Source organism: Myxine glutinosa, chromosome 2, assembly GCF_964187855.1.
Source record: "Myxine glutinosa chromosome 2, kmMyxGlut1.1, whole genome shotgun sequence".
Lineage (NCBI taxonomy): Eukaryota > Metazoa > Chordata > Myxini > Myxiniformes > Myxinidae > Myxine > Myxine glutinosa.
Window position 1 is genome coordinate 77,243,978 of NC_136262.1, and position 288,358 is coordinate 77,532,335.

General features: G+C 46.5%; 1 long non-coding RNA gene and 1 pseudogene across 2 annotated transcripts; both read right to left on the reverse strand.

The window, feature by feature from the left end:
* Window positions 1–20,497: 20,497 nt before the first annotated feature.
* LOC144891055 (uncharacterized) lies at window positions 20,498–217,073 on the reverse strand. The gene is made up of 3 exons (XR_013622692.1): window positions 217,001–217,073; window positions 170,476–170,571; window positions 20,498–20,663 (listed from the first exon to the last, which is right to left on the reverse strand). It is a non-coding gene; the product is annotated as an uncharacterized LOC144891055 (long non-coding RNA).
* On the reverse strand, window positions 31,645–127,325 carry LOC137422713 (protein myomaker pseudogene; annotated as a pseudogene). Its single transcript, XR_013622691.1, has 2 exons — window positions 127,291–127,325; window positions 31,645–32,537 (listed from the first exon to the last, which is right to left on the reverse strand). The product of XR_013622691.1 is annotated as a protein myomaker pseudogene (transcript).
* Window positions 217,074–288,358: the final 71,285 nt, after the last annotated feature.

Consider the following 288,358-nt stretch of genomic DNA (forward strand, 5'->3'; position numbering starts at 1 on the left):
ACACCATGAATCCGACTGAACGATAAAATGATCTTCAATCGTTATAATTAAAGACCTTGTACCCAATGGGCAAATTATTCCACATATGTACTTGAAAGGAAAATTGGAATAATTTCCAACATATTATATACAGTGTATTGTTTTTGCACTTCATGCAATCACTTAAGTATAAAGCATGTCAAATATTTAAGCCATTCGTTGACCAAACATTGAAACTCACGTAAAGACAAATTTGCCCATTTTGGTCATTTATAAGGGGAAGACTAACACTCACGAGTTTGCACACCCAGAGTTCAGAGATGTTTGCCTTGCATCGCAAAACAGATGGAATATATATACGTATATAGATATACCTACAGAAAGTCTGCACCCCCTTTCAAAATTTTCCCCTTTTGTTGCCTTGCAGCCTGAAATTAAACCAGACTTTTCCCACCGATATTTACACACCGTAACCCACAACTTCCAAGTGAAAAACAAATTCTACAAATTTCAGAAAAAACTTAATTAAGAATGCAAAACTAGAATATCCTCGTTGGATAAGTGTCCACCCCCTGAGATAATACTTGGTGGAAGCACCTTTTTTTTTTTTTTTCTTTTTTTTTTTTTGTATACTGAATCGAGGCTCGTGAAAGAGCTAACATTTATTTCACAAACAAAACAACCAGACAAACAAAATATACAAAAAGAGGGAGCGGAAGACAAGATGGGGAGAGAAGGGGAAGCACACAACCACAACATTTGAGAGCAGGGAGAAGTGTGGGAGGGAGAGGGCTTGGGGGGAGGAGGCGTGGGAAGGGGGGGGGGGGGAGGTATAAAACACAAGGGGACCGAAATTAGCAGGGGTAGAAAAGATCAGGGTTTTGGATGGGGGAGGATAAGGGATGGTGGTGAACAGCTGTTTTAAAGACCTGGAGGGTGGAGTGGGATTGAAGAGAGTGAGGGAGTTTGTTCAAGAGGCGGGAGAAAAGAGGAATGAAGGAGTGAAGGTGAGCAGAAAGTCTTGATTTTGGCAGTTTAACCATAAGAGGGTTGCAGGCAGATCTTGTGCGACCTGTAGGAATATTTGGGGGACAGAGCCCAGAGAGAGCTGGGGGGGCAAGGCCAGAGAGGAGTCGGTAGAAGACGGAAAAACCACCAACCTGCCTGCGGTGAGTGAGTGAAAGGCCCTTGGAGTTAGCTTCATCGCGGGAGATTCCAATGATTCTGAACGCTTTGGTTTCAACAGCGTGAAGACGAGCTAGGTGTGAGGCAGGAGCCCAAGACCAGAGGGGAGAGCAGTATTCCATAGAGCTGCGGATGAAAGCCTTGTATGTGGTGAGGAGCTCAGGTGTGCCAAGGAAGGACTTCGCACGACGGAGGATGCCCAGTCGGCGACTGGCTTTGGAGGCCAGATTTGAAATGTGGTTTTCCCAGGAAAGATCATGGCAAATAGTGAGACCCAAAAGCTTGAGTGACAGAACTTCTTGGAGAGGATTATTCAGAAAGTGGATGGGAGGGTTGTCCAGTTGGTCTTTTCGGAGAGACATCGTAAGAGTGTGAGATTTATCAGGATTGAAAGACATGTTCCATTTGTTTGCCCAGTCTGTGATTTTGTCCAGGTCTGCAGAGAGTGAGGAGGCTGCAGACTGCCGATCTGAGGGATGAGGAATGGAGCGACAGAGAGTAGAGTCGTCAGCAAAGAGATAGAGCGGATTTTCAAGAGAGTCAGAGAGATCATTGATGAAGACCAGAAAAAGCACAGGGCCCAGAACACTACCTTGGGGAACTCCAGCCTGAACAGGAAGAGGAGATGAGAGAAACCCATTCAGGGCCACACGTTGACTACGACCAGAGAGGAAGTCCGCCAGCCATGCGTGGAGATTTTCCATGGATACCAAAGGAGGAGAGTTTGGTGAGCAGAGCAGGGTGCCAGACCGTATCGAAGGCACGTGAAATGTCAAGGGAGACAGCTCTAATTTCCTGTTTGGCGTTGAGGACCTCCATCCATTGTTGAGAAAGCAGAAGCAGCATGTCCAGAGTAGAGTGACCAGGTCTGAAACCAAATTGATGATCAGAGATCAAGCCATTGGAGAAGAGGAAAGATTTCATATCTGAAGCAATGATGGATTCCATGACTTTGCTGATAATTGGGAGAAGGCTGATTGGTCTGTAGTTGCTAGGATCTGTTTTTGCACCTTTTTGTGCAAAGCGGTGATTTTGGCTGATTTCCAAGCAGATGGCAGATGACCTTGAGCAAAAGAGAGGGTGAAGAGAACAGAAAGAGGGAGTGAAAGAGCGGAAGAACATGATTTTAGGACCCGTGGGCTGATGCCGTCAGGACCAGTTGCAGAATCAGAGTCGAGGGTTGACAGAAACTTTTCCACCTTGTCAGGAGGAAAGGACACAGAGTCCAGGAGCAGCTGGGTATGACTGGGTACGGTGGGTACAGAGAGGGATGGGTTTTGGACACAAGATTTAGAGGCAAACACAGAGTTGAGGCATTCAGCTTTTTCACGTGCGGAGTCAGCCGTTAAGCCGTTTGAGGTGAGGGAGGGGATGGAGGGGGAACAAACACCAGAAACAGATTTGACCAGACGCCACCAGGATTTGGAAGAGGGAGACAGATAAGAGAGTTCGGTCTTGAGAACGGTGAGATATTGTTTCCTGGCTCTCCTGAGGGTGGACAAACACTTGTTTCGGGCTTTGTGAAAGGAAATGAGATTTCCTTCCGTTGGATTTGCTTTCCAGGAGACGAAAGCAAGTTGTTTCAGGGCAACAGCCTCACCACAAGATTCCGTGTACCATGGACGGGAGGAAGGGTATGACAACTGAAGACGAGATGGGATAAATCTGTGCATGAGAGAGAGCAATTTACTTTGAAAGAATTCCCAGGATGAGTTGATGTCAGAGGCGGTAGAGATGGGAGACCATTCCAGATGATTGATGGCTGCTTGAAGACCGTGCCAGTTGGCCTGAGTGAAATGCCAGACTCGTCGACGCTGAGGAGGCTCTCTGAGAATGGTCAGAGAGATGTCCACTTTGACAAGCACATGATCAGATGAGCCGATTGGAGCAGAAGAGCAGCAGACATTTTCAGGGAAGTTAGTCATAACCAAGTCCAGAAGAGAAGATGCTCCGTTGACTGAGATCCGGGTCGGGAAATTGACAGATTGTGTCAGTCCCAGTGAGTTGCAGAAGTCCTTTGCTGAAGAGCCATGGCTGGTGAGAGAGGTACCCACACCCAGCCAACTGGCATGGTGACAATTGAAATCACCACATATGAGGAAGAGAGAGTTGGGATGGGTAGATAGAAGTTGGTCCATATTATCAGACAGTGAGATGTAGATGGAGTCATCACTGTTTGGTGGACGGTACAACACACATATGAACAAAAGGTGGGAGCGAAGGGGAAGCCGTAGCCAAAGGTATTCCTGGGGGTGAGGTGGAGAGAGGGCAGTGGAGGGCGAGTGAGGAAGAGAGTTTTTTATAAAGATAGCAACCCTACCTCCAGGACGAGGCTCAGGTCTATCATACCGGAGGAGGGAGTAACCTGGGAGAGATACCAAGGCATCAGAGACATCATGAATGAGGAAAGTTTCTGTTAAGCAGATCACATCTGGTTTGTCAGAAGCAACCTGTATGGAGAGATCAGTCAAGTTTGAGCGAAGGCCCCGGATGTTTGAGGTCCATACCGTTAATGAAGAGGAAGGGGGAGCATCGGGTACAGAACAGGGGGGAAAGGGGTAGGGTAAGATGTGGAAGAGGAGGAAGAGGTAGGGAGAGCTGTTGAAGGTGTGTCAGAGATTTCAGAGATTTCAGAATAGCTTGGAGAAAGGGAAGAATGGGGCGGACAAAAGGTTTGATGGAGATTGGGTGAGGCACAGTGAGGTGTTATTTGAGGAGGGGGAAGAGCGAGGCAGAAGGTTGGGGGAGATGAAGGTGAAAGTTGGAAGGGGGAAGAAGCAGGGAGGATGCTTTGAGGAGGAGGGGTGAGAGGGGAGTCTAGGAGGGGAGGGGTGTGGGGGGAGTTTAGGAGGGAGGGTATGGAAGGGGCAAGGGGGGAGATTTGAAAGGGATGGGTGATGGGGAGGATTTGGAGGGGACGGGTGATGGGGAAGTTTTGGAGGGGAGGGGGCATGGAGAAGTTTTGGAGGGAAGGGGGGATGGGGAAGATTTGGAGGGGAGGGGTGAGATTGGATTTTGAAAAGTGTACAATTCATGGGAAACGAACATTTTTTGCAAAATGAGTTTGAGACCTTCGAGTCAAAAATACGTTTGAGGACGCTGAAGGAGGGGTGGAGTTCTGGAGAGTTTAGGGAATGTAGAAAGGAGGAACTGTAGGAGATGGTATTATTATTATTTTTTGGAATGAATAGATTTGGTGAGCAAGACGAAAGCATCCTTTTGTCGGAGAAGAAGAAAAAGGTGTTATAATATATGAGAGAAAATAGTTGTTCAGGGGAGAGATTATACCTTTCTAACCACGTTATCGCGTGATCGCGAACAACGTGAACGAAGAACGAACGAACAAATAAGAACAACAAATAAACGAATAAGACCTGAGAAGGAAATATTTTTTGGGGGGTTTTTTTTTTTTTTGAGTAGAGATATTAAACAAGGAGGTATGGGGTGAACGACTGGGATGAAACAGAGAACGAAAATAATTGCAGCGCATTCGATGAACCGCTGAGAGAAAAACAAAACCACAAGGACGGAGACGGTATGGTAGCCTAAGCCTATGAGTACTAGGCCTCAGAATACTCGATACGCATTAACCGACGATTGTGTATACATGTATGAAAAATTAGCACCGAAAATTTTCCTAAAGATATGCTATAGGTACACACACCGAAAGATAGATACAGTCTCGACAAAAACACAATTGTGAAAGATTACTTAGCTTCGAAAGCATGAGCGCTTGGAACAGCTTCGAAAAGACGTGATCTCGCCGTGATCTCGCGAGATCTCCCAACCTTTGACAGCAATTACAGGTGTGAGTCTGTTGGGATAGGTCTCTACCAACTTTGCACACCTTGACTGGGCAATATTTGCCCATTCTTCTGTACAAAACTGTTCAAGCTCAGTCAAGTTGCGTGGGGAGCGTTGATGGACAGCAATTTTGAATTAATGCCTCGGATTTTCCATTGGTTTTAGGTTGGGACTCTGACTGGGCCACTCAAGGACAGTTGTCTTTTTGTTCCTTAGCCACTCCAGTGTTGAACTTTGGCTGTGTGCTTCATGTCGTTGTCATGCTGAAAGATTAATTTCCATCCCAATTTGAGCTTTCTTGCAAAGGGCATCGGGTTTTCCTCTCGGATTTTAAATGTATTTTGCTCCATCCATTTTCCCTTCCATCCTGTCAAGTCCCTGCTGATGAGAAACATCCCCATAGCATGATGCTGCCACCACCATGCTTCAGAGTAGGGATGGTGTTCTTTGGGTGTTGTGCTATGTTGGGTTTGTGTCAAAAGTAACACTTTGCATTTAGGTCAAAAAGTTCCATCTTGATTTCATCAAACTGCAAAACGTTTTGCCACATGGCTTCAGAATCTCTGGAGTGTTTATGTATGTGTGTATGTCTATATATTATATGTATATATATATATATATATATATATATATATTGTTAAGTTTATAGGGGGTAGGTAATGGATTACCGTAGGGCCAGGTAGGAGTGTATATTATAGTGTGCTCCGGATTTCGCGATGAAGAAGAAGAACCACCCATATACCATAAGTCGGGATCCGTTAGACCGGATGTCGTGTAAGAGTGTATCTTTGTCCCAATGACGAGGGATGGGCTATGTTAATTAGTTGGGGTATAATCATTAATCCCCTGCATGTAAGTTGCCTCTGTAAACTTTTCCTTTGTTCCTTATGACACTGCACCACACACATAGCCAAGCCAGGAAATCGGCGTGCATTATTATATGAAATAAAAAACAACCAGAACCAAGACATTGAACAATACTGCTGGCGCCGCCACCCGCCAAATCGCAACACCAAGCAGGCAGGCCCGTGAGACCCCGCCCCGAAGAGTAGCGAATGGTTAGGACGGCCATGGAGCGAGGAGATGGACTCGCTGATTGGAGCACGTGTGCCGTCACTGGATGACGTAAGAGCCCTGGGAACAAAAGACTTGGGTTCTGACATTTTCCTTCTTCTTGTTCCGACTTTGAAAGTGAACAGTCGGAGGTCTCGCAGACCCTGGCTTTCATCATGTCGCGGTCACAGATATTCGCTTCTTGCGCTGGGTTCCCATTGCAAACAGTCACATTTTCTTCTTCCTTGTGTCCCGGACTATTGAAGGCACAGTCACATTTCCGCTATTACACCAGGGACATTGGGGTCGTGCAGTCGCACATTTGTGTTTTTTTGGTCCGGGCGATTGGTTCGAGTGACCGCATTTTCCTTTCCCTGGCTCATTGGTGCTTACGGTGCGGTGGCTGTCTGCGCTGAGTAACCACGGTCCTGTGTGGAGCAGACGACGAGTGGACAAGCAAGGCCTGCACGCTTCGCGCTCAATGGCTGGAGGAACGAACTGCACGCCAAGGCCTGTTTTCTCGCGCACGGACTTCGCGCCAGGGCATGTGTTTTCCCGAGCAGGGACGCGGGGGCCTGTGACGATCCCGGAAGATCAAGGGGACCAGAACTTAGTACACAAACACACATTTTTACTTTCAGTTATTTTTCCCCTTGTGCTGTATATGAGTCCGTTTGGAGGGTCCCTCGATTAGGAATTTTAGTTTTACTGTGCATTATTTTGTTACCGGCATTTCTTTCATTTGAGCCGATATTTTTGCATTATAATTCCTTGTCGGTTTGCTTTGATCATCGTGGTTCGAAGACGTCCAGTGGGATCCGTGCAGGTAAGAGCTTTGCTACCCTTCGCTGCCTCATCCCCCGCATGTATGAACTCCGCCATAGTTGGATTGAATGCCTCGGAAGGTAAAGCTCAATCAGCTACCCGTTACCTTGGAGGATCTTAATCCCCAGGAACACGACTATATATAGTGAGATAGTCATATATATATAAATTGTTACGGTACGCGGTTAAGGATGTTATGTTTGCCGAGCGGAGGCTCCGCGACCGAACAGTTGTTCCCCGACTAAACCCGATTCACCCAAACGTTGGCCGTATCGCGCCACAGATATTCAATGGGGAAAAGACTAAGACGACGAATGCAAAGAGGAAGAAGAAGAAGACGTACAGAAGAGTAACGGGGTTTATTATTATTTACACACACATAAGCAAAAAGAGCAGTCACGGGTATTTACAGCGGACATGAAAAAGCAGGTAACACAGTGCAAATTACTAGCTTATACTGACTTAATTACCTACCCAGGACAGCACGAACAAAACAAACTCACGTACGCAAATGGATGGAAGGGTAGGAATCATTTGGAGGGATGAGCAGGTGGAATCACATGGCACAGCGAGCAGGTCCACTCCGGGCGGGAAGCGAGGAGCCGGCAGCTCCTTGTATTCGGCTTTACAGCGCACGCCGGCAGCTCCTTGTATTCGGCTTTACAGCGTACGCCGGCAGGGTCACTTGGCGGGTTGAAACGGGGCTGGTTGAAGCGGCTCTTTGTCAAAGGCTTTTCGTATCTCTCCCGCAACTCCGGTGCAACTCTGAACTCTCTCCCGGTGGACTGCCAACCCTCTTACGCACCTGGACTCATCTGCCGTATCCCTCGTGTAGCTTGTCCCAGCGATCGTCGCACCCTTCTCTCATACCTTCAGCGCGGGTCTGACACGCCCTCCTCGGTTTTGGTACCGCCCTCCCCCCCCCCCCCCGTGCTCTGTTTCGTGACCTTGTATGGTAATCCCATGGGCTTGTCTCCTTATTTGGGCATGGCGCCGACGGCACGCCCCTCGTGGCGAGCCACGGGCTTGTTTCCTTATTTGGGCATGGGGCTGAACAGCCCCGCCCTTCGTGGCGCGCCCTGGGCTTGCCTCTCCTGGGCGACCCCGCCCCTCCTGTTCAAACAGAGCACGGAGCACATATTCACTATCGCAGCGAAATGAGAGGGCGTGCACCCCACGCTTGTGAACTGCTTTACCCGCAGATGGAGAGTTTGGCTGGGAAATGGAAGTATTGAAGGGGAGCTATTCTTAATTGATTCGGTGCAATGGAGTATTATTCTAATGGAAGACAAGGCCTTACTCTAAAACACATAATAAGATATAAGCTACTGAACAAGGGTTTTATCAGGTCCTTCAATGTGGTGTTTCATGGAATTAACTACCGAGACGCCCTTTTTACCTTTACACAACTCTGGAGGCAGGAGGGGCCATATCCAACCAATGTTACACACAATTTACCACTACAATACACACAATCAAAAAAATGCAATCCTCATATCCACAACAATATATATATATGTGTGTGTGTATATATATTGTTGCGGTTTTGAGAACCCACACTTGGGTAAATATGACATCATTAAAGGTTAAAGGTAGCACCCCATAGATAGGCCACAAGCAACACGTTGGTCACCATAGGACATCAGTTATTTCATTAGTATGTGTATAGATAAGGCCATGTTTCCAATAGTTGAATCTGCGCTGTGTCAATTAAATAAGAGTAGGTCCCCATTTGTCCATTTTGACAGCCTCCCTCTCCTCCTCCTGTCTGTGCCCCATGGCCCTCCCAATTTGTTATGCGCCTTTGTTAGCAGCGTTCGCTGCCCTTGAGCTTGAGCTCGCTCAAACGCCGCCATAAGCCACGAGGTGAGGCCCGGAAAAAGGGGGCGGAGAGCCAGGAAGAAGGTGTGGCCACGTCACCCAACCATCAGGGCGGGGCCGGTAAGCCATAACCAGCCAACCAGAGCTGGAGGGACATCGCCTGATAGGCATGGCTTTTGGGCTGGCGGAGCGATCGCTGGCTGGATTATAAAAGCGAGCGCACAAAGCCCTTTTACAGGACTGATGAGAAGAGCTCGCATTGAAAGGACTGATGAGAAGAGCTCACATTGAAAGGACTGATGAGAAGAGCGCGCATTGAAAGGACTCGAGTGAAAGATTGGTGTTGAAAGGACTTATTGGCAGAGCGCACATTTGAAAGGACTCAGTGGAAGGTTGGCTTTTGACAGGACTGATGAGAAGAGCTTGCATTGAAAGGACTCGAGTGAATGAGTGGTATTGAAAGGCCACGTTGGCAGGTTGGCTGTTGAGAGGACGTATTGGGAGAGCGCACATTTAAGCGGACTTACTCGTTGGCGCTGATTACGAAGAGCTCGAGAGTATATGCGCTTGATCAAAGAGGGCTCGCTGGCATTGGGAATTCAAAGCAGGACCTTGGAGAGGGAGCGTTTGGCATGGGTCGTGCACCTACTATCAGCCTTCCCCCCATCATTATAACTGTCCGTTCACGTCACGCTACATGCAAAGCTGCCTGCCGGGTTTCGTCCGCTGGACCGGAGCCTGGACCGGAGCCGGATTGGAGCCTGGACGCGCTGGTGACCATCAACCTGTTCCACCCTGCCATCTACAATCCCCATGTGAGTGTGTATGTGAGACGGGCCCGTTTGTCCAGGGAATAAGATAAGACTGTTTAAGGCTGCTCTGTGTAACTGCTTCGTCCTCTTCCTTGAACATTCCCTTCTTTCGTTTCCTCTTTACTTTTTACATAATTAATAAACCCATCTGTTCTTCCTATTCTCCTGGTTTCCTCTTATCCGATCGCATCAGTCTTTTCTCTCATTGGGTAAGCGTGGCACGATCGGAACCGTCATAATCAGGTCTAGTCCTTGTTAACGGCCCGAATCGCAGCTCGCTTCGCTCGGCGTGTCCACTAACACCGTGGTTCGGGCGGGAGTTATTTCCTTGCTTCACGGTCGGTGTTAGTAATTAGGTATTAGGACTAAGTCGACCAATAACCCTATTTAATACCGACCGGAAGGAACGTTGTAACTTCCAGGACTCACGTCGGCCAGATAAAAGGACAAGGGGATTAACCCCCACACCCCCCCCCCTTGACAAGGGGAGAGCCGACGTCCGAGATCCGCAACAATATATATATATATATATATATATATATATATCTCTCTCTCTGCAGCGTATGCATAGATATACAGTATATCAGGGCCAGATTTAAGCCAGGCCCATCGGGACATTTGTACAGGGCTCAAACTCCAGAGGGAGCCCAAAAACATACGATACATTGATTTTTTTAATAAATGTAGTATTATTTATTCCCTTGTTGTCTCAAAGTTAGCAGAGATAGGAGACAGTAATTCAAGGTCTAATATAAATAACCCAACGTTTAATTAAAAAAACAAACAGTAATACTGCACAAGCAATGAGTGACATACCACACAAATCACATGTGAGCTTCATCATGAGCGGCATCAGCACGTCCAAATTTCGCAATCACGCAACCACAAACGACGTAGAATTGTTTTATACAGTAGGCTGAATCTTATTATAATGGAGCAAAAATTTTGTTTCGTTCACTTAATTAATAGACATCGACACAGACATATGGGCAAAAGGAAATATGCAACAAAATACATATATGACGAAGACAAACTCCAGAAAGAGCCGGTTTGCTTTGTAAGTGCGAAATCAACAAGGAAAACATTATAAAGTGGTGAGTAAATTTTCATATCGCTTTCAGAGTGCATTTTCATATTGCTTGTAATCCATTACAGTACAACCATAGAGTAATATTGTAAACTGTTTTATGCCTCTGCCCCAGGAAAAAACTGCCAGAGGCATTGTTTTCATTATGCGAACCCTTGTTTTTCTCAGCAACCACATGTCCGATTGAGACAAAACTTCCAGGGTAGGAGCGACATAAATTTCATAAGTTATGTGGATAAATAAATTAGTATAAGCTATACACAGTAACGCAGTTCAGCTCTTCTTTTTTTAAATTTCTTCCCACTACGTTTTGAGGTTGATGTGGGGTGGAGGGGGAGGAGGGGCGGTGGGGAGCCGCTACTACTCTAATGTCCTGCGCCCTGTTAAACAAAAATCCAGCTTTGCAGTATGTCCACACCTATATATGTGTGTGTGTGTATATTTATATATATATATATATATATGCAGGGTGTTCATCTATATCTATTATATATATAAAAGCGAAGTGTCCGTTTGTTTGTTTCTTTGTGAACCTACTCCTCTGAGCTCCCAAGGTTAATCGGCACGAAACTTTATAGGATTACATGTTTTACCACCCTGCACATAAATAATAAGGGTTTTGAAACAGTTATTTTTCTCACAATTCCTAACTTAAAACCATCCGAGCCGCCACCTGTCGCCATGATCTCCGAGGGTCGATCCACATATACAAATCTTCATAAAAAGCCCAATTTTTATCGGATTTATACACGGATATCGATATAATTAGTTTGATGGTGAGCTCCGTTTATCAAATATGTTATCATATGTGAGAACCAACTCTTAATTAAGACGTTACCTTGATCGGTAAGTTCGGCAAAGAAGGAGTCTCGTAACCTTTCAAATGCGCTACTTATTGAAAAACCGAAAATAGTACAAACGCAACCTATACATCGTTTTAAACTGCTCATCTAACATCTTTAATTTTACTGCTCATCTAACATCCCTCTCAAGTGTGAAAAAATAGATTGCAGAAAAAGTACCCACGTGACGCCAACTACAAACTGCCACTTGAACCCTCCAATGATTACCTCATCCTCACAACAAGGTGAGTTGTTTTTGTTTTTTTCACTTTTTTGTTTTTTTTCACACTTTATACCCCTTACACTCCTTAGACCCTTTACACCACTTTAGACCCTTTAGACCTCTTAGTCCCCTTTAACCATTTACACCCTTTAGACTCCTTCGACCATTTACACCCCTTTGACCATTTACACCCCTAACACTCATGAGATGCTTTAAACCCCTTATACATCTTCAGACCCTTTACACCTCTTAGTCCCCTTTAACCATTTACACGCCTTAGACCCCTTCGACCATTTACACCCCTTTAGACCCCTTTGACCATTTACACCCCTTACACTCCTTCGACCCTTTACACCCCTTAGACCCTTTAAACCCTTTAGACTCTGTTCGACCCTTTAGACCATTTACACCCCTTTGACCATTTACACCCCTTTAGATCCCTTACACTCCTTAGACCATTTACACCCCTTAGACCCCTTAAAATCCCTTACACTCCTTAAACCCTTTACACCCCTTTACACCCCTTAGACCTCTTTGACCATTTACATCCCTTAAATCCCTTTGACCATTTACACACCTTTAGACCCCTTACACTCCTTAGAGACATTTATGCATTCCCCGTCATTGAGGGTACCTTTGCTAGTTTAATTATAAACCAATAAATGATAAATCATCACTGATGAAAAACGTCCGAATCGTTTATGCAGATTGCATTTTGAAAATATTAAGTTTTTATAACTCCAGCAACCCACTGCCCCCATTTCCTCCACGTACTAACATGCCATGCATTCATTGCACAGATTTGGGGAGGTGGTGGTAAAATAAAACGAGAATATTCGCATTAAAATTGAGAAAGGGAATCGAAGGCAAGATGATGAGAGAGAGAGAGAAGGGAGTGTGTGGTGGAGGTATGGGGATGTGTGAGAGATTAAGGGAATAACTTTGGGAAGAGATACATGGGATGGGAGGTGGAGTGGTGAAAAATTCCATGATATTTGTATACGTAATAAATATATGGCCCCCAACAATACGATCTCGGGGAAGAAAAAATCCAGTTTTCTTTTGCACAATGTCCCCATGCTTAATATAGCACAAGATAAATCCAAAGATTGGAATGGGGTGTATATTAAGATAAAATCATTGGGATGAACATTTTTACATCGGCACAGCTTTGCCTGCGGGATAAAAACCTACCGTAAAATAGGATATGCTGACAAGCACGAAGTCATTGGTGATGGGCCAAACATCTCCCGAAGCACACACCACCCATGCCCTAAATAACACAAACTGCACTGCTTCGCTTAGAATGCCATGTTGGCCTGATTGGAATTCCCAACTAAGCACTTGGTTGATAATGCTGAATCCCGAGTTGAAATCCCATGTACAGTAAGTACTATGTTATGTTCATTTCTCCATTGTCCGACAATGTCCTTGTAATTCATACGAAAGTGTTGCTGATGTCTCCAAATGTCCTCGTCGTGCATGCAATTTGTGTGCAAGCTCCTCATTAAGCCTGCGATCACTGTTTTGTAGGAAATAAAAGGAAAGACTGAAAGACCTCCATTTTCCAATCGAGGTTTGGAACGATGGCTCGTGGCCCAGTCGGTATCGGATAATTATTACCACTCAGACCCCGGCCAAGACCTGCTAAACCCAGTCAAAGGGTCTTTACGACTTTCTCTGGAGGTGGGATATCATTTTCAAGGTCATTTCTTTTGACCACCTAATGCACCCTCTTGTTTCCTCCTCCCTTGCCCCTAAAGTGTGTGTATGTGTGTGTATGTGTGTATGTGTGTGTGTGTGTGTGTGTGTGTGTGTGTGTGTGTGTGTGTTCATAACATGAGACAATGCAAAAAATTAGCCCTCTGCGAATGTAGGCTTATTATCAGTTTCGTGACACTCCTGATTCAAATGTAATTAACAGAGAGAAAAGGATTTCCGCCTGAAAATAAATATATAAAACATACTCACCACTCCTCTTCTATAACAGCCCCGCCATAGGCTCCTCCAATCTCTGGGCATTGTATATTCATGAACAACATTTAAAAAATCATTAGCATAACAAGCACGCTATTGCACCGCTAATTACTTAGCGAAAAATATGCAAACAAGCGCAAAGCCCATTGAACAGACCCATTTACAATTCATCGCGGACCTTCCCGACTAATCCCACCGCCAAGCAGTCGATCCGCGGCTCATGTGGAATCTCCGACCTTTAGACCAGAGCTCCGTCCCGCGGGCAGGCCCTGCTAATGGCGCAATTAACGCGCGTTGTCCCGACTCCATCATAGTCCCACTCACGCCAAATGTTTTTAATGCGTCCAGCGTGTGATATACATATATATATATATATACATATATACATATATATATATATATATGCATATTACATGTATGTATATATGTATTTATATATACATAATATATGTATGTATATACTGTATGTATGTATATATATATATATATATATATATATATATATATATATATATATATATATATATACATATGTATATATATATATACATACACACACACACACACACACACACACACACACACACACACACACACACACACACACACACACACACACACACACACACACACACACACACACACACACACACACAGTCGTGGCTAAAAATATTGGCACCCTTGCACTTTTTTCAAATAATGGACCATCTCTTCCAGAAAATTGTTCAAATTCAAAAATATTTTGGTGTCCACATATGTATTTCCTTCGATTGCAGTAGAACAAAACAAAAAAAAATCTGAAAAAATTACTAAATCTTAGCTTATTCCACACAGAAATCCTAAAATGGCCCGGACAATATTATTGGCACCTTTTAGAAGTTGTAAGAAATAATTAGATTTCAAGCAGGTTCTCCATTACTTTGGAATTGAACTCACCTATGGTGAGTTCCAGGTGTCTGCAATATAAAAATCACTCATTCAACCAGTTTGAATAGAGAAAAAGAGTCATTCTGCTGTTTTGTGTCACTGTGTGTACCGCAATTAACATGGAGAAAAAGAAAGAAAACCAAAGAATTGTCTGAGGAGGTCAGACACAAGATTGTAGCCAAGCATGGACAATCTCAAGGCTACAAGTCCATCTCCAGAACCCGTGATGTTTCTGTGTCCACCGTACACAATGTTATCAGGAAGTTTAAGGCCCAAGGCACTGTAGCAACCTCCCTGAACGTGTCTGCAAGAGAAAACTTGATCGAAGATTGCAGGAAAGGATTGTTCGAATGGTGGAGAAAGCACCACGATCAACTGCCAAACAGATTCAAGCAGATCTTCAAACACAAGGTACGATAGTTTCAAGTCACACCATTCATCGCCAACTCGATGAAAGGGGGTTCAATGGTAGGAGTTCACTGCTGAGAGAGAGACATCAGAAATCCAGACTGGAGTTTGCCAAAACACACCTGAACAAGCCAAAATCCTTTGGGGAGAATGTCCTGTGGACAGATGAGTCCAAATTATAGCTTTTTGGTAAAGCACATCATCATCTCTATGTTTACAGAAAACAAAATGAAGCCTTCAAAGAAAAGAACACCTTTCCTACAGTCAAACAGGGAGGAGGTTCAGTAATGTTTTGGGGTTGCCGTGCTGCCTCTGGCACTGGGTGCCTTGAATGTGTGCATGGTATCATGAAATCAGGAGATTACCAAGGCAGGTTGGAGCACAATGTTAAACCATGTCAGAAATCTGGGTCTCCGTCGAAGGTCATGGGTCTTGCAGCAGGACAGTGATCCCAGACACATTTCAAAAATCACCCAGGAATGGTTCAAGACAAAACGCTGGACCGTTCTAAAGTGGCCAACAATGAGTCCATATCTAAATTCCATTGAATACCTGTGGGGAGATCTAAAAACAGCAGTTGGGAGAAGGAACCCTTCAAATCTGGGAGAACTCGAGCAGTTTTCACAAGAAGAGTAGGCCAAACTGCAAGTAGAGAGGTGAAGGAATCTCAGTCATGGCTATAGGAAGCGCTTGGCTGCAGTTATTTTCTCCAAATTCTGTGCTGCCAAATATTAAGTCTTGAGTGTCAATAATTTGGTCAATGCCATTTATTTTTATTTTCTTCTTTAAAAGGATATATTAAGTTCTGAATCAAAAACAAAAGTTCTGTAATATTAACAGTGAAATAAAGAATTGTGGAGACCAAATACTTTTATCAATTTCAACTTATTTTTAGAGAAAATTGTGAGTTATTTTTAAAAAGTGCAAGTGTGCCAATATTTTTGGCCACGACTGTACATGTGTATATATGAATGAATGAATGAATGAATGATCGTTTTAAGGCCATTTTTCCCCGATAGAGTGGGGGTTAGCCTTGCGGGCCCCATGACAATCATGGTTCCCTGTTTGAGGCAATGTTTTTATGGCCGGATGCCCTTCCTGACGCCAACCCTTGGTCACGCTCTTACGATGCGCAGGGATATGGTGTACCTATTCTAAATCGGGGTACACACCGTGATCATTCATCCCAGCATGCTGGTACTCAATTTGCCAACCTCGGAAGGATGACAGGCTGAGTCAACCCCCCTGGTGTTAATTCAGCGATCGACCGGGATTCGAACCCAGGATCCCAAGCCGGCACCCTAACCGCTAAGCCAACTGTATATATACAGTGTGTATTTATATGTGTGTGTGTATATATATATATAAACTATATATACTAACACCTAACTTGGTGAGGTCGCGAGGAATAGGTCGACCCATAATAGCAAATGCATGACTGCTGAACACAAGCATCACCTACAATGTGTACATATAGTCTCGCCCTGCTAATCAATCATAAGTTAGTCGGTGCATTGCAATCAGGGAGGATAAATTAAACCAAAAATGACTTTTTTGACCTTGAATGCCACATTATGCTGTCATGTTCACAATTAAACCTGAAAAATCATTTTGGAGCTCTATATATATATATATATATACTAGTATAAAGCCCGTCAAAAATGACGGGTTGGAACAGTTTTTGAAGGTACAGCCACGTGAGCATGCCAAAGTTTGAGGTCTGGATCTAGTGTCAGGGGTGCTTATATCATCTTTATTTGTTAGACATCCTACAGATGTAAATGAACACTTGTTTTACTCTGTGCGCATTGCACATCACGTGCAGCAAATTTCACCTCCCTGTGCCTTGTATTTATTGTGTTTAAAAAAACAATACCGCTTCTGTACTTCGACCTTGAGGCTCAGTTTGCAAGCCACCGTCTACAATCCAATGTAAGAGGGATAATTACTATTATTTTGGGTCATCGGATTCCTTGGGGTATTCTGTGTCCTTGGGGTCTTTTGTATCTTCTGGTTCATCGGTGCCTTTTGGGTCATTTGAGTCTTTTGGGTCGTCTAGGTCTTTTGAGTCATTCAAGTATTTTGGGTCCTCGATCTGGATCTTGGGGGTATTTAAGGGTATTCACGGTATTTTGTGTCTTAGGGGTAATTTGGGGTCCACTGGGTCCTCAGGGTATTTAAGGGGCTCCGGGGTCTTTTCGGTCTTTTGGATTGTTTGGGTTTTTGGGGTCTTTAAGGGTCTGTGGGGTATTTTGGGTCTTCAGGGTCTTTTCGGTCTTATGGGTCTTTTCGATCTTTTCGGGCTTCGTAGTTTTTTGGGTCTTCCTGGTCTTTTGGATATTTTGGGTCTTGGGTTTTTTTGGGGTCTTTTCAATCCTTCCAGTAACCGGTATATTTTGGGTCTTCGGGCTCTTTTTGGTCTACAGGGTATTTTCGATAGTTTTGGTCTTCGGGGTATTTAAAGGTATTTGGGGTATTTTGGGTCTTTGGAATATTTTTGGGTCTTCGTGGTCATTTGGGTCTTTAACAGTCTTCAGAGTCTTTTGGGTCTTCAGGGTCTTTGTGGTGTTTTGGGTGTTTAAGGGTCTTGGGGTATTTTGGGTATTCAGGGTCTTTGGGAATTTTTGGGTCTTCAGGGTCTATTGGGTTTTTGTGGTCTTTTGGATCTTTAAGGATCTTGGTGGCTTTGGGGGTATTTTGGGTTTTCAGGGACTTGTCGGTCTTTTAAGTCCTCTGGATAATTTGGGTCCTTTTGGTATTCAGGGACTTTAAGGGTATTTGGGGTATTTTGGCTCTTCAGTGTCTTTTTGGGTATTTGGGGTATTTAAGGGTCTTTGGGGCATTTTGGGCCTTAGGGGGTGTTTTGGGGTTTTCGGGGTATTTAAGGGTCTTCAGGATCTTGATTCTTCGTGGTCTTTTGGGTCTTTAAGGATCTTGGAAGTTTTTGGGTCTTTGGAGTATTTGGGTCTTTAACAGTATTCAGTGTCTTTGGGGTCTTCAGGGTATTTTGGGTGTTTGGGCCCCATTGGGTCTTCAGGGTCTTTTGTGTCTTTGGGGTCTTTTGGGTCTACTGAGTCCTTGGGGTCTTCTGGATCCTTGGGGTATTTTGGTCCTCTGGATTGTTTGGGTCTTTTGGGTGCTTGGGGTCTTTTGGGTCTTCAGGGTCTTCTGGGTATTTGGGGTCCATTCGGTCTTTAGGGTCTTTGGGATCTATTTTGTATTCAATGTCTTTTCAGTCTTTTGGGTCTTTGGGGTCCTCAGGGTATTTTGGGTCTTTAACAGTCTTCAGGGTGTTTTGGGTCTTCTGGGTATTTAAGGGTCTTTGCAGTATTTTGGGCCTTCGGGGTGTTTATGGGTCTTCTGGGTCTTTAGAGTCTTCGAGGTCTTTTAGGTATTTTGGGTCTTTAAGGATCTTGGGCCCTTTTGTGGGTTTTTGGGTCTTTGGAGTATTTTGGGTCTTCAACAGTCTTCAGTGTCTTCGGGGTCTTCAGGGTATTTTGGGTGTTTGTGGCCCATTGGGTCTTCATGGTCTTTTGTGTCTTTGGGGTATTTTGGGTCTTCGGAGTCCTTGGGGCTTCTGGGTCCTTGGGGTATTTTGGGTCCTTTGGGTCATTTGAGTCCTCGGGATTGTTTGGGTCTTTTTGAACCTCGGGGTCTTATGGGTCTTTTGGGTATTTGGGGTCCATTGGGTCTTCAGGGTCTTTGGGATATTTTTGGTCTTTGGGTCAATTATGTCTTCTGGGTCTTTTCAGTATTTTGGGGTCCTCAGGGTATTTTGGGTCTTTAGCAGTCTTCAGGGTGTTTTGGGTCTTTGGGGTATTTTGGGTGTTTGGGGTCCATTGGGTCTTCAGGGTCTTCGGGGTATTTTGGATCTTCAGAATCCTTGGGGGCCTTCTGAGTCCTTGGGATATTTTGGGTCCTGTCATTTGGGTCTTTGGGGTCCATTGGGTCTACATGGTCTTTTCTGTATTTTGGGTCTTCAGAGTCTTTGGGGTCTTCTCGGTCCTTGGGGTCTTCTGGGTCTTCATTGTCTTTTGTGTCTTTAACAGTCTACAGGGTATTTTGGGTGTTTGGGGTCCATTGGGTGTTTGGGGTCTTCTGGGTCTTTGGGGTCTTTTGGGTCCTCAGAGTCTTTTAGATCTTTTAACCGGTTGACACACAGTTGTGTTCAAAGATTGGCCCTTAAATCCCCCCACTCAAATCCCTCCGAAAGCACTACTCAAAGCCTTTAAGACCTAGCCTTATGAAGAGGGACAGACACAAAAAAACACACACAGTGTTTTATATGGTATATATGTATATACATATATATATATATATGTATATATATATATATACAGATTTGGCATTTAATATGGAATTTTTTTTTTCCATGTGAAAGAGTTGTACCAACTTTCCCCCCCCCCCCCCCCCCCCCCCCCCCCCCCCCCCCCCCCCAGCCAACACCGCAATAGAGTGAGAATAATTGTAGCCGATAAATACATATATATATATATATATATATATATATATATATATATATATATATATATATATATATATATATATATATATATACAGACTTGGCATTTAATATGGAATATTTTTTTGTCGGGGTGAACTTACTTTTTTCAAGATGACTTAGAACCCAAAGTTAATTAGAATTATGTTGAAATTATTCTAGATTTTGTTAATGTGACCTTTAAAAGAAACAAAAACCACTTTTGACATTTTGAAGTAAATAAATTGGGGGGGGGGGGGGGGGGGAAGTTGGTACAACTCTTTCACATGGCTAGCTCGGCCTGACATTGGACCAAAATTTGGCCAGGAATTTGTAATTTGCTCATGGCGCCAGCATTTGCTTGCCGATTTTTGACGAAGGACACGGCAGGATCTTTATTGTCCACCAATAATGCCGGCTGACAGTATGCCACATACACATCTATCCAAGAGAAAGCACACACACAGATGAATCACCCTGCCTGTGAAACACCAGGAGGACAGTTTACAGCTGTGTCGGGATTAAATCCCAGCTTAGATGGCTTAAAGACAAGTGTGAACACGTGCAAAGCTCTTAGCCGTCCTGTCAGCCATGACACACACACACACACACACACACACACACACACACACACACACACACACACATACATATCTCGTAGGATTTTTTTCCATTACACTGGCCTGACAGGGATGATTGGGCAAGCTGAGAATTTTCCTCCATCTGGGAGGCAGGAAAAGCATGAAATTGTTTTTTTTTATTGGAAGATACATATGACTTGGCCTGTTAGGTCAGCATATAATCAGCCTTTTTTGCCTGTTCATTCTTTGTAGATTTGTTCCCCCCACCCCACCTTCCCGCCCCCCCAATACTGATTATTTCATTGCGCTTTGACATTTCAGTTTCTCCTTTTAATTAACAGCCAGACAATATTGGATGGCAGAAGGTAATACATCCTGGAGTGATCGCAAAATGGCTGTAAGCAATTCTAGGATGTTTATCAAAGCCTCGTGGCAAGCCTCCCCACTCACTCGTCTCACCCTCCCTCCATCTCCCTATGCTCTGGTACAGACTGTGAAAAAGATGTCACCTTTGTGCAGCCAAGCAAATACCAAAACAATGGCTGTCTGGTAAGGAGCCAGGAACGCGTAGATGCCAAGTGCGGTGTTTTCATGTCTTGGCCAGGAGAAGATCGAGGAAAAATGTATTCTGCATCTGGGCGTGTACGTTGTCCATCTTACTGCAAGGAAAATCGATTGCAGCTGTAATAAGTCTGATAAAAACCCGTCGCGTTGCAAAAATTGATGTACTAGTGGAGCCGAGGTCGGGCACGCGTGGTCGCAGGGAAAAGGAAAGGAAATAAAAAAAAGGAAGGGAAAATTAGTTGTGTAAACATCAACACTTTGTTATAGGAATGCATCTTTGAAGTGCTGGGTCGTTTCCCATCTTAAAAGAGAAATCACATCGCAACAGTCGGGAAGTCTTAAAATCAACATCGTGCTCCTGCGGTTCCAAAGAGGGAAAGGCGAGCGCGTCTGCTCGAGATTTTCATTCTGATTTTCATTATTTCCAAACACGTTTTTCAAACACAGGCCAAAGCAAACACCGACCGTCCGACTGTGTTCAGCGATGACTTGTTGCATAAGCGCGAACTGTTATCGCGAAATGGTCAGGTTGCATTTTCGTGATCGTATTCCACGTATCGGCCATTTCAACCTTCACCTTTATCGCGCATTCGCCATTTTAATCTTCATTTCATCCCGCATCCGCCATTTTAATCTCTCCTTTATCGGGCAGTCTGCAGCGAGCAACCATCTTGATAATCCTCCATACTTTCCATTTCAATTGCTGCATTTTCACTGCCGGGTGGATTCATCTAAACGGTCCATTTTTAAGGAGTTTAGTTCGGGAGTCAGGACGAGAAGACGTGAGGTCCGTCTAAAGATGGAAAACATGATGCCTGAGCACGTCCTCGAGGCAGATAAGAAAATGATGACTCCATTTGGAAAATTGATGCAAGCAGATGAGAGGGAATTGTCACAGGAAGCGTCTCACAAGACAACTGGCTTAAGGGTGATTGCTTCATCCGATGCTCATCATGCTCTCATCCCATGGGCTCATCGGCGGTGGAGAACCTCATGCCTCCAGCTATGACTCGATAATCGAGTCTCGATTCATAATCGAACGAATCGGACTCGGATGGGAGCAGCAACCATGTGTGGCCACGTCCTTCTCAATCTGTTGCGCCTGCCAAGGAAGGCCCGTTTTTAAGGACAGATAACAGCTTGTTACATACTCCACTGTGGTACTGTGATTTGCATAAACGTCGTCTGGGCAAAATAATTGGCATTAAAGTTTTTTATGGTTAATTGTACATCTCATTTGCATACATCACAAACGATTAATGAGGTAAAAAGTCCTTGTGAAAATCCTTGCCACTACTCGAGTATAGCATAGGGACAATTAAGAAATTGATGCGTTCTGCAAGAAGTTAAGTGGATTTTTTTTCACTGCAAAAACAGTGCAAAAACTGCACTGAAAAACACTGCAAAAAATCAAGCTTTGGACACTCCAAAAAAAATCCAAATGTGTGACGTCATAGGACGTTATGTACGTGGATCCCTTGGAGTCTGAAGGTCTTAGAGGTGCAAGTACTTACACATAGGAGAAGGAGTATAGCCTCCCTTGACATGGATTAAAGGACAGTAGAAGACAATTCTAATGAAAAACAATCGCACCCGTGTCCAAAGGGAGCAGATCAGTTTGGTATTTTTATTATGAAAATACCCCTAGAAACGAATGAAACCCATGAGAATTACCCTTTAGAATTACCCTTTATAACCCCTTAGAATTACTTTAGAACCCGTTAGAATTAACGGATTAAGAATTACTCTTTAGAGTTACTCTTTAGAACTACTCTTTAGAATTAAGAATTACTCTTTAGAACCCGTTAGAATTACACCTAATAATAATCCGGATTAAAATTCCGGCTTAATTCCGGATTAAAATCAAGACTCTCTGCTCACCTTCACTCCTTCATTCCTCTTTTCTCCCGCCTCTGGAACAAACTCCCTCACTCTTTTCAATCCCACTCCTCCCTCCAGGTCTTTAAAACGGCTGTTCACCACCATCTCTTATCTTCCCCAATCCAAAACCTTGATCTTTTCTACCCCCGCTAATTTCACCCCAAATCCACTTTTTGAGGTGCCGACTTCTTTCCTGGAAGTCCTTGATGTCCTTGCGTTTTATACCTATCCTGCCCCCCCCCCCAGGCCCTCTCCCTCCCACACATCTCCCGATGTCCCTGCTCTCAAATGTTGTGTTTGTGTGCTTCCTCCCCTTCTCTCCCCATCTTGTCGACCGCTCCCCTTTTTATATACTTTGTTTGCTTGTTTGTTTGATTTGTTTGTTTGATTAATGTTAGCTCTTTCACGAGCCTCGACTCTGTATACAAGAAAAGAAAAGAAAATCCTTTATAATTACCCCATCAAATTACCCTTTAGAACCCGCTAGAATTACTCTTTAGAATCCATTGGAATTACCCTTCATAACCCATTACAATTACCCTTTAGAACCCATTAGAATTACCATTTTGAACCCATTAGAACCCATTAGAATTATCCTTTAGAACCCATTACAATTACCCTTTAGAACCTTTTTGAATTACCCATTGGAATCCATTAAAATTACCCTTTGGAATCCATTACAATTACCCATTAGAACCCATTGCAATTATCCTTTAGAACCCATTACAATTACCCTTTAGAATTACCCTTTATAACCCATTAGAATTATCCATTGGAATCCATTAAAATTACTCTTTAAAACCCATTGGAATTAGCCTTTAGAATTACCCTTTAAAAATTTCTAGTAGCCGGATCCGCATCCGGATCTTCACCAAAATCGAATCATTTCATCCACGTCACATTGTCACATACACTACCTCTCTGCCAAATTTCGTCCGAATCTGTCCACCAAGTTTCGTCCGAATCCGTCCACCAAGTTTCGTCCGAATCCATCCACCAAGTTTCGTCCGAATCTGTCAACCAAGTTTAGTCCGATTCCGTCCACAACTTTTTGAGATATCATGTTCACAAACAAACAAACAGACAGACAGGGGTGAAAACATAACCTCCATCCACCATTGGTGGAGGCAATAATATATGACATTAAAATATATTTAAGACAGAAAGCACAGGACAGGAAGGTAAACTATATTTGGAGTGAGGAGAGCTACGGTAGTTAAAATGTAGTAAATACTCAACTCAAAAAAAAAAAAAAAAAAAAAAAAAAAAAACATTTCCTTCTCTGTTCTCATTCGTTTATTCATTCTTATTCGTTCGTTCGTTCTTCGACCACGTGTTTCTCCCCCATTTCCCCAGATAGTTTTCACTCATTAACCTTCAATGTTTACACTTTCCCCTCAAGTTATGTATTCCGTCATATTTTATAACACCTTTTTCTTCTTCTTCTTTAAAAGGCTGCTTTCGACTTGCTCACCAAATCAATTCATCCCAAAAAAAATATCCATCTCCTGTAGTGCCTTTTTTCTACATTCCCTAAACTCTCCTGCACTCCATCCTCCATCCAGCGTCCTTAAACGTATTTTTAACTCGAAGGTCACAAGAAACTCATTTTGCAATAAATGTTCGTTTCCCATAAATCGTACACTTTCAAAAATCCAATCTCACCCCTCCCCTCCAAATCTTCCCCATAACCCCTCCCCTCCAAATCTTCCCCATCACCCCTCCCCTCCAAATCTTCCCCATCACCCATCCCTTTCAAATCTCCCCCCTTGCCCCCTCCCTCCTAAACTACCCCCTCACCCCTCCCCGCCAAGACGCCCCCTCGCCCCTCCCCTCCTAGACTCCTGCCTCACCCCTCCCCTCCAAATCTCCCCCATATCCCATCCCTTTCAAATCCCTCCCCTTGTTCCTTCCCTCCCAAACTCCCCCCTCACCCCTCCCCTTCAAATCTCCCCACCCTCATTGCTTCTCAATTTCCCCCCTCTCACTCCCCCTCCTCAAAGCGTCCTCCCCGCTTCTTCCCCCTTCAAACTCTCACCTCCATCTCCCCCAACCTTCTGCCTCGCTCTTCCCCCTCCTCAAATAACACCTCATTGTGGCTCACCCAATCACCATCAAACCTTTTGTCCGCCCCATCCTTCCCTTTCTCCGAGCTATTCTGAAATCTCTGACACACCTTCAACAGCTCTCCCTACCTCTTCCACCTCTTCCACATCTTACCCTACCCCTCCTCCCCCCTGTTCTGTATCTGATGCTCCCCCTTCCTCTTCATTAACGGTATGGACCTCAAACATCCGGGGCCTTCGTTCAAACTTAACTGATCTCTCCATACAGGTTGCTTCTGTCAAACCAGACGTGATCTGCTTAACAGAAACTTTCCTCCTTTATGATGTCTCTGATTCCATAGTATCTCTCCCGGGCTACTCCCTCCTCCGGTATGATAGACCTGAGCCTCGTCCTGGAGGCGGGGTTGCTATCTTTATCAAAAACTCTCTTCCTCACTCGCCCTGCACTGCACTCTCTCCACCTCACCCCCAGGAATACCTCTGGCTACGGCTTCCACTTCGCTCCCACCTCTTGTTCATATGTGTGTTGTACCGTCCACCAAACAGTGATGACTCCATCTACATCTCGCTGTCTGATGATATGGACCAACTTCTATCTACTCATCCCAACTCTCTCTTCCTCATATGTGGTGATTTCAACTGTCATCATGCCAGTTGGCTGGGTGTGGGTACCTCTCTCACCAGCCATGGCTCCTCAGCAAAGGACTTCTGCGACTCACTGGGACTGACACAATCTGTCAATTTCCCGACCCGGATCTCAGTCAACGGAACATCTTCTCTTCTGGACTTGGTTATGACTAACTTCCCTGAAAATGTCTGCTGCTCTTCTTCTGCTCCGATCGGATCATCTGATCATGTCCTTGTTAAAGCGGACATCTCTCTGACCATCCTCAGGGAGCCTGCTCAGCGTCGACGAGTCTGGCATTTCACTCAGGCCAACTGGCACGGTCTTCAAGCAGCCATCAATCATCTGGACTGGTCTCCCATCTCTACCACCTCTGACATCAACTCATCCTGGGAATTCTTCCAAAGTAAATTGCTCTCTCTCATGCACAGATTCATCCCATCTCGTCTTCAGTTGTCATACCCTTCCTCCCGTCCATGGTACACGGAATCTTGTGGTGAGGCTGTTGCCCAGAAACAACTTGCCTTCGTCTCCTGGAAAGCAAATCCAACGGAAGGAAATCTCATTTCCTTTCACAAAGCCCGAAACAAGTGTGTGTCCACCCTCAGGAGAGCCAGGAAACAATATCTCTCCGTTCTCAAGACCGAACTCTCTTATCTGTCTCCCTCTTCCAAATCCTGGTGGCGTCTGGTCAAATCCGTTTCTGGTGTTTGTTCCCCCTCCATCCCCTCCCTCACCTCAAACGGCTACACGGCTGACTCCGCACGTGAAAAAGCTGAATGCCTCAACTCTGTGTTTGCCTCTAAATCTTGTGTCCCAAACCCATCCCTCTCTGTACCCACCATACCCAGTCGTACCCTGCTGCTCCTGGACTCCGTGTCCTTTCCTCCTGACAAGGTGGAAAAGTTTCTGTCAACCCTCGACTCTGATTCTGCAACTGGACCCGACGGCATCAGCCCACGGGTCCTAAAATCCTGCTCTGCTGCTCTATCTCACCCTCTCTCTGTTCTCTTCACCCTCTCTTTTGCTCAAGGTCAACTGCCATCTGCTTGGAAATCAGCCAACATCACCGCTTTGCACAAAAAAGGTGCAAAAACAGATCCTAGCAACTACAGACCAATCAGCCTTCTCCCAATTATCAGCAAAGTCATGGAATCCATCATTGCTTCTGATATGAAATCTTTCCTCTGCTCCAATGGCTTGATCTCTGATCATCAATTTGGTTTCAGACCAGGTCACTCTACTCTGGACATGCTGCTTCTGCTGTCTCAACAATGGATGGAGGTCCTAAATGCCAAACAGGAAATTAGAGCTGTCTCCCTCGACATATCACGTGCCTTCGACACGGTCTGGCACCCCGCTCTGCTCACCAAACTCTCCTCCTTTGGTATCCATGGAAGTCTCCACGCATGGCTGGCGGACTTCCTCTCTAGTCGTCGTCAACGTGTGGCCCTGAATGGGTTTCTCTCATCTCCTCTTCCTGTTCAGGCTGGAGTTCCCCAAGGCAGTGTTCTGGGCCCCGTGCTTTTTCTGGTCTTCATCAATGATCTCTCTGACTCTCTCGAAAATCCTCTCTATCTCTTTGCTGATGACTCCACTCTCTGCCGCTCCATTCCTCTTCCCTCAGATCGGCAGTCTGCTGCCTCCTCACTCTCTGAAGACCTGGACAAAATCACAGACTGGTCAAACAAGTGGAACATGTCTTTCAATCCTGACAAATCTCACACTCTTACTATGTCTCTCCGAAAAGATCGACTGGACAACCCTCCCATCTACTTTCTCAACAATCCTCTCCAAGAAGTTCTGTCGCTCAAGATTTTGGGTCTCACTATCTGCCATGATCTTTCTTGGGAAAACCACATTTCCAAGCTGGCCTCCAAAGCCAGTCGCCGACTGGGCATCCTCCGTCGTGCGAAGTCCTTCCTCGGCACACCTGAGCTCCTCACCACATACAAGGCTTTCATCCGCAGCTCAATGGAATACTGTTCTCCCCTATGGGCCGGTGCTCCTGCCTCACACCTAGCTCGGCTTCACGCTGTTGAAACCAAAGCTTTCAGAATTATTGGAATCTCCCGCGATGAAGCTATCTCTGAGGGCCTTTCACTCCCTCACCGCAGGCAGGTAGGTGGTCTTTCTGTCTTCTACCGACTCCTCTCCGGCCTTGCACCCCCAGCTCTCTCTGTGCTCTGTCCCCCAAATATTCCTACAGGTCGCACAAGATCTGCCAGCAACCCTCTGATGGTTAAACTGCCGAAATCTCGGCTCTCCGTTCACCTTCACTCTTTCATTCCTCTTTTCTCCCGCCTCTGGAACAAACTCCCTCACTCCCTTCAATCCCACTCCTCCCTCCAGGTCTTTAAAACAGCTGTTCACCACCATCTCTTATCTTCCCCCATCCAAAACCTTGATCTTTTCTACCCCCGCTAATTCACCCCAGATCCACCTTGTTTGAAATTCCAACTTCTTTCCTGGAAGTCCTGGCAGTGTCCATATGTTTTATACCTCTCCCACTGCCCCCTTCCCACGCCCCCCCCCCCCCCCCAAAGCCCTCGCCCTCTCTCAGATCTCTCGATGTCTCCATGTCTCTCGGTCCCTGCTCTCAAATGTTGTTTGTGTCCTTCCCCCTCTCTCCCCATCTTGTCTACCGCTCCCTATGTTATATGTTTTATGTGTCGGTTTGTCTTTCTGTGTGATTAATGTTCGCTCTTTCACGAGCCTCGATCTTGTATACAAAAAAAAAAAAAAAAAAAAAAAAAAAAATACATAGTGAGCTGCTTTCGTTTGTTACCCTCACCAGAGGAGAGGGTATTGCATTTGGGTTCGTTTGTCTGTTTAGGTCTATTGTTTTTTTCTCTGTCTGTTTGTCCACACATCATTTGCCAACATAGACTACAATTTTTACACGTTACCTTTTTTCAACCCAGTATCTCTAAAAAGTATGCACAATACAAATACGTCGATAAAGTATGTGCAGTACAACTATAATGTGAGTACGTCTATAAAATACGTACTATAAAACCACATAAAACAAGTCCGGGTGAGGGTGTGCAATCTTTGATTGCTCATTCTACTTTGTTACTTGCAAAATCGAAGATTTTTCAAGTATATTCGTCGGTTGCGTTTGTGGTTCTGTCTGTCCGTCTGTTTGTTTGTTTGTCACCGGCCTACAGGTCACAATTCTAAACCGATCGTCACGAAACATCTCTCTGACCATTCTCAGAGAGCCTCCTCAGCATCGACGAGTCTGGCATTTCACTCAGGCCAACTGGCACGGTCTTCAAGCAGCCATCAATCATCTGGACTGGTCTCCCATCTCTACCGCCTCTGACATCAACTAATCCTGGGAATTCTTTCAAAGTAAATTGCTCTCTCTCATGCACAGATTTGTCCCATCTCGTCTTCAGTTGTCATACCCTTCCTCCCGTCCATGGTGCACGGAATCTTGTGGTGAGGCTGTTGCCCTGAAACAACTTGCTTTCGTCGCCTGGAAAGCAAATCCAACGGAAGGAAATCTCATTTCCTTTCACAAAGCCCGAAACAAGTGTGTGTCCACCCTCAGGAGAGCCAGGAAACAATATCTCACCGTTCTCAAGACCGAACTCTCTTATCTGTCTCCCTCTTCCAAATCCTGGTGGCGTCTGGTCAAATCTGTTTCTGGTGTTTGTTCCCCCTCCATCCCCTCCCTCACCTCAAACGGCTTAACGGCTGACTCCGCACGTGAAAAAGCTGAATCCCTCAACTCTGTGTTTGCCGCTAAATCTTGAGTCCCAAACCCATGCCTCTCTGTACCCACCGTACCCAGCTGCTCCTGGACTCTGTGTCCTTTCCCCCTGACAAGGTGGAAAAGTTTCTGTCAACCCTCGACTCTGATTCTGCAACTGGTCCTGACGGCATCAGCCCACGGGTCCTAAAATCATGTTCTTCCGATCTTTCACTCCCTCTTTCTGTTCTCTTCACCCTCTCTTTTGCTCAAGGTCATCTGCCATCTGCTTGGAAATCAGCCAACATCACCGCTTTGCACAAAAAAGGTGCAAAAACAGATCCTAGCAACTACAGACCAATCAGCCTTCTCCCAATTATCAGCAAAGTCATGGAATCCATCATTGCTTCAGATATGAAATCTTTCCTCTTCTCCAATGGCTTGATCTCTGATCACCAATTTGGTTTCAGACCTGGTCACTCTACTCTGGACATGCTGCTTCTGCTTTCTCAACAATGGATGGAGGTCCTCAACGCCAAACAGGAAATTAGAGCTGTCTCCCTTGACATTTCACATGCCTTCGATACGGTCTGGCACCCTGCTCTGCTCACCAAACTCTCCTCCTTTGGTATCCATGGAAATCTCCACACATGGCTGGCAGACTTCCTCTCTGGTCGTAGTCAACGTGTGGCCCTGAATGGGTTTCTCTCATCTCCTCTGCCTGTTCAGGCTGGAGTTCCCCAAGGTAGTGTTCTGGGCCCTGTGCTTTTTCTGGTCTTCATCAATGATCTCTCTGACTCTCTTGAAAATCCTCTCTATCTCTTTGCTGACGACTCTACTCTCTGTCGCTCCATTCCTCATCCCTCAGATCGGCAGTCTGCAGCCTCCTCACTCTCTGCAGACCTGGACAAAATCACAGACTGGGCAAACAAATGGAACATGTCTTTCAATCCTGATAAATCTCACACTCTTACGATGTCTCTCCGAAAAGACCGACTGGACAACCCTCCCATCCACTTTCTGAATAATCCTCTCCAAGAAGTTCTGTCACTCAAGCTTTTGGGTCTCACTATTTGCCATGATCTTTCCTGGGAAAACCACATTTCAAATCTGGCCTCCAAAGCCAGTCGCCGACTGGGCATCCTCCGTCGTGCGAAGTCCTTCCTTGGCACACCTGAGCTCCTCACCACATACAAGGCTTTCATCCGCAGCTCTATGGAATACTGCTCTCCCCTCTGGTCTGGTGCTCCTGCCTCACACCTAGCTCGTCTTCACGCTGTTGAAACCAAAGCGTTCAGAATCATTGGAATCTCCCGCGATGAAGCTAACTCCAAGGGCCTTTCACTCACTCACCGCAGGCAGGTTGGTGGTCTTTCCGTCTTCTACCGACTCCTCTCTGGCCTTGCCCCCCCAGCTCTCTCTGGGCTCTGTCCCCCAAATATTCCTACAGGTCGCACAAGATCTGCCTGCAACCCTGTTATGGTTAAACTGCCAAAATCAAGACTTTCTGCTCACCTTCACTCCTTCATTCCTCTTTTCTCCCACCTGTGGAACAAACTCCCTCACTCTCTTCAATCCCACTCCACCCTCCAGGTCTTTAAAACAGCTGTTCACCACCATCTCTTATCCTCCCCCATCCAAAACCTTGATCTTTTCTACCCCCGCTAATTTCGGTCCCCTTGTGTTTTATACCTTCCCCCCCCCCCTCTTCCCACGCCTCCTCCCCCCAAGCCCTCTCCCTCCCACACTTCTCCCTGCTCTCAAATGTTGTGGTTGTGTGCTTCCCCTTCTCTCCCCATCTTGTCTTCCGCTCCCTCTTTTTGTATATTTTGTTTGTCTGGTTGATTTGTTTGTGAAATAAATGTTAGCACTTTCACGAGCCTCGATTCAGTATACAAAACTTCACCAAGTTGTATAGGTCGTCCAAATTGAGAAGCCTATTGTTTTTGGGGTCAAAAGGTCAACATAGGCCAAAGGTCACCAACTTTGCCGAATTTCTAAAATCCTCAATTTTCATCCGATTGACTTGAAATTTGAAGAGAACTTGCATATCTGGTCACTGAATGCAACCACAAAGTATATTTGAGGTCAACATAGGCCAAAAGGTCAACATAGACCAACTTTCTAAAATCCTCAATTTTCATCCAATTGACTTGAAATTTGAAGAGGACTTGCATATCTGGTCACTGAATTCAACCACCATGTATTTATGAGGTCAACATAGGTCAAAAGGTCAACATAGGCCATATTTCTAAAATCCTCAATTTTCATCGAATTGACTTGAAAATTGAACAGCATTTGCACATTGAGTCACCACATAGGGAAACTAACTATTTTTTAGGTCAAAAGGTCAAAGGCCAACTCAAGGTCAACCTTACAAAATCATCATTTTTCATCTGAAAAATCGTCACTTTTTTTCCTGTTGACTCGAGCTTTGATCAAGATTGTCAATTTTAATCTTTATGAAATGGACAATTTGCTTTATCAATGGAATTTTTTTTTGTTGGGGGTGGGGGCGGATTTTGCAAGTATCGTGCTCCGCATGACGTCTTCTTGTTTGTTTATTACCACACGCACATTAAGCAAAAGTGTGGTTAAGCAATATTGGATCACTTCGTCTGTCTTTTTTTTTCTTTTTTTCTATACAACATCGAGGCTCATGTAAGAGCTAACATCAATCACAAAAAAGACAAACTGACACATAAAACGAGATAAAGGGAGCAGGAGACAAGATGGGGAGAGAGAGGGAAGCACACAAGTACAACATTTGAAACCAGGGACATCGGGAGATCTGTGGGAGGGAGAGGGCTTGGGGAGAGGAGGCACGGGAATGGGGGGGGGGGGGGGGGGAAGGGGTGGGAGAGGTATAAAACACATGGACACTGCTAGGACTTCCAGGAAAGAATTTTGATTTTTCAGGAAAGAATTTTTTTTTTGATTTGTAAAAGAAAAATTAATTTGTTTACAAAATGGTATTCATTGGAATATGAATTGCATGATGAAGTTGTGGTTACAATAAGTCACACAAGTACTTCAAAACCCTACAACTGTTAAAGATGAACTATTAGTTAAACTAAATTTGAGTATCTCAGATATATGAGCATGCATCGAAGCAGGTTTACATTGAATGTTCTAATAATGATTGCAGATTTGCAGGGTTTGAGAAGTGCTATGGGCAGCAGCAGAGTGTGCAGCAGGTTAGTTGTTCGGGTGGGCGATTCGCAGTCGCTGACTTGTTCTTCTCGGGCAACAAGAGGATGCAGACTGCAGCCAGGCTGCAGTGGAATGCACTGTGTACATACGTGTAGTCCCAATTCTGGAAGTAAAAGCGAAGGGTGAAGGCGAGGATAAGGAAGCAGAGGCCAGGTGCGAGTTGATGAGTATAAACCCTTCTCTGAGGGGCAACTGCCCTTGTTTTCATCATTTTTCTTCCAAACTTGATGGAAAGCAGGGTAATAGCAGTGATGATGGGTCCAGCATAGACTCCGTATCCCCAGGTGTTCTCGTACGCCCGGACAGCGATGATCAGTGTCCCGGCCAAGATGGTTCCAAGCTGGGTTTGCTCTTGAAACTCTCCCACTGCTATAAGGGTGACCCAAATGGACAGTGAAATCCCAAAGGTGCTGAAATACTCCAGTAGCACCGAGCGCATGATGCAGATGGATATGAACCCAAGACCATCACACACGTGGTAGAACTGCATCAGAGCAAATACTTGTCATAAATATAGAGTAACATGAGGCAAGATGCACCTGCCATTAAGGACACAAACAACACACATGGAGAACTAATGTAACGTCTGTCTGTCCGCAAACACCAGTTTATGATCGAGGACCTACATTTCAATAGAATGTTATATTTTGAACTCTAATCAGAACATGAATCGAAAAACAAACCTGATGTTCAGCGGAACTTTGGCTCTGGATTTGTTGCGATCACACATGCGCTGATAGGTGTGAGATAATATTTTACTCTCTCTGTCTTTCAGTCAAATAAAATTGAAAATCATTCCAAACAGGGAATGTACTGTTTTAAGAGCATCATTAAGAACACAAACAACAGGCATGAATAACTAATGTAACATGATAAATAAGGTTGTGTAAAAGATGCTGCATAGACAGCGGTATACTTCCAAAAACTGTTTTTGTCTTAAACTCTTAAAACCTTTATTTTATTTCAATTGGATTATATATACTTGAACACTGTAGAACACAAGTCACCTTTTTGCCACTTTCAAAAACTTTTCATTTAGCAGTACTTGGACAAAATAGTACGTTATTTTACATCATCTCGACCAATCAAATTTGCTGCTCACAGACTCCACCCATGTCCTTTTTCTCAAGCCTACATGGGACAACGCATTCTGTGAACTCTCTAGTATATTTATATGCTTGTTACCCTGCGCTCGCGAAGTGAAATGCGGGGTTAAGCAATCGGCTGCATACGTGTGCCGTACGTGTGCCGTGTGCCGTACGTGTGCCGTGTCTGAATTTTAAACATTCATTTTCTCGGCAACCGTTGGTCCGATTGACATGAAATTTTACCGTAGGAGCGCCTCTGCCTGTAGATTTTTTTTTCTGATAATTATGACGTCTTTATTTCTGATAATTATGAATTAGTTATAGAAAAGAACTTTAAAGTTATGGAAAATTGCCTGCTCTAAATGAGTTACAACAGAGCGTTTCGTCACAAACGCAATATTAGAATGACTCAACCCACTTGCAGATGTCAAAAATATTATTTGAGTGAACTGTGAAAGTCTATGACAGCTGTGATTGCACGAAATTAAATACGAAGCATGCCTAACCAAATAAAAGGTTCTGCAACATCATTTAAACGATTATACTGAAGAGTTTTCTGCCCAGGATAGTTCGGTTATTTGCTCGGTGCCTATGTTTGGCTCGTATCAAGGCAATGTCGTATATTGTGAGCAGAACCTCAGCCCATCATACTTGGTTGTGTAAGTAAGCCGATGTGTCTTAATGCTTGGAGCATTCGCTCTGAGCCTGGGAGGTGGCGGTTAGAACCTCCACAAAGTCAAACCAAATACTTAAAAAAATTGTGAGTGCTGCTTCTTTGCTCGACGCTCAGCATTTAAAAGGATAGAGCATGGACAAACAATCATATTTTGGTAATAATGTCCATAGACTCGATTAATATCCACTAATGTAAAAGTCGAATTTGTTTTTTAGAAATTTTTACAAAACAATGAAAAATGAAATACAGATATATATCTAATTTGGATAACTATTTAACGCCCTGAGTATATATACTACTGAGTTCAAAAAGTATCCGACCTTTATTTTTCGTGCGTAAAAAAAAAGAAGCTAGGGAGGCGTTGATTGGTGCACGTATGTAGGCGATCCTAATGCGCACGCGTGAATTTTTTCCCACCTGCAGAAGCTGTCATTCGACGGCAGACCGCCGATGAGTGAGGACATGTAGGCGAGCGCCGTCGGATTTTCGTTTTTGACAAAATGACGGAAAAACTTGAACAACGCTACTGCTTCAAATTTTGTGTAAAGCTTGGCGATTCCCAAGTGGAAACGATCCGCAAGATTCAACACCGTTCATTCCATTATGAAGGAGGATTTGGGCTTCAGGAGAATCTCAGCGAAGTTCGTACCAAAGCTGCTAATGATTGAGCAGAAGCAACTCCGTTTGGAGATCGCACAGGACATGCTGGAGACTGTGAACAGCGATCCCAGCTTCCTCAACACAGTGATCACTGGCGATGAGTCCTGGGTTTATGGGTACGACCCAGAAACCAAGTTGCAGTCACCACAATGGAAGCATCCAACATCCCCGAAGCCAAAAAACACAAAATTTGAAGCAGTAGCGTTGTTCAAGTTTTTCCGTCATTTTGTCAAAAACGAAAATCCGACGGCGCTCGCTTACATGTCCTCACTCATCGGCGGTCTGCCGTCGAATGACACTTGACAGCTTCTGCAGGTGGGAAAAAATTCACGCGTGCGCATTAGGATCGCCTGCATACATGCACCAATCAACGCCTCCCTAGCTTCTTTTTTTTTATGCACGAAAAATAAAGGTCGGATACTTTTTGAGCACACTACGTATATATATATATATATATATATATATATATATATATATATATATATTGTTACGGACACGGCTTAAGATGTTGCTTGACCGAGCGGAATGGCCGCCGTGTTCGCACAGTTTACCCGATTACCCCCAACTCACCCGATTCCACTCGAACGTTGGCCGAATCGCGCTACGCTAAATCAATGATGGAAAGGACACAACGGCTGGGATAAATGAAACGACACAAGGGGTACAGTTCTCAAGACCTCCGGAGGAGGATATAATTGGTGGTGGAGAAAAGGGGTAGATTACAAGGTAAGAGGTAAAGCACAGAAGAGATAGGCACTTAGACACAATCTTATCTATCCCAGACAGACCACAGACAAACGGAACAAGACTGACTTACACAGGGATTGATGGCAGGGAAGGACAGGCAGTCGATAGCACAAGGTGCACGTTGGCTCAGGGGCAGAATCAAACACGGTCCGGTCCAGAGATGCGGGGAGGTATTGCAGCGCTCAGAGGTGGCGTCCTTCTCTCTCCAAGCTGAGGGCGCATCTGACGTCACCTCCCTCTTCCTGCGCATGCTCAGCGGGGAGTCACACGCCCTCGGCTCGTTGGCTCCGCCCCAGATGGGATTGGTCCGCCGCTTCTATTGGGTGCGGGGGGTTACCGGGCTCCGCCCTTGACGAGGAGCTGACAGCGAGCCCCTACTTGGTAACCCCGTCGAGCACATGCTCGATGGCGGCTCGTTGGAAAGGCATGGTGCACTCCCAACACCCCCCACCAACCAAGCCGGAGTGAGGACGCACACTCCCCGCGCCGCCGCCGCTGTTGTTGTTGTTGCTGTTGCTGTTGTTGTTGCTGAACCGTGAGGAAGAGCTGCGGGGATGTATTGGGAGGTCCTAAACTTCCTAACGGTGCCATACAATCACATTCTGGTGCAACGAAGAGTCACAATTAATGGAAACGAGTCCTTAACTGACATAGACTAAGAATAACTAGCAAGATGTCCTATAGTTGTCTACGTGAGATGCGGTGGACCTGGATGCGACATTTAATGGGAGAAATAGGGGAAGGTCAGGTCTACAGAGTGTTGTTTACAGAAAATGGGACTAGGGAATGGGGGATTGGGGATAGTTGGGAAGTATGGAGGAAATAGGGGAATATTTACAAGCGGATATGGATGGAGGCCAATCTCATATCCGCAACATTGCACCCTTCTCTACCTCGGGGTGTCCCGACCCGATAAATTTTTACCTACGTTAGTGTGGCACTCAGATGTAGTTCCCTCTACTATTAACTCAACCCTGAGTGCGACAGTTTTACAGATGTTCACAAATGAGTAAATATGTCCCCCTGCGACGTTGCACCCTTCTCCTAACAGAAACGCACCCACAGGATAACCGAATCGCGGAAAGAATCCTCAAATTAAACATACAGCCGGTAGGGAGCATCCTTTATACAAGACTACACTGATATTTACACTACGATCCAGGACCTGTTCTTTGAGGAACACATGCAGATGTTATGCATCGAGAGAGAGCACGCATGCCAACATCGATACACCAACCCACGAGTGCCCTGTGGCCCTACGGCCTTTAATAATGTGCAGAGCACCCCATCCAAGCACCAAAAGCACCACCCCATTCACACAGTCAGCACCATCCAGTGCACCAATAAAGTGTTCATAAAAAAATGCACAATTAAGTGTCCATGGTCACCGGTGGTGTCGCAGCCGGCCGAGGTTCTGCCGCTGGTCTTGCCTTCCTGGAGTGCACTTGGCCTTCTGGCTTCTTTAAAAATAAAGAAAGGCGCCAACCGCGTCCATTTCTGAATTGTGGCCGTCAGGGGGGCCAACTAAAAGTGGTTCACCTGCATGGCATAGGTGCCACGTTGACCCAGAGGTCCATCAACGGGTGGTGCTTGCCCGCAAAAGAACTGCGGTCCATGGTGGGCGGCCACAAAAATTGCGGTCCATATGGTGTATCGATCCAGGCAGCAAGCAGCGAAAGTACAGGCCCACAACTGCGGAGCCAGCACCTCTCTCTCCTCTCTCTCTGCCCCAAAGCCAGATCCTCGGAGGTGGGAGACAAAAAGAAGACAAGTGAGTAAGGTGGTAAGGGCGCAAAAGTGCATGCAATATAAGGTAATGCACACTCGGGGCACATGGGAACCAGGTGAGACAGGTGCGTTCCTACCGTACGCCCCCCCTCCCCCCACCAGGTAACCTACATTGCCCCTCCCTTACCCCTTACTGTATCCACAAAACACAACACTACCCATAAACATCTACTTTACACATCAACAACGTCCCTACTGTCTTCCCCGTTCCTCCCATAAACCAAATTCGTCTTCTCTCCCTCCTAACCAATCAAATTTGCCATTTCCAACTCTCATCAAAATTTGCCATCTCCAACTCAACATCAAAATTTGCCATCACAAATTCATCATCAGTCCCTCCTAAGGAGGGAGAGATGGAATCACCCCAATGTCTCATCCACGTCGTGATGCGTCTCACAAATCCACACAGCAATTCTCCTTTCCTGCAACATAGAACAAAGGAACACAGGTGTGGAGTCATCATCATCACCTCAGGTAAGTGGCTGCGTATGGTGCGACAGGTTCATCAATCCTAACTATTTCCTAAATGACTTTAACAACTTTACATTACCCGGGGTCTTTCCCTGCCAATCCATTGGCCAACTTACACTATGGGTTCTAAAAACCAATTCCCATTGTCCAAACTGTGGTGCTTCTCAATTTGGGGTCTCACTCCCCCGATTCATCACTCGGTGCCCTCGCACAATTTCTGGGCTGTGACGTGTAGCTCTCCCAGCAGGTCTACACACCTGCACACCTCCACCACTGTAGTTGCCACCCGAGCTTACCTGCTCCTCACCCTAACCTAACTAACTGGGGAAGGCCCTCTCGCACTCTCACCCCCTCAGTGCCCTCTCTGGCACGGGCTGCCCGATCCACACCCGGGATCCTCAGGCACCCACTGACACTAACGGCTCCCAGAGCCCACCTGTGGCCTCACCTGGCCGACATCCTCACAGTGGTGGAGTGCCCAAACCAACTACACACACTAACAGGCTACACGCCCAGCCATTTCCACAACACTAATGCACCCATCCACAATACCATTCTGCAACCGCACCACAAATGCCAATATCCAACCACAATTTACCTATACCCTCTACCTAACACTTACACTACCCGCCCCGGGTATTCGTGATGGGGGTCCACTCTTCCCCCATCCCCACCTTCGCACCATGCACACCACTCCGTACCACTTACTCCAACTCTCTCCACACCACTCATTCTCTGCTCCATATATTCCACACACCTGTACTTGCACACCTGTGCTCTCATACTTGGTGCCGCCTGCACCCTTCTCTCCCCCAAGCGCATTCGCGCTGATCCACAACACTCACCACTCATACACTGCTCCATACACCTGTCCAGTTCTCACACAGCAGCATCTCATCTAACTACTCCCCTCTGAAACTTGCGCTTCCCAGTCGTCCCTTTAAACTATTGCGCTCCCTCGTCATTATCATCCACTCTCTAATCTACCTGCGTCCCCACTACAGGTATCAGTCACTAACTAAACCTTAATGTTACCTAATGTCAATCTCCGCTAGATCCCTACACACAATATCCTAACACACCCGGGCTAGTTTTCACTGCCATCAACCCCATAACTAGTGCTCCTTTGCCCCACTTCATGGGAAGGGTGGCAGGGATGCCACCCTTACCCACCGGGCCCATCGCTCATCAATCCCCCAGTCCTCTGGCACTAATAAGCCCCCCTTATTCAGAGGTACTGGGTCCCGCCTCGGCATCTAAAGCCGAGGCAATCCACGGGGGCGCCTGCTCGCCGGTGTAAGGCCTTCTAGTTTCCCGGGGTCTGGCGGGGGGGGGGGGGGGGTGTCTGGGGTCGGCTAACCCGCTCCCCCCTGGGCGGAGTTAAGGACCTCAACCGCCGGGGATCATCCCGGCGCGTGGCTCGACAGTGCCGCGCCAGGTGACCCAGACGGTTGCAAGTATAGCACCTCACCTGATAAGGTGCTTGTCTCCGGAATTCCAAATTTTCCCCCCTGAAGGTCCGAATTGGATTACCCGCTCGTGGTCCACCGCGGGCCACCTCCGGGGCCGCCTGCCATGGTCCAGGTCCCGCCAGGCGCTGGTCCACCAGCCTCCGGACCATGCCCGCCAGGTCAGGACTCACGTCGGGGGCGGGCCCCCTAAGGGGTCCGCCCTCCATCGGGGGTCCCACCTGGCGGACCGCCATTGCGTGACACTCGCTCCCCCGGGCCAGGGGCCTCGCTGCTTCCCAGCGGGCCGCAGCGTCAGCCGCCTGGCTCAGAGTCTGCGGGCGCCACATGGCGAGCTGTTGCCGGAGCTCAATATCCGGGAGGGCCTGGATAAAATGGTCCAGCGCCAGGCTTTCCCAGGAATCCGCTGCCATGCTAGCATGTGCGATCCCCACTGCGCGGCGAATGTCGTGGGCAAGTTCCCCGATGGCTTCCTGGGGCTTGCGTTTTCGCAGCGCGAGCTGAGCTTTAACAAGCTCGCTCTGCTGTTCAACGCCGAATCGATTAATTAGGGCGTCGCGGAGGGCTGGCAGGGTGAGAGCACCCGGTGGTAATGCCGTCAGCACCTCCGCCGCCGCGCCGCGCAATGCGGCCACCAGGTGTACTCCACCTTCGTCCTCACCCCAACCGTTGCCCTTACACACACAGTCAAACTGCGCCAGGTACGCGCGTAGATCACTCTTGCCGTCATACGGCGCGAGTGGGACCTTGTGGGACCACCTCGTATGCGAGTCGTTGCCCGCCTGCCGGACCCCGTGCGTCGCCCCTTGCGTGGTCAGCTCGGGGCCGAACCGGCCGGGCCCCCACAGTACATTACCCCCAAGGGGCTCTCGTGCCTCCCCTGTCCCTCTAAAAACTACCCCTGTTGGTGTCGATGCATGGGTCACACTTCCGCAACCCGCTACCCATTCCATACCACCACAACCTTGCTCACTCACACCTCGCACCTCTCCCATCACCGGACCCTCTCGCTCGCACCCTCGTTCCATACCCTCCGGACCAGCCATACACCTCACTCTTGGCCTCTCACGAACATCCGGGTCTATCTCGACCCCCAAGCTTATTAAATCACCTGGCGCATCATACGCACGACCATATTTGTCACCACTTACACCGGGTCCTCTTTCTCTTCGCTTCTCCTCCATCACCTGCGAATCCCTCATCCGGTTAATGAGCACATCATCACGATCCGAACACAGACTTTGGACCAATTCTTTTACTTCCTCTTTTATCTCTTTCTTATCCTCTCTCCGTCGCTTCTTAATTTCGCTCACCCCTTCTTCCACTTCTTCTAATTTCTGCTTCACCTCCTTCATCTCCTCGTGCGCCCCCTTAAGTTCTTCCTCTAACTCCACCTTATTTTTTTCTATGTGCTCCCGCACCTCCCGCTCTTTAACCTCCATCACCTCTACCACCTTGTTCATTTTCCTCGTCAGGTCCTCATGTACCGTCTGACACTCTTTTTTAATTACCCCTACGTCCTTTTTCATCTCCTTCTGTGTCGATTTTAAACCCTCTATTACCGCTGTGTTCTTCTTTACCTGGTCCCCCAACTCCTTTTGTCCCACTGTCAGTTGTTCTACTCCCAGCGTCAACTCCTCTATACCACCTTGCAATTTTACAGTCCCCTTTCTCACCTCCTTCTCCATGCGCTCCTTACAGTGCCTCACCTCCTCGCGCACTCCTCCGACCTCCTCACTCACACCTCTTCTGATCTCTTCTCCCATCACTTGCATCTCCTGCCCAGATGCCACCCTCATCTGCTCCATTTCCTCCCTGTGAGCATCCAATTTAGTTTCTACCCCCATTCTGACCCCCTCTATATGCTGCCCCATTTTTTTAACTTCTCTTTCCGCTTGGTCCCTCATGTCCCTCAATTTGCCTTCCATACTGTTTTCTAACCCCTCTAACCCCTTTTGCATCCCTTCCATTTGATTCTCTTGAGCGGCCATTCTGTTTTCTACCCCCATTAACCCATTCTTTACCTCTTTTATCCCATTGTCTAACCCCTCACCGGTACCCCTCGCTTCGTCCCTCATTACCCCCAATTGCTCACTCTGAGCCCTCGCTTCGTCCCTCATTACCCCCATTTGGCCCTCCAATCGCTCACACAATCACTCACTATCAGCCCTCATTTGCTCACTATTAGCCCTCATATCGTCCTTCTGCAGGTTGAGGGACGCCTGCATTTGTACCATAAATTGCTCCATGAGGGCCTGCATTTGGGCCATCCCTCCCACTTGTGCAGCGGGTGCGGCCGCCGTAGCCATGTGCGAGGCGCAATTTTGCGCGCCCGCAACCTCGTGCGCGAGGACGCCATTTTGCGAACCTGCCGCCCTCACTGCTTCGCTCTCCTCATGTCCCTCAATTTGGTCCTGGATCGACCCTGCCTCACTCTCCTCTACCGGAACCCAGCCGTCTTGATCTGCCATAGCGCGACTTTCAAAATTCGGGTTTTTATTTTACAACAAAACAAATTTCGGTTACTTGTAATTTTGAGCGCGTTAAGCGCGCTTCGGGTCCAATCTCACTCCTCGACACCAATTGTTACGGACACGGCTTAAGATGTTGCTTGACCGAGCGGAATGGCCGCCGTGTTCGCACAGTTTACCCGATTACCCCCAACTCACCCGATTCCACTCGAACGTTGGCCGAATCGCGCTACGCTAAATCAATGATGGAAAGGACACAACGGCTGGGATAAATGAAACGACACAAGGGGTACAGTTCTCAAGACCTCCGGAGGAGGATATAATTGGTGGTGGAGAAAAGGGGTAGATTACAAGGTAAGAGGTAAAGCACAGAAGAGATAGGCACTTAGACACAATCTTATCTATCCCAGACAGACCACAGACAAACGGAACAAGACTGACTTACACAGGGATTGATGGCAGGGAAGGACAGGCAGTCGATAGCACAAGGTGCACCTTGGCTCAGGGGCAGAATCAAACACGGTCCGGTCCAGAGATGCGGGGAGGTATTGCAGCGCTCGGAGGTGGCGTCCTTCTCTCTCCAAGCTGAGGGCGCATCTGACGTCACCTCCCTCTTCCTGCGCATGCTCAGCGGGGAGTCACACGCCCTCGGCTCGTTGGCTCCGCCCCAGATGGGATCGGTCCGCCGCTTCTATTGGGTGCGGGGGGTTACCGGGCTCCGCCCTTGACGAGGAGCTGACAGCGAGCCCCTACTTGGTAACCCCGTCGAGCACATGCTCAATGGCGGCTCGTTGGAAAGGCATGGTGCACTCCCAACACCCCCCACCAACCAAGCCAGAGTGAGAACGCACACTCCCCGCGCTGCCGCCGCTGTTGTTGTTGTTGCTGTTGCTGTTGTTGTTGCTGAACCGTGAGGAAGAGCTGCGGGGAGGTATTGGGAGGTCCTAAACTTCCTAACGGTGCCATACAATCACATTCTGGTGCAACGAAGAGTCACAATTAATGGAAACGAGTCCTTAACTGACATAGACTAAGAATAACTAGCAAGATGTCCTATAGTTGTCTACGTGAGATGCGGTGGACCTGGATGCGACATTTAATGGGGGAAATAGGGGAAGGTCGGGTCTACAGAGTGTTGTTTACAGAAAATGGGACTAGGGAATGGGGGATTGGGGATAGTTGGGAAGTATGGAGTGTTACGTGGTCCCCTCGGTGACTACCTGGTCTCGGTGACCCCCGGACCGTGAGAGGACCTTCGCCAGAAAGTAGTATTATATAGATGCGCTTTCGCAACGCAATCCCTATGAATTCCACCCACGAGACACTGATGTTCAAGAATATATTTCCCAATGGTACTGATACCATACAATTTCCAATGACACAACCACGGAGATTTTCCCCGAGCAATCAACAATACACCACCATCAACAATCTTTCAATGACAATCAATTCCCTATGAATAAGATGGCCATCCTATATACGTGTGTCCCGGTGAGTACTCACGACACCCTTAGGGTCTCGGTCCCGCACAATGTCTCTGGGCCCCTCCTGACCAAGATGATAGTCGGCGTCGCCGCACTCGGGCGGTTGAACGAACCCCGGGTGGACGTATCCACCGGGCAGGTATCGTACCAGGCCCCGCGGCTGCAGCCTCTCGTGGCTACGCGGAGCGGGCGCGGTAAAGCAAGCCAAAAGCCCCACGCCACTTGCCAGGCGTGCTAGGCCCCAACCTGCGACTCATATGCGTCTTTTAGACGGGGCCGCGAACAGTACCAGACGCGGGGTCGATGCACGGCCCCACGTCAACTTGACGTCTCCACCGGGTCGGTATCGTACCAGGCCCCGCACTCCTCTCGCCAGACGGGCTTCGGAACGCCGCTTTGTCACGCAGCGCAAGGTCGAGGCCACCTTTCGTCCGAGCGGGGCGAGGAAGAACAAGAAGAATACTCGTCCTTTTTTCCTCGTGTCGTTTCCTCTTCCGTTTCCGGTCACTTCCGTTTCCGGCCACTGGTTCAGAAGGGCTCCTGATCCTCCAATCACAACAACCCTTAATATACTACACACGGATAAGCCAAGATCTGAATATTAATTCACATAGATATGTAACACTCCCCCCCTTCAAGAAAGAAAGTTTGACCCCAGCGAAAACTTTCGTTGCCGACCAACTTGGATAAATAAACCAGATAACTCAACCCCCAAATCCTCAGTTCCCCTGGGCAACAATTATCCCAACTCAAAAATAAAGCAACAAACTCTCACAAAACCCCCAGATTACTCCCTCTGGACTAAACACCAGCAACGACATTGTCCCTGCCAAATCAAACTCCCTCTCAGGACCCTCTGACTTCGAACAGGTGGGGTATCCGCGTTGTCCCCCTCATCCTCTCGAGGCCGCCGCCATGTATTGTCGTTCTCCGCACCTGCTGTTCCCCACCTCCCCTGCGGAGATCTAGGCGAGGAGGTAGGTTCATGGACCCCTATTCGGTGGGTTAAGGCATAATCATCTGCCATGGTGGCTGCGTCCCACAACTTTGGTACTTTCTTTTCCTGCAGGTACACTTTGATTGGACACACTGCTGGAATTCCTCCACCAGGATCAAGTCCCGCAATGTTTCGAAGTCTTTCCCGACTCCTTTTGACTCACACCACCGATCAAACATGTTTTCTTTCACTCTGGCAAACTCCACATGGGTCTCACTCTCCCTCTTCCTGGCATTCCTGAATTTTTGCCTGTAAGCTTCCGGAACCAACTCATAGGCCTTGAGGATGTGCTTCTTCAGTACCTCATAATCTGCACATTGGTCCATTGGTAGCGCCGAATAAATTTCCTGAGCTTTCCCCACCAGCACACTTTGCACGAGTATGGTCCAGGCCTCCTCCGGCCAGTTTAATTGTCGAGCCACTTTCTCAAAGTGTGGGAAAAATTTCGCGACTTCCTTTTCACTGAACGGTGGAACCAGCCTCACATGTCTGCCCACATCCCAGGTTCTCTGGTTAGGTGTCGACCCCGTCAGCAAGGGTGGTGCCTCTCCCCGTTCTCTCATTAACTCCAGCTCCTTGAATTTGATTTCTTGCTGAAGCTCCATGTCACGTTCCTTTAATTCCCTTTCCGCTTTTCTCTCCTCTGCTTTTCTCCCTTCTAACCTTTCCTGGAGTTCTCGTTCCACTCTCCTTTCCTCTGCTTGTTTCTCTTCTCTCCTCTCTTCTGCTTTCCTTTCTTCTTCTGCTAACCTTTCCTGGAGTTCTCGTTCCACTCTCCTTTCCTCTGCTTGTTTCTCTTCTCTCCTCTCTTCTGCTTTCCTTTCTTCTTCTGCTCTTTCCTTTTCTGCTTTCCTTTCTTCTTCTGCTCTTTCCTTTTCTGCTTTCCTTTCTTCTTCTTTTATCCTTTCCTGGAGTTCTCGTTCCACTCTCCTTTCCTCTGCTTGTTTCTCTTCCCTCCTCTCTTCTGCTTTCCTTTCTTCTTCTTTTAACCTTTCCTGGAGTTCTCGTTCCACTCTCCTTTCCTCTGCTTGTTTCTCTTCCCTCCTCTCTTCTGCTTTCCTTTCTTCTTCTGCTCTTTCCTTTTCTGCTTTCCTTTCTTCTTCTTTGATCCGTTCCTGGCTCCGTAATTGCAACTCCAGTTTCCGGAGCTCCACGTCTTCTGGTTCTTCGGGTAGCCACTCCCAGGCTAACTCGTCCCATGTTCCTAATCCCACCATAGATTGTATCACCGTGGCCTGCAACTCTGCCTTCCTCAAATTAGTTCGGACCTCCAAGTTAAAATGTTTGGCCAATTTCAAGAAGTCCGACTTTAGCAACGCTCGGAACTGTGCCTCACTCGGGGTTACCCCAAAGTTCTGTGCCACAAACGCCATGGTGCCTATCGTTAACACCTGTTAACCTTCACCCAAGACTTTACCCCAATTTCTCAAAAAAAATTTTTTTTACCAATTAATAATTAATTAATAAATTTTAATTAATAAAAATTATTATTTTATTATTTTATACAATTTTAAATCCCGGACGTAGACCCAATTGCGAATCGTAATTTGGACGAGCCCCCAATTCTGTTACGTGGTCCCCTCGGTGACTACCTGGTCTCGGTGACCCCCGGACCGTGAGAGGACCTTCGCCAGAAAGTAGTATTATATAGATGCGCTTTCGCAACGCAATCCCTATGAATTCCACCCACGAGACACTGATGTTCAAGAATATATTTCCCAATGGTACTGATACCATACAATTTCCAATGACACAACCACGGAGATTTTCCCCGAGCAATCAACAATACACCACCATCAACAATCTTTCAATGACAATCAATTCCCTATGAATAAGATGGCCATCCTATATACGTGTGTCCCGGTGAGTACTCACGACACCCTTAGGGTCTCGGTCCCGCACAATGTCTCTGGGCCCCTCCTGACCAAGATGATAGTCGGCGTCGCCGCACTCGGGCGGTTGAACGAACCCCGGGTGGACGTCTCCACCGGGCAGGTATCGTACCAGGCCCCGCGGCTGCAGCCTCTCGTGGCTACGCGGAGCGGGCGCGGTAAAGCAAGCCAAAAGCCCCACGCCACTTGCCAGGCGTGCTAGGCCCCAACCTGCGACTCATACGCGTCTTTTAGACGGGGCCGCGAACAGTACCAGACGCGGGGTCGATGCACGGCCCCACGTCAACTTGACGTCTCCACCGGGTCGGTATCGTACCAGGCCCCGCACTCCTCTCGCCAGACGGGCTTCGGAACGCCGCTTTGTCACGCAGCGCAAGGTCGAGGCCACCTTTCGTCCGAGCGGGGCGAGGAAGAACAAGAAGAATACTCGTCCTTTTTTCCTCGTGTCGTTTCCTCTTCCGTTTCCGGTCACTTCCGTTTCCGGCCACTGGTTCAGAAGGGCTCCTGACCCTCCAATCACAACAACCCTTAATATACTACACACGGATAAGCCAAGATCTGAATATTAATTCACATAGATATGTAACAGGAGGAAATAGGGGAATATTTACAAGCGGATATGGATGGAGGCCAATCTCATATCCGCAACAATATATATATATATATATATATATATATATATATATATATATATATATATATATATATATATATTGTTGTGGATTTGAGAATCCTGTGTAATTGTTGTAAATATCACCCTCTGTAAAATGTAATGATTCCTTGTAAATACCTCCGTAGTGTAAAGGTCAAAGGTCGTCCTCTTAGTTAGTCCATATACATGCACGTAGGCCACCATATACCCTTCTAAATAGTTATTTCCTTATTATGTGTATTAGTTTAAGGCTGTGTTTCCCATTAGTTGACTCTGCATTGCACCGAATTGAAATAAGATAGATCCCCTTTCAATTCCCTCAAAGCCTCTATTGCCAACTGCATTGCCGCCATTACGCACGTGGTCAAGCCTCGGAGAAGAAGGGGAGGAGCTACATTACGGGCGTGCCCCGCCCCTCGTCATCAGAGGGTGGAGCCAGGAACGCCCTTGCCGACCAACCCATGATGAGTGGGTATGGCTCAAGAGGGTGGGGTTATAAAACCCATTGGATCAGCCCCCACCAAGAGATGCGTCAAAGAGGAGAGTTGAGTGAGCAGCAGCAAATGAGTGAGCATTCCACCGGAGTCCACCGCAGCTTTGAACCAACCGGAGCTGAACCAACCGGAGCTGAACCAACCGCAGTTTTGACCACCGCAGCTTTGAGCGTCGACAGCGGTTTCGGCCGCGGCTACAAAGCGACGCCGCCGTGCGAACACGCCTGAGGAGGGGTGGTGGCTGCTCACTCCCGGCCCGACCATTCTCCTGCTCCAGCTGAACCTTCCTCCCCTTCCAGCCATTCGTTCCTGCCTTCATTCCCCATTCCTGTAAGTCTGATTGTCATCTGTTTTGTGTGTCTTGTCCTAGGGTAAAAGTAAGTTTGTATAGGTAAGCTAGTGTTGCACTGTGTCTTCTCCTTCTGTAAATTCTTTTCGTTTCTTTCCTCCTCCTTGGTTTCTTTTGACTTGTAAATATTAGTAATAGATTATATTTGTTCTTCCTTACCTTCTGGTTTCCTCACATCCGATCGTCTTTGTGATTTCCCCATTGAATACCTGTGGCACGATTTGGCCAACGAATAGGATAGGGTCTAGTGAATGCTAATGGTTCGAGCCGCGGCTGCTAATCCGCTCGGCAATTAACATCTTGTCCGTGGTCTCGGACGAGGTTGCTCACCTGCCTCCCTGGAGGGAGCTGGGCAGCTTCAGGACTCACGCCGGTCAGTCACAAACAAGGGGATTAATCCCCCCTTCTTAAGGGGAAAAGGGGCCGACGTTGAGATCTGTAACAATATATATATATATATATATATATATATATATATATTGGATTTTAAATATATATATATATATATATATATATACACAATATATATATATATATATACAGTGAAACCTTGACTTACGAGTGCACCAACTTACGAGTTTTCCGAGATACGAGCCGTCGCTCGGGCGGTTTATTGCTTTGAGATGCGAGCCGAGATCTGAGTTACGAGCTTACGCCACCCGCCACCAAGTGGGTTCCGGTCACGTGGTTATCTTGCCGTGCAAGCATCTCTGCTGTATATCGCTGATGCTTTGTTTTTGCATTTTGGTTATTTTGGAGCTTACGCCACCCGCCACCAGGTGGGTTCCGGTCACGTGGTTATCTTGCCGTGCAAGCATCTCTGCCGTATATCGCTGCTGCTTTGTTTTCACATTTTGGTTATTTTGGAGCTTACGCCACCCGCCACCAGGTGGGTTCCGGTCACGTGGTTATCTTGCCGTGCAAGCATCTCTGCCGTATATCGCTGCTGCTTTGTTTTCGCATTTTGGTTATTTTGGAAAATTTCTTAGTTTTAACCATGGGTCCTAAGAAATTGAGTGCCAAGGGCAGTACTGAGAAGAAGAAGAGGATGATGTGCTTGGATATAAAACACGCAATCGTCGAAAAACATGAGCGAGGTGTGCATGTTGTCGACTTGGTGAGGCAGTACGATCGTAGTACTTCTACGATATGTACGATTTTGAAGCAGAAGGAGTCGATAAAGGCTATAACGCCAGCCAAGGGCGTTACGATTATTTCAAAGCTCCGGACCTCTATCCATGAAGAGATGGAGAAGTTGTTGTTTGTGTGGTTGACGGAGAAGCAGCTCGCAGTAGATACCATGACCGAGAACATCATGTGTGAGAAGGCCCGAGACATTTACGGGGATTTGGTGCAGCAAGCGGCGGGAACATCAACGGACAAGGCATCGGAAGTCATTCAAAGAACTGATAGAAGCCGAACGATACATCCCCCAGCAAATCTTCAACTGTGACGAGACAGGGCTCTTCTGGAAAAAGATGCCGAGGAGGACGTATATAACGGCAGAGGAGAAGAGCATGCCAGGCCACAACTTGTTCAGAGTGCCGGCGATAGCTCGCCTTCTCTTTGTGGAAAACACGGTGAGATCCTTAACATCCAACAACTAATGGGACGCAAACGGGGCGCCCAGTTTAGCGGTACACACATTGATGAATCACCCTGCCTGTGATTCACCCATGACAGGTTATAGCTGGGTCGGGATTCAAACCCAGGCTGGACAGTTTAGAGTCAAGTGTGCGTACCTCCAGTCCAGGCCATCCTGCCAACTTGAATTCTGCATACAGGTGAAATATAAAGCGCGAGATATTTTTATATATACTGTATATTTAAAAAAAAATTGGTGTGGTTTTTGGCGGGCTGGAACGGATTAATAGCATTTCAATGCATTTTCATGGGGAAATTTAATTTGAGAAACGAGCAAATTGAGTTACGAGCTCGGTCACAGAACGAATTAAACTCGTAAGTCAAGGTTTCACTGTATATATATATATATATATATATAGTTACAATATATATATATATATATATATATATATATATATATATATATATATATATATATATATATATAGTTACAATATATATATATATATATATATATATATATATATATCTATATTATAATAGCCATAGATGATTCTGTCTGTCTGTCTGTCTGTCTATCTGTTGGGTGTCTGTCCGGGGTGTGGCTTACTCGGTTTGCAGAGTAGCTCCACCCATAGCTCCACCCATTCTGGGAGTGGCTATAAACAAATATCCACCATTTTATTAACTCGCATAGCTTTGAGTCCTGTTTTGTAGGCCCGTGGTGTCTTGCTCTCCCCCAGTTTTATTTCAAATCAAATTCGATAAATCATTTCATTTTTCACAGTCGCTAACATAGTTTTAGACTCGGTTGAAAAAAAACGGGAAGAAAATCCGATGAAAGTTGCCGTTTATAGAACGAAATGAATTCTCAAAGGCCTGTAACTTCAAGGCCATTGAGTCTCTCTCACGCCTTTATCTCCAATCTAACTCACCATATGATTTCATTTTTATCGATGGTTTTACTTTTAGACTCGGTGTCAGCAATAATTGAGAACAATCCACACACGCGGGAAAATGCAGAGATATATTTTTTAAAATCGCGTCATGGTGTATCATACACCGCCCAACATGACACCGCCGGCAATGTGTCGATATATATTAAAAATTCGCTTTTGCTTTTCCGTTATGATATATTACTATTTCGTTTGATGATAGTCGTCACAAAAACGTCAACAATGATGCCGACATATATTTCTTCGTTTTTATTTCATTCAACATATTAGCCGGAAGTAAAATATGTTTCAGGAAATTACCGAGAGATATTTCTTCGTTTTTTTTATTAGTTATGTGCGCATACACTTTAAATAGGTTTATTTGAAATCTTTAATTTTCCACAAACATTCCACACACGCGGGAAAATGCAGAGATATATTTTTTAAAATCGCGTCATGGTGTATCATACACCGCCTAACATGACACCGACGGCAACGTGTCGATACATATTAAAAATTCGATATATCATTTCATTTTTCACAGTCGCTAACATAGTTTTCGACTCGGTTGAAAAAAAACGGGAAGGAAATCCAATGAAAGTTGCCGTTTATAGAACGAAATGAATTCTCAAACGCCTGTAACTTCAACTTCAAGGCCATTGAGTCTCTCTCACGCCTTTATCTCCAATCTAACTCACCATATGATTTCATTTTTATCGATGGTTTTGGACTCGGTGTCAGCAATAATTGAGAACATTCCACACACGCGGGAAAATGCAGAGATATATTTTTAAAAATCGCGTCATGGTGTATCATACACCGCCCAACATGACTGCAGATAGAGATAAAAGAGATGAACCTACTCTGCTTATCGGTGGTGCATCTCTGTTAAAAAGTGCGATTTGCATTTCCTTTGCTATTTGTAAGATATTATCTTTAAAAATAAAAATTTGCGAGCTCGGCAGAAGTCGAACCTACAATCTCCTGATCCGTAGTCAGACGCGTTACGCATTGCGCCACTGGCCCACGACATGCATCCACCTGACTAATTACATTATAGATTATAATATACTAGCGGGGTCACCCGTGGGAATCCCACGGGCATGGATGTGTGTGACATTTCGACATATTGAGTTCGATGCTGCATCCACAATATAATTTACTTGCCATTTATCATTTGATGATTACGAGACAAATTCCTCTTGAGGATCGTGACAATTCATGCGCTGCGTGGAAACTTCTATTTCCAAAATGAATGAGACGATCGATGAAGAACGCAGACTTGAACAGGATGCAGCAAGAAAACGAATGAGACGGGCGAACGAGTCCATCGACGAACGTCAATGCAAACTTGCGGGGTCACCCGTGGGAATCCCACGGGCATGGATGTGTGTGACATTTCGACATATTGAGTTAGATGCTGCACATTCATTTTTACAAAATGGTTACTGGCAAGTCATCAGATCCAGAAATGGTGTAAAAACCACCGTTTAGAGGCCATTTTTCCCCGCAAAGCGGGGGTTGGCCTTTTCGGGGACCGTGGTAGTTGTTGTTTTTTTGTCCCCTTTTTGAAGCAATGTTTTACGGCCGGATGCCCTTCCTGACGCCAACCCTTTTTGCCGCCTTCAACGACAAACAGGGAATTACCAGTGAACTGGTACTCAATTAGCCGACCTCGGAAGGATGACAGGCTGAGTCAACCCCCCTGGCATTAATTCGGCGATCGACCGAGATTCGAACCCAGGATCCTAAGCCGGCACCCTAGCCGCTAGCTCAACACCAGAAATGGTGTCATGAACACAATTTATTTACGCACAAGCACAAAAGCAAGACGGGCCGATTTCCGATTCCGACGGGCCGACGGGCGAGACGGGCCGATTTCCGATTCCGACGGGCCGATTTGGAGCAAGAAAAAGAACGAGACGGGAGAAAAAGGAGAGAAACGAGACGGGGAAAGCCGATTGGAGAGGCGAGTGAGGCGCGATTGGAGAGGAGTGTGAGGCGCGATTGGAGAGGAGTGTGAGGCACGATTGGAGAGGAGTGTGAGGCGTGATTGGAGAGGAGTGTGAGGCGTGATTGGAGGGGAGTGTGAGGCACGATTGGAGAGGAGTGTGAGGCACGATTGGAGAGGAGTGTGAGGCGCGATTGGAGAGGAGTGTGAGGCGCGATTGGAGAGGAGTGTGAGGCGCGATTGGAGAGGCGTGTGAAGGATTGGAGAGGAGAGGAGTGTGAGGGATTGGAGAGGTGAGGGATTGGAAAGGAGAGGGATGTGAGGGTTTGGAGAGGAGAGGAGTGCTAGGTGGAGAGAGGAGAGTGTCAGGTGGAGACAGGAGAGTGTCAGGTGGAGACAGGAGAGTGTCAGGTGGAGAGGAGTGAGGGGTCACATATTATGTGAAATAACTAAATTCACACCATTTCTGGATCTGATGACTTGCCAGTAACCATTTTGTAAAAATGAATGTGCAGCATATAACTCAATATGTCGAAATGTCACACACATCCATGCCCGTGGGATTCCCACGGGTGACCCCGCTAGTATATATATATTGTAACAGATTTGGGAAACCATGCACTTTGTGTAATTGATTGTAAATATACCCCCATGTAAATAATGTAATGATTCTTTGTAAATACCTCCATTCATGTAAAGATCAAAGGTCGTCCTTTAGTTAGTCCATCACACACATGTAGAAAACCATAAGACCTTCTCAATAGTTATCTCATTATTATGTGTTTCAGGTAAGTCTGTGTTCCCACTAGTTGAACTTGCGTTGCATCAAATGAAATAAGGTAGGATCCTTGCAATATCGCCGTGGCCTCCTAAAAACGCCATTGCGTTGGAGTGGTTTCCTATCCCGCAAGTCTCCATTACGGCGTGGTCAGCTCGAAGAAGAAGGGCGTGGCCCGCCCCTCGTCATCGTGGGCGGAGCCAGGAAGAGCCCGTGCCAGCCAACCGGCACTGCGGTGAGCGACCCGGTAGGCGTGCCCTTGTAGCCCGCGGCTTGATCTCGGGGAGGGCCATAAAAAGTGTGGATGAGGGACTGCTTAAGAGATGAGTGAGGGAGCACGCACTGAGAAGTTCTGAGGGAGGTGCGCTGAACCAAAGTTGAGAGAGTTCTGAGGAGTCCTTCTGGGGAGAGGTGAGCTGGCAGTTCCGTGGAGGGAGAACGCATGAGGCAGAGAACGCATGAGGCGGAGGACGTACGAGGCCTGAGGGAGACGTTGCTTGGAACAGCCCCTGCGCGTGAAGCTCTGACGCGCTGCTGCGAGCGAACCTGCGGGTGAACCAGATTGCGGAGGAGTCGGCGGCCGTTTGCCTCCAGCCTGCCATCCTGAACGGACTCTTCTCTCCCTTCCCATACCATCCCTGCCATACTAGCCATTCGTGTACGTGAGTTTGTCTTGTTTGTCTTGTCCTTGGGGTATAAGTTAAGCCTGTGTAAGTATAAGCTGCCCTGTGTCTCCTATCTTTCACTGTAAATTACCTTCGTTTCCTTCTTTTCTTTGGTTGTGTAAGTAGTAATTAATAAATACCTGTTCTTCCTACCTTTGTCTTCTTCATTCTCGTCCGATCGTCTTTGTCTTTTACCAATTGATATACGTGGCACGATTTGGCCAATGCTCAGGATCGGGTGAGTCTTTGCTAACGGCTCGAACTTAGGGTTGCTAAAACCGCTCGGCAAATACCATCTTGTCCGGGGTTCGAGCGGTACTTGTCTCCCTGTTCTGCGGAGGGACTGATAAAGGTATTCGGGATAAACCCTGGACCAATAACCCTGATCTGTCCCCCCCCCCCCACCCCCCACCCCCCACCACAGAGGAGCGTTACAGGTGCCAGGAACGGAGACAGCCAGCTTATCAAGACGAGGGGAGTAAACCCCCCTCGGTAAGGGGAGTGCCGTCGTCCGATTCCGTAACAATATATATATATATATATATATATATATATATATATACAGTACATATACAGTCACGTGAAAAAGTAAGTACACCCCATGTAAAGTTTTGACTTTTTCAACATATAGCTATTTGATCTTCATTTTAACAATATTGATAGATAAAGAATGAATGAATGATCGTTTGAAGGCCATTTTCCCCGCTAGAGCGGGGGTTAGCCTTGCGGGCCCCATGAAAATCATGGTTCCTTGTTTGAGGCAATGTTTTTATGGCTGGATGCCGTTCCTGATGCCGTTCCTGATGCCAACCCTTGGTCGCCTCTTCGGATGCGCAGGGATACGGTGTACCTATTCTAAACCGGGGTACACACCAGGATCATTCATTCCAGCAAGCTGGTACTCAATTTGCCGACCTCGGAAGGATGACAGGCTGAGTCAACCCCCCTGGCGTTAATTCAGCGATCGATCGGGATTCAAACCCAGGATCCGAGGATCCCAAGCTGGCACCCTAACCGCTAAGCCAACACCAGGCTATAAGCCAATATTGATAGATAAAGGTGATATACTGTAACAAATATCATGAAACATTTACATTTTGTAGTCCATTGTATAATTTAAATAAACATAAATGCAAATTTCGCATGTGGAAAAAGTAAGTACACCCCTACATTTATCACAACTTCAAATATCTAAAATTAGAATCAGGTGCACCAGCTCAGGTGCAAATGATTAGAACATCGTCAGAGAGGATCTTGGAGGAACCTGTCTTATTTAAACCTCAGACATTTAGTTTGGTTTGCTCTTTGTTGTTGAAGTGTGCGGCGTCACCACGCCTAGATCAAAAGAGCTCTTTGAGGCCTTCAGAAAGAAGGTTATAGATGCCTACGAGTCTGGGAAGGGATTTAAAAAGATCTCCAAACAATTTGAAATCAATCACTCAACTGTCCAGAAGATCATCTACAAGTGAAGAAGATTCCAAACAACTGCCAACTTGTTCAGGCCAGGCCGCCCCAGCAAGTTCAGCCCGAGAGCAGACCGCAAGATGCTGAAATAAGTCTCTAAGAACCCCAGAATGTCATCACGGGACCAACAGGTAGCTCTTGCCACTGTTGATGTCAAAGTGCACGAGTCTACCATTAGAAAGAGGCTGCACAAATTTGATCTACATGGGAGGTGTGCCAGGAGGAAACCTTTGCTGCCCAAAAAGAACATCAGGGCAAGACTAAAGTTTGCCAATAAACACCTTGGCAAAGACCAGCACTTCTGGAACAATGTGCTCTGGACAGATGAGTCAAAGGTAGAGCTATTTGGCCACAGTACCAGAAGACATGTTTGGTGAAAACCAAAGACAGCATTTGACCACAAGAACCTGACACCAACTGCAAAGCATGGTGGTGGAAATATTATGGTTTGGGGCAGCTTTGCTGCATCAGGGCCTGGGCAGCTCACCATCATAGAATCCACTATGAATTCTTCATTGTACCAGAGGGTGCTTGAGGATAATGTGAGGCCATCTGTCGGAAAGTTGAAGCTCAACCGAAGGTGGACCTTGCAACATGACAATGACCCTAAACATACCAGTAAATCCACCAAGGAATGGCTGAAAAGAAAGAAATGGAGGGTTCTGGAATGGCCAGGTCAAAGTCCGGATCTAAAACCCATCAAGATGTTGTGGGGGGATTTGGAACGAGCTGTGCATGCAAGAAACCCCTAAAACATCTTCATTTGTTGTTGAATAAAGTATTGCAAAGTCAATTTTTCATTGTTTTTGGTTCAATTAGATCACCTTTATCTATAGATACTGTTTAAATGAAGATCAAATGTTGATATGTCCCCATATGTTAAAAAGATTTTAAAAACTTTTCATGGGGTGTACTTACTTTTTCCACATGCGAAATTTGCATTTATGTTTATTTAAATTATATAATGGACTACAAAATGTAAATGTTTCATGATATTTGTTATATTATATCACCTTTATCTATCAATATTGTTGAAATGAAGATCAAATAGCTGGATGTTGAAATATATTGAAAAAGTCAAAAACTTTACATGGGGTGTACTAACTTTTTCACGTGACTGTATATGTATATATATTGTTGCGGTTTTGAGAACCCTTCACGAGTAAATACTTGTAAATAACAACTTGTAAATATTACCTTTGTAACGTTAAAAGGTCGCACCCGAGTTAGGCCACGAGCAACACGTAGCACACCAAAGGCTTCTTCTGTAGTTATTTAATTAATATGTGTTTCAGGTAAGGATTTGTTCCCAATAGTTTGACTCTGCATTGTATTAATCAAATAACCTAGCCCCCCTTCTCAAATTCCCATTCCATTCATATTGCGGCGTAATCTGCCCTCCAAATCATATTGCGCTACTCTACCAGCCGCAGCCGCCTCAGCGTTCGCTGCCTTTGAGCTGAAGCTCGCCCCAAGCCGCCATAAGCCACGTGGCAGAGTGGGAGAAGAAGGGAGGAATGGCCAGGAACATAGGCGTGGCCCCATCAACGCGTCACGAGGGGAGGTACCAATGAACCCTAGCGACCAATCCGGGCCGAGGCGTGTTCACTGGTAGGTGGAGCAAAGCGGACGCGGCTTGATACGTGAGGCAGGTAATAAAAGCGCCGCTGCAGACTACTTCGGCAGCTGCGGGGGAGATGAGCAGATGATCGAGAGAGGAGAGACGATCGGCAGATGATCGGCAAACTTGAGAGAACAGGGCAGAGGCGGCGAATGATAAGAACATTGCACGGAGGATCGCTTGGGACGATCGTGTGATACGAACTGCCGTGTGGTTTTGAGGGCGTTCGTCAGGCTGTACGTATGCAGCATTCCAGCCCCTCGCATATGTAAGGCCCGGTCACGCACCAACGAGACGCGAAGCTGCCTGCGGTTCTTCGCCCGCGGACCCGGAGCCTGGACGGATCCCATCGCCTGGAACTATCTGCCTGGACCTTCCTCCCCTACCAGCTACCATTCCGTGTGAGTCTGTCTGTTTGTCCTGGGGGTCGTGATAAGTTAAGACTGTTTAGATAAGCTTGCCCTATGTCCTTTTATTTCCTTCTTCTTGTATATTCCCTTCTTTCGTTTCCTCTTTTAGTGTAGTAAATAAATCATATTTGTTCTTCCTTCACCCTTCTTATTCTTTGGTTCCTCTCATCCGATCGCTTGCGTCCTGTGTCCCCAATTGAGTACCTGTGGCACGATTTGGCCAACCGCTTTTAATCGGGTTTAGTCCTTCCTTTTGTTAACGGCTCGGCTCGTGGATTGCTAAACCGCTCGGCAATTACCATCACATCCGCGGTTCGAGCAGGGACTCATCTCCCTGCTTTGCGGAGAGATTGGTGAAGGTATTTGGGAAACCGTTGACCAATCAGCCTGGCCAATCTCACCCCGCAAAGGAGCGGGATAGTTCCAGTACCGGAGACGGCCAGCTTAACAAGACAAGGGGATTAACCCCCCCTTGCTAATGGGAGTGCCGTACTCTGAGATCCGTAACAATATATATATATATATATATATATATATATATATATATATATATATATACATACATATATATATATACAGTCTCGTGAAAAAGTAAGTACACCCGATGTAAAGTTTTGACTTTTTCAACATATTTCAACATACAGATATTTGATCTTCATTTCAAGAATATTGATAGATAAAGGTGATATAATATAACAAATATCATGAAATATTTACATTTTGTAGTCCATTGTATAATTTAAATAAACATAAATGCAAATTTCGCATGTGGAAAAAGTAAGTACACCCCTATATTTATCACTACTTCAAATACCTAAAATTTGAATCAGGTGCACCAGCTCAGGTGCAAATGATTAGAACATCGTCAGAGAGGATCTTGGAGGAACCTGTCTTATTTAAACCTCAGACATTTAGTTTGGTTTGCTCTTTGTTGTTGAAGTGTGCGGCGTCACCATGCCTAGATCAAAAGAGCTCACTGAGGCCTTCAGAAAAAGGTTATAGATGCCTTCGAGTCTGGGAAGGGATTTAAAAAGATCTCCAAACAATTTGAAATCATTCATTCGACTGTCCGGAAGATCATCTACAAGTGGAGAAGATTCCAAACAACTGCCAACTTGTTCAGGCCAGGCCACCCCAGCAAGTTCAGCCCAAGAGCAGACCGCAAGATGCTGAAAGAAGTCTCTAAGAACCCCAGAATGTCATCACGGGACCTACAGGTAGCTCTTGCCACTGTTGATGTCAAAGTGCACGAGTCTACCATTAGAAAGAGGCTGCACAAATTTGATCCACATGGGATGTGTGCCAGGAGGAAACCTTTGCTGTCCAGAAAGAACATCAGGGCAAGACTAAAGTTTGCCAATGAACACTTAGGCAAAGACCAGCACTTCTGGAACAATGTGCTCTGGACAGATGAGTCAAAGGTAGAGCTATTTGGCCACAGTACCAGAAGACATGTTTGGCGAAAACCAAAGACAGCATTTGACCACAAGAACCTGATACCAACTGTAAAGCATGGTGGTGGAAATATTATGGTTTGGGGCAGCTCTGCTGCATCAGGGCCTGGGCAGCTCACCATCATAGAATCCACTATTAAATCTTCATTGTACCAGAGGGTGCTTGAGGATAATGTGAGGCCATCTGTCGGAAAGTTGAAGCTCAACCGAAGGTGGACCTTGCAACATGACAATGACCCTAAACATACCAGTAAATCCACCAAGGAATGGCTGAAAAGAAAGAAATGGAGGGTTCTGGAATGGCCAAGTCAAAGCCCAGATCTAAATCCCATCGAGATGTTGTGGGGGGATTTGAAATGAGCTGTGCATGCAAGAAACCCCTCAAACATCACACAGCTGAAAGAATTCTGCATGGAGGCATGGGCAAAAATTTCTCCCAGTCAATGTCAGAGACTGGTAGACAGTTATAAGAAACGCCTACTTGAGGTTGTTTCTGCCAAAGGGGGCAATACCACCTATTGGAGCCAAGGGTGTACTCACTTTTTCCACATGCGAAATTTGCATTTCCGTTTATTTAAATTATACAATGGACTACAAAATGTAAATGTTTCATGATATTTGTTATATTATATCACCTTTATCTATCAATATTGTTGAAATGAAGATCAAATAGCTGTATTTTGAAATATGTTGAAAAAGTCAAAACTTTACATGGGGTATACTCACTTTTTCACATGACATATATATATATATATATATATATATATATATATATATATATATATATATATATATATATATATATATATATATATATATATATACTAGCGGGGTCACCCGTGGGAATCCCACGGGCATGGATGTGTGTGACATTTCGACATATTGAGTTATATGCTGCACATTCATTTTTACAAAATGGTTACTGGCAAGTCATTCCAGAAATGGTGTGAATTTAGTTATTTCACATAATATGTGACCCCTCACTCCTCTCCACCTGACACTCTCCTGTCTCCACCTGACACTCTCCTGTCTCCACCTGACACTCTCCTCTCTCCACCTAGCACTCCTCTCCTCTCCAAACCCTCACATCCCTCTCCTTTCCAATCCCTCACCTCTCCAATCCCTCACACTCCTCTCCTCTCCAATCCTTCACACGCCTCTCCAATCGCGCCTCACACTCCTCTCCAATCGCGCCTCACACTCCTCTCCAATCGCGCCTCACACTCCTCTCCAATCGTGCCTCACACTCCTCTCCAATCGTGCCTCACACTCCCCTCCAATCACGCCTCACACTCCTCTCCAATCACGCCTCACACTCCTCTCCAATCGTGCCTCACACTCCTCTCCAATCGCGCCTCACACTCCTCTCCAATCGCGCCTCACTCGCCTCTCCAATCGGCTTTCCCCGTCTCGTTTCTCTCCTTTTTCTCCCGTCTCGTTCTTTTTCTTGCTCCAAATCGGCCCGTCGGAATCGGAAATCGGCCCGTCTCGCCCGTCGGCCCGTCGGAATCGGAAATCGGCCCGTCTTGCTTTTGTGCTTGTGCGTAAATAAATTGTGTTCATGACACCATTTCTGGTGTTGAGCTAGCGGCTAGGGTGCCGGCTTAGGATCCTGGGTTCGAATCTCGGTCGATCGCCGAATTAATGCCAGGGGGGTTGACTCAGCCTGTCATCCTTCCGAGGTCGGCTAATTGAGTACCAGTTCACTGGTAATTCCCTGTTTGTCGTTGAAGGCGGCAAAAAGGGTTGGCGTCAGGAAGGGCATCCGGCCGTAAAACATTGCTTCAAAAAGGGGACAAAAAAACAACAACTACCACGGTCCCCGAAAAGGCCAACCCCCGCTTTGCGGGGAAAAATGGCCTCTAAACGGTGGTTTTTACACCATTTCTGGATCTGATGACTTGCAGTAACCATTTTGTAAAAATGAATGTGCAGCATCTAACTCAATATGTCGAAATGTCACAACACATCCATGCCCGTGGGATTCCCACGGGTGACCCAGCAAGTTTGCATTGACGTCGTCGATGGACTCGTTCGCCCGTCTCATTCGTTTTCTTGCTGCATCCTGTTCAAGTCTGCGTCTTCATCGATCGTCTCATTCATTTTGGAAATAGAAGTTTCCACGCAGCGCATGAATTGTCACGATCCTCAAGAGGAATTTGTCTCGTAATCATCAAATGATAAATGCAAGTAAATTATATTGTGGATGCAGCATCGAACTCAATATGTCGAAATGTCACACACATCCATGCCCGTGGATTCCCACGGGTGACCCCGCTAGTATATTATAATCTATAATGTAATTAGTCAGGTGGATGCATGTCGTGGGCCAGTGGCGCAATGCGTAACGCGTCTGACTACGGATCAGGAGATTGTAGGTTCGACTTCTGCCGAGCTCGCAAATTTTTATTTTTAAAGATAATATCTTACAAATAGCAAAGGAAATGCAAATCGCACTTTTTAACAGAGATGCACCACCGATAAGCAGAGTAGGTTCATCTCTTTTATCTCTATCTGCAGTCATGTTGGGCGGTGTATGATACACCATGACGCGATTTTTAAAAATATATCTCTTGCATTTTCCGCGTGTGTGGAATGTTCTCAATTATTGCTGACACCGAGTCCAAAACCATCGATAAAAATGAAATCATATGGTGAGTTAGATTGGAGATAAAGGCGTGAGAGGAGACTCAATGGCCTTGAAGTTGAAGTAACAGGCGTTTGAGAATTCATTTCGTTCTATAAACGGCAACTTTCATTGGATTTCCTTCCGTTTTTTTCAACCGAGGGGTATATACAGTCTCGTGAAAAAGTAAGTACAACACCGATGTAAAGTTTTGACTTTTTCAACATATTTCAACATACAGATATTTGATCTTCATTTCAAGAATATTGATAGATAAAGGTGATATAATATAACAAATATCATGAAATATTTACATTTTGTAGTCCATTGTATAATTTAAATAAACATAAATGCAAATTTCGCATGTGGAAAAAGTAAGTACACCCCTATATTTATCACTACTTCAAATACCTAAAATTTGAATCAGGTGCACCAGCTCAGGTGCAAATGATTAGAACATCGTCAGAGAGGATCTTGGAGGAACCTGTCTTATTTAAACCTCAGACATTTAGTTTGGTTTGCTCTTTGTTGTTGAAGTGTGCGGCGTCACCATGCCTAGATCAAAGAGCTCACTGAGGCCTTCAGAAAAAGGTTATAGATGCCTTCGAGTCTGGGAAGGGATTTAAAAAGATCTCCAAACAATTTGAAATCATTCATTCGACTGTCCGGAAGATCATCTACAAGTGGAGAAGATTCCAAACAACTGCCAACTTGTTCAGGCCAGGCCACCCCAGCAAGTTCAGCCCAAGAGCAGACCGCAAGATGCTGAAAGAAGTCTCTAAGAACCCCAGAATGTCATCACGGGACCTACAGGTAGCTCTTGCCACTGTTGATGTCAAAGTGCACGAGTCTACCATTAGAAAGAGGCTGCACAAATTGATCCACATGGGATGTGTGCCAGGAGGAAACCTTTGCTGTCCAGAAAGAACATCAGGGCAAGACTAAAGTTTGCCAATGAACACTTAGGCAAAGACCAGCACTTCTGGAACAATGTGCTCTGGACAGATGAGTCAAAGGTAGAGCTATTTGGCCACAGTACCAGAAGACATGTTTGGCGAAAACCAAAGACAGCATTTGACCACAAGAACCTGATACCAACTGTAAAGCATGGTGGTGGAAATATTATGGTTTGGGGCAGCTCTGCTGCATCAGGGCCTGGGCAGCTCACCATCATAGAATCCACTATTAAATCTTCATTGTACCAGAGGGTGCTTGAGGATAATGTGAGGCCATCTGTCGGAAAGTTGAAGCTCAACCGAAGGTGGACCTTGCAACATGACAATGACCCTAAACATACCAGTAAATCCACCAAGGAATGGCTGAAAGAAAGAAATGGAGGGTTCTGGAATGCAAGTCAAAGCCCAGATCTAAATCCCATCGAGATGTTGTGGGGGATTTGAAATGAGCTGTGCATGCAAGAAACCCCTCAAACATCACACAGCTGAAAGAATTCTGCATGGAGGCATGGGCAAAAATTTCTCCCAGTCAATGTCAGAGACTGGTAGACAGTTATAAGAAACGCCTACTTGAGGTTGTTTCTGCAAAGGGGCAATACCACCTATTGGAGCCAAGGGTGTACTCACTTTTTCCACATGCGAAATTTGCATTTCCGTTATTTAAATTATACAATGGACTACAAAATGTAAATGTTTCATGATATTTGTTATATTATATCACCTTTATCTATCAATATTGTTGAAATGAAGATCAAATAGCTGTATTTTGAAATATGTTGAAAAAGTCAAAACTTTACATGGGGTATACTCACTTTTTCACATGACATATATATATATATATATATATATATATATATATATATATATATATATATATATATATATATATATATACTAGCGGGGTCACCCGTGGGAATCCCACGGGCATGGATGTGTGTGACATTTCGACATATTGAGTTATATGCTGCACATTCATTTTTACAAAATGGTTACTGGCAAGTCATCAGATCCAGAAATGGTGTGAATTTAGTTATTTCACATAATATGTGACCCCTCACTCCTCTCCACCTGACACTCTCCTGTCTCCACCCCACCTGACACTCTCCTGTCTCCACCTGACACTCTCCTCTCTCCACCTAGCACTCCTCTCCTCTCCAAACCCTCACATCCCTCTCCTTTCCAATCCCTCACCTCTCCAATCCCTCACACTCCTCTCCTCTCCAATCCTTCACACGCCTCTCCAATCGCGCCTCACACTCCTCTCCAATCGCGCCTCACACTCCTCTCCAATCGCGCCTCACACTCCTCTCCAATCGTGCCTCACACTCCTCTCCAATCGTGCCTCACACTCCCCTCCAATCACGCCTCACACTCCTCTCCAATCACGCCTCACACTCCTCTCCAATCGTGCCTCACACTCCTCTCCAATCGCGCCTCACACTCCTCTCCAATCGCGCCTCACTCGCCTCTCCAATCGGCTTTCCCCGTCTCGTTTCTCTCCTTTTTCTCCCGTCTCGTTCTTTTTCTTGCTCCAAATCGGCCCGTCGGAATCGGAAATCGGCCCGTCTCGCCCGTCGGCCCGTCGGAATCGGAAATCGGCCCGTCTTGCTTTTGTGCTTGTGCGTAAATAAATTGTGTTCATGACACCATTTCTGGTGTTGAGCTAGCGGCTAGGGTGCCGGCTTAGGATCCTGGGTTCGAATCTCGGTCGATCGCCGAATTAATGCCAGGGGGGTTGACTCAGCCTGTCATCCTTCCGAGGTCGGCTAATTGAGTACCAGTTCACTGGTAATTCCCTGTTTGTCGTTGAAGGCGGCAAAAAGGGTTGGCGTCAGGAAGGGCATCCGGCCGTAAAACATTGCTTCAAAAAGGGGACAAAAAAACAACAACTACCACGGTCCCCGAAAAGGCCAACCCCCGCTTTGCGGGGAAAAATGGCCTCTAAACGGTGGTTTTTACACCATTTCTGGATCTGATGACTTGCCAGTAACCATTTTGTAAAAATGAATGTGCAGCATCTAACTCAATATGTCGAAATGTCACACACATCCATGCCCGTGGGATTCCCACGGGTGACCCCGCAAGTTTGCATTGACGTTCGTCGATGGACTCGTTCGCCCGTCTCATTCGTTTTCTTGCTGCATCCTGTTCAAGTCTGCGTTCTTCATCGATCGTCTCATTCATTTTGGAAATAGAAGTTTCCACGCAGCGCATGAATTGTCACGATCCTCAAGAGGAATTTGTCTCGTAATCATCAAATGATAAATGGCAAGTAAATTATATTGTGGATGCAGCATCGAACTCAATATGTCGAAATGTCACACACATCCATGCCCGTGGGATTCCCACGGGTGACCCCGCTAGTATATTATAATCTATAATGTAATTAGTCAGGTGGATGCATGTCGTGGGCCAGTGGCGCAATGCGTAACGCGTCTGACTACGGATCAGGAGATTGTAGGTTCGACTTCTGCCGAGCTCGCAAATTTTTATTTTTAAAGATAATATCTTACAAATAGCAAAGGAAATGCAAATCGCACTTTTTAACAGAGATGCACCACCGATAAGCAGAGTAGGTTCATCTCTTTTATCTCTATCTGCAGTCATGTTGGGCGGTGTATGATACACCATGACGCGATTTTTAAAAATATATCTCTGCATTTTCCCGCGTGTGTGGAATGTTCTCAATTATTGCTGACACCGAGTCCAAAACCATCGATAAAAATGAAATCATATGGTGAGTTAGATTGGAGATAAAGGCGTGAGAGAGACTCAATGGCCTTGAAGTTGAAGTTACAGGCGTTTGAGAATTCATTTCGTTCTATAAACGGCAACTTTCATTGGATTTCCTTCCCGTTTTTTTTCAACCGAGTCGAAAACTATGTTAGCGACTGTGAAAAATGAAATGATATATCGAATTTTTAATATGTATCGACACGTTGCCGTCGGTGTCATGTTAGGCGGTGTATGATACACCATGACGCGATTTTAAAAAATATATCTCTGCATTTTCCCGCGTGTGTGGAATGTTTGTGGAAAATTAAAGATTTCAAATAAACCTATTTAAAGTGTATGCGCACATAACTAATAAAAAAAACGAAGAAATATCTCTCGGTAATTTCCTGAAACATATTTTACTTCCGGCTAATATGTTGAATGAAATAAAAACGAAGAAATATATGTCGGCATCATTGTTGACGTTTTTGTGACGACTATCATCAAACGAAATAGTAATATATCATAACGGAAAAGCAAAAGCGAATTTTTAATATATATCGACACATTGCCGGCGGTGTCATGTTGGGCGGTGTATGATACACCATGACGCGATTTTAAAAAATATATCTCTGCATTTTCCCGCGTGTGTGGATTGTTCTCAATTATTGCTGACACCGAGTCTAAAAGTAAAACCATCGATAAAAATGAAATCATATGGTGAGTTAGATTGGAGATAAAGGCGTGAGAGAGACTCAATGGCCTTGAAGTTACAGGCCTTTGAGAATTCATTTCGTTCTATAAACGGCAACTTTCATCGGATTTTCTTCCCGTTTTTTTTCAACCGAGTCTAAAACTATGTTAGCGACTGTGAAAAATGAAATGATTTATCGAATTTGATTTGAAATAAAACTGGGGGAGAGCAAGACACCACGGGCCTACAAAACAGGACTCAAAGCTATGCGAGTTAATAAAATGGTGGATATTTGTTTATAGCCACTCCCAGAATGGGTGGAGCTATGGGTGGAGCTACTCTGCAAACCGAGTAAGCCACACCCCGGACAGACACCCAACAGATAGACAGACAGACAGACAGACAGAATCATCTATGGCTATTATAATATAGATATATATATATATATATATAAATAAATATATATATATAAATATATATATATATATATATATATATATATATATTATAATAGGCTACGGTGATGCTGTCTGTCTGTCTGTCTGTCCGGGGGTGTGGTTTACTCCGTTTACAGAGTAGCTCCACCCATTCTTGGAGAGGCTTCATGTAAACAAATATCCACCATTTTGTTACCTCGAATAGCTTTGAGGCCTGTTTGTTAGGCCCGTGCTGTCTTTCTCTCTCACACAGGTTTATTTCAACTCTAATTCGATATATCATTTCATTTTTAACAGTCGCTAACATAGTTTTAGACTCGGTTGAAACAAAACGGGAAGAGAATCCCATGAAAGTTTCCGTTTATAGAACGAAATTAATTCTCAAAGGCCTGTAAAATAAAGCCCATTCATTGAGTCACCCTCACGATTTTATCTCGAATTCACCATCTGATTTAATTTTTATCGATGGTTTTAGACTCGGTGTCAGAAATAATTGAGAACATTCACGCACACACGGGAAAATGCAGAGATATATATTTTTAAATCACGCTCCGATGATACACGAAAATACACTGCCAAAAATAACATTCGGGGAAAATGTCGACATATATTTAAAATTCGCTTTTTCTTTTCCGTTAAGATATATTACTTTTACTTTTGATGACAGTCGTCACAAAAACGACATATATTTCTTCCTTCTTATTTCATTCAACATTATTATCCGGAAGTAAAATATGTTTCAGGAAATTACCGAGAGATATTTCTTCATTTTTTTTTATTAGTTATGTGCGCATACATTTTAAATATGTTTATTTGAAATCTTTTAATTTTCACAATGTAATTTACTTGCCATTTGATGATTACGAGACACTTCCTCTTGAGGATCGTGACAATTAATGCGTTGCATGGAAACTTCCATTTCCAAAATGAATGATACGGTCGATGAAGAACGCAGACTTGAACAGGATGCAGCAAGAAAACGAATGAGATGGGCGAACGAGTCCGTCGACAAACGTCAATGCAAACCTGAACATCATGCAGCGAGAAAAAGAACGAGATGGGAGAACGGCACAGGATGCTGCTGCAACAACGATGAGGAGGGTTGGGAGGACTGAGGATCGAGGGGTTGGAGAGGAGTTAGGGGTTGGAGAGGACTGAGGAGCGAGGGGTTGGAGAGGAGTTAGGGGTTGGAGAGTGAGGAGCTAGGGGTTGGAGAGCGAAGAGTTGGAGAGTGAGGAGCTAGGGGTTGGAGAGTGAGGAGCTAGGGGTTGGAGAGTGAGGAGCTAGGGGTTGGGGAGGAGCGAGAAATTGGAGAGGAGTGAGGGGTTGGAGAGTGAGGAGTGAGGGGTTGGAGAGCGAGGAGTTGGAGAGTGAGGCGCTAGGGGTTGGAGAGTGAGGAGCTAGGGGTTGGAGAGTGAGGAGCTAGGGGTTGGAGAGTGAGGAGCTAGGGGTTGGAGAGTGAGGAGCGAGGGATTGGAGAGTGAGGAGCGAGGGGTTGGAGAGTGAGGAGTGAGGGATTGGAGAGTGAGGAGCGAGGGATTGGAGAGTGAGGAGCGAGGAGTTGGAGAGTGAGGAGCGAGGGGTTGGAGAGTGAGGAGCTAGGGGTTGGAGAGGAGTGAGAAATTGGAGAGGAGCGAGAAATTGGAGAGGAGCGAGGGGTTTGAGAGTGAGGAGCGAGGGGTTGGAGAGTGAGGAGCGAGGGGTTGGAGAGTGAGGAGCGAGGTGTTGGAGAGTGAGGAGCGAGGTGTTGGAGAGTGAGGGGCGAGGGGTTGGAGAGTGAGGAGCGAGGAGTTGGAGATTGAGGAGCGTGGGGTTGGAGAGTGGGGAGCGAGCGGTTGGAGAGTGAGGAGCGGAGGAGCGAGGAGTTGGAGAGCGAGGAGCGAGGGGTTGGAGAGCGAGGAGCTAGGGGTTGGAGAGCGAAGAGCGAGGGGTTGGAGAGCGAGGAGCTAGGGGTTGGAGAGCGAGGAGCAAGGGGGTGAAGAGCGAGGAGCGAGGGGGTGGAGAGCGAGGAGCTAGGGGTTGACCCCTCCCTTGCTAAGGGGAGTGCCGTCTCTGAGATCCGTAACAATATATACTAGCCGAAGCACCCGGCGTTGCCCGGGTTCTTTTTGAATGAATTTACTACCATAATTCAGCTTTTATTCGCGGCCGTAGAAGATTGACTACGATAATTCAAGCTCAGCTTTTAATTGTGAAATGGGCCCAGCCCAGCCGAGGCGGCCTAGCCACCTAGCCTATAACCTTCCCGGGGCCCGTCTCGACATTTTGAGTTCTTTTTGAATGAATTTACTACTATAAATCCGCTTTTAGTCGTGGCCGTAGAAGATTGACTACCATAATTCAGCTCAGCTTTTAATTGCGAAATGGGCCCAGCCTGGCCGAGGCGGCCGAGGCCGGCCTCGCCACCTAGCCTACAACCTTCCCGGGGCCTGTCCCGACATTTTTTGTTTCAGAGGTTTCCTCCTATCTTTCACCGTTCAGGAGATTAGCGCGCACAGACAGACAAACAAACAAACAAACAAACAAAAACTTTCTTTTATATATATAGACCAGCCGAAAGCACCCGGCGTTGCCCGGGTTCTTTTTGAATGAATTTACTACTATAATTCAGATTTTACTCGTGGCTGTAGAAGATTGACTACTATAATTCAGCTCAGCTTTTAATTGCGAAATGGGCCCAGTCCGGCCGAAGCGGCCTTGCCCAGCCTCGCCACCGAGCCTATAACCTTCCCGGGGCCCATCCCGACATTTTTTCTTTTAGAGGTTTCCTCCTATCTTTCACCGTTCAGGAGACTAGCGCGTGCAGACAAACAAACAAACAAAAACTTTCTTTTATATATATAGACAGAAGATAGAATATAGAAGAAAGATATATATATATATATATATATAAACATATATACATATATATATATAGTATATATATATATATATATATATATATATATATATATATATATATATATATATATATATATATATACATATATATATACATATATATATATATATATATATATATATATATATATATATATATATATATATAATATATATATATACATATATATATATATATATATATATATATATATATATATATATATATATATATATATATATATATATATATATATATATATATATATATATATATATATATATATACATACATACATACATATATATATCGATATATATATATATATATATATATATAGTATATATATATATATATATATATATAGATACAGTATGTGTATATATATATATATATATAGTATATATATATATATATATATATATATATATATAGATACAGTATGTGTATATATATATATATATATATAGTATATATATATATATATATATATATATATATAGATACAGTATGTGTATATATATATATATATATATATATATATATATATATATATATATATATATATATATATAGTATATACACACGTATAAAAGCCTTTTGGGTCCACAGAGTCTTTCAAGTCTTTTCACCGGTGGACACACAGTCATGTTCAAAGACTACCCATTAAACTCCCCACTCAAATCACTCCTACAGCACTACTCAAAGCTTTTAAAACCTACCCTTTTGAAGGGGGGCAGACACACACACACACACACACACACACACACACACACACACACACACACACACACACACACACACACACACACACACACACACACACACACACTGTGTTTTATATGGTAATATGTATATATATATATATATATATATATATATATATACATATATTGTTGTGGATTTGAGAATTGTGTTGTGTTTTTTTTTATTATCGTTGTAATGAAGCTTGTGTAAATATCACCCTCCAGTTTGTGTATAAAGGTCAAAGGTCGTCCCCTTAGTTATTCCATATACAATCACGTAGCAAATCATAGATTTCCTTTTTTAGTAGTTATCTCCTTATTCTGTGTATTAGTTTAAGGCTTTGTCTTCCATTAATTGACACTCCATTGCACCGAATTCAAATAAGGTAGATTCCCTTCCAATTCCCCTTTTGTCAGCGATTGCCAACTGCATTGGGCAGTTTTCTGCGTGCGGTTTTCTGCATTCGCCGCTGCTGCTTTGGGGACCGTGTTTTTCGCTGCAAGACTCCATTGAGCACGCGGTCAGATCGGAGAAGCAGGGGGAGGAGCCGTATGATGGGCGTTGGCCGCCCATCGTCATCAAAGGTGGAGCGAAAGAGCCCGTGCCAGCCAACCGGCACTGCAGCGAGCTCACCGATGGGCGTGTCCTGGAGGCCGGCGGCTTGATCGCCCCAGGCGCGATAAAAAAGCGCGCGCGCAAGCCTTTTGAGAAAGTCGGCAGATGCGTGAGAGGTCGGCAGATTTTTGGCAGTGCACCGGAGCCCAGTCGAGTCCAGTCCAGTTGAGGAGGAGCGGAGAGTCCAGTGGAGCGGCTGACCAAGGAAGCCCCCACAGCAGATGAGTGAGGAGTCCACTGCAGCTGGGTGGGGTTGAGTTTCGAACGGCAGTTCGACCCACGGCCGCGAAGCAACGCCGCCGGGCGAACGAGAGTGTGGAGAGTCGGCGGCTGCTCCCTCCCGGCTCGATCGTCCTCTGGTCCGAGTTGAACTCCCCTCCTTTCCAGCCACTCGTGCCTGCCTTCATTGCCCATTCGTGTGAGTCTGTCTTTGTTTGTTCTGTCCTGGGTTTGTAAGTAAGACTGCCATAGGTAAGCTAGGGTTGCACTGTGTCCTTCTGGTCCGTCCCTCTTTCTGTAATTATTTTCTTATTCTTCCTTCTTCCTTGGTTTCTTTGCTTGTGTAAATAGTAATTAGCAAATAAATCATATTCGTATTTCCTACCTTTGCCCTCTTCTTCTTCACATCCGTTCGTCTTTGAGGTTTCCACATTGAACACCTGGGGCACGATTTTGGCCAACGTTCAAGGATCGGGTTAGTTTCTGTTAATAGTTCGTGCCGCGGTTGCTAAAACCGCTCGGCAATTAACATCTGTCCGCGGTACGAACGGGGCTGTGCACCTGCCTTTCCGGAGGTAGCTGTGCAGCGTCAGGAGCAGAGACGGCCAGTGAAAATAGAAGGGGGGATTAACCCCCCCCCCCTAAGGGGAGTGCAGTACTCCGGTTCCGTTATATATATATATATTATATATATATATATATATATATATATATATATATATATATATTGTTGCGGATCTCGAACTCGTCGACATACTGAGGGGGGGTTAAGCCCTGCTCCTCCTCAAGCTTCGAGTCCACGAGGCCGCTACCCACTCTACACTCGTGGGGGCGGATTGCTGAGCAATTCCAGCTGCCAAACCCACAGCTAACGCGTGGAAGGGTTAACGGTCACAACCCGAGTACCTTCGACACACGCAGTTGCGAGAACGGGGGCTGAACCTCGCACGAGTCACGTTGGTCTGGTATGCCCGAGCATTCTGTGCATCGCGTAACTCATGCCGTTAATCACTATGAACCCGATCGAACGGTTTTAAATCGTGCAATGCTCGGCCAATGGTGAAGGGACGAAGACGGCCAAGTTGGAAACAAACCACAGGATTTATTCACAAATGTACAATGGTGATATAAAAGGGACACAGAGGAGAACCTTAACAGCCTTACTTACGTTTCCCAGACAAGGGCCCTCAGACTCGTTCGGGGAAGGGGAGGAAGAGGGGAATGCGCACAAAGCGGGGCCGCTGGTGCAGTTCGCCTGGACGGCTCGTTGGGCAGATCCCCCCGAGGATGTTCGCGGCAGGGACGTCGATCTCAGTTGGAGGTGGTGGGTTGACCGTTTGGGCTGCTTTTCATGCAGGGGGCAAAACTGACCTGGTTGTTCTGAATGGAAACCTGAACCAGTTCAAGCACAGGGCCATTCTGGAAGAAATATTGCTTCCATTTGTTCGTGCAGCCTTTCGAGGAAACTTTGTCTTCCAAGATGACAATGCACGGCCTCATTGTGCTCGCATGATCCAACACTTTCTTGCTGACCGTGGTGTGGAGCATATGGAGTGGCCTGCCATGTCCCCGGTAATGAATCCGATAGAGAACTTGTGGGCAGAATTAACGCGTCAAATCGACAACTTGGACCAGCACTCCAGCAGCCTGCCTCTGTGCATGAATTGCAGCAGGCTATTGTAACTGCATGGCAAGCGATTCCTGTCCAAACCTTGGCAAATCTCGTGAACAGCATGCCTCAATGTGTACGTGCTCTCCTGAATGCTCGTGGGGGTTACACAAAGTACTGAACTGTAATTTTACTGTCCGTAATCCCAGTCGTAATTTAACTTTTGTTTTTGTTTAAAAAAAATTTTGGCCAATGTGTAAAATAAAGAGATACTTCTGGAAAACGCACAGAAGTTTAAGACAGTACTGTCCGTGAATTGAGTTCGATATCAGTTTACATCACTTTCAAGGATCAATTTATTTGCTTCGAAATGTCAAATGTGGTTTTTGTTTCTTTTAAAGGTCACATTAACAAAATCTAGAATAATTTCAACATAATTCCAATGAACTTTTGGTTCTAAGTCATCTTGAAAAGTAAGTTCACCCCCACAAAAAAATATTCCATATTAAATGCCAAGTCTGTATATATATATCATATATATATCATATATACACAAAGAATTAAGTTAAGCACCCCTACACAACGAATTAAGGTAAGCACCCCCTAATATATATTCTTTGTGTATATGTATACATTGGCATATATTCTAAGGTATGTGAGATCAAATAATGATTGGTATGACATTAGCAATTATCCATTGATGAAATGCAGATGAGTGCACTCGTAGGGTTGAGTTGGGTTGAGTAGTAATCCGATCACGTGGGTCCTACACACGTTATTGACGCAAAGATCGCTAGAGGTCTTCTCAGAACAATGACTGTACGTTAGAAAACATAAACGTCATCCACACTGTCCGTGATGGACCTATAGCTCCATACTTAAATTGAGGTGAAAATATGCCTAAAATTCCCAAAAAATTTCACCTTAAATTATTCAGAATAAAATAATGAAAACGGCATGATTGTTATGTTTTTATGTGACCATAATATCACTTCTCCAGAAAATATAGCAATATCATGGGTATATTACACTGTTTTGACGACAACAAACTTGTAATGTGCGAGGTTGTAAAAAAACGGGGGGGGGGGTGCTTAACTTAATTATTTGTGTATATATAACAAACAACGCAACAACATGCATTTTAAGGCCATTTTCCCTGCTAGAGCGGGGGTTAGCCTTGCGGTCCCCATGACAATCTTCTCCATTTTGCACTATTTTCTGCATCTCTCCTTGTTAACCCCCTTGCCCGCATTTCTTCTTCCACCATTTTTAGCCAAGTCTTTCTCGGTCTTCCCCGTCCTCTACTTCCTTCTGCATTCATTTCCATCACTCTTCTCAACCAGTCACTTTCATCCTTCCTCAACATATGACCAAACCATCTCAACCTGTTCCTCTTCACAGCATCAATCACAGGCTCTATTCCCATCATCTTTCGCAATTCATCATTTGTCTTCCTCTCTCTCAACGATACTCCGCACATCTATCGAACCATTCGCATTTCCACCCTTTCCAACCTTCGTTGCTGCTCTACGTTCATGACCCATGTCTCGCTCCCATAAATCATAACACTTCTCACACATGCATCATACACCTTTCCCTTCAGCTTCAATGACACTCCCCTCCCCATCAGCACACCACTCAGTTCCCGAAACTTCTTCCATGCACATCTCACTCGAGCAACCGTTGCCGTGTCTGATCCACCTTCTCCATTCAGCATGTCTCTGAGGTAGCAAAATGTTTTCACACCTTCCAGCTTCACGCCGTCTCCAAGATCCAACTCAACATTTCCTCCATCTGCAGCTCCCTCTGTGCACACCTTACATTTGAATGTAGCTGCCACACTGGTTAATGACCCTCTCAGACCACTACATTTTTGATGAACCCACTCAGCGCACATTGTACATTGAATGGAGTTCACTCCGACACCCTTCCTGCACACAGCACAGGGCCACGTCCAAGTTCTTTCCACCTCACCACATGCTTTACCACTTGCCATCACCTTCGTCTTTCCGATATTCACCTTCAGACCTTTTGTCTCCATACATTCCTTCCACTTGTTAATCTTTTCCTTCAGTTCATCCATACTTTCCGCAATCAACACCAGATCATCTACATACAACAACTCCCACGGTAAATGCTTTCTCCAGATCAACAAACCCAAGAAACAACTTCTTCCACTTATCCATGTACTTCTCCTGCAACTGCCTCACAATAAAAAGCGTGTCTGTCAATCCTCTTTCTGGCATAAATCCAAACTGCATTTCGTCGAACTTCACTTTCATCCTTTTCCTCCTCTCCAACACCCTTTCCAATACCTTCATTCCATGCTCCAATAACTTTATCGCTCGGTACGAGCCACACTCCAGAGGTTCACCTTTCCCCTTGTATCGAGGGACGAGGGTACTCAGTTCCCAATCCACTGGAATGCGGCCTTCTTTCACCACCAGATTACAGATCTCTGTCATTCTCTTCACACCCCAACTTTACACCTTTCATATATCTATATCTATATATATATATCTATATATATATATCTATATATATATATATCTATATATATATATCTATATATATTTATATATATATATCTATATATATCTATATATATATATATATATATATATATATATATATATATATATATATATATATATATATATATATATCTATATATATATATATATATATATATATATATATATATATATATATATATATATATATGTATGTATGTATGTATGTATGTATGTATATATATATATATATATATATATATATATATATATATATATATATATATATATATATATATATATATATATATATATATATACAGTGGAACCTTGACTTACGAGTTTAATTCGTTCTGTGACCGAGCTCGTAACTCAATTTGCTCGTTTCTCAAATTAAATTTCCCCATTAAAATGCATTGAAATGCTATTAATCCGTTTCAGCCCGCCAAAAACCACACCAATTTTTTTTTTAATATACAGTATATATAAAAATATCTCGCGCTTTATATTTCACCTGTATGCAGCATACAAGTTGGCAGGATGGCCTGGACTGGAGGTACGCACACTTGACTCTAAACTGTCCAGCCTGGGTTTGAATCCCGACCCAGCTATAACCTGTCATGGGTGAATCACAGGCAGGGTGATTCATCAATGTGTGTACCGCTAAACTGGGCGCCCCGTTTACGTCCCATTAGTTGTTGGATGTTAAGGATCTCACCGTGTTTTCCACAAAGAGAAGGCGAGCTATCGCCGGCACTCTGAACAAGTTGTGGCCTGGCATGCTCTTCTCCTCTGCCGTTATATACGTCCTCCTCGGCATCTTTTTCCAGAAGAGCCCTGTCTCGTCACAGTTGAAGATTTGCTGGGGGATGTATCGTTCGGCTTCTATCAGTTCGGCAAAAGTTATAATAAAATCTTCAGCTGCCTTCACATCCGCCTCACCAAGTCGACAACACGCACACCTCGCTCATGTTTTTCAACGATTGCGTGTTTTATATCCAAGCACATCATCCTCTTCTTCTTCTCAGTACTGCCCTTGGCACTCAATTTCTTAGAACCCATGGTTAAAACTAAGAAATTTGCCAAAATAACAAAAATGCGAAAACAAAGCAGCAGCTATATACGGCAGAGCTGCTTGCACGGCAAGATAACCACGTGACCGGAACCCACCTGGTGGCGGGTGACGTAAGCTCCAAAATAACCAAAATGCGAAAACAAAGCAGCAGCTATATACGGCAGAGCTGCTTGCACGGCAAGATAACCACGTGACCGGAACCCACCTGGTGGCGGGTGACGTAAGCTCCAAAATAACCAAAATGCGAAAACAAAGCAGCAGCTATATACGGCAGAGCTGCTTGCACGGCAAGATAACCACGTGACCGGAACCCACCTGGTGGCAGGTGACGTAAGCTCGTAACTCAGATCTCGGCTCGCATCTCAAAGCAATAAACCGCCCGAGCGACGGCTCGTATCTCGGAAAACTCGTAAGTTGGTGCACTCGTAAGTCAAGGTTCCACTATATATATATATATATATATATATATATATATATATATATATATATATACTGTATATATATATATATGTCAAGTCGTAGATTCGTTATTGCTAAGAATTCTGTATAAGACGTCTTGAATAATATGTTATGATTTTAATGTTGCTTATATGCTATTTTCATAAGTGAATAAAGGGCTTTTCTCTTCGCTTTAGTATAAATGAGAAATGATCGCTTCGGTCGTGCTGGGCAAATGGTTTTTCGTATACGTGTGCCCTTTCACCTAGATAAGTCCGGTCGTAAAAACCCTCTTTGATTCGCAGATGGCGCCTCGAGCCGCGGGCTGGCGGACGTTTATACGCGCGTGGAATGTGTAGTTTCATGTAAGATGCTCGGATTGTAAACCTTTGGATAATGGTCTTATCTGGGCCAAACATGCACTCTTCTCTCTGTGAGCTACATTTTCTGTCACCTCGGAGCTTTGAAACTACATCTGGTCCGAATGATAAGGTGCGTGCTGCACTCCCCCGAATGACAGAGCGGATAACGGTGGGGGCTAGGGATAACGGTGGGAGGAACTCTCGCCAGTTCCTTTGTTCTCTCGGAGATTTTCTGATAAATCGTGTTCCTATATAAGTAAACTGTGAATCTTTGCACACCAGGAAGGGCTGAACGTGGCACAAGGGCGAGTCGTGCTGTCGATGTTCGCCTTCCTCCGGATCTGTATAAGTTGGTTTTTAATAAAGCTGCGTCATTTTCAAACTGTTTGTGGACTTCTTTTGCAAACGAAGAGCCGCTTCTTCACAGATGGTACCAGGAGTGGGGTGCAGCACCGGACGACGGGAAACGGAGCCCGAGGGACAGGAGGAAGGCTGCCTGAGGCCGGCGCCGGCACGCTGATTTGATTAAAGGTGAGAGTTGTTTTATATCAGAGGGCTATTATTCCAAATTCGTACCTTCCTCCCTCGAGCGGCTCCAGTCTCCCTGTCTCCGCGCTGCCTGCACTCGAACAGAAATTGTAAGTAAAGGCTCATTTTAGGCCTCAGAATGACGTGGCTTTGTTAAAGCCAGGATAAACATTAAGGGTAAAGCTAAGAATAGATTTTGCGCAGGATACCAGTAAGGACTTAACAGTAAGCTTAAAGTTACAGTTAGCACCAGGAGGGGAAAATGAGGTCGGACAGCCATATAGGTTGAAGCCAGGTGGCCAAGATTTTTCCAGGAAGGAACAGCCCAGAGACAAGATGGGGTATGCCATTGCATGCCAGGGAACGAAGGGCTGTGGCTAACTTAGAGGGCCATAGGAACATTGCCAGGAAAAGGAAAACGCGCAGTAGGTAGGCTTGACAAGAAGGAAGCAAGCAACAGAGGTCCAGATAAAACAGGCCAGGATCTGGTGGACAAGAGAAAATAAATAAGCTCACAGGAAATGGGCCAGGTGGCCACAGGGTGAGAAGGACAGGAATGGTTTTTGAAATATTGAAATTTTAAGCATTGCAGCTATGGTTATTGAAGCTACACCAGACAGAGGACAAGTAAGTAAGCAGTTAAGCAAGTAAATCAGCGAGTGATGCCGCTGGACCAGATGCCAGACCAAGACCCCCCACCCCCCCAAGCCCTGAGCCCTGTCCCCGGGCCACAGGCGCCACCTCTCCCACCCCCGCCCCTGTTCCCCCAGGGGTTAGACCCCCAGAAAACTAGACCAGCCGCCCCCCAGGTTCACCTTAGCCCGGGCAACCCTTTTAGAGGACAAGAAATTAGTGGGGCGGACAGCGGGTTCGCGGCCCCAGAAGGGCTAGGAGTATTGTATTGTACCCCTCAGTGGAAGGGCTCACGGAATCGGAGAACCCACAGCCTACAATCGAGATGTGTCCCTCTAAAAAACCATTTGAAAGAACCAGATTTGGCGGCTATGCAGGAGCGGGTGAGAACCTTGCTGGCTGAACAGCCCGGTCACGTACCGGAACTTATGCGTTTGTGGATACAAAATACAGGCGCAGATTGGCGGGACGTCTGCCACATGGGAGAGGCTGTATTGCCAGCGCGGGTGTGGGACCAGGCCAAAGTACACGCACGCTGGCCGAATGTAGCACCAACCCCGGCCCAGACCCTCGACGATTGGGGGGCCCTGGTCGACCTGTTGTTGGCCGGGGTACACATCGCACTAAGGCTAACCGACCAATTAGATGAAGCGGCCGAGCAGTGGGACATGGGCGACGATAAGAAGGCCGATGTAAAGGACGACATGTTGCAAATGCTTGCCCAGGAATCCATAAGGGCCCCCTCCCCAAAATTTGGAACCCACAAGGGCCCCCTCCCCAAAACTGGAACATACAAGGGCCCCCTCCACAGCCGCAGAATTGGGCCGTGCAAAAGGACCCCCCACCCCCCCCAAGACCTGAGTTCAGTCCCGGGGCTCTAGGCAACACCCCAACACCCCGCCCTGCCTTCCCTTTTTCACCTCAACCCACCCCGTCCAACCCGTCCCAAAAAAAAAATCCTTTTCCTTGAATGAGAGACGTAACATGAATGAGCAAAGATTGTACATGGGAGTGGCTGGAGAAAGGCATGATTTGAGTCGATCTGAGTTTCGCGCGAAGTCTGGGAGACTCACTCGTATATGAATGAGGAATGAATGTATATTGGGATGTTAATTGACGTGTGTATCTGGCCAATGTATTTGTCTGTATGACATATGCAAAGCAGAGGGTTTCGGTGTGAAGCTTTGTAAGTGGTCTACTTGACATTCCCTAGCGACTATCCGAGGGAACAGGTGAGGTCCTGAACTGAGTCCGGATTTTCATCTGTTTGGGAGTGTTGGGATTCGTGTGGAGGCACGAGGGTGCGCGCCAGGACGGGGGGCGGCGTGGCGTCGTCGCGTTGAGATGGTTGTGCCAGGTCGATCGGCGATCTCTGAATTTAAATCGGATTCTTGTCGTGTGTGTTGTGAAATTAACGTCTATCCGAGAATCCTGGCGATGTTCGTTTAATTAAAGTGTGGTACAAACCTGTGTTTCCGCCGTGCGGCTCCGTGGAAGTTTGGGTAGAGTTATTGTGCGTTCGGGCAGGAGCCGAGCGAGCCGCGAGTCACGGGTGTGCTGTATGAGGTTGCTCGGAGGATGTGTGCCCAAATGCATTGTGGGTCATTTCGACTTTGCTGGATGTCGGACGTTCATGTCAGTATCTTGTCAGAATCTTCTTCTTCATGCCATGTCCTTCATCCTTCATCTTCTTGTCCTTCATCTTCATGTCAGAATTAGACATGAGTCATGAGCCATGTCAGAATAGTGGTCGTTTGTCTGTCCGGATGTGGAGTTCCTGCAAGGAACGGGAATGTCGCCGGACTTGTATTAGTTGTGGAATGAGAACTGGTACCACCTTTCTCCGTTTGAAGTTTGACCTTTTAAAGTTCATTTGACCTTTGTTCGAGATTTGTAAGAGAAAGAGGTCGGAGATAATTCACTAACCTTGGAAGAACGACAGGCTGTCAGTCTACTGGAGGTTGATTTAACGGCAGGATATATAGGACTTAAATCTGGAGAATATCGGGACATTATATTGTGGGTAAAACTGAAATCATGTACGTAATTAGTGAACAGAGAATATCGAGTTCTGTTTGTCGTTGTAATTGTCGTTGATGTCCCGATTCAGGGGTCTCAAGAAATAAACAGACTTCCGGTGCCGACCGGAAGCGTCAGGTACAGTACGCTTGAGTTTAATTTAACCGGGCCGAGCACAGTGACGTGTGTGACCGAGCAATGGGGATAGTCATGGTAAATGGAGGACAATTGGGAAGATGCAAAGAGATGCAAGTAACATGAATTAAGTTGTGGTATCAAGAGGTGGGTGCTGTATATTGGTATATTGGTACACCAAGTAAGTATATTGTGGTTATTATAACTCGCTGATTATAGGGGGCGCCGGGCGCACCAAGTACAGATCGGGTTGCATGGTGGAGCAGGCGCAGGGTGGAACACCCCGTGTGGTTGGAGGTTGAAATGCAGTGAACATGCCCGATTTTGGCTTTGCGAGGCTCCGGATAGAAATTGGCATTTCGATACTGTGGATTATATTGTGCCTGCCCGGAAAGGTGATGTCCTGTGCTGGGGCTGGCGACATGCCTCTGTTATTTGTCTGTCTGTCGGTCTGATTGTAAGTCTTTGGTACTGGGAGGGCTAATTGAGTGCTCAGGCGTCATTGTTCCATGGAGGCAGGTACTGTGAGTCACAAAATTTGGACCTGGGATGGGATATAAGGTCAATGAATCAGGGAAAAGTGATTTCTGATCGCTGATCCGATCTGGTTTTGAATTGTTTGATTTAATTTTGAGTTGATTGGAGGTAATAAGGATTTGTGTCGATTTCTTGATTTGAGTTGATCTGGAAACAAAGACAGATGGGATTAATGTGTATATCAGGAACATTTTGGAAAAGAAATATGGATATATGACATTACTAAAATATAACCAAGCAATTGAGAGTTCTTGGGTTAATGGGATATAAATAAATGCATCTACAAGTTGATGGTTTATAAAAAAATTTAGTTCTGGATGATACTTAAACGATGAACAATGTTGGCAATATACAAAGAATGTGACTTGTTTTTTGGGGGGAAAACATGTGGTTTAAAAATGGTTGGCTAAGTTTTAAAGATGGAGATGTTTCGCAGAACTCTTATGATTATTTATATGAGTGGTGGACTATTCCATGGCGAAGCATTTTTCAGTTTATTGAAAGTTGGATTTTGTAAAATAATGGTTTAATATAACCACAGTAGAAAATAATATACAGATTTGGGACATTTGTAAACTTTCGAATAATGAGAAGATTCATAAAATTCATTTTATTTATTTCATGGAAAATATTTGGGTTGCAAGGGGAGAAGCATGGTATGGTATAAAAATAAAGAGGGAGTATCCAGGAAAAGGATGTTCAAGTGAACTTTGTGCTGTGAAAAGAATGTCGAGTTAATGGAAGTGTTTTGTTCGATTAAATTTGTTCAATTTGTGTTCAAATGATCAGTTTATCACAATTCAAAAAAAAAAAAAAAAAAAAAAAAAGTGTATTTTCCAAAGGAGAGGGTTTTGGTCAATGATGATGCCAAGATTCTGGATGTGAGGGAAGGTGGATACTGGGAAACCATCGATGTTGGGGGCAAAGTTATGGGTGGATTTGGTGAGTGGTTTTGGGCAAACGAAGATTAATTTAGATTTATCATAGTTAAGTTCGAGGAAGTTGATTTGAAGCCAGAATTTTATTTGGATGCCAGAAAGGAGAAAGGAGATGCTGAAAGCCAGAAAGGAGATGCTGTTGTCTACTCTGAATGATAGGTGGTGGTATCCAGGGCGCTGAGGAGTTTGTTCACGTTGTAAAGTTTGTTTATTTATTTGTTTATTTAGTTTGTTTATTGTAGAGAAGAGTGCTTTTGGGATTCCGGAGCCAGAGTGGATAATTTGAGAGTAGTAGGTGGAGTAGAGGACATCTTTGCAGTGCTGTAGGTGGTCCTTGTAGGCTTGGGAGTGAACTGATTTGGGTTTAATAGGCACAAGCTGGTCTAAACAGGGTGAGGAGGATGGTGTGATTGATGATGTCAAAGGAGGCGTTGAGGTGAGGAGGATGAAAATGTTGAGGTTGCCGGCGTCAGAGGAGAGAGAAGGTCGCTGGTGATTTTGAGGAGAGCAGTTTCAGTACTGTGGCTGGAGCAGAATCCGGACTGGGATGTTTCATACAGGTTATTGGCAGAGTGGTGATGTTTGAGTTGAGTGGCCACAGCACGTTCCAAAACTTTTGACAGAAAGGGTAGGTTGGAGATGGGTCTGAAGTTATTTAGGGTGTCAGGGTTTAGTCCAGGGTTTTTCCAGAATGGGGGTGAAGTTTCACGAGTTTTTGGGGAAATCGGTATGTGAAGCTGGATTAAGTTGGAACTGCTTGATGAGCCATGGAGATGGATTGGGTTTTGTTGTTGGTTGTCTGGGAGTTCGGTTGTTGCATTGCCAAAGGTTTCTGTGTGGTGGACACACTCGTTGGCTGTTGTCTTGTGTGACGTAGATGGAGATGTATGTGGCTGCGTGTGGCTGCCTGGAGTCGGGAAGGCGGCTACAGTGGTTGATATTGGTTGTGGATTGTCCGGGGTGCTTCGATTTGCATAGGGGGTGAAGATTGGGATATTACATTATTTTAAGTAAGTATTGGCATGAGTAATTACATAAGTAATTATGAGTTATTATGAGTATTAGTTATGAGTAAGTGATTATTACCTTCGCAAAAGCGGAAGGTTATGTTTTGATCGCTGTGTATTTATTTGTATGTCTGTGTGTGTGTGTGTGTGTGTGTTATTCGCATAACTCAAAAGGTATTCAACCGATTCGCATGAAATTTGGTGGGATGATAGGTTATTATCCGGGAACCATTTGATTAGATTTTGGAATCGATCGGGTCAAAGGTCAAGGTCATGAAAAGGTCATGGATGTGATTACAATATCAAACTTTTGGCGGGATAGAATGGTTTAATTTGAAACAAATCTTCCCGCATGACAACGTAGGTGTGGCTTTGCTACACAGATCTTGTAGTCTTTTATTTTGGCAACAAAAGTAGCTGCGGCGAAGGTATGCGCTCTACCGAGTGCCCGTTCTAGTTTTAGTAAAGTTACATGTTTCGCTGTGTTGTGGATCTGGGGACAAGCTAGTTTGATGGGTACCCTGGGGTCTTCGGCGTGTCTATGTGTTTGGCTGTCTGTTACACCGGACTCTTGAATGGGTTTTCATGAGACGAATTTCAGACATAACAGTGAGAATCTATTTTGAGCGAATCACAGTGGGTGAGGAAAACATTGTGTGTGACCAGACACCAGAACTGACCAGAATTGAAATTGGAAGTAGACCAGGTTATTTCTATTATTTGTTTATTCGTGAAAATAAATAAATAATAGGGGGAGGTTAATGGAGGTTAATGGTGGTTTGTTTGTGTGAGGTTAATGGAGGTTAATGGTGGTTTGTTTGTGTTAATGGAGGTTAATGGTGGTTTGTTTGTGTTAATTCTAGTTGAAACTCTAGCTGAAGTAATTTTCGTTTATTTTTATTATTTTATTGATTTTTATGATTTTGATTGATTTTTTGATTTGATTTGAGATTTGAGATGATTGATTTTTATTAATTTTATAATTTTATTTTTATTGATGTTGGAAACAGGTAATGGGATGCTGAGAGAAGGATTGAATTTAATTTGAATTGGACTGGATTAAATGGGATTGAATTTAAAAATTGAATATTGGATAAAATTGGATCCACTTGAAAAAAGTGGATTAGGAAATTGGAGAAAAGGTGTTCTATGAAACTATGAATTGAATGAATTGAATCTATGAATTGGAGACCTGTAGACCAGGCGTTCCCAGGAGACTTGTGGACCAGGTGTTCCACCAGAGGAAAAAGACCAGGTGTTCGTGGAGCACTTCACCTGCAAGAACGCCTTGGAACCAAGGTGGAAGGGACCAGTCCAGGTGTTGCTGACTACACCAACGGCAGTCTTTTGCGAGGGCAAGACCTCGTGGATCCACGCCACGCACTGTAAGTTGGCCATACAAGCACCAGACACTACACCACAGCAACCACAGTAAGGATGGGCCTAATCATAGGTACAATACTATTGATAGCGACAGCAGCTAGGGGAAACTCCGATTCCAATAGATGCGAAAACGAAACCCGACACCTCACCGTAACATGGGGACAAAGAGTATCACTACCATGTTTCGAACAGAAAGCCCTGCACACAAATTGGGTGAACATAAATTGGCTAGCACTGTCGGCAGGGCCTGGACGCGTTGGCATGGTACTACAAAAGCAACGAGAGTTCCGGGAAAACGGGCAAGCTAGCATTGAGACCTTGGCCCAACCAGGATACAAATGGGGAACCCCTGATTTTAAGCTACAAACACGCACGCGCCTAGAGAAAGGCATGACTATGCAGGTCCGGTGCAGCGTCTGGACCCCAGGAGCGGCCAGTGGCGAAACTAAACACACACCATGCATCGAATACATACTCACGCCACACCCCCAGGATAAGGCCCCAAAGAGGGGGGAAAACACATATTGGAAAGTGGCCAGGGAGGTGGCAACAATTCAAAATAGGACACACTGCTGGTCGTGCATGCACTTTCCCCAAGCAGGCACCACAGGAATACACATGATAGTGCTACCTCTGTCCCTCAATGACCTCTGCTCACAACCTATCGATTCCCCATGTTTAGTCACCACGCTGGAAAGAGAAGGGGTTGACAACGGCAAGAGTTGCAATCGACAATTTAATTATCGCCCGTCAATGATTGCCCATGTGGCCGAGAGGCCTGCCCCCGTCTGGGTCAAACCACAGAAAGGGAGGGTCTGCCTCCAGGGTTCCGGCCACTTGCGTATGGGAGAATCAGAATGCGCCTACACTCTCCCCGGGAAGCTGGGACAAGGGAGCTCAGGGATTACATTACGAATAGTACTGCAAGATAAACACAACCACAACATAACGGCTATAACATTCTCCAGGGGGGTTAGTAGGATTAATGGGGTGGTAAAGGGACTCCGGTGCTTATCCACCCACCTGGTCCCACCCCATGGGACAATGTTTATATGCGGCGACAAGGCTTACCCCTATTTACCAAATAATTGGGGGGGCACATGTTATCTGGGTTCAGTCCTTCCTGACGTTGAGATACTGGATGAGCTAGACCCAAAGTCCTTGGACAGGCGTTATAAGAGGTCAGTCATGAACGAAGATGGAACCACTAAACTACACGGGAGCCTATGGGAAAAGGTGTTTGGTTTCTTCTTCCCAGGAGCGGGCACAGTCATGGATAGTTTCCGGATAGACAAATTGGCTTTGGCCCTAGAAAAGGTGGCAAACGACACCGCTACGGCTCATGACATACTATTGGTTACGGTGATTCACATGCGTACAATGGTGATGCAGAATCGGGTGGCTTTGGACATGCTCTTGGCAGAGAAAGGGGGGGTATGCGGAATTATAGAGGGAAAATGTTGCACTTACATACCCGATCCATCTGAAGGAGTGTCAGCCGCAATAGTGAGACTAAGGGAAACTAGCCACGCCCTGACGATCGATCGGATCGCGCGCGAAAATTCTTATACATTTAGCTGGCTCACTGACTGGTTCCGGGGATGGACGGGCACCATAGTGAAGTGGTTATTGACCGCACTGGCTGTGATAATCGGGGTAGTAATTTGGGGGGCACTAATGAAATCTCTAGTCCTCCTCTGTATGAGAAAGTATTTTACAGGATGGAAAGTGAAGAAGCCGCCGACAACGACTATGGCTCTGACCACAGAGGCCGTCGACCTGAACGGGTCCTTCAACAAGGCAGTTGCGACCAACGCTCCAGAAAATTGTATTGAATTTTGTGACGACTGTGATACTTGTGTGGATCCCATGTGGGAACTGGCTGCTGCCTGTAATGGTGTATGTGATGACTGTGATACTTGTGCTATAAACCCCTTGCGTGTACTGGCTAACGCTGCTTATGTATTACAAGCTGACAGCTGCACGCCCCCTTCCGACCCAACTATGGATCTAATTGCAACGCTGGGTCTGGCGGTCGAGGGACCCGACGTGGATATCTTAGACCCGCAAGCCGACCAGGCGCCCAAGGGAGACTTTGACATAAAGGAAGTTCCTCTCTTTGCTTCATATGTATTAAGTTCAAATGCTTCAAGTGAATCGGATTTTTACGCTCTGTACCCTGACCAGGAAATTGAGACACAAGATACTGACAATATTATGTATTCCCCAGAACAGCAGCACGTGAGGGATCTCATGGGCATGATCGTTGATTAACTTCGAAGATCTGCAAGGACTGAGTCTGCAAAGGGTGGGGGGAGCAAGTTCCGCAGGGGAGGTGACTGGCCCCCTGGCGGGGCAGAACCTCATCTGGACCAGACGCCTTCGTTGTGGATCCGAAACGTTAATGGACTTTCATGTTCTGAGCCCTCAGGCTCCAAGCACGCACCACACGACACGTTCGCCAAATGCACGGGCGAGGCGCTTTGGGCGCACGATATGCCCTTGGGAGATACCCGCATTACACAATTATTTTTCAATAAAGCCCGATGTGGCACGTTGTCTCTTAAGATACTTTGTCTCGACGAGACAAGAGGAAGGAATGTCAAGTCGTAGATTCGTTATTGCTAAGAATTCTGTATAAGACGTCTTGAATAATATGTTATGATTTTAATGTTGCTTATATGCTATTTTCATAAGTGAATAAAGGGCTTTTCTCTTCGCTTTAGTATAAATGAGAAATGCTCGCTTCGGTCGTGCTGGGCAAATGGTTTTTCGTATACGTGTGCCCTTTCACCTAGATAAGTCCGGTCGTAAAAACCCTCTTTGATTCGCAGATGGCGCCTCGAGCCGCGGGCTGGCGGACGTTTATACGCGCGTGGAATGTGTAGTTTCATGTAAGATGCTCGGATTGTAAACCTTTGGATAATGGTCTTATCTGGGCCAAACATGCACTCTTCTCTCTGTGAGCTACATTTTCTGTCACCTCGGAGCTTTGAAACTACATCTGGTCCGAATGATAAGGTGCGTGCTGCACTCCCCCGAATGACAGAGCGGATAACGGTGGGGGCTAGGGATAACGGTGGGAGGAACTCTCGCCAGTTCCTTTGTTCTCTCGGAGATTTTCTGATAAATCGTGTTCCTATATAAGTAAACTGTGAATCTTTGCACACCAGGAAGGGCTGAACGTGGCACAAGGGTGAGTCGTGCTGTCGATGTTCGCCTTCCTCCGGATCTGTATAAGTTGGTTTTTAATAAAGCTGCGTCATTTTCAAACTGTTTGTGGACTTCTTTTGCAAACGAAGAGCCGCTTCTTCACATATATATATATATATATATATATATATATATATATATATATATATATATATATATATATATATATATATATATATATATATATCATATATATCATATATATATACATATATACATTTATGTATATATTGTTACGGTCCGCGGATAAGGATGTTGTTTGCCGAGCGGAGGCACCGCGGCCGAACAGTTTTCCCCGACTAAACCCGATCCCCGAATGTTGGCCGGATCGCGCCACAGATATTCAATAGGGAAAAGACTAAGGCGACACGGATGTGAAGAAGAAGAAGACAAAAAGGTTGAAAATACGAATATAATTTATTTACTATTTACAGGCTCAAAGAAACCAAGGAGAAGGAAAGATAATAAAATAAAATAGACAGAGGGACGGACCAGAAGGACACAGTGAAAATCGCTAGCTTACCTATGCAGTCTTAATTAAACCCAGGACAGAACAAACAGAACAAACTCACGTACACAAGAAGGATGGAATGGCAGGAATGAATGCTGGAAGGAGGAATGGGAAGGTTCAGCTGGGGCAGATGGTTCTGGCTTGATCCCGCACGGGACGTCGGCTGGACCTCGACGACCACCGATGCCACCGCTATCTGGTTCCCGCGGGGTAACGGGTTGAAGCTGCCTGGTCGAGTCAACGCTGCTTCTCTGGCTCACCTCAGGACGCGTCTGCCGTCTCTGGCGCAACTGCTTGTAATTGACCTTGAACCTTCTCTCTCTTCAAAGCTCATCTGGATCTTCTTCGCGCGCGCTTTTATAATGCCTCTGGCGATCAAGCCGCCAGCCTTCAGGACACGCCCATCGGTGTGCTCACCTCGGCCCTGGTTGGTCGCGCGACCCTCTGGCTCCGCCCTTGATGACGACGGGCGGGCACGCCTTTCTTCCCCGACCCGAACACATGTTCAATGGTGGTTTTGGAGGGGATGTAATATTGGCAATCGAGGCTTGGCCATGACGAAAGGGGAAATGGAGGTTTTGGGAATGGGAATGAAGAATGAAGGGAACCTATCTTATTTCACTTGGTGCAATGGAGTGTCATTTTAATGGAAGACAACGCCTTAACCTAATACACAGAATAAGGAAATAAACTACTGAACAGGGATATTATAGTGTCCTTCAATGTATGCTTTATGGAATTAACGACCGGAATGCCCTTTGACCTTTATACAACAGACTGGAGCAAGGAGGGCTCAGACTAAACCAATAATTCACAACCATTTACTATACAATACTACACAATCAAAAAACTCAATCCTCATATCCGCAACACTGCACCCTCCTCCTCTTAGGCACGTCCCGGGCCTATAACTTTAATTTAGTGTGACACGTAGGTGTAGTTCCCTCTACATTTAACATGACCCTGAGTGCGACAGTTTTAAAACATAAATAAATATGTCCCGCTGCTCCATTGCACCCTACCTAACAGACTCACGCCCACAGCTAACCGAATTGCGGAATGGTCTTCAAACTACACACTGACGGTGGGGAGCATTATTTACAATTGACGCTACTTTATTTACAAAACGTAACCCAGGACCTGTGATTGTTCTTTCTGGGGGGGAGACAGTCTGCTCTGCATCAATGCACCATGAAAAGCACCCAAAACGCACCAAACACACCCTCAAGCACCAATCGGTGCACAGTCATGACTGTTCAATAAAATAAATCGACAACCCCTAACCCTGCAGGTGGTCTCTTGCTCTTCGGCTCCCTCTGCTGGCTATTTGCTTTCTTCCAGATGTTGTCATTTTCTTTGCTGGTGGCCTATTTGTATTAAAATAAAATGCACCCAACGTGTCCATTGTTATTTATTTATGGCCCACAGGGCCGACTAGTGTGGTTCACCTGTGGGGCATCGGTGCCCTGTGGCCAAGGTCCGCCAGCAAGATCTCGGGCCTTCATGGCCGGTTCCAGCAGGGGGGCCATGCCCCAACCCATGGGGTCCATCAGTGGTGCTCAGCCACAGACATGTGGTCCATAATGTGGTGCATCGATGCAGACAGCTGGTTCTGGGAGTTCCGGGCGCACAATGGCGGACTCACGCACGCTCCCCTCGGCGCCCAGTGGCGCACAGGTCCTCATGTGGGAGACAAAGGGGGGACAGACAGATGAGCGAGGGGTAAGGTCACAAGGGTACACATCAATCAAGGCAATGCAAGGCGAAGTGCGTACGGAGAGCGAAGTGAGAAAGCTCGTCCCTACCGTACATCACCCCCCCCGTCACCTACTCTACCCTTGCCCTTACCCCATATTTACAAAAATCTACACATTTACAAATTCGTCACTAACGTCACGTCTTCCCCATATTTCCCCTACACCAAATTCGTCTCCACAATCCCTCTATCCAAAATTTGCCATCACCCAATTCATCATCAATCCTCATAAGGAGGAAGAGATGGAACATCAAGCACAATGTCACACCCACGTCATGATGCGTCTCACAATCCAAACATTTGCATCAAAAATAATAAAACAACCTGGCATGGTGTGGAGGTACGTCATCTCAGGTGAGTGGATGCAGATTGTGCGACGAGATCTTCATCCTAACTACTTTCTAAATGACTTTAATTCACTTTACACTACCCGGGGTCTTTCCCTGCCAAACCATTGGCCATCTTACTCTATGCGGTTTTAAGAACCAAATTCCCATTGACCAAACTGTGGTGCTTCTCAATTTGGGGTCTCACTCCCCCGATTCATCTCCTGATGCCCTTGCACAATTTCTGGGCTGGGGCGTGTAGCTTTCCCAGCAGGTCTACCCACCCGCACACCTCCACCACTGCAGTTGCCACCCGAGCTTACCTAGCTCCTCACCCTAACCTATCTAACTGGGGAAGGCCCCTCCTGGCTCTGTCACCCCACTCGGTGCCCTCTGGCACTGGGCTACCCGGGTCCGTCCTCCGGATCCTTGGGCCCCATCCACAACAACGCTACCGGCTCCCAGAGCCCACCTGCGGCCTCACCTGGCTGACATCCTCACAGTGGTGGAGTGCCCAAACCAACTACACACACTAACAGGCTACACGCCCAGCCATTTCCACAACACTAATGCACCCATCCAAATACCATTCTTTCACCTGCACCACAGATGCCAATATCCAACCACAATTTACCTGTACCCTCTACCTAACACTTACACTACCCGCCCCGGGTATTCGTGATGGGGGTCCATCCTTCCCCCATTCACACCTTCGCACCATCCACTCCACTCCATAGTTTCCACCATACTCACTCCACGACCATCCATTCCAATACTCCATATATTCCACACTCCATGTATTCCACACTCCATGTATTTCACACAACCATTCTCCATACACCTGTTGTTGCACACCTGTGCAATCACAACTGGTGCCACCTGCACCCTCCTTCCTTCCTGGACCATTTGGTCAGCACAATACTCATCACTATCACTCACTCATACACTGCTCCACACACCTGTTCAGTTGCACACCTGTGCAATCACACCTGTTCACCATACACACGGCATCATCTAATCTACCTGTTGCCCTGCTAACTTAGTGCTCCCCGTCTTCCCTTTAAACTAAGCACATACCACGTCATTATCATCCACGCTAATCTACCTGCGTCCCCACTACAGGTATCATTGTCACTAACTAATCTTAACGTTGCCTATTGTCATCTTCTAGGTCCCTATCATTTTATCCTAACCCTCCCGGGCTAGTTTTCACTGCCAAACCCCATAAATCTAGTGCTCCTTTGCCCCCGCTGTGAGGGATGACAGAGTTGCCATCCCACCACATCGGGCATCTCCCACTACCAATTTTGCTCTCCAAATTCCAACCAATCAAAAATTTTTCAATTACTGCCAATTCTATTCACTTTTCTAAATTTCGGATCAAAAACACTATCAGTATTATCATCATCACAGTCCGCAATATCCTAGCCTCGGTGCGTCGTCACATCATTAAAACTCGGCTTCGTAAAGCCGAGCAATGAATTCGGGTGGTTTGGCCGCCTGTAGTTGGATCCGTCCGGCATTCACGACTCTGGGGAGGAGGCATGCTCGGGCCGAGGTTCCACGCATCATCGCGGCTCGGTACCTTGCGGTCCCGGGCCTGATGGCTGAGGCTCGCCCGGGCGGAACCCCGTCCCCACGAGGGGGCACCGTGCCGCTTCCTCCCACTCGCCCTTGAACCGGCCCGGTCGCCTCGCCCGACAAGGCCCGGACTCGACCGTGCGGGGCGGGGCCAAGCCCAAATCGGCAACGACGCTTCGAAGAGAAACGACGCAGCTTCGATCCGCGCCAGGCCTGGCATCCAACAAAGCACACCGCGCCCCGAGTGCTCGCATCGGCTATCCGTTGCTCTAACCGCTAACCCGGTTACCGTCGATGCTTCACCTGCATGCTCACACGCATACGCTACCCATTTCACCCTCACCGAGCTCGGTGCTCCAACGCCGTCCGTACATTCCACCAACGCACTCCCTGTTACACACCACACCTCTCGCGCACACTCACCGTTCGCACACTCTCTTAACACACCTCGCGCACCGTCTTGCGCACTCTCCCTCGGTACGTACTCCGTACCACTCACCATGGGCGTGCACCCTTGCATCCACCCACTAACGCGCTCACATGGGCTCTCCCACACCCACGCCATGACCAACTCAGGTGTGCTTCCTCGCACACCCTCAACCATTCCAAGCGTGCATTCTCGCACCCGCTCCACCACCAACTCACTCTCCGGGTCACTCTCACCCTCGCACGTACACTCCGTATCGCTCTCACTCCTTGTGTCACACCCCGACGTGCATTCTCGCTCGCACTCGGTATCACACTCGCGCTTCGTAACACGCTCACTCCTTGACGCACACTTTTTTTTCACACGCGACCCTTCACCAACGCCCGGGTGCCATATTGACCCCAATCGCGCGACTATTCTCTTCGCGCCAAACCCCCTTTTACAAAATCTCCCGGCACCACATGCAGCCCGTCTCACCTTTGGGGTTCTTCTTCCTCCCTGCACCAACACCTGCAAATCTTTATAAGGATTAATGAGCACAGCATCGTGATGTGAGCACGGACTTTGTACATATTCCATCTTTTCCTCCTGCTCACTCTTTTCTGCTGGCTATTTATTTATAGCCAGCAAAACAGGCAAAACAAAAGGCAAACAAATACAGGCAAAACAAAATTTGATGCAGTAGCGTTGTTCAAGTTTTTCCGTCATTTTGTCAAAAACGAAAATCCGACGGCGCTCACTTACATTTCCTCACTCATCGGCGGTCTGCCGTCGAATGACAGCTTCTGCAGGTGGGAAAAAATTCACGCGTGCGCATTAGGATCGCCTACATATGTGCACCAATCAACGCCTCCCTAGCTTCTTTTTTTTTACGCACGAAAAATAAAGGTCGTACACATCGGAGAAAAGTTTTAGACACAGATTCGGAATCAGCATAAAATTCCGGTGGTTATAGGCTACGATTTATTTTAATATCAATGGTTTAAAAAACCGCGCCAGCTGCAATTCCATGGTGTAGTTTGTGGCGGCGCTATTGCCCCTTTCCGATCCCATGACGCATTGCGGTTCCGATTCGCGATAAGGTCTATGCGCTATCACCGACACTTTTCCACCTTTTCCATACCTTTTAATCAGATTTAACTTATCGTCCATCGTAACCACATTACGCTTGGAAACATGAGCATTATCCTTCTTCGGACCCATGGCTAACACAGACACAGTAAAGAAATACTGTACGTCGCCTCTGCTTTGAATGAGAATCGGCAGTTGCGCATACGTACAGTATACTGTACGTACATATTTATATTTTTTTAATGTGCTTTTTATTGTATTTTAGATTGTTTTTTAGCTTCTTTTATTGTTAATTTATGTACTATTTTATTTATTTTAAATATTTTTTAAGGAAAACAAATGTTTTCACGTCCGTAGGAGTGATGTAAAGTCGCACATAATGACAAAATGCACGCCATTTTTTCGCGCCAAGAACGAATAAACGGTTTTTTTTTTTAGTTGAGATTTTATTCGAATTCGAAATCCATTAAATTTCAACTGTTGGAAACAATAATGATTTCAACTGTTGGAAATATTTTTTTGGTTAACCAACGACGGTCGATTTAATCTCGACCTTCCCCTAGCAAAACATGCCCACTTTGCAACAGCATAAGTAAGAAAACCAGAAATGTTGTATACCAAGAGGTTTTGAGAAATTGAAGAATGGCAAGACGGAAGCCACTCCTGAGAAAAAGGCACATGACAGCACACCTGGAGTTTGCAAAAGGGCTTATGAAAGACTCTGGGAGCATGAGGCAAATTATTCTGTGGTCTGATGAGACGAAAATTCAATGCTTTGGCCTGAATGCAAAGTGTCACATCTGACGGAAGCCGAGCACAGCTCAACACCCATCCAACACCATCCCTACTGTCTGCATTGAGGGAATGGCTCAGGAGCTTCTGAGGGAAACAAACTACAACATGGAAGAGCTGACCACATTTGTAGAGCAGAATGTCCCAAGAATGGTTGAGGACCAACAGCAAGCCTTTACTTCTATCCTGAAGAGTGTTTATGATGATGCTGGCAAGATATTCTTCCTCGATGCTCCTGGCGGGACAGGAAAAACATTCCTCATTAATATCATCCTGGCCAAGGTTCGTCAAAAGTCGGAAATTGCTCTGGCTGTGGCCTCAAGTGGAATTGCAGCTACACTTCTTGAAGGAGGAAGGACAGCACACTCAACTTTCAAACTGCCTTTGGATTTGACCAAGCAAGACACCCCAACCTGCAACATTAGCAAGAATTCAGCAAACGCCAAGATCCTTCAACAGTGCAAAATCATCTTCTGGGATGAGGATACTATGAACCACAAGCATGCATTCGAAGCAGTGAACAGAACACTCCAAGATATTCGCAACAACAAGAAAATCATGGGTGGTGTGACAACTGTTCTGGCTGGAGACTTTCGTCAGACTCTCCCAGTCATCCAACGGGGCACAAGAACAGATCAAGTCAAGGCCTGTATCAAGTCTTCTTATCTCCTCTGGCCACATGTGCAAAGACTTACCCTGAATACCAACATGAGAGTCCACCTTCTTGGTGACAACACTGCAGGGGCGTTCTCAAGCCAGCTTTTGAAAGTTGGCAATGGCCTATACCCTCAAGATGCATCAGAACAAATAATTCTACCATTTGGACAGTTTGTTGAAACAAAAGATGACTTGATCAAAAAGGTCTTTCCCAATATGGAGACCCAGTTCCAGGACTCATCATGGCTTGCCGAAAGAGCCATTTTGGCCCCCAAGAACAATGCTGTTCAAGAGATCAACAATTTGCTCCTCCACCAACTTTCCGGTCATGAAAGACATTATGATTCTCTTGACAAAGTGACAGATGAAGATCAGGCAGTAAACTTCCCAACTGAGTTTCTCAACAGTCTTCAGCCTCAAGGACTCCCAACACACAGGTTGATTCTCAAGGTGGGAGCACCAATCATGCTTCTAAGGAATCTTCATCCACCAAAGCTGTGTAATGGAACACGATTGACAATCCAGCAAATGATGCCGCATGTCCTAGAGGCAACCATCCTCTCAGGACAATACAGAGGAGAGAAAGTATTCATTCCAAGGATACCACTTATTCCACCTGACCTTCCATTCTCCTTCAAGAGGATTCAGTTCCCCATCAGGTTATGTTTTGCTATGTCCATCAACAGGGCGCAGGGGCAATCAATGAAGGTTGTAGGCCTGAACTTCACAGAACAAGTGTTTGCCCATGGCCAGCTGTACATGGGCTGCTCGAGGGTTGGAAAACCAAGCAATCTTTATGTCTTGGCACCAAGTAAGAAAACCAGAAATGTTGTATACCCAGAGGTTTTGAGAAATTGAAAATTGAAAAAACGTCATGTAGGAAATGTACTGTGATATTGCTCTAAAATATACATGTTCTTTTCATCATATATTTGTATTATTCTTATTCAACACGGGCCAAGCCGGGTACCTCAGCTAGTATATATATATATATATATATATATATATATATATATATATATATATATATATATATATATATATATATATATATATATATATATATATATATATATATATATATATATATATATAATTATATATATATATAGGAAAGTACAGTGAGCTGGAGGCAGAGTGCCGGGAGAAGGGTTGGCGCGTTTCGTGTCAGCCATTTGAGGTGGGGTGTAGAGGGTAGATTGGCAATTCCTTTTCTGCATTTCTTGCTAGGCTGGGAGTGTGTGGGACAGAAAGAAGGAGGATGTGTGACAAGGTGGCCCAGGTTGCCTTGAAAGGCTCATTTTGGATATGGAGGAAGTTTATGGAGGCACGTCGAACGGTGTAGGTTGGTTGTGTGTGTGTTTTTTTTTTGTTTTTTTTTTGTTGCCATTATTACTTCTTATTTTGTGTATATGAGTGAGTGGGTGAGGGTGTGTGTTTTTGCATGAATTAATTTTTGTATGAGTGTGTGTTTTTGTGTGTTGAGTGGTGTATGATGTAGGTGTAGGTGGTTGTTTGGTTGGTGTTCTGTATGTACGTGTGTGTATGGGTGTGTATGTTTGTGTATGAATGATCTGGTGTGTTTTGTTGGTGAGTGGTGAAGGGTATAAAGGTGGGTGATTGAGTGTTCCACCATGTTTGTTTGGTGCTGTGGATTCTGGATGTGGAGGTGGTGTTGCTGTTGTTGTTGTTGTTGTTGTTGTTGTTGTTCGCACTGGCTGGGGGTGGGGGTATGTACGCAACCAGATGCAGTTGCTGCATGTGGATGTGTACGTGCCCCTGCTGGCCCACCTTAGCTGACCGTATCGAGGTTGAAGGGCCGAAACGGGATGATGCTGAGGACCTCGACTGAGGACCCGGTCAGTGCGGCACACTTGTGACCAGGTGTGTTTTGAACTTGTGTATATATATATATATATATATATATATATATATATATATATATATATATATATATATATATATATATATATTGTTATGGTCCGCGGATTAGATGTTATTTACCGAGCAGAGGCACCGCGGCCGAACAGTTTTTCCCCGACTCACCCGATTCACCCAGACGTTGGCCGTATCGCGCCACAGCTATTCAATGTGGGAAAACTCTAAAGCGACCGAATGCAAAGAGGAAGAAGAAGACGTACAGAAGAGTAACGGGATTTATTATTTACACACACACAAGCAAAAAAAGAGCAGTCACGGTTATTTACAGGGGACATGAAAAAGCAGGCGACATAGTGCAAATTACAAGCTTATACAGACTTAATTGACTACCCAGGACAGAACGAACAGAACAAACTCACGTACACGAATGGGGAACTTGCAGGCAGGAATGGCTGGAAAGGAGAGGAAGGTCCGGAGCTGGCAGCCCGATCGGCGCGTTCGGCAGCCGCCGTCCCTTCGCGGCCCTGCTCCAAACCGCCGTCCAGGCCCCAAACAGCTGTCGAGTGTTGCTGCTGGGGACGCTGCCGCTGGCGAGCAAGGTGATGAATAGCAGGCTTTTGCACTTCCCTGGATGATCTCTGCTTTTGGACCTCACAACTCAGCTCTTGTCATAGCTCATCTCTCTTCTCAGCTCATCTCCTTTGCACCTCACCACGCAGCTCAGCTCAGCCTTGGACCTTTTTGCAACTCTCTTTTGGTCACTCTTGCGCGCGCGCTTTTATCACGCCTCCGGCGATTAAGCCGCCGGCCTTCAGGACACGCCCATCGGTGTGCTCACCTCGGCCATGGTTGGTCGCGCGACCCTCTGGCTCCGCCCTTGATGACGACGGGCGGGTACGCCTTTCTTCCCCGACCCTGCCTCGTGGCCAATGGCGGCTTTGGAGGGGATGTAATTGCCAAATTGAGGCTTGGCCATTACGAAAGGGGGAATGGAGGTTTTTGGGAATGGGAATGAAGGGAATCTATCTTTTTCACTCGGTGCAATGGAGGGTCATGTTACTGGAAGACAAGGCCTTACTCTAAAACACATAATAAGGATATAAACTACTGAACAAGGGTCTTAAAGTGTCCTTCAATGTGGTGTTTCATGGAATTAACTACCGGGACGCCCTTTTTACCTTTACACAACTCTGGAGGCAGGAGGGGCCAGAATCAAACAATGTTACACAGCAATTTCCAATACAATACACACAATCAAAAAAATACAATCCTCATATCCGCAACACTGCACCCTCCTCCTCTTAGGCACGTCCCGGGCCTATAACTTTAATTTAGTGTGACACGTAGGTGTAGTTCCCTCTACTTTTAACCTGACCCTGAGTGCGACAGTTTTAAAACATAGATAAATATGTCCCGCTGCTCCATTGCACCCTGCCTAACAGACTCACGCCCACAGTTAACCGAATTGCGGAATGGTCTTCAAACTACACACTGACGGTGGGGAGCATTATTTACAATTGACGCTACTTTTATTTACAAAACGCAACCCAGGACCTGTGATTGTTCTTTCTGGGGGGGGAGACAGTCTGCTCAGCATCAATGCACCATGAAAGCACCAAAAACGCACCAATACACCCTCAAGCACCAATCGGTGCACAGTCATCAGTGTTCAATGAATAAAAATAAAAACAACAACCCCTAACCCTGCAGGTGGTCTCTTGTTCTTCGGCTCCTTCTGCTGGCTATTATTATTTCTTCCAGATGTTGTCTTTCTTTCATTTTCTTACTGGCGGCCTATTTGCAATAAAACTTGCCCAAACGTGTCCCTGTTTATTTATTTTATTTATGGCCCACAGGGCCGACTAGTGTGGTTCACCTGTGGGGCATCGGTGCCCTGTGGCCAAGGTCCGCCAGCAAGATTTCAGGCCTTCATGGCCGGTTCCAGCAGAGGGGCCACGCCCCAACCCATGGGGTCCATAAGTGGTGCTCGGCCACAGACATGTGGTCCATAATGTGGTGCATCGATGCAGACAGCTGGTTCTGGGAGTTCCGGGCGCACAATGGCAGACTCACGCACGCTCCCCTCGGTGCCCAATGGTGCACAGGTCATGTGGGAGCCAAAAGGGGGGAAGACAGATGAGCGAGGGGTAAGGTCACAAGGGTACACATCAACAAAGGCAATGCAAGGCGAAATGCGTATGGAGAGCGAAGTGAGAAAGCTCGTCCCTACCGTACGTCACCCCACCTGTCACCTACACTACCCTTGCCCTTACCCCATATTTACAAAAATCTACACATTTACAAATTCGTCACAACTGTCACGTCTTCCCCATATTTCCCCTACACCAAATTCGTCACCACAATCCCTCTCACCAAAATTTGCCATCACCAAATTCATCATCAATCCTCATAAGGAGGAAGAGATGGAACATCAAGCACAATGTCACACCCACGTCATGATGCGTCTCACATTCCAAACATTTGCATCAGAAAATAATTAAACACATGGCATGGTGTGGAGGTACGTCATCTCAGGTGAGTGCATGCAGATGGTGCGAGGAGATTCCTAATCCTAACTATCTATCTATAATTCCAGTAATCTCTGTGTGTGTGTTTGTCTGTGTGTATGGCTGTGTGTCTGTGACCGCTGTTTCTCGACAACCACGGGTCCGATATACTTGAAACTTCCCAGGTATATTGCTGGGGACCTGAGGATGTGCCTTTTCAAGGTTTCATATTAATCGGAGAAGTAGTTACCGAGCTATGTCCAAAAAACGATTCAACCAATCAGAGAGCAGCGAGCTATCACGTGTGCCGAACGTGCCGAACAGACTCTGCCTCGGACGGCACATTTGAGAGCGTATTCATTTATTTCACGTTGGCAAACTATGTTGGCGTTAAACTATGTTTTAAAACTAATTTGCGATTCATCGTAACTGCGATATGCGACCTTCCGGACAGTCAAATGAGGACGTCACTTCCGGACTTACGGATAGTCATAGTGACGACGTACTGATGCTGAGCGTGGCGAGCAGACGCTGTAAGGTACGATCGATTGTAGTACACGTTTATAATAACTCTGCCGATACAGGCCCGATTAACTGCAGCGCCATCCGAGCTGCGGCGTCGGGACGATACATTCATTGTACGGTCACATCACGCACTTACGGGCACGCCCATGGGCCCATGGGCACGCCCATGCATGCATGGGCGAAGACATTTTTTTTTTTTTTTTTGGCAAGGAACGGGCACCCACGTACGGGCACGTCCTAGGCGAATGGACCAAACCATTTCATGTAAATAGAGGGGGGGGGGATATAATTTTAGATATATATATAGTACGGGCATGCCCTAGTCCTCTAAATGACATTAACACACTTTACACTACCCGGGGTCTTTCCCTGCCAATCCATTGGCCAACTTACACTATGGGTTCTAAAAACCAATTCCCATTGCCCAAACTGTGGTGCTTCATCAATTTGGGGTCTCACTCCCCGGATTCATCTCCCGGTGCCCTTGCACAATTTCTGGGCTGGGTCGTGCAGCTCTCCCAGCAGGTCTACCCACCTGCACACCTCCACCACTGCAGTTGCCTCCAAGCTTACCTGCTCCTTACCCTAACCTATCTACCTGGGGAAGGCCCCTCCTGGCTCTGTCACCCCACTCGGTGCCCTCTGGCACTGGGCTACCCGGGTCCGTCCTCCGGATCCTCGGGCCCCATCCACAACTACCGGCTCCCAGAGCCCACCTGCGGCCTCACCTGGCCGACATCCTCACAGTGGTGGAGTGCCCAAACCAACTACACACACTAACAGGCTACACGCCCAGCCATTTCCACAACACTAATACACCCATCCAAACACCATTCTCTCACCCGCACCACAGATGCCAATATCCAACCACAATTTACCTATACCCTCTACCTAACACTTACACTACCCGCCCTGGGTATTCGTGATGGGGGTCCACTCTTCCCCCATTCACACCTTCGCACCATCCACTCCACTCCATTGTTTCCACCATACTCACTCCACGACCATCCATTCCAATACTCCATATATTCCAGACCATTTATTCCACACAACCATTCTCCATACACCTGTCGTTGCACGCCTGTGCAATCACACCTGGTGCCACCTGCACCCTCCTTCTCCCTGGACCATTCGGTCAACACAACTCATCACTATCACTCACTCATACACTGCTCCACACACCTGTCCAGTTGCACACCTGTGCAATCACACCTGTTCACCATACACACGGCATCATCTAATCTACCTGGTGGCCTGCTAACTTAGTGCTCCCCGTCTTCCCTTTAAACTAAGCACATACCACGTCATTATCATCCACACTACCTTCGCTGCGTCCCCACTACAGGTGTCATTGTCACTACCTAATCTTAACGTCACCTAAGGTCATCTTCTAGGTCCCTACACATTATCCAAACCCTCCCGGGCTAGTTTACACTGCCATAAACCCCATAAACTAGTGTTCCTTTGCCCCCCGCTTGTGAGGGATGACAGAGTTGCCATCCCACCACATCGGGGATGTTCCACTACCAATTTTGCTCACCAAATTTCCACAAATCAAAAATTTTCCAATTACTGCCAATTCTATTCACTTTTCTAAATTTTGGATCAAAACCACTATCACTATTATCATCATCACCGTCCACTCACTAGTGCCTCTCGGTGCGCCAATACACTTCCACAGCACGGCTTCGCACGGCCGAGCAATGAATGCGGGTTGTTTGGTGCCGGCGGCTGGATACGTCCGGCACTCGGTGCAGGGAAGGAGGTTTACCCGGGCCGAGATCCCACGCACCACCTCGGCACGGAGCCATCCCATGGCCCGATCTCGACCTGCCGGAACGCCTCAACAAAAGGGGGTCGCCATGACGACCCTTCCTATCGGGCTGCCCGTTCCGCCTAGCGGAGCACGGACGCGGCCGTTCCAAACGCGGCCCAGCGTGGATCACGTACGGCGGTCCTTTCGAACCCGCCATGGTTCGGATCCCCGCTGGTCCCCGCGGCACACGAAGCTGCCCGACACGCACCGAGGGCCCGATTCGGCTAAATGTCGTTCTAACTGCTAACCCGGTTACCGTCGATGCCTCACCTGCATGCTTACACGCATACGCTACCCCTTTCACCCTCACTGAGCTCGATGCTCCAACGCCACCCGTACACCCCACATACTTCGTTATTGCACTCGTTCTTTCGCTCACAGACTTGGTCACACACCTGACCACCGAACACCTTGGCACACACTCGTCGTTCGCACACCTCACCAACACACCTCTTCGTGCCCCCTCCTCGGTCACCTCCTCCGTGACAATCACAGGTGTGCTCTCACTCGCACACCCAACCACGTGCCTCACGACCAATTCCAGTGTGCATTCCCACACACGCTCTACCCTTCCAGGTGTGCATCCTTCCATTCCAGGTGTACATCCTCTCTCACCTGTCACAACCAACTCACGCTCCGTGTCACTCTCACTACTTTCACCACCACTCTTGACAGCGCACTCACCCTTACTCTCGACAGCGCACTCACCCTTACTCTCGCCAGCGCACTCTTTCCTCATGCACCTGTCCGTTACACACCTTTCTCGTGCATACTCTTCCGTTACACCCTCTGTAACACTCACCACAGGTGTGCATTCTCCCTCACTCTTGACAGCGCACTCTTTCTTCATGCACCCGTCCATTACACACCTTTCTCGCGCATCCTCTTGTGCACACTCTCTCGTTACTTCCTCCGTAACACTCACCACAGGCGTGCATTCTCCCGTTACATCCTCTGTAACACTCCTCACTACGCGCTTCCATGTGCTCCCTCGCACACGCGCTACTACCGACTCACTCTCGACAGTACACTCACTCTTCGGCGCGCACTTTTTTCTGACACATCCCAGAGTCGGACATTCTCGCACACCTCCTCTTTCGCACACCGTACCTGTCACACACTTCATCAACGGCCTCTCACGAACACCCGGATCCAAATCAACCCCCAAGCCGACTGAAGCTTTCCTCACATCATATACATTTCCACGTATATCGCCACTCACCTTGGCACCTCGTCTCTGCACCTCCTTCGCCACCTGCAAACTCTTTATTTGGTTAGCGAGCACATCATCACGATTTGAGCACCGACCTTGTACATATTCCATCACCTCCTCCTGTATTTCTCTCTTAGTTTCTGTCCGTCTCTTCTTAATTTCACTCACCTCTTCTTCCACTTCCTCTAATTTTTGCTTCACCTCTTTTATTTCCCGGTGCGTCTCCTCTATCTCGTCCTCTAAGGCTACCGTGACCGTCTCTATGTGCATCCTCACCTGCCGGTCCTTCGTCTCCATTACCTCTGTCACCTCATCCAACCTCAAGGTCCGTCCCTCACGTACCATCTGACATTGCCTCTGTGTCGCTATCTAGTGATTTTTTATGTCGTTTTGTGTCGCTTTTAACCCTCCTAGTACCGCAGTGTTCCTTTGAACCTGCTCCGTTAGTTCTTTTTGTCCCTCCGTCAGCTGTTCTACTCCCCTCGTCAGACCCTCTATTCCCCCTTGTAACCTCGCCGTATTATTCCTCACTTCTTTCTCCATACGCTTTTCACCTCGCTTTACCTCCTCGCGTACCCCCAAGACCTCCTCACTTACACCTCGTCGTATCTCCTCTTTCATCTCCTCCCTCTCTTTTGTAGATGCTGCCCTCATCTGTCCCAATTCATCCCTCTGAGCATCCAATTTGGTTTCTACCCCGATTTTTACCTCCTCTATCTGCTCTCCCATTTGTTTAATTTCTCGGGCGGATTGCTCCCCTATCTCCCGCAATTTGTCTTCCATCCTATTTTCTAACCCCATTAACCCATTTTTCACCCCCTCTATCTGATTCTCCTGGGCAGCCATTCTATTTTCCACCCCCGTTAACCCATTCTTTACCTCTTTTATCCCATTGTCTAGCCCCTCAAATTTCTTGTCTAAACCCTCAAATTTATTGTCCATGTCCCTGCTGGATTTTTCAGCCATTTTTTTCATATACCCCATCATCTGCGCCGCGAAGAGGTCCAATTTCCCCAGCGCTGCGGTCTCGGCTGCCGCAGCGCCGCCATTTTGTGCCTCCTCAACCTCGTGCGCGAGGGCGCCATTTTGAGCGCCTGAAACCTCCTCAACCACATCCTCCATATACATTTCCCCGAGGTCCTGGGTCGATTCTACCCCGTCTATCTCTCCCACCGGCATCCCGTCGCCTTGACCAGCCATGGTGCGATTTCAAAATTCGGGTTTTGCTTTAAAACACAAATTTCCAGCAGCTTGTAATTTTGAGCACGTTAAGCGCGCTTCGGGTCCGATCCCACTCCTGACACCAATTGTTACGGTCCGCGGATTAGATGTTATTTACCGAGCGGAGGCACCGCGGCCGAACAGTTTTTCCCCGACTCACCCGATTCACCCAGACGTTGGCCGTATCGCGCCACAGCTATTCAATGTGGGAAAACTCTAAAGCGACCGAATACAAAAAGGAAGAAGAAGACGTACAGAAGAGTAACGGGATTTATTATTTACACACACACAAGCAAAAAAAGAGCAGTCACGGTTATTTACAGGGGACATGAAAAAGCAGGCGACATAGTGCAAATTACTAGCTTATACAGACTTAATTGACTACCCAGGACAGAACGAACAGAACAAACTCACGTACACGAATGGGGAACTTGCAGGCAGGAATGGCTGGAAAGGAGAGGAAGGTCCGGAGCTGGCAGCCCGATCGGCGCGTTCGGCAGCCGCCGTCCCTTCGCGACCCTGCTCAAAACCGCCGTCCAGGCCCCAAACGGCTGTCGAGTGTTGCTGCTGGGGACGCTGCCGCTGGCGAGCAAGGTGAGGAATAGCAGGCTTTTGCGCTTCCCTGGATGATCTCTGCTTTTGGACCTCACAACTCAGCTCTTGTCATAAGCTCATCTCTCATCTCAGCTCATCTCCTTTGCACCTCACCATGCAGCTCAGCTCAGCCTTGGACCTTTTTGCAACTCTCTTTTGGTCACTCTTGCGCGTGTGCTTTTATCACGCCTCCGGCGATTAAGCCGCCGGCCTTCAGGACACGCCCATCGGTGTGCTCACCTCGGCCATGGTTGGTCGCGTGACCCTCTGGCTCCGCCCTTGATGACGACGGGCAGGCACGCCTTTCTTCCCCGACCCTGCCTCGTGGCCAATGGCGGCTTTGGAGGGGATGTAATTGCCAAATTGAGGCTTGGCCATTACGAAAGGGGGAATGGAGGTTTTTGGGAATGGGAATGAAGGGAATCTATCTTTTTCACTCGGTGCAATGGAGGGTCATGTTACTGGAAGACAAGGCCTTACTCTAAAACACATAATAGGGATATAAACTACTGAACAAGGGTCTTATAGTGTCCTTCAATGTGGTGTTTCATGGAATTAACTACCGGGACGCCCTTTTTACCTTTACACAACTCTGGAGGCAGGAGGGGCCAGAATCAAACAATGTTACACAGCAATTTCCAATACAATACACACAATCAAAAAAATACAATCCTCATATCTGCAACAATATATTATATATGTTGACCTTTTGGCCTTTGTTGACCTTCTGACCTATCTTGATTTCAAAAATAGTTGGTCGCTGAATTAAGTTTGCTGATATGAAAATCCTATTCAAATTTCAAGTCAATCGGATGAAAGTTGAGGATTTTAGAAATTTGAAAAAGTGGTTTCCCTTTGGCCTATGTTGACCTTTTGACCTCAAAAGTAAAGAGGATTCTGTCAGACTACCAACTGTACCATTTGGTGAAGTTTCCTGAAGATAAGTTTAAAATTCTGACCTGTAGGCAAGTATAAGTGAGCAGATAGACAAACACACAAAATTTTTTTTTACCAAGTAGCAAACAGACAGACAGACAGACAGACAGATCAGATAGACAGAATAACAAAGTCAACTGACCAATATGCTTGAAAAATCTTCCATTTTGCAAGTAACAGACAGACAGGGGTGAAAAAATTAACCTCCATCCCACTCGCTTTGGTGAAGGTAATAATGGCTATTCCCTCCCCAATCCCCACTCCAATCGATCTTTGGGACATAAAAACCTGCGTGACCACTCTTTCTGCAGTAAGATGGTGGGTTCTTCATCAACAGATAAAGGTATCTGCCATGGCCATATCTTGGTCATTTAAAGGGGCCTGGGGGACTGTGTGCCCCAGAAGCGGATTTATAATTCAAAATTAAGGCCTAAAAATGGAAATTTACACCAAACGGTACAGACTTTCTTTGGGCTTGGTCGACTTATGATACCCTGTTGATTGGTCCTTATCTCTATCCCCAATACTTCAAAATAGTTCCTGAATCTTATAGTTGTAATGTAACTATAATAATAATAATAACTGTTGTTTCAAAATGTATTCACTTTTGTGATCAATTAGAATTGAAAATAAAAGAGCACATCAAGATTCAGATCATTTATCTTTTCAAAGAAAAAGTGAAACTAACAGGATGGATGTGCTTGCATATTGTGAACCGGATGATTGATGCGCGGTGATGTGCAACTGAGTGCAACTCAAATATCTGGTTCGATATCTAATCTGTTCCTCTATTTGGTTTTGATGTTCATTTGGCTGAATGTCATTTCACATTCTCATTTTCGTAGTAGAGGTGGTGGTAGTGGTAGTGGTAGTGGTAGTAGTAGTAGTAGTAGTGGTAGTAGTAGTGGTAGTGGTAGTAGTAGTAGTAGTAGTAGTAGTAGTAGTATTAGTAGTTGTAGTTGTAGTTGTCGTAGTGCTTTTGTTGGAAAGATAATAGAGGTTTGCGCTCAGGACTCAGGAAAGTTCAGGCAAACATAAGTTTCCTGTTTAATGTCTCTACTTCCTCATCCCTGCAAGTCCATGGTTTGAACTGCAGTAGATAAGGAAGAGCATTTTAAAGAGAGAGCACTATCAAGACAGATGGAGAGTTAAAAGAACACCAAAAACACAAAATGACACCTTTAAACAAATAATAGCAAAGTACCTTGTGGGGAAACACTAAAAAGTGCATTATGTACTGTCCAGACTTCAATAAAACTCCCGATGGATCGGGAATATTGTGCCACCTTAAACTCTGAAGTGATCCATGAACGTAACAAAGTTCCCAGACATACAAAACTACACTGCATGACATTGCTTTCAATCTTGCACTTTCTTGTTTTTATATACGTATTGCAAGTTTTGCAGATGCCAAAACAAAGTTAACCAAGAGATCCCGTGATCGACTCTCTTTCTTCACCAGGTGAGCAAAAATAAGAAGTGTTGGGGAAAAATGAAGCCAAGAACACAAGAGCAGGTTTTTCACCAGCAAAAACACCGGTTGAAGACGCAGACATTGCAGGTCTATGTGATAAATGGTTTCTGCTTGCCCACAGAAGCAACATCCACGAGGAGTGTTTGTGAAGTAGAACTCCAGAACTTAGTGCCCCGTGAAGCAGCCTCCAACCTAGGTCCCCAACCACCCTTGGTGTTGGATGGAGATAAAGGGATTCCCAACTTGGATGGACAGGCAAGGGAGGCAGAAGAACCTCATGCCATGGAGTGTCCATGCGATTTGCTAACGCAACAAAATGGAGTGAGTGGATTACTCGTGCATATATTTCCTTCCTTGATGTGTCACAGAAGGACACCACAGCCATGCCAGGGACCTTGCTCATATTATGCAGAGGTGGCGCAAGGAAAAGATCGCATCCATGTGGCTTCATTGTAAAAGCCACGGAAGTAGGAGGGCAAACCTGCATGGCTTCCTCACCTTCGTAAGGCTTCTCCAGGTAATCCAGGCAATCAGGAGGCAGTGAATTTCACAACTCTTGGAGTATCCTAAAAGGAACGCTTATTGTCTGCATGTCTACCTTTGCTGCAAGTTCCTCTGGTGAGAGAATGCCATTCTTCCCATCCTTTAGGAGATCACTCACTGTGGATATATTTTTCAACAAGAGTTTTCTCCTTACTCTGATGGAAGCTAGCAGTGTGACTGGTAGTAGAGGGTTCAAGAAAAGTGGCTCTTCCAGCAGGTCTTTCCCTGGGTGGGGACCAGTTGTTCTGGTCATTTCAATTGTATACCAGGCCTTCAGCATTTCCTGATAAAAAGAAGGCAATGGGTCACTGGAAATGTTTTTGGAGTTGATACTGAAAATTTGCCTTTTATACCCTAGGCCGAGCACTTTACTTAAAAAGTACGATGCCAACGTGCACCATTATGGTGTTGGGTTTGCATAAAGGTATCGTTTAATTGCCTGCAGCCTGAAGGTGTAAAAGTGGCTTAGAAGGCAGGGAAAGCCCTGTTCACCTTCAGCAAGAGGCATGCTTAGGATTCCCAGAGATACCCAATGCTTTCCATTCCAAAAATAGTCCACCAACTTCCTTTGCATCTTAGCCAGAAACCAATCAGGAACACTTATGCAAGAAAGCCTGAACAACAGTTTGGGAAGGACAAATTGTTTCAGTAGAAGAGTTCTCCCATGTAAAGATAGGAACCTTAATAATCCATTCCAATCTCTCAGCTTCACCTGCATTTTCCCTTCTCGAGTGCTCCAATTGCGAATTGATGAACCATTACAAGAGATTGACAAATAGACCCCCAAATGTTTGAGTTCCTGGTGACTCCATGTTAATTGCTGAAACAGCATAGGGAGTTCGCCAATCTGCATTGTTCCAACCAGTAGTCCAGAGCTCTTCTGCCAGTTTATTGGAGCAGATGATGCTGCCGAGTAGATTTGCTGAAAGTCATAAACTGTTTGCATGTCTCTTGCACTTCCCGCAAACACGAGAACATCATCAGCAGAAGCAGAAAGAAAGAAGGGACTATTACAGTCCAGTACCATGATGCCATTTAACCTTCGCCTCATCAGACAGAGAAAAGGCTCAATACACAAGGAATATAGCTGGCCAGACCGAGGACATCCTTGCCTTATTCCACTGTCAAAAGGAAGAGGTGTGAGTAAGAAACCATTAACTTTAATGAGACACTCTGCAAAAGTGTAAAGTGTTCGAAGCATACATACATATCTCCTCCCTAACCCGGAGGACAGCAAGGTCTCAAAGAGGTAGTCATGGTTCACTCGGTCAAATGCTTTCTCCTGATCTAAAGAGAGGAACCCAATTTGAGTTTTAGTTATGTTCTCACAAAGTAGAAAAAAACCCAACCGAAGTTGGTTCATTCTTAGACCCATAGATCAACAGTTGTGAAAGAAACTTCCAGACTCTGACTTGTTCAGCTGAGCCTGAAGCCTTACTTTTGTGTCCTTCTCTTCTCAGTACATCTAGACTCTAGAGAATGCACGAGTAAATTGTAGTCTTTCCACCTTTTCAAGGCAGTTTCAACTTTCTTCCTACTATGTAAACTTTTTTCAAGGAACTCTAAAACTTCATTGCCATGAATGCAAGAAAGATGCCCTGAAGGCAGTTCCAACTCAAAGGTCATCATTGCTCCTTGATCTTCCCAGTCCCCAATGCTCTCCTCATCATCACTGTCTGGGATCTCATGGTCTCTCCCCTTCGTTTTGTTTTCTCTGGGTGCCTCACCCTCTACCTCGTCGTTACTTGAAACAGGCTCAGCAGAGGCTTCTGGCAACACAGATTAAACTTTCTCCGGTATTACTGGTGCAGTTATTGCTGCCCCATTGGACAAAGCTGTCGGAATTGAGGATGCTACTTCCAAGGGAACGAGGAGTTCATCCATTTGAGGTGTTTCCTGTGAGGCATGCCTGTTGACTTCCCTCTCTGCACATCTTGTGGATACAGAGGAAGTACTCAACACCTCAATCCGTACAGGCAGGGCTTCAACTGCTTGTACGATTGGTTCTTTTCGTATAATTTCTTCAACAGAAATGGACTCCACAGTTTCTTTTGAGCATTCGGTGGTGTTTTTTCTTTGAGGAACTTCCACTGTGGATGTATCTTCAATTGGCTTATTGCGAAGCTTTTTGCAGCTGTTGTTGGTGCAGTGGGATGTACCATCTTCACAACAGACCTCTCAGTCTCCTTTAACTCTGCCAAGTCAGGAGATGTCACCGGGTCGGTCGTCATTACCGCACTGGCTTTAGTTTTAGACATTTTGCTTCTCTGTTCACTCTTTGGCAGGTCACTATCTGCACTTGTCAGCCAATCACATTCATGATGTGGTACTTGAGGACGAGTACCTATTTCATCTTCCATTTGTTCAGGTTCTGTAACGATCTGCATTTTTTTTCAGAGCACCTGTCTTTGTTGATCGTTTTGCCATGTCCTTATCAGTTGTTTCTTCAGAAGTATCAACATGATCACTATTCCCCATATCTTCTGGCTCCGATGTTCTCTTCTGTGCTCTTTTCCCTTTCCCTAACTTTACCATTTTTCATTGGTTTATGTCTGAGGGTAAGCTAAGGACAGGACACGGCACAGAAACCTCTGAAGTACTACATTCCTCTTCCTTTGACTCTTCTGGACATCGAGGAGCAGGTACTTCTTTACTGATACCTGGAGTGATACTCTCGTTTCCCTTTTGCTGTTCAATGCTCCAAGGAGCAGACACTTTCTTTAAGATAGTGGGACAGTCTGCTCTCAAGTGATCCTTTGCCTTACAAATATGACAACAAGGCTCATTAGTCATATAAAAGACCTTATAATTCTTGCCCTCAAACGGAATGACAACGGATCCCTCCACTTCCATGTCATTGTACAGTTCAATGGAAACTTGTGTTTTAAAAGACAAGATATGGCGTAGTGCAGGCTCATGACATCCGAGAGGGACAGGCCTAATGTGTGATCTTAGCACCCGCAATCACTCCAAGAATGGCACAGCCACATGATCAGTAATAAAGGGAGGTATGTTAGAGAGTACGATTGGTGTTCCAAGGCTTGAAAGTGGTTCTACTTGGACAAATAGCCCTCCTACAACAATGCCTTTCTCTATCAACTTATTCGCTGCAGCCTCGGATTTAAGGAAGAACACAGTAGAACACAGCTTTGCTCTTTCACGAGCCTCGATCTTGTATACAAAAAAAAAAGAAAGAAAAAAAAGCTCTTCCATACATTTTAGAGGCTGCAACTACAGACTTGGCATTTAATATGGAATATTATTTTTTTCTTGACTTGGGTTTACTTTCTTAACTCAGTATATCAATCTGGTGAGTTTCTTTTACACTTTGGTGATTTATTTGTTAAAAGAACCATGTCACTGATTGTCTGTCGCAGCAAGAAGTCAACAACAGGATTATATCACAGGTGGCGTGGCAAAATGTACGGACAGGTGCATTTGATGATTGGCTTCACAGTCGGGTATACAAGGGTTGTTGCGTTCTGTATTCGTGGAAAACAACTGCTGCACGTCTCCAAAAGTTATTGCCGCCTCCTCTGGAGATGGTCCGTCAACTCGACAATGCTGTTTGTCATGGAGTGATAGCTTTACGAAATTGCGGCATGAAACAGCGTGCTATTGCTCGGCAGTATGGCATCACTCAAGGTCAGGTGTCAAAGATCCTGAAACGAAATGCTCAGAGGGGTGTCCCTACTCCAATACCGAGGCCAGGACGTCGCCGCAGAACCACAAGGAGGGATGATCGCCAGCTGCCGGTTAGTCCGCAATGGCCGAACCAAGTCAGCTAATCGGCTTAGGGCTGAGTGGCAGCAACTGACAAATGTGCCTGTATCCAGAAGGCGAGTCAACCAACGACTGGTTCAAGCAGGCTATCGTGCCAGGCGTCGCCTGAGAAAGCCACGCCTGACCAGACAACACCGCCAGCGCCGATTTGCAGTGGGCCAGAGAGCACCGTCAATGGCAGCCAGGACACTGGAATCATGTGATCTTCAGTGACGAGTCTAGATTTCTGGTCTATCGTCAAGATGGCCGCGTCCGACTGTGCAGACAAGTGCATGAAGCCTACAACAAAGATTGTATAGTGCCAAGAGTCCAAGCTGGAGGTGGTGTGGTGACCGTTTGGGCTGCTTTTCATGCAGGGGGCAAAACTGACCTGGTTGTTCTGAATGTAAACCTGAACCAGTTCAAGTACAGGGCCATTCTGGAATAAACATTGCTTCCATTTGCTCAGGCAGCCTTTCGAGGAAACTTTGTCTTCCAAGATGACAATGCATGGCCTCATCATGCTCACATGATCCAACACTTTCTTGGTGACCGTGGTGTACAGCATATGGAGTGGCCTGCCATGTCCCCGGATATGAATCCGATAGAGAACTTGTGGGCAGAATTAACGCGTCAAATCGACCACTTGGACCAGCAGCCGACCTCTGTGCGTGAATTGCAGCAGGCTATTGTCACTGTATGGCAAGCAATTCCTGTCTAAACCTTGGCAAATCTCGTGAACAGCATGCCTCAACGTGTACGTGCTCTCCTGAATGCTCGTGGGGGTTACACGAAGTACTGAACTGTAATTTTACTGTCTGTAATCCCAGTCGTAATTTAACTTTTGTTTTTGTTAAAAAAAATTTTTGGCTAATATGCAAAATAAAGAGATACTTCTGGAAAACGTACAGAAGTTTAACACAGTACTGTCCATGAATTTAGTTCGATATCAGTTTACATCACTTTCAAGGATCAATTTATTTGTTTTGAAATGTCAAATGTGGTTTTTGTTTCTTTTAAAGGTCTCATTCACAAAATCTAGAATAATTTCAACATAATTCCAATGAACTTTTGGTTCTAAGACATCTTGAAAAGTAAGTTCACCCCCACAAAAAAAAATTCCATATTAAATGCCAAGTCTTTTTTTTTTTTTTTTTTTTGTATACAAGATCGAGGCTCGTGAAAGAGCTAACATTAATCACACAAAAAGACAAACCGACACACAAAACACAAAAAACAAGGGGAGCGGCAGACAAGATGGGGAGAGAGGGGGAAGGACACAAAAGAGAGGGGGAAGAGGGGGAAGGACACAAACACAACATTTGAGAGCAGGGACATCGGGAGGACTTGGGGGGAGGTGGGAGAGGAATAAAACATATGAACACTGCAAGGACTCTGGGGTGAATTACCGGGGGTAGAAAAGATCAAGGTTTTCGATGGGGGAAGATAAGAGATGGTGGTGAACAGCTGTTTTAAAGACCTGGAGGGAGGAGTGGGATTGAAGGGAGTGGGGGAGTTTGTTCCAGAGGCGGGAGAAAAGGGGAATGAAAGAGTGAAGGTGAGCAGAGAGCCTAGACTTTGGCAGTTTAACCATAAGAGGGTTGCAGGCAGATCTTGTGCGACCTGAAGGAATATTGGGGGGACAGAGTACAGAGAGAGCTGGGGGAGCAAGGCCGGAGAGGAGTCGGTAGAAGACAGAAAGACCACCAACCTGCCTGCGGTGAGTGAGTGAAAGGCCCTCGGTGTTGACTACATCGCAGGAGATTCCAATGATTCTGAAAGCTTTGGCCTCAACAGCGTGAAGCCGAGCAAGGTGTGAGGCAGGAGCACCAGCCCAGAGGGGGGAACAGTATTCCATAGAGCTGCGGATGAAAGCCTTGTATGTGGTGAGGCGCTCAGGTGTGCCAAGGAAGGACTTCGCACGACGGAGGATGCCCAGTCGGCGACTGGCTTTGGAGGCCAGCTTGGAAATGTGGTTTTCCCAAGAAAGATCATGGCAGATAGTGAGACCCAAAAGCTTGAGCGACAGAACTTCTTGGAGAGGATTGTTGAGAAAGTAGATGGGAGGGTTGTCCAGTCGGTCCTTTCGGAGAGACATTGTAAGAGTGTGAGATTTGTCAGGATTGAAAGACATGTTCCACTTGTTTGACCAGTCTGTGATTTTGTCCAGGTCTGCAGAGAGTGAGGAGGCTGCAGACTGCCGATCTGAGGGATGAGGAATGGAACGACAGAGAGTAGAGTCGTCAGCAAAGAGATAGAGAGGATTTTCAAGAGAGCCAGAGAGATCATTGATGAAGACCAGAAAAAGCACAGGGCCACCACCAAAAAGCACAGGCCGACATCAGCCCATTACTGATGAACCAACCACAATGGGCATTGCGCTCACATATGCTTTCATTTTGGTAGTTTCTCCCAACTCGCATCTCATGCCATGTTTCCTTGTCAAAGACTGAAACGGGTGTGCTTTGTTCTTCACACCTGCACCAGAAGTGGTCGTAGCGACATCAGCCCATTCAGTATGCATCGGCATGATTCAAAAATAATTAATTGTCCCTCTTAGAACCAAGGTAACAAAAACACGTTATTAATCAAATAACACTCACTCACACACCCGCTCACCACAGTGTGCAACTTCAGCACACGACATGATGATTAAAGCAAAGAAAAGTAGGATCGCTAAGTACTTTAACGATAATGCCGCAATAAGGCATAACTAGTCCCACACGGGCGCGGCCGCACGCCGCGGCTAGGCCTGAACACAAAAGGACGGATTAAATCAGACGGAACGTCAAAATAAAATAACAAAATGAACCAACTCGGTTCAGATAACCTAAACAAAACAAAAACACAAACGAAAACGGAGGAGGATGAGGAGGAAATGTCAAAAAGCAGCACAGCTCGAGGATCAGCAAAATGGCGTGGCGTAGTAGTAGTAGTAGTAGTAGTAGTAGTAGTAGTAGTGCTTTTGTTGGAAAGGTTACAGAGATTTGCGTTCAGAGCTCATGCAAGCTCAGGCAAACATATGTTCCCAGTTTAATGTCGCTCAATTCCTCATCTCTGCAAGTCCATGGTTTGAACTACAGTAGACAAGGTAGAGCATTTTGAAGAGAAAGCACTACGAAGACAGATAAGGGGAAGGTAAAAGAACGCCAAAGAACACCAAAAAGAATGCCAAATAACACATTTATACAAATAAGAGCAAAATATCTTGTGGGGAGACCGTACAAAGTGCATCATTTATAGTCCAGGTTTCCTTAAACTTTTGAACAGTGTTACTATATTCTGCCGCCTTGTACTCTGAAATAATGCGTGAGCGTATTAAGCCCTTCAGACATACAGAACTGTGTTCCACCACATCTTTCTCAATTTTTGCCTTCCTGGTTTTATATATTGCCATTTGTGCACAGGCTAAAATAAAGTTAACAAGGAGATCTCGTGACTTGCTTAGTTTCTATACCGGGTGCCCGATGATAAAAAGTGTTGGAGAGAAGTGAAGCCAGAAGCGCAAGAGAAGATTTTTCATCAGTAAGAACACTGGTTCAAGACGGTGGCATTGAAGGTATATGTGAAATATAGTTTCCCTTTCACCACAAAAGCAGCAATCCTCTGAGACGTTAGTGAAGTGCCGCATCATAGATCCAGAGCTCAGTGCACCATGTAGCAACCTCCAACTTAAGTCTGCCATCATTCTTGGCGTTGGGTAGAGATAGAGTGAATCCCAACGTGGATGAACAGTCGAAGGAAGTGGAGGAATCTCACGCCAGGGAGTATCCAGTCGGGTTGCAAGAGCTATATAATGGAGCGAGTGGATCACTAGCAGGTATATATTTTTCCTTGATAGCCCACAGAACGACATTTCCACTGTGCCAGGGGTCTTACTCATATTGTTTGCAGGTATTGGCTGAGAGAGCTCGCAACATCGTGGTCGGATTTTAAAATCCATGGAGTTACCGATTGACATCTGTCCAGATCCATCACCCTCTTTGGGATTCACTAGATATTCCAGACAATCGGGAGGCAAGGAGCTTTTGACCTCTTCAAGTATCCTGGAGGGGATCCTAATTGTCCTCAGGCCCATTTTCGCTGCGAGTTCCTTGGGTAAAAGCGTTCTCTTACCATTGTTCAGAAGGTCTCCCACTGTGGATATGCTACCAGCTAAGAGGCTCCTTCTTACTGAAAAGGAAGCCAGAGTTGGGCCCTGTAGAAGAGGGTTGAGAATGAGCGGTTCTTCTAACAGGTCCTTGCCTGGATAATGAACTGTTCTTTGTACGTCGACTACATTCCAAGCCTTCAGCATTTCTTGATAAAAAGGAGGCAATGTAGCACTAGACAGGCTCCGAGATGTAATGATGAAAAGATTCCTTTTGTACCCAAGATTGAGCACTTTGCTGAAGAAGTATGATGCCAGTGAGCACCATTGCGGTGCAGGGTTCACATGTAGGTAACGTTGTATGGTCTTCAGCCTGGATGCGTGGTAGTGGCTTCGAAGGCAGGGAAAAGACTGTCCACCTTCTGAAAAAGGCAAGCTCAGAATGCCCAGGGAAACCCAGTGTTTACCATTCCAAAAGTAGTCCAGTAGCTTCCTCTGCATCTTAACCAGAAACTCCTCTGGAGTGCTTATGCAAGAGAGCCTGAATACTAACTTCGGAATTATAAACTGTTTAATAAGGAGTGTTTTTCCCCTCAGAGACAGGACTTTTAGTAGTCCACTCCAGTCTCTCAACTTTGCTTCGATCTTGTCCCCTAAAGTGTTCCAGTTAATGAGTGGTGAGGACCCATGGGAAGTGGATAAGTGCACCCCCAAATATTTGAGCTCATTGCGACTCCAGGTCAATTTCTGAAAAAGTGTTGGTAACTCCTTTACCTGCATTTGTCCAATTAGAAGCCCCGAGCTTTTCCTCCAATTGATTGTAGCAGACGATGCTGCTGAATAGACCTGCTGACAATCATAAACTATTTGCATATCCCTTGCATTACTGGCAAACACGAGAACATCATCTGCATATGCAGAAAGTTTGAGGTTGACCCTGTTGTGTGGCACCACAATGCCAGTTAGCCTTCTTCTCATCAAACAAAGGAAGGGTTCGATACATAGGGAATATAATTGGCCGGACAGGGGACATCCTTGTCTTATTCCTCTCTCAAATGGAAAGGGCGCGAGTAAGAAACCGTTGACTTTGACTAGGCATTCTGCCGACATGTACAACGTCTGAATCATGCCTACAAATCTCCTCCCCAACCCAAATGTTAGCAAGGTTTCAAACAGATACTCATGGTTCATCTGGTCAAAGGCTTTCTCCTGATCCAAGGAAAGAAATCCGACTTGAGTCCGAGTCATGTCCGCATACATCAGGTCTCTGACAAGGGATATGTTGTCGTGTATTGTCCTGCCTGGAATGGCATAAGATTGGTCCGGGCTGACTAATTTTGTCAGGACTGGTCCGAGACGGAGTGACAACATTTTAGCCATGACCTTATAATCCACACACAGCAGAGACACAGGGCGGTAATTCTTCAAGTCTCTCAAGTCACCCTCCTTGGGAATCAAGACCAGCATCGCTCGACGCCAAGAAAGGGGCATTATACCTGTATCACATGCTTCCTGAGCTATGCTTAGGTAATCAGGTCCAACCAAGTCCCATACTTTTGTATAGAATTCACATGATAAGCCATCCATGCCAGGGGCTTTATCTCTTGATAGGCTGTGCAGGGCGGTTTTCAATTCTTCCAGAGATAATGGAGTCTCCAGCTGCTCCCGGTCTTCTACAGAGGCTTCAGGAAGACTACTCCACAAAGTGCCACCTGCACCTGCATCTGTGCTCTTACCCGAATACAGCTGAGCGTAAAAGGCTCTAATTCGTTTTTGAACACCCTCAGAGCCATTGAGCAAGAGACCATCTTCTGCGAGAACACTCGCTATAGCCCTGAATTGACCTTTGCGTTTTTCCACCCCTTTGAGATAATTCAGGACATATTCATCCTCAGAAATAAACTGCAAACGAGAGCGCACATATGCCCCTCGTGCCTTCACACGACTACATGCTTTAAGGGTGCTCTTTTTTTCTTGGTATGCCTGCAGTTCAGTAGAGGTAAGTGTGGCCAGGTGCTTCTCAAGGTGCAGCAGTTCCTCTTCCAGTCTTTTGATCCCTAACCCAAGTGTTTTGCTCGATCCATACGAGTATTCCTGACACAGCAATTTCAATCGTACCTTGCCTACATCCCACCAGAATCCAAGTGAGCAAAAATCTCCTTTTTTATTCCTCCAGGCTTGCCAAAAATTCAAAAAGGTTGACAAAAAGGCTTCATCCTGACTTAAAGCATTGTTCAGGTGCCACAAGCCAGGGCCTCGCCTTGTTTCCGCCAGGGAAAACTTAATCCAGGCCAAGTTGTGATCTGTGAAATGGGCAACTTTTATGCCGGAGTCACTGACACTCTTACACCAACGGTGAGACACGTAAATTCTATCGAGCCGGGATTGTGATATATGACCACCTCTGATACTCGTATACGTGAATGTTCTGTCTGTGGGGTGTTGTATGTGCCAAGTATCCCTCAAGTTTAACAGTGTTATGGTTTGTTGTAATATTCTTACAGAGGGATTATGCGGCTCCTGACCTATTCGATCAAGGGAGGGGTTTAGAGTGCAATTAAAGTCTCCTCCAAGAATTACACACTCTTCACCAGGCAAGGTGAGCATGAATCTCTGCAACCGGTTGAAGAAAATCCCCCTTGCAACTCCTACACAAGGTGCATAAATGTTGACGAAATTGACAACAAATTCTTCAAACTTTGCTTTTATATGTAGCAACCGCCCCACACTGGCTTCCTTTACGACAAGTATTTCAGGTTTCCTCTTTGGTGAAAAGAGGGTAGCCACTCCACAAGATGTGTCCGTTAGGTGACTGAAAAAGGCCAAGCCTTCCCATTGGTTTTCCCATCGGGATGCAGCCTCTGGGGTCGTGTGGGTTTCCTGCAAAAAGGTTACTTCAAGTTTTTCCTTCACACAGAATGACAATACCTGGTGCACACGGAATGCATCCTTACAGCCATTGACATTCAATAATCCTATTCGTAATTTTGATGTCATTATTGTATTGAGAGTTTTGTTTCTGTGAAATTCATCCTCCTAAACGAATTTATATTCAGGCTCGTAACTTAACAACTTTGCTAGAAACTTCCTGACTCGGGCTTGTTCGGCCGAGCCTGAAGTCCTTGTTTTATGTCCCTCTCTCCTTAGTGCATACAAGGAATGCACTAGCAAGTCATAATCTTTCCACCGTTTCAGCGCATTTTCCACTTTCTTCCTGCTATGCAAGCTTTGTTCCAGGAACTCGAGTATCTCCTGGCTGGGAATGCAGGAATGGCGTCCTGCCGGTAGGTCTGTCTCTAAACCAGTCAGTGACCCTTGATAGTCTTCCCCATCACCAATACTTTCCTCATCATCGCTGTCTGGAGGTTCAAGATCCTTCTCCTTTGGTGTACTTGTACAATGTGTCAAGTCTTCTGCCATGTCGTCTCTCAAGGCTGACTTGGCATAATCTTCTGGCGCAGAGGAACGCTCCTTTCGCTCTGATGCGGCGGACGTTGCTACACCTGTGGGAATGGATGCCTCCTCCTCAGTTGGTATAGGAGATCCAACCTTTTGGGGTCGTAAAATAGAGATGTGCTCAACTATTCCCCTTTCTGCGCCAACAGTGAGTGAAGTGACATCACCTGAGATGTCGGTCAGTGCCAGCAACTTTATTGATGCTTGTGTGTCTGGTTCCCTCTCTCTGTCTGTCCCACCGATGAATGCTACTTCAGAATCCTTTGAAACTTCGGTGTTAATCCTTCGGTTCAGAACTGCTCTTGTAGATGTTTCAATCCCTGGTTTATTTTGAAGCTTCGTTGCAGTTGTTATTATTGGATGCATTTTCTCAGGAGCCAACATCACAGTATCGTTTGGCCCTGTCAAGTCAGATATCTCTAGGTTGTTTGTCTTTTCCGTGCTGGGTTTACTACCTGACGGTCTCCCTTCCTGTTCATTCTTCAAACTGTCTTTGGGTGGATCTGAGAGAGAAGACTCTCCATATCCTGTCGTTTGATGAATAGTTTCCTCTTCTTCTTCTTCTTCCATTTCTTCAGATTGGGTTACCACTCTTTTCTCCTTCAGAATACTAGGCTTTACAAATCCCTTTGACACATTACTTCCCGTGTCATCCTCAATTGTGCCAGGGTGTTCCGTGGTCCCATCCTCTGCGGATTCTGATTTCCTCTTCTGTGCTCTCTTTGCCTTCCCTGCTCCCACTGCCTGCCATTGATTTATGGCAGCAGAAGAGTTGGGATGAGAAGCTGGTATAGAACTTTCTTGAGGGTCCACTGCCCTCGAGCACAAAGGAGCAACCGCCTCTCTTAGGTTACCTACAGTGACGCTGGGATCCTCTCGAGGCTGATCTGGACGTTGAGGAGCTGCAACCTCTTTAATGATGGTGGGACAGTCTGCTCTCCTGTGATCCTTCGCTTTGCATACAAAACAACGGGGTTCGTTTGTCATATAAAACACCCTGTAATTCTTTCCGTCAAAAGGAATAACTGTAGCGGTTACCGCTGGATGCACACAATCGCCTTGCACCGGCCAGAACACGGCCAGACGCGCCTCTCCCGGGCATGCCCGGACTCACTGTTCCCGTGCACGCCCGAACCTCCCGGGCACGCCCGGTCTCGTCTTTCCCGGGCATGCCCGCTCTCGCCTTTCCAGGGCTCGCCCAGAGCGTCCGGGCATGCCCGCTATCGCCTTTTCAGGGCTCGCCCAGAGCGTCCGGGCATGCCCGCTATCGCCTTTCCAGGGCTCGCCTAGAGCGTCCGGGCATGCCCGCTCTCGCTTTTCCAGTGCTCGTCCAGAGCGCCCGGGCACGCCCAGCCTCGACTTGCCAGGCCGCAGCCAAACACGCCCGGGCAGGTCCAGACTCGCCTTTCCAAGGCTCGCCCTTGACACCCGGGCATGCCCGGTATAGCTTTTGCCGGGCAAACTTCCCGACATAAATGTGTATATATATTGCTGCCCGATAAACGGGCTTGTCAGAATACCTGAGCTGTTTTGTTTCAATAAAGCAACTCGGACGAATTCCGTCTTTGGTCGCGTCAATTCTTTCGACTCGCGTTGGAGCGCAGTTCCTTCATTGGTGACCTACCGACATGGATACGGCAGTTACGCTTAAACTGCCTACCTTCTGGGAGGCTCACGCGGCTGTTTGGTTCGCTCAGGCGGACTCTCAGTTCGCCCTGCGAGGCATCACCGCGGACGACACCCGCTTCCACCATGTTGTGGCGGCGCTCGGTTCCGCCACCGCGGCCCGCGCCTTGAGCCTCCTCGAGCACCTGCCGGCTGCTGACAAATACGACGCGCTGAAGACACTCCTACTCTACGCTTTCGCCCTCTCACCGGCAGCACGCGCACGGCGCCTGCTCGCTCTGCCCGAGCTCGGCGACACGCGCCCGTCCGAGTGCATGGACTATATGATCTCGTTGCTCGGTGAGCACTCTCCGGATGTTCTGTTCCGCGAGCTGTTCCTTCGCCAGCTGCCTCACCCGGTACGCCTCGCCCTGGCTGGCACGTTGATCACGGATTCCCGCACCCTCGCCAGGGAAGCCGATAAGATCTCCTCGGTGGGCCAGCACATCGGCGTGGTTACCTGGAGCCCGCCGCCGTCCGAGGCGACGCCCACGACACCCGAGCACCCTGCGCGGTTGGAGGCCGAACTGCCGGTGCAACTGGCGGCCGCCACGCCGCACCGACCACTTCCGACACGACGGCCGGGGCCTCCACCTGACCGGGCGTGGTGTTATTACCACGCCAGGTTCGGACACAAGGCTCGGACGTGCCGGCCCCCGTGCACTTTCGGCAGGTCGGGAAACGGCCGGGCCGGCGTTCATTCCCAGCCATGAGCGCCGGCCACTCAGGCAACTTGCTGTTTATTCGGGACAAAGCGTCTGGGCGGCGTTTCCTGTGTGACACCGGCGCCCAACTGAGCGTCATACCCGCCTCCGAGCAGGATAGGCGGGACGCCGTTTGCGGCCCCTCTTTGGTCGCTGCTAATGGCTCGGCCATACGCACTTTCGGCCCACGCGTCGTCACCCTCTGCTTCGGCAGCCAGCGTTTTCAATGGACTTTTGTGACCGCCTGCGTCCCCATGGCTTTGCTGGGCGCCGACTTCCTCTGCGCGCACGGGCTGCTGGTCGACGTCAAACGTCGTCGCCTTGTCAACGCCAAGACCTTCAGCTCCCTGGCGTGCACGATGAGCAGCTCCGCGCCGACCGAACTGGCGTGCACCCTCCCGGCAGCGAACGAGTTCGCTCGCCTGCTCGCGGAATTCCCGGCCCTCACGCGGCCGACGTTTTCGGCCGTCGCTGTGCGGCACGGGATCGAGCACCACATACCCACTACGGGCCCGCCGGTCTATGCCAGGGCCCGCCGCCTCGACCCGGCCAAGCTCGCCATGGCGAAGGCCGAGTTCGACGCGTTGGAGCACCTCGGCATCGTGCGGCGCTCCGATAGCGCGTGGGCCTCGCCACTGCACATCGTGCCAAAGCCGGGGGGTGGATGGCGCCCGTGTGGCGACTACCGCCGTCTCAACGACGCTACCACCCCCGACAGGTACCCGATCCCGCATATTCAGGACTTTTCCGCCCGTTTGGCGGGACGGGTCATCTTTTCGAAAATTGACCTGATACGGGGCTACCACCAGGTACCTGTCCGGGCGGCCGACGTCCCGAAGACGGCCGTCATCACGCCGTTCGGCCTGTTCGAATTTTTGCGGATGCCGTTTGGCCTCAAGAACGCGGCCCAGGCGTTCCAGCACTTGATGGACGGCGTGCTGCGCGACCTGCCGTTTCTTTTCGTCTATCTGGACGATATCCTCGTCGCCAGCACGTCCCGCGCCGAGCACCTCCTCCACCTCCGAACACTGTTCGGTCGCCTCAGCGAGCACGGCTTAATTGTCAACCCGGTCAAATGCCACTTCGGCGCGACGACCGTTGATTTTTTGGGCCACCGCATCACCAAGACCGGGGCCGTGCCGCTGCCGACCAAGGTCGAGGCCATCACCACGTTCCCGCGTCCCCGTTCCATCAAGGCTCTCCAAGAGTTCCTCGGCATGGTGAATTTTTATCACCGATTCGTGCCCCGCGCTGCTCAGCTCATGCGGCCCCTTTACGAGGCCCTCCGGGGCAAGCTGGCCAAGCATGACATTGTTTGGTCCGCGGCCATGGACGCGGCCTTCGCCAGTGCCAAACGGGCCCTCGCCGACGCAACGCTGCTGGCTCACCCGGTGCTCAACGCGCCCATCGCCCTCACTACGGACGCCTCCAACTACGCGGTGGGCGCCGTCCATGAGCAATGGGTGGACGGGGTTTGGCAGCCACTCGCTTTTTTCAGCCGGCAACTCCGGCCGAACGAGTTAAACTACAGCACGTTCGACCGCGAGCTGCTCGGGCTATTCCTGGCCGTTCACCATTTCCGACACCTCCTGGACGGCCGCCCGTTCACGGCTTTCGTCGACCACAAGCCGTTGGTCTACGCAATGGCTAAGGTCACGGAGCCGTGGTCGGCCCGCCAGCAGCGCCACCTCTCCGCCGTGTCGGAGTTCACCACGGACATCCGGCACGTCGCCGGCAAAGACAACGCCGTGGCCGACTGTCTTTCTCGGGCCAGCGCGAATGCGGTCCACCTCGGCATGGACTTCGCGCTCATGGCGGCCGACCAGACCACCGACGCCTCGGTGCAGGCACTCTGTGCGGCGGACACGGGCCTCCGCCTGGCCGACATTCCCTTCGCGGGCACCGTCCTGCTCTGCGACGTCTCCCAGGGCCAGCCTCGCCCCATCGTGCCCGTTTCCTGGCAGCGCCGCATCTTCGCCTCCATCCACGGCCTTTCTCACCCGGGCCGGAAAGCTTCTCAGAAGCTGGTGTCGGCGCGTTTCGTCTGGCACGGCCTTCGACGAAACATCCGCGACTGGGCCAACGCCTGCACGGCCTGCCAGCGGGTCAAGGTCCACCGCCACACCCAGGCCCCGCTGGCACCTTTCGCCGTGCCTGAACGGCGTTTCGACCACGTCCACGTGGACCTGGTGGGTCCCCTGCCCCCCTCGCGGGGGTTCACCCACCTGCTCACCATGGTGGACAGGACCACCAGGTGGCCGGAGGCCGTGCCCCTCGCCTCCACCACCACCGCCGATGTGGCGCAGGCGTTCATCGCCACCTGGGTCGCGCGCTTCGGCACACCAGCGGACATCTCGTCCGACCGCGGCCCACAGTTCACGTCTGAGCTTTGGGTCACGGTCGCCCGTTCGTTGGGGGTCACGCTGCACCGCACCACGGCCTACCACCCCCAAGCCAACGGGTTGTGCGAGCGGTTTCACCGCTCCATGAAGGCCGCACTCATGGCCGGCCTTCAGGACGACGGTTGGGCCGACCGGCTGCCGTGGGTCCTTTTGGGCCTTCGCACGGCCCCCAAGGAAGACCTCCAGGCCTCCGCCGCTGAGCTCGTCTACGGCCAGCCGCTCCGCGTCCCGGGCGAATTCGTGCCCGACGCTACCAGTCCCTGATCCGCCGCTCGCCAGCGCTCGGACCTCCAGGAGGCCGCCCGACGATTTGCCCCCGTGCCGACGTCCCGCCACGGTGGCCCCCAGTCCTACGTCTCCCCGGCGCTTCGCACAGCGGAGTACGTCTTTGTGCGTCATGACGCACACCGGGGGCCACTCCGGCCGCCGTACGACGGGCCCTTCCGGGGCCTGCGACGGGGCGACAAGTCTTTCATCGTCGACTTCGGCGGCCGGCCGGACCGGATTTCTGTGGACCGCCTCAAACCGGCGCACATGGACGTCGACCGACCACCATGGTTGGCCCTTCCTCCGCGGCGAGGCCGCCCCCCGTCCACAGTTCCCCCCGCTCGACCACCCACCACCACGTCGGACCCCTCCCCACGACCCTCCAGGGGTCGCTTCGGCCGGGTCATCCGGACCCCCCTTAAATTGACCCTGCCGGTGCAGGTAGATTCTGGAGGGGTGTGTGTAGCGGTTACCGCTGGATGCACACAATCGCCTTGCACCGGCCAGAACACGGCCAGACGCGCCTCTCCCCGGCATGCCCGGACTCACTGTTCCCGGGCACGCCCGAACCTCTCGGGCACGCCCAGTCTCGTCTTTCCCGGGCATGCCCGCTCTCGCCTTTCCAGGGCTCGCCCAGAGCATCCGGGCATGCCCACTATCGCCTTTTCAGGGCTCGCCCAGAGCGTCCGGGCATGCCCGCTATCGCCTTTCCAGGGCTCGCCCAGAGCGTCCAGGCATGCCCGCTATCGCCTTCCCAGGGCTCGCCCAGAGCGTCCGGGCATGCCCGCTCTCGCTTTTCCAGTGCTCGTCCAGAGCGCCCGGGCACGGCCAGCCTCGACTTGCCAGGCCGCAGCCAAACACGCCCAGCAGGTCCAGACTCGCCTTTCCAAGGCTCGCCCTTGACACCCGGGCATGCCCGGTATAGCTTTTGCCGGGCAAACTTCCCGACATAAATGTGTATATATATTGCTGCCCGATAAACGGGCTTGTCAGAATACCTGAGCTGTTTTGTTTCAATAAAGCAACTCGGACGAATTCCGTCTTTGGTCGCGTCAATTCTTTCGACTCGCGTTGGAGCGCAGTTCCTTCATAACAAACGACCCCTCACATTCAGCCTCCTTTCCCAATTCAATGGATACTTGTCTTTTAAAAGACCAGACATGTTGTAGGGAGGGCTCATGACAGCCCAAAGACACAGGCTTGATGGGTGACCTCAACACTCCCAGTCGTTCCAGGAAAGGCACCACGACATTGTCCGGCACGTAAGGGGGTATATTAGATATAATTATCCTTGTACCAAGACTTGAGAGCGGCTCGACTTGTACAAAGAGTCCTCCCACACTAATCCCTTTCTCAATGGCTTTGTTTGCTGCAGCCTCTGAGTTAAGAAAGAACACAGCTTGTCCATACATTTTCGAGGCTGCAACTATCGTTGCTGGATCAACCACACTAGCGAGTGCATTCACATAGGCCTCTATTTGGGTGATTTGTCCCAACTCGCATTTCACCCCGTGCTTCCTTGTTAACGCCTTAAACGGGTGGGCAGGGCGGTTCCCACCTGCACCAGAGGTAGTAGCGGCCATTTTTGCCCACGTACCATCCAGAGGCATGATTGCTCTTAACGGTATATTTCCCGTCAAATGAAAATGGAAAAAAAAATAATCAATGAGCTCGTTCGCGAGCTTTTGCTTATTTCAGCACGACCGGACCGGTATGCTGATGATTAACTCAAAAGGATAAACAAACACGCGTTGAGCAAATAACTTATCGGCTTAATCGCCAAAACTATGCAAATTTAGCACAGAAAGTCAAGGGTCATTAAGCAAAAACAAGGAAGTCAAACAGTTTGTGATACGCCACAAATCGGGCACGGCAAATCTAGTCCCACACGGGTGCGGCCGCACGCCGCGGCTAGGCCCGAACACAAAGGGCTAATAACTCAAACGGGACGTCAAAGTAAACTAACAAAATGAACCAACTCGGTTCAAATAACCCAAATAAACCAAAAATACAAACGAAAACGGAAGAGGGTGAGATGGAAATGTCGAAAATAGCACGGCTCGAGGAGCAACAAAATGGCGTGGCGTAGTAGTAGTAGTAGTAAAGGCCACAAACAATGACATTGCATCCTTGAAAAGGAGGGGATACTCTTGCAAGTAACAAATCTAAAACTTATGAAGTTTAACTTCTCCTAAATTCAATCTTAAACATGGAATTTGAACGTCGAGAAATAAATTCCTTTTTCATGTTTAAAGTTAACTCTTATCCATTTCGCCCTTACGGCGACCCCATAACAATATCAAGGACCATTTTCAAAATAAAGTCCAGACAGGGTCCCATCGCCCCCCTATAAGTGGCCGAATCATCCCCTTTGGGGGGCCGGGATTCCCCAAAGTTTGGGAACTTTGTTCTAGCAGCCATCGTCAAGTCGGACATGAGTCGCATATCTACCAATTTGTCCAGAGCTGATAATGGATGAAAATCGTCTGAACCAGATGTACAAGTGGAAATGCAAACCCTTACGAGTGGCGGTTCCGAGTGCCTACCTTGTAATATACGATAACCCTTCAAGTCTCACTAAGTTAGTGTGTGCAAGTGCATGTTCACGTGCGTTACATCAATTATGTAGTACGGGCGATTCGAGTACGGCGCGTGGCGTAATGGTTCATGACCGGAAGGAGTAAATTATAAAGTGTGTTGCATGAGAACAAGCAAGAGTTGCATGCAGATGGCAGGCCGATAGTGGTCTAAAATTGTCCAAGTGCAACCGCCCAGAGCTTCCCTCGCAGGAACCATCACGCAGCTCGGAGTCGAACACCCCGGTGGAGCCCATTACCATTTTACGCTCACATTTGTCATTGTCTTCGCAATCCTCTTTTTATGAATCTATAAAACACCGCACACATAGCGTCCAGACATGATGATTGCCTGTGGGGACGGAGTGTAAAACTGATGAAATATTCACGAAGCACCATCTGTGAGTTGCAATTTGCGATTTAAAAATGAAAAGGCGCTTCGAGCAGTGATGAAACAGGATTTAAATAGGACCAACATGTGAAAGGGAAAAAATTAAGCCGCACTCAAATTGAACTCTCTGGGCACTAATGGATTTGTATGTTTTTATATTATTAACTATTTTCCTGTGTCTTTATAACAAAGTATATTGATGCAAATTCAGGGGGGGACGAAAGTGAACAAAAGGTAAACATTCGTCAGTTTTAGATTTATGGGACAAAGCAGTTCAAATTTTAATGATGAACGTTTATTTGTTTGGGTATGTAAATACCATCATATAGGACAGCCGAATAAATTGTCTTTATAGAATACATTTTTAGAATACTCCCCAAAATATGAAAATTATATTGTTGAAGGGCCCGGGATGAGCTTTGAAAAAGAATATTATACAACAAGTAAATAAAAAAATTATGCTAAATTAAAATGGCAATGTAGGGATGACAAACTACAGTCTAAAAAAGGTCCTAAACAAGATAGAGATGATGTTGGTTTTGAGAGTAGCTAACGGTATTGCCATCACATAACAATCCCTACATCACTGCCTCATTTACACTTCATCAATTACTGCTTCAAGCTTCTACAAACACTTCACTGGTTACCACAGTACTTGATTACTCTTGTAGTGTAGCCACATAATGAGACTACAAATTAGCAGCCCAAGTACAATGTTATAATATCAGTACATGATCATCAACTTCTTACAAACTGCATGGACATCTCTTATAACAGTATGCTATAATGATCTCCATTTGTGATTGGTTACTCTAAGTTGATAAAAAAAGAAAAGTAGGAAAGAAAACTGAAGCTGCAAGAAGTCCCTGAAATTATACAGGAGCTTCTTATACTTTTGCAGAAATGAAATATAGGAGCTTCTAATACTTTTAGCTCGGCCTAGCCCGAGACAATAGTCTGGAGGCAGTGATGTAGGGATTATTATGTGATGTTAGTGATGTCGGGATGTTGATGGCAATACTCTTAGTTACTCTCAAAACCAACATCATCCCTATCTTGTTTAGGACCTTTTTTAGACTGTACTTTGTCATCCCTACATTGCCTTTTTAATTTAGCATAAATTTTTTTATTCACTTGTTTCTGTAATTTTTTGCAATGTGGAATAACACAATGGTACGGTACTCAGAGGATACCCAATCTTGGAGCAAAAGTGCCAAGATATCTTAGTCAGCAAAGTCAAAAACTGCACATGTGTTCCTATATTGTCTTACGTAACCCTGACTGTATCTTGCAGCTCTGTCTTATTGCTCGTTTCTCAAAGAGTAATGTCTTCATCCAGCCTCATGCCACACAAGGACCTGCACTTAGAAATGCCAAAATAACTGGTGTGGTTTGAAGGTTTCCCTCTAACCAATAGGTTGGGGACAGAGGGGAGGGGCGGAACCTCTTGAGGAATTTGTGCATGGCTGCACGTGAGTCACTCTCATGGTTTTTACTGTTTTGTTCACTTGGTGTCAATAAAACTTACTAGTACCGACTGCAAAGCCGCAATGAGCCGGCGAAGCCAAAACCTCTTGCCACTATTTTACCCATCACCATGGCATCAGTAGGTTAGGTAGTTGGTAGTAGGTAGGTAGGTAGTTGGTAGTAGATAGGTAGGTAGTTGGTAGTAGGTAGGTAGTTGGTAGTAGGTAGGTGTAGTAGGTACCGTACCTGGTAAGACTTGGTAAAAGAGAAGAGCAGACAGTCCTCCCCAATGGCAATACCTACATACAATAAATGTCACAAGAAGCTTAAGGAAGTAACTATACGATGTGCTAGCTTAAGGCCTATTTTTAACTGGGCTTAACATACGTTTTCACAGTAAGTGTGTAGTCTTCTAACTTCAGTCGCTGTCAGGCGCCAGGGCTGGTTCTCTGACTCTCCGGGCACGGCGGCTTCGTCCACCAGAAGAAGTTAGCTTGCAGTGATTAATTCGGTGAATTCCGTCTCAACTTCGGATATTTCTGGCCGTGAAAAACTATCCGTATTTCTAAACTAAATATGTAAACCGCTTATACCGTATTTCTGGCCGTGAAAAACTATCCCATATGGCCGCGAGATTTCTAAAAAATAATTATTCGTCAATGTTAGAATATTTGACGCCATTTTCACCGTCCGAAACGCGTAATAATATTTTTTTAAATGCTCGAATCTCATTGGTTCTGGTGTTTGATGACGATTTTCGTTGAAGATAACGAGGTTGGTCTTAACGTATTTTAATTACTAATGAGAGGTTTCATGAGATTGTGAATCAAAGAACGACGGGTGAAACAAACTCATATTGAACTTTTTCGCAATTGTTTTATGCAAACTTCCGCATCCGGTCGATGGCTGTCTCCAGCACTCCATCCAGTGAGCACTTTCATTTTAGAAATATTTTTGCAAATGCTCGACTCTCATTGGGTCCGGTGTTTGGTGACGCGTTTTGTTGAAGATAACCAGGCTCGTGCGGGCCGATGTTGGTCTTAAATTATTTTATTAATACATCGGAGGTGCATAAGATTGTGAATCAAACGACGACGGGTGAAAGAAACTCCTAATGAACGTTTTAAATTTGTTATGCATACTTCCGCCTCCGCAAGATGGCTGCATCCACTGCGCTTCGGATTCTCGAGCCAAGGCATAATCAGGTTTTCAACATAATACGTACTCGTTTATTGACAACACCGGCTTCGCCGGCTATTATACACTCAAAATGCAAATGTCCTCGATGAACTACTACGAGAGTACGAAGAGGTACTCCACCTTTTGTTTTGTATCAGTGGGTGGGGCCGACATTTTTTTTTATCCATGTCATCCCTTCGTTAGGTAGAGTATGTAGAGTCGACAGTGCCAACGCACTCTCTGATAATAGTTTTGTAAAATTAACTTCAATGAAGAACTTTATCAAGACAAGATATAAGTATTTATCTGTAGTATCCAAATCCTGGTTCTGAGAAATCAGAAGACCTTGGGTAATACTTGGGTAGATTCTCACCAGCCAAAAATACAGTCACTATAAATCATCAGAAAGACGTTAGTCAAGCACACTGTACACGTGACATGCTTTCTTATCTGTGCATGCGCATAGCAAGGTGCAGGGTTGATCGAGTAGGCGTGGGGAAGGGCGTGGCCTTGCCAAACTACGATGGCGTCGGTTGAGTACGAGAGAACACACTCTCAGAGAGTATCTGTAAATATTTAACTCGAGAAATAAACTGGAGAAACAAATTATAGCACAGGATTCTGCACCAAGTAAAACTCCAGGTCATTGCCTTTGAGAGAGGCCTAGCTGAGAAATACACTGTCTGAATAATTATTATACTATTTGAGTCGATGTTCTACAACTGATTTACAAATGTTGCAGTGCAAACTTTATAGACCTGCTCACCAGTGGTGTACTGAGGGTGTCTGGCATATATATATTTTTTTAAATAACATAATTGTTCCCCCTCCACCCGCTGCTTCCACCTCCCTCTCCCAAATCCCCCAACCCCAGTAGCCATAGGTCATACTAATAGGGCATAGACATAAGGAAACTAGGATTTTAATATTTAAATATTAATTAATTGACCATTGACCACTCCAGTCGATGCAGTATGCCAAAACAATGATGAAAGGAATACTTAATGTCAGTTCAAATATTTATTAAACTAGGGGGCCTGTTGGTCCATAGGACCAAATTTTAATTGGGGACTTTTGGATCTTCGGGGACTTTTGGGTCTTTGGGGACTTTTGGGTGTTCGGGGACTTTTGAGTCATCAGGTCATCTGGGTCTTTTTGGTTCTCGGGGACTTTTAGGTCATCAGGACTTTTTGGTCATTTGGGTCATCAAGGACTTTTGGGTCCTTGGGGACTTTTGGGTGATCTGGGTCTTTTGGGTCATCAAGGACTTTTGGGTCATCTGCGAGTTTAGGGTCCTCAAAAACTTTTGGGTCATGTAGGTATTTTGGGTCATCAAGGACTTTTGGGTCCTCGGGGACTTTTGGGTGATTTGGGTCCTCGGGGACTTTTGAGTCATTTGGGTCTTTTGGGTCCTCGAGGGTTTTTTGGGTCTCAAGTGTTAAAGGGTCTTCCAAGGTCAAAGCAGTCTAAAGGGTTCAAAGGTACCGGTACATTTGAATAGTACGTAATTAATGAATAGACGTGAAAAAGTATGACACTGACACTGACACTGACACTGACACACACACACACACACACACACACACACACACACACACACACACACACACACACACACACACACACACACACACACACGGCATCAGTGATGCGCCGACGTATCGAATCTGGCGTTGAGAAACCGTGACTCGAAATGGGTTATTCATCACGTGGTTTGATTTTGCCTTGACCCGCGACGAGAGGGTGCGTGATCATGTGTCCCGTGTGTAGCACTAGTACCTCACCATTACTTTATTTTCATAAATGTAACTGAAAAACAAGGCATTTCCAGAGACATGATATTTCTGCTGATATTTGATGCCACGTAACATCACGCATAACGCCGACAATGAGGCAAATGTGTCTAGCGGCTCTGCCCCCATCAAGCTGATTGACAGTCATAGCCACGCCTACCCAGTCCTATTAATTATTTGACAAAGGAATGTAGTTTGACGTACTTTTTGTGGAATCCTTTCAAGTGTTACGAATTCCGGATTTATGTGAATTACTATTCAGGTCATTTCTTATTAATGTTTATTCTATTAAAGGTTGTTGTGGTTAAATGGTTAGAAGCGCTCCTGGTACCAACGAGACCAGAAACGGGATCGTGAACCGGAAGAAAAAAGGGAAGACAAGGTCGGGAGAGAGGGGCGGCCATTTTGATCTTCGAGCAGCTCCGACACGAGCCGAGTCGATCTTTACCTGCTTTGGAACGCTGAGTTTGGAAAGCCCGTCTGGCGAGAGGAGATACCTGCGCGGGGTGATTGCCTGTTACGTGTCAGGTTGCCGTGGGTTCCTGGAAGGAACCAAGCGTCCGGCACGGTTCGCCTCGACGCCTACGAGTGCATGTACGGGTCGCACCTTGGGCCTCGCGCGCTTTGCGAGCCGTTCACAGCCCAGAGGCCGCGATCACGGGCTCCGACGCCGGTGGCGTCTCGAGGAGGTGTCCGCTGCAGCAGCCGTTCCTGGTACGGGACGTGCACGTTTGGAGCACGTCGGCCAGGGGTCCGTTCAACCGCCCGTGTGCGGAGAAGTCGACCTTCACCTTGGTCTGGAGGGGCCCAGAGACATTGTGAGGGTCAGTGACTATTGAGGGTGCCGTGAGTGGGGGAAATGGGGGAAATATATCAGATGGCCATCTTAGAAATATTGTTGGAATATTCATACTGAGCGTTGAAGTATTGTGTTGTGGATGATTCCACCCAGGGGTGAATATATGATTGATTGATCCAGATCCTTGGTGTGATTTCCTTATTGATTTGGATTGTTTCCTTCGTTGGTCCACCGGAGGGTTTAATTAGTATTGAGTGCGTTACGAAAACATATAAATCATATATTTTTCTGGCGGGGTTCCTCTCAAGGTCCGGGGGTCACCGAGACCAGGCGGTCACAAGGAGGACCACGTAACAGAATTGGGGGCTCGTCAAATTGAATTCCGGGATCTAAAATTGTATAAAATAATAAAATAAATTTTTCTTAATTAAAATTAATTAATTAATTATTAATTGGTAAATTTTTGGGAAATTGTGGTAAAGTCTTGGGTGAAGGTTAATAGGTGTTAACGATAGTCACCATGGCGTTTGTGGCACAGAGCTTTGCGGTAACCCCGAGTGAGGCACAGTTCCGAGAGTTACTAAAATCGGACCTCTTGAAATTGGCCAAACATTTTAACTTGGAGGTCCGAACTAATTTGAGGAAGGCGGAGTTGCAGACCGCGGTGATACAATCTATGGTGGGATTAGGAACATGGGACGAGTTAGCCTGGCAGTGGCTACCCGAAGAACCAGAAGACGTTGAGCTCCGGAAACTGGAGTTGCAATTACGGAGCCAGGAACGGATCAAAGAAGAGGGAAGAAAGCAGAAGAGAGGAGAGAAGAGAAACAAGCAGAGGAAAGGAGAGTGGAACGAGAACTCCAGGAAACGTTAGAAATGGATGAAAATAGAAGAAAGGAAAGCAGAAAAAGAAAGAGCATAAGGGGAAAGGAAAGCAGAAGAGAGGAGAGAAGAGAAACAAGCAGAGGAAAGGAGAGTGGAACGAGAACTCCAGGAAAGGTTAGAAGGGAGAAAAACAGAGGAGAGGAGAGCTGCAAGGGAACTCGAAGCAGAGGAGAGAAAAGCCGAAAGGGAGTTAAAGGAACGTGACATGGAGCTTCAGCAAGAAATTAAATGCAAGGAGCTGGATTTAATGAGAGAACGGGGAGAGGTACCACCCTTGCTGACGGGGCCGACACCTAGCCAGAACACCTGGGATGTGGGCAGACATGTGAGGCTGGTTCCACCCTTCAGTGAAAAGGAAGTCGCTAAATTTTTTCCACACTTTGAGAAAGTGGCTCGACAGTTAAACTGGCCGGAGGAGGCCTGGACCATACTAGTGCAAAGTGTGCTGGTGGGTAAAGCTCAATATATTTATTCGGCGCTACAAATGGACCAATGTGCAGATTATGAGGTATTGAAGAAGCACATTCTCAAAGCCTATGAGTTGGTTCCTGAAGCTTACCGGCAAAAATTCAGGAATGCCAGGAAGAGGGAGAGTGAGACCCATGTGGAGTTTGCCAGAGTGAAAGAAAACATGTTTGATCGGTGGTGTGAGTCAAAAGTAGTTGGGAAAGACTTCGAAGCATTGCGTGACTTGATCCTGGTGGAGGAATTTCAACAGTGTGTCCACGAGGACATCAAAGTGTACCTGCAGGAAAAGAAAGTACCAAAGTTGTGGGACGCAGCCACCATGGCAGATGATTATGCTTTAACACACCGGATAGGGGTCCACAAACCTAACTCCTCGCCTAGACTTCAGCAGGGGAGTTATGGAACACCCGGTGCGGAGAATGACAATGCATGGCGGCGGCCTCGAGATGATTATGGGGACAACTCTGATACCCCAACTGTTCGAAATCAGGGGGCTACGGGCCCAAGACAAACTTATTTTCCGGGGGGGCCGAGGCAGACCACAAGCTTTTCCCCAAGGCCTACATGCGCTTTTTGCAAGAAACCTGGACACTTGATGTCGAGTTGTTACCTCATGAAAAGGGAAAACCCAGAGCGGAGTCCGACTAGTACAACTCCGAATGCGATGGCAAACTGAAGAAATCGCCCACAGAAGAGTTACCAACCATTTATTTATGAGGGGTTTGTCTCACTAGAGGGAGACTTGACTAACCCAAGACCTGTTAGGGTATTGAGGGACACAGGAGCCCATCAATCCTTAATGCTTGAAGGCATTTTGCCATTGTCAAAGAGTACAGCAACGGGTGATAGTGTTCGGTTACAAGGGATCGGTGGCTGTGTTAGTGCCCCACTTCATGTCATCCATTTGGAATCCGATTTGGTGTCAGGACCGGTCACCATCGGTTTACAAGCCATGCTTCCTGTAGAGGGAGTATCTGTGGTTATCGGGAATGATTTGGCCGGGGGTCATGTTTATGGTAACCCGAGGGTTGGTAAAGAGCCCAGCAGGGAAAATAACACCACACCAGCTCGGGATGGCGACAAAAGTACCAAGTTATTTGTAGGGGAACTGAACTTCAAAAGAGAGGAAGAAGTTCTGACCTCTGTCTTCAACAGATATGGGCTGCTGGTGGAAGTGCGGTTGGTAGAAGACAGGGAAATGCAACAGTCAAGAGGGTTCGGCTTTGTCACGTTTGCAAGCACAAAAGACGCCAGAGAGGCAGAGAAGAATTGGAATGGTAAGGATTTGGAGGGTCGGACCATAACAGTAGGGAAGGCATTTCGTAGGCGTCGAGAGGTCTACAGAAGAGGACAACTTGGCGGTAGTTTTGGTGTTGGCAGCAGCCGATATTACTATGGAGGCTCCCAGAGTTACGGCATCTCCCGAAAGAATGATTTTGTCAGAGCACTGGCCGAGACGGAGACCGCCAGTCAGGTGACTACTGGGACAAGTGGTCCCACCGTAACTGTTAGGAGTCCGGAGAAGTTGAAGCACTATATACGGCGGAGCCGCCGAGCCTGGGCTCCTACACGGACTAACCGTGAACGCCACGTTCTTAAAGGCGTCCAGGTAGTGAACTTTCCTGCACGGACTAACCATGAACTCCACGTTCTTAAAGGCGTCCATGTAATGAACTTTCCTCCCCGGACTAACCGTGAACTCCACATTCCTTAAGGCGTCCATGTAGTGAATACTCAGCTTGGCCTCCCGAAAAAGTGCTATCGAGTTGTTTAACTTTGGGGCTTTGGTCACCACCCCTTAACCGGCATTCAAGAGAAACTAGAAGTTGTTGACGCTTGGTCCAGAGTGAATTACCTTAGAATCTCTGGGGGTTTCGTGAAATTTTGTTGCTTTATTTTTGAGATGTGATAATTGTGCCCGGGGGAACTGATAATTTTGGGGGGTGAGATATCTTGTTTGTTTATCAAAGTTGGCCTGCAAAGAAAGTTTTCGTGGTGTTCAAACTTTCTTTCTTGAAGGGGGGGAGTGTTACGAATTCTGGATTTATGTGAATTACTATTCAGGTCATTTCTTATTAATGTTTATTCTATTAAAGGTTGTTGTGGTTAAATGGTTAGAAGCGCTCCTGGTACCAACGAGACCGGAAACGGGATCGTGAACCGGAAGAAAAAAGGGAAGACAAGGTCTGGAGAGAGGGGCGGCCATTTTGATCTTCGAGCAGCTCCGACGCGAGCCGAGTCGATCTTTACCTGCTTTGGAACGCTGAGTTTGAAAAGCCCATCTGGCAAGAGGAGTTACCTGCGCGGGGTGATTGCCTGTTACGTGTCAAGTTGCCGTGGGTTCCTGGAAGGAACCAATCAACCAAGCGTTCGGCACTGTTCGCCTCGACGCCTACGAGGGCGTGTACGGTTCGCACCTTGGGCCTCGCAAGCTTTGCGAGCCGTTCACAGCCCAGAGGCCGCGATAACGGGCTCCGACCCCGGTGGCGTCTCGAGGAGGTGTCCACTGCAGCAACCGTTCCCGGTACGGGACGTGCACGTTTGGAGCACGTCAGCCAGGGGTCCGTTCAACCGCCCGTGTGCGGAGAAGTCGACCTTCACCTTGGTCTGGGGGGGCCCAGAGACATTGTGAGGGACAGTGACTATTGAGGGTGCCGTGAGTGGGGGAAAGGGGGGAAATATATAAGATGGCCATCTTAGAAATATTGTTGGAATATTCATACTGAGCGTTGAAGTATTGTGTTGTTGATGATTCCACCCAGGGGTGAATATATGATTGATTGATCCGGATCCTTGGTGTGATTTCCTTATTGATTTGGATTGTTTCCTTCGTTGGTCCACCGGAGGGTTTAATTAGTATTGAGTGCATTACGAAAGCGTATAAATCATATATCTTTCTGGCGGGGTTCCTCTCAAGGTCCGGGGGTCACCGAGACCAGGTGGTCACAGGGAGGACCACGTAACACAAGTTATTACAATTATAATACCAAAGGATGTTGCAGGAAGTAAAACTCTGTCGAATGGTAGCAGAATCATTGCCATTGACAGAGGCACATCGGAAATATGCCGTCTGAAGAAGATTATTATTATTATTGTTGTTATTATTATTATTATGAACAAGAAGATGAATTCCCGGGTTTGACCAATCTCATTTTTTCGCTTTTTCCTTGGTCTGGAGAACTGAAAAGTGATCCCTGCCTCGACAATCAGCTGAACAGACCAGGTAGGCTCTCATATGTAGCCTAAGTGAGTTTTTAAAGAAGATAATCCAACTTTAGTTTTGTTTGTAGCAGATTGGAGCGACATTTTTTTCCGCGCCATCCCTACATAGAGAGTACTAGCGTACTCTCTGATATGGATTAATTTATTCCGCATTTTCAAAAAAGGTACATAATGGTATCGGAAGATATAGCATTAGTGGTGCTTTTATTGCAAAATAAGAAGCCGCATATATGCAGAACGACAAAAATGCATGTTGATGCAACACTTCTACAATTACTACTAGTACTAACACTACTAGTACCACGACTACCACCACAGATACGAATACCTTTTCATCGCGTGCAATCACTGACCACTGCATGCAGTAGCAGATATGTCAACAAGTCCCTTGAGCTAAGTCTCAACTCTTTCAGGACAAAAGTAGGTCTCAAGTCTGAAGGCTTGTGTCAAATCCACATTTACTTATGAACCTTGGAGGACAAGCTATCAATGAAGACACAGCCAACAGGGCTTCATTTATTACAGTGTATGTCCTGAAAAGCTGTTCAACTCAAGTTTTTATTTGTCAACTACATAGAGCGAAAAAAAAATTTCTTTGTTCCCAGCAAAAATTAATTTACCTCTCATATCTAGTGTACCTACTTAAAAATATGTACATGAGACCATTCACTAACTTCAGTTTATGTATAAACTAGCAGAGTTACCCGGCGTTGCCCGGAAAATAAAGTCAGTCATGCAATTTATTTTTTATATTCTGTTTATTATACCCTTCTGTTAAGTAACACAATATTCTTTCAGCACCTCATGATAACTACATTTTTTGTTCTTCCACAAGGTGCATAGCCAATTTATAGTCAGAGGAAGCCACACCCCTTGGGCACGCCCTGCTGCCACGCCCCTTGGGCATGCCCCTAGTCTAAATCTGATGCGCCCATGTTTTTTGTCGTGAAAAGTTACCCCTCATGGACTCCCTCTTCCCTCTCTAAGTCACTTCCTTAGGCTGTCCATGAGGCACAACCGAATAAGCAGACGTTCACACATAGGGATAGGGATGGTTCACACGCAGAAACAAAATATTTAACGTGGAACGGAAAGGAAATTTTAATAATTTACTCGTACATTTATTATGCACGATAAAATGAAACGTAAAACTTATGACCTCCAATTTATACCTTTATGGTCCTGACGAGCTCATATTAAGAGCAAAATTTGGATCGGCGGCTCCGTTTTCATTCCATCATGAACATAAAGGTTTAAATCTCAATCTGTAAAGAACTGAGTGTCACACAGACACAATCCTAGCTTCGAGGTGATGTGTCGGCATAACTCACGTGCATGACATGTGTCATGTCACATCTAGGGTCATTGTGCTCCTTTCTTTTAATTTATAATTCTGACTGCAAACCTCCAAACTGGTGATCAGCAGGGCAGAGACAATGTTTTTGTGTAGCAGATGCCACTTATTGCTAACAGGTCGTACAGAGAGTGCTGTGATGGGACTCGAGTTGTGCTCTGCTGCCTCATCAAGTCAGGTGCTTGACATATATACAGTATGTATATGTGTGTGTGTATGTATTAAAAAATATTGAATTGATCTCTGACCATGTGTTATTAAAGCGTGTGTAGAGTGTGTTCTCATTTTTTCCAACATATTGTTTGATACACTTTTTACAAGTGATTAGGTAGATGACCCATGTAGATTTACAGTCCATATAGATGGTGATGGGGAACTTTTATCCGGTGCTAGAACTGCGGCATTTGTTTCCTTCGAATAAATGCGCGTGGATAATGCATTTGTTTGCTGTGCATTTATGGAATCCTGGGATTTTAAAAATTTTTTTGCTGTGGGCGTGTGGGTGCTTTGCTTTTACGAAAAGGTCCCCGAGTGTCCGACCACGTCAAAATTATGTCAGTGGAGGTTGAGGAAATGTGGTGCAGAGTGTTTCTGACTGATGGAGGAGAGGAAGGGCCTTATTCAAAATATTTGGCAATTGAGATGAGGTAAGGAAGTAGGTGGTTACCAGTGGTGCATGGTTAGTTGCAGGTTTGGGTTTGTAAGTCAGAAGGTCTGGTATAGATATGTGTTTTGCTTGGTTTATTGCGTCTTTCGCAGAGTGAGGATCATAGTATTGTTGCGATTTTGAGAACCCACACTTGTAAATATCACATCATTAAAGGTTAAAGGTAGCACCCCATAGGTGCACCCCTACAAGCAACACGTAGGTCACCATAGGACGTCAGTTATTTCTTAGTATGTGTTTAGATAAGGCCATTCCCACTAGTTGCATCTGCGTTGTGTCAAACAAATAAGAGTAGGCCCTTCCATTCATTTTGGCAGCCTCACTTCCAAGCGACACCATTAAGCGCTCCCCAGTCTGTGCCCCATGGCCCTCCCAATTTGGTGCGCGCCTTTGCCAGCAGCGTTCGCAACCTCGCTGGGCTTCTGCTCAAACCAGTCCAGAAACCCACGAGGTAAGGCCCGTAAAGGGGGCGGAGCACCAGGATGAAGGTGCGGCCACGTCAACCAGCCATCAAGGCAGGGCCAGTAAGCCAACACCAGCCAACCAGGGCTGAGGTGAGGTCGCCTGACAGGGCGTGGTTTTGGGCTCCGAGAGCGTTCGCTGGCTTGGTTATAAAAGTGCGCACGAAAAGCCCTCAACAGGACTGTGCAGAAAGGACTTATCGTGGTTGAAAGGATTTGGAAGGACTCGCTGGCGCTGATTGCAAAGGATTCGTGAGGAAGGTGCAGTGTGATAAGAACTTACGGAGCAGCGCTCATTGCGAAAGGACTGAAGCCAAGATTGGTATTGAAAGGTCTGGAAGGAATTGCGCTTCACGAGAGGGCTGACTGGGCGAGCGCGCGGCACGCATTACTGAGAACTGCAGTGTGCAGGACATAGGGGAGGGGGCGCTTGGAGCGAGTAAGACCGGTAGCGCGAGTACAAAAGCGCCAGTACACAAATTACATACGCCGATAGCCCAAGCTTACCTTTCCCCATCACGACAATTGTTCACTCGCGCTACGCTACACGGAGAGCTGCCTGCCGGGTTTCATCGCCTGGTACGGGTCGAGGACCGGGGCCTGGACACCATCGCCGGACCTTCCACCCTACCATCTGCATCCCCGCATGAGTCTGGAGTCTGAGACCGAATCTGAGAGCGAGCGTGCCCGAGTCCAAGGGAATAGAATAAGACTGTAGTTAATTGTTCTCTCATTAAGGCTGCCCTGTGTACTTTTCCTTCCTCTTTCTTTCTTGTACATTCTTTCGTTTCCTCTTCTTTCTTGTACATTGTTAATAAATTACTTGTTCTTTCTGGTTTCTCCTTAATCCGATCGTCCTAGTCTTTTCTCCATTGGGTAAATGTGGCACGATTAGGAACCGCTTAGAATCGGGTTAGCCATTGTTAACAGCTCGGATCGCGGATCGCTATCCGCTCAGCGTTTCCACCTGATATCCGTGATTCGAGCGGGAGTTATTCCCTTGCTTCACGGTCGGTGGTAGTACTTAGGTAATAGGACTAAAACTCGACCAACAACCCTATTTACCACCGACCGGAAGGAAAGTGATAACTTCGGGTCGCGTCGGCCAGAATAACGGACAAGGGGATTAACCCCCTCTTGATAAGGGGAGAGCCGACGTCGGAGATCCGCAACAGTATCTTTCAAGGAAGTGTGTTTCTAATTGGTAGAGAGAGGTTTTTTCTGCCGTTTTTGTTTAGCAGATGCATCTTACTCTGGATTTTTTTTTTTATTCGGCCAAAAAATTATATTTAAATTTCTATTTGGCCGAAAGCTTGTTGAAAATAAAAGATGGTCCTGAAGCTACATCCGTAACTTCCTTCTTTAATTTCTTCTGATTGTATATTTAATGCAAATGAGGCACCCTGCTTGTATTGTGGAGTTTCTCTATTTCTCACAGTTTTATATATTGTTTATCTGACAGTTTTATATAAGTTATGTCAATAAATTCGTACTTCGGCAGGTTGCGAACCAGCAACTATGAACGCCAATTGGCCCATCGCACAATAGCAGGGTCCAATCATCTAACACCGCTTACCTTTACCACATGACAGTTTCAATCGGGGAACGTACCCTCCGGCAGTGTACCACTTTCTTTTGTTCCTGGATGGAAATTTATACGGCCCAGGAACCGTTGGTACCCGCCGGGCTAATGCTCATTTTGTTACGGCCGATCGCTACTCTGGTTACGAGCAATGGCGGACCAATGAAAGAAAAGACATTCACGGACAGAGGGAAAGGAAACGTTTAACGATTCGATTTATTTACAGGTACAGTATTGACCAATAATATTGACACCCTTGCACTTTCTTCAAATAATGCACCATTTATTCCAGAAAATTGTTGAAATAAAAAAATATTTTTGTATCCACATATGTATTTCTTTGGTTTGCAGTAGAACAAAACAAAAAAAAGCTGGAAAATTACTAAATCTTAGCTTATTCCACACATAAATTCTAAAATGGCCCGGACAATATTATTGGCACCTTTGAGAAGTCGTTAGAAATCATTAGATTTCAAGCAGGTGATTCTCCTTTACTTTGGAATTAAACTCACCTGCGGTGAGTTCAGGTGCCTGCAAAATAAAAAAAATCACTTATTCAAAGCCTGGTGTTGGCTTAGCAGTTAAGGTGCAGGCTTGGGATCCTAGGATCCTGAGTTTGTATTCTGGTCGATCGCTGAATTAACGCCAGGGGGGTTGACTCAGCCTATCATCCTTCCGAGGTCGGCAAATTGAGTACCAGCTTGCTGGGATGAATGATCCCGGTGTGTACCCTGATTTAGAATAGGTACACCGTATCCCTGTGCATCATAAGAGGCGATTAAGGGTTGGCGTCATGAAGTGCATCCGGCCATAAAAACATTGCCTCAACCAGGGAACCATGATTGTCATGGGGCCTGCAAGGCTAACCCCCGCCCTAGCGGGGAAAAATGGCCTTAAACGATCATTCATTCACTCATTCAATCAGTTTGAATAGAGAAAAGGAGTCATTCTGCTGTTTTGTGTCACTGTGTGTACCGCAATGAGTGTGGAGAAAAGAAAGAAAACCAGAGAATTGTCTGAGGAGGTCAGATACAAGATTGTAGCCAACTATGGACAATCTCAAGGCTACAAGTCCATCTCCAGAGACCTTTATGTTCCTGTGTCCAACGTACGCAATGTTATCAGGAAGATTAAGGCCCATGGCACTGTAGCCAACTTCCCTGGACATGGCCGCAAGAGAAAACCTGATCGAAGATTGCAGCAAAGGATTGTTAGAATGGTGGAGAAAGCACCTCGATCAACAGCGAAACAGATTCAAGCTCACCTTCAGACACAAGGTACAACAGTTTCAACTCGCCCCATTCATCGCCAACTCAATGAAAGGAGGTTCTATGGAGGACCCCACTGCTGAGAGAGAGACATAAGAAAGCCTGACTGGAGTTTGTCAAAAACTCCAGGACAAGCCAAAATCCTCTGGGAGAAATAGAGCTTTTTGGTAAAGCACATCATCTCTATGTTTACAGAAAACAAAATGAAGCCTTCAAAGAAAAGAACACCTTCCCTACATTCAAACATGGAGAAGGATCAGTGATGTTTTGGGGTTGCTGTGCTGCCTCTAGCACTGGGTGCCTTGAATGTGTGCATGGAATCATGAAATCAGGAGAGTACCAAGGCATTTTGGAGTGCAGTGTTCAACACAGTGTCAGAAAGCTGAGTCTCCGTTGAAGGTCATGGGTCTTGCAGCAGGAAAATGACCCCAAACACACTTCAAAAAGTACCCAGGAATGGTTCAAGACAAAACGCTGGACTGTTCTGAAGTGGCTAGCAATGCATCGAGATCTAAGTCCCATTGAACACCTGTGGGGAGATATGAAAACAGCAGTTGGAAGAAGGCATCCTTCAAATCTGGAATAACTGGAGCAGTTTGCACAAGAAGAGTAGGCCAAACTGCCAGTAGAGAGGTGTAGGAATCTCAGTCATGGCTATAGGAAGCGCTTGGCTGCAGTTATTTTGTCCAAAGGCTGTGCTACCAAATATTAAGTCTTGGGTGTCAATAATTTTGTCAATGCCATTTCTTTTCATTTTCTGATTTAAAAGGATATATTAAGTTCCGAATCAAAAACAAAGGTTCTGTAATATTAACATTGAATTAAAAAAATTGTGGAGACAAAATACTTTTGTCAATTTCATCTTCTTCTTAGAGAAAATTGTGAGTTATTTGAAAAAAGTTCAAGGTGCCAATATTTTTGGCCACTACTGTATTTACAGTGCACCTTATCGATCGGAAAGAAAAATGGACAAGAGGCAGAAACTTAGCTTATTCTATGCCACATGATGATCACTACGAATAAACACAACAAGGGCGCCCAGCACACATTCACAGGGGAGTAGGAGGAGGAACGAACATTGGTATCCTGTTGGCAAAATGTTTACTATTTTACCAGATGCTTCTCCTCGCGCCGACATTCCAAGGGCTTGACCTCACCAACGAGCACCACGGCGGCAAATGGCAGTCCCCAACACTAGCAGGCAAAGGAGATCTCAGCACCAACTTGGGCAGGTAAAGGCGATCGTCAGCATTAACTTGGGCAGGGAAAGCCGATCCTCAGCATGTACTTGAGCAGGTAAAGTCGATCCTCAGCACGAACATGAGCAGTCCAAGTCATGCACATGTGCAGTGAGAAAGAGAGTCCGATGAACCCGTGCACCGAGAGCAATCAACACGTGCAAAACTAACAAAGTCCAAGGCCTTTCTGACGTGTACACGTGCATCGAGAGAGAGTCCGGCAGCCAACAGAGAGCAGGAAAAGACCGGCCAAAAGAGTGAATCATGTGCAGAGGCCTGTGAGACGGTCCGGCCAAGAGCCCACATTCATAGCCAACAAAGTTCAAGGCAAGAGGGGGCAGAGAGAGAGACTGGCCAAGAGAGTGAATCACGTGCAGAGGCCTGTGAGAAGGTCCGGCCGAGAGCCCACGTGCACAGCCAACAAAGTCCAAGGCCAAGCGAGTGTAATGCAGGCACGTGCTAAGTGAACAAAGTCCAAAGCCAAGAGAGAGTAATGCAGGTACGTGCTAGGTGAACAAAGTCCAAAGCCAAGAGAGAGTAATGCACGTGTCACGTGTGCCAGACCTTTATGTCAAGCCCTGGCCGGGGTGGGGCTGCTGTTCGAGGGTGTCTGGGATCCCGATTGGTGGAGCCAGTCACTCCACCCCCACAAGCCCCCTCCCCACCCACCAAAGTTCCTCAGGCCCTGATTGGTGCATTTGAAAAGTTCCCTGTCCACAAAATCTTGTTTCTGGCAATCATCCTCGAGGCCTTTGGCCTGTCTTCTGTCCTTCAAGACTTTGAATCAAACTGTGGATGCAATCTTGGTGCATCTTCCTGGCTAATTATCCCTTATGAGTGGAGGGCCTGTCTTTCCCTCCCAAACGCATAGACATTAGACATACTAACCCAAAAGAAGGGGAAGTGGCTAAGATAATATTCTGCTATGAAATAACTATTCTAAGGGACCTGTATGGTGGTTGCCATTACTTATTGGCGGTTGCCCAAAACCGCAACAATATATTTTTTATTTTTTTATATTATTTATAAAATTTGTATTTTTTTACATTTTCTTGCTGGAATAAGTAGTCTTTGATTGAATTATTTTACCAGATTACAGAAGTAAAAACATTAAATTATTAAAAATAAGCTTTTGAGAGAAGTTTCTTAAAAGCATCAATAAGCAGTAACAATTCACACAATGGATGGTAAAACAACCAGTTACCGGATTTTAACAAGAAGCCCGAAATGTACAATTTATGGAAAATGGTTCTAAGTGTCCAGTACTCCCCACAATTTATCCAAACTAGGTCATCATATGACATTAGCATCTGTATTCAAAGCATGATCTATACGAGACTGTCATCTATCATTTAAATTGCACACCCTGAGATATAAACATCTTTTTTTGCGAATTTCAGCTCAAGCACTTCTTTTAAATTACAGGTTGCCGTTGTACTAATCTACACATCAGCAAATCTGCGAGAATCACAGAGCGAAAAATGGTAAAGAACAACCAAATGGAGCTTTTATTTTTATTTTTCAAGAAAAGACAAAAAGGCTCAGAAGGCTAAATGTTTCGGTCACAAATTGGCGTTCATCAGGGAATAACACAGCATGTACTCTCAGATCATAAATTACTTCCAGGAATTCAAGGGAATGAATGGAAAATGCTGTCCCATTTTTTAGAGCAAAACATGAGATGACATTGTCCATATACTTCATCGTTACCTTGAAAGCATGACTTTTTTCTGCATACAGTCAAAGCTCGTGGAAGAGCTATAAAATTGAAAGGATCAGGACGTAACAGAACAAAGGAAAGGATCAGGACGGAATTATCGAGGGAAGACAAGATCATGGTTTTGGGTTGGAGATGACTTGAGATGGCAGTGAACTTGAAGACCTGGAGGGAAGAATTAGGTTGAAGAGAATGTGGAAGTTGGTTCCACTGGTGGGGGAAAGAAAAAAAAAGGAACTGATGAGTGGAGATCAGCAATGGTTCTGGATTTTGGAAGTGGTGGAAGATGTGCCCTGCAGAAAAATGGGTGGTGGGGACTAAGGACAGAAAGAGCAGAGGATGCAACACCAGAAATGAGGCGGGAGAAAACAGAAAGACCACCAACCTATCTGTGATGGGAAAGTGATAGATCCATAGACTCAGCTTCAGTGCAGGAAGTTCCAATGATCTTAAAGGCCTGGGTTTCCATGGCACCAAGCTGAGCAAGGTGTGAGGCAGGGGATCTCTTCCTTCAAGCTGTGGACGAAGGCCTTGCAGGTGGATAAGAGATCAGGTGTGCCAAGGAATGACTTTGTATGGCAGAGGATACACAGTCGGTGGTTAGCTTTGGAGGCCAACTTTGAAATGTTGTTTGCCCAAAAAAGTTTGTGGTTCATAGTGAGACCCAGGAGTTTGAATGACAGAACTCCCTCAAGAGGATTGTTAAGAAGGTAGATTGGGGAAGGGGAGGATGTTGCCAGACGGTCCTTTTGGAGAGAGATAGTGAGAGTGTGAGATTTGTCAGGGTTGAAAGACATATTCCAAGTGTTTGACAAGCTTGTGATTTTGTCAAGACCTGAAGAGAGGGAAGAGGCTGCAACCTGCCTACCTGGAGGGTGAGGGATGTCATGGCAGCGGGTAGAGTTAACAGTGAATAGATAAAAAGGATTTTCCAGAGAGTCAAAGACATCATTGATGAAGATCAGGAATAGGACTGGGCCCAAAACACTACCTTGGGGCACTACAGTCTTGGCAGGGAGAGGAGATTAAAGGATTCTGTTGAGAGCCACACATTGGATACGAGAGTCGAAGAAGTCAGTAATCTGTATGTAGAGTTGGCCTTGTATTTCATAGGCAGAGAGTTTGAAGAGAAGAGCAAGGCAGGATGCCAGACTGTATCAAAATCACAAAGTATGTCCAGAGAGACGGCCCTGATCTCATGTCTGACATTGAGGGCCTCCATCCATTGTTGGGTGAGCAGAAGAAGCATGTCCAAGGTGGAGTGACCTGGTCTAAATCCAAATTGGTGATCTGAGATGAGGTTGTTGGAGAAAAGGAAGGATTTCATATCAACTGCAATGATGGATTCCATGACCTTGCTGATGATTAGAAGTAAGCTGACGTCATAGATTGTCATTCCAAGTCCTGTGTACTGTAAGCCCTCGACCTTTCCCTTCTCTTATAGTACAGCAACAACAACAACACAGGATATATTTCCGGGTCCTCCAATTACCCATAGTCATTGCGATATTCAAGATGGATGCTGGACAGTCGTGTGTGTGGTTGGACAGATAACTACGGCAGGCATATTAATTATTATATGTGTTGTGTTATTATGCATGTTGTATTATTATGCTTGTTGTATTATTATGCTTGTTGCATTATTATGTGAGTTGCATTATAAGGTGTTTTATTATTATGCGTGTTTTATTATTATGCTTGTTTTATTACTATGCTTGTTGTATTATTATGCTTCTTGTATTATTATGCTTCTTGTATTATTATGCTTCTTGTATTATTATGCTTCTTGTATTATTATGCTTCTTGTATTATTATGCTTCTTGTATTATTATGCTTCTTGTATTATTATGCTTCTTGTATTATTATGCTTCTTGTATTATTATGCTTCTTGTATTATTATGCTTGTCGTATTATTATGCTTGTCGTATTTTTATGCTTGTCGTATTTTTATGCTTGTCGTATTATTATGCTTGTCGTATTATTATGCGTGTTTTATTATTATGCGTGTTTTATTATTATGCGTGTTTTATTATTATGCGTGTTTTATTATTATGCGTGTTTTATTATTATGCGTGTTTTATTATTATGCTTCTTGTATTATTATGCTTCTTGTATTATTATGCTTCTTGTATTATTATGCTTGTTGTATTGTTATGCTTCTTGTATTATTATGCTTGTTGTGTTATTATGCATGTTGTATTATTATGCTTGTTGTATTATTATGCTCGTTGCATTATTATGTGAGTTGCATTATAATGTGTTTTATTATTATGCTTGTTTTATTATTATGCTTGTATTATTATGCTTGTTGTATTATTATGCTTGTTGTATTATTATGCTTGTTGTATTATTATGCTTGTTGTATTATTATGCTTGTATTATTATGCTTGTTGTATTATTATGCTTGTTGTATTATTATGCTTGTTGTATTATTATGCGTGTTGTATTATTATGCTTGTTGTATTATTATGCTTGTTGTATTACAATGTGTGTTGTATTATTATGTGTGTTGTATTATTATGCATGTTGCATTATTATGTGTGTTTTATTATTATGCGTGTTTTATTATTATGTGTGTTTTATTATTATGCGTGTTTTATTATTATGCGTGTTTTATTATGCGTGTTGTATTATTATGCTTGTATTATTATGTTTTATTATTATGCTTGTTGTATTATTGTGCTTGTTATATTATTATGCTTGTTGTATTATTTTGCTTCTTGTATTATTTTGCTTCTTGTATTATTATGCTTCTTGTATTATTATGCTTCTTGTATTATTATGCTTCTTGTATTATGATGCTTGTTGTATTATTATGCTTGTTGTATTATTATGCTTGTTGTATTATTATGCGTGTTTCATTATTATGCTTCTTGTATTATTCTGCTTCTTGTATTATTATGCTTCTTGTATTATTATGCTTCTTGTATTATTATGCTTCTTGTATTTTTATGCTTGTTGTATTATTATGCATGTTGTATTATTATGCATATTTTTAAATGGGTGTTTTATTATAATGTGTGTTGTATTATTATGCTTGTTGTATTATTATGCTTGTTGTATTATTATGCCTGTTGTATTATTATGCCTGTTGTATTATTATGCTTGTTGTATTATTATGCTTGTTGTATTATTATGCTTGTTGTATTATTATGCTTGTTGTATTATTATGCGTGTTTTATTATTATGCGTGTTTTATTATTATGTGTTTTATTATTATGTGTGTTTTATTATTATGTGTGTTTTATTGTTATGCTTGTTGTATTATTATGCTTGTTGTATTATTATGCGTGTTGTATTTTTATGCTTGTATTATTATGCGTGTTGTATTATTGTACTTGTATTATTATGCGTGTTGTATTATTATGCTTGTTGTATTATTATGCTTGTTGTATTATTATGCTCGTTGCATTATTATGTGAGTTGCATTATAATGTGTTTTATTATTATGCGTGTTTTATTATTATGCTTGTTTTATTATTATGCTTGTTGTATTATTATGCTTGTTGTATTATTATGCTTGTTGTATTATGCTTGTTGTATTATTATGCTTGTTGTATTATTATGCTTCTTGTATTATTATGCTTGTTGTATTATTATGCTTGTTGTATTATTATGCTTGTTGTATTATTATGCTTGTTGTATTATTATGCGTGTTTCATTATTCTGCTTCTTGTATTATTCTGCTTATTGTATTATTATGCTTCTTGTATTATTATGCTTCTTGTATTATTATGCTTCTTGTCTTATTATGCTTCTTGTATTATTATGCTTGTTGTATTATTATGTTTGTTGTATTATTATGTGTGTTGTATTATTATGCTTGTTTTATTATTATGCTTGTTGTATTATTATGCTTGTTTTATTATTATGCGTGTTGTATTATTATGTGTGTTTTATTATTATGCGTGTTTTATTATTATGCGTGTTTTATTATTATGCGTGTTTTATTATTATGCTTCTTGTATTATTATGCTTCTTGTATTATTATGCTTCTTGTATTATTATGCTTGTTGTATTGTTATGCTTCTTGTATTATTATGCTTGTCGTATTATTATGCTTGTCGTATTTTTATGCTTGTCGTATTTTTATGCTTGTCGTATTATTATGCTTGTCGTATTATTATGCGTGTTTTATTATTATGCGTGTTTTATTATTATGCGTGTTTTATTATTATGCGTGTTTTATTATTATGCGTGTTTTATTATTATGCGTGTTTTATTATTATGCTTCTTGTATTATTATGCTTCTTGTATTATTATGCTTCTTGTATTATTATGCTTGTTGTATTGTTATGCTTCTTGTATTATTATGCTTGTTGTGTTATTATGCATGTTGTATTATTATGCTTGTTGTATTATTATGCTCGTTGCATTATTATGTGAGTTGCATTATAATGTGTTTTATTATTATGCTTGTTTTATTATTATGCTTGTATTATTATGCTTGTTGTATTATTATGCTTGTTGTATTATTATGCTTGTTGTATTATTATGCTTGTTGTATTATTATGCTTGTATTATTATGCTTGTTGTATTATTATGCTTGTTGTATTATTATGCTTGTTGTATTACAATGTGTGTTGTATTATTATGTGTGTTGTATTATTATGCATGTTGCATTATTATGTGTGTTTTATTATTATGCGTGTTTTATTATTATGTGTGTTTTATTATTATGCGTGTTTTATTATTATGCGTGTTTTATTATGCGTGTTGTATTATTATGCTTGTATTATTATGTTTTATTATTATGCTTGTTGTATTATTGTGCTTGTTATATTATTATGCTTGTTGTATTATTTTGCTTCTTGTATTATTTTGCTTCTTGTATTATTATGCTTCTTGTATTATTATGCTTCTTGTATTATTATGCTTCTTGTATTATGATGCTTGTTGTATTATTATGCTTGTTGTATTATTATGCTTGTTGTATTATTATGCGTGTTTCATTATTATGCTTCTTGTATTATTCTGCTTCTTGTATTATTATGCTTCTTGTATTATTATGCTTCTTGTATTATTATGCTTCTTGTATTTTTATGCTTGTTGTATTATTATGCATGTTGTATTATTATGCATATTTTTTAATGGGTGTTTTATTATAATGTGTGTTGTATTATTATGCTTGTTGTATTATTATGCTTGTTGTATTATTATGCCTGTTGTATTATTATGCCTGTTGTATTATTATGCTTGTTGTATTATTATGCTTGTTGTATTATTATGCTTGTTGTATTATTATGCTTGTTGTATTATTATGCGTGTTTTATTATTATGCGTGTTTTATTATTATGTGTTTTATTATTATGTGTGTTTTATTATTATGTGTGTTTTATTGTTATGCTTGTTGTATTATTATGCTTGTTGTATTATTATGCGTGTTGTATTTTTATGCTTGTATTATTATGCGTGTTGTATTATTGTACTTGTATTATTATGCGTGTTGTATTATTATGCTTGTTGTATTATTATGCTTGTTGTATTATTATGCTCGTTGCATTATTATGTGAGTTGCATTATAATGTGTTTTATTATTATGCGTGTTTTATTATTATGCTTGTTTTATTATTATGCTTGTTGTATTATTATGCTTGTTGTATTATTATGCTTGTTGTATTATGCTTGTTGTATTATTATGCTTGTTGTATTATTATGCGTGTTTCATTATTCTGCTTCTTGTATTATTCTGCTTATTGTATTATTATGCTTCTTGTATTATTATGCTTCTTGTATTATTATGCTTCTTGTCTTATTATGCTTCTTGTATTATTATGCTTGTTGTATTATTATGTTTGTTGTATTATTATGTGTGTTGTATTATTATGCTTGTTTTATTATTATGCTTGTTGTATTATTATGCTTGTTTTATTATTATGCGTGTTGTATTATTATGTGTGTTTTATTATTATGCGTGTTTTATTATTATGCGTGTTTTATTATTATGCGTGTTTTATTATTATGCTTCTTGTATTATTATGCTTCTTGTATTATTATGCTTCTTGTATTATTATGCTTGTTGTATTGTTATGCTTCTTGTATTATTATGCTTGTTGTGTTATTATGCATGTTGTATTATTATGCTTGTTGTATTATTATGCTCGTTGCATTATTATGTGAGTTGCATTATAATGTGTTTTATTATTATGCTTGTTTTATTATTATGCTTGTATTATTATGCTTGTTGTATTATTATGCTTGTTGTATTATTATGCTTGTTGTATTATTATGCTTGTTGTATTATTATGCTTGTATTATTATGCTTGTTGTATTATTATGCTTGTTGTATTATTATGCTTGTTGTATTATTATGCGTGTTGTATTATTATGCTTGTTGTATTATTATGCTTGTTGTATTACAATGTGTGTTGTATTATTATGTGTGTTGTATTATTATGCATGTTGCATTATTATGTGTGTTTTATTATTATGCGTGTTTTATTATTATGTGTGTTTTATTATTATGCGTGTTTTATTATTATGCGTGTTTTATTATTATGTGTTTTATTATTATGCTTGTATTATTATGTTTTATTATTATGCTTGTTGTATTATTGTGCTTGTTATATTATTATGCTTGTTGTATTATTTTGCTTCTCGTATTATTTTGCTTCTTGTATTATTATGCTTCTTGTATTATTATGCTTCTTGTATTATTATGCTTCTTGTATTATGATGCTTGTTGTATTATTATGCTTGTTGTATTATTATGCTTGTTGTATTATTATGCGTGTTTCATTATTATGCTTCTTGTATTATTCTGCTTCTTGTATTATTATGCTTCTTGTATTATTATGCTTCTTGTATTATTATGCTTCTTGTATTTTTATGCTTGTTGTATTATTATGCATGTTGTATTATTATGCATATTTTTTAATGGGTGTTTTATTATAATGTGTGTTGTATTATTATGCTTGTTGTATTATTATGCTTGTTGTATTATTATGCCTGTTGTATTATTATGCCTGTTGTATTATTATGCTTGTTGTATTATTATGCTTGTTGTATTATTATGCTTGTTGTATTATTATGCTTGTTGTATTATTATGCGTGTTTTATTATTATGCGTGTTTTATTATTATGTGTGTTTTATTGTTATGCTTGTTGTATTATTATGCTTGTTGTATTATTATGCGTGTTGTATTTTTATGCTTGTATTATTATGCGTGTTGTATTATTGTGCTTGTATTATTATGCGTGTTGTATTATTATGCTTGTTGTATTATTATGCTTGTTGTATTATTATGCTCGTTGCATTATTATGTGAGTTGCATTATAATGTGTTTTATTATTATGTGTGTTTTATTATTATGCTTGTTTTATTATTATGCTTGTTGTATTATTATGCTTGTTGTATTATTATGCTTGTTGTATTATGCTTGTTGTATTATTATGCTTGTTGTATTATTATGCTTCTTGTATTATTATGCTTGTTGTATTATTATGCTTGTTGTATTATTATGCTTGTTGTATTATTATGCTTGTTGTATTATTATGCGTGTTTCATTATTCTGCTTCTTGTATTATTCTGCTTATTGTATTATTATGCTTCTTGTATTATTATGCTTCTTGTATTATTATGCTTCTTGTCTTATTATGCTTCTTGTATTATTATGCTTGTTGTATTATTATGCATGTTGTATTATTATGCATGTTTTATTATTATGGGTGTTTTATTATTATGTGTGTTGTATTATTATGCTTGTTGTATTATTATGCTTGCTGTATTATTATGCTTGTATTATTATGCTTGTTCTATTATTATGCGTGTTTTATTATTATGCGTGTTTTATTATTATGAGTTTTATTATTATGTGTGTTTTATTATTATGTGTGTTTTATTATTATGTGTGTTTTATTATTACGTGTGTTTTATTATTATGCTTGTTGTATTATTATGCTTGTTGTATTATTATGCGTGTTGTATTATTATGCTTGTATTATTATGCGTGTTGTATTATTATGCTTGTTGTATTATTATGTGCGTTGTATTATTATGCTTGTTGTATTATTATGCTTGTTGTATTATTATGCTTGTTGTATTACAATGTGTGTTGTATTATTATGTGTGTTGTATTATTATGCATGTTGCATTATTATGTTTTATTATTATGCGTGTTTTATTGTTATGTGTGTTTTATTATTATGCTTGTTGTATTATTATGCTTGTTGTGTTATTATGCTTGTGTTATTATGCATGTTCTATTATTATGCATGTTTTATTATTATGGGTGTTTTATTATTATGTGTGTTTTATTATTATGCTTGTTGTATTATTATGCTTGTTGTATTATTATGCTTGTTGTATTATTATGCTTGTTGTATTATTATGCGTGTTTTACTATTATGCGTGTTTTATTATTATGTGTTTTATTATTATGTGTGTTTTATTATGTGTGTGTTTTATTATTATGCGTGCTTTATTATTATGTGTTTTATTATTACTAGGGCATGCCCGTACGTGGGTGCCCGTTCCTTGCCAAAAAAAAAAAAAAACGCTACCCATACGCTCTACCCCGCCCGTACGCCCGTACGCCCGTAAACAAAAAAAACAACGCTCTTCGCTTCCGCCCTTCGCTCTGGGAGAAATAATGCGCATAAGAAATCGAGAAATTATTATTTTCTCCGGAAGAAATCGAATTACGAACCGTAATGGCGCACGCGCTCGGCTCGGCTCGCAACAACGCGTTCTGTGATTGGCTGCCGGAAGTGAAGTCTTCACTGTCCGGAAGGTCGCAAATCGCAGTTACGATGAATCGCAAATTAGTTTTATTTAGTTTTAAAACATAGTTTAACGGCAACATAGTTTTCCAACGTGAAATAAATGAATACGCTCTCAAATGTGCCGTCCGAGGCAGAGTCTGTTCGCCACGTTCGGCACACGTGATAGCTCGCTGCTCTCTGATTGGTTGAATCGTTTTTTGGACATAGCTCGGTAACTACTTGTCCGATTAATATGAAACCTTGAAAAGGCACATCCTCGGGTCCCCAGCAATATACCTGGCAAGTTTAAAGTATATCGGACCCGTGGTTGTCGAGAAACAGCGGTCACAGACATACATACATACATACATACATACATACATACAGAGATTACTGGAATTATAGATAGATGCTTGTTGTATTATTATGCTTGTTGTATTATTATGCTTGTTGTATTATTATGCTTGTTGTATTATTATGCGTGTTGTATTATTATGCTTGTTGTATTATTATGTGCATTGTATTATTATGCTTGTTGTATTATTATGCTTGTTGTATTATTATGCTTGTTGTATTATTATGTGTGTTGTATTATTATGCATGTTGCATTATTATGTTTTATTATTATGCGTGTTTTATTGTTATGTGTGTTTTATTATTATGCTTGTTGTATTATTATGCTTGTTGTATTATAATGTGTGTTGTATTATTATGTGTGTTGCATTATTATGCGTGTTGTTTTATTATGCATGTTTTATTAGAAAGCGTGTTTTATTATTATGCGTTTTATTATTATGCATGTTGTATTATTATGCTTGTTGTATTATTATGCATGTTGTAATATTTTGCTTGTTGTATTATTATGCTTGTTGTATTACAATGCGTGTTGTATTATATGTGTGTTGTATTATTGTCTGTTGCATTATTATGCTTGTATTATTATGCTTGTTGTATTATTATGCTTGTTGTATTATTATGCATGTTGTGTTATTATGTGTGTTGTATTATTATGCATGTTGTTTTATTATGCTTGTTGTATTATTATGTTTGTTGTATTATTATGCTTGTTGCATTATTATGCGTGTTGTATTATTATGCTTGCTGTATTATTATGCATGTTGTATTATTATGTGTTGTATTATTATGCTTGTTGTATTATTATGTTTGTTGTATTATTATGCGTGTTGTATTATTATGCTTGTTTTATTATTATGCTTGTTGTATTATTATGCTTGTTTTATTATTATGCGTGTTGTATTATTATGTGTGTTGTATTATTATGTGTGTTGTATTATTATGCATGTTGTATTATTATGTGTGTTGTATTATTATGCGTGTTGTATTATTATGCTTGTTGTATTATTATGCTTGTTGTATTATTATGCTTATTGTATTACAATGTGTGTTGTATTATTATGTGTGTTGTATTATTATGCATGTTGCATTATTATGTTTGTTGTATTATTATGCTTGTTGTACTTTTTATGTTTGTTGTATTATGCGACGGGCTTAGCTATGCATCTTTGTTGTTATCGGTTGTCCAGTTCTTGTTGAATGATCTCTAACGAACCAAGCCTCATCAATACACCCTTCGGCTTATCTCAGTGGAAAAGACAAAGAGTTCAAGAGCAGTTTAGTACGACATGGTGGAATGGGTACCAAGAGTGAGAGATTGAGGACAAGATTTGGAAGCAAACAGACTTGAGACGTTCAGCCTTCACATGAGCAAACCCGGCTGTGGTGCCATTTGAAGAGAGGGAATGGATGGAAAAGGAGCATCCTCCAGACAGACTTAACAATGTGCCACCAGGTTTTAGAGGAGGGAGACAAGTTTGAAAGTTAAATATTGAGGTTGGGCAGATGTTGGCTGGTTCTCTTGAGAGTGGACAGACACTTGTTGTGGGCTTTTTGAAATGAGTTGAGATTGCCTTGAAAGTATGGCACAACAGATCGGTGTTTGGTACTACCATGGGCTCTCCAATGTCATTTGTTGTTGCAAGTCTGGCATTGGAGGAAATCGAAGAATGAACATTGTCTGAGGGCCAGGAATTTCTTCAGAGAGTTTCGTTGAGATAGGTTGATGATCGTTTTCTCCTTGTGTTCTAGGACAAAGTGGAAGAACCTTTCATCGAATGAATGGAGTGCTGTCAATAGCATGAAATCCTACAATGGGGACTGAGAAGGGAGGAAGCTATCATTCCTTGATGTGCATGTTGAATGGAAAAATGAATGGCTCTTTATAAACATCTGTCTACACTCTACAGGAAGCATACCCATATGGACAGTTTATTGAATTTCTGGTCGTACAATCCAAGATGCCATGAAGGTGGGGTTGTCTGCATGTTAACATGGTTTGTGGGCTCAAGCGCCATTTTAGCGATGAGTAGCCCATGCTTTCTGTGCTTGAAAGGCTGCTTAAGGCCCAAAGAGGCAAAACCATTAGGATTAAGGCATCTCCAAAGGGGTGTGTGTGTGTGTGTGTGTGTGTGTTTGTGGGCATGAGTGGATGCGTGTTTGTGTGCACGAGTGTGTGTGTGTGTGTGTGTGTGTGTGTGAGTGGATGCGTGTTTATGTGCACGTGTGTGTGTGTGTGTGTGTGTGTGTGTGTGTGTGTTTGTGGGCATGAGTGGATGCGTGTTTGTGTGCACGAGTGTGTGTGTGTGTGTGTGTGTGTGTGTGTGTGTGTGTGTGTGTGTGTGTGTGTGTTTGTGGGCATGGGTGGATGCGTGTTTGTGTGCACGAGTGTGTGTGTGTGTGTGTGTGTGTGTGTGTGTGTGTGTGTGTGTGTGTGTGTGTGTGTGTGTGTGCGCGCGCACATGCGCTTTGGTGTGTGTGTGTGTGTGTGTGTTTGTGTGCGCTTTGGTTTGTTTGGTGTGTGTGTGTGCTTTGGTGTGTTTGGTTGGTGAGTGTGTGTGTGTTTGAGTGTGTATATATGTTTGAGTGTGTGTACGAATGTGTGTGTGTTTGTGTGTTTGTGTGCGCTTTGGTGTGTTTGGTTGGTGAGTGTGTGTATTATTCCACAATCCAAAATGCAATCACTCAGCTTGATTACTACATGGTAGACACGTCGGCCTTGGTGTACTGTGTCAAATGCAAGGGTAATTGTGGTGAGCAATATGTTGGGGGAAATAGGCAGGAGACGCTCCACAAAGGTTGCAAGAACATTGTCGTGCAACCAGACTTTGGTAAACTTGGTACTCGGTCTTTACATGGTGAACATGGGAGGAAACTTCGACATGGATAATGGAACAAAAAAAATTGGCTTAAACACCATTGGTAACATTAAACAGGCAGGTAACATTGGAGACCTGGTTAATATGGGCACAGCTTGTTGAACACACGGTGGATTTTTACCTTCACAGCCTTTGGTAACTTTGGTGAGAGACAAAGTGCAGGTAATCGGCGTCACCAGAACTTCTGATGAGATTTTCCATGAAAGGAGCCACAGTAGTAAACTTGGTTATCCATACTTTTTAAAAACTAGTTGCAGGTAATGGAGTGTAACGGACTGGCTGAGTGGAGGAAGCACAAATGAAACTCCTTCATTTCTCAGATTCCTGAAATGCAATAAAACTCTTTCAAGATGAGATTCATTACCGTAGCAAGAGATTATAAGGTGAAACTATTGGCAAAAAAAGTTAAATCACCAATTAAACTGAATCCTAAACGTATCAAACATTATTAAATAACTCGAACGTTTGCTCATCAATTACTGCGTTTAGATGGAGGAGGATAACCTCTAAACTTGTAATTGATGTTAAACAGCAGTGATACTTCATGTGGCCCAGTAGGATAGCCTCGAGGGTTTGAATCCCGACCTGGCTGCAAACTCTCGTCCTGGTGATGCACATGCGGGGCGAGGCATCCAGGTGGTGAACAGGTCCATCCATCGGAGGGACGTTAAGCCGGAGGGTCGTGAGTCTGCCATCGCCATTGATGGAAGTTAAATATCCAACTGTGTCTTTTCACGAAGAGTATGTGAGTTATCGTCGGCATTTTGAACAACTTACAAATTTGAGTGAGTGGGTGCTGGGAGGGTAAATTGGTAAATCGATCAGCATGGCCGATGCCAAGAAACAGCATTACACGATTCTATCCCAAACGTGAACAATGGATGGGATCAGCAGGTGGTTGATTGAGGTATGCTCATCGTCGTGGGAAGCCAGGCAAAGCTGTCGTTTTGGGTGTTAACCCATCGTCAGAGCAAAAGAGGGGTTAACGCAGAAAACGTGAGCTTCACCTTGCTTCCCATAGCGCTTAGCATACCTCAATCAATCTCCTGTTGATTCCATCCATTGTTCTACCTGTCTGCTAGCTTTCACCTGCAACACTAGTTCTTCATTGTTATCCCAAACTAGCACCTCATAATCGGGCTACATCCCTTGGAAATTGAACTAACGGACTGAATGACTAATGACTAACGACTAAGGATTAATACACTAATAATAATGGACTAATGATTAATAATAATTATAATGTCTTGTAATAATATGATTAATAATGATTAATAATAATAAAATTATTAATAATAATAATAATGACTAATAAGTAATAATACTCTAAGAATGGACTAATAGACTAATAATAATGACCTAAATAATAATAAGAATAATGTAATAATAATGGACTAATGATTAATAGTAATAATGACTAATAATAATGATTCATAATAATAATGACTAATAAGTAATAATAATGTCCTAATAATTATATTGGATGAATAATAATGACATAATAATAATAATAATAATAATAATAATAATAATGTTATGATAATAGACTAATGATTAATAATAATGATTAATAACAATAAAATTATTAATTACAATGATTATTAACAATAATAATGACTAATAAGTAATAATACTCGAAGAATGGACTAATGGACTAATAATAATAATGTAATAATAATGGACTAATGGTTAATATTAATAATAACGAATAATAATGACTAATAATAATGATAAACAATGATTAATAATAATAATGACTAATAAGTAATAATAATGTCCTAATAATTATAATGGACTAATAATAATGGACTAAATGACTAAAGACTAATGGACTAAATGGACCTTGGACTAATTAATGGGGTCGAAATCCCTTGGACATATAAACCTGAAACTACAGCTCACAGCTTCCCCTAATAGCAATGACAAAGGAAGCACAGATTGTGATCAAACAATTCGGATAGAAAAAACAAACAACCAAACAATTGATTCCAACGAATTATTGGAATACCAGTGAGATGTGCACATTCAGCATCATTCTTTGCAAACCTGTTCTTACACGTGTTTCAATCTGAAATGGCCTCATGATCAATCAAAAAGCAATTGGTACTGGGAAAATACTGTGGGTTCGATCCCCATGGCTGATCAATCGCACGGCGACCAGTCAACGAGGGCTAATGGAGTCCTTCGTCCCCACCAGTGTATTAGAAAGGCCTGCTTTGGGATTTCATATGATGGACACAATTTTCATGATTGCCATAAAAACAGATTCCCGAATGAATCGATTCTTCACAAAGTGAATGGAGCTGATAAACAAATGGGATGATGCAGAATTTTTTATATTTTTTTTGCCCTCTCATGCAGATTAACAAAACAAAGGCAATGATTACCATTGACAAGATGTCCACAGGCTTTGGATCGTGGAGGACAAAAGGCTTCAGGTCAGAGCAAGTCCAGTGTTTTAATCCTATGTACATAAGTGACAGAAAACAAAGCTCTTTATCTGTGTTTACCACCGGTGTAAGTACCTGATCCTATTTGTCTGTTATCAGGTGTTTAAAGGGTCAAACCCTCGATGATGATTCAATCCACCAGGTAGATCCCCTCCTCAAGACCCTATGTCACTATTTACAGTGTATACACCTATTGTCTCCTTTCCTATCTTTATCTCGACATGGATTACATTCTCTCTTACAAAGACAAAATAAACGACTATCTTTATAAATAATCTGTTATTGAACAATATCGACTCGCTCATCTATCCACATACATTGATTTATTGATTTAGGATGTCAAGGTGTGTGCTTGCGTGGATTGCATGGGCACACACATGTGCATGCTCATATATGTTATAAGGGGTTGTTACTTTGGAGACTACGGAGACCGAAAGGGTTAACTTTTCACACAAAATAAAATGAGTGTAAGCTATCAACTCAAAAATGTATCAGACAAACATGATATACCATTCTTGGCTACACAGAGCATCGGTCGGTGCTGCCGAAGCACTTTATTGGCAAGGGTTGTACTTGGTGGTTTGCCATTGCCTTCCCAGCAATAGTCAGGGCAGGAATTCGTATTCTTTTTCAGGGTGTGCGATCTTTAACGTACGACACCTAATTCCGACAGACGGGACGCAGAGTTTAACGTCCATCCGAGCGACGGCACACACATTGATGAATTACCTGCCTGTAGCCAGGTATTGGTTTACCGGTTATGGTGGTTGCCTTGAGATCTTATGGTCCTCAGTTTGAGCCCCTGTCATTGCGTTGAATTAACACCAGGTGGGTTGACTCAACCTGTCATCCTTCCTGGGTCGGCAAAATGAGTGCCATCTGACTGGTAATGCTGTTGGGCGGGGGGGGGGTTGTGGGGGGGGGGGGGGGGAACTGCATCAACGGCACAGCCACACTTCCAGAAAATTATGCAGCCAGCAGCTACAGGTTGCACACGAACCACCACCAGCCTGTAAAACACTGGGATGACTGCTTACAGATGGGTCGGGATTCTTCAAACCCTGGCGAGAGAGATCACAAGCAAATGTCGGACAAACATACAGAAGCTTCAAATTCCAGGAGGAAGCGTAAAATAAGAGGAGTGGGGAGGATTGAACGGAGGAGGGTCTGGAACAACAACCCCAGGCTAAAGAGCCAATAATCAAATTGATCTGGCGAGCAGCGAGTCTGCTCTGTCGGGCTGTGATTACTCAGGGAGGGTCGCATCATGCTTAATTCATGAGCCGAGGACCATCAGTCCTGCGCTAACCGGCTGCGAGCGATCGCCGCGTGTTTCTGCCTCGATTCGACGCCACGTGGTGCAAGGGAATTAAAAAAGGAAAAACGCGGGAAAGAACAAACGGAGATACAAAGGCGATTGTCGATTCGAGGTCGACCGGTCGGGGCTGCGCTCGTGGGAATGAGCGTGATCAATTGGAACTCGAAACACCGATGAAGGAACAAACCGGGATATTGGTAACACGGGTCCAGGAATGTGTCGCACGCAATTCGGAAACACAGACATGCGTCGCATGCAATTTGTGTCCACCTCCGGGTATGGGAGCAAATGTTATGAAAAGATTACCTCTTACAGCCAAGGATGCAGTATTCGTTTGAGAAAGCCCTGGATTTTTTTATTTTTTTTGTTGGGGAATGGCGAATTTTAGAAAAGAAAAAATTTCTCCAATTGGAATGGCGATGGAAGTTTCCCTCTAAAATCATCTGTGCATCCTCGGTGTGAAGAACACGTCAATCATTGTTGCAATGGAATCTCCCGAGAATCCTGTTAAAAAGGGTGGGGGTGAGGAGGTTGGGTGGATTTTATTTTGATTAAGTAATCTCAAGGTAGTTTTCAAACCGGTGTGTACCCCGGTGTGTACCCTGGTTTAGAACAGGTACACCGTATCCCTGCGCATCGTAAGAGGCGACTAAGGGTTGGCGTCAGGAAGGGCATCCGGCCATAAAAACATTGCCTCAAACAGGGAACCATGATTGTCATGGGGCCCGCAAGGCTAACCCCCGCTCTAGCGGGGAAATGGCCTTAAAAACGATCATTCATTCATTCATTCAAGGTAGTTTTCAAACCACCAAAGGTTTTGGTTGGGAGAATGAAGGGGGATCTCATAAACATCAACATATTTAGGATTTAACACAAAATTAAACAGGTGGGAATTTGATGAATTCAGAGTTCACCTTTGCTTTCCCACTCTTGCAAGGAAACACCTGTCAGAAGGCGCATTATTCATGAGGCTTCTTGGGGTCGTGGGGGCAGCAAGAGACCTGTAAAGGTCCAGTAAAAGGAAATCTCTATTTTCCAAAACAACAATATATCCAGTATATATACTAGCAGAGTAGGGTCTAATCTCCAAAGGATGTAAATGCCTAAGGGGTCTAAACGGATCTAAAATGTCTAAAAAGGTCTAAGAGTAAGTGGTCCAAAAGGTATAAAGGTCTTTAGCTCTAAATGGTCAAGGGTCCAAGCGGTCTTAGCGGACTCTAAAGCTGTCTAGCACGTGTAAAGTGTCTGAAAGGTGTAAGGGGTCTAAAGCGAGTCAAGGGACTTAAGGGCGATTGTGGAGTCTAAAGGTCCAAGGGATTTCAAAAGGGGTCTAAAGGGTGAAGGGGGTCTAAAGGTGTTAAATGGGTCTTAAAGGTAAAAGGGTTCCAAGGGATCTTACAGCTCTAAAAGGCCTAACGGGTTATATGGGGTCCTAGGGCATATAATGGTTCTAAACGGTCTAACAGGGTGTATGTGAGTCTTAAGGGATCTATATGGTATTAAGATTATGAAAGGTCTTAGAGGGTTTTAGGGTCCTAAAGGGTTGAACAATGTAAAAAGGGTGTTAAATGTGTCCAATGGGGTCTATATAGTCTGTAGGGTCTACACAGTCTTAGGGGTCTTAAGAGTCTAGCGGGATCTAACAGGGTCTCTAGGTTTTGATGTGGTCTACAGGGTATATAGGCTCCAGGTGGTTTTGGGGACCGAAGGGTTCTAACGGGGTATATAGGGTCTACAGACTACAAGGTCTTACAGGTCTTAAGTGTCTAAGCATTCATAGAGTTCTAAAGGGCATTAGGGATCTTAAAGGGTCTAGTGGGATCTTAGGGGTTATAACAGCAACTAAAGGGTCTTCATTGGTTTAAGGGGTCTCAGCAGGCTAATGGTTCTAAAGGTTTAAAAGGTATGTTCCAAAAGTAAGTAATTAATAGCTGGCGAAGCCGGTGTTGTGAATGAACGCGTATTATGTTGAAAAGCCAGATTTTGCTGGATCCTTTGAGAATTTCGAAGCTTTGACGCACCAAATCGCTCCATGGAGGCCGCCATCTTGCGGATGCGGAAGTATGCATAAACAATTGCGAAAAGGTTCAATAGAGGCTTTGGCTTCGCCGGCTCATTGCGGCTTTGCAGTTGGGCCATATTATAGGAATGTTACAAAATTTTGAGATGTTAAAAATCAAGCCTGTAATTTATAGCATCAGATAAAGCATGGAAAGACCTTTAATTTGATACCTAATTCACTTTCATATCTTCAGTATTAAAGAAGTTATGGTCATTTTTATACTCGGAAATTAGCATCTTCTTTCCTATTGTTTTTCCATTAACTTAAAACAAAAGCTGTGATCGAGGACAGTCAATTTAATGACATAAAAGCCCATAACTTCCTTAAAAATGAAGAGAACTGAATGAAACTTTCAGTTATTATAGATTGAAGCATTCTACAAAAGATATGATACATCTTACTTTGGATGACCTGAAATTGAATTACATAATTAATTAATTACCTAATTAATTAAGTACCTAATTACCTAATTAACAGTCATGACGGAAATTGTAATAAACACCCAGACTGCCTTGAAAATTCAAAATTGTTTTATTCTCAAGATCAGAACTTTAACACTGTTGTATTAGATGCTGTTACAGACAGGTAAAGGAATGAAATGTCCACTCTCAAGATGATTAAAATCATCATTTTTTGCAAAATTATGTCAGGAAATCCCGATATCGGGGCCAAAATATCTTACTTCGCATCATCAGATTGCAATGAAATTCCACCACAAACTAGATAACATGTTGAAAAAACGTCCAACATACCTTTTATTTTGTCCGGAACATTCGATCGTTGATTTGAAAAGCGCTGAACACAAGCCAAACTTTCGAGTCGATCGTATGACAGAAATTGAAGAGGTCTCGTGAAAATTCGAAAACGAGGTTAGAAGCGCGAGCATTCCACTACGTCATCGGCTATGACGTATGTGGAAATACCCTCTGACAGCCAATGAAAAACCTGTATTTCTGGGAGATCCCCACAGCCTCTCGTAGACATGTGCGCAGGTACAGAGGCAGATGTACACCACCGCTGACCTTGCGGGATTGTAACATCGTTACATATTAGCCGGCGAAGCCGGTGTTGTGAATGAACGCGTATTATGTTGAAAAGCCAGATTTTGCTGGATCCTTTGAGAATTTCGAAGCTTTGACGCACCAAATCGCTCCAAGGAGGCCGCCATCTTGTGGATGCGGAAGTATGCATAAACAATTGCGAAAAAGTTCAATAGAGGGTTTGGCTTCGCCGGCTCATTGCGGCTTTGCAGTATAGGGTCATATTAGATATCACGGTGTAACTTAGTTCAAACGGTACGTACGGTAATTAAGAGACATATAGATATAGTCACGTGAGTCGACCGCAAACTCACAAAGAGAAACAACATACCTTCAAAAGATACATACCTTCGTGTAAAAATAGCTGCGAATACAAAAAACGCCATAGCTCCTCATGTACTCTAGTTGACTACTTCCTGGCAAATTACGTCTTGACGTCATACGTTCCAGGCGTGCCTGAGATTAATTTACTTTTTCACATTTCACGGACGGACAGTATTCTGCGCCCCACCATGTAAAATGATCACATTTCACATGTAGGTTTTTAACAGCAACATTATAACACGTTATCTTAAATGTACGTTTATAAGTTCATACTGGATTTTCCGCTTCCTGGTTAGTCCTTGAGCCAACCGGCCATATTTTGAAGTGAATGCTCCGGCGGGGGGAGTAATTCTCATTATGATTTTCCATTAGACCAATGTCTCAAGTGTCAGAAAAGGTGTGATGGACATCTGAGAACGGTAGCTTAGTGCCCGGATGGACGCCATCTTTGAAACCACCCAGCTCGAAAATGCCCATTTGGTGGGGTACATTGTTGCACGTGTATCTGGACTTCTATACTAGCTATCGATGTGCGGTTGACGACTAAATATACGTCCGATGTGTACCGTCTAAATAAAAAATAATATGAAGCATTTTGTTTTAGATTAATTATTATAAAAATCAATTATCGAAAAAAAATCATATATTTTTCAATATTTTATTATTAGACTTGTACTTTTTTTAGTGAAACAACACTGGTATGATTTTCCAAATTATGCATTGTGCTACACCGTTTATCTGTCTATAAAAATAACTCAAAAACTAAAACATATCATCCACCACGAGTTTACACAAAAAATATATGAAAAGGCATGCACTTTCCACAAACCGAAACTATGTCAGTTGGAATTTCCCGCCGATAATCAACCCACAGAACCCAGTGCCGAAAGTGACGTCAGTCTATTCTATATCTATATTCTATATTCTATATCTTAGTCTGAGATTTGTTGCGGTGACCTGATTAATTTCTGAGGGGGGGGGGGGGGGGGGTGGGTGGCTTAAGAACTAAAAGTGAACATGTTAGATGGCGCCACATACAACTCTATTATAGAGTTGTATTGTGGCGCCATCTAACACGTTCACTGACTTGGATGAGTATGTCTATGTAAGCTGGCGAGCTTTTCGGATATCGGAGTAATCTAACGTCAGTCTTTTTGTTCTTTCAGCTGAGATGGCCGGTGTCGAGGCGAAACGGGCGAAGATTGAACCTGAGTCCGGAACGTGCATCCTGTGCAGCAAGAAGTCGCCACTCTCTGAACTAAGCAAGGCAGCGGGCAACAGTTCTTGGAAGACATTGTGTGACGCAGCCGCAGTTAGAAACTTTTATCCAATTCTAAAGCTAGTCCAAGAAGGCGCAGTTGAACTTCCTAATATTCCAATATTATACCATAGGGCTTGTAGATCAGACTTCACTCACAAAAACCACCTAGCTACTTTGACCAATGCAACTAGAAGTTACAGTACCGGTAATACAGAGGTCATCAGAATATTGAATCGACTCGGGCACGGATGTTCGTACACAGTTCTGGAAGAAATCGAGACAGCGCTATGCATAGACAAATTAGCAAGTGTGGAGAAAGATACAGTACCACTTCCGTCACATGTGCACCCTTCGGTCCCGACTGTATTAGCATTCGATAACATCGACAGGCTAGAGGAATCGCTGAGTGGTGGCGGAACATCGCATCGCGTCAACGGTATCATCGTCCAACCGAAGTCGCAGTCGTGTTTGCCGCCCCAACCTCCATCGGCAGTATCCAAAGCAGATAAGAAGCGATCTATCCCGTCATCCAGCGATTTAGTTCCAATATACAGCGGTGGGAAACGAGAGGACCCACCTGCAATCAAGCCTGCAGATCTTTCTGACACTCTTGCAGGCGCAACATCCCTTGCGCAGCGCCGAAATCACGTATGGATTATGACTCGCATGCTGGAACCATGCGACCAGACAATCAGTTCGTGGACTGGTTTCAACATCATGACTAGAGATCGTGTTCAGGTGACGGAAGATGTAGTTGGCTACCTGCCGACTATAAACGCGCCTGCCACAGATATGGCAACAGTGCAAGAAATCCTCAGAGAAGCTCTGAACATCATGTCATCACTTCAGCTTGAGCGTATACCGGTGGTGCTAGACCAGGCACTATTTGCTAAGGCGACCGAAATAGCATGGAAAGATGTCGATCGATATGGAAGAATCGTGCTCATGATGGGGAACTTCCATACCATCTGTAACTTCATGTCGAGCATTGGGAAAATGTTTGGAGATGCAGGCCTTCGGGATGTAGCTGTTGAGTCAGGAGTAATCGCTGAAGGTTCCATCAACAGGGTTCTGGAAGGCAAGCAATACAACCGTGCTGTGCGACTCCACAAGTTGATGTACGAGGCACTAATGCGCATCATTTGGAAGGGCTTCCAGGTGTGGATAGAAAGCAATCATCCTGACAAGGAACCCCAGATTCGAAGCACTGACCTCAAAATTCGCAGCATCAAGGAGGATGTTTGCCACGAGACTCTCGCTGCTGCTCTCGATGATGATTCATGTGTACAGAGCTTTGACATGTTCGCGAAATACCTACATTTTCTGCGAACCAAACATGGAGACCTGGCTCGCTTCTGGATGATGTATATTGATATGGTAGAGACCCTGCTGGGGTTGATTCGTGCGGATAGAGAAGGCGACTGGATGCTTCACTTGGCTTGTGTCAGAAGAGTGATCCCTTGGTGTTTCGCAATGAACAAGGTGAACTATGCTAGATATCTACCAGTGTACTATGCACAGATGACGCAACTCCACGAAACATGCCCCGAGTTGTACAGGCATTTCAATCAAGGCTACTTCTCCGTACAGCTTAGACCAGGGAATCCATTTGCCAGAATCGCTGTTGATCAGACAACAGAAGAAACAGTAAACAAAGATACGCAAACAGCTGGAGGAACACGAGGTTTTAGTCTTCGACAAGGGGCTGTTTCACGATACTATCTAACTGCAGAAAATCGGGCTACTGCACTGAGGCAACTACGAGAAACTATCCTTGTGAATGGCAGCGACACATCTCACGCCAAGCACCCTGACTTGTCTACTTCTCGCATCAAACGTGATGAGTCTGGCGTCACAGCTATCTGTGATCTACTGGAAAATGACTGGACCAATCCATTCGCCGATGATCCGTCATGTCTTCTCAGTATATCTACCGGAGCGGCTGCGAGGGAGGACGTTTCTAATGACCTACTCAACACCCTGCAAAAGGGGGAAGCGGCATATCAAAGCTTCCAGAAACGTCTTGAAGAGGGAACAGGCTTTCATGACACATTGAACAAGCTAAACTTGAAGACCTTTGGTAAGATCAAGCAGAAAGTTGTGAAGGGCACAAACAAGGAGATCGTCCTGAGAGCTGACAGACAACTGTTTGCCACCATGATACTCATCGCCAAGACAAGGAACCTCGACATGCAACATGTCCTTTGTCACCCACTAGGGCCGTTACCATGGTCTTTGGCAAACGTTGATGGGTCAATGAAAAAAACGAACAAAGCTGCACTTGCGAAACACATGGAAGGTCTTGTGGAACCAGCCGAGAACGTTGACAAGCGAAGTGCAACAATAATTGATGCGATGGCTCTCATACAAAAGATGCATGGCGAGAACGACACGTTCGAAGAACTATCTGACCGCATCCTTGCTGCAGCGCTTCACGCTGGTCAAGGCAGTGAGCGCATCGATGTTGTCTTTGACACATACACAGAAGAATCCATCAAAGCAGCTGAGCGTGTGAACCGCGGTTCAAATGAAGGCATCAGTTTCAGCGAGATCAGACCCGCACACAAAATCATGAACTGGCGGCGTCTCCTTGCTTGCAGCCAGACAAAGGAGAAACTGGTTGTGTTTCTGGCGGAGTCGTGGAAACATGAAACAAATCGCGAAAAGCTAGGCAACAGAACACTGTATGTCACCTGTGGTGAAAAATGTCTGGTACTGACCCGCGATAGGTGGAAGTTGGTGCAAGCACTCGAATGTAGCCACGAGGAAGCAGACACGCGTATGTTTCTCCACGCAAAGCACGCCGCTACCCACTACAAGACGATCATCTTAGTGGCAGATGACACCGACGTTCTGATCATCAGTCTTCATCTCAGCAGAACCATCGATAGTCAGCTCTTCATCAGACGAGGAACAAAGGTTCGAGTCAGAATGATCGACGTTGGAAAGTTGGCTGCGGTATTGGGGTCTGGAGTTTGCAGTGCATTGCCAGGGCTTCATGCATGGAGCGGGTGTGACACTGTGAGTGCTCTGGCTAGCCAAGGAAAGATAAAGGCTTTGAAGCTTGTGCAAGCGAATGAGCTGTATCTTCAAGCATTCACAGATCTGGGATCTTCGTGGAATGTACCAACAGACGTCTTCAATAGCATTCAGGCCTTCACGTGTCAGCTGTACGCCAAGAACACGAAGATCGTCGGTGTTAATTCGCTCCGTTATCACATGTTCTGTGCAAAGAAGGGCCAGATCGAATCTGGACAATTGCCGCCTTGTGAAGACTCCTTGATGCAGCATACGCTTAGGGCCAACTATCAGGCGGCTATCTGGCGACGCAGCCTTGAAAACCTACCAGACGTCCCAACACCATCAGCAGGACATGGTTGGGAACTCGATGATGGCGGTTCGCTCACAATCCGATGGATGGCGGGTCTACCAGCTCCAGATGTCGTCTTGAATCTCATCTCATGCACATGCAGAAGGACGTGTCGACCGTCAGATTGCTCCTGCATACTGAATGGGTTGAAGTGCACTGTTGTGTGTAAGCTGCAGGGATGCTCCAACATGGTGCAGGATGATGCTATCGTGGCTCAGGATGCCAATGACTCTGATGGCGACTCTGATGATTAACTTTGTGTGCACTGTATATTGTATAGCATATGTTGTTCTCTATTATAATGCAGGCCAAATTGCCTGAAAATCTTTATAGACAGATAAACGGTTTAGCAAAATGTATAATTTGGAAGATCATACCGGTGTTATTTGACTAAAACATGACATGTTCAATGATACCTCCGCTTGCTTATTAGGAATATACATCGTATGGTGTTAAAATCAGCTCCATACGTCTTTCCAAACTCTAGTAATGAATAATTAATATAATTGGCGGCCATTTTGAAATCCAAGATGGCCACCAAAGTGCAGATTTCCTATGTAACAATTTCCGCCTGCTTATTAGATATCGTATGGTGTTAAAATCCTCTCCGTACGACATTCCTAACTTGCGTTATCGTCAGAATAGATAATGCCAGCGGCGGCCTAAGTCATTTTATGCCTCTTTACATTTATTTGTTGTAAACTCGTGGTGGATGATATGTTTTAGTTTTTGAGTTATTTTTATAGACAGATAAACGGTGTAGCACAATGCATAATTTGGAAAATCATACCAGTGTTGTTTCACTAAAAAAAGTACAAGTCTAATAATAAAATATTGAAAAATATATGATTTTTTTTCGATAATTGATTTTTATAATAATTAATCTAAAACAAAATGCTTCATATTATTTTTTATTTAGACGGTACACATCGGACGTATATTTAGTCGTCAACCGCACATCGATAGCTAGTATAGAAGTCCAGATACACGTGCAACAATGTACCCCACCAAATGGGCATTTTCGAGCTGGGTGGTTTCAAAGATGGCGTCCATCCGGGCACTAAGCTACCGTTCTCAGATGTCCATCACACCTTTTCTGACACATGAGACATTGGTCTAATGGAAAATCATAATGAGAATTACTCCCCCCGCCGGAGCATTACTTTTGGTCTGGCTCAAGGACTAGGTGTGTTGGCCTTGATCTAAGGCCAACAGAATGAAGGGTTGTCATCAACGCGGAAGCGGAAAATGTCAAAGCGGAAGTCAAAGCGGAAGCGTTGTCAAAGCGGAAAAATGTCAGATTTTCCGCTTCCTGGTGTGTTGGCTTTCTTCCTTTCTTCCTACTTTCCTTTCTCTTCCTTACTCCCCTCCTTCGTACTGTGTAACTTGTAAGTGCTGCTTCATAAGGATGAATATTAACGTTTCGCTTCACGATTCCAAAGTCCAGCATTATTTGGAATTGTTTTCTGATTAACCATCTTGATCAAACTTTGGCCGATCAATTTACTTACTGTATGAACGTATGATGTACTTTTTATACTTGGGATAATGCTCGTAATAGAGCTAACAAACACACACACACACACACACACACACACACACACACACACACACACACACACACACACACACACACACACACAATCCCGCAAGATGTGCAGAAAAGAAATGTGACCCTGAACAGGTCAAGGTCCATCATGGTCATCATGGTCACCTGCCCAACTCACAATCCCTCGAGATATGCGGAAACGATATATGACAATGAACAGGTCATGATCCATCATGGTCACCTGTCCAACTCACAATCTCTCGAGATATGCGGAAACGATATATGACAATGAACAGGTCATGATCCATCATGGTCACCTGCCCAACTCACAATCCCTCGAGATATGCAGAAACGATATATGACAATGAGCAGGTCATGATCCATCATGGTCACCTGCCCAACTCACAATCTCTCGAGATATGCGGAAACGATATATGACAATGAACAGGTCATGATCCATCATGGTCACCTGTCCAACTCACAATCTCTCGAGATATGCGGAAACGACATATGACCATGAACAGGTCATTGCCAGTCATGGTCATTGACAGTCCAACTCTCTCATTTTTGGAGAACTTTTAACAATCGAATGCACAGCAGATGCAGAGATTTCATGTATACTTCCAATTTGCGTTGTTCCTTCGCAATGTCAAACTGCACCGCTAAAGTTACACTCTGTCGCTGCTTCTTGATTACGAGGTGTGCTTGGCGACGCACTCGCGGATCTCTTTGGAGTCAGGCCAGCTGTGCAACCAATCGGTGAGAAGGATTGTTACAAACAGACAGACACAAAGTCTCCCCTTCTGTCTGAATGTTCTACAATCTTCCCTTAATCTCATTGTCTCTCCAGTGTAGAACCCTCCATATCTCTGTTATTTGGGGAATAAAAGGTAAAAATAAAATTAAAAAGCCATGCAAGTGAGAAAGGGAACAAAACACTTTCATTCGAACACCTTCAAAGTGCTTCATTAATGATGCATTGAAAACCTTGCACAATATGTACGTATCCGCCTTCTGACGCACTTACCCCGAATCATACAAAAAGGCATAACAGCAGAGTGCTGGCAAAGTGCATGGCAGGAGAATTGTGTGGGATATGCGCGATAACAATAAATATGAGAATACTGTTGTTATTTCGGGCAGAATGAGAAGGAAATTGAAGGGATGGGAGTGGCAGAGAACATTAAAAAAATGGGACAGGGATTGAAAGAGGCATGTGAGTTGGTGGGAGGTGATGAGTTGGAGAGTGGTGGGGGGAAGGAAAATTGAAAAGGAAAGGGAGGGTGTGAAAGGGAGAGTGGAGAGGGGGGCTGAGGGGAAATGGGGGCAGAATAGGTGAAAAGCTTCCCACAACAAGAGCAGATTTAACAGATGGCTGTCCTTTTGTGTCATTATTACTAAGTACTTATGTTGGACCAAACACTCATGGGGTATGTGCAAAAGTCTCCTGAATAGGGCATTCTCAAAAGGGGCCACTAAAAGCTTTACCCACAGAGCTTGGGAGCATCGATTTTGAAGCAGAAAGAGTGCACAGCGTGAAACGTGGCCCGAGCCTCATGGCAGGAAACATCCATCTTTGTGTTCCTAACAGGGAGAAAAGAAAACGGCCAACCCATTAGTCAGCTTGCTTACTTCCTGTCCAAATGAGCAAAGCTCGTCGGCATATAGGACACAGTCATGCACGCATATATGTGCACACGCTCATACATATACACACAAACAGACACACACAAAGGCGGATACATCAAGACCTGGGAAGGTGCCGTTCCCCCTTCTGAAACCCACATTTGGAGATAACAACTAATGACACACACACACACACACACACACACACACACACACACACACACACACACACACACACACACACACACACACACACGTGTACAAAGCTCAGCTTGCATCCAGGTGTTCTTAAATGATGTATGTAAGATGTGACAGGTTTTTAAAAGCGGTGGCTAAGAGGTCCTCATTACAGATACGCTCTCCTTCCTGCTCAATGTTGATGTGCCATGATTTAACAAGCCCACCAGCTTGAAGATTTGTGTTTTGCCGCCACAAAGTTAAAATAATCACACAACAAAGACCACTTTCCCATTATTGCTATGTAATTATTTGTGAGGCACCGCAGAGGCTGTTCTTTAACAGCTGTCAGGAGGGAAACCTCAGAGGAAGGATTTCCTCATTATGTGGCTGGCGTGACATCCTTGTGGAGCCTCCCCTCTCCAAGGAATAATTATATGCACGCCATATGGCACAGAGCACGTGCGGAGTTGTGGTCGATCATCCTCTGCGGGGACATCTCTAAGCCTAGACCTCTCTGGATTGCATTCACTGCAGAAACACAAACAACATCACTGGAAGCTGGTGCTCATGGTCAATATTGTTACGAAAATGGCGTTTAATTTCAATTTCTTTTCTGTTTTTGCTTGCTGTTATAATAGTAAAAGGTTAGGAATATTATTGAACCCAACAGACCAGAATGTAAATTTTGCTGGACATGTGTAAATAGGAATTTTATCCAAAATGAGACATAGCACAACCAACTCCCATTTGTTTCCAGGGAAACCACATTCCTGGAGCAGACGCCATGAGAGCAAATAACTTTGCAATGCCTTTATCAAATAACACTCTGCTAAAGGCCACTGGATGAAGCCCATTCGCTCGATCATCGATGGCCAAATGGATAATGCCGCAGAATTGCCAAGACATGAAGAAACGTCTGGAAATGGAGCTTGCTTGGGAAAGCAAGGCATAAAGGACTTTACTCAGGGAGCGTGAGGCAAGAAGGTTGGTGGTGATCATCATGGAGGCTGGAGAGATGTGGAGGCTACTTGGTGGTTGATCTCACAGAGAGGAAGAGGAGCTGGGCTAAGGGAGCACTTGGGATGTGTGAATGTGACAGAGGAAGGAGCGAGTGACACTCACTTGACTGAGTCCATCGCTTGAGAGAGACCGAGAGCGGCTGCAATTGAGAGCCTTCACTCTGTTTCCACTCACAATCCAATTCCAAGTCGCATAGCTTGGTGAGGAAATAGCGCTCCAAGCACAAGCTTTGCGACATTGAGTCCTTACTCTGTGTCACTGCATTCTCCATCTCCAAAACCTGAGGTAGGGTGGTACGTTCTGCCAATTCTCTCCAAAATGTACATTTGTTGCTGAGGTTCTGCCTTCTTGGAAAACAAACAATCTGCACCAAACCCCTTTTCCACTTTCACCTTCATACTCCATGTGGTTACTGAAACCAATTAACATCAGGATGCATTTTGTGCCATGAGACCACAACAGTCTTTGACGACCCTGATGCTCTTTGCCATCTTCTGACCTGGGTCAAATGCAAGCACGACCACCGTCACCTGTTATTTAGCCTCGCTACCAACAGTAACCTGGTTCCTGCTATCCCTCTATTCCTGTGCAATTATTCCGACTCTGGTATAGTTTAGCTTCCACACACGCTGTGCTCAGGAAGAGCTCTATGAGCCTGCTGGCAGTCATTTAAAGTTAAGTGCTGTGCTTCGATAATTCTATGGATAAGAGAATGCGAAGGCTTGCATAAACTGGGTTTTTTGGCATTTCATTCTTCGGTTTTCAAGTGGGCATATTTGCTATTGTAATAAAATAATATTTTCATACACAGGCATTGTAGAGTAGTCTCCTCCGTGTGCTCCTTCCACCTAAACTCACTGTGCTTAAGGGTATGATGCCCCCCGATGGCACCTGGCTTCACTGTGTCATCAAGTAGCATTGATGAGCTGTCTGGACCCCCATTCCTATGAGAATATCGTCTTTCGATAAAGGAAGCTCTGGCTGGCACATGCACTTTCCTTACTTTGCTATCTTCACTCATACAGCCACCGGGCAAAGTGCTTTAATTGATTTGCCAAGGCTATGCCATGCTGCTTTGGAGAAATAATTATCTAAGTCGAACATTCAAATACAAGAATAATTCAGAATATAGACTGCTTTAAAATCCAATCTTTTACATATCGTACATTTTGTTCAAGAATGGGCTTATATGGGTATTGCATACATCAAGAAACATTGGATGAATCAGAACGTTGAGATTATAACCTGGGGAAGGGGAGGGTGCCGCTCTTTCACTCTTGAACACGTAAATCCTGATATTTGCATGAAAATACTTCAAAAGTGGCCATGCCAGATTTGTCCAAATTGCCAAAAACAAACTATGTATAAATGTTTAAAAAAACTATGAACTTGTGAGGTTTCCAGGATGGGAGGAAGGAAGGTAGAAAAGTTTCTAGTAAGTAAAGGAAAGTATAAAAGTTTTTATGAAGCAAAGTTTCTAGAAAGCAGTTTCTCGGAGTGCCTTCAGAAAGTATCCACACCCCTTGACTTTTGCACATTTTGTTGTGATACAGCCTGAATTTAAAATGAATTAATTTGAGATTTTTTGTCACTGATCCACACATAATAACCCATAATGTCAAAGTGGATTTTGGTTTCTTTGAATTTATTACAAATTAATTAAAAGTGAAAAGCTGAAATGTCTTGAGTTAATAAGTATTCAACCCCTTTGCTATGATATTCCAAATTGAGTTCAGGTGCATCCAATTTCCTTTCATTATCTTTGAGATGTCCCTAAAAAATTGATTGGAGTCCACCTGTGCCCAATTCAATTGATTGGACATGATTTAGAAAGAAACACACATTTATATATAAGGCCCCACAGTTGACAGTGCATGTCAGTGCAGAAACTCTACCATGAAGTCCAAAAAACTGTCGGTAGAACTCCGAGGTGGAATTGTGAGGAGACATAGATCTAGGGAACGGTATAAAACAGTTTATAGAGTGTTGAAAGTTTCCAAGAGCACAATGAAATCCATCATTACGAAATGTAAATAATACGAAACTACCCAGACTCTTTCTGGAGATGGCCCTCCGACCAAACTGAGCAACCAGACAAGAAGGACCTTGGTCAGGGAGGGGACCAAGAACCCAATGACCACTCCGACAGAACTAGAGTTACTTAGCTGAGATGGGAGAACCTGCCAGAAGGACAACAGTCTCTGCAGCGCTTCATAAATCTAGGCTTAATGGAGAGTGGCCAGACGGAAGCCACTGCTGACAAAAAGGCACATGACATCACACCTGGAGTTGCAAAAATGCACATGAAAGACTGAGAGCATGAGGCAAAAGATTATGTGGTCTGATGAGACGAAAATTGAACTCTTTGGCATGACTGCAAAGCACTACGTCTGATGGAAACAGAGTACAGCTCATCACTCATCTAACACCATCCCTATCATGAAGCATGGTTGTGGCAGCATCATGCTATGGGGATGCTTTTCAGTGGCAGGGAATGGGGGACTTGTAAAGATAGAGGGAACAATGAATGAAGCCAAATAAAAGCAAATCCTTGAGAAAACATTGCTTGAGAGTGCAAAATACCTTTGTGGGAAGGATTTATGTCCAACAGGACAATAACCTCAAGCATACAGCCAAAGCAACACTGGAATAACTTCGGACCAAGAAAGTGAAAGTCATTAAGTGGTCCAGCCAAAGCCCAAACTTGAATCCCATTGAGAATCTGTGGAAAGACTTGAAGATTGCTGTTCACCGACGCTCCCCGTCCAACTTGACAGAGCTTTAGCAAATCTGCAAGGAAGAATGGGAGAAACTCCCCAAATCCAGATGTGCAAAGCTGATACAGACATAAACAAGAAGACTCGAAGCTGTCAACACTGCCAAAGGTGCTACTACGAACTATTGACTTCAGGGGGTTGAATACTTATGTAAATTATATATTTTGTATTTCAATTTTAATTATTTTGTAAGAATTTCTCAAAAAAATTCCACTTTTACATTATGGGTTACTATGTGTAAATCAGTGACAAAAAATCTCAATTTAATCCATTTTAAATTTAATTTGTTATAACACAACAAAATCTGAAAATAGTCAAGGGGTGTGAATACTTTCTGATGTATATATATATATATATATATATATATATATATATATATATATATATATATATATATATATATATATATATATATATATATATATATATATATATATATATATTAGGGTTGTGCTCAAAATAATTTTTTTTAAATATTTACTGGGACATGGCTTTATGTTGTTCCTTTTGTTCCAAAATGAAAAGACACCAAATATGAAAGCAATCTGATTTTATTTAGGGGTGCCACATCAGCCTTCAAACTAAAGGTGTCTACAAAACTTTTCTATATATGGATCGAAAGCAAAACCAGAAGTTTGTTTTATGAAAATCCACCCTCCACTCACTTTCTTTGTATTCTAGCAAACACAAGTTACAATAGCTGCACAAATAGCACTATATTGCTATGAAAACTCAAATTCAATGATAACAATCCAAATGTTCAGTTCATAAAATGAAGAGACACCATATCACATAATATTAAAAAACCCAAATATAATGAGAAATGTAACTCATATTTCTGGGCCTGTTTCACCACTGTTGCCTTCTTGGCATCGGGGTACATCTTCCTGTGAGCAGCAACAACTTGGAGCAGAGCTTGCTTTTGCTCTTCATCCTTTGTAAGGAGCTTATTGTAGTCTTGTATCAATGCGACACCCCTTTCTGCCCTGTCGTTCACCACGACTAAGCCACTGGCGGCTTTCTTTGCTTCCTGAAAGCTGGTTTCTTGCTCCCATGAACCAGGATCCTTATCCATCCAATCAGTTGGGGTCCCTAGGATGCTGAAGAAATGCTTGGTGTGTTTTGTTATGAGGCCAGCCATTGACAGGGCGGTTCCTCGTTTGATAGCTGGTCTCTTTGGAGAGGGGTTTTCACCGTCATTTTTCAATGCTTCAATCATATTGATCTTGCTTTCTTTGTCAATTCTGGTGTCAAAGAATGCAAATGCCACTAGTACTGGGCTCATGTACCACGTGTGGCGGCCAAGTGCCTTCAAGGCTGCCTGAGCCATCTTCTGATTGATTTGTTCAAACTTTTCCAACTTCTTGAAGAGGTTAATGTCATTCAGGGGAGCCTCAATAGCTTGTGGAGCCCGAAACCAAGCCTGTACATACACAAGGCAGACAAAAATGTTGAAGGCTCGGAGTTCTCTCGCCTCTCGAAGTGTCAAGTGGAACTCTGACCGAAACATGAACACCTGTAGTGAATATAGTGCTTTTGCCATCCATCTGGCTCTGTGCATTGCTCCTGGAGCCATGATCCGGATTCCACGAGGTGGGATTCCTCCCATGTAGATGACAGTCAGTTCTAGGAGTTCACGATAATCATCTCGTGGCTGCTGATCTTTCAAACACACAAGAACGTTTTTGCTTCCAACACAGTGTCTACAGATCCCATTGAAGCCTTCCTCTCTGAGAATTGATCGTGAAGAAACTTCCTGTCCTCGGGGTTGGTGATTATGGCCTCCGAATCTGCATGCCTAAGATCAAACGTCTTCTCCAAGGAGGCCTTGAAGGATGCTTCCTTTTTCTCTTGGGTCGCACCACCCCGCTTTGCACCTTTTTGGAGGCTCCTCCATTCTTCATATAGCCTCTCCAAACGATGGATGCAGTGCTGCTTCGTCGTTGTAGGTAGGTGAGCTTTTTCCCAGAACTTCACAACCTCTTCAATGGTGAGGGTTGCACTCTCCCGGGCAGTGCGATTCTCCTTCTTCAGGTGATGGAAAAACAGGACAAGAGATTGATGCACAGTCGGGAGCTTGGCACCTTTGATGGCATCTTCAGAAGTGGACCCAATGAGATACACATTATCCTGAGCCCGAGTTTTCAATGAAACACTGGTACTAGCACATGCCATATCTGCAAAATACGCAAGAATGTGGGTAAAATCCTGTTAATTCTTACTCCACAGGGTCACTCTCTACAAAAGAGCCACAGTCAATAAGTTAGGCCTACATATTACACACTAAAAAAGCGTACCCCTGACCCTGGGAACCTGTACAAAACATGCATGAAAATTGCCCAGATAGTGATCATAGGAAGTCTCAAAACTGTATGTATAATATATTGTATATATATAATGTATAATGTGTATTTATGTATATTTATTATTTAATGTATATTTACTATATATTTATTTTTAATATTATATTTAATGTATATATATAATTATGTATTTATTTTGTGTATATACAGCCCAAAAAATGGGAATTCCTATTTTTGCATGGGGGAAAATTCATCACTGATGTGGCACCCCTAAATATTATTGGATTCCATTCAAATTTGGTGTGGTTTCCTTTGACACCAAAAGGAACAAAAATAGACCATGTCCCGGAGACAATCTGCATTTTGATTTTTTGAAGCCCACCCTATTATGTATCCATGTTTTGCTTATTACTTGTGTTCTCCCATAACCCTCATCGTTACCTGCATCCTTGTTTTTCTGTCTCCGTCAACCTTCTCCCTCTGCCCCTGCTATCAGCGCTTCCCTCTTTCTCCTGCTGTTCCCTTTGTTATGTTGTGTCATGATCTGTTCTCTGTCCTAGCTCGTCCACAAGCCTACACCATGTACAAAAAGGGATACGGGATAGTAAGATCCATCTCAGCAAAACCTTAAGAGGGAAAAATATACATTACAATAGCATGTTTGTGTAATGAAACAATCAGGCCAGAAAAAGAAAAGGGAACACCCACCAAAAAAATTGAAGAAAGTAATAGAGAGTATTGTCCCGTTGTGTCAGAGAAGACGCCATTGCCAGGAATAGGCCTAAACAGAAAATCGTAGTCAATCAAATGGATAATTCCATTAAGGTGATAGAAAAACATCTATAAATTACATAACGGAAATGATGTGGAAGAAAAATATATCCAGCTCTAAAAAAACAAGCTTCTTTGTGACTTGATGCACGTCCATCAGTAGTTGGGTGGATATGTGAAAAAGATGTTCACCTCTGGCAGGAAACATAAAAATTGGTATATAAGGGTTTTAAGGTATGCTGAATTGAAATAGATGTGGAGACATTTGACTTTTGACATTTGACAGCCATTCAACATGGTACTAATTTTTGATGATGTCAGATAATTGGTTGAGAATGTTCTTGTTAGAGGTTTACATCTTATTTACATGTCCATTGTGTTATATACGTATACAATAATAGATATGAGCGTCTATTATAGAACACACAATCATAACATAACACAACATGTACATTTGTTATTTACAAATAATGTAATTTTTTATTTATTAATTAACATTGTCCTTTACATACACAGACTTGGCATTTAATATGGAATATTTTTTTTGTGGGGGTGAACTTACTTTTCAAGCTGTCTTAGAACCAAAAGTTCATTGGAATTATGTTGAAATTATTCTAGATTTTGTTAATGTGACCTTTAAAAGAAACAAACCACATTTGACATTTCGAAACAAACAAATTGATCCTTGAAAGTGATGTAAACTGATATTGAACTCAATTCATGGACAGTACTGTGTTAAACATCTGTACGTTTTCCAGAAGTATCTCTTTATTTTGCACATTAGCCCAAATTTTTTTTAACAAAAACAAAAGTTAAATTACGACTGGGATTACGGACAGTAAAATGACAGTTCAGTACTTCGTGTAACCCCCACGAGCATTCAGGAGAGCACGTACACGTGGAGGCATGCTGTTCACGAGATTTGCCAAGGTTTGGACAGGAATCGCTTGCCATGCAGTGACAATAGTCTGCTGCAATTCACGCACAGAGGTCGGCTGCTGGACCAAGTGGTCGATTTGACGCGTTAATTCTGCCCACAAGTTCTCTATCGGATTCATATCCGGGGACATGGCAGGCCACTCCATATGTTCAGCAAGAAAGTGTTGGATCATGCGAGCACGATGAGGCCATGCATTGTCATCTTGGAAGACAAAGTTTCCTCGAAAGGCTGCACGAGCAAATGGAAACAATGTTTCTTCCAGAATGGCCCTGTACTTGAACTGGTTCAGGTTTCCATTCAGAACAACCAGGTCAGTTTTGCCCCCTGCATGAAAAGCAGCCCATACGGTCACCCCACCACCTCCAGCTTGGACTCTTGGCACTATACAATCTTTGTTGTAGGCTTCATGCACTTGTCTGCACACTCGGACGCGGCCATCTTGACGATAGACCAGAAATCTAGACTCGTCACTGAAGATCATGTGATTCCAGTGTCCTGGCTGCCATTGACGGTGCTCTCTGGCCCACTGCAATCGGCGCTGGCGGTGTTGTCTGGTCAGGCGTGGCTTTCTCAGAGGACGCCTGGCACGATAGCCTGATTGAACCAGTCGTTGGTTGACTAGCCTTCTGGATACAGGCACATTTGTCAGTTGCTGCCACTCAGCCCGAAGCCGATTAGCTGACTTGGTACGGCCATTGCGGACTAACCGGTGCAGCTGGCGATCATCCCTCCTTGTGGTTCTGCGGCGACGTCCTGGCCTCGGTATTGGAGTAGGGACACCCCTCTGAGCATTTCGTATCAGGATCTTTGACACCTGACCTTGAGTGATGCCATACTGCCGAGCAATAGCACGCTGTTTCATGCCGTAATTTCGTAAGGCCACCACTCCATGAGAAACAGCATTGTCGAGTTGACGGACCATCTCCAGAGGAAGCGGCAATATCTTTTGGAGACGTGCAGCAGTTGTTTTCCACTAATACAGAACGCAACAACCCTTGTATACCCGAATGTGAAGCCAATCATCAAATGCACCTGTCCGTACATTTTGCCAAGCCACCTGTGGTATAATCCTGTTGTTGACTTCTTGCTGCGACAGACAATCAGTGACATGGTTATTTTAACAAATAAATCACCAAAGTGTAAAAGAAACTCACCAGATTTATTTACTGAGTTAAGAAAGTAAACCCAAGTCAAGGAAAAAAAAAAAATTCCATATTAAATGCCAAGTCTGTAACTTATAGAGGTGCACTTGTGGACTGTTTAACCATAGACTTTATTTTGTCTGGTTCTATGAAATTCAGCTGGTTGGCTTTATTTCTGGTGTATTTCTAAATATCGATAACTTGCGTAACAGAGTAATTGGTATCTTAAAATTCCCCTGTCATACATTGTTGCCTATGTTTGAGCAGCCATGGGGTATATTCAGCATTTAGAAAATTAACAAGAAACTGACATTGTGGGTAAATGTAGGCGATCAAGGGCTCTGTATGTTTGTTACCAAATTTCATGCTTATACTATGTTGCATATTACATCTTTTTGTGAATTAAAGAAGTCTTTCCATATCTGTCTGTTGTCAACTTTCTGAACAGAATACATACGTATATTACTGCCCACACATCTAACTTCCAAAAAGAGAAAAAAAGTACATGTCTTTTTGCAATTTTCGACTACCAGTAGCATAGCACTTTCCCAGAGAAACACTGTCTATATTACTCATTTGGGACTGTTATTCCATTTAGCATGGATTGGAAGAAATATACATGCAGGTGTATTTTGAAATTTATTAAATTGTGGTACATTTAAAGAAATCGAAATTTTTCTCATTTCGCAGTGCAGTTGATGCCAGCAGTTATGGTTGAGAGTCCATGTAGAGTGAGATCATTAACACAATGTGATAAGTAATACACCATGTTCGAGGTATTTATATACCCATTCCAGTAATGTATGCTGCTAAATGATCATTGAAGCCACAAAAAGATGGCAGGCCAAGAACCAAATGTACCCTCCTACCGCCAATAGCGCGAAATTGGCAAAAATGCAAAAATACCCCGTCCCCCAAAACCTCATTTTTGAGAACGTTACGTTGATCCTATCAAATGTCTCCACATCTATTTCAATTCAGCATACCTTAAAACCCTTATATACCAATTTTTATGCTTCCTGCCAGAGGTGAACATCTTTCTGATATTTTGTCACATATCCGCCCAACTGCAGTACTCTCACCCATTCCTCAAATGCACAACGCGAGCAGTTACGGAACATATTCATACTCACAAATCTGTGCAATTCTCACTTACTCTCTGGTCACAAAATCCAAGCATGAATAATCTCTTGACTCAGGAAACAAGGACAACTGTGCTTTTGCCATTGCTGGGAAGCAGGATGACTGAGACAGGAAAGTCAGTTACAAGTCAGTCAGTCAGTCAGAAAGTCAGTTACAAACTCATGAAAGTCGTAATGGCTTAAACATCAAGTATCAAAACAGGATTTTCCTTTATATAAATATCACACCAAATGCATTTGTTGTTGTTGTATAGCCCAATACAGTTTTATTGAACAAGCCCGGGACACAGAGACAGCCAATCGATCACCAGAAGCGACACAGAGATCCCCCACATCCAGTATGGTGTACCCCCACCTTCACAAAGTCAGGGACATGGCAGAGTTAGAGGGAGAGAGACAGAGACAAGAGGGAAAAGGCCGGTCCTCCGGGACCGATCGGAACTCTGACCGTGACCGCGCTACCCTGACGAATCTGGGCTGCAGGGAAGAATGGGGAAGATTTGGCCCCCATATTGCGTTGAGGGGGAGGGGGTGGGGTACAACCACTGCAAAGAGCCATACCCGATAGTTGTCCAAATCTGCAAAGATATTTCAGCACCGTAAGGTCATTTTCGTGTCTTTCTTCGGTTCTGATGATAGATTATTATTGACCAGAAATGCCAACGTATTGGTTTGTTGCTTGTGGTTACTGGATTGTCATTCGTGTTATCCGTACGACTTCTGATGATATTTTGCGCAAACACAACATTGATAGTATTTTCAGTATCCATATTGAAGAACCTTGCCATTCTCTGTTACACAGAACTTTGCTGTGCAATCATGTCAGACAGTTTTCTTATTTTTTAACGCAGGAAGGGTACTTTACAGGTGCTCTAGGAACCTGCTGGCTGTTTGCAGGAAGCTGCCCTGGACGGACGCCAAGCTCATTTGGTCTTTTCCACAGGCTTTGTAAAAACTTCATTGCACACCATGGGGGTGTTGAGCATCCCTTTGCCTACTGCAGTCGTTTCCAAGCTTTCTGGCAAAGCCACAGCAAGATAAATGTGCCTGGCAAAGCTTCAGAATGCGAGCAATTATTTTATTTCTTTGGTTCTTGGGTGAGTTGCATTCTTTGGTTTTCCTGCTGTCTGGATAATGCAATCTTCTGGTTCATTTTACAGGTACCAAATACACCCAACGACAATTTTCAAACCATGTTTTTTTTTTCTCCCTCTCCTGCCTGCCAACACTTGCCTCATGCCAAATGTGTTGAGTCCCATAGCTGTAGAATGTCAGGTTGTCAGCAGCTCTGTCCTGCGTAGACCCACTGCCAAAGGCTCACCGTTATGCCAGCTTGTGGTGCCAGCTTTTCCTCTCTGCCTCCCCCTTTCCTGGATTTACTCCAGTTCACTCTGCACATCTCATAGACGTGTGAAGGGCCTGGTGATGTGTGCACTTGACTGTGGAATCGAGTGTCATTTACGGTTGGCTGGTTCTCCTCTTAGGGCCTGCTGTTTGCTGTCATAAGTCTCTTTTTTTAAACCAGTTCTCGGCCATGTTGCTTTAATTGTCGTCAAATGGAAGCCAAACATTTGCACCGTGGCAACCGTCAGTTAGACAAGTCTACGGCCAAAGCACATGTGGCTTTTCCCTGTTCTCACATACACACTCACTGGCAAACAATAATAGAATTCCCTTTGATAAGCATTGCTGGGAACATGGTATTCAAGTGTAAGGGTTGAAAATGAAATGAAGAGTGAAGGAAAGAACCTTCCTCTTGCGAAGACAAATTACACAGGGATCAAATTACGAATCCGTCCGGCTGGTTGCATCATTGCTAAGGTGTGGCTGTGCAACTGTAACAATTCCCCTGCACATTTGGGGAGGAATTTGGAATTGGTTTATGTTGCTGGTCAGAATCACACACTCTTAGGGAAAGAAAGGTGGATCTACTCCACCCTCCGGCATTCAATGATAGTAGAAGAGTCCCCAGTTTATCATCCTACCTGATGGACGGTAAACTCATTCGTGAAATATCCTGTCTGTGAAGCACCACGACGACAGTTCATGGTGCGGCTGAGAATCGAAACCAGACAAGACAGCTCAAAGGCAAGTGTGCTACATCAGCGCCAACCTCTTACACAAGCAACCCCCTTGAGCTATATTGGATTCCAAGCAAGTCACTCCATGCAACCCTAAACCATCAGAACTATGCCTTTCAACGTTCCGAGAGGAGGGGTAGAGAGAGGGGAGTTGGGACTTATAAAAGTAACAACAATCAATCACATGACAACATTTACAATATAAAAATAAGGAAATAATTTATTGTATCCTTCCCTCCAAAACTCAAATTCAGCAAACAATCACATTGCATGGCCCTTTGTCGTAGGTGGTATGACATGAATTAACTACAAAATCAAAGATAGCCACCACGAGTTTCTGTTGTTGACCTCTTACTTTTGAACGAATGACATTGGAATTTTGGGACGATAAGCCACTTGGTTATTGAAGGCAGTATGAATTTGATAAACCTTCATCATTTACATAAATATAACGTTTTGCTGGTTGAGGATTATCAAATAAGGTCAGACAATTGAGGGGAAAAAAAATCTTATAACAAGATCGGTAATTGCATGTCTGGGAAATGGTTGGTGACGTGCTCATTATCGGGTTTTGCAACTAAAATGGCCGCTAGTCTACCAATCGACCATCTTTGATCATATCGCAAAATAAAGTGAAGTGCATGTGTAGGCCACCATGTACTTTGCTTGTGCCAAGTTTGAACAAAATCGGACCATGCCTGATGCCTGTTCAATAAATGGTTGGGGACACATTTAAGTAACAAAATGGCCGCCAGTCGGCCATCTTGGATCTGATCTCAAAATAAAATGACTTGCTTATGTAAGCTATCATTCAATATCTGTGTGCCAAGTTTGAAAAACGTCGGCAAATGCATGTACGAGAAATGGTTGAGGTCATGTTCAACATTGGGTTTTTACGGCATAGGGAATAGGGCAAAGCCGTCTGGAACAGTGCTTGTCCGTCTAGAACAGTGTTTGTCCATCCGTATGCATGTATGTATGTATGTATGTATGTATGTCCCCTCAAACGTATACAAACCAGAACTGAGGATCTGGTCACATGACAGGGTGATGTGATTACATCTGTCATTACGGCAGTACAGCGGCTGACTCCACACACCGGCATTTTAATTCCAATTTCGTTCAGGCCGGACAATTCGTCGAACCTGTCATATATCACAATTGCCATGCTCTACCTTTACGTTTTTCATTCAGTGTGAAACGCAAACAAACCGATTGTTAAAATGACCATCAAATATCGAAAGCATCGACGTTAAGGATCTTGCGACAATATGATACATATAGCTATAGGCCTTAGGCTTCATGCCTCACCTTCGGGCCGCTTCGGACAAATTAAGCCCAGGTTTCTTAATACAGTAGTGTATCGTTTCAGTAGTATCGTTTTCGTAATAATAATAATAATAATAATAATAATAATAATAATAATAACAGTAATATAGTAAATATGACCATAACACTTTAATCCCAATGTCGTGAATACAAAGTTAATGGAATGAAGCGGTGTATGGTTCATGAATCAGTGATAAGCGGTGTACGGTACTAACAACCGCGGAAGTAAAGAATTCGCCTCCGTTTTTTGACAGTGATATCATTTTCGAAATAATGATAACGTAACGTTAATATTATAGTAAATGTAATTGTAACACCAAGCAGGAAGGGTCAATTCCTCTTTGGGGGTATATAGATTACAGTCGATGTATGGGCGGGTCTCAAGGACATTGGGTGTGTTCATTTACCAAGTTTCTTGTGAACAGATCACCAAGTGCTTTAAGCATTCGAGCAAGCACTCCATTCAAAACCGTTAAGGAACGGCTGGCTTGGCAAGCGCTAGCTAGCTGCTTGGTAAAGGAGCACACCCCGGTTTTCCTCCCTTGCAGTTTTGCGTTAAACAACCGGAAAATTAGGTTTAATTGGTGGTTTTCAAAACAAAACCTTAATTGGTGGGTTTAAAAAGGCCGCAATGAAAAACGCAACTTTAGCTGCAGGGTCATGTTATTTAACCAACCCTTGTGGTGTATATAGATTACAGTAGATCTTCACTCGGTTCTGCAAGTAAAACTTACCTCACGGATGTTAGGATTCCTCAAAATTTCTTTGTTTAATGTTATAAGCAGCATTAGCGACCGACTGTTAAAGCTAATCATATGTTTGTGGTTTTATAATATTTTACAAGCCCGGCTACGCCGCTTCGACTTTCGGTCTTGTTACAACTAAAATGGCTGCCAGTCGACCATATTTGATCGCATCGTGAAAAAAGTGACGTGCATATGTATACCGTCACGTATTGTCTTTGTGCCAAGAATGAACAAAATTAGTCCTTACATCTCCGAGATATGGTTGCTGACGCACGCACACATGCATGGACGGTCGAACAGATGAGACCCACCCAATCCATGAGCCCCTATTTCGGACTAAGTCCAACGGGGACTAATAAATTGCACTGGGAAACTGCCCACTTGGACTGAAGCCTACTTGGATTTTACAGAGGCCTCTATCCAACATTAGGAAGAATGATATTGTAGCGGTTACCGCTGGATGCACACAATCGCCTTGCACCGGCCAGAACACGGCCAGACGCGCCTCTCCCGGGCATGCCCGGACTCACTGTTCCCGGGCACGCCCGAACCTCCCGGGCACGCCCGGTCTCGTCTTTCCCAGGCATGCCCGCTCTCGCCTTTCCAGGGCTTGCCCAGAGCGTCCGGGCATGCCCGCTATCGCCTTTCCAGGGCTCGCCCAGAGCGTCCGGGCATGCCTGCTATCGCCTTTCCAGGGTTCGCCCAGAGCGTCCGGGCATGCCCGCTCTCGCCTTTCCAGTGCTCGTCCAGAGCGCCCGGGCATGCCCAGCCTCGACTTGCCAGGCCGCAGCCAAACACGCCCGGGCAGGTCCAGACTCGCCTTTCCAAGGCTCGCCCTTGACACCCGGGCATGCCCGGTATAGCTTTTGCTGGGCAAACTTCCCGACATAAATGTGTATATATATTGCTGCCCGATCAATGGGCTTTTGTCAGAATACCTGAGCTGTTTTGTTTCAATAAAGCAACTCGGACGAATTCCGTCTTTGGTCGCGTCACTTCTTTCGACTCGCGTTGGAGCGCAGCTCCTTCACTGGTGACCTACCGACATGGACACGGCAGTGACTCTTAAACTGCCTACCTTCTGGGAGGCTCACGCGGCTGTTTGGTTCGCCCAGGCGGACTCCCAGTTCGCCCTGCGAGGCATCACCGCGGCCGACACCCACTTCCACCACGTCGTGGCAGCGCTCGGTTCCGCCACCGCGGCCCGCGCCCTGAGCCTCCTCGAGCACCCGTCGGCTGCCGACAAGTATGACGCGCTGAAGACGCTCCTCCTCGACGCTTTCGCCCTCTCACCGGCGGCACGCGCACGGCGCCTGCTCGACCTGCCCGAGCTCGGCGACACGCGCCCGTCCGAGCGCATGGACTATATGCTCTCGTTGCTCGGTGAGCACTCTCCGGATTTTCTGTTCCACGAGTTGTTCCTTCGCCAGCTGCCTCACCCGGTACGCCTCGCCCTGGCTGGCACGTCGATCACCGATCCCCGCGCCCTCGCCAGGGAAGCCGATAAGATCTCCTCGGCGGGCCAACACATCGGCGCGGCTACCTGGAGCCTGCCGCCGTCCGAGGCGATGCCCACGACGCCCGAGCACCCTGCGCGGTTGGAGGCCGAACTGCCGGTGAAACTGGCGGCCGCCACGCCGCACCGACCACTTCCGACACGACGGCCGGGGCCTCCACCTGACCAGGCGTGGTGTTATTACCATGCCAGGTTCAGACACAAGGCTCGGACGTGCCGACCCCCGTGCACTTTCGGCAAGTCGGGAAACGGCCGGGCCGGCGTTCATTCCCAGCCATGAGCGCCGGCCACTCGGGCAACTTGCTTTTTATTCGGGACAAAGCGTCCGGGCGGCGTTTCCTTTGTGACACCGGCGCCCAACTGAGCGTCATACCCGCCTCCGAGCAGGACAGGCGGGACGCCGTTTGCGGCCCCTCTTTGGTCGCTGCTAATGGCTCGGCCATACGCACTTTCGGCCCGCGCAACGTCACCCTCTGCTTCGGCAGCCAGCGCTTTCAGTGGACCTTTGTGACCGCCTGCGTCCCCATGGCTTTGCTGGGCGCCGACTTCCTCTGCGCGCACGGGCTGCTGGTCGACGTCAAACGTCGTCGCCTTGTCAACGCCGAGACCTTCAGCTCCCTGGCGTGCACGATGAGCAGCTCCGCGCTGACCTAACTGGCGTGCGCCCTCCCGACGGCGAACGAGTTCGCTCGCCTGCTCACGGAATTCCCGGCCCTCACACGGCCGACATTTTCGGCCGTCGCAGTGCGGCATGGGATCGAGCACGACATACCCACTACGGGCCCGCCGGTCTACGCCAGGGCCCGCCGCCTCGACCCGGCCAAGCTCGCAGTGGCAAAGGCCGAGTTCGACGCGTTGGAGCACCTCGGCATCGTGCGGCGCTCCAATAGCATGTGGGCCTCACCACTGCAAATCGTGCCAAAGCCGGGGGGCGGATGGCGCCCGTGTGGCGACTACCGCCGCCTCAACGACGCTACCACCCCCGACAGGTACCCGATCCCGCACATCCAGGACTTTTCCGCCTGTTTGGCGGGACGGGTCATATTTTCCAAAATTGACCTGATACGGGGATACCACCAGGTACCTGTCCGGGCGGCCGACGTCCCGAAGATGGCCGTCATCACGCCGTTCGGCCTGTTCGAATTTTTGAGGATGCCGTTTGGCCTCAAGAACGCGGCCCAGGCGTTCCAGCGCTTAATGGATGGCGTGCTGCGCGACCTGCCATTTCTTTTCGTCTATCTGGACGACATCCTCGTCGCCAGCACGTCCCGCGCCGAGCACCTCCTCCACCTCCGAACACTGTTCGGTCGACTCAGCGAGCACGACTTAATTGTCAACCCGGCCAAATGCCACTTCGGCACGACGACCGTTGACTTTTTGGGCCACCGCATCACCAAGACCGGGGCCGTGCCGCTACCGACCAAGGTCGAGGCCATCACCACGTTCCCGCGTCCCCGTTCCATCAAGGCCCTACAAGAGTTCCTCGGCATGGTGAATTTTTATCACCGATTCGTGCCCCGCGCTGCTCAGTTCATGCGGCCCCTTTACGAGGCCCTCCGGGGCAAGCCGGCCAAGCATGACATCGTTTGGTCCGCTGCCATGGACGCGGCCTTCGCGAGCGCAAAACGGGCCCTCGCCGACGCAACGCTGCTGGCTCACCCGGTACTCAACGCGCCCATCGCCCTCACTACGGACGCCTCCAACTACGCGGTGGGCGCCGTCCATAAACAATGGGTGGACGGGGTTTGGCAGCCACTCGCTTTTTTCAGCCGGCAGCTCCGGCCGAACGAGTTAAAATACAGCACGTTCGACCGCGAGCTGCTCGGTCTATTCCTGGCCGTTCGCCATTTCCGTCACCTCCTGGAAGGCCACCCGTTCACGGCTTTCGTCGACCACAAGCCGTTGGTCTACGCCATGGCCAAAGTCACAGAGCCGTGGTCGGCCCGCCAGCAGCGCCACCTCTCCGCCGTGTCGGAATTCACCACAGACATCCGGCACGTCGCCGGCAAAGACAACGCTGTGGCCGACTGTCTTTCTCGGGCCAGCGCGAAAGCGGTCCACCTCGGCGTGGACTTCGCGCTCATGGCGGCCGACCAGACCACCGACACCTCGGTGCAGGCCCTCCGGGCGGCGGACACGGGCCTCCGCCTGGCCAACATCCCCTTCGCAGGCACCGTCCTGCTCTGCGACGTCTCCCAGGGCCAGCCTCGCCCCATCGTGCCCGTTTCCTGGCAGCGCCGCATCTTCGCCTCCATCCATGGCCTTTCTCACCCGGGCCGGAAAGCTTCTCAGAAGCTGGTGTCGGCGCGTTTCGTCTGGCACGGCCTTCGACGGAACGTCCGCGACTGGGCCAACGCCTGCACGGCCTGCCAGCGGGCCAAGGTCCACCGCCACACCCAGGCCCCGCTGGCACCTTTCACCGTGCCTGCACGGCGTTTCGACCACGTCCACGTGGACCTGGTGGGTCCCCTGCCCCCATTGCGGGGGTTCACCCACCTGCTCACCATGGTGGACAGGACCACCAGGTGGCCGGAGGCCGTGCCCCTCACCTCCACCACCACCGCTGACGTGGCGCAGGCGTTCATCGCCACCTGGGTCGCGCGCTTCGGCGCACCGGCGGACATCTCGTCCGACCGCGGCCCACAGTTCACGTCCGAACTTTGGGGCGCAGTCGCCCGCTCGTTGGGGGTCACGCTGCACCGCACCACGGCCTACCACCCCCAAGCCAACGGGTTGTGCGAGCGGTTTCACCGCTCCATGAAGGCCGCACTCATGGCCGGCCTTCAGGATGACGGTTGGACCGACCGGCTGCCGTGGGTCCTTTTGGGCCTCCGCACGGCCCCCAAGGAGGACCTCCGGGCGTCCGCCGCCGAGCTCGTCTACGGCCAGCCGCTCCGCGTCCCGGGCGAGTTCGTGCCCGACGCTACCAGTCCCTGGTCCGCCGCACACCAGCGCTCGGACCTCCAGGAGGCCGCCCGCCGATTTGCCCCCGTGCCAACGTCCCACCATGGTGGCCCCCAGTCCTACGTCCCCCCGGCGCTTCGCACAGCGGAGTACGTCTTTGTGCGTCATGACGCACACCGGGGGCCACTCCGGCCGCCGTACGATGGGCCCTTCCGGCTTCTGCGACGGGGCGACAAGTCCTTTGTCGTCGACGTTGGCGGCCGGTCGGACCGGATCTCTGTGGACCGCCTCAAACCGGCGCACATGGACGTCGACCGACCACCACAGTTGGCCCTTCCTCCGCGGCAAGGCCGCCCCCCGTACACAGTTCCCCCCGCTCGACCACCCACCACCACGTCGGACCCCTCCCCATGACCCTCCAGGGGTCGCTTCGGCCGGGTCATCCGGACCCCCCTTAAATTGACCCTGCCGGTGCAGGTCGATTCTGGAGGGGCGTGTGTAGCGGTTACCGCTGGATGCACACAATCGCCTTGCACCGGCCAGAACACGGCCAGACGCGCCTCTCCCGGGCATGCCCGGACTCACTGTTCCCGGGCACGCCCGAACCTCCCGGGCACGCCCGGTCTCGTCTTTCCCGGGCATGCCCGCTCTCGCCTTTCCAGGGCTCGCCCAGAGCGTCTGGGCATGCCCGCTATCGCCTTTCCAGGGCTCGCCCAGAGCGTCCGGGCATGCCCGCTATCGCCTTTCCAGGGCTCGCCCAGAGCGTCCGGGCATGCCCGCTCTCGCCTTTCCAGTGCTCGTCCAGAGCGCCCGGGCACGCCCAGCCTCGACTTGCCAGGCCGCAGCCAAACACGCCCGGGCAGGTCCAGACTCGCCTTTCCAAGGCTCGCCCTTGACACCCGGGCATGCCCGGTATAGCTTTTGCCGGGCAAACTTCCCGACATAAATGTGTATATATATTGCTGCCCGATAAACGGGCTTTTGTCAGAATACCTGAGCTGTTTTGTTTCAATAAAGCAACTCGGACGAATTCCGTCTTTGGTCACGTCACTTCTTTCGACTCGCGTTGGAACGCAGCTCCTTCAATATATTTATATCTCAACTTTTGGATGATAGTAGGAAGTCTGAGGTTCAATCCCAAAGTCCTTCACCAATTACATCCACATTTACCAATTATTACATCCATCTGTGATGAAATATTCATACATTCAGGAAGCTCGATTTATTACAGGGAAAAGCGGCTTTCCAGGACTGAAATAATGCAATAAATCTTGGAATCATTACCATTTAGATTTTTCAAGTAGAGAAAGATCATAAGGGTCAGTAATGAAGCATGCAAACTTTCATACACCTGTTTTTCACATTCCTCATACACAGGTGGCAAACACTCATTGTTAGACACTCAAACTCATGTAAATATAAAATATCTAATGAGATAAGGCATTTGAAATAGGATTCGCACATTCTTGCCTATTTCGATTGTAAGGACAGAGAATGGGCTCACTAAAAGTTTTTCCAATCACGATCCAGGATCTGTGATGGTCTGGGAATGACTGTTGTTACATATTTATGTGAATGTATGTGAATTACTATTCAGGTCTTTGCTTATCAATGTGGACTCGATTAAAGGTTGTTGTGATTAAAGGGTCAGGAGCCCTTCTGGGAAAAAGGAGACCGGAAACGGAAGAAAAAAAGACACGAGGTCCTGGAGAAGCGACGATTCTTCTTCTTCCTCGCCGAGCTCGGACGCGAGCGGTATCGATTGAGCAACATAACAGAATCGGCGTGTAAAAGCCCATCTGGCGAGAGGAGTTACCGGGACGTGTAACTACCCTTTGACACGTCAAGTCGCCGTGGGTTCGTGCACGGAACCAAGCAGCTGGCACAGTTCGCCTCACCGTCTACAAGGCCGCGTACGGGTCGCACCTTGGGCCGCGCGCGCTGGGCAAGCCGCGTGTTGCTTTGCCTGCTTTGCTGTACCCGCTTTGCTTGGCCAGGAGGTGCGCACTGCAGCCGATGTTCCCGGTACGGGACGTGCCCGGTGAAAGCACGTCAGGAAGGGTCCGTTCAACCGCCCACGTGCGGAGATCGAACTACCGGAGTACGGAGACATTGAGAGAGACATTGACCATGGAGGGAGTCGGGAGTGGGGCTCACGTGAGGAATGTATAAGATGGCCATCTTAGAGTTATTATAGATGAGTTTACATCTTTGTACTATTGATTGCTGATTGTGGATGGTTGTTGATTGCTCGGGGAATATATCATTGATTATTCCGGATCCTTGGTGTGGGGTTTCTTATTGATTGGAATTCAGATTTATGCGTTACGAAAGAGCATAAATAATAGATCTTTCTGGCGGAGTTCCTCTCACGTTCCGGGGGTCACCGAGACCAGGTCGTCACCGGGAGGACCATGTAACAGAATTGGGGGCTCGTCCAAATTACGATTTGCGGATTCGCAATTGGGTCTACGTCCGGGATCTAAAATTGTATAAAATAATAAAATAATATTTTTATTAATTAAAATTTATTAACTAAGTATTAATTGGTAAATTTTTGGGGAAATTGGGGGTAAAGTCTTGGGTGAAGGTTAACAGGTGTTAACGATAGGCACCATGGCGTTTGTGGCACAGAACTTTGCGGTAACACCGAGTGAGGCACAGTTCCGAGCGTTACTAAAGTCGGACCTCTTGAAATTGGCCAAACATTTAAACTTGGAGGTCCGAACTAATTTGAGGAAGGCAGAGTTGCAGACCACGGTGATACAGTCTATGGTGGGATTAGGAACATGGGACGAGTTAGCCTGGCAGTGGCTACCCGAAGAACCAGAAGACGTTGAGCTCCGGAAACTGGAGTTGCAACTACGGAGCCAGGAACGGATCAAAGAAGAAGAAAGGAAAGCAGAAAAGGAAAGAGCAGAAGAAGAAAGGAAAGCAGAAAAGGAAAGAGCAGAAGAAGAAAGGAAAGCAGAAGAGAGGAGAGAAGAGAAACAAGCAGAGGAAAGGAGAGTGGAACGAGAACTCCAGGAAAGGTTAAAAGAAGAGGAAAGGAAAGCAGAAGAGAGGAGAGAAGAGAAACAAGCAGAGGAAAGGAGAGTGGAACGAGAACTCCAGGAAAGGTTAGAAGGGAGAAAAGCAGAGGAGAGGAGAGCTGCCAGGGAACTCGAAGCAGAGGAGAGAAAAGCCGAAAGGGAGTTGAAGGAAGGTGATCTGGCGCTTCAGCAAGAGATTAAATTCAAGGAGCTGGATTTAATGAGAGAACGGGGAGAGGTACCACCCTTGCTGACGGGGTCGACACCTAGCCAGAACACCTGGGATGTGGGCAGACATGTGAGGCTGGTTCCACCCTTCAGTGAAAAGGAAGTCGCTAAATTTTTCCCACACTTTGAGAAAGTGGCTCGACAGTTAAACTGGCCGGAGGAGGCCTGGACCATACTAGTGCAAAGTGTGCTGGTGGGAAAAGCTCAAGATATTTATTCGGCACTACCAATGGACCAAGGTGCCGATTATGAGGTATTGAAGAAGCACATCCTCAAAGCCTATGAGTTGGTTCCGGAAGCTTACCGACAAAAATTCAGGAATGCCAGGAAGAGGGAGAGTGAGACCCATGTGGAGTTTGCCAGAGTGAAAGAAAATATGTTTGATCGGTGGTGTGAGTCAAAAGGAGTCGGGAACGACTTCGAAGCATTGCATGACCTGATGCTGGTGGAGGAATTTCAACAGTGTGTCCACGAGGACATCAAAGTGTACCTGCAGGAAAAGAAAGTACCAAAGTTGTGGGACGCAGCCACCCTGGCAGATGATTATGCCTTAACACACCGGATAGGGGTCCACGAACCTAACTCCTCGCCTAGATCTCCGCAGGGGAGGTGGGGAACAGCAGGTGCGGAGAACGACAATACATGGCGGCGGCCTCGAGAGGATTATGGGGACAACGCGGATACCCCACCTGTTCGAAATCAGAGGGCTGCGGGCCCAAGACAAACTTATTTTTCGGGGGGCCCGAGGCAGACCACGAGTTTTTCCTCTGGGCCTACTTGCGCTTTTTGCAAGAAACCTGGACACTTGATGTCCAGTTGTTACCTCATGAAAAGGGAAGACCCAGAGCGGAGTCCGACTAGTACAACTCCGAATGCGATGGCAAACGTAAGAAATCGCCCACAGAAGAGTTACCAACCATTTATTTATGAGGGGTTGGTCTCACTCAAGGGAGACTTGACTAACCCAAGACCGGTTAGGGTTTTGAGGGACACAGGAGCCCATCAATCCTTAATGCTTGAAGGCATTTTGCCATTGTCAAAGAGTACCGCAACTGGTGATAGTGTTCGGTTACAAGGGATCGGTGGCTGTGTTAGTGCCCCACTTCATGTCATCCATTTGGAATCCGATTTGGTGTCAGGTCCGGTCACCGTCGGTTTACAAGCCACGCTTCCTGTAGAGGGAGCATCTGTGATTATCGGAAATGATTTGGCCGGGGGGCAAATATATGGTAACCCGAGGGTTGGTAAAGAGCACAGCAGGGAAAATAACACCCCACCAGCTCGGGATGGCGACAAAAGTTCCAAGTTATTTGTAGCGGGACTGAACTTCAACACAGAGGAAGAAGTTCTGACCTCTGTCCTCAACAGATATGGGCCGCTGGTGGAAGTGCGGGTGGTAAAAGACAGGGAAACGCAACGGTCAAGAGGGTTCGGCTTTGTCACGTTTGCAAGCACAAGAGACGCCAGAGAGGCAGAGAAGAATTGGAATGGTAAGGATTTGGAGGGTCGGACCATAACAGTAGGGAAGGCATTTCGTAGGCGTCGAGAGGTCTACAGAAGAGGACCACTTGGCAGGAGTTTTGCGGTTGGCAGCAGCCGATATTACTATGGAGGCTCCCAGAGTTACGGCACCTCCCGAAAGAATGAATGTCAGAGCACTGGCCGAGAAGGAGACTGCCAGTCAGGTAACGGCTGGGACAAGGGGTCCCACCGTAACTGTTAGGAGTCTGGAGAAGTTGAAGCACTATATACGGGGGAGCCGCCGAGCCGAGGCTCCTACACGGACTAACCGTGAACGCCACGTTCTTAAAGGCGTCCAGGTAGTGAACTTTCCTGCACGGACTAACCGTGAACTCCACATTCTTAAAGGCGTCCATGTAATGAACTTTCCTCCCCGGACTAACCGTGAACTCCACATTCCTTAAGGCGTCCATGTAGGAATACTCCGCTGGGCCTCCCGAAAAAGTGCTATAGAGAGGTTTAAATTTGGGGGCTTTGGGTCACCACCTCTTAACCATCATTCAAGAGAAACTAGAAGTGGTTGACGCTTGGTCCAGAGGGAATTAATCTAGGGGATTGTGTGAAATTTTGTTGCTTTATTTTTAAGTGATGACTGTGCCCGGGGGGAACTGATGAGTTGAGGGGGGGGGGGGTGAGTTATCTGGTTTGTTTATCCAAGTTGGCCGGCAAAGAAAGTTTTCGCTGGGTTCAAACTTTCTTTCTTGAAGGGGGGGAGTGTTACATATTTATGTGAATGTATGTGAATTACTATTCAGGTCTTTGCTTATCAATGTGGACTCGATTAAAGGTTGTTGTGATTAAAGGGTGAGGAGCCCTTCTGGGAAAAAGGAGACCGGAAACGGAAGAAAAAAAGACATGAGGTCCTGGAGAAGCGACGATTCTTCTTCTTCCTCGCCGAGCTCGGACGCGAGCGGTATTGATTGAGCAACGTAACAGAATCGGGGTGTAAAAGCCCGTCTGGCGAGAGGAGTTACCGGGATGTGTAACTACCCTTTGACACGTCAAGTCGCCGTGGGTTCGTGCACGGAACCAAGCAGCTGGCACAGTTCGCCTCACCATCTACAAGGCCGCGTACGGGTCGCACCTTGGGCCGCGCGCGCTGGGCAAGCCGCGTGTTGCTTTGCCTGCTTTGCTGTACCCGCTTTGCTTGGCCAGGAGGTGCGTGCTGCAGCCGTTGTTCCCGGTACGGGACGTGCCCGGTGAAAGCACGTCAGGAAGGGTCCGTTCAACCGCCCACGTGCGGAGATCGAACTACCGGAGTACGGAGACATTGAGAGAGACATTGACCATGGAGGGAGTCGGGAGTGGGGCTCATGTGAGGAATGTATAAGATGGCCATCTTAGAGTTATTATAGATGAGTTTACATCTTTGTACTATTGATTGCTGATTGTGGATGGTTGTTGATTGCTCGGGGAATATATCATTGATTATTCCGGATCCTTGGTGTGGGGTTTCTTATTGATTGGAATTCAGATTTATGCGTTACGAAAGAGCATAAATAATAGATCTTTCTGGCGGAGTTCCTCTCACGGTCCGGGGTTCACCGAGACCAGGTAGTCACCGGGAGGACCACGTAACACTGTCCAGGATGAATGGGAATGAATGATAGCTGGGAATGACTCTTAAGGATGAATGAGGATGAATGATAGCTGGGAATGACTGTTTCGGATGAATGGGAATGAATGAATGATTCCAGCCTGGTATGGTGTAAATTGGGAATGGGTCAATATACAGACTTGGCATTTAATATGGAATATTTTCTTTTTCTTGACTTGGGTTTACTTTCTTAACTCAGTATATCAATCTGGTGAGTTTCTTATACACTTTGGTGATTTATTTGTTGAAAGAACCATGTCACTGATTGTCTGTCGCAGCAAGAAGTCAACAACAGGATTATATCACAGGTGGCGTGGTAAAATGTACGGACAGGTGCATTTGATGATTGGCTTCACAGTCGGGTATACAAGGGTTGTTGCGTTCTGTATTAGTGGAAAGCAACTGCTGCACGTCTCCAAAAGTTATTGCCGCTTCCTCTGGAGATGGTCCATCAACTCGATAATGCTGTTTGTCATGGAGTGGTGGCTTTACGAAATTACGGCATGAAACAGCGTGCTATTGCTCGGCAGTATGGAATCACTCAAGGTCAGGTGTCAAAGATCCTGAAACGAAATGCTCAGAGGGGTGTCCCTACTCCAATACTGAGGCCAGGACGTCCCCGCAGAACCACAAGGAGGGATGATCGCCAGCTGCACCGGTTGTTCCGCAATGGCCGTACCAAGTCAGCTAATCGGCTTAAGGCTGAGCGGCAGCAACTGACAAATGTGCCTGTATCCAGAAGGCTAGTCAACCAACGACTGGTTCAAGCAGGCTATCGTGCCAGGCGTCCCCTCAGAAAGCCACGCCTGACCAGACAACACTGCCAGCGCCGATTGCAGTGGGCCAAAGGGCACCGTCAATGGCAGCCAGGACACTGGAATCACGTGATCTTCAGTGACGAGTCTAGATTTCTGGTCTATCGTCAAGATGGCCGCGTCCGAGTGCGCAGACAAGTGCATGAAGCCTACAACAAAGATTGTATAGTGCCAAGAGTCCAAGCTGGAGGTGGTGGGGTGACCGTTTGGGCTGCTTTTCATGCAGGGGGCAAAACTGACCTGGTTGTTCTGAATGGAAACCTGAACCAGTTCAAGTACAGGGCCATTCTGGAAGAAACATTGCTTCCATTTGCTCGTGCAGCCTTTCGAGGAAACTTTGTCTTCCAAGATGACAATGCACGGCCTCATCGTGCTCGTATGATCCAACACTTTCTTGCTGACCGTGGTGTAGAGCATATGGAGTGGCCTGCCATGTCCCCGGATATGAGCAGAATTAACACGTCAAATCGACCACTTGAACCAGCAGCCGACCTCTGTGCGTGAATTGCAGCAGGCTATTGTCACTGCATGGCAAGCGATTCCTGTCCAAACCTTGGCAAATCTCGTGAACAGCATGCCTCAACGTGTACGTGCTCTCCTGAATGCTCGTGGTGGTTACACGAAGTACTGAAATGTAATTTTACTGTCCGTAATCCCAGTCGTAATTTAACTTTTGTTTTTGTTAAAAAAAAAATTGGTTAATGTGCAAAATAAAGAGATACTTCTGGAAAACGTACAGAAGTTTAACACAGTACTGTCCATGAATTGAGTTCGATATCAGTTTACATCACTTTCAAGGATCAATTTATTTGTTTCGAAATGTCAAATGTGGTTTTTGTTTCTTTTAAAGGTCACATTCACAAAATCTAGAATAATTTCAACATAATTCCAATGAACTTTTGGTTCTAAGACATCTTGAAAAGTAAGTTCACCCCCAGAAAAAAATATTCCATATTAAATGCCAAGTCTGTGTGTGTATATATATATATGTATATATATATATATATATATATATATATATATATATATATATATATATATATATATATATATATATATATACAGTGAAACCTTGACTTACGAGTTTAATTCGTTCTGTGACCGAGCTCGTAACTCAATTTGCTCGTTTCTCAAATTAAATATCCCCATTAAAATGCATTGAAATGCTATTAATCCGTTCCAGCCCGCCAAAAACCACACCAATTTTTTTTAAAATATACAGTATATATAAAAATATCTCGCGCTTTATATTTCACCTGTATGCAGCATACAAGTTGGCAGGATGGCCTGGACTGGAGGTACGCACACTTGACTCTAAACTGTCCAGCCTGGGTTTGAATCCCGACCCAGCTATAACCGGTCATGGGTGAATCACAGGCAGGGTGATTCATCAATGTGTGTACCGCTAAACTGGGCGCCCCGTTTGCGTCCCATTAGTTGTTGGATGTTAAGGATCTCACCGTGTTTTCCACAAAGAGAAGGCGAGCTATCGCCGGCACTCTGAACAAGTTGTGGCCTGGCATGCTCTGCTCCTCTGCCGTTATATACGTCCTCCTCGGCATCTTTTTCCAGAAGAGCCCTGTCTCGTCACAGTTGAAGATTTGCTGGGGGATGTATCGTTCGGCTTCTATCAGTTCGGCAAAAGTTATAATAAAATCTTCAGCTGCCTTCACATCCGCCCCACCAAGTCGACAACACGCACACCTCGCTCATGTTTTTCGACGATTGCGTGTTTTATATCCAAGCACATCATCCTCTTCTTCTTCTCAGTACTGCCCTTGGCACTCAATTTCTTAGGACCCTTCCAAAATAACCAAAATGCGAAAACAAAACAGCAGCGATATACGGCAGAGATGCTTGCACGGCAAGATAACCACGTGACCGGAACCCACCTGGTGGCGGGTGGCGTCAGCTCCAAAATAACCAAAATGCGAAAACAAAACAGCAGCGATATACGGCAGAGATGCTTGCACGGCAAGATAACCACGTGACCGGAACCCACCTGGTGGCGGGTGGCGTAAGCTCATAACTCAGATCTCGGCTCGCATCTCAAAGCAATAAACCGCCCGAGCGACGGCTCGTATCTCGGAAAACTCGTAAGTTGGTGCACTCGTAAGTCAAGGTTTCACTGTATATATATATATATATATATATATATATATATATATATGTATATATATGTATATATATATGTATATATATGTATATATATGTATATATATATATATATATATGTATATATATATATATATATATATATATATATATATATATATATATATATATATATATATATATATGAGATTGATAAGCATTCTCTTTTGCAGACTGTTGGTGATATCGAAGCAGTTTCTTGGCTGGAGATGTGCTGGGTGGTTTGCCATTGCCTTCCCAGCGGTCAGCCAGAGCAGGAATTTGGAATTTTTTTATGATGCTGGCGATAGCTCACCTACTCTTCATGAAAAGCACCGTGAGCTCAAAATTTCTGCCATACTTACGTACGTAATTAGTAGATTACATCTTCACCAGAACTGGTGGCATAATAGTTACAGCGTCCGCTCTGAATCTTGGAGGTCGGTGGTTCGAACCCTACCTCCGTTGAGTCATTCCAAATAGTAAGATATTCCTTGTATGTGCTGCTGCCTTGCTTGATGCTTCGCATTTAGATAGGATAGAGCACGGACAAACAACCATAGGTTGGCAACCATTGCATATGCCTGATGGGCATAATGGCCTCCTCCTGCATTGAAGGTCCTTGTAAGGGAATTCATATTATTATAACCATTCATCCAAACCTGCCAACTGTTTGACATTTGAGGACTTTTAGGATCCATCACAAGTTTGGTACCGACTAAGCCGTGTGTGTGTGTGTGTATGTGTGTCCGAACAAGTGTACAGGATGTACCACTCCTCCTCTTTATCATCATTACCATTCTGTAAAACTGCCTCGAACCCTCAGCTCAGAGGAGCTCAGAATGATCCTTGAACTAGAAATGACCAACTGCGCACGGAGGAATTTATTCCCACTGCATTTCACTCGGCAGATGCTTAATGAGCAGAATGATGAAACAGCATCTATTTCAAACAACCATAAACGGCACCGAAAGTTGCTCAAAAAAAGGTCTTGTCAACTATTTCCTTAAGAGATGTCAAGAAATGACGGATGAACACAGAAAGAAGACGTTATTCTTAACTACATGCAATCGATGTATGACAGGTGCATTGAAATCATAGTGGAAGCCATGATCCAATTTGATAGGGAAATCGAGCTCCAGATTTCACAACTCCTCTTTTCAGCATTTCCCAACTAAGACTGAACACTCCACAGCACAAAGGACACAAATGGAAGAGAGACAAGACCTCCGGGTGACCTTGTGGCAGAAAGATGAGCGAACGTCTTCCGTGGGTGACACCGACTTGTCGGAGTGCTCCTCTCAAGATAAGGAAGACAAAGATAAAGGTCCTTACTCACTTTTCCATGACCGTTGAGACTTCGTGCGGGCACACACAAGAACTCTCACATATACACACACATTCATACATACACATACACATACGTACACACACACACACACACAAACACACACACACACACACAAACACACACACACACACACACACACGTAAATACACACACAAACACATCTCCACACACACACGTATATACACATACACACAAACACATATACACACACATACACACGTAAATACATACACACACACACACACACAAACACATATACACACACACACATAAACACATACACACACATACACACGTAAATACACATACAGTCATACACACACACACAAACATATATATACAAATATACACACGTAAATACATATACACATATGTAAATACACACACACACAAACACATATACACACACACAAACACATATACACACACATACACACGTAAAGCCATATACACACACACACACACACACACACACACACAGATGCAAAAGAGTAAATAAAACAAGTCAGGAGACGACGATGGTTCACGAGCGAGCGGTATTATCTGTTATGAGACTAGTTAGCTACACAATACCGAAAATTCGGTTCGATTCCGACAACTTTGAAAATTTGACCTTTGTGACCTTTAAATGTCAAAACGAAGGTTACTGACCTTGAAATGAGATAGAAAATAATGTATAATCAGTTATGAGGTTAGTTAGCTACACAATACCGAAAATTCGGTTCGATTCCGACAACTTTGAAAATTTGACCTTTGTGACCTTCAAAGGTCAAAACGAAGGTTACTGACCTTGAAATGAGATAGAAAATAATGTATAATCAGTTATGAGGTTAGTTAGCTACACAATACCAAAAATTCGGTTCGATTCCGACAACTTTGAAAATTTGACCTTCAACGGTCAAAGGTCGAAGATTCTCAAATTTGTTGGAAAACCTGTATTTCATGATGTATGTGATAATATAAGATCATGTACGACATTTCACCCTATCAGGAAGCGAACAATGTTATAAAACCATCAAAAATCGACTTTTCTAAATTTCGTGACCTTGTGACCTTGACCTTGGGGCGAAAATGAAAGATCGAGCTCCGTGGGGCTAGACACATGACATTGGCCTAACCAAATACCGAAACCCCTGTCAGATTCCACCAAACCCATCGGAGAAGATGTAGCTTGAACTCGATTCCCCCCTAAAAAGACATCTTTTTCGGGCGTGGCTCCACCCCCAATGGGTGCAATACACCCACTCTAGGCAGGACACAACTAGATCATGATATCAACCCCCCACCCAAGTTTCATCAAGATCGGATGATATCATCGGGTAGTTATGCTGCGTACAGGCAGACGGACACACACACAGACAGACACACACCCATGACGAATATAGTGGTCACTCTGTTTGATAACTCGTGAACCAATACGTTGTACGCATGCCGATGTCATATTGTCACACCTGTACATGCAGGTTGTTCGTTCTCATTGTAATAAACCAAACTTCAACCAACTTCCCCAGTCTTTTCACTCCCATTCTTCCCTTAAGGGCTTCAAGACAGCTGTTCATCACTACCTCAGGTCAAGCCCCAAATGACCCCATTCCCAAGCACTTCCGTTTTCCAGGTTATTGTGATTTCGCCTCCCTCTCCCTCACCTTTTTATTTGTTCATTGTCATTTGGTTTGTTCCCGCTGGTGTTTCATCCCCTCCTTCACCTTCCTCGTCTTCCATTGTTTAATTCAACGTGTGTGCAGCTTGTTCACCACGTGTCATTTTCCCCATCCCATGCGTCTGCCACAGGTGTAATTTTATATGATATACAAAATATATTAGTAGACAACAGATGAATAATTGGTACGGTAGAGGAATTCTCATGATGAAGTTGATCCAAAGATCCAGTCTTGGTCCCTTTTGTCATGATGGGGGCAGACCAGAAAGGGAAATAATAATACCATGACTTTAGAGTTTTTGACATGCTCAAAGGGAGATATAATAGGTAAAAAAAAAAGGAAGAGAAAACCTCCCGCGTGGGCTCGAGTCGAGCAAACACATAGACAAAGTAAACAGGTCGGCGTCACTTAGACAGCGGACAATATTTGCTCTGCGTTGTCAATTAACTTTATCGACACATGGTTAGAGTGTACCGCGGTGGCTTTTTATCATCGTCCGCCTCGCATCTTAAAACAACGTATAATTTGCTCCACAAACAACGTTCGATTTGTGTCGAAACGGGTCGAGACTTTTTGATGGACGTTTTACGAGTCAGACGGTTCCATTAGACACGCTCCGGTACGTCCGTCTGGATAATGTACCATCATCGTCTAATGGACGGGAAGGGCGCTCCATGTTTCGTGCGCAGACTGCGGTCTCGTGCCGGACACGATACATACGTCACAATGCACAGACTTCGGTCTCGTGCCGGACACGATACATACGTCACAATGCGCAGACTTCGGTCTCGTGCTGGACCGATACATACGTCACAATGCGCAGACTTCGGTATCGTGCCGGACACGATACATATGTCACAATGTGTAGACTTCGGTCTCGTGCTGGACACGATACATACGTCACAATGCGCAGACTGCGGTCTTGTGCCGGACACGATACATACGTCACAATGCGCAGATTGCTGTCTCGTGCCAGACACGATACATATGTCACAATGCGCAGACCGGTCTCGTGGCGGACACGATACATACGTCACAATGCACAGACTGCGGTCTTGTGCCAGACACGATACATACGTCACAATGCGCAGACTGCGGTCTTGTGCCAGACACGATACCTACGTCACAATGCGCAGACTGCAGTCTCGTGCCAGACACGATACATACGTCACAATGCGCGTGGTATCTTTTGCGCATTGTTCGCGTGTACACGGCGCCCGAGTCTTATCGGCAATCCTGTCCCGTGTTTGTCCCGATATTCGAGCCTCTGTTTGTCTATACTGTTTACAATATCGCTTTCCACTGCCGGTCAACAAATCCGCTGCAACGCCAGCAATTTGCAGAAATTTGTTCTATTCTAATACTTCATGAGCACCATTGCAGGTGGATATTCGACAAATCGGAACAAAATCGATGATTCTTTTGTGCAACTTTTTCCAAAAGAAAGCAAACTCTTTGACTCTTAGATGCAGTCATCAAAAATCCTACATAAACGCAGCAATTGGGCCTCGGAGGCCCAAAGGATGTATTCGTGTAATGTTTTTTTTTTTTAAATAGATTTTTTTCCTTTCATATCCTTTTTCAATCCAAGTCGATGCTCATGGATGTGTATTTTCTCAGAAAATGTGAATCATTGATCCTATTAGTTGGAAGAATCCCATCCAAGTAATGAATCTTTTCTTTTTTTGCAAAAAAAAATTTTGTTCTTGGTTTTTCAACTTTTTTTTCTCTAAAAAGTTGAGGCTCATGGAGGAGTATTTCCTCAAAAAATATGATTCACTAATCCTTTTTTTTAGAATGTATATGTCCACAACTGTCAAAAATCCAACACCTATGCAGCCATTGGGCCTCGGAGGCCCCACAAATGTATTTGTGCAAAGTTTTTTAATTTTCATATTTTTGTCACTGAATTATTTGTAACCAAGTTATCGGAGCATATAATGAGGCTCATATCAAGAAAATAATGATATTACATAGTAGTACAACAACATTTATGCGGGGCCTCAAAAGCCCCAGGCCTGCATTCGTGTCGGATTTTCGGGTTATAAGTGTTATAAGTGTTTTCGGTTTAAAATATTGATAAGATGAATTACCACTTCTATCTTTCCAGATAAGTGATGGCATCAAAATGAGCAAAAGATGAGAGAGTGATGCTTGCGAAAAGTCCAGGCATCATGGATATGTAGAATCCAAAAGTACTGGTACCTGCAATTAAATGGCCAACAATTCAACCCTTTACTGTATCTACTCTATCAGTGGTAATCTCACATGCTAATCAACAAAGAAATAAATTCTCTTTACGATCAGAAAGCATTTATTCCTCACAAAGATGTTCTTTACTTTATAACTGTGGCACCTAACTGTAACACACAATATATGTATATATATATATATATGAGTGAGGTGTGTGTGTGTGTGTGTGTGTGTGTGTGTGTGTGTGTGTGTGTGTGTGTGTGTGTGTGTGTGTGTGTGAAGCCTTTCTTTGATCGATATACAATTCCATACCCTTGGGCCAATTGCTCAAAAATTGGCCCATTATTGCTGTGGCACACTCCCAGTTTAAGTTTTGCTACAGCTTTTAACATCAATCGGCTTGAAGGAATACTCAAAATGACCCCATGTGGATTGGGTGAACCAGCCTGTGCGTTTGTGTGAAGATATACATATATGATGACATATATTATGACTAGCCCGATACATATATGGTGACATCTTATTTGCATATTCAGAGGCATGGGGCTGCCAAAGCAGTTTCGTAGCTAGTGGGCACAATCCTGGACAGGTCGCCACTCTAGTGTGGGATACTCGCATGGCTCATTCATCCGAGTAAGCTGGTACTCATTTTGTCAACATTGGAAGGATGACAGGCTGAGTCAACCCACCTGGTGTTAATTCAACTGCTGACAGGGGCTTGAACTTGGGACCTTGCGATCTTAAGCCAGTCATCTTAACTGTTAAACCAACACCGGCATATATATATATATATATATATATATATATATATATATATATATATATATATATATATATATATATATATATATATATATATATATATATATATATATATATATATATATATATATATATATATATATATATATATATATATATATATATATATAGTGGCCAGACGGAAGCCTCTCCTCAGTGAAAGACACATGAAAACCCGCTTGGAGTTTGCAAAAAAGCACCTAAAGGACTCTCAGACTGTGAGAAACAAGATTCTGTGGTCTGATGAAACCAAGATTGAACTGTTTGGCTTCCGTCTGGCCACTCTGCCATAAAGCCCAGATCGGTGGAGTGTTGCAGTGAAGGTTGTCCTTCTGGAAGTTTCTCCCCTCTCCACACAGGATCTCTGGAGCTCAGCCAGAGTGACCATCGGGTTCTTGGTCACCTCTCTGACCAAGGCCCTGCTCCCCCGATTGCTCAGTTTGGCCGGGCGGCCAGCTCGAGAAAGAGTCCTGGTTGTTCCAAACTTCTTCCATTTAAGAATTATGAAGGCCACTGTGCTCTTGGAAACCTTCAATGCAGCAGAGATTTTTTTTGTAGGCTTCCCCAGATCTGTGCCTCGACACAACCCTGTCTCTGAGCTCTGCAGGCAGTTCCTTCAACCTCATGGCTTGGTTTTTGCTCTGATATGCATTGTCAGCTGTGAGACCTTATAACTTATATAGACAGGTGTGTGCCTTTCCAAATCATTTCCAATCAATTAAATTTACCACAGGTGGACTCCAATCAAGGTGTAGAAACGTCTCAAAGATGATCAAGAGAAATGGGAGGCACCTGAGCTAAATATCAAGTGTCATATCAATACTCACGTCAATGTCATATTTCAGTTTTTTCTTTTTAATTAATTTGCAAAACTTTCTAAAATCCTGTTTTCTCTTTGTCATTATGGAGTATTGAGGGTAGATCGATGAGGGAAAAAATGAATTTAAACGATTTCAGCATAAGGCTGCAACATAACAAAATGTGAAAAGGGTGAAGGGGTCTGAATACTTTCTGAATGCACTGTATATGTATGTATGTCACGTATTTCCATATATATATATATATATATATATATATATATATATATATATATATATATATATATATATATATATATATACATATATATATATATGTATATGTATATGTATATATATATAACCTGAACCAGAGAGGGGAGAAAAATATTCCATATATATATATATATATATATATATACAGACTTGGCATTTAATATGGAATATTTTTTTTTTCTTGACTTGGGTTGACTTTCTTAACTCAGTATATCAATCTGGTGAGTTTCTTTTCCACTTTGGTGATTTATTTGTTAAAAGAACTATGTCACTGATTGTCTGTCGCAGCAAGAAGTCAACAACAGGATTATATCACAGGTGGCGTGGCAAAATGTACGGACAGGTGCATTTGATGATTGGCTTTAGAGTCGGGTATACAAGGGTTGTTGCGTTCTGTATTAGTGGAAAACAACTGCTGCACGTCTCCAAAAGTTATTGCCGCTTCCTCTGGAGATGGTCCGTCAACTCGACAATGCTGTTTGTCATGGAGTGGTGGCTTTACGAAATTACGGCATGAAACAGCGTGCTATTGCTCGGCAGTATGGCATCACTCAAGGTCAGGTGTCAAAGATCCTGAAACGAAATGCTCAGAGGGGTGTCCCTACTCCAATACCGAGGCCAGGACGTCCCTGCAGAACCACAAGGAGGGATGATCGCGAGCTGCACCGGTTAGTCCACAATGGCCGTACCAAGTCAGCTAATCGGCTTAGGGCTGAGTGGCAGCAACTGACAAATGTGCCTGTATCCAGAAGGCTAGTCAACCAACGACTGGTTCAAGCAGGCTATCGTGCGAGTCGTCCCCTGAGAAAGCCACGCCTGACCAGACAACACCGCCAGCGCCGATTGCAGTGGGCCAGAGAGCACCGTCAATGGCAGCCAGGACACTGGAATCACGTGACCTTCAGTGACGAGTCTAGATTTCTGGTGTATCGTCAAGATGGCCGTGTCCGAGTGCGCATGAAGCCTACAACAAAGATTGTTTAGTGCCAAGAGTCCAAGCTGGAGGTGGTGGGGTGACCGTTTGGGCTGCTTTTCATGCAGGGGGCAAAACTGACCTGGTTGTTCTGAATGGAAACCTGAACCAGTTCAAGTACAGGGCCATTCTGGAAGAAACATTGCTTCCATTTGCTCGTGCAGCCTTTCGAGGAAACTTTGTCTTCCAAGATGAAAATGCACGGCCTCATCGTGCTCGCATGATCCAACACTTTCTTGCTGACCGTGGTGTAGAGCATATGGAGTGGCCTGCCATGTCCCCGGATATGAATCCGATAGAGAACTTGTGGGCAGAATTAACGCATCAAATCGACCACTTGGACCAGCAGCCGACCTCTGTGCGTGAATTGCAGCAGGCTATTGTCACTACATGGCAAGCGATTCCTGTCCAAACCTGGGCAAATCTTGTGAACAGCATGCCTCAACGTGTACGTGCTCTCCTGAATGCTCGTGGGGGTTACACGAAGTACTGAACTGTAATTTTGCTGTCCGTAATCCCAGTCGTAATTTAACTTTTGTTTTTGTTAAAAAAAATTTTGGCTAATGTGCAAAATAAAGAGATACTTCTGGAAAACGTACAGAAGTTTAACACAGTACTGTCCATGAATTGAGTTCGATATCAGTTTGCATCACTTTCAAGGATCAATTTATTTGTTTCGAAATGTTAAATGTGGTTTTTGTTTCTTTTAAAGGTCACATTAACAAAATCTAGAATAATTTCAACATAATTCCAATGAACTTTTGGTTCTAAGACATCTTGAAAAGTAAGTTCACCACCACAAAAAAAATATTCCATATTAAATGCCAAGTCTGTATATATATATATATATATATATATATACAGTCATGTGAAAAAGTAAGTACACCCCATGTAAAGTTTTGACGTTTTCAACATATTTCAACATACAGCTAATTGATCTTCATTTCAACAATATTGACAGATAAAGGTGATATAATATAACAAATGTCATGAAACATTTACAGTTTGTAGTCCATTGTATAATTTAAATAAACATAAATGCAAATTTCGCATGTGGAAAAAGTAAGTACACTCCTACACTTTCAAATACCTAAAATTAGAATCAGGTGCACCAGCTCAGGTGCAAATGATTTTAACATCGTTAGAGAGGATCTTGGAGGAACCTGTCATATTTAAACCTCAGACATTTAGTTTGGTTTGCTCTTTGTTGTTGAAGTGTGTGGCGTCACCATGCCTAGATCAAAAGAGCTCTCTGAGGCCTTCAGAAAGAAGGTTATAGATGCCTAAGTGTCTGGGAGAAGGATTTAAAAAGATCTCCAAACAATTTGAAATCAATCATTCGACTGTCCGGAAGATCATTTACAAGTGGAGAAGATTCCAAACAACTGCCAATTTGCTCAGGCCAGGCCGCCCCAGCAAGTTCAGCCCGAGAGCAGACCGCAAGATGCTGAAAGAAGTCTCGAAGAACCCCAGAATGTCATCACGAGACCTACAGGTAGCTCTTGCCACTGTTGATGTCAAAGTGCATGAGTCTACCATTAGAAAGAGGCTGCACAAATTTGATCTACATGGGAGGTGTGCCAGGAGGAAACCTTTGCTGTCCAGAAAGAACATCAGGGCAAAACTAAAGTTTGCCATTGAACACCAAGGCAAAGACCAGCACTTCTGGAACAATGTGCTCTGGACAGATGAGTCAAATGTAGAGCTATTTGGCCACAGTACCAGAAGACATGTTTGGCGAAAACCAAAGATAGCATTTGACCACAAGAACCTGATACCAACTGTAAAGCATGGTGGTGGAAATATTATTGTTTGGGGCAGCTTTGCTGCATCAGGGCCTGGGCAGCTCACCATCATATAATCCACTATGAATTCTTCATTGTACCAGAGGGTGCTTGAGGATAATGTGAGGCCATCTGTCGGAAAGCTGAAGCTCAACCGAAGGTGGACCTTGCAACATGACAATGACCTTAAACATACCAGTAAATCCACCAAGGAATGGCTGAAAAGAAAGAAATGGAGGGTTCTGGAATGGCCAAGTCAAAGCTCGGATCTAAATCCCATTGAGATGTTGGGGGGGGGGGGGGGATTTGAAACGAGCTGTGCATGCAATTGTGCATGCTGTGCAACAATTTTTTGTTGAACAAATTATTACAAAGTCAATTTTTCATTGTTTGTTGTTCAATTAGATCACCTTTATCTCTAGATACTGTTTTAATGAAGATCAAATTTGATATGTCCACATATGTTAAAAAGATTTAAAAACATTTCATGGGGTGTACTTACTTTTTCCACATGCGAAATTTGCATTTATGTTTATGTTTGTTTATGTTTATGTTTCCACATGCGAAATATATATATCTATATTGTGGCGGATCTCGACCTTGTCAACGTACTGAGGGGGGATTAAGCCCTGCTCCGCCTCGAGCTTCGAGTCCTCGAGGCCGCTACCCACTCTACACTCGTGGGGGCGGATTTCTGGGCAATTCCAGCCGCCAAACCCGTAGCCAGCACGTGGAAGGGTTTCCGGTCACGACCCGAGTACCTTCAATACACACGCTGCCGCGAGGACGGGGGCTGGACCTCACACGAGTCACGCTGGTCTTTAACGCCGAGCGGTTTGCGTGTCGCGTAACTCGTGCCGTTAATTACTATGAACCCATTGACGATCCGAGGGGGGAGGAATTGATGGGCCCAGGTGCCGGCCTCCATCCCTGCGTGGGGCCCTTCGGTCCCACGCACGATGACCAAACCGGCCACGGTCAAAGCACCTCACCTGATAAGGTTCGTGGCTCCGAAAATCCATACCTCCCCTCGAACCCGGCCGATCGCCCTTGCCGCCATACAGCGCCAACCATACTGTGCGGGTGCCGGAGGCACGAATCATGCAGGCCGGTCATTGCGAGACTGACGCAGCATCGATTCCCTCCGGTCCCCGCGGCACACAACTCACCGGGGGCTCGCGTACGCTACTCATCCCGCTAAGTTCTACCCCGGTCGGTGTCGATGCCTGGGCCCCGTCATCACGACTCGCAACCCACTCCACACTCGCACACCCAGGCGCACACGCGCCCCCCACACACTCTGTCATCGCACACTCCGGTGCACACTCTTCCTCACACTCCGGTGTGCACTCGCTCTCACACTCTGTACTCGTACTTGCACACCTCGGCGCACTCACACCTTTCACACACTCAGTCATCACACACGCCGGTGCACACTCTCTCTCCACGCACTCCGGTATGCACTCCCTCTCACACTCTGTAACACTACCACTCACACACCTCACAATGGGCCCTTCACGACCACCTGGGTCTCACCTCTCTCCCAAGCTCGCCGAGCACCCGTCCGCACCAAACACATTCCCGCCATTATGACTCACCTCAGGAATCTCCTTCCCCTGCTTCTCTGCCAGCACTTGCAAACTTTTTATTTGGTCAGCAAGCATGGCATCACGGTGCGAACACGAACTTTGCATATGTTCCATTACCTCCTCCCGTGATTCACTCCCTATCTCTCCCGTCTCTTCAACCCCAATTATTTCTTCTTTTTCCAGGGTTCCCTCCTCTATTCCCCAGTGCGCCCGACTATTTTCTCCTCCAACTCGACGATCGTCAGCGCCCCCAAAATTTCCTCTTCCAATTCGACCATCGTCGGCGCCCCCAAAATTTCCTCTTCCAATTTGACCTTCGTCGGTTTCTCTTCCTCTCGCGTCGCTACTCCCATAGCCCCAGTCAGTTTGGCCATGCTCTGCTTTAATGCCCTCTCCACGCGCTCCTCGCACCACTTCACCCCGTCGCGTACCACCGCTACCTCTTCGCTTGGCTTACGCCCAATGTCCTCCCCCATTGTGTCCATCCGAGTACTCATTTTTTTCCTTTGCACCTCAAAGAATGCTTCCCATTTAGTGAGGAATAACTCCATGTTTTTAAACATCCCTGCTTGCACAGCGGACTCGGCCTCCACCACCACGTGCGAGGCGCCGCCATTTTCTTCACCGACTGCCGCACCCTCATCAATTTCCCCCTCTACCAATTGTTCCTGCCGGTCCTCAGTCATTGGTTCTTCTACATTTCCTACTCCCACCGGCATTTGTTCGTCTTGGCCAGCCATTGCACGAACTCAAATAAATTTGGTTTTTAAAACTAAATTTCGTACGCGCTCCTAATTTTGAGTACGTAAAGCGCATTCCAGGTCCAAATATCCCACTCCCGGACACCAATTTGTTGGTGTCGGGTTCGAATCCCACAACTGACTACCAATTTGTTGTGGATCTCGAGCTCGTCGACGTACTGTATTGGGGATTAAGCCCTGCTCCCCCTCGAGCTTTGAGTCCACGAGGCCGCTACCCACTCTACACTCGTGGGGGCGGATTGCTGGGCAATTCCAGCCGCCAAACCCGCAGCTAGCACATGGAAGCGTTTCCGGTCACGACCCGAGTACCTTCGATACACACGCCGCCGCGAGGACGGGGGCTGGACCTCACACGGGTCACGCTGGTCTTTAACGCCGAGCGGTTTGCGTGTCGCATAACTCGTGCCGTTAATTACTATGAACCCGATCGAGCGGTTTTAACTCATGCAATGCGAGGCCAATGGTGAAGGGACGAAAACGGCCATGTTGGAAACAAGCAAAGTTTTATTCACAAATGTACACTGGTGAGAGAAAAGGGACACAGAAGATAAACATAACAGTCCTTACTTACGTTTTCCCAGACAAGGGCCCTCTGACTCGCTCGGGGAAGGGGAGGAAGAAGAGGACGCGCACAAAGCACGGCCGCTTAGTGCAGTCCGCCCTTGACGGCTCGTTGGGTGTTTCCCCCGAGGATGTTTGCGGCAGGGACGTCGGCCTGAGTCATGCACGAACGGGAATCCACGCAGCGTGTCCCGAAGCCAGCGAGGCAAAAGCGCATGTGCAGGGAGTCCAGGCAGGGAGATCGTCGGAGTACAGGGCCAACGAGAGAGATCCTCCTGCGAGAGCCTGAATCCCAAGAGAGCGAGGGCAAAAGAGAGACCAGAGCCAGGGAGAACAGGGGCAGCAGACAGACCAGAGCCAGGGAGAACGGGGGGGGGGGGGGGGGCAGCAGAGAGAGACCAGAGCCAGGGAGAATGGGGGGCAGCAGATAGTTCGGGGTCCGGGCCGGGTCTTATATCCCCCCGGAGCCCCAGTAGAGTGTTCCACAGGCCTCCACTGGCCGCTGGGGGTCATGTGTCATGATAGTCCCTCATCAGTTACTCCCCTTATTTCTCATTGGCCGCCGTTGCTGGCCACTCCCCTTTAGCTCCCATTGGCTGTTTGCTGCTTACCAGCCACGCCCTCCAGCTCCTCCCTCGGGCCTGCTCGACTTGCCCTAGGCCCATCACATGGCATTCCAAGCTCCAAGAGGCCTACCCTTACTTACCTGCCTCAACGCATACTTACACTGGGAAGGAGACTATACTTCACATTTAATAAGAAATAACTGACTAAACGAGACTACATGTTGTGGTGCAACTAACGAGGAGGGGGGTTACCTTTATTCCAAAAACCGCAACAATAATATATATATATATACATATATATATATATATATATATATATATATATGACTATATATATATATATATGACTATATATATATATATATATGACTATATATATGTATATATATGACTATATATATATATATATATATATATATATATATATAGCAGGAGTATCTCTCTGTCCTCAAACAACTCCCTCAGTTTTGGAGCTAGCCCTGCCAAACTTTTTGTGGAAATGTTTGGTGTCCCAGCGGGTGTTCTAACGTGGGTGGGAGGTTTCATTAATTCCCCCATACAATTATGATTTTGCATACAAACACACACACACATATATATAAATATTCACATATTATATTATATAACCGTTTGATACAAAATGGATCCTCACTATCCTCGAGGAGGCTTTTTGATGAACATTGCCTTTTATGGTCAGAGTGGAAAACTCCGGTTTCCCTTGACATTATTAACCGAGGAGTTTAAGGTGATTAAGGTGCGGGTGTTCATAATGTTGCGGGATTCGATTGATTCAGTCGTAAAGAATGCTCTCCCAGAGAAGAAGGAAAGTCGGAAGTGGAATGCAAGAGCAGAGGAGGATGAGATGGAGGAGCGGTTGCAACAGGATTGTGGGGGTTGTTGCAGGAGGAGAGATGTTCTTTGTGTGGAGGTTTTGGAACGGTGCAGCATGCTCTGAGTGCATGCTCAGTAGCATTGGCAGCAGGAAGATACAAGTGGTGGCATGATCAGATGCTGGTGGTGGTAGTGCAGATGGTGCAACAAGGCTGCTGAGATCGAGAGAGAAGAGTGGAGAAGGATACTGATGGGGGAGGGGTGTAGTTTGTCAAAGAGGGCAGTGTGGTGAGAGGTGGAAAGGGGAAGAGGTGCAAAGCAAGAGGGCTGTCAGATGCTTGTGATGGACAACTGGTGGCAGACCAAAACTCACAATTGGTATTCCCAGAGGAGACCTGTGAGAAAAGGTTGTGGCCTGACATTGTCATCTGGTCAGGTGCAACAAGACAGGTCATCTTAGGGGAATTGTCTGTACCTTGGGAAGAGAACATGGAGGAGGTGCACGAAAGGAAGAGAGGAAAGTACAGTGAGCTGGAGGCAGAGTGTCAGGAGAATGGTTGGCGAGTTTCTTGTCAGCCATTCGAGGTGGGGTGTAGAGGGTATATTGGCAATTCCTTTTCTGCATTTCTTGCTCGGCTTGGAGTGTGTGGTACAGAAAGAAGGAGGATGTGTGACAAAGTTGCCCAGGTTGCCTTGAAAGGCTCATTTTGGATTTGGAGGAAGTTTATGGAGGCACGTCGAACGGTGGAGGTTGAGGTTGTCGGTGGTGGTTCATTTCAGCCTAAAGGGGTAGTGACTGAGCGTGTAAGAGATATGGAGATGTGTGTGTGTGTGTGTGTTTTTTTTTTTTGCAGGAGTGAGTGTGGTTTTGCATGAATGTGTTTTTTTGAGTGGTGCATGTTGTAAGGGGAGGTGGTCGGTTGGTTCGGTATGGTTGTTTTGGTGTGTGTGAGTGAGTGAGTGGGTGAGGGGCTGTGGATTCTGGGAGTGGAGGTGATTTTGTTGTTGTAGTCTGTGTTGGGGGTGGGGGTATGTACGCATCCAGGTGTAGCTGCTGCATGTGGAGGTGTATGTGCCCCTGCTGGCCTACCTTAGCTGACCGTATCGAGGTTGAAGGGCCAAAACGGGATGATGCTGAGGACCTCGTCTGAGGACCCGGTCATTGAGGCACACTTGTGACCAGGTGTGTTTTGAAATTATATATATATATTGTTGCGGATCTGCCGCCGGCCTTTGACCCTTACCAAGGGGGGATTAGTCCCCTTGTCTTTGACTGACCAGCGCGACCCGGGACCTATGACGTCCCTTCCGGACAGCGCGAAATAGGGTATTAGGACCGAATTCGCTATTACCTAAATACTCACGCTGCCCTGAAGCCAGGAGATAAGCCCTGCATGAACCATGTGTGTGGATACGCTGAGCGGTTGCGTACACGTGATCCGTGCCGTTATCACTTACTAGACCCCAATTCAAGCGGTTCTTATTCGTACAGCGCTTAGTCAATGGAGAAATCACAAAGGCGATCCAATTGGGAAGCAAAGGAATAACAGGTTTAATTATTATTATTTACAATATACAATGGTTCAAGAGCAGAGACACAGAGCAATCCTTAAAACAGTCTTATACTTAATCCCAAGGACACGGGCCCGTCTCACACACACACTCACATGGGGATTGCAGATGGCAGGATGATGTTCACCAGCTCGCCACGGGATGGCTCTCATGCAGTCCTCTCCGGTCCCCGGCACGTCCTTTGTGGATGGTGAAGGCAGGAGCTCTCCGTGTGTCATCTGAATGGAGCTAGTTATCCGAGGCGAATTGGTAGGGAGCGGACTTCGACGTGGCTGACAGTTATTCACTTGCGGCTATGGCCGTGCTTACTCGCGTGGGTGAAAAGCGCAATAAGCGTTACCTTATAACGCTTACCGGCGCACCTGGCTGCGCCCGCGTACTTGGCACAGTTCAACGCCTCTTCTTCTCTCTCTCTGCGAGTCCTTAAACAACGCTCGTATCCTCCGCAAGTTCTCCAAACAACGCGCTTATCTTGCGAGTCCGAATCCTTTCTCTCTCCCCTGCGAGTCCTGGCGTGCGAGTCCTTTCACAACGAGCAAACCCCCTCAAGTCCTTCTGATCAATCCTGCTGATAAGTCCTCTCGAGGGCTTTGCGCAGCGCGTTATATAGGCACGCCCCGCGAACCTTCTCGGACTCACCAGACACGCCTCACCACGCCCTCTCACGCCATGCCGCTAGAGCCCTGATTGGCTGGTGGCTCTTACCGTCTTCCGCTGCTGCTCCCCGACCTCAACACCGGCCCCACCCTTTTTAGGCCTACCTCGTGTTACTCGACTAGTGGGCAGCCAATGCTTAACAAACTGGATCAGGGCTAGGGTGGCTGGGAAGTCGGTGGCAAGTAAAGCCTATTTTCCTGTCTTTACACAAAGCAGGCACTAAGAGGGGAAATGGCCTATTCTTACACATACAAAGACATAACTATACTACAAATGGGCCTATATGTTGTTTGTGTGACTAACTATGGGGGGCAAACCTTTAACCTTTAATGACTTAAATGTGCCAATCTCAAAACCGTAGAAATATATATATATATATATATATATATATATATATATATATATATATATGTATATATATATATATGTATATATATATATATATATGTATATATATATATATGTATATATATATATATATATATATATATATATATATATATATATATATATATATATATATATATATGTATATATATATATATATATATATATATATATATATATATATATATATATATATATATATATATATATATATATATATATATATATAATTTTTCGGACTTGGTCCTTAATGAATGTAGATTTATTGCAGATATGAGGTTGGCCAGATTTAATTCCCGTTCCTCCCCCCTAAACCAACCCTCGCCGAGACGCTTATAAATGGTTTTCCCTATTGGAGCGGGTCCCCAGCTCACCAAAGGTATAGACCCCTGCTTCTTTCCTCCCCTTCCCTTTTCTTCACCCTCCATGCGCAATGATGCGTCGGCCCAGGATGAGTCCAAGCCAAACAGAGTAGGCCAAACACGTGAGGGCTTGGGTCAACAAACAGGCCCGTCACGCAAACTCCAGCGGCTAATATTGACTCGCCACCAAAGTAAAGTTCATCGGGCTTGGGCTCACGCAGATGGCTTCGGCCAGAACAGCAAATCTCTCGAGATGAAAGCGCCTCTCCCCTCGACAACAAAAGGCAGCCCCCGTAAGTTCTCACTTGGGCCGGTTCAGGATGCAAGTGCGACGTTTGACCTTGGCGTGGCCCACGGATCCTCTTTTGCGCACGTGCGAAAACATCAGGTCAGACAGCCCCACTCTGCCCAGCCCACCTCGCATCAAAGGCTGCTGATGCCCTGCGGGGGGTATCCCTGGGCTGTCTAAAGAAAGGTACATTGAAGGCTATCCTCGAGGAGGGAGATTAAAACTAGAACGGCACTCAGTGGAGAGCTTACCTCCACCTGGTTGGCCATATCACTCAATCGTGAAGAATGACTTTAAAAAATAGACGAGCTGGATCTTCACCAATATTGAATCGATTCTTCCTTTACACACACACAACCGGTCCAACAAGTTTCGTCCAAATCCATCCACAACTTTTTGAGATATCCTTCCATGTATCGTTTTTGGCCCTATCTCCCAATGGTGAAGAATCACTTTAAAATTCTAGTAGGCCTATAGCCGTAGCCGGATCCGAATCCGGATCTTCACCAAAATCTAATCATTTCGTCCTTGTCACATACACTCCATCTCTGCCAAATTTCGTCCGAATCCGTCTACAACTTCTTGAGATATTTTGTTCACAAACAAACAAACGGACAAACAGAGAGGGTTATAAAAACATAACCTCCATCCACATTTGTTGGCGGAGGTAATAACGTTCAAAAAAAATATATTCATTTTGTTATGATTTTACAAGGGCAACCATGAAGTATTCACATTCAAGAGTTTAACAAACAATATAAAATGACGAGAAGCTTTGGAAATGTTTACACCTCCACACCTGCGTCCTCTTTGCGGGCTACGTTCCTGCGATGTGGCAGGTGGGGTGTGGGAACCCGCTTGCTAAGCCGCTTAGGTGCCGTTGTGAATGGTTCGCAAACCTGTGCCAAGTGCTTAAAGCCGACAGGTCGCGAATTGGGAGATTGGGGCGGGGTGGGGGGGTCGGAGCGGGAGGGGACGACGAAGGTGCCTGTTCCGAGCTGCGAGCCAGCGTTTGTGTATCGCGGCCATCGAGCGCACGTCAATAAAGAGCCACAGGCAAAGGGCGGTTTCGCAGCGTGTGTGTCCGCAGGCGGCGCCTCGAATCTGATGGGGCAACCGCTGCGAGAAAGCACTTTGGCTCAGGACCCCGAGGCCCCCTCTCCCCCAACATGACACGGGCCGTTTAGCTTGAAAGGGATCGCGTACAGTCAGTCCCCCGACTACGTCTCTAATGTCCCAGAAACATGAGAAGGGCGAAAGCTAACAACATATAACTAACTTCACGATTGTGAGACGCAGTCGATGGTTTCCTTTGTTTACGATGTTCTCGCCTCCAGTGGACATCGTTTCCGACCCTTGTCGAGGGCCCTTCGCGTCCGAAAAACGAAATGATTCGGAATTCTTCAGCTCTCTCTTTCCTTCGACCGCATTTATATTCATCTCGCCTCATTAACATCATTTACGCTAATTGCCTGCAAGTTCGTGTCTTTCAATCCCAGACCCCAACGCTGCCCGAGCGACGCAATGTGTGCTGCGCCTGTTCTTATATAAAACATTATTCTCTGCTCTCGTAGTGCCATCTACCGGAAAGAAGATGGCCGACAGTCGAAGGAGGCATCCAAATTACAGTAGCAGAAAAATGTATTGCACCAGTCCTTATATTTCTGCAGACCAAGGTCAATTTTATTCTTTTGTTCCATGTTTTGGTCAATTCCATGTTTTATAAGAGCTACATATAATATATTATATATATATATATATATATATATACACATACATACACACACATATACATATATACTAGCATAAAGCCCATTCAAAATAACGGTTTGGAAAAGTTTTTGACGGTACAGCCGTGAGCATGCCAAGTCTGAGGTCTGGCCTCGTGTCAGGGGTGCTTATATCATCTTTATTTGTTAGACATCCTACAGACGTAAATGAACACTCGTTTTACTCTACGCGCATTGCACATCATGTGCAGCAAATTTCAACTACCTGTGCTTTGTATTTATTGTGATTTTAAAAATACTGCTTCTGTCCACCGACCTTGAGGCTCAGTTTGCAAGCCACCGTCTCCAATTCCAATGTAAGAGGCATACCTACTCTTCTTTTGGGTCTTCGGAATCCTTGGGGTCTTTTGTGTTCTTGGGGTCTTTTCTGTCCTCTGGGTCATTTGGGTCCTTGGGATCTTTTGGGTCTTCTGGTTCATCGCCATATTTTGGGTCATTTGAGTCTTTTGTATCCTTGATCTGTATATTTGGGGTATTTAATGGTCTTCTGGGTATTTTGAGTCTTTCAGGCAATTTGAGTCCTTGGGGTCCACTGGGTCCTCAAGGTTTTTAAGGGTCTTTGGGGTCTTTTGGATTGTTTGGGTCTTTTCGATCCTTTCAGTAACAGGGATATTTTGGGTCTTCGGGCTCTTTTTGGTCTTTAAGGTTCTTTGAATCCTTTGGGTCTTTGGAGTCTTTTCGGAATTCAAGGTCTTTTTAAAAAATATTTTCGGTCTTCGGGGTATGTAAAGGTATTTGGGATGTTTTGGGTCTTTGGGGTCTTTTGGGTCTTCAGGGTATTTAGGGTATCTGGGGTCTTTGTGGTCTTTAACAGTCTTCATGGTCTTTTGGGTCTTTGAAGACTCCAAATACCCCAGGGTATTTTGGGTGTTTGGGGCCAATTGGCTCTTTAGGGTCTTCGGGGTATTTTGGGTCTTCGGAATATTTTGGGTCTTCAAGGTCTTTTGGGTCAATTGGGTCCTCAGGGTCTTTTCACTCTTTTGGGTCTTTTCAGTCTTTTGGTTCTTCTGGGTATTTTGGGTCTTCAGAGTCCTTGGGGGTCTTCTGCTTCTTTGGGGTATTTTTGGTCCTTTGGGTTGTTTGGGTCATCTGGGTCGTTTGGGTACCCAGGGTTGTTTGGGTCTTTTGGATCCTCAGGGTCTTTTGGATCTTTGGGGTCCATTGGGTCTTCCGGGTCTTTTTAGTCTTTTGGTTCTTCAGGGTATTTTGGGACTTCGGGGTCTTTGGGGTATTTTGGGTCTTCAGGGTATTTTGGATCTTTAACAGGCTTCAGGGTATTTTTGGTCTTCAGATTCTTTTAGGTCTTCAGGCTATTTTGGGTCTTTGGGGTCTTCGGGGTATTTTGGATCTTCAGAGTCCTTGGGGTCTTCTGAGTCCTTGGAGTCTTTTGGGTCCTCTTTGTAATTTGGGTCCTCGGGGTTGTTTGGGTATTTTGGATCCTAGGGGTCTTTTGTGTCCAATGGGTCTTCAGGGTCTTTTTGGGTCCATTGGGTCTTTTCAGTCTTTTGGGTCTTCAGAGTCCTTGGGGTCTTCTGTGTCCTTGGGGTCTTCTGGGTCTTTTGTGTCTTCAACAGTCTGAAGGGTTTTTTTGGTGTTTGGGGACCATTGGCTCTTTGGGATCTTCTGGGTCCTTGGGGTATTTTGGGTTCTCAGTCTTTCAGGTCTTTCAACCGGTGGACACATAGTCATGTTCAAAGATTTCACATGAAACCCCCCAAGTCAAATCCCTCCGAAAGCACTACTCAAAGCCTTTAAAACCTACCCTTATGAAGGGGGACAGACACTCTTGCACAAACACACACACACACACACACACACACACACACACACACACACACACACACACACACACACACACACACACACACACACACACACACACACACACTTACATCTCGTTTTTTCATATCTGTTCCTCACAATTCTATCTCTCTCTTACTTACTTACACACACACACACACACACACACACACACACACACACACACACACACACACACACACACACACACACACACACACACACACACACACACACACACACTTAATTAATTGTACAGTATCGGTTGTTCCTAAACTTAAATATAAATAATTTAAAGGATTGTTGTAAATGATGTTAATTTCGCAACATCCCATATTCAACTTTATTTCAATTGCAAATCTCAAACATAGTTTCTCCACCTAAAGCAAGAACGTTAACCCGTAAGCAATTGACTAGTTTCCCGACTGCATGGATCATCAGCTGGGCACCGTTCTTCCTCGAGGTTTCGATCCTTTCAGACACACACACACACACACACACACACACACACACACACACACACACACACACACACACACACACACACACACACACACACACCGTTTTATATGGTAGGTACATAATATATAGATATACATATATAAATATATAAATATATACGTACATACATGTATATATAAATATATATACATATATACCACATGGCCAAATGTATGTGGACACCCGAACATCACACCCGTATGTGCTCGTCGAACATCTCATTCCAAAATTTTGGGCATTAATATGGAGTTGGTCCCCCCCTTTGCTGCTATAAAAGCCTTCACTCTTCTGGGAAGGCTTTCCACGAGATGTTGGAACATTGCTGCAGAGATTTGCTTCCACTCAGCCACAAGCGCATTCGTGAGGACGGGCACTGATGTTGGGCGATTAGGCTTGGCTCAAAGTCGGCGTTCCAATTCATCCCAAAGGTGTTTGATGGGGTTGAGGTCAGGGCTCTGTGCAGGTCAGTCAAGTTCTTCCACACTGATCTCGAGAAACCATTTCTGTATGGACTTCGCTTTATGCATGGGGGCATTGTCATGCCAAAACAGGAAAGGCCTACCCCAAACTGTTACCACAATGTTGGAAGCACACAATCGTCTAGAATGTCATTGCATGCTGCAGCATTAAGATTTCCCTTTACTAGAACTAAGGGGCCCAGCCCAAACCATGAAAAACAGACCCAGACCATCATTCCTCCTCCACCAAACTTTGCAGGTGGCATTGTGCATTCAGGCAGGTAGTGTTCTCCAAACCCAGATTTGTCCGTCGGAATGCCAGATTGTGAAGCGTGATTCATCACTCCCGAGAACGCATTTCCACTGCTCTAGAGTCCAATGGCGGAGAACTTGACACCATTCCAGCCGATGCTTGGGATTGTGCATCGTGATCTTCGGCTTGTGTGCGGCTGCTCGGCCATGGAAACACATTTCATGAAGCTCCCGACAAGCAGTTGTTGTGCTGACGTTGCTTCCAGAGGCAGTTTGGAACTCAGTAGTGAGTGTTGCAACCGAGGACAGACGATTTTTACGCGCTACGCGCTTCAGCACTCGGCGGTCCCATTCTGTGAGCTTGTGTGGCCTACCACTTTGCGGCTGAGCTGTTGTTGCTCCTAGACGTTTCCACTTCACAATAATAGCAGTTACAGTTGACAGGGGCAGCTCTAGCAGGGCAGAAATTTGACGAACTGACTTGTTGGAAAGGTGGCATCCTATGAGGGTGCCACGGTGAAAGTCACTGAGCTCTTCAGTATGGCCCATTCTACTGCCAATGTTTGTCTATGTAGATTGCATGACTGTGTGCTTGATTATATATCCATGTCAGCAATGGGTGTGGCTGAAACAGCCAAATCCACTAATTGTCCCCCGTCGCACCGCGGAGCGAAAGGGGGACTATGGTTTTCCCCTCCGTCCGTGTGTGCGTCTGTGCGTGCATGTGTGCGTTGAATCTTGTGAGCGGAATATCTTGAAAAATAAACGAACTACTAACTTCTAATCTGGTGTGTGAGTGTATCTATTGTTACATATTTATGGGAATGTATGTGAATTATTATTCAGGTCTTTGCTTATCAATGTGTAGTCGATTAAGGGTTGTTGTGGTTGGAGGGTCAGGAGCCCTTCTGGAAAAAGAGACCGGAAACGGAAGAGAAAAGACACGAGGTCGAGAGAAGCGACGAGGATTCTTCTTCCTCGCCCCGCTCCGACGAGAGGTGGGATCGATATTGAGCCGTGTGGAAAAGCGGCGTTCCCGAGCCCGTCTGGCGAGAGGAGTTACCGGGACGGATACCTGCCCGGTGGACACGTCAAGCTGCCGTGTGGCCGTGCACCGACCCAGCGTCTGGCACCGTTCGCGGCACCATCTACAAAGACGCGTACGGGTCGCACGTTGGGGCCTAACACGCTTTGCAAGCGGCGTGTGGCTTTTGCCTGCTGTACAGTACCCGCTTTGCGTGGCCAAGAGGGGGCTGCAACCTTGGTTCCCGGTACGATACATGCCCGGTGGAAAAACGTCCACCCGGGGTTCGTTCAACCGCCCGAGTGCGGCGAAGCCGACCATCATCTTGGTCAGGAGGGGCCCAGAGACATTGTGAGGGACAGAGACCAAAGGGGGTCGTGAGTACAAAAGGGGACACACGTATGTAAGATGGCCATCTTAATCATCTAGGGGATTGATTGTTGAGTGTGAATTGTGGATTGTGGATTGCTCGGGGAATATATCCTTGATTGTATCATTGAAATTGTATGGTATCATTACCATTGAAATATATCATTGAAAATCAGTTTTCTCTTGGGTGGAATTCCTAGGGATTGCGTTGCGAAAGCGCATATATAATACCACTGTCTGGCGAAGTTCCTCTCACGGTCCGGGGGTCACCGAGACCAGGTAGTCACCGAGGGGACCACGTAACAGAATTGGGGGCTCGTCCAAATTACGATTTGCGGATTCGCAATTGGGTCTACGTCCGGGATCTAAAATTGTATAAAATAATAAAATAATATTTTTATTAATTAAAATTTATTAATTAAGTATTAATTGGTAAATTTTTGGGGAAATTGGGGGTAAAGTATTGGGTGAAGGTTAACAGGTGTTAACGATAGGCACCATGGCGTTTGTGGCACAGAACTTTGCGGTAACCCCGAGTGAGGCACAGTTCCGAGCGTTACTAAAGTCGGACCTCTTGAAATTGGCCAAACATTTTAACTTGGAGGTCCGAACTAATTTGAGGAAGGCAGAGTTGCAGGCCACGGTGATACAATCCATGGTGGGATTAGGAACATGGGACGAGTTAGCCTGGGAGTGGCTACCCGAAGAACCAGAAGACGTTGAGCTCCGGAAACTGAAGTTGCAATTACGGAGCCAGGAACGGATCAAAGAAGAAGAAAGGAAAGCAGAAAAGGAAAGAGCAGAAGAGGAAAGGAAAGCAGAAGAGAGGAGAGAAGAGAAACAAGCAGAGGAAAGGAGAGTGGAACGAGAACTCCAGGAAAGGTTAAAAGAAGAAGAAAGGAAAGCAGAAAAGGAAAGAGCAGAAGAAGAAAGGAAAGCAGAAAAGGAAAGAGCAGAAGAAGAAAGGAAAGCAGAAAAGGAAAGAGCAGAAGAAGAAAGGAAAGCAGAAAAGGAAAGAGCAGAAGAAGAAAGGAAAGCAGAAAAGGAAAGATCAGAAGAGGAAAGGAAAGCAGAAGAGAGGAGAGAAGAGAAACAAGCAGAGGAAAGGAGAGTGGAACGAGAACTTCAGGAAAGGTTAGAAGGAAGAAAAGCAGAGGAGAGGAGAGCTGCAAGGGAACTCGAAGCAGAGGAGAGAAAAGCAGAAAGGGAATTAAAGGAACGTGACATGGAGCTTCGGCAGGAAATTAAATTCAAGGAGCTGGAGTTAATGAGAGAACGGGGAGAGGCACCACCCTTGCTGACGGGGTCGACACCTAACCAGAAAACCTGGGATGTGGGCAGACATGTGAGGCTGGTTCCACCGTTCAGTGAAAAGGAAGTCGCGAAATTTTTTCCACACTTTGAGAAAGTGGCTCGACAATTAAACTGGCCGGAGGAGGCCTGGACCATACTAGTGCAAAGTGTGCTGGTGGGAAAAGCTCAAGAGATTTATTCGGCGCTACCAATGGACCAATGTGCAGATTATGAGGTACTGAAGAAGCACATCCTCAAAGCCTATGAGTTGGTTCCGGAAGCTTACAGGCAAAAATTCAGGAATGCCAGGAAGAGGGAGAGTGAGACCCATGTGGAGTTTGCCAGAGTGAAAGAAAACATGTTTGATCGGTGGTGTGAGTCAAAAGGAGTCGGGAAAGACTTCGAAACATTGCGTGACTTGATCCTGGTGGAGGAATTTCAGCAGTGTGTCCACGAGGACATCAAAGTGTACCTGCAGGAAAAGAAAGTACCAAAGTTGTGGGACGCAGCCACCATGGCAGATGATTATGCCTTAACCCACCGAATAGGGGTCCACGAACCTAACTCCTCGCCTAAATCTCCGCAGGGGAGGTGGGGAACAGCAGGTGCGGAGAACGACAATACATGGCGGCGGCCTCGAGAGGATTATGGGGACAACGCGGATACCCCACCTGTTAGAAATCAGAGGGATGCGGGCCCAAGACAAACTTATATTTCGGGGGGCCCGAGGCAGACCACGAGTTTTTCCTCCGGGCCTACTTGCGCTTTTTGCAAGAAACCTGGACACTTGATGTCCAGTTGTTACCGCATGAAAAGGGAAGACCCAGAGCGGAGTCCGACTATTACGACTCCAAATGCAATGGCCATTGTGAGAAATCGCCATCAAAAGGGTTACCAACCATTTATTTCAGAGGGGTTTGTGTCACTGGATGGAGCCTCGACTAACCGGAGACCGGTTAGGATATTGAGGGACACAGGAGCACATCAATCTTTAATGCTTGAAGGCATTTTGCCATGGTCCGAGGAGACGGCAACGGGGGATAGTGTTCGTTTACAGGGGCTCGGGGGCGGTGTTAGTGCTCCACTTCATGTCATCCATTTGGAGTCCGATTTGGTGTCAGGACCAGTCACCGTCAGTTTACAAGCCACACTTCCTGTAGAGGGTGTATCTGTGGTTATCGGGAATGATTTGGCCAGGGGTCAAGTTTATGGTAACCTGAGGGTTGGTAAAGAGCCCAGCAGGGAAAATAACACCACACCAGCTCGGGATGGCGACAAAAGTACCAAGTTATTTGTAGGGGGACTGAACTTCAAAACGGAGGAAGAAGTTCTGACCTCTGTCTTCAACAGATATGGGCCGCTGGTGGAAGTGCGGTTGGTAAGAGACAGGGAAACGCAACAGTCAAGAGGGTTCGGCTTTGTCACGTTTGCAAGCACAAAAGACGCCAGAGAGGCAGAGAAGAATTGGAATGGCAAGGATTTGGAGGGTCGGACTATAACAGTAGAGAAGGCATTTCGTAGGCGTCGAGAGGTCTACAGGAGAGTACAACTGGGCGGTAGTTTTGGTGGTAGCCGCAATCAATATTATTATGGAGGCTCCCTGAGTTACGGCAGCTCCCGAAGGAAGGATTGTCAAAGTAGTGGCCGAGAAGGAGACCGCTATTCATGGGACTACAGGGACAAGCGGTCCCACCATAATTATTAGGGAAGTTCTGAAAAGCCGAAGCACTGAATGCGGCGGAGCCGCCGAGCCAAGATTCCTACACGGATTAACCGTGAACGCCACATTCCTAAAGGCGTCCATGTAGTGAACTTTCATGCACGGACTAACCGTGAACTCCACGTTCCTCAAGGCGCCCATGTAGAGAACTTTCCTGCACGGACTAACCGTGAACTCCACGTTCCTAAAGGCATCCATGTAGTGAATACTCGGCTTGGCCTCCCGGAAAAAGTGCTATCGAGTTGCTTAACTTTGGATCTTTGATCAACCCCTTAACCTTCATTCACAAGAAACTGACAGTCAAAGTCAGAGGGTCATGAGATGGAGTTTGGCTTGGCAGGAGTCCAACGGGAAATTGAACATGTAAAGGGCAGGGACAATGTCGTTGCTGGTGCTTTGTCCAGAGTGAATTACCTTTGAAAATCTCTGGGGGTTGTGTGAAATTTTGTTGCTTTATTTTTAAGTGATAACTGTGCCCGGGGGGGAACTGGTAATGTAAAGGGGGTTGAGTTATCTGGTTTGTTTATCCAAGTTGGCCGGCAAAGAAAGTTTTCGCTGGGTTCAAACTGTCTTTCTTGAAGGGGGGGAGTGTTACATATTTATGGGAATGTATGTGAATTATTATTCAGGTCTTTGCTTATCAATGTGTAGTCGATTAAGGGTTGTTGTGGTTGGAGGGTCAGGAGCCCTTCTGGAAAAAGAGACCGGAAACGGAAGAGAAAAGACACGAGGTCGAGAGAAGCGACGAGGATTCTTCTTCCTCGCCCCGCTCCGACGAGAGGTGGGATCGATATTGAGCCGTGTGGAAAAGCGGCGTTCCCGAGCCCGTCTGGCGAGAGGAGTTACCGGGACGGATACCTGCCCGGTGGACACGTCAAGCTGCCATGTGGCCGTGCACCGACCCAGCGTCTGGCACCGTTCGCGGCACCGTCTACAAAGACGTGTACGGGTCGCACGTTGGGGCCTAACACGCTTTGCAAGCGGCGTGTGGTTTTTGCCTGCTGTACAGTACCCGCTTCGCGTGGCCAAGAGGGGGCTGCAACCTTGGTTCCCGGTACGATACATGCCCGGTGGAAAAACGTCCACCCGGGGTTCGTTCAACCGCCCGAGTGCGGCGAAGCCGACCATCATCTTGGTCAGGAGGGGCCCAGAGACATTGTGAGGGACAGAGACCAAAGGGGGTCGTGAGTACAAAAGGGGACACACGTATGTAAGATGGCCATCTTAATCATCTAGGGGATTGATTGTTGAGTGTGAATTGTGGATTGTGGATTGCTCGGGGAATATATCCTTGATTGTATCATTGAAATTGTATGGTATCATTACCATTGAAATATATCATTGAAAATCAGTTTTCTCTTGGGTGGAATTCCTAGGGATTGCGTTGCGAAAGCGCATATATAATACCACTGTCTGGCGAAGTTCCTCTCACGGTCCCGGGGTCACCGAGACCAGGTAGTCACCGAGGGGACCACGTAACACTATGCATAAAGAAGAACGCTATTGAAAATTGGGTCACCACATCAAAATCCAAGATGACCACCGCCATGTATGTCTGAACCTTGTGAGCGGAATATCTTGAAAAATAAGCGAAGTACCTACTTCTAATCTGGTGTGTGGGTGTATCTCGGCATAAGGAAGAACGCTAGTGAAAATTGGGTCGCCACGTCAAAATCCAAGATGGCCGCCACCATATATGTCTGAACCTTGTGAGCGGAATATCTTGAAAAATAAACGAACTACTAACTTCTAATCTGGTGTGTGGGTGTGCCTCCAACCCACTCGCAAATATTATCGACTCTTCCATGTTTCCTGCGTCTTCCACATTGTCAACTCACATCACTTCACCGACGGGGGACCTAGGCGTAATGCTTGCTAGAAGGGGTGTCCGCCTGCTTTTGGCCATGTGGTGTGTGTATATATATATATATACTAGCTTGGCTCGGCTCGCAACGCTCGCCTCACCACGTGTCGTTACAGAGAAACGGGCTTGTTTTAGCTGAGGATAATGACTATACCTGAGTTGCTGTGTTGTCATGATTTACACCAATCATAATACAAACAATTATTTTGCACAAATTTATTTGTCGTGTTTGTGATATTACATTTTTATAAGCAATTTAGGTTGAAGATATAGGTTGAAATATTTTTTTTTTTAAAGAACCCCTCAGCACATATGTGCTGAGGCTGAGGGGGTTTTTTGCTGAGGGTTTTTTTGTTTATTTTTTTTTTCATTCGCACAATCACAGCTCTTCGGATCTCGGCCTTGCCCCTTCTGTGTCTCTTTCCAGTCGGGGTAATCAGTATTAGTCCTTCATGCATGGTTTCCGGTGGTTTTATTCTTAATTGGTGTAGTTTAATGGAAGATTTTGGCTAGTGTCTGGAGCGGTGTCATGAGGAACAACATCCTACATTTGGTGAACATAAGGTATAGATTACAGAGGTATTGACACACAGGGGATAAAAAAAAAAAAAAAACAACTAATTAACATGACCCCACCTCTCGTGATGGGAACGAAGATACACCTTACACGACATCCCGGCTAAACAAGTACTTATTACATGGTGGTTCTTCTTCTTCATCATAACATACGGAACATGCTAATTTATGCAAATCTACCTGGTTCTAAGTTATCACTACCCCCTGTAAACATAACTGTATATATATATATATACATATATATATATATATATATATATATATATATATATATATATATATATATATATAATTATATATATATATATATATATATATATATATATATGTATATATATATATATATATATATATATATATATATATATATATATATATATATATATATATATATATATAACTGTGAGAAATAATGGAAACTCCACAGTACGAGCAGGGTGTCTCATTTGCATTAAACTAGGGCATGCCCGTACGTGGGTGCCCGTTCCTTGCCAAAAAAAAAAAAAAACGCTACCCGTACGCTCTACCCCGCCCGTACGCCCGTACGCCCGTAAACAAAAAAAACAACGCTCTTCGCTTCCGCCCTTCGCTCTGGGAGAAATAATGCGCATAAGAAATCGAGAAATTATTATTTTCTCCGGAAGAAATCGAATTACGAACCGTAATGGCGCACGCGCTCGGCTCGGCTCGCTCTCACATCGGCCACGCCTACGCAACAACGCGTTCTGTGATTGGCTGCCGGAAGTGAAGTCTTCACTGTCCGGAAGGTCGCAAATCGCAGTTACGATGAATCGCAAATTAGTTTTAATTAGTTTTAAAACATAGTTTAACGCCAACATAGTTTGCCAACGTGAAATAAATGAATACGCTCTCAAATGTGCCGTCCGAGGCAGAGTCTGTTCGGCACGTTCGGCACACGTGATAGCTCGCTGCTCTCTGATTGGTTGAATCGTTTTTTGGACATAGCTCGGTAACTACTTGTCCGATTAATATGAAACCTTGAAAAGGCACATCCTCGGGTCCCCAGCAATATACCTGGCAAGTTTAAAGTATATCGGACCCGTGGTTGTCGAGAAACAGCGGTCACAGACATACAGACATACAAACATACAAACATACATACATACATACATACATACATACACACAGAGATTACTGGAATTATAGATAGATAAATAATCGGGAGATTAAATCAGACGCGGACAGAATCAGAGTCGTCCCCAAGTACCAAGTATGAAGTCTTCTTCCGCTGAACTTGGGGACGACTAAGAAGAAGACCTTTGTTGGTTGAAAGCTTGTCGAAAATTAAAGATCGACCGTCCTGAAGCTACGTCCACGTCTGATTTAATCTCCCGATTATATGTATATATATATATATATGTATATATATATGTATATATATATATATATATATATATATATATATATATATATGTACATACACATACACACACAGTGCTTTCAAAAGTATTCACACCCTTTGACCTTTTCCACATTTTGTTGTGTTACTGCCTGAATTTAAAATGGATTAAATTTAAATTTTCTGTCACTGACCTACACATAATACCCCATAATGTGAAAGTGGATTTTTTTTTAAAGAATTCTTTTTACAAAATAGTGAAAAATTAAAAGCTGAAATATCTTGAGTCAATAACTATTCAACCCTCTTTGCTATGACATTCCAAATTGAGCTCAGGTGCATCCAATTTATTTTGATAATCCTTGAGATGCCTCTTCAACTTCATTGGAGTCCACCTGTGGCCTATAAAATTGAATGGACATGATTTAGAAAGAAATGCATCTTTCTATACGAGGTCCCACAGTTGACAGTGCATGTCAGAGCAGAGACTCTGTCCTTAAGTCCAAGGAACTGTTCATACGTATAACCCTGATATAGAATTGTGAAGGAGGCATAGATCTGGGGAAGGGTATAAAACAATTTCTAGAGTGTTGAAAGTTCCCGAGAGTGCAGTGAGCTCCATTATTAGGAAATTGAAAGAATACGGAACTACCCAGAATCTTCCTAGAGCTGCCTGTCTGACCAAACTGAGCAACTAGGACAGAACTACAGAGTTCCTTGGCTGAGATGGGAGAACCTGCCAGAAGGACAAAATTCTCTGCAGCCCTTCGCAAATCTAGGCTTTATGGGAGAGTGGCCAGACAGAAGCTACTCCTGAGAAAAAGGCACATGAGTGCATGCCTGGAGTTTGCAAAAAGGCACGTGAAAGACTCCAAAAGCATGAGGCAAAATATTCTGTGGTCTGACGAGACGAAAATTGAACTCTTTAGCCTGAATCCAAAGCACTATGTCTGGCGGAAACCGAGCACAGCTCATCACCCATCCAATACCATCCCTACCCTACTTGACAGAGCTTGAGCGAACCTGAAAGGAAGAAAGAGAAACTCCCAAATTGCAGATGTGCAAAGCTGATACAGACATACCCAAGAAGACTCAAAGCTGTAATTGCTGCCAAAGGTGCATCTACGAGGTATCGACTCAGGGGGTTGAATACTTATGTAAATTTGCTCTTTCTGTATTTTATTTTTAATTATTTTGTAAAAGTTACCAAAAGAAGAAATTCCACTTTAACATTATGGGACATTATGGGATATTATGTGTAGATCAGTGACCAAAAAAATCTCAATTTAACCCATTAACATTTCAGGCGATAACACAACAAAATGTGACAAATGTCAAGGGGTGTGAATACTTTCTCAAGGCACTGTACAGGGTGTTTGAAAAGACTCGGCCAACTTTGATAATATATTGAGAACCACAAATGATACAACGATACCCTTTGGTTTATGATAGAAACTCAAAGTTTTGTGCACACCATCAAGAGACTTCAATGTGAGCTCCATTTGTCGCATGCAGGACATCAAGGCGGTTCACGAGTTCTTGTCATGTTCGGCTCAGCATGTTTGCCTTCACCAGTGTGCATGCAGCTGTGATCCAAGACCGAAGATCCTGCAGATTTGCCACCTCGGTGTTGTAGACATCATCTTTGGAAAACCCCCGCAGAAAGAAAATCAGGGGGGGGGGGGGGCATGTCTGGTGATCGTGGAAACCAGGCAGTTGATCCAACTTGGCCAATCCAGCAACCTGGAAATTTTTCATTCAGGACAGCTCCAATGACTAAGGCCCAATGAGGGGGAGCACAATCCTTTTGAGAAATTATATCGTGTTACAGGTCTTCAATGTGTGGGAAAGTGAATCCTTCCCACATGTTCATGTAAATTGTTGAGGTCACTGTGCCCTCCGCAGAGAAAAATGGACCCAACAAGTGGTCATGGAGAAGGCCACACCACACATTGACCTTTGGACTGTCGCGTTTGTGTTCAATGACCACGTGGGGGTTTTCAGAGCCCCAGATCCTCACATTGTGCCAGTTGACCTTCTTAAATACATGAAAATAAGCCTCGTCTGTGAACCTGACCTTTTTCAGGTAATCTTCATCATCCTCTATACGACTGAGCATTTACAAGGCAAACGCCTTGCGTTTGGGACTGTCATTTGGTTTGAGTTCAGAATCTGCACCTGAAAAGAATAAAGCTTCCATCGTTTATGAAAAATCCTGTGTACAGTGGGTGGTGGTTGGTAGTCCCAGTTCTCTGGATGCACATAGGATTGATTTTCTGGGATTTTGTTGAAATGATTCATACACTCCTTCAACGTCTGCTGCACTTGTGCTTGGTTGACCGGTACTTTTCTGTTGCAGACAACTTCCAGTCTCCTTAAACCCCTTGTACCACTCTCTGATACTAGTCCGCAATGGCAGATTCCTTTCATACTTTGTACAGAAATTACTCTGAACTTGTCGGATCTCCTCTTGATGAACCATTAAATGCACTTCACTTTCTTCTGTGGAGTTGCCATTTTAGTTTACATTAAACCACCAGACTTAAAAATAAAGAAAACTTTATGAGTTTCTGCATCATATACAGTAAAACAAAGGGTATTGTCGTTTCATTTGTGGTACTAAATATATTAAGAACCAAAATTGTCCAGGTCTTTTTGGAACACTCTGTATGTATGTTTGTATGTATGTGTATATATATAGACTAGGAGGTACTACCTCGATAGTAAGACTAGGATGTACTACCTAGATGTTGGCTGATGTAATACTTGCAAAATATTGCATCATCTTTTCATGAAGAAAAATAAACTAAAAGGGCTGAATTCACTTTTCCTTACGCTTCAGTCAGTTTCCTTAAACATCTTTAATGTGTGCTTCATACCTGTGTCCCTACTCAATGAGCAAGAAGGTGAAACTTGCACCATTGAAGAAAACTTTCATTGTTTCCTTTAGTGAAGATCGACTTGGTTGGCATCAAATTGGAACAAATGTGCCTTTAACCAGTCAGCTGCCGCTCGACTTCCGAATAGGCACAATGAAGGGCCAAAAGGGACAATGACAAACTTCAAATTAGGAAGATCTAATATACAAGCACCTGCACCTCAATAAAAGAGCGGCATCATTGACAGATATGAAGCAGGTGTGAGTGGACCATCCTGGAGTGACCGCTAGCAGCTGTACTGTCTGGAATCTCATTGTGGGCATCGCTCTCCGTGCTTATAGGTCCCAAAAGAAGTCGTTTCTGACAAATTGGAAGAAAACGAGAATCGCGCTCGAGAAATGGGCCCTGGAGCGTGTGTATTGGACAGAAAGTCAATGCAAATCGGTTATGTCACGACAAGAGTCGAAAGTGCAACCTTGTATTGCTTAGACGGGCAGCAGTTCTTGTGGAGATAAACTGGAAAATAATTCCAACCTGACTGCTTGAGGTATACCCTCCAATATCGGGGGGTGTGCATCATGCTCAACTTTGTTCTTGCACTGTGAAACCTCAGGAATACATCCAGTCCTGAAAGAGCAACTAAACGAGGATAAAAGCTCTCTCTCCAGGATGGCCGAAAGCTTCATTTTCAAACAACTCTGCATCCAACCAGACATCCAAACTGGTGTTCCATCATGTTGATTTCAATAAGTTGAAACTTGTATTGCAAATGGACAGCTTTTCCAACTGATCTATCCACATTCTTCAATTTAAGGTGAAAGACCACCTGCATGATATTAGAATTCACCTCATGTATTGGCCTGATGAATCGGCATGCATGCAAAATACTAGGAAGATGGTTTATAGCGAAGTTGATATTCAAACCTATGGTAGACATATCAGAGGCAACTGTGCATACCTCTAGACCACCCTGGTTCGTCAAATACAAACGAAAAACGTTCCCCAGACCACCTTGCAGAAAAGTGGGAAAATTGGAGCCGTTGAAGAAAAAGGGACAAGGACAATAATATTCTTGAAATTGCAGGAGACCCCAATTTTTTTTTTAAATAAAGGTGATGCAGTAATTGTTTTTTTCTCACCACTGGAAATGCATTGCAAAATAGCATCACAGCTCATAGCCCTTTATGGGTCATTCTCCAAGGTAATTTAAGGCAAATGTACTTATTTTAGGCCGAGATGCGTTTGGCTTCTCAACATGCAATCTTTGTCTGCTTTGTGAATGCATTTTAGCAATAGCCATTTTATACGGCTGAAAGGGATGTGTCCGATGTGTTGGTAAAGGCAGGGATGAGGATGTCGTGCCGGGTTTGAAGTCATCAGAGAAAAATAAATTGAACATATCCTTTTCACCACGATCTCAAATCATCCCCCACCCAAAACCATGATCTTTTCTACCCTCGTTAACCCTCCCCAAGCCCACCTTAATTCTAGTTTTTCCAATTTTTCCTTGCTGAAAGTTTTAATTTATTAATACACCTTGTCCACCCTGAACTCAGTCTTCCCCACATCCATTATTTGTCCACATCTCTCTTTATTTTGTCCCACATCCCTGCTGTTGGTGTCCCCTCATCTTCTACTATTTATTTTGTTCACTTATGTCCTGATCCGTTCTATGTTTTGACTCCCCAACAAACCTCAAATATATATATATATATATATATATATATATATATATTTATATATAATAGTGAGGTACCCATGCTATGCATGGGTGGGAGGCCCTTAAGCAAACATACAATGCAGAAAGGGTGAATGCCAAAGCATTAAACCAATAAATTCCACATTCATGTAGCACCTTCAGTCGCACGTCAGACATGGACAGCAGGTTCGTGAAAGACTTAGGTAAAAAAAAACGACGAATGGGAAACCATGGAACCAATAAATTCCACATTCCTGTGCCACCTGTAGTCAATGCAGATTCGTGAAGGACTTCCACGAAAAACGTACCCGTTTGAATGGTTCTATACCCAGTCAATGACAAATCTGCATCTGGCAATCCGCGAATGTCACGCTTAGAAAGTAGAAACCCTCACGGCATTTCATCATTCACTTGAACTCAATATCTCTATTTTCATTCCAAACAGCATAACTCCAATCACAAATTAAATAACATTAATATAAAAAATAAACTTTTACCAACATTTGTGACATAAACAAATATTTAAATCCGTGATGACGTTACATCCGGATATGGAGCAGTTCCATACAGTTGGAAATTCAAAATCATAATTGTGTTCACTCAATTCCAAACAGCGTCATTCCAATCATAAATTAATACTACTAGCAACTGTACCCGCCCTATGGGCAGGGCTTCAATTGGGAGGCCCAAATGAAAAGGCAAAATATCAGAAATTTAAGGCTTTTTTAAATTTTATAACTATTCATATAAACATCCGTTGAATCATATCACACGCAAATCATCAAAATCTAAACAGTACATGGCGCCCATTTTGAAAAAAAGCTTGAATTCTGCAAAGCGGGAGCGGCCGCTACACCTGTTTCTCAGTCGCTTTGCACACGCTGCCATGTTACTTCGGAGCCGCACATTTATAAAGGAAGAGTTCGTCAGGAGTCGATCTACTCTCTCCTGGTACGTAGAATAAACAGTATTTGTAGAATTTCAACAAAAGCCACATCAGTGTTCATATCGGTAAATATTATTCCATCGTGTTTGGAAAAACTGGAAAATTGGAACACTTGGAAAAATTGGAAAAACAATACAGCCTATTTTACTCCCAGGGGTCCCAGGAATACCTAGCCAAAATATCGTTGCGATCGTTTGAGCCGTTTTTACGGTACCTTCAAACGGACGGACAGAATGAATGATCGTTTTAAGGCCATTTTCCCCGCTAGAGCAGGGGTTAGCCTTGCGGGCCCCATGACAATCATGGTTCCCTGTTTGAGGCAATGTTTTTATGGCCGGATGCCCTTCCTGACGCCAACCCTTGGTCACCTCTTACCATGTGCAGGGATACGGTGTACCTATTCTAAGCCAGGGTACACACCATGATCATTCATCCCAGCAAGCTGGTACTCAATTTGCCGACCTCGGAAGGATGACAGGCTGAGTCAACCCCCCTGGCGTTAATTCAGCGATCGATCGGGATTCGAACCCAGGATCATAGGATCTCCAAGCCGGCACCCTAACCGCTAAGCCAACACCAGGCTAGCCAAACCCAGGACGGATAGACATTTGGTGAATTATAGTAAGATAACAAAATATTGTGTGTTAAATGACGATTGTATTGCGATAATATCAAACCAGCTCATTATCGTCATGTGTTCATGGCAAGTTAGTATCGAGTTCATTTCAAAATCATAATTTTCTTGAGGAATTTATCCTACCTACCTTTCAACAGTAGCTGGGACCCCAAAACGTTCCACAGGAGGTTTGGCGGGGCTAGCCCCAAAACTGAGGAAGTAGCTTGGGGACGGACTGAGGGACAGACAGACACTTCCTGTTTTATAATACAGCTACATATATATTGTTGCGGATATGGGATTTGCATCCATCCATATCCGCTTGTAAATATTCCCCTATTTCCTCAATACTTCCCAACTATCCCCAATCCCCCATTCCCTAGTCCCATTTTCTGTAAACAACACTCTGTAGACCCGACCTCCCCCTATTTCCCCCATTAAATGTCGTGCCCAGGTTCACCGCATCTCATGTAAGACAACTATAGGACATCTTGCTAGTTATTCTTAGTCTATGTCAGTTAAGGACTCGTTTCCATTAATTCTGACCCTTCGTTGCACCAGAATGTGATTGTATGGCACCGTTAGGAAGTTTAGGACCTCCCAATACCTCCCCGCAGCTCTTCCTCACAGTTCAGCAACAACAACAACAACAACAACGAGCGAAGGGAGTGCGCGTCCTCACTCCGGCTTGGTTGGTAGGGGTGATGGGAGGGCACCAGGCCTTCCCAACGAGCCGCCATCGAACATGTGCTCGACGGGGTTACCAAACAGGGGCTCCCTGTCAGCTCCTCGTCAAGGGCGGAGCCCGGTAACCCCCGCACCCAATGGAAGCGGCGGACCGGCCCCAGTGGGGTGGAACCAACCAGCCGAGGGCGTGTCACTCCCGGCTGAGCATGCGCAGTGAGGGGGGGGGGGGGTGACGTCAGATGCGCGCTGAGCTTGGAGAAAGAAAGATGTCCCCTTCGAGCGCTGTGACACCTGCCCGCATCTTCTGGACCGTGCTTTATCCTGTCCCCGAGCCAAGGTGCACCTTGAGCTATCGACCTACCTGTCCCTTCCTGCCATCAATCCCTGCGTAAGTCTGCCTTGTTCCGTTTGTCTGTGGTCTGTCTGGGTTAAGATAAGACGGTAATTAAGTGCCCATCTCTTCTGTGTCTTTACCTCACTGCCTTGTAATCTACCCCTTTTCTCCACCACTGTAATTATACCCTCCTCCGGAGGTCTTGAGAACTGTACCCCTTGCGTCGTTTCCTCTTTCCCAGTCGTCGTGTCCTTTCTACCATTGATTTGGCATAGCGCGATTTGGCCAACGTCTGGGTGAATCGGGTGAGTTGGGGAAGAATCGGGGAAACTGTTAGGTCGCGGCAATACCACCGCTCGGTAAATAACATCTTTAACCGCGTCCGTAACAATTGGTGTCTGGGAGTGAGATACGGACGCGAAGCGCGCTTAACGCGCTCAAACATTACAAGTCACCGAAATTTGATTTTGTTTTACAAAACCCGAATTTTGAAAGTCGCGCTATGGGAGATCAAGACGGCTGGGTTCCGGTAGAGGAGAGTGAGGCAGGGTCGATCCAGGACCAAATTGAGGGACATGAGGAGAGCGAAGCAGTGAGGGCGGCAGGTTCGCAAAATGGCGTCCTCGCGCACGAGGTTACAGGCGCGCAAAATGGCGCCTCGCACATGGCTACGGTGACCGCGCCCGCGACCGTAGCAGCGCCGCTGGTGGATTTGAACCTTTTTTTTATACAAATGAAGGCCCTTATGGACAAGAATAGCGAAGAAATGGAAAGCAGAATGATGGGGGTAATGGGGAACCGGATGGATGCTCAGAGTGAGCAAATGAGGGCTCAGAGTGAGCAAATGAGGGCTGATAGTGAGCGATTGGGGGGCAAAATGGGGGGCAAAATGGGAGAAATGGGGGGCAAAATGGGAGAAATGGGGGAACGGCTAGAAGCTAAATTAGAGGGGTTAGACAATGGGATAGAAGGGGTGAAACATGGGTTAACGGGGGTAGAAAACAGAATGGCCGCTCAAGAGAATCAAATGGAAGGGATGAGAAAGGGGTTAGAGGGGTTAGAAAACAGTATGGAAGGCAAATTGAGGGACATGAGGGACCAAGCGGAAAGGGAAGTTTAAAAAATGGGGCAGCAGATAGAGGGGGTCAGAATGGGGCTAGAAACTAAATTGGATGCTCACAGGGAGGAAATGGAGCAGATGAGGGTGGCATCTGGGTAGGAGATGCAAGTGATGGGAGAGGAGATCAGAAGAGGTGTGAGTGAGGAGGTCGGAGGAGTGCGTGAGGAGGTGAGGCACTGTAAGGAGCGCATGGAGAAGGAGGTGAGAAAGGGGACTGTAAAATTGCAAGGTGGTATAGAGGAGTTGACGCTGGGAGTGGAACAGCTGACGGAGGGACAAAAAGAACTAACGGAGCAGGTTCAAAGGAACACTGCGGTACTAGGAGGGTTAAAATCGACACAAAACGACATAAAAAATGACTTGATAGCGACACAGAGGCAATGTCAGGTGGTACGTGAGGGACTGACAACGAGGTTGGACGAGGTGACAGAGGTAATGGAGACGAAGGACCGGCAGGTGAGGACGCACATAGAAACGGTCAAGGTAGCCTTAGAGGACGAACTTGAGGAGACGCACCGGGAAATAAAAGAGGTGAAGCAGAAATTAGAAGAAGTGGAAGAAGGGGTGAGCGAAATTAAGAAGCGACGGAGAGGGGATAAGAAAGAGATAAAAGAGGAAGTAAAAGAATTGGGCCAAAGTCTGTGTTCGGATCGTGATGATGTGCTCATTAACCGGATGAGGGATTCGCAGGTGATGGAGGAGAAGAGAAGAGAAAGAGGACCCGGTGTAAGTGGTGACCAATATGGTCATGCGTATGATGCGCCAGGTGATTTAATAAGCTTGGGGGTCGAGATGGACCCGGGTGTTCGTGAGAGGCCGTTGGTGAAGTGTGCGACAGGTCTGGTGTGCGAAAAAGGAGGTGTGTGAGAAAGTCCGACTCTGGGGTGTGTGAGGAAAAAGTGCGCGCCAAGGAGTGAGGGTGCTGTCGAGAGTGAGTCGGTCGTAGCGCGTGTGCGAGGGAGCACATGGAAGCGCGTAGTGAGGAGTGTTACAGAGGATGTAATGGAAGAATGCACGCCTGTGGTGAGTGTTACTGAGGATGTAACGGGAGAGGATGCGCGAGCAAGGTGTGTAACGGACGGGTGCATGGGGAAAGCGTGCGCTGTCGAGAGTAAGGGTGAGTGCGCTGTCAAGAGTGGAGGTGAGAGTAGTAAGAGTGACACGGAGCGTGAGTTGGTTGTGACAGGTGAGAAAGGAAGCACACCTGGAATGGTAGAGCGTGTGTGGGAATGCACGCTGGAATTGGTCGTGAGGCACATGGTTGGGTGTGCGAGTGAGAGCACACCTGTGATTGTCACAGAGGAGGTGACCGAGGAGGGGGCGTGAAGAGGTGTGTTGGTGAGGTGTGCGAGCGACGAATGTGTGCCAAGGTGTTCGGTGGTCAGGTGTGTGACCAAGTCTGTGAGTGGAATGAGTGTACCTGGGTGTGTAAGAGAAGGTGCAATGACCAAGAGCAGGGAAACGGCTGGATGTATGAGCAAGAAAGGGGTAGCGTATGCGTGTAAGCATGCAGGTGAGGCATCGACGGTAACCGGGTTAGCGGTTAGAGCGACTTATAGCCGGATCGGGCCCTCGCTGCGTGCCGGGCTTCGCGTGCCGCGAGAACCAGCGGGGATCCGAGCCACGGCGGGTTCGAAAGGACCGCCGTACGCGATCCACGCTGGGCCTCGCTTTGAACGGCCGCGTCCGTGCTCCACTAGGCGGAGCGGGCAGCCCGATAGGAAGGGTCGTCATGGTGACCACTTTTTGTTGAGGCATTCCGGCAGGTCGAGATCGGGCCATGGGATGGCTCCGTGCCGAGATGGTGCGTGGGATCTCGGCCCGGGTAAACCTCCTTCCCTGCACCGAATGCGGGACGTATCCAGCCGCTGGCACCAAACAACCCGCATTCATTGCTTGGCTGTACGAAGCCGAGCTTTAGAAGTGAATTGGCGCACCGAGAGGCATTAGTAAGTAGACTGTAATGACGAGGATAGTGTTTTGGCCCCGAAATTAGAAAAACAAAATTTGATGATTGGCAAAGGATTGGCAGTAATGATTGGCAGATGATGGGTAGCGATTGGCAAATTTTTGATTTGTTGAAATTTGATGTGCAAAATTGGTAGTGGGAGATGCCCGATGTGGTGGGATGGCAACTCTGTCATCCCTCACAAATGGGGGCAAATGCGCTATAGATTATGGGGTGTATGGCAGTGAAAACTAGCCCGGGTGGGTTAGGTTATATTGATAGGGACTAGAGGTAACTATGGGTGACCAGATTTAAGTAAGAGACTTCGTACCTGTAGTGGGGATGTAGTAGCTTCGTGTTTGATAATGACGTGGGAGCGCTGAGTGTAAGGGAAGATGGAGGAGCGCGAGTTTTAGAAGGGAGTAGACAGAGCAGATGATGCAGTGTGAATGGAAGTGCTGGTGAGCAGCTTCAAATGAGGCATCGGTGAGGCAATGCTCCGAGGTGTGTGTGAGTGTACAAGTGATGAATGAGAGAGCATTGCGGATGAGTATCATGGTGAGTAGTGAGTGTTGTGGATCAGCGCGAATGCGCTTGGGGGAGAGAAGGGTGCAGGCGGCACCAAGTATGAGAGCACAGGTGTGCAAGTACAGGTGTGTGAAATATATGGAGCAGAGAATGAGTGGTGTGGAGAGAGTTGGAGTAAGTGGTACGGAGTGGTGTGCGTGGTGCGAAGGTGTGGATGGGGGAAGAGTGGACCCCCATCACGGATACCCGGGGCGGGTAGTGTAAGTGTTAGGTAGAGGGTATAGGTAAATTGTGGTTGGATATTGGCATCTGTGGTGCAGGTGGAAGAATGATGATTGGATGGGTGCATTAGTGTTGTGGAAATGGCTGGGCGTGTAGCCTGTTAGTGTGTGTAGTTGGTTTGGGCACTCCACCACTGTGAGGATGTCGGCCAGGTGAGGCCGCAGGTGGGCTCTGGGAGCCGGTAGTAGTTGTTGTGGATGGGGCCCGAGGATCCGGAGGACGGACCCGGGTAGCCCAGTGCCAGAGGGCACCGAAGGGTGACAGAGCCAGGAGGGGCCTTCCCCAGTTAGATAGGTTAGGTAAGGAGCAGGTAAGCTCGGGAGGCAACTACAGTGGTGGAGGTGTGCAGGTGGGTAGACCTGCTGGGAGAGCTACACGTCACAGCCCAGAAATTGTGCAAGGGCACCGGGAGATGAATCGGGGGAGTGAGACCCCAAATTGAGAAGCACCACAGTTTGGTCAATGGGAATTGGTTTTTAGAACCCATAGTGTAAGTTGGCCAATGGATTGGCAGGGAAAGAATCCGGGTAATGTAAAGTTGTTAAAGTCATTTAGGAAATAGTTAGGATTGATGAACCTGTCGCACCATACGCAGCCGCTTACCTGAGGTGATGCTGATGACTCCACACCTGTGTTTCCTTTGTTTTGTGTTGCAGGAAATGAGAATTGCTGTTTGGATTTGTGAGACGCATCACGACGTGGATGAGACATTGGGGTGATTCCATCTCTCCCTCCTTAGGAGGGATTGATGATGAATTGGTGATGGCAAATTTTGATGTTGAGTTGGAGATGGCAAATTTTGATGAGAGTTGGAAATGGCAAATTTGATTGGTTAGGAGGGAGAGAAGACGAATTTGGTTTATGGGAGGAACGGGGAAGACAGTAGGGACGTTTGTTGATGTGTAAAGTAGATGTTTATGAGTAGTGTTGTGTTTTGTGGATACAGTAAGGGGTAAGGGAGGGGCAATGTAGGTTACCTGGTTGGGGGGGGGGGCGTACGGTAGGAACGTATCTGTCTCACCTGGTTCCCATGTGCCCCCAGTGTGCATTACCTTGTATTGCGTGCACTTTTGCGCCCTTACCACCTTACTCACTTGTCTTCTTTTGTCTCCCACCTCCGAGGATCTGGCTTTGGGGCAGAGAGAGAGGAGAGAGAGGTGCTGGCTCCGCAGTTGTGGGCCTGTACTTCCGCTGCTTGCTGCCTGGATCGATACACCATATGGACCGCAATTTTTGTGGCCGCCCACAATGGACCGCAGTTCTTTTGCGGTCAAGCACCACCCGTGGATGGACCTGGGTCAACGTGGCATCTATGCCATACAGGTGAACCACTTTTCGTTGGCCACCTGACGGCCACAATTAAGAAATGGACGCGGTTGGCGCCTTTCTTTATTTCTAAAGAAGCCAGAAGGCCAAGTGCACTCCATGAAGGCAAGACCAGCGGCAGAACATCGGCCGGCTGCGACACCACCCGTGACCATGGACACTTGATGGTGCATTGTTATTGAACACTTTATTGGTGCACCGGATGGTGCTGACTGTACATAATGGGGTGGTGCTTTTGGTGCTTGGACGGGGTGCTCTGCACATTATTAAAGGCCGTAGGGCCACAGGGCACTCGTGGGTTGGTGTATCGATGCTGGCATGCGTGCTCTCCCTATGCATAACATCTGCATGTGTTCCTCAAAGAACAGGTCCTGGATCATAGTGTAAATATCAGTGTTGTATAAATAATGCTCCCTACCGGCTGTATGTTTAGTTTGAGGATGCTTTCCGCGATTCGGTTATCCTGTGGGTGTGTTTCTGTTAGGAGAAGGGTGCAACGTCGCAGGGGGACATATTTACTCATTTGCGAACATCTGTAAAACTGTCGCACTCAGGGTTGAGTTAATAGTACAGGGAACTACATCTGAGTGCCACACTAAAGTAGGTAAAAATTTATCGGGTCGGGACGCCCCGAGGTAGAGAAGGGTGCAATGTTGCGGATATGGGATTTGCATCCATCCATATCCGCTTGTAAATATTCCCCTATTTCCTCAATACTTCCCAACTATCCCCAATCCCCCATTCCCTAGTCCCATTTTCTGTAAACAACACTCTGTAGACCCGACCTCCCCCTATTTCCCCCATTAAATGTCATGCCCAGGTTCACCGCATCTCATGTAAGACAACTATAGGACATCTTGCTAGTTATTCTTAGTCTATGTCAGTTAAGGACTCGTTTCCATTAATTCTGACCCTTCGTTGCACCAGAATGTGATTGTATGGCACCGTTAGGAAGTTTAGGACCTCCCAATACCTCCCCGGAGCTCTTCGTCACAGTTCAGCAACAACAACAACAACAACAACAACGAGCGAAGGGAGTGCGCGTCCTCACTCCGGCTTGGTTGGTAGGGGTGATGGTAGGGCACCAGGCCTTCCCAACGAGCCGCCATCGAACATGTGCTCGACGGGGTTACCAAACAGGGGCTCCCTGTCAGCTCGTCGTCAAGGGCGGAGCCCGGTAACCCCCGCACCCAATGGAAGCGGCGGACCGGCCCCAGTGGGGCGGAACCAACCAGCCAAGGGCGTGTCACTCCCGGCTGAGCATGCGCAGTGAGGGGGGGGGTGACGTCAGATGCGCGCTGAGCTTGGAGAAAGAAAGACGTCCCCTTCGAGCGCTGTGACACCTCCCCGGATCTTCTGGACCATGCTTTATCCTGTCCCCGAGCCAAGGTGCACCTTGAGCTATCGACCTACCTGTCCCTTCCTGCCATCAATCCCTGCGTAAGTCTGCCTTGTTCCGTTTGTCTGTGGTCTGTCTGGGTTAAGATAAGATGGTAATTAAGTGCCCATCTCTTCTGTGTCTTTACCTCACTGCCTTGTAATCTACCCCTTTTCTCCACCACTGTAATTATACCCTCCTCCGGAGGTCTTGAGAACTGTACCCCTTGCGTCGTTTCCTCTTTCCCAGTCGTCGTGTCCTTTCTACCATTGATTTGGCATAGCGCGATTTGGCCAACGTCTGGGTGAATCGGGTGAGTTGGGGAAGAATCGGGGAAACTGTTAGGTCGCGGCAATACCACCGCTCGGTAAATAACATCTTTAACCGCGTCCGTAACAATATATATATATATATATATATATATATATATATATATATATATATATATATATATATATATATATTGTTACAGACACGACTTTGATGTTAAGGTGGGCCGAGCGGAATGGCCGCCGTGTCCGCACAAATTACCCGATTGTACTCGAACGTCGACGAAGCCGCGCTACGCTGGCTCAATAGGAAAGAGAAGACACCCGGCTGGGTTATAATGACACAATACGACACCAGGGGTTCAGTTCTCAAGACCTCCGGAGGAGGTTATATTAAGGCGGAAGGTTAGATTACAGGGACGAGAGGTATATCACAGAAAGACAGGCACTTAGACACAACCTTATATTATTCCCGACAGACCACAGAGAAACAGGACAAAAACTGACTCACACGGGGATTGATGGCTAGGAAAGCGGGTATTCGATGGCCAGCACAAGGTGCACCTTGTGCTCAGGGACAGGATGGCGCGGCCCAAAAGATGCAGGAGGTCTCTCAGCGCTCGAGGTGGCGTCTTGTCGTCTCAAGCTGGGGGCGCATCTGACGTCACGTCCGGCAAGCGGCTGCGTATATCCGGCGGGGAGTGACACGCCCTCGGCTCGTTAGCTCCGCCTCGTGGAATCGGCACGTTGCTTCTCATTGGGTGCGTGCGGGGGGGGTTACTGGCTCCGCCCCCGACGAGGAGCTGACAGCCAGCCCCTTCGGGGTAACCCCGTGGAGCGCATGGTCTGGAGCTAATCGAGCCGGTGTGAGGACGCATCCTCCCCCGCTCCGCCGCCATCCCCTCTGTTGTTGTTGTAATTGTTGTTGTAGTTGTTGTTATTGTTGTTGTTTGGGGAAGAAGATGGGAGGAGGTATGGGAAAGGTCCTAAACTCACTACTGATGCCATATAATCACATTCTGGTGCAACGAAGAGTCATAATTAATGGAAACGAGGCCTTAACTGACATAGATTAAGAATAACTAGGAAGATGTCCGAAAGTTGGCTACGTGTGGTGCGGTGGACCTGGGCACGACATTCAATGGGGGAATAAGGGGAAGGTCGGCTCTACTGATTGTTATTTACATGCAATGGGACTAGGGAATGGGGGATCGGGGAAAGTTGGGGAGTATTGGAGAAAATAGGGGAATATTTACAAGCGGATATGGAGGCCAAATTCCATATTCGCAACATTGCACCCTTCTCTACCCTCGGGGCGTCCCGACCCGATAAATTTTTACCTACTTTAGTGTGGCACGCAATGTAGTTCCCTCTACTATTAACTCTACCCTGAGTGCGACAGTTTTACAGATATTCACAAATGAGTAAATATGTCCCCCTGCGACGTTGCACCCTTCTCCTCACAGAAACACACCCACAGGATAACCGAATCCGGAAAGAATTCTCAAACTAAACATACAGCCGGTAGGGAGCATTATTTACAAGATTACGCTGATATCTACACTACGATCCAGGACCTGTTTTTGGAGGAACACATGCAGATGTTATGCATAGAGAAAGCGCGCTTGCCAACATCGATACACCAACCCACGAGTGCTCTGTGGCCGACGGCCTTTAATAACGTGCAGAGCACCCTTCCCGAGCATCAAAAGCACCACCCCACCACCAATCGGTGCAGTCACCATTGTTCATTGGAATAAAAATAAATTCGACAACCCCTAACCCTGCAGGTGTCTCTTGCTCTTCTTGTGGTGCACTTGGTGTTAATTAACAGTGGTTCACCTTTATGGCATAGGTGCCACGTTGACCCATAGGTCCTTCCACGGGTGGTGCTTGGCCGCAAAAGAGCTGCGGTCCATTGTGGGTGGCCACAAACATTGCGGTCCATATGGTGTATCGATCCAGGCAGCCAACAGCGAAAGTGCAGGCCCACAACTGCGTAGCCAGCACCTCTCTCTCCTCTCTCTCTACCCCAAAGCCAGATCCTCGGAGGTGGGAGACAAAAGAAGAAACAAGTGAGTAAGGTGGTAAGGGCGCAAAAGTGCACGCAATATAAGGTAATGCACACTGGGGGCACATGGGAACCAGGTGAGACAGGTACGTTCCTATCGTACGCCCCCCCCCACCAGGTAACCTACATGGCCCCTCCCTTACCCCTTACTGTATCCACAAAACACAACACTACCCATAAACATCTACTTTACAAATCAACAAACATCCCTACTGTCTTCCCCGTTCCTCCCATAAACCAAATTCGTCTTCTCTCCCTCCTAACCAATCAAATTTGCCATTTTCAACTCTCATCAAAATTTGCCATCTCCAACTCAACATCATAATTTGCCATTACCAATTCATCATCAGTCCCTCCTAGGGAGGGAGAGATGGAATCACCCCAATGTCTCATCCACGTCGTGATGCGTCTCACAAATCCACACAGCGATTCATCTCCTGCAACAAAACAAAGAAAACACAGGTGTGGAGTCATCATCATCACCACAGGTAAGTGGCTGCGTATGGTGCGACAGGTTCATCAATCCTAACTATCTCCTAAATGACTTTAACAACTTTACACTACCCGGGGTCTCTCTCCGGCCAAACCATTGGCCCTCTTACACTATGGGTTCTAAAAACCAATTCCCATTGGCCAAACTGTGGTGCTCTTCAATTTGGGGTCTCACTCCCCCGATTCATCTCCCGGTGCCCTCGTACAATTTCTGGGCTGCGACGTGTACCTCTCCCAGTGGGTCTACCCACCTGCACACCTCCACCACTGCAGTTGCCTCCGAGCTTACCTGCTCCTTACCCTAACCTAACTACCAGGGGAAGGCCCTCTGGCACTCTCCCCACTCGGTGCCCTCTCTGGCACTGGGCTACCCGGGTCCATCCTCCGGATCCTCGGGCCCCATCCACAACTCTACCGGCTCCCAGAGCCCACCTGCGGCCTCACCTGGCCGACATCCTCACAGTGGTGGAGTGCCCAACCAACTACACACACTAACAGGCTACACGCCCCGCCATTTCCACAACACTAATGCACCCATTCACAACACCATTCTGCAACCGCACCACAAATGCCAATATCCAACCACAACTTACCTATACCCTCTACCTAACACTTACACTACCCGCCCCGGGTATTCGTGAAAGGGGTCCACTCTTCCCCCATCCACACCTTCGCACCATGCACACCACTCCGTACCACTTACTCCAACTCTCTCCACACACCTGTACTTGCACACCTGTGCTCTCACACTTGGTGCCACCTGCACCCTTCTCTCCCCAAGCGCATTCGCGCTGATCCACACACTCACTACTCATACACTGCTCCACACACCTGTCCAATTGCACACCTGTGCAATCACACCTGTTCCATCCTCACACACACGGCATCATCTCAGCTAACTACTCCCTTCTGAAACTTGCGCTTCCCAGTCGTCCCTTTAAACTATTGCGCTCCCACGTCATTATCATCCACACTAATCTACCTGCGTCCCCACTACAGGTATCAGTCACTAACTAACCTTAACGTTACCTAAGGTCATCTTCTCTAGATCCCTACACACAATATCCTAACCCACCCGGGCTAGTTTTCACTGCCATACACCCCATAAGCTATTGCTCCTTTGCCCCCCATGGGAAAGGTGGCAGGGATGCCACCCTCTCCCACCGGGCCTATCGCTCCTCAATCCCCCAGTCCTCTGGCACTAATAAGCCCCCCTTATTCAGAGGTACTGGGTCCCGCCTCGGCATCTAAAGCCGAGGCAATCCACGGGGGCGCCTGCTCGCCGGTGTAAGGTCTTATCCGGTCGGCGTGGACGATCCGAGGGAGGGCTCGTGGCCCCATTTTGATCTTAAAGACCACGTCACAGATTTGCGACAGGACGACTCCTGGGCCTTGCCAGGGGGAGGTGAGTTTTGGGCACCTTCCCTTCCGCCTCCGGGGATTAAAGAACCAAATCTTCATCCCCGGAGCGTATTGACTCCCCTGGCTCCGGTCGTCGTACCTGCGCTTCATCTTTTCCCCCGCCAGATGGAGTTGGCGGCGGGCGAAGGCATGGACTAGCTCCATGCCTTCCTCTAGGTGACGTGCGTACCCCTCCCTCGGCGGGTTAACCACTGTGTCTGGCACGGGACCGCATAGCAAGTCGGCGGGAGCCCGTAACTCCCGCCCATACATAAGCAACGCTGGACTGCATGCGGTGGCCCCGTGCTGGCTGGTTCGGTAGGCCATGAGCAAATAAGGGAGATGTTCGTCCCAGTCATCCTGACGGGTGGTGGTGAACAGTGCCAGTTGTTGGATTAGAGTTCGATTGAATCTTTCCACCATCCCGTCAGATTGAGGTCTTAAAGGCGTTGTTCTGGTTTTCCGAATTGACAGGAGACTGCACACATCTTTTAGCAATTTGCTCTCAAAATTTCGTCCCTGGTCGGTGTGCAACTCCTGTGGAATCCCATGCCGGCACACAAATCCTTCCACGAAGGCCTGCGCTACCACCCCTGCTTCTTGGTTGGGGAGGGCGTAGGCCTCCGGCCACTTGGTGAAATAGTCCATTACAACGAGGATATACTTATTACCTTGGCGGGTGCGGGGCAGCGGTCCTAGAATATCCATAGCCACCCGCTCAAGGGGGGCCCCCACCTGATGTAATTGAAGGGGGGCCCTCATCCTCCGTGCTGGTCCCTTTTTGGCAGAACAGGCGTCGCATCTCCGACACCAGTCCTGTATGTCGCGCCCCATATTCACCCAATAGAACCTCCGGCGGACCCGAGATATTGTCTTTGTCCTGCCCAAATGGCCGCCGGAGCGGGTACCATGCACCTGTTGCAATATGACGTTCTTGAATTTGTCAGGGACTATCACCAGCCAGGAAGTTCGATCAGAGGGAACCTCCACCCACTTGCGATACAAGATGTTGCCTTTCAATTCCAGGGTCTGCCACTGAGCCCAATATGCCTTTGTTTGTGCCCCGAGGGGGGTGACCTCTTCCCCCTTTGGTCTTTGCCCCAATTTGACCCATTGGAACACCGGCCCCAGAACAGGATCCTCCTGCTGGGCCGTGCTCCAAGCCAACTCTCCAAATTCCTCGTCCGCGGTTAGTGGCAAAATTGGCCCTCTCACCCGGGTTGCCCGGACGACGAGAATCGGGGCGGAATCGCCCAATTGCTCCCTCTCCTCGTGTCTCGCACAAAATTTACAGTTTTCCCCCAGACAAGGACGCCGAGAGAGTGCGTCCGCATTACCATGGGCCTTCCCGGCCCTATGGGCCACATCAAAATCGTACTGCTGCAACTTTTCCAACCACCTTGCAATTTGGCCCTCCGGTTCCTTGAACCGAAGGAGCCATTGCAAGGAGGAATGGTCAGTTCTAACCAAAAATTTCCGCCCGTACAAGTACGGGTGGAAATGGTTCATGGCAGCCAGCATAGCCAATAACTCTTTGCGAGTGACGCAATAATTTCTCTCGGGCCTACTTAAGGCCCGACTATAATAACCAATCACTCTCTCCACGCCCTCCTGTGTCTGAGACAAAACTGCGCCCAATCCTTCCTGGCTCGCATCCGTGTCCAGGGTAAATGTCCCGTCACTAGTGGGGTAAGCTAGAAGGGGTGCGGATGTTAGACACCCCTTCAATTTTTGGAAGGCCTCGTGGCACTCCCGTGTCCAATTAAATCGCGTCCCCTTCTCCGTAAGCCGGTGGAGGGGACGGGCCAACTCCGCAAATTTCGCCACAAAGCGCCGGTAGTAGGAGCAGAGTCCCAAAAATCCCCGCACCTCTTTGATGGTACGTGGTGCGGGCCACTCCTCTACCGCTTTAATTTTGTCTGGGTCTGTTTTTACCCCCTCGCGGCCAATCACGTGACCTAGATAGGCCACCTCTCTTGCAAACAAAGTGCACTTACTCGGGTTCAGCTTCAACCCTGCCTGTCTGAGGCACCCGAACACCTGGTCCAAATTAGCTAGTGCCTGGGGGAACGTTTGGGCATGTACCAGGACGTCATCCAGGTACACCAGGCATGATTGCCATGGCATGCCGCCTAGTACATGCTCCATCAATCTCTCAAAGGTGGCGGGGGCGTTACACAAACCAAACGGCATCACAGTAAACTGATACAGTCCCTTACCTGTGGAAAATGCCGTTTTCTCCTTCCCTGCCCTATCCATCTCCACCTGCCAATACCCACTCTTGAGGTCCAAAGTTGTGAACCAATTTGAGCCCGCAACGGCATCGAGGGTGTCATCAATCCTTGGCAGGGGATATGAGTCCTTGAGTGTCACGTTGTTTAGCTGGCGATAGTCCACGCAGAACCGCGTGGTCCCATCCTTCTTTTTGACCAGCACAACAGGTGACATCCAAGGACTTCCCGAGGGCTCGATCACACCTGCGTCGAGCATTTTTGCAACCTGCTCGTCAGCTTCCGCCCTCTTGCTCCAAGGGAGCCGTCGGGCGGCCTGACGAATAGGCCGGGCCTCACCGGTGTGGATCTGATGTTTCACCAGGCCCGTACGTCCAATATCCTCGGTGGACAAGGAGAAGAGGTCCAAATGGGACCCAACCAGTTTGTGTAAGGCCTCCCTCTGGGTACCTCCCAACTCTACGCTGCTACGATTTACCATCTCGCAAATGGGATCGGGCCAATTCCTACTTGTCATTGAAGGCTCCCCCCGGGGTCGGCTCGGCTGGACGTTCTCGCCCCTCACTGTCGCGACTTCCTCAACGGGGGTGCAGCCAGCTACCCTCGTGCCCCTTACTATAGTGCGTGGTTCTGTACTCATATTTATTACTCGGACGGCCACTACCGGTCCGTTCGTTTTTACAAGGGTGCGGCCCACGATTAAACCCGGTATGGACTGCGCTGCCACCGGTTCGACCAGGCCGCAGGACTCCTGCCATGTTGGGCGAGCTGCCCATCGGGCCGGCACTATCGCCTCGGCCCTTGGGGGGATGGTCACGGCCTCGGAAGCCTCCAGCTCCGCTCTCTCGGCCGTGCTCACTCCCCCTAACGGCAGCTCTTCTACTCCCACCTGCAGGATCCCCCGGCACAAGTCGATTTTACAACCGCTGGCAGTCAACAGGTCCAACCCTATTAAACATGGGTCGCACACCTCCGCCACCCAAACATCTATCTCCCTCCTTACTGACCCTAACTTGAGGGTCACAGAACCACGCCCTATGATCGGGGCCGTTACCCCGGTAGCAAGCTGCAAACTATAATTTTGCAGGCGCTGGATCTTATCCCAGCCACCTGCACTCGAATCAAGGACCACAGGGCTGATGATCGTGGCGCTAGCTCCTGTGTCCACTACGGCGTCTACCCCCACGCCGGCAATTTTGCATCTAATTGTCAGGCTACCGGTTCCAATTTGGCCACAATAAATGACCTGTCGCGTCAATGAGGGCTCTCCTCCATCCTCTGCTGCCGAACACCGCCCTACGTGCCCGACACCTTCTAGTTTCCCGGGGCCTGGCGGGGGGGTGTCTGGGGTCGGCTAACCCGCTCCCCCCTGGGCGGAGTTGAGGACCTCAACTGCCGGGGATCATCCCGGCGCGCGTTTCGACAGTGCCGCGCCAGGTGACCCAGGCGGTTGCAGGTATAGCACCTCACCTGGTAAGGTGCTTGCCTCCGGAATTCCAAATTCCCCCCCCTGTAGGTCCGAATTGGATTACCCGCTCGTGGTCCACCGCGGGCCACCTCCGGGGCCGCCTGCCATGGTCCAGGTCCTGCCAGGCGCTGGTCCACCAGCCTCCGGACCATGCCCGCCAGGTCAGGACCCACGTCGGGGGCGGGCCCCCTAAGGGGTCCGCCCTCCATCGGGGGTCCCATCTGGCGGACCGCCATTGCGAGACGCTCGCCCCCCCGGGCCAGGGGCCTCGCTGCTTCCCAACGGGCCGCAGCGTCAGCCGCCTGGCTCAGAGTCTGCGGGCGCCACATGGCGAGCTGTTGCCGGAGCTCAATATCCGGGAGGGCCTGGATAAAATGGTCCAGCGCCAGGCTTTCCCGGGAATCCGCTGCCATGCTAGCATGTGCGATCCCCACTGCGCGGCGAATGTCGTGGGCAAGTTCCCCGATGGCTTCCTGGGGCTTGCGCTTTCGCAGCGCGAGCTGAGCTTTAACAAGCTCGCTCTGCTGTTCTATTCCAAATCGATTAATTAGGGCGTCGCGGAGGGCTGGCAGGGTGAGAGCACCCGCTGGTAATGCCGTCAGCACCTCCGCCGCCGCGCCGCGCAATGCGGCCACCAGGTGTACTCCACCTTCGTCCTCACCCCAACCGTTACCCTTACACACACAGTCGAACTGCGCCAGGTACGCGCGTAGATCACTCTTGCCGTCATACGGCGCGAGTGGGACCTTGTGGGACCACCTCGTATGCAAGTCGTTGCCCGCCGGCCGGACCCCGTGCGTCGCCCCTTGCGGGGTCAGCGCGGGGCCGAACCGGCCGGGCCCCCACAGTACATTACCCCCAAGGGGCTCTCGTGCCTCCCCGGTCCCTCCAACAACTACCCCTGTTGGTGTCGATGCATGGGTCACACCTCCGCAACCCGCTACCCATTCCATACCACCACAACCTTGCTCACCCACACCTCGCACCTCTCGTTCCATACCCTCCGGACCAGCCATACACCTCACTCTTGGCCTCTCACGAACATCCGGGTCTATCTCGACCCCCAAGCTTATTAAATCACCTGGCGCATCATACGCACGACCATATTGGTCACCACTTACACCGGGTCCTCTTTCTCTTCGCTTCTCCTCCATCACCTGCGAATCCCTCATCCGGTTAATGAGCACATCATCACGATCCGAACACAGACTTTGGACCAATTCTTTTACTTCCTCCTTTATCTCTTTCTTATCCTCTCTCCGTCGCTTCTTAATTTCGCTCACCCCTTCTTCCACTTCTTCTAATTTTTGCTTCATCTCCTTCATCTCTTCGTGCGCCCCTTTAAGTTCTTCCTCTAACTCCACTTTATTTTTTTCTATGTGCTCCCGCACCTCCCGCTCTTTAACCTCCATTACCTCTACCACCTTGTCCATTTTCCTCGTCAGGTCCTCATGTACCGTCTGGCACTCTTTTTTAATTACCCCTACGTCCTTTTTCATCTCCTTCTGTGTCGATTTTAAACCCTCTATTACCGCTGTGTTCTTCTTTACCTGGTCCCCCAACTCCTTTTGTCCCACTGTCAGTTGTTCTACTCCCAGCGTCAACTCCTCTATACCACCTTGCAATTTTACAGTCCCCTTTCTCACCTCTTTCTCCATGCGCTCCTTACAGTGCCTCACCTCCTCGCGCACTCCTCCGACCTCCTCACTCACTCCTCTTCTGATCTCCTCTCCCATCACTTGCATCTCCTGCCCAGATGCCACCCTCATCTGCTCCATTTCCTCCCTGTGAGCATCCAGTTTGGTTTCTACCCCCATTCTGACCCCCTCTATCTGCTGCTCCATTTGTTTAACTTCCCTTTCCGCTTGGTCCCTCATGTCCCTCAATTTGCCTTCCATACTGTTTTCTAACCCCTCTAACCCTTTTTGCATCCCTTCCATTTGATTCTCTTGAGCGGCCATTCTGTTTTCTACCCCCGTTAACCCCTCCTGTATTTCCCCTAATCTATTGTCTAATTTCCCAAATTTCTCGTCTAATCCCTTAAAATTATTGTCTAATCCCTCACCAGTACCCCTCGCTTCGTCCCTCATTACCCCCATTTGGCCCTCTAATCGCTCACCCTGAGCATCCATCCGGTTCCCCATTTGTCCCATACTGCTTTTCAAACCTCTAATTTGGTCTCCCAATTGCTCACCCATTTGTTCCATAAGGGCCCTCATTTGCAACATAAAAAGGTTCGGATCCACCAGGGGCGCTGCCACGGTCGCGGGCGTGGACGCCGTGGCCACCTCGTGCGTGACAACGCTATTTTGCGACCCTGCCGCCCTCACTGCTTCACTCTCCTCCTGTCCCTCATTTTGGTCCTGGATCGACCCTACCTCACTCTCCTTTACCGGACCCCAGCCGTCTTGATCCGCCATAGCGCGACTTGCAAAATTCGAGTTTCGTAAAACAAAACAAATTTCGGCCGCTCCAAATTTTGACCAAATTTTTTTTTTTTCCTCTATTCGTTTTTTTTTTTTTCAAAATTTGGTCGGGCCTCGAATCTCACTCCCGACACCAATTGTTACAGACACGACTTTGATGTTAAGGTGGGCCGAGCGGAATGGCCGCCGTGTCCGCACAAATTACCCGATTGTACTCGAACGTCGACGAAGCCGCGCTACGCTGGCTCAATAGGAAAGAGAAGACACCCGGCTGGGTTATAATGACACAATACGACACCAGGGGTTCAGTTCTCAAGACCTCCGGAGGAGGTTATATTAAGGCGGAAGGTTAGATTACAGGGACGAGAGGTATATCACAGAAAGACAGGCACTTAGACACAACCTTATATTATTCCCGACAGACCACAGAGAAACAGGACAAAAACTGACTCACACGGGGATTGATGGCTAGGAAAGCGGGTATTCGATGGCCAGCACAAGGTGCACCTTGTGCTCAGGGACAGGATGGCGCGGCCCAAAAGATGCAGGAGGTCTCTCAGCGCTCGAGGTGGCGTCTTGTCGTCTCAAGCTGGGGGCGCATCTGACGTCACGTCCGGCAAGCGGCTGCGTATATCCGGCGGGGAGTGACACGCCCTCGGCTCGTTAGCTCCGCCTCGTGGAATCGGCACGTTGCTTCTCATTGGGTGCGTGCGGGGGGGGGTTACTGGCTCCGCCCCCGACGAGGAGCTGACAGCCAGCCCCTTCGGGGTAACCCCGTGGAGCGCATGGTCTGGAGCTAATCGAGCCGGTGTGAGGACGCATCCTCCCCCGCTCCGCCGCCATCCCCTCTGTTGTTGTTGTAATTGTTGTTGTAGTTGTTGTTATTGTTGTTGTTTGGGGAAGAAGATGGGAGGAGGTATGGGAAAGGTCCTAAACTCACTACTGATGCCATATAATCACATTCTGGTGCAACGAAGAGTCATAATTAATGGAAACGAGGCCTTAACTGACATAGATTAAGAATAACTAGGAAGATGTCCGAAAGTTGGCTACGTGTGGTGCGGTGGACCTGGGCACGACATTCAATGGGGGAATAAGGGGAAGGTCGGCTCTACTGATTGTTATTTACATGCAATGGGACTAGGGAATGGGGGATCGGGGAAAGTTGGGGAGTATTGGAGAAAATAGGGGAATATTTACAAGCGGATATGGAGGCCAAATTCCATATTCGCAACAATATATATATATATATATATTTATATATATATTTATATATATATATATATATATATATATATATATATATATATATATATATATATATGTATATATATATTGTAACGAATTTGGAAAGTGTAAAGAATGTGAGAACTGGTTTGCTGTGTTTTAACTGACCCTCGTGGAGTAAATAAGGTCGAAGGACGTCCCCCTAGTTAATTCCATGAAACTTACACACAGGCCACGATATATCTTTTTAAATAGCTTATTTCCTTATTCTATGTAGGCTACATATGTGTTTCCCACTAGATTGACTCTGCATTGTATCAAACAAAATAAGCGTAGGCCCCTTTCAATTTCCCCAATCATCTCCGCTCTCCAAAGTTCCTTTCAAAAGCGGTGCGAGTGGTGTTCAATCCCGCAAGCCGCCATTGCCCATGTGCTAATCTCGGAGAAGAGGGGGGTAGGAGCCGCCAACTCACGGGCATGGCACGTCGTCATGATCAAAGGGGGAATCGGACAGCCCTAACAGCCAACCAGCACCGCGGTGAGCGACCCGGTAGGCGTGCCCTCGCAACCGGCGGCTTGATTCTGACCCGAGTAATAAAAGCGACTGGAAGGGACTGCTTCGGGAGATGAGATGAGATGAGATGAGAGAGATGAGATGAGATGAGATGACATGACATGAGAGATGAGTTGTGAGAGGAGAGATGAGCTGTGAGATGAGAGATGAGAGACGCTCCAAAAAGGAGAGGTACTTGGAGATGGAACAAGCTTTGGAGAGACGCGCTGAGAGGAGGGAGACGGCTCCACCAGAAGGAGAGGAGCAGGTGTGACTGAGCCAGCGTGTGACGTCCACAGCATCAGCAGCGTCGACGCGACCGAGGGTTTTCCCGCCAAAAACGCGAAGAGTGGGAGCTGCTACCTCCAGCCCTGCCGGTTGCAGGGACCGGACCCTGCCTCCCTCTCTAGCAACCCACCTCCGCCATTCCTGCCCGCAATTTCCCCCGTGTAAGTGTGAACATCGTCTGTCCTAATCGTTGTCCTGGGGTTAAGTAAACTGCATAGATAAGCTAACGATTCACTGTGTGACTGCTTCTTCCATCCATTGCTTGTAAATGACTTTGATCGCTCCTTCTTTTTGCTTGTGTGTATAATAAATCCTGTTATTCCTCCGAACTCTGTCTTCTTCTCTCTTCCTTCTCTTTCGGTCGCTTTAGAGGTTTCCATATTGAATATCTGTGGCGCGATTTAGTCAACGTTGGGGGAGTCGGGCTAATCGGGGATCCTGTAATGGTCGCGGTTGACCATCCACTCGGCCCAAAGTAACATCTTGTCCGCGACCCGTAACAATTTTTTTTTTTTTTTTTTTTTTTTTTTTTTTTGTATACAAGATCGAGGCTCGTGAAAGAGCGAACATTAATCACACAGAAAGACAAACAGACACATAAAACAAATAACATCGGGAGCGGTAGACAAGATGGGGAGAGAGGGGGAAGGACACAAACACAACATTTGAGAGCAGGGACCGAGAGACATGGAGACATCGAGAGATCTGTGGGAGGGAGAGGGCTTTGGGGGGGAGGCATGTGAAGGGGGGGAGGCATGTGAAGGGGGGGAGGCATGTGAAGGGGGGGGGTGGGAGAGGTATAAACATATGGACACTGCCAGGATTTCCAGGAAATAAGTTGGAATTTCAAACAAGGTGGATCTGGGGTGAATTAGTGGGGGTAGAAAAGATCAAGGTTATGGATGGGGGAAGATAAGAGATGGTGGTGAACAGCTGTTTTAAAGACCTGGAGGGAGGAGAGGGATTGAAGGGAGTGTGGGAGTTTGTTCCACAGGCGGGAGAAAAGAGGAATGAAAGAGTGAAGGTGAGCAGAGAGCCGAGATTTCGGCAGTTTAACCATCAGAGGGTTGCTGGCAGATCTTGTGCGACCTGTAGGAATATTTGGGGGACAGAGCACAGAGAGAGCTGGGGGAGCAAGGCCGGAGAGGAGTCGGTAGAAGACAGAAAGACCACCTACCTGCCTGCGGTGAGTGAGTGAAAGGCCCTCAGAGATAGCTTCATCGCGGGAGATTCCAATGATTTTGATGTCAGGAGTAGGATACGAGGCCCGAACCAAATTTTTTAAAACGTGTAGAAAAAAAAAAATTGGGTCAAAATTGCGAGCTGCCGAAATTTTGTTGTTTTATAAAACCCGAATTTTGAGATCGCGCCATGAAGAATCAAGGCGATCGGATGTCGGTGGGGGAGATAGACGGGTTAGGGGTAACCCAGGACTTAGGGGAAGAAAGGGAGGAGGAGAGCAATGAGGTGGTTGAAGGAGTATCAGACGCGCAAAATGGCGTCCTCGCGCACGAGGTTTCGGGCGCGCAAAATGGCGCCTTGGCGCACGCGGTTACAGCGGCACCAAATCTGGCGGCGCCCGTGACCGTAGCAGCACCGGTGAATTGGGACCTCTTTATGATACAAATAAGGGCGCTCGTGGTCCAGACAAGTGAAGACCTGAGGAAGGACATGGGGAACCGGATGGATGCTCAGAGTGAGCAAATGAGGGCTCAGAGTGACCAAATGGGGGTAATGAGGGACGAAGTGAGGGCTGATAGTGAGTGATTGGGGGGAGAAATGGGGGGCAAAATGGGAGAAATGGGGGGCGAAATGGGGGAACGGCTAGAAGCTAAATTTGAGGGGTTAGACAACGGGATAAAAGAGGTAAAGAATGGGTTAACGGGGGTGGAAAATAGAATGGCTGCCCAGGAGAATCAATTAGAGGGGGTGAAAAATGGGTTAATGGGGTTAGAAAATAGGATGGAAGACAAATTGCGGGAAATAGGGGAGCAATCCGCCCGGGAAATCGAACAGATGGGGAACCAGATAGAGGAGGTGAAAATCGGGTTAGAAAGTAAACTGGATGCTCAGAGGGATGAATTGGGACAGATGAGGGTGGCATCTACAAAAGAGATGGAGGAGATGAAAGGGGGGATACAGCGAGGTGTAGGTGAGGAGGTTTCGGGGCTACGCGAGGAGGTAAAGCGAGGTGAGAAGCGTATGGAGAAAGAGGTGAGGAATAATACGGCTAGGTTACAGGGGGGCATAGAGGGTCTGACGAAGGAGGTGGAACAGCTGACAGAGGGACAAACGGAGTTAGTGGAGCAGGTTCAAAGGAACACTGCGGTACTAGGAGGGTTAAAGGCGACACAAAAAGAAATTAAAAATGACTTAATAGCGACACAGAGGCAATGTCAGATGGTACGTGAGGGACTGACAATGAGGTTGGACGAGGTGACAGAGGTAATGGAGACAAAGGACCGGCAGGTGAGGATGCACATAGAGACGGTCACGGTAGCCTTAGAGGACGAACTTGAGGAGACGCACCGGGGAATAAAAGAGGTGAAGCAAAAGTTAAAGGAGGTGTTAGATGGGGTGAGTGAAATTAAGAAGAGACGGACAGAAACTAAAAGAGAAATCCAGGAGGAGGTGATGGAATATGTACAAGGTCGGTGCTCAACTCATAAAGTGATGCTCACTAACTAAATAAAGAGTTTGCAGGTGGCAAAGGAGGTGCGGAGACGAGGTGCCAAGGTGAGTGGCGATATAATCGGAAATGTACATGATGTGAGGGGAGCTTCAGTCGGCTTGGGGGTTGTTGTGGACCCGGGTGTTCGTGAGAGGCCGTTGGTGAAGTGTGCGACAGGTCTGGTGTGCGAAAAAAGAGGTGTGCGAGAATGTCCGACCATGGGGTGTGTGAGGAAAAAGTGCACGCCAAGGAGTGAGTGTGCTGTCGAGAGTGAGTCGGTCGTAGCGCGTGTGCGAGGGAGCACATAGAAGCGCGTAGTGAGGAGTGTTACAGAGGATGTAACGGGAGAGTGTGCCGTCAAGAGTGAGTTGGTCGAAGCGGGTGTGCGAGGGGGTACATGGAAGCGCGGTGTGGTAAGTGTTACGGAGGAAGTAACGAAAGAGTGTGCGCAAGAGGATGCGCGAGAATGGTGTGTAACGGACAGGTGCATGAGGAAAGAGTGCGCTGTCGAGAGTAAGGGTGAGTGCGCGACCGAGAGTGGAGGTGAAAGTAGTGAGAGTGACACGGAGCGTGAGTTGGTTGTGACAGGTGAGCGAGGATGTACACCTGGAATGGAAGGATGCACACCTGGAATGGTAGAGCGTGTGTGGGAATGCACACTTGAGTTGGTCGTGAGGCACGTGGTTGGGTGTGCGAGTGAGAGCACACCTGTGATTGTCACAGAGGAGGTGACCGAGGAAGGGGCGCGAAGAGGTGTGTTGGTGAGGTGTGCGAACAACGAATGTGTGCCAAAGTGTTCGGTGGTCAGGTGTGTGACCGAGTCTGTGAGTGGAATGAGTGTACCTGGGTGTGTTAGAGAAGGTACGACGAGGAGCATGGGAACAGCTGGATGTAGGGGCAAGAAAGGGGTAGCGTATGCGTGTAAGCATGCATGTGAGGCATCGACGGTAACCGGGTTAGCGGTTAGAGCGACTTATAGCCGAATCGGGCCCTCGGTGCGTGCCGGGCTTCGCGTGCCGCGAGAACCAGCGGGGATCCGAGCCACGGCGGGTTCGAAAGGACCGCCGTACGCGATCCACGCTGGGCCTCGCTTGGAACGGCCGCGTCCGTGCTCCACTAGGCGGAGCGGGCAGCCCGATAGGAAGGGTCGTCATGGCGACCACTTTTTATTGAGACGTTCCGGCAGGTCGAGATCGGGCAATTGGATGGCTCCGCGCCGAGGTGGTGCGTGGGATCTCGGCCCGGGTAAGCCCCCGTCCCTGCACCGAGTGCCGGACGCATCCAGCCGCCGGCACCAAAGAACCCGCGTTCATTGCTCGGCTGTACGAAGCCGGGCTGTAGACGTGAATTGGCGCACCGAGAGGCTCTAATAAGTAGACGGGTGATGAGGTTAGTGTTTTGGACCCAAAATTAGAAAAAGGGAGAGTGATGATTGGCAGAGGATTGGTAGAGTGATTGGCAAATTTTTGATTTATTGAATTTGGACGAGCAAAATTGATAGTGGGACCTCCCCGATGTGGTGGGATGGCAACTCCACCATCCCTCACGGAAGGGGGGCAAAGGAGCACTAGGTTTATGGGGTTGATGGCAGTGAAAACTAGCCCGGGTGGGTTAGGATATTGTGTGTAGGGCCCTAGAAGATGACCTTATGTGACGTTAAGATTAGTTAGTGACTGATACCTGTAGTGGGGACGCAGGTAGATTAGTGTGGATGATAATGACGTGGGAGCGCAATAGTTTAAAGGGACGACTGGGAAGCGCAAGTTTCAGAGGGGAGTAGTTGGATGAGATGATGCCGTGTGTTTGAGAATTGAACAGGTGTGATTGCACAGGTGTGCAACTGAACAGGTGTGTGGAGCAGTGTTTGAGTGATGGTAATGGTGAGGTGTGTTGTGTTGACCAAATGGTCCAGGAAGGAAGGAGGGTGCAGGTGGCACCAGGTGTGAGTGCACAGGTGTGCACCAACAGGTGTGTGGAATACATGGAGTGTGGAATATATGGGGTGTTGGAATGGATGGTCGTGGAGGGAGCATGGTGGAAACAATGGAGTGGAGTGGATGGTGCGAAGGTGTGAATGGGGGAAGAGTGGACCCCCATCACGGATACCCGGGGCGGGTAGTGTAAGTGTTAGGTAGAAGGTATAGGTAAATTGTGGTTGGATATTGGCATCTGTGGTGCGGGTGAAAGAATGGTCTTTGGATGGGTGCATTAGTGTTGTGGAAATGGCTGGGCGTGTGGCCTGTTAGTGTGTGTAGTTGGTTGGGCACTCCACCACTGTGAGGATGTCGGCCAGGTGAGGCCGCAGGTGGGCTCTGGGAGCCGGTAGTTGTTGTGGATGGGGCCCGAGGATCCAGAGGACGGACCCGGGTAGCCCAGTGCCAGAGGGCACCAAGGGGTGACAGAGCCAGGAGGGGCCTTCCCCAGTTAGTTAGGTTAGGGTGAGGAGCTAGGTAAGCTCGGTTGGCAACTGCAGTGGTGGAGGTGAGCAGGTGGGTTGACCTGCTGGGAGAGCTACACGTCACAGCCCAGAAATTGTGCAAGGGCACCGGGAGATGAATCGGGGGAGTGAGACCCCAAATTGAGAAGTACCACAGTTTGGTCAATGGGAATTGGTTTGTAGAACCCATCGTGTAAGTTGGCCAATGGATTGGCAGGGAAAGACCCCGGGTAGTGTAAAGTGTGTTAAAGTCATTAAGAGGATAGTTAGGAAGAAGGATCTCCTCGCACCATCTGCATCCACTCACCTGAGATGAGGTAACTCCACACCATGCCATGTTTTATTATTTTTCATTAATGCAAATGTTTTGGATTGTGAGACGCATCATGACGTGGGTGTGACATTGTGCGTAATTCCATCTCTCCCTCCTTATGAGGATTGATGATGAATTGGTGATGGCAAATTTTGGATAGGGGGATTGGAGACGAATTTGGTGTAGAAGGGAAAGATGGGGAAGACAAGACGTAGTGACGAATTTGTAAAGGTGTAAATTGTTGTAAATATGGGGTAAGGGCAAGGGTAGTGTAGGTGACAGGGGGGGTGACGTACGGTAGGGACGAGTTTTTCTCACTTCGCTCTCCGTACGCACTTCACCCTGCATTGCCTTTATTGACATGTACCCTTGTGACCTTACCCCTCGCTCATTTGTCTTTCCCTTTTTGTCTCCCACTTGAGGACCTGTGCGCCATTGGGCGCCGAGGGGAGCGTGCGTGAGATGGCCATTGTGCGCACGAGATTCCCAGAACCAGCATGCATTGCGTTGATGTACCACTTTATGGACCGCTGTTCTGCGGCCAAGTACCACTTGATGGACCCCAGGTTCTGAGGCAGGGCACCTCTGTTGGAGACCGGCCATAGTGGCCAGGGAATCTTGCTTGCGGACCTCGGTAAGGTGGCACCTATGCTAAACAGGTGGACCACCCTTAGTTGGCCCCTGGGGCCCTAAATAAAAAATGAACACAAGTTGTGCTTTTTATTATTTCCAAGTAGGCCGCATGAAGCCAGAAGACGTCGGGAAGAACATCGGCCCAGCAGAAAAAGAGAAGACCACCACCAGTTGTTTTGTTGTGTTTATTATAAACAGTGGTGACTGTGCACCGAGTGGTGCTTTTGGTGCTTTGTGGTGCTTTGTGGTGCTTTGGGTGCTTTGGTGGTATTGGTACTGGTGCATCGATGCAATGCGTGCTGTCTCCTCCCTCCCAACAGGAATTTCTTTTTCTTGTTCCCTAAAAAAGGAAAAAAAACACAGGTCCTGGGTTGCGTTGTAAATAAGAAATAACGTCACTGTATATAATGCTCCCCACCGTAAATGTATAGTTTGAGAACAATTCTGTAATTCGGTTAGCTGTGGGCTTGAGTCTGTTAGACAGGGTGCAATGCAATAGGCGGACATACTTATTTGTGTTTTAAAATCGTCACACTCAGGGTCAGGTTAAAAGTAGAGGGAACTACACCTACGTGTCACACTAAATTAAAGTTGTAGGCCCGGGAACGGACCCTGAAGAAAGGAGGGTGCAGTGTAACGAATTTGGAAAGTGTAAAGAATGTGAGAACTGGTTTGCTGTGTTTTAACTGACCCTCGTAGAGTAAATTAGGTCGAAGGACGTCCCCCTAGTTAATTCCATGAAACTTACACACAGGCCACGATATATCTTTTTAAATAGCTTATTTCCTTATTCTATGTAGGCTAAATATGTGTTTCCCACTAGATTGACTCTGCATTGTATCAAACGAAATAAGCGTAGGCCCCTTTCAATTTCCCCAATCATCTCCGCTCTCCAAAGTTCCTTTCAAAAGCGGTGCGAGTGGTGTTCAATCCCGCAAGCCGCCATTGCCCATGTGCTAATCTCGGAGAAGAGGGGGGTAGGAGCCGCCAACTCACGGGTGTGGCACGTCGTCATGATCAAAGGGGGAATCGGACAGCCCTAACAGCCAACCAGCACCGCGGTGAGCGACCCGGTAGGCGTGCCCTCGCAGCCGGCGGCTTGATTCCGACCCGAGTAATAAAAGCGACTGGGAGGGACTGCTTCAGGAGATGAGATGAGATGAGATGAGAGAGATGAGATGAGATGAGATGAGATGACATGAGAGATGAGCTGTGAGAGGAGAGATGAGCTGTGAGATGAGAGATGAGAGACGCTCCAAAAAGGAGAGGTACTTGGAGATGGAACAAGCTTTGGAGAGACGCGCTGAGAGGAGGGAGACGGCTCCACCAGAAGGAGAGGAGCAGGTGTGACCGAGCCAGCGCGTGACATCCACAGCATCAGCAGCGTCGACGCGACCGAGGGTTTTCCCGCCAAAAACGCGAAGAGTGGGAGCTGCTACCTCCAGCCCTGCCGGTTGCAGGGACCGGACCCTGCCTCCCTCTCCAGCAACCCACCTCCGCCATTCCTGCCCGCAATTTCCACCGTGTAAGTGTGAACGTCGTCTGTCCTAATCGTTGTCCTGGGGTTAAGTAAACTGCATAGATAAGCTAACGATTCACTGTGTGACTGCTTCTTCCATCCATTGCTTGTAAATAACTTTGATCGCTCCTTCTTTTTGCTTGTGTGTATAATAAATCCTGTTATTCCTCCGAACTCTGTCTTCTTCTCTCTTCCTTCTCTTTCGGTCACTTTAGAGGTTTCCATATTGAATATCTGTGGCGCGATTTAGTCAACGTTGGGGGAGTCGGGCTAATCGGGGATCCTGTAACGGTCGCGGTTGACCATCCGCTCGGCCCAAAGTAACATCTTGTCCGCGACCCGTAACAATATATATATATATATATATATATATATATATATATATATATATATATATATATATATATTGTTGCGGTTGTGAGAATAAAGGTAACCCCCCCTGTTAGTTAGTTACACCACAACATGTAGCCTCGCTTTAGTTCAGTTATGTCCTATTAAATGTAAGCATAGTCTCCTTTCCTGTGTTAGTATGCATTGGAGCAGGCAAGTAAGTGTAGGCGTCGTTGCTCATTGGGCTGGAATGCCAGGTGTTCATTGGGCTGAAATACCATGTGCTAGGGCCTGGAACAAGTCTGGAAAGCCCGAGGGAGGAGCTGCAGGGGAGTGGCCGGTAAACGGAAAGCAGCCAATAGAAGCTCAAGGGGAGTGGCTAACAATGACGGCCAGGGGAGGAGTTTGGAACATTTAGGTGAGACTCTGGGGAGGGGCTACAAAACCTGGGCCGGATCCACAAACTCAGACTGCCCCGAACTAGCTCTCTGTGATAGAGGTGTGGTTGGAACTCTCTCTGTGATCGAGGCTCTCTGTGCACGAACTCTCCCTGCCCTGCGCTCTGCTGCCTGTTAATAGCGCTTGCGAGGACGGTCTCTCCCGGGGCCACAAACGCCAACGATCTCCTTGCCTGAGCTCCCTGCACGTGCCGCGAACATCCCAGGGGCACGCCAAACGAGCTGACTGGGGCGAACGGCGCCAATGACTGCGCTTGGAGTGCGTCGTCCTTCTTCATCCTTTTCCCCACATGAGTGAGTGGGCCCTTGTCCGGGGATTAAATAAGGACGATAAGTGTCTGCTCTGTGTCTCTTCGCCCTGATCATTGTATAAATTGTATAATAAACCTGTGTTCTTTCGCATCCATTTGGCCGTTCATGTCATTTCCAACCATTGGCTTCGCACTGTACGAATAAAACCGCTCAATCGGGTTCAATAAGAATTAACGGCACGAGTCACATGACACCCACACCGCTGAGGCATATCAGACCAGCGTGACTCGTACGAGGTCCAGTCCCCGTTCTCGTGGCGGCGTGTGTATAGAAGGTGCGTGGGGATTCGACCCGATACCCTTCCGCACGCTCGCTACGGGGGTGGTGGCTGAAATTGCTCCGCAATCCACCCCACGAGTGTAAAAGTGGGTCGTGGCCTCGTGGACTCGAAGGCCCGAGGGGGAAAAGGGTTTAACCCCCCTGTGTACGTCGATGGGCTCGAGATCCGCAACAATATATATATATATTGTTACGGATCCGGGGGACGGCACTCCCCTTACCGAGGGGGGTTTAATCCCTCGTCTTTTTAAGCTGGCCATCCGACCGGTCCTGGTACTTGTAACGCTCTTTTGCGGGGTGGGATTGATCAGGGTTATTGGTCCAGGTATTAGCCTGAATACCTTTATCAATCCCTCCGCAAAACAGGGAGACAAGTACCGCTCGAATCCCGGACAAGATGGTATTTGCCGAGCGGTTTAGCAATCCGGAATCCGAGCCGGTAGCAATGGACTAAACCCGATTATAAGCGGTTCTGCCAAAATCGCGCCATAGGTACTCAATTGGGAAAAGACAAAGACGATCGGACGAGAATGAAAACCAAGAATAAGGAGGAACAGGTATTTATTATTAACTATACAAAACCAAAGAAACCAAAGGAAGAAACGAAAGTAATATACAGAAGAAGAAGAAGACACAGCGCAAATCCTTATACATGCTTAATTATGGAATCCCAGACAACACAGACAGCACAAACTCACGTACACGAATGGGGAATTGCAGGCAGGAATGAATGGCTGGAAGGAGAAGGTTCAGGTGGGACAACAGGGCTGGAAGGTTTGGCAGGTTACAGTAAGCAGGTCCTCTCCGGGCTGGAAGCGAGAAGCCGGCAGCTCCACGTATTCGGCTTTACACCGGCAGGGCTTCCTGCAGCAGCTCCGTGTCTCAACAGCCGGCAACAATAGGGCCCTAGAGGGTCTCTGTCTATTGCCGCAATACGAGCACCCCCTCTCGTCTCTCTTCTCTGGTTCGGCTGGATCACTCAACTGCTTCTCGTGCCTCCTCCCGCGTCTCTCTCTCGTACCTCTTTTGTGGGGGCCTCGCGCCAAGGGTTTTATAATCACCCCTTGGAACCCTCTCGAACTTGCCAGATCTTTCCTGCCACGCCCTCTCAAGCCATGCCCACCGAGCTCTGGTTGGTTGGTAAGGCTGGCTGACTCCACCTTTGATGACGAGGGCTCCCTGGCTCCACCTTTTATGACGAGGTGGGGCCACGCCCTTCTTCTCCGATCCTGGCCTCGTGGGCAATGGAGTTTTTGGCGCGATGTGATGCCAACGAAACAGCCCAACTGTCACAGGCACTTGGCAGAGGCGATTGGGGAAAATTGAAAAGGGATCTATCTTATTTGATTTGATGCAACGCAGAGTCAACTATTGGGAACAGGTCCTTAACTGAAACACAGAATAATGACATAACTATGAAAATGGCCTATGATTCGCTACGTGTTGCAATGTGGACTAACTCGGGTGCAATTATTTCAATTAACAGCCAATTAAGGGGAAATGTACACAGGGGTTATTTATAAGGGAATTTACTACTAAATTTACATGTGAAGGTTCTAAAAACCGCAACAATATATATATATACACATATATATCCATCAATTTTCCTTTCTTGAGGTCGATTCCATCAAAATTGGAGTTTGTAAGATTTATCCGAAAAATAAATGTCGAAGGTCAACAAGGAAGAGGCAATTTCCAGCTCACAGAGACCAAACTCACAAGGTCATGGTCGAGAGAAAATGGTCCACCGACCCAGTTAGCACATAAAACATGAATGAAACACAGTACAGAACAATGAAACAATTCTGGTCCATTATTTTGCCATTGTCTATCATCTGAATGTATAGTGTATCCCTTTGAAACACTTACTACATTCTGCAATTAGTTACTGTTTATGACAGTGTTATTATGCAAGATCACCTGATGAGTCTTAAAATTGAATACATTCAATATAATGTCGGAAGTTCCAAATATGTGACGTCCCTCCTGATTGGATGGCATTATCCACGACGCATCATCTAATATTGGAACCACAGTGATTTTTGGATCAAACCAAGAACCGGACAATCTCAGAGGTGAGCTCTTCTTCATTCATTTGCAGCACATGATTTATCATTGCATGATTGCTGTGAGCATGGCAGTGCTGCTGATGCAGGGCCTCTTGTATGTTGGAGCAGGAATTTGAAATTTGTTCAGGGTGCCGGGAATAACTTTCTTATTCTTCACGAAGGACACTGTGGTGTCTTTAACGTCCAGCAACTAATGCCAGCGGACGGAACACTCAGTTTAACGTCCACCCGAGCGACAGCACAAGACTGATGTATCCTCCTGGATGTGAAACACTGGCATGGCAGTATATTGCTGTGTCAGGATTCAAGCCAAGACAGAGCTTTCAGACAAGTCTGCATCCCTCTAGGGCCTAGGCTATCAATGCAGCCCTTTAAAAATTGTCTTAAATTTTTTAAACATTATTTGAAGACAGACATTATTTGAATTAAAAGAAACAGACAGATAATCATATTTGAAGCAAAATTATCTTGGGAACACCTAATGTAAACATGACCTTAAATTGGGTCAAAAGGTTGTAGGTCACAGGCATTCACAGGCCCCTAAAAGGGTGTTACCTGATGACCTTCTGGCACAGTAGCATCCATATCGCCCCAATCCCCGTGAGTGAGAAAGAAATCGATACGCCACGACAATAGACAGCATCAGATACCCACTAACTCGTTCTCCCGATTGCCTGGAAGAATGGCCCAGTAACTCTTCCGCAGTTAAATGGCAACATATCCCGAGCCACACGGTTTCACCATGGAGACCTCTCTTCGTAAATCAATCCGCCGAGACGATATATTTGGCCAAAGTGGAGAGACAGCGATTTAAAGTCATGCTGCATTGTTCACGACCACTTAAACCAAAACACAGAGGTGATTGAGGTAGACCTTTTAAAGAAGAAAAACAAAAAGCACAAAAAAAAGAGGAACAAAGGCCTCTTCCCAACCGTTTGACTCACTTGAGCTCGGACGAGCTAATTAACATGATTGACCACACCGACAATTAGCTTTGTGATGTAAAGGCCAAGCTATTTGGTGCCGTGGGCTTTGTGACACTAATAGCTCGAGTTAACGATTCCCCAGACAGTTCTGTTAATATTTCCAACTCCCGCTTGTCCGCCCTGAGAACGGGACTGCATTGTGTGGAGCAAATTTGCATTGGGCCGCTGGCCTGGGGCAGATAAGGAAGCTAAATTTACCAGTCCCCTTAGAGTCACTTTGCCACGTTACATTAAATCTGGCACTGACCTATTGCGATAGCGCCAGGCACTCGGCCAGGAGACAAATCACAGGGATTCTATCTAGCTGTCAAAGCCCGGCACACTTTATCAGCTAAAAAGGCCAAAGAACGACACATCCACAGCTCTCAAGAAGAGATCCTATACATAAAACACAAGTACAATCTATTAAGCTCTTCTTCGAGCAGCATTTCTTTTTCTTCTGGTCGTAATAAAATATTACTTTCATTAGACACGTGTTCACCAATACCTTTGACATTTTGTCGTTTGGCATTTTTCTCCATATAGCAATGGTGGTGCAAATCCAAAATGGAGGATGATTTGAAAACGAAAAAGAGGTACTTTGTTATGCACTCAATTAGAAAGGTGAGTGACCGCTTCATTTTTGGAAATATCCAAGTTCAACAAAACGCGACTTATTTATTTATCAGTATGGGATACACAAAGGGTGGCCCGAAAGTCAGAAGCGACAGGGTTAATATTGTATAAAGCAATATATATATATATATATATGACATGCAAGGAATAAAAACATGCCTTCTGATAGTAAAGATAATTTCTATATTAATTGATTACTGTGCGAGATTACCACTGATAGGCAAAATTATTAATTGTTCGCCATTAAATTTCATATGATTAAATAAATAAACCGAGGCATTTTTTTGAACTGTTGTGCTCATCATTCACAAAACGTTTTGAACGCCTCATGTAGCTCATTATCGGATGATGGGTGAATTTAAGAATGCCATGAACTTCAATTAACTCATCACCATTATCTCATCTGATGCTAAGTCAATTTGAAGGAAAGTCTCACTGTGACGAATTGACAACTACTGCTGCGAATGCAATCAATTCAAAATTAATATTTTACTTGGAAAAATAAAAGGCTTTTCTTTGTTCGATTTTTTTTGCCACTGCTCTTCTGCACAAGGGTTAAAAATATACATATATATATATATATATATATATATATATATATATATATATATATATATTAACCAAAGAAGCACAATGACCCTATGACATGACGCTGACGTCATGACCTCCTAACTGTTGATGAGCAGGGCAGAGACAATGTGTCCGCATGGCAGGCGACACTTGTTGTTAACAGCTTGTGCAGCAATTACTGGGGTGAGACTCAATCTGTGCCTTGCTTCCCAGTCAAGTTAGGGGGTTCAATCTGCGTGTGTGTATATATATATATATTATATATATATGCCTATATACAGTTCCTAAAGAACGTCTATATCCCCTTTCAAATTTTTCACCTTTTGTTGCCTTACAAGCCTGGAATTAAATTGCATTAAATCAGATTTTTTTTTCCACCTGTATTTATACATCCTAACCTACAACTTCGAAATGAAAAACGAATTCTACAAATTTCAGAAAATTAATGAAAAACATAGAACTGGAATATCTTGGTTGGAAAATTGTCCACCCTTCCCTCCACCCCCTCCCCCCGCCCCTTACAATAGCAATTGTAAATTGGCTCAGGTGTAACAAATTTACCTTCAAAATCACAAACCAAGTTAATTGGCTTCCTCCTGTGTTCAATTGTAGCGATTCTGATTATTTCGGAATAAAATCACCTGTTCCTGTAGGTTTCCTCTGTTGGGTAGTGCATTTCACAGCAAAGACTCAATTATGAGCACCAATGAGCTCTCAAAAGACCTCTGGGATAAAGTTGTGCAAAGGCAGAGATCAGGGGATGGGTATAAAAATATTTCAAAGGCCTTGAATATCCTTTGGAGCACAGTCAAGACAATCATAAAGAAGTGGAAGGTGTTTTGTACCACCAAGACCCTACCTAGATCAGGCCATCCCTCAAAACTGGATGACCAAGCAAGGAGGAGACTGGTCAGAGAGGCCACCATGAGGCCATTGGCAACTTTGAAAGAGCTGTGCCTGTGACTCTGCCATCAAAAAAGAAGAATGTGGTCTTTCCAAATGCCATACCACACCATCACATGAGAAGCACCTGGTTCCTTTGAATCCATAAACCAGTGAGGGTTGCCTTGCGACCAGTAACTGGTGTTCTGTCGGTTCACCTCACCGTTTGGTAAAAAGCAGCCTCATCACTGAACAGAATGGTGGATGGGAAATTGGAATTTTTCAGCATATTGTTCCGTAGCCCATTTACAAAATTCCATCCATCGGTCCAGATCATCTTCACTTAATTTCTGCAGGATTTAAAGTTTATAAGGATCCCATTTGTGTGCTTGAAGAATGCAGTGGATACTGCTTTTCGACACTCCTCTCTTAGCAGACAACCACTGAAGAGACCTTTTGGGGGTTTTCTGGAAATGAGTATGGCTGGTAGTAGCTGTGTGGTCGTCTTTGGATGTCCTCGGAGGTCCACTGCATGGTTTATCTCCTGTGGATCCCATTTCCCTGAACTTTTCTACCAGTTTGCAGACACAGCTGTGTGTAATCAGTGCGCGGTCCGAATGCAACCTGTTGAATTCCTCAGCGACCTCCCTATGCCTCAAATTTCCTCCGAGCAGGATTACCTGGATGCGTTCTTCCTTACTCAGCAACATCATGGACATCTGCAAGAAATGAAAAAAAAATCATAAATCACTTCCTTTGCCCTATGGCCCCAGACTTATGGGATTTCCTGTATATTATATAATAGCAAAAGTACTCGGCGTTACTGGGTAACAATGAGTCGCTTCCTGACGGGAATATGAAGAGAAGGGGGGAGTAGAGAAGGGTTTTTTAGAGGGGGGGAGAGGAGGGAGGGGCAGAGGAAGGGAAGGGGGAGGGGAGGAGAGGGGGAGCGAAGGGGGAGTGAAGAGAAGGGTGGGAGCGAAAGGTGGTGGAAGGAGTGCGAGGCACTTTATTAGGAGGAAAGAGCGAAGAGAATGCTAAATGATAGGTTGTAGCGGTTACCGCTGGATGTACATAATCGCCTTGCATCGGCCAGAACACGGCCAGACGCGCCTCTCCCGGGCATGCCCGGACTCACTGTTCCCGGGCACGCCCGAACCTCCCGGGCACGCCCGGTCTCGTCTTTCCCGGGCATGCCCGCTCTCGCCTTTCCAGGGCTCGCCCAGAGCGTCCGGGCATGCCCGCTATCGCCTTTCCAGGGCTCGCCCAGAGCGTCCGGGCATGCCCGCTATCGCCTTTCCAGGGCTCTCCCAGAGCGTCCGGGCATGCTCGCTATCGCCATTCCAGGGCTCGCCCAGAGCGTCCGGGCATGCCCGCTATCGCCTTTCCAGTGCTCGCCCAGAGCGCACGGGCACGCCCAGCCTCGACTTGCCAGGCCGCAGCCAAACACGCCCGGGCAGGTCCAGACTCGCCTTTCCAAGGCTCGCCCTTGATACCCGGGCATGCCCGGTATAGCTTTTGCCGGGCAAACTTCCCGACATAAATGTGTATATATATTGTTGCCCGACAAACGGGCTTGTGAGAATACCTGAGCTGTTTTGTTTCAATAAAGCAACTCGGACGAATTCCGTCTTTGGTCGCGTCAATTCTTTCGACTCGCGTTGGAGCGCAGTTCCTTCATTGGTGACCTACCGACATGGATATGGCAGTGACGCTTAAACTGCCTACCTTCTGGGAGGCTCACGCGGCTGATTGGTTCGCCCAGGCGGACTCCCAGTTCGCCCTGCGAGGCATCACCGCGGACGACACCCGCTTCCACCATATTGTGGCGGCGCTCGGTTCCGCCACCGCGGCCCGCGCCTTGAGCCTCCTCCAGCACCCGCCGGCTGCTGACAAATATGACGCGCTGAAGACGCTCCTCTTCGGCGCTTTCGCCCTCTCACCGGCAGCACGCGCACGGCGCCTGCTTGACCTGCCCGAGCTCGGCGACACGCGCCCGTCCGAGCGCATGGACTATATGCTCTCGTTGCTCGGCGAGCACTCTCCGGCATTCCTGTTCCGGGAGCTGTTCCTCCGTCAGCTGCCTAACCCGGTACGCCTCGCCCTGGCTGGCACGTTGATCACGGATTCCCGCGCCCTCGCCAGGGAAGCCGATAAGATCTCCTTGGCGGGCCAGCACATCAGCGCGGTTACCTGGAGCCCGCCGCCGTCCGAGGCGACGCCCACAACGCCCGAGCGCCCTGCGCGGTTGGAGGCCGAACTGCCGGTGCAACTGGCGGCCGCCACGCCGCACCGCCCACTTCCGACACGACGGCCGGGGCCTCCACCTGACCGGGCGTGGTGTTATTACCACGCCAGGTTCGGACACAAGGCTCGGACGTGCCGGCCCCCGTGTACTTTCGGCAGGTCGGGAAACGGCCGGGCCAGCGTTCATTCCCAGCCATGAGCGCCGGCCACTCGGGCAACTTGCTGTTTATTCGGGACAAAGCGTCTGGACGGCGTTTCCTGTGCGACACCGGCGCCCAACTGAGCGTCATACCTGCCTCCGAGCAGGACAGGCTGGACGCAGTTTGCGGCCCCTCTTTGGTCGCTGCTAATGGCTCGGCCATACGCACTTTCGGCCCACGCGTCGTCACCCTCTGCTTCGGCAGCCAGCGCTTTCAATGGACTTTTGTTACCGCCAGCGTCCCCGTGGCTTTGCTGGGCGCTGACTTCCTCTGCGCGCACGGGCTGCTGGTCGACGTCAAACGACGTCGCCTTGTCCACGCCGAGACCTTCAGCTCCCTGGCGTGCACAATGAGCAGCTCCGTGCCGACCGAACTGGCGTGCGCCCTCCCGGCAACGAACGAGTTCGCTCGCCTGCTCGTGGAATTCCCGGCCCTCACGCGGCCGACGTTTTCGGCCGTCGTGGTGCGGCACGGGATCGAGCACCACATACCCACTACGGGCCCGCCGGTCTACGCCAGGGCCCGCCGCCTCGACCCAGCCAAGCTCGCCGTGGCAAAGGCCGAATTCGACGCGTTGGAGCACCTCGGCATCGTGCGGCGCTCCGATAGCGCGTGGGCCTCGCCACTGCACATCGTGACAAAGCCGGGGGGTGGATGGCGCCCGTGTGGCGACTACCGCCGTCTCAATTACGCTACCACCCCCGACAGGTACCCGATCCCGCATATTCAGGACTTTTCCACCCGTTTGGCGGGACGGGTCATCTTTTCGAAAATTGACCTGATACGGGGCTACCACCAGGTACCTGTCCGGGCGGCCGATGTCCCGAAGACGGCCGTCATCACGCCGTTCGGCCTGTTCGAATTTTTGCGGATGCCGTTTGGCCTCAAGAACGCGGCCCAGGCGTTCCAGCGCTTGATGGATGGCGTGCTGCGCGACCTGCCGTTTCTTTTCGTCTATCTGGACGACATCCTCGTCGCCAGCACGCCCCGCGCCGAGCACCTCCTCCACCTCCGAACACTGTTCGGTCGCCTCAGCGAGCACGGCTTAATTGTCAACCCGGTCAAATGCCACTTCGGCGCGACGACCGTTGACTTTTTGGGCCACCGCATCACCAAGACCGGGGCCGTGCCGCTGCCGACCAAGGTCGAGGCCATCACCACGTTCCCGCGTCCCCGTTCCATCAAGGCCCTCCAAGAGTTCCTCGGCATGGTGAATTTTTATCACCGATTCGTGCCCCGCGCTGCTCAGCTCATGCGGCCCCTTTACGAGGCCCTCCGGGACAAGCCGGCCAAGCATGACATTGTTTGGTCCGCGGCCATGGACGCGGCCTTCGCCAGTGCCAAACGGGCCCTCGCCGATGCAACGCTGCTGGCTCACCCGGTGCTCAACGCGCCCATCGCCCTCACTACGGACGCCTCCAACTACGCGGTGGGCGCCGTCCATGAGCAATGGGTGGACGGGGTTTGGCAGCCACTCGCTTTTTTCAGCCGGCAACTCCGGCCGAACGAGTTAAACTACAGCATGTTCGACCGCGAGCTGCTCGGGCTATTCCTGGCCGTTCACCATTTCCGACACCTCCTGGAGGGCCGCCCGTTCACGGCTTTCGTCGACCACAAGCCGTTGGTCTACGCAATGGCTAAGGTCACGGAGCCGTGGTCGGCCCGCCAGCAGCGCCACCTCTCCGCCGTGTCGGAGTTCACCACGGACATCCAGCACGTCGCCGGCAAAGACAACGCCGTGGCCGACTGCCTTTCGCGGGCCAGCGCGAACGCGGTCCACCTCGGCGTGGACTTCACGCTCATGGCGGCCGACCAGACCACCGACGCCTTGGTGCAGGCACTCCGCGTGGTGGACACGGGCCTCCACCTGGCCGACATCCCCTTCGCGGGCACCATCCTGCTCTGCGACGTCTCCCAGGGCCAGCCTCGCCCCATCGTGCCCGTTTCCTGGCAGCGCCGCATCTTCGCCTCCATCCACGGCCTTTCTCACCCGGGCCGGAAAGCTTCTCAGAAGCTGGTGTCGGCGCGTTTCGTCTGGCACGGCCTTCGACGAAACATCCGCGACTGGGCCAACGCCTGCACGGCCTGCCAGCGAGCCAAGGTCCACCGCCACACCCAGGCCCCGCTGGCACCTTTCGCCGTGCCTGAACGGCGTTTCGACCACGTCCACGTGGACCTGGTGGGTCCCCTGCCCCCCTCGCGGGGGTTCACCCACCTGCTCACCATGGTGGACAGGACCACCAGGTGGCCGGAGGCCGTGCCCCTCACCTCCACCACCACCGCCGACGTGGCACAGGCGTTCATCGCCACCTGGGTCAAGTGGTCGACCAGTTCGCCTGGGTCGAGTTCATCGCCACCTTCGGCGCACCAGCGGACATCTCGTCCGAACGCGGCCCACAGTTCACGTCTGAGCTTTGGGGCGCGGTCGCCCGCTCGTTGGGGGTCACGCTGCACCGCACCACAGCCTACCACCCCCAAGCCAATGGGTTGTGCGAGCGGTTTCACCGCTCCATGAAGGCCGCACTCATGGCCGGCCTTCAGGACGACGGTTGGGCTGACCGGCTGCCGTGGGTCCTTTTGGGCCTTCGCACGGCCCCCAAGGAAGACCTCCAGGCGTCCGCCGCCGAGCTCGTCTACGGCCAGCCACTCCGCGTCCCGGGCGAATTCGTGCCTGACGCTACCAGTCCCTGGTCCGCCGCTCGCCAGCGCTCGGACCTCCAGGAGGCCGCCCGACGATTTGCCCCCGTGCCGACGTCCCGCCACGGTGGCCCCCAGTCCTACGTCCCCCCGGCGCTTCGCAGAGCGGAGTACATCTTTGTGTGTCATGACGCGCACCGGGGGCCACTCCGGCCGCCGTACGACGGGCCCTTCCGGGTCCTGCGACGGGGCGACAAGTCTTTCATCGTCGACTTCGGCGGCCGGCCGGACCGGATTTCTGTGGACCGCCTCAAACCGGCGCACATGGACGTCGACCGACCACCACGGTTGGCCCTTCCTCCGCGGCGAGGCCGCCCCCCGTCCACAGTTCCCCCCGCTCGACCACCCACCACCACGTCAGACCCCTCCCCACGACCCACCAGGGGTCGCTTCGGCCGGGTCATCCAGACCCCCCTTAAATTGACCCTGCCGGTGCAGGTCGATTCTGGAGGGGCGTGTGTAGCGGTTACCGCTGGATGTACATAATCGCCTTGCACCGGCCAGAACACGGCCAGACGCGCCTCTCCCGGGCATGCCCGGACTCACTGTTCCCGGGCACGCCCGAACCTCCCGGGCACGCCCGGTCTCGTCTTTCCCGGGCATGCCCGCTCTCGCCTTTCCAGGGCTCGCCCAGAGCGTCCGGGCATGCCCGCTATCGCCTTTCCAGGGCTCGCCCAGAGCGTCCGGGCATGCCCGCTATCGCCTTTCCAGTGCTCGCCCAGAGTGCACGGGCACGCCCAGCCTCGACTTGCCAGGCCGCAGCCAAACACGCCCGGGCAGGTCCAGACTCGCCTTTCCAAGGCTCGCCCTTGATACCCGGGCATGCCCGGTATAGCTTTTGCCGGGCAAACTTCCCGACATAAATGTGTATATATATTGTTGCCCGAAAAACGGGCTTGTGAGAATACCTGAGCTGTTTTGTTTCAATAAAGCAACTCGGACGAATTCCGTCTTTGGTCGCGTCAATTCTTTCTACTCGCGTTGGAGCGCAGTTCCTTCAAGGTTAACATTACCTGAGACTCTCAACCTGAGCCAGAGTTTGCAGTTGTTGTTGGTGAATTGCCGGATGTTTAGAAATTGCTGGGAAGGGTTGATGATGTAAGCGGAAGGGGATTGTGGGAGAGATGAGAGCGACACCATCTTGATGGTGTCGGAGATATGCTGGTGGATCAGTGCCTCGAATAAATGGTTTTGTACATAACGGTCAGTTCCATTGTTTAGCATTTATTGAGCGACACAAGAGACGGTACCCCGACCAAATTTTAAATTCCTACTCTAACCTACAAGGGGCATTGCATCAGAGGCACTGCAATTCACTTGCAATAATTGATGCTAACCTGCAGCCATGTGCTGCGTTACGAACAACAACCGCATTCACCACACAACCCCATAACAACCCTCACAACAACACTTCTACAATACCTGCTCTGCCATACAGTTTACTATGTTTCTGTTGATAATACAAAAAAACAAAAACCACTGCAACAGACACTCAAGTTTTGCACCAGGTTTCTCTTAACGAATCAACTCATTGCTGATTCCACTCTATCTGACCATAGGGTGCCATTGAACCAAAGTGGATTACTTTAAAAGTGCATATATTATTACAAGCTCTGGAATGTTGTGCAATTATACAGTTTATTGAGTTTAGATGTGGTATGTACAGAGGTATAAATAATATTTTATGGAAATTTCTTCATGTATTTACCAAATTAGATCATTGTGCACCCTTGTGAAATCTGTATTGTCCTTTGACCGGGTGTTGCTCTGCAGAGACAAAAAGGGCAAATCAAACTAAAATACAGGACCTGCCATTCAGAGTTTTCTGGCATCACATGGATGGTTACTTTGGAGGTGTTGATAGTTGTGTGAGGAGTGATGTCAGAAAGTTAATGGTTTATGGAAAGTGGGGAGACATGGCTGATGATAGAGGGCAGTGGATGATTGTTTTGGACAGAGCAGAGAAGCAGCTCAGTACCAGTTGGCTTCATCCCATATAAAGGGAGTTTGAGGAAGAATGGCAAGGAGATCATTGTTCGGAAGCAATGTTTTGAAGCATCTGGACAAACATATTGTTGCGGTTTTGTGTTTCTACAATAAAGATTAATTTCCAGTCATAGTTTAGTTACACTACAACACGTAGCCTCGTTTAAGCTTAGTTATTTCATAGTAAATGTAAGTGTAGTCCTTTTCTTGTGTTTAGTTTGCGTTGAGTAGAGTAATGAGAGTTAGGTCTCATTCTGATACTTATGCTGCCTCGATGCTTTGAGTTTTGGCGCGAAATACCACGAGGCCGGCCTGAACAAGTCGATCAAGGCCAAAGGAAGGCGGGAGAGTGGGAGTGACCGGTAAGCACGAGCCGCCAATCAGGGCTCGAGGGGAGTGGCTTACCACTGTGGCAAAAGGCGTGGTTTGGAACATTCCATGCGAGCTAGGGCGGGGCCAATATAACCCTGTGCCCGGAGCACCCCCCCCCCCCTCACCTCAGTTATGAGGGGAGAGCCCCTCGTTAAGTTGTGAGCCGGGGTCCTCTGTTGAATTAAGTTATGAGGAGAGACGCGCTGCGCCAAGTTATGAGAAGGGAGGCAGACGAGTTACAAGTTGAGTTCTCGGTTGAGCTTGAGTCAGATCCTCCGTTGAGTTACGAGAGTGAAAGCGCGCAGTTGTATTAATCACGCTGTGAAAGGCAGCCGTGCCGGGCTACAGAGACACGCGTATATTTCCTCCTGCCTGCCTGCCTTTGTTCAAGATACGCGCCGTGAGGATTTTCCCGCCTGCCTGCCTGTCTTCGCCGGGGGATGTGCGGTGACTGCCAGAGGGCCACGCCAGGTGAGCTGTTCCTGGGCGACCAAGCCAGCACGTTCAGCGCATGAAGAATTCTTTCTCCATCCCCCTGTGAGTGTGAATGGGCCCATTGTCTGGGCGATAAGTAAGACTGTTTAAGACTGCCCTGTGTCTCTCTTTTCTACTGAACCATTGTACATAATAGTGTAAATAAATCGTGTTATTTCTTTGATTCGACCGTCTCGTGTTTTCCCTCATTGACTTAGCATGGTACGAATTATATCGCTCTAATCGGGATCCAATACCAAGGTAACTGCACGGAGCACGCGGTACGCAATTCGCTCGGGTGTACTCAAATTACGCGTGGTTCGTGCGAGACTTGATCCCCGCTTCCACGGCGGCGTGGGTACTTCGGTACGTGCGAAAATTGTCCCGAAACCCTGTCCCGCGTCTGACCGGAAGTGGTGACTCAAGTCTCGCGGTTGCGAAGACCCAAGGAGAACAAGGGGCTTAATTTCCCCTTGGTAAGGGAACGCGTCACGCAAAACCGTAACATTTGGTGTCCGGGAGTGGGATTGGACCTGGAGTGCGCTTCACGCACTCGAAATTACGAGCGGATGAAATTTAGTTGTTAAATCTAAAATTATATTCATACCATGGCTGGCCAAGGCGGTCGAATGCCGGTGGGGGTAGAAGAGAAAAAATTAATGACTCAGGACCTGCAGAGACAGTTGGTAGTGGAGGAAGCTGAAGAGGGGGTGGTAGCTGGCGAAGAAAATGGCAGCACCTCACACGTGGCGGTGGCAGCCAGGCCCGCTGTGCGACCCGGGTTCGACATTGAATTATACCTAATCCAAATGTCTGCAAAGATAAATGGGAAAATGGACGCCCAAGGTGACAAATACACCCAGGAATGGAAAGAAATGGGGGACAAATCCACCTGGGAGTTGGAAAAAATGATGGCAGCGTCAAAGAGGGACACGAAAAAAGCGGGGGAGGACATTAGGTGCAGGTTGAGCGAGGAGGTCGCAATGGGGCACGACGAGATGAAGCAATGTGAGGAACGCGTGGGGAGCGAGCTTGAGCAAGGGACGGCTAAGTTGACTGGAGCTATGGAAATCGCGACGCGGGGTGTAGAAGAGCCGACGGTCGCCGAATTGGACGAGAAAATTTTATGGGCACCGGCGGTCGTCGAGGAAAAGGAAATAATTGGGGCCGGAGAGATGGTAGAATCAAAAAACAAATCATGGGAGAAGGTAATGGAATGCACACAAAGTTCGTATTCACACCGTGAGGGCGTGTGGCTTAATTGGTGCATATGGTTATTGGGGCACTCTGCCACTGGTAGTTTGTCGGCCAGGTGAGGCCGCAGGTAGGCTCTGGGAGCCGGTTAGGGTAGTTGTGAGTGGGGCCCGAGGATCCCAGGAGAGGACCTGGGTTGCCCGATGCCAAGGTGGGCACAGAGGGGGTAAGCGACAGGAAGGGCCTTCCCCAGTTAGGGTAGTTGTGAGTTGTTGAGTGGGGCCCGAGGATCCCAGGAGAGGACCCGGGTTGCCCAATGCCAAGGTGCGCATCAGGGGGTAAAGAGCCAGGAGGGGCCTTCCCCGGTTTAGGTAGTCACAGGAGCAGGTAAGCTCGGGTGGCGACTTCAGTGGCGGAGGTGCCCAGGTAGGTAGACCTGCTGGTAGAGCCACACGACCCAGCCCCGAAATTGTGCAAGGGCACAGAGAGAGAATTCGTGGGAGTGAGACCCAAATTCGGAGGACACCACAGAGTGGGCAATGGGAATTCGGGTTCTTAGAACCACATAGTTTAAAGAGGCCGATTGGCAGGGTACGACCCCGGGCAATTTAACAGGGTAAATGTCAGTAGTTTAGTTAGGAGATGAGAAGTCCCTTCGCACCATCCACAGCCAATCACCAAGGAGGACAAAGCTCCACACCAAGGCTTTGTAGACTGTTTGAGTTGTAAGACGCATCACGACATAGTGAGACATTGTGTTTGTTCCATTTCTTCCTTCCTGGGAGGGATTGGGAGACGAATTTGGTATAGAGGGGGATATGGGAGACAAGACGTAGAGACGAATTGTAAATACAAGGGGGGCTAGGGTAGTGTAAGCCGACGGTGGGGGGTACGGATGGTTAGGGACGAGCCTGCTCTGCTCGCTCTTCTGCGCCCCTCACACTGCATTACCTTGTGTTTCCGTGTGCCGATGCATCCTTTCCGCTTTGCTTGTTGTGCCTTGTCTCTCCCCCCACCCCAGGACCATTTTGGAGGTGGAACTGTGCAGCACCATCGACCTGTGCAGCATCAATTCTGCACCTTGCTACATCTATGCAGCCGAACGGCGCAGCATTTGCTGCCATATCCTTTTGCTGTAACTTTGCTACACCTGTGCAGCACTTTGCTGCCACAAACCCTTTGCTGCACCTTACACACTATGGACCACAAGCTTTGTGGCCTTGCACCTCTGCTGTGCATCACCTTGCTACAAAACCATCTTGCACCTTCGGACCACTTGTTTTGAGTGGCGTTAATGGCAAGCAGTTGGACCACATGAGGTTGGCCCTGCCTGGAAAAGAAATAAAACAAAAGCATTTTTTGTGCATTTTTATTATGGTGTGCTAGGGATGAGAAGATGTGTAAGTTTAGGTAGCCCTGAAGATTAAAAATGGCCTGTATGCCGGTCCGGGGGCTAGCCGGTTTGATATATGCACACAGAAGATGCAAGAAGCAAGAAGCAAGATGCAAGAAGCAAGCAGCAAGTGTCATGATTTATGAGTGTGTTTTGTGTTTTTGCTGTGCTTTCTCTCCCCTCCAATCTTCTCTTCCAAAAAGGACAGGTCCTGGGTCATAGAATTGTAAATAAGATTAAGTTTTTGTGCTTGTAAATATTTAACAGTGCTGCCAGTGAATTCCGGATATTCGGTTAGTTGTGGGCGTGAATCTGATATGTAGCTACTCAACGCAATAGGAGGGACATATCTAGTGTTTTAAAACTGTCGCATACACGGGTCAGAGTAAATGTTAGGGGGAACCACACCTATATGTCACATGTAAAAGTAAAAGTTAATTTTGCATGTCATTCTCTAACCGGTCGTTTCATTTGTTGGTTCCGACTCGGGGACGAGTCTGACGAGGGAGGGGTGTAGTGTTGCGGTTTTGTGTTTCTACAATAAAGGTTAATTTCCCCTCATAGTTTAGTTACACTACAACACGTAGCCTCGTTTAAGCTTAGTTATTTCATAGTAAATGTAAGCGTAGTCCTTTTCCTGTGTTTAGTTTGCGTTGAGTAGAGTAATCAGAGTTAGGTCTCCTTCCGATACTTATGCTGTCTCGATGCTTTGAGTTTTGGCGCGAAATACCATGAGGCCGGCCTGAACAAGTTGATCAAGGCCAAAGGAAGGCGGGAGAGTGGGAGTGACCGGTAAGCACGAGCCGCCAATCAGGGCTCGAGGGGAGTGGCTTACCACTGCGGCAAAAGGCGTGGTTTGGAACATTCGATGCGAGCTAGGGCGGGGCCAATATAACCCTGTGCCCGGAGCCCCCCGCCCCACCTCAGTTATGAGGGGAGAGGCACTCATTAAGTTGTGAGCCGGAGTCCTCTGTTGAATTAAGTTATGAGGAGAGATGCGCTGCACCAAGTTATGAGAAGGGAGGCAGACGAGTTACAAGTTGAGTTCTCGGTTGAGCTTGCGTCAGATCCTCCGTTGAGTTACGAGAGTGAAAACGCGCAGTTGTATTAATCGCGCTGTGAAAGACAGCTGTGCCGGGCTACAGAGACGTGCGTATATTTCGTCCTGCCTGCCTGCCTTTGTTCGAGATACGCGCCGCGAGGATTTTCCTGCCTGCCTGCCTGTCTTCGCCGGGGGACGTGCGGTGACCGCCAGAGGGCCACGCCGGGTGAGCTGTTCCTGGGCGACCAAGCCGGCGCGTTCAGTGCATGAAGAATTCTTTCTTCATCCCCTTGTGAGTGTGAATGGGCCCATTGTCTGGGTGATAAGTAAGACTGTTTTAGACTGCCCTGTGTCTCTCTTTTCTACCGAACCATTGTACATAATAGTGTCAATAAATCGTGTTATTTCTTTGATTCGACCGTCTCGTGCTTTCCCTTATTGACTTAGCATGGTATGAATTATATCGCTCTAATCGGGATCCAATACCAAGGTAACTGCATGGACCACGTGGTATGCAATCTGCTTGGGTGTACTCAAATTACGCGTGGTTCATACGAGACTTGATCCCCGCTTCCGCGGCGGCGTGGGTACTTAGGTACGTGCGAAAATTGTCCCGAAACCCTGTCCCGTGTCTGACTGGAAGTGGTGACTCAAGTCTCGCAGTTGCGAAGACCCAAGGAGAACAAGGGGCTTAATCTCCCCTTGGTAAGGGAATGGGTCACGCAAAACCGTAACAATATTGTTGTGGATATGAGATTTGTGTTTTTTTATTGTTGTAAAAAATATCACCCTCCTTCCTCCAGTTGTGTATAAAGGTCAAAAGGGCGTCCCTTAGTTGGGTCATATACAATCACATTAGCCAATCATAGATTTCCTCCTTGTTGGTAGTTATTTCCTTATTCTGTGTATTAGGTTAAGGCTCTGTCTTCCATTAATTAATACTCCATTGCACCGAATTCAAATAGAGTAGATCCCCTTTCATTCCCAAAGCCCCATTCCCAAAGCCTCGATTGCCAACTGCATTCGCCGCCATTGCCATGTGCTCCGGCTCGGAGAAGAAATGCGTGTCTCCACCTCGTCATAGAAAGGAGGAGTGAGTCGGCCCCGTTCAACCAACCCAGCCAAAGGGGTTTGGCTTGAGCGGGCGGAGAAAGAACGATCGGGGAGGTTCAAAAAGGTGAGAGGGAGGGGCATATATAACCCACACCACGAGGCCCCCACCTGAGACGAGCTTCAGAGAGAGACGGGAGACGCGTAAGAGAGGAGCCCTGAGAGCAAGCATTGAAAGAGAGTCCTGAGAGCAAGCATTGAGAGAGCGTCCTGAGAGCAAGTAAGAGCAGTACGACGCAGCTTTGACTCCACCAGGCAGCATTGGCTCCACCAGGCAGCTCCGACCCATTACCCCGCGGGAGCCAGATTGCGGTGGCATCGGTGGCCGTCGAGGTCCAGCCCGACGTCCCGTGCGGGGTCTAGCTCCAGCCAGCTCCGTGCCTTCCTCTCCCTCCAGCCATATACCACCTGCCGTTCCTGTATTCATCCCCCGTGTAAGTGTGCTTGTAGTCTGTCTTTGTCTCGTCCTGGGTATAATTAAGACTGTAGGTAAGCTAGCGTTGCACTGTGTCTCCTTGATTCCTTCTGTCATTATTTTATTATCTTTCCTTCTTCCTTGGTTATTTTGGTCCTGTAAATAGTAGGAATAAATATAGTAGCATTTTCAAACCCTTTTTGCCTTCGTCTTCCTCTTCTTCACATCCACGTCATCTTTGTGATTTCCCTCATTGGACACCTGTGGCACGATTTTGGCCAACGTTTAAGGAATCGGGTCTAGTCTTGGTAAACGGCTCATGCCGCGGTTCGCTTCGCTCGGCGCAACATCCATTACGCTGCGGCCGTGAGCGGGGGGTGTTCCTTCGCGTACCGGGAAGTGCTGGTATTTAGGTCATAGGACTTGTGGGCCTAAAACCCTACCCAGCGCCGACCGGGCGTGGCGTCATACCCCCGGGACCACGTTGGTCAGTAACAGACGAGGGGCTTAATCCACCCTCGATAACGGGAACCGAGGCCGACGTCGGGTTCCGCAACATTTCGTGTCGGGAGCGAGATACGGACCTGAAGCGCTTAGCGCGCTCAAATTATGAGTGGGCCGAAATTTTGTTTTAAAATTCAAAATTTGAAAATCGTGCCATGGATGGTCAAGATGATCGGATGCCGGTGGGGGAACTAGAAGAGGGGTTAGAGGTAACCCAGGACCAGAGGGAATAAATGGAGGAGAGAAATGATGATGTGGTTGAGGAGGTGTCAGGTGCACAAAATGGCGCCCTTGCGCACGTGGTATCAGACGCACAAAGTGGCGGCTCGCATGAGCGCGGGGTAGCCACGCCCGCTGCGCAAATAGGGGGAATTGATGTGCGGGACCTCATGGCGCAGATTAATGCAGCCATACTAATGGGGAATATGGGGCTAGAAGCCAAAATCGGTGAATTGAGAAATGATATGGGGGGCAAAATTGAAGCAATAACGAACGAAATGAGGGCCGATACTGAGGAAATGGCGAGGGACAGAGTCGCATATGAAGTAAGGGAAGCGGAGAGGGACAGAGACCGCGGGTTGAGCGAGTAGGTCCCAGGGGTGCACGAGGAGGTAACGCGGGTCGAGAAGCCCTGGTTGAGCGAGGCAGAGGAAAGCGCGGGTAAAATGACGGGTATAGAGATCGCGACCCGGGGTATGGGGCAGCCGGCGACCGCTGAGGTAGGAGAGAAAATTTTATTAAAGCCAGCGGTCGTTGAGGTGAATAAAGAAAGAGCAGTAGGTATAATTGAAATTGAAGAGACGACGGAGGTAGCCCAGCAGTTGGAGGAAGGAATGGAAATTGCTCAAAGCCCGAATACACATCCTGATGCTGTGCTCATTAATCCTTGTGAAGATTTGCAGGTGTTGGTGCAGGGAGGAAGAAGAACCCCGAAGGTGAGACGGGCTGTATGTGGTGCCGGGAGATTTTATAAGAGGGGGTTTGGCACGAAGAAAATTGTCGCGCGATTGGGATCGATATGGCACCCGGGCGTTGGTGAAGGGTCCCATGTGAGTGGAAATGGCGCGCGTGTGGAAAAAAAGTGTGCGTCAAGGAGTGAGCGTGTTACGAAGCGTGAGTGTGAAACCGAGTGCGAGCGAGAATGCACGTCGGGGTGGACGGAGTGTGAGCGGGAATGCACGACGGAGTGTACGTGCGAGGGTGAGAGTGAACCGGAGAGTGAGTTGGAGGAGGAGCGGGTGCGAGGCTGCACGTTTAGGATAAATGGAGAGGGTGTGCGAGAAAGCACACCTGAGTTGGTTGTGGCACGGGTGTGGGAGAGCCCATCAGAGCGCGTTAGTGGGTGGATGCAAGAGTGCACGCTCATGGTGAGTGGTACAGAGTACGTACCGAGGGAGAGTGCGCAAGATGGTGCGCGAGGTGTGTTAAGGGAGGGTGCGAACGGCGAGTGTGCGCGAGAGGTGTGGTGTGTAACAGGGAGTGCGTTGGTGGAATGGCGGAGTGTGTGGAATGTACGGACGGCGTTGGAACGCCGGACTTTGTGAGTGTGAAACGGGTCGCGTGGTGTGAGCATGCAAGTGAAGCATCGACGTTGACCGGGTTAGCAGTTAGGGCGACGGATAGCGGGCGCTCGGTGCATGGAGCGCTTTGTTGGATGTGAAGCCTCGCGCGGGGCGCGCTTTGTTGGATGCGAAGCCTCGCGCGGATCGATGCTGCATCGCCCCGCTTCGGAGCGTCGCGCACAATTCTGGCCTGGCCCCGCCCCGCACGGTCGAGTCCGGGCCTTGTCGGGCGAGGCGACCGGTCCGGTTCAAGGGCGAGTAGGAGGAAGCGGCATGGTTCCCCCTGGCGGGGGCGGGGTTCCGACCGGGCGAGATTGAGTCATCGGGCCCGGGACCGCAAGGTACCGCACCGAGATGGTGCGTGGAATCTCGGCCCGACCAAACCACCTCCCTTGAACCGAAAGCCGGACGGATTCAACCTGCAGGCGACCAAACCACCCGCGTTCATTGCTCGGCTGTGCGAAGCTGGGCTTTGAGAATGTAACGATGCACCGAGGCTCAAGTTTAATGGACGGTGATGATGATAGTGTTTTTGATCCAAAATTTAAAAAAGTGAATAGAATTGGCAGTGATTGGAAAATTTTTGATTTGCAGGAATTGGATGAACAAAATTGATAGTGATAGTGAGAGGTGCCCGATGTGGTGGGATGGCAACTCTGCCCTCCCTCACAACGGGGGCAAAGGAGCACTAGTTATGGGGTTTATGGCAGCGAAAACTAGCCCGGGAGGGTTAGGATATAGTGTGTAGGGATCTAGAGAAGATGACCATAGGTAACGGTAAGGTTAGGTAGTGACAATGATACCTGTAGTGGGGACGCAGGTAGATTAGTTTGGATTATAATGACGAGGGAGCGCAATAGTTTAAAGGGGCGACTGGGAAGCGCAAGTTCCAGAGGGGAGTAGTTAGATAAGATGATGCCGTGTGGTTGAGGATCGAAAGTGTATTGAGCGTGGAAGTGTATGGAGCAGTGAGTGAGGTACGATTGAGATTGCACAGGTGTGCAACTGAACAGGTGTATGGAGCAGTGTATGAGTGAGTGATGGTGATGTGTGTTGTGTTGACCAAATGGTCCAGGGAGGAAGGAGGGTGCAGGTGGCACCAGGTGAGATTGCACAGGTGTGCAACTGCAGGTGTATGGAGAATGGTTGTGTGGAATACATGGAGTGTGGAATATATGGAGTATGGAATGGATGGTCGTGGAGTGAGTATGGTGGAAACAGTGGAGTGGAGTGGATGGTGCGAAGGTGTGGATGGGGGAAAGGAGGATGGACCCCATCACGAATACCCGGGGAGGGTAGTTTAAGAGTTAGGTAGAGAGTACAGGTAAATTGTGGTTGGATATTTGCATCTGTGGTGCGTGGTGGAAGAATGATGGTTGAATGGGTGCATTAGTGTTGTGGAAATGGCTGGGCATGTAGCCTGTTAGTATGTGTAGTTGATTGGGCACTCCACCACTTTGAGGATGTCGGCCAGGTGAGGCCGCAGGTGGGCTCTGGGAGCCGGTAGAGTTGTTGTGGATGGGGCCGGAGGATCCGGAGGACGGACCCGGGTAGCCCAGTGCTAGAGAGGGCACCGAGTGGGGAGAGCGCCAGAGGGCCTTCCCCAGTTAGATAGGTTAGGGTGAGGAGCTAGGTAAGCTCGGGTGGCAACTACAGTGGTGGAGGTGTGCAGGTGGGTAGACCTGCTGGGAGAGCTACACGACTCAGCCCGGAAATTGTGCAAGGGCACCGGGAGATGAATTGGGGGAGTGAGACCCCAAATTGATAAGCACCACAGTTTGGTCAATGGGAATTGGTTTTTAGAACCCATAGTGTACGTTGGCCAATGGATTGGCAGGGAAGACCCCGTGTAGTGTAGAGTGTGTTAAAGTCATTTAGGAAGTAGTTCGGTTTGAAATCTACTCGCACCATCTACATCCACTCACCTGAGGTGACGAAACTCCACACCATGCCATGGTTTGTTGTTGTTATTTTATTGTGCAAATGTTTGGATTGTGATATGCATCATGACGTGGGTGTGACATTGTGCTGTTGTTCCGTCTCTCCCTCCTTATGAGGATTGATGATGAATTGGTGATGGCAAATTTTGGTTAGGGGGATTGTGGTGACGAATTTGGCATAGTGGAAATATGGGGAAGACGTGACAGAGGTGACGAATTTGTAATGTGTAGATTTTGTACATATGGGGTAAGGGCAAGGGTAGTGTAGGTCACATATGGGGGGGCGTACGGTAGGGACGAGCTTTCTCACTTCGCTCTCCGTACGCACGTCGTCTTGCATTGCCTTTATTGATGTGTACCCTTGTGACCTTACCCCTCATTCACCTGTCTTTCCCCCCCACCCCTTGTCTCCCACACGAGGACTGTGCACCACTGGGCGCCGAGGGGAGCGTGCGGGAGTCCGCCATTGTGCGCCCGAACTCTCGCAACCACAGCTGTCTGCATCGATGCACCACGTATGGACCACATGTCTGTGGCTGAGCACCACTTATGGACCCCATGGGTTGGGGCATGGCCCCTCTGCTGGAACCGGCCATGAAGGCCCGAGATCTTGCTGGCGGACCTTGGTCACAGGGCACCGATGCCACACAGGTGAACCACACATAGTCGGCCCTGTGGGCCATAAATAAATAAAAGAACATTGGACACGGTTGTGCACATTTATTATGTCCAAATAGGCCGCCAGCAAAGAAGTTGACAACATCTGGAAGAGAACAATGGCCAGCAGAGGGAGCCGAAGAGGAAGACCAGCACCAAGGGTTTGTTGTTTTTATTTTTATTATTGAACTATGATGACTGTGCACCGATTGGTGCTTGAGGGTGCTTTGGTGCATTTTGGGTGCTTCATGGTGCATCGATGCAGGGCAGACTGTCTCCCTCCCCCCCCAAAAAGAACAATCACAGGTCCTGGGTTGCGTTTTGTAAATACAAGTAGCGTCAATTGTAAATAATGCTCCCCCATCGTAAATGTATAGTTTGAAGACAATTCCGCAATTCGGTTAGTTGTGGGCATGAGTCTGTTAGGCAGGGTGCAATGGAGCAGCGGGACATATTTATTTGTGTTTTAAAACTGTCACACTCAGGGTCAGGTTAAATGTAGAGGGAACTTCACCTACGTGCCACACTAGAAGTAAAGGTAATAGGCCCGGGATGTGCCTAAGAGGAGGAGGGTGCAATGTTGTGGATATGAGAATTGTGTTTTTTTATTGTTGTAAAAAATATCACCCTCCTTCCTCCAGTTGTGTATAAAGGTCAAAAGGGCGTCCCTTAGTTAGGTCATATACAATCACGTTAGCCAATCATAGATTTCCTCCTTGTTGGTAGTTATTTCCTTATTCTGTGTATTAGGTTAAGGCTCTGTCTTCCATTAATTAATACTCCATTGCACCGAATTCAAATAGAGTAGATCCCCTTTCATTCCCAAAGCCCCATTCCCAAAGCCTCGATTGCCAAATACATTCGCCGCCATTGCCATGTGCTCTGGCTCGGAGAAGAAAGGCGTGTCTCCACCTCGTCATAGAAAGGAGGAGTGAGTCGGCCCCGCTCAACCAACCCAGCCAAAGGGGTTTGGCTTGAGCGGCGGAGAAAGAACGATCGGGGAGGTTCAAAAAGGTGAGAGGGAGGGGCATATATAACCCGCACCACGAGGCCCCCACCTGAGACGAGCTTCAGAGAGAGACGGGAGACGCGTAAGAGAGGAGCCCTGATAGCA